This window comes from Urocampus carinirostris, chromosome 9 (assembly GCF_059441175.1).
Source record: "Urocampus carinirostris isolate Australia breed hairy pipefish chromosome 9, RoL_Ucar_1.0, whole genome shotgun sequence".
Taxonomy (NCBI): domain Eukaryota; kingdom Metazoa; phylum Chordata; class Actinopteri; order Syngnathiformes; family Syngnathidae; genus Urocampus; species Urocampus carinirostris.
In genome coordinates this window covers 26,041,316-26,304,472 of record NC_142357.1, presented here as the reverse complement: position 1 = coordinate 26,304,472, position 263,157 = coordinate 26,041,316, and the positions used below count along the sequence as shown (strand labels likewise).

The window sequence follows — 263,157 nt, the reverse complement described above, 5'->3', positions numbered from 1 at the left end:
GTTGTCTACGGCATAGAGGAAACATGTTTTACCATTCTGTATTTGTAAATATTTTACTCTCCTGGATTTACTACACTCACGGATAAAAGAGGACCATGGTTGCACATTATTATTGAATGCAACGACTTCGGTGAGCTACTCCGGCTATATATTTTCCCGGTATCTTGTTTTAGAACGATTTTGATGTTTCTGCTTTTTTTAAATTAAACTCAATTCCAAGTGTTTATTGTCATGTGCACAGTAAAGTTGCGAGCAAAAAAGAAAATAGAAACTAAGGAATGGTTGGCATTTCTTGAATCCCAAGACTTTAACCTTCCGAATGATATTTGGAACGATGCAATTGAGTGACATCGTACGGACACCGCATCCGCACGTGTCTACGACACGTATTTGCTTCTTTGCAAGCTTTCGGAATGTTAAGTTTGACTGAACTATCTGACTGTTTTGTCGACGTTCCCATTGTAGCGCCTTATAATCCGGTGCGCCTTATGTATGGAAGATATAGGACCAAAAACTATTTTTTGGGGGTGCGCCCTATAACCCGGTGCGCCCTATAGTGCGGAAAATACGGTACATTTGCTTTTTAGTGGTAAAATTGCCGCATCCTTTCACTGTAAAGCAGGTTACAAAATAGGTTGCATAAAAATATGTGTTGATAAAAATACAGTAAAGCTTTAAAGGGACAGTGTGTATTATTTAGCGCCGGGTAGTGATGAATTTTTAAACATTAATGATTTAAAGAATAAGCAATAACACATGAAATACCATAGAAACATGCATTTATAAAAATACCCATTGGTCGATAATTTTGCATTCATTTCACATGAATCTGGTTGGGGCGGCAGTAGCTCAGGGGGTAGAGCGCTCGTCTTGGGATCAAGGGATCCCAGTTCGAATCCCGGCTCGTCCGTGTTACATGTCGAAGTGTCCTTGGGTAAGACACTGAACCCCTAATACCCCCAATAAGCAGGTTAGCGCCTTACATGGCTGCAAGGCCGCTATTAGGAAAATGTGGAGCACATTGTAAAGCGCTTTGGGAAGTCATTAACTTGAAAAGCGCTATATAAATGCAGATCATTTCATTTACATGATTGTCGGCCATCTTGCTGGTACAGGTACTCAAAAAGTCTAGGCAAAGAAATAAAAGATGTTTTTTTGGGTCACTTTGAGTCTCCATAGTTTGTATTTTTCCTTGTGCTTTTTGGCACTCATTTTCGGTTGTACTACAGAACACGACGACTCCAGTGGTCATATTTTACAGTGGCCTATACATGATCTATTCAAATTGCGAGTCAATTATTTTAGCATGTTTTCTCTAATACTTATATAAAAAACTGCAACATTTTGTGGCCAAATAATATACACTGTCCCTTTAACTCAGAATTAAAGGCAACAAGTTACAGGTGGTGTCCATAACTTTAAAAATATTACCAGTTTTTTTGAGTGATTTACTAAACCTGATGATAATAAAGCTATATTAATGGTATGTTAATGTTCATGTAGTTGGTTTGGTCGTTCTTTCAGATTCAGATCTACTTTATTGTCATTCTAGTACACGTGTATACAGAACAAAATGTCGATACATCTGACCCGCACAGTTTCCTTGAATGTACAGATATAAGTAAAAGTTGTATTGTATTATGGCTACGTATAGTATTTACCATAGTGCCGATAGTGCAAGAGGAGTAGCTAACCAGATGTGCAAAATGGGCAGTCAGGTTAACAAGTCAGGTAAACAGTAACATTAACACTGTAACAATAACGCTGTAAGTACAATAGTGCAGAGAGCAAATGTGCAAGGAGTGGCAAGCTATAAAGAACTGCCAGGTCTTGTCAAAAGTCTTTAACTACTGTAGTCTGTTTTGAATAACAATATTTGTCGTTTAGTTAAAATTGCTTTATGTTAATTTTTTTAAAACTTTATACAAAATAAAGCCTTGTAATTCAGTGGTTTGAGCACTGATTTTGTATACCAGCGGTTGTGAGTTAAAATCTCATCAGGGCCATTTTGATTTAATTTGGAACCTAAATTCTACTATTGGAGAAGGTCAAAAGTAAATATTCCGTAATTGTGAGTCCCTCTAGATAAGGGGTCTCCGACATGGGACCCACGGGCACCATTGTTCTCCCGAAGGATAGCTGAGATGCCCGCGGAACTGTTCTGAAAATAGCTAACCATTGCTGGGTCATTGTGATATTCTAGTAAAATGATTTTTTTAGTGTTAGACTCTGGGCTTGGACTGGACTCTGGTTGAGTTTATTTAACCCGAATTCTAATTATTAACCTAGTAGTAACATGCTAACAACAGAGTAAAAATATCATTTAGTTTAGTAATGCATATAAAACTAGGTGCCGTTTGCACTAATCAGTAACAAAAAGTAGCTCTCAGCCTAATTAGTTGAAGAGGTTACGAGTGTTTCAAGTTTCGGTAGTAATTGTGGAGAATGCATAGATCTTTCCTAGCTGAATGGAGTAATGGTACAATAAAGGGGGGGCTGCCAAAATAGGGCTAACTGACAAAAGTAAGACACAGAAAGCTAACTGGGGCTAACACAGTTGGGAGTAAACCAATGGACAAGGCAGGCTAGCATGCTGCTAAAAAGGGCTAACCAAGTCAAATCAGCAGGAAAAAAACGGGAGTCTGGCTGACCAAAAACATGCAATGAGCAACCAGGCTCACTGGGAACCAACAACGCAAAACAGGTTTAAGTGGTTGTCTCAAATTTATGTCCTCTATTGAAATATACTTCAAAACAAATGGACATAGGAGGCTGACTTGGTGCTAAAAATAGCTAACAGGAACCAGGAAATACTTGAGGCTGACTGAACAAAAACATGCAGTAAGCAGCCAGGCTAACCAGGAACCATAAAAAATGACTACGGCAACAACCCAGTCTGGAATAAACTAATGGACATGTCAGGCTAACTGGCTGCTAGAGAGAGCTAATTGGGACGATCGACACCAGGCCGGCCTATGAAAAACAAGCAGCAGGCAGCTAATGGGGAACCAAAATAGAAAAGCGGATCGGTCAAAAAACACGAACCAAGCTGGGAATAATCCAGTGGACCCGTCAGAGTAGCGGGGACTAACTGGGACCAAACAAATTGGAAGCCTTCGACAGCCTTGTCGCTAACGGAGAGCTAGCCGGACAATATACATACTGTGGCAAAAAAACAAAACAAAGGAAAAACCACATTTGCCCACATAAAAGGTGGAAAAGGCAAAGAAAGAACGCACTATAACGGCGGCAGGTGAGCCTACCTCACGCATCTTTTGGAGATCGAAGCATGCAACTCTGACAACCGGTCTCAAGTGCCCCAGAACGGCTGTTCACTACAATCGCCGTCTGTTTCGGAGCTGCCCCATATGTTGCGTCAATGGGACCCACAATTGTTATGAGTGTTGCTTTACGTCGTAGCTATAGAGCAGGGGTCAGGAACATTTGTGACCCAAAGAGCCATAAAAGCAAAAAATGTTTTAAAAAGAAATTGAGAGCGCCACATCATATATTTTCAGACAAAATTGAAAAAACTGCCAAACACGCTCTCTAGACAAAAGCTAATTCTTTAGCACATTTTATTTCACTGTGTGTCATTCGATAATTTCATCAAATGTATGAAATGATAATAATGCCAAATCCTGTGTCCCAAATCAATGTAAATATGCCATTTACTATTTGTCTTCCACCTTAAGTAAAGAGTGTTGAGGCAATTTTTTTCCACGAAATTTGTCCTTAATAACGGTTTCAAAACAATGTGCATGCAAAGTTCTTTTGTAAAAATGTCACAAATTACTGCAAACGATAAGCATAGTGTCATATTCACTTTCGGGGTAGACTGCACTGAGCGAGAGAGAGAGAAGGAGGTGTCTTGCGCTGTGTGCAGGGATCCGCCCACCTGTACTGCTCACCCAATCAAAGTCGTTTGCCAGCGTTTTTATTTATCAGTTTAAATGGTTTCTTATCGAACTTTTGCATTATGTTGCTTTGGCTTTATATGGACCAAAATCGGGATGAAATCAATTGACTTTGGAACGCCACAGAGAGATGTGCAATAGTTACATTTTATTTCGGAGCCATATGTACTCATGAAAAGAGCCATATATGGCTCGGGAGCCATAGGTTCCCTACCCCTGCTATAGAGGATATAAGCCAAATCGATCAAGTTTAGTTTGTCGGGTCCCTTGGAGCGTTGAATTTTTTTCAACACGTTTGCATGATTATGGGGCGTAACGATACACATTCGGCGCCTAATTAAAGAACTGTTCCAACAGCAAAAGCTGTCAAATTGTTGCCTGCCATTTTGTATGTGCTTGCCTGCGTATGCTTCTGTACCCATGTTTCTGGCAAATTCCATGCTTGTAGTTGCGCCTTATAGTCCAGGAAATACAGTACTTATAATTCTACATTTTTATTGTGGCGCTAACATGAAAAAACCCGAAGCGTTCGGCAGATCGAACTCGCCGCCGCCGTAATCCTGATGAGCGCGGATTCCGTGGATCTTTCTTTAATAATTGAAAGTAATAAAAAAGTAACATTCAAGTAAAATGTCAAGCCGAGCGTAACGAGCCCTTTGCCACCCGGTGCCGGTTGAAAGTCGACTTTGATAAAGTCTCTCTTAAAAGCAAATCAAGTGCGTGATTACTGTCTGGATGGCTCTCCTTTCATGCGTTAGATGTCCGGGCCAGTCCGTTGATGCTAATGGCGTCCTTCTAATACAAGCCAGGAAGAGATTATGAGACACTTCATTAGCGACTCCCAACAGCGGCTGCCCCTTAAAGGTGACTCGCTAATTATTCGGTGAGCTTTCCCTTTTGCCGTGGTTTGTATTCCATTCGCTCAAGGACGTCATGCGTTGAAGCGTTGACGTTTAGCTAGCTTGTCAGACTTGAGGTTTTTTTGTGAAAATGACAACTGCTGTCTCTCAGCACTTCCAAGTGTGAGCTGTTTGTCTCCATTTGGTCAATCTCGTCAGCTCTGTTTAGCATGCAGCGTCTTCCATGCTAGGCCTTTCATCACATGCTAACGTGAACGCCAGACCTTGATGTGTACACCTTCTGCTCAAATAGAGATTTTTCATACTCTGCTGTGCAGAAGTCCACCTTTTTTGCTAATGTGACACTAAGCTGGTATTTCACAAGTTCATTTACTGACTATACTTCTTTTTTTTAATCTTAACAGTATGATTCTTAAATAATTAGGGATGTTTATAACTTAAGATGGCCGAGTACCACATAGCTTATTCAGAAGGTCAATACAACATTTTAACTCCTTCAGTGTTTTAAGGTATAATGAATCACCACTAGATGGCGGGAATGGTGTACAGTGGAACCTCGGTTCTTGACCATAATCCGTTCAAGAACCCTGTTCGAAAACCGATTTGTTCGATCACCAAAATCATTTTTCCCATTAAAAATAATGTAAATCGTTTTAATCCGTTCCAACACCCTGAATGATTACCTTGAATGTTTAACGTAAACATAAAGCTAACCCAGGCTAATCGTACGTTCGCGTTAGCGTAATCTTCCATACGAAAGATTACGCTGGATGGCTCTCCTTTCTTCCGTACGTAAGATTACGCTAACATGAACGTGTAAAAATAAAAAAATCGGGTCATTTACAAGTCATTTAGCACCCGGGTCTCCACAACAAGTGGTGAGCGGTTCATTGGAAAGGGGGCTACGTTCCAACACCCTGAATGTTGCTCACGCATTACCGGCGTTCGAACTCCGATTTTTGACCGAACAGCGAAGCAAGAATTTCTCGAAATTTTTGGTCGGACTCTGTTTTGTTCAAACTGAGAAGCGTTCGAAAACCGAGGTTCCGCTGTATATCAGATATTTGGTCCACGCATCGAGGAGCCCCCACTTCTTCGTGCTGCTTTGCTTCCTCTTACCAGTGATTGAGACTCTGTGGGCGGCCTCTGAGTGACCAAAATTGCGTGATCAAGTCACGTAAACACTAACCCAGTATTTCACAAAATCAATAACACGTCATTTTTTTTAACCCTAACAATATGATTCTCACATAATTAGCGATGTTTAATAGTTAGGATAGTCAAGTACCACGTAGCTTATTTAGAAGGTCAATATAACATTTTAACTCCTTCAGTGCTTTAAGGTATAATGAATCACCACGAGATGGTAGGAATGGGGCATATCAGATATTTGGTCCACACATCGAGGAGCTCCCACTTCTTTGTGCTGCTTTGTGTCCTCTTACCAGCGATTGAGTGTGTGGGCGGCCTCTGAGTGAGAGAAATCGCGTGATCACGTCACCGGAAAAACTAATCCAGTATTTCACAAAATCAATAACATACTCCATTTTTTAACGCTAACAATATGATTCTCACATAATTAGCAATGTTTAATAGTTAAGATAGTCAAGTACCACGTAGCTTATTTAGAAGGTCAATATAACATTTTAACTCTTTCAGTGCTTTAAGGTATAATGAATCACCACTAGATGGCGGGAATGGCGTTCCAACACCCTGAATGTTGCTCACGCATTACCGGCGTTCGAACTCCGATTTTTGACCGAACAGCGAAGCAAGAATTTCTCGAAATTTTTGGTCGGACTCTGTTTTGTTCGAACTGAGAAGCGTTCGAAAACCGAGGTTCCGCTGTATATCAGATATTTGGTCCACGCATCGAGGAGCCCCCTCTTCTTCGTGCTGCCCTACTTCCTCTTAATAGCGATTGAGAGTGTGTGGGCGGCCGAAGTGACCGAAATCGTGTGATCATGTCACCGTTAACACTAAACCAATATTTCACAAATTCAATTACAGACTTTACTTCTTTTTTTGAATCTTAACAGTATTATTTTCACATAATTAGGGATGTTTAATAGTTAGGATGATCGAGTACCATGTGGCTTATTAAGAAGATCGGTGCAACATTTGAACTCATTCAGTGCCGTAAGGAATAAAAACATTTACAAAAGCATTGTTCTGAGTGCCAAAACTTAAAAATGTTTTGTTTTTTAAACCAACTATTCTAAAGGCTTCTTTGCTGATGATCGGTATCAAGTGTCTGGGAATAATTTCAGTATGATTAATCACCACTAAATGTCAGGAATGGCATTCATCAGATAGTTGGTCCACACATCGAGGAGTCCCCACTTCTTCGTGCAGCTTTGCTTTCTCTTACTAGCGATTGAGAGTGTGAGCGGCCCCTGATTGACCGAAATCGTGTGATCACGTCACCGGAAACACTAAACCAGTATTTCACAAAATCAATAACAGACTACTGGCTACTTTTTGGGGGGATCCTAAAAGTATGATTCTTACATAATTAGCCATGTTTAATACTTTAAGTGCCATGTAGCTTATTTAGTAGGTCAATACAAAAGTTTACGTCATTCAGTGCCGTAAGGTATAAATACGTTTGCAGAAGCACTGTTTCGGAGTGCCAGAACGTAAAAATGTTTCATTTTTATAAAAAACTGATCAGTAAGTATCAAGTCCCTGGGAATAATGCAAGTATGATTATTCACCACTAGATGGCTGGAGCTTGAGTTCTTCGCCTGGGTTATGGTTGACTAGAGGCGGGCTAGGCATTATTCTTTATTACTTAGACATTCAAGTCTAAAGAGACAAGTGGGGTTTACTTTATTTTTTACTTGGGCAGTTAGACTACATTGCTAAAGACCTAATTTATCATTTTTTGAGAACCAGCTAAGTTCACTAAAAAAAGCTGGGGGTTTTCGGTTCCCTAACGGCTCTTCAGATAATTTTGGTTGCTTAAATCCATATATTACAGTTATTACGAAACATTATGCTCAAAATAGTTTGAAGGGGGGAGGAGTGAAGCAAAAAAGACAAAAAAGGCAAAAGAAGCAAAAATCTAAGAAGAAAAAAAGAAAAGAGAAAAGGGAAAACATAAAAAAACAGTAAAAAGTAACAAAAAGAGGAGAAAGCCAGGAAAAGAAGTACAGGGCTCAGAAAAAAGAAAAAAGGAGAAACTAATAAAAGAATAAAGGAAAACAGAAAAAAAACAAGAAAAAAAGCGAGAAAAAAACGAACAGAGAAAAAAAAAGAAAATAATGAAATTTAAAGAAAAGTAGGGGGAAAAAAAATCATAAAAGAAAAAAGGTCTTTTGGGGTCTCTTTGATGAAATGAAATGAAATTATCAGCATTTCTATAGCGCTTTTCAAGTCAATGACTTCCCAAAGCGCTTTACAATATGCTCCACATTTCCCAACAGCAGCCTTGCAGCCATGTAGGGCGCTAACCTGCTTATTGGGGGTATTAGGGGTTCAGTGTCTTACCCAAGGACACTTCGACATGTAACACGGACGAGCCGGGATTCGAACTGGGATCCCTTGATCCCAAGACGAGTGCTCTACCTCCTGAGCTACTGCCGCCCCAAGTCTTGATCAGTCTTGTAGTGCATTCAAATCAAGTCAATCTTGTTACTAACATTGTGATTAAATACAGTTCGGTATTGTGCAACCGACTAATAGGCCGCACGTGAGGTAATCCCCCTTCCAGGATCACCAGGATGCAATGGATGTTGCAAGGGCATCCACATAAAAAATATAGGTCATTCATAAACTATAATATATAAGTGTGTTTTAAGCCTAGATTAAAACAGTTCCAGTGAGGTTGCAAATTGATTTTCAGGGGACAGAGCATTTCACAGCACCGAGGCCCAAATGGAGAATGCTCTCAAACCTGCAGAGTTCTTCTTGGCTCTTGGGATCACTAGTAGACCAGCATTTTCCGAACAAAGGCTCCAAGAAAATACATAGGGGGAAAATCATAGTAAATTGCCAAACGCACTGCCCATTCAAGGTATGGAATCCCTCATCCGGCCCCATAAATAAAGATGAGGGTCGAAGCTCTTTTTTAGTATGTCCTATGCCTATAGAGCTACAGAACTAAATTTTCTGTAGGCCTTCAAAATAAGTCAATAATTGTCTGGCACCCGTCCCCATCTGAGAGAAACGTCTGGCATTGAATGAGTTAATAGGTAATTGATTCAGGAATTATTTCGTAGAGGTGAACCTATTGTTACTGAGCAAGCGTGTGGATAAGAGAGTACTCGGTTGGTTTGGACACATGGAGAGGATGGATGAGGAGCGAATGTGGAAGAGTATCTACAGAGCAGAAGTAATTGGAAGGAGACCAAGAGGAAGGCTGCGATTGACATGGATGGATGGTGTTACGAGTGCACTGGAGGAAAGAGGTCTAAATATTGTGGAAGCTAGAGCTCTTGTTGGTGACATGAATGAGTGGAGAGGTGTTGTAAAAGGCTATGTTTTGACACGTTCTAAGGGATGGGCAGGGCAACTTTATGATGCAGCAGGGGTAAACCAGTGAAAGTTGTCGGCCCTGCTGTTGAACAGAAGAGTGTGTTGTGTCACCTTGACCCGAGTGACACGGCCGCTTTCTTGTGTCCCGTTTCATCATGTATTTTCTTTGTTTTTGTATGTGTTTGTCTTGCTGTTGGTCACCCCTCTCGCGGGATAAGACCAGGGTGGGTAGGTAGGTCGATAGATAGATAGATAGAACCTAATGTTAGCACTACGTGTTATGTTAATTTCGTCCTATCTTTTGTAACACCACAGAACTTTTTAGATATATTTAACGTAAAAAAACACATGACATGTCGTGTCCAGCAGGGTCGCCGTGGCGACCGGCTGGCCCCGCCCCCTGGGCACCAGCTGAAGCAGATCGCCTAATTTGCGCGTTTGCTTCTTAAGGGGGGGTTTTGGGTTTTGCGGGTGCTGGTTCATTTGCATTTTCTGTCTGCATTTTCCGTTCTGTTTTGCTCTGTCCTGTTTTGTTTGATTCGGAGGAAACCTGTGTTTTCACGTTTTGAGTAAAAGCCTGTTTTTGTCCTGTTTTGTCCCTGAGTTTTGGACGACTTTTTTTTTTGCTAAATAAAAGTTTTGAGCGTCAAGGCAAATGAGTTCTCCCTTCCTGCCTGCTGCTTCTGTTCTGGTCCGGTCTCCGCGTGACATGACAAAGCTCATGATCAATCCAACAATCTAGAGCAGGGGCGGCGAGCAAGTTTGACACAAAGAGCCGAAACTTTTAACCGTGAGAGTCAAAGAGCCACACCATGCACTGACCCGCATTAGACGTAACTTACGCAGATGATTGGCAGTCAGTTATGTGTCCGGAGCAGCATAAAAACAACAAATCTGCCAAATTAATTTAAAATATTATTTATTATTTGTTATTAACTCTGATGGATTCAAGTGTGATTTAAGAGGGGAAAAAAACTAAACATGAAACGAGGCAAAAAGCCACAGTATATAGAAAATATGATGACGCAAAGAGCCGCAAGCGGTTCTAGAGCCGTGTGTTCGCCACCCCTGATCTAGAGTGTGGCTACATGCACATTTTAATCCTGACTTATTTTACAAAGTTTTTGTATATTTTGATCAAGGCACACACGATCAAATGTTCAATAAGAATTTGTTGATTACAAATCTTCAGAAGAAAAGTGAACAAAACACAAAACCTATGACTAAATAATAGAAATAAGGGATAGAGCGGAAGATGGATATTCCCTTGATCAATTCACGTTATGATTTGATTATCGAACCAGAAGTTGGGGTAAATTAGCAAACATCAAGAAAAACGGAAAACAAAACAAGAAACTGTCTCAAGCAGAAAAAAAAATCCATTTTCTGGGCAGAAGATTGTGGGTAGCAATCACAGAGTCCCGTGGAATCACTGGGACCAGAATCAAAACGTTTGGCAGCGGGACTAAATAGAGGCGACAGAAATGGCGGGCTTTATTTTCTTTTCCCTCGCAAATCGACTTCTGGCAGCATGGGTTAGAAAAAAGTGATTGCTTGATTGACCTTAAAGGGCACCGGGAACAAGAGTGGCACCAAAGCACTACTTTTAGATTAAGCTGGGATAGAGTGGGATAACTTTTTGACTCTCATTGGGTTAGTAGTAAACTTCTGGACGGCTGTAAAGCTAGGACCTTACCTTATCTTTACCTTATGATGTCACAAAGCTATGATCTTTGATTTTTGCAACCCGGAGATGGCATAGGAGCTTGCTCTGTCCACTCCACGCAACGGCCCGGTATTGCAGTACCTCCGGGAACGGTGCATTCGCAATGATCGCGGCAAGGCTTTAGGGCTAGGACCTTAGCTTGGCCTTTTGGCTGAGAATAAGTGTCCCGGCTCCTAGGCTTTGTAGCGTATTATGAACTGACCGATAACGGATAATGGATAATGATTTATGAACAAGCTAAATAACCCTTAAAACCCCTAAAACCCCCATTTGGCCTCTTTGATTTTTGCATTTCGGAGATGGAATATGAGCTTGCTCTGTCCGCTCCACACATCGGCCCGGTATTGCAGTACCTCCGGGAACGGTGCATTCGCAATGATCGCAGCAAGGCTTTAGGGCTAGAACCTTAGCTTGGCCTTTTGGCTGAGAGTAAGTGTCCCGGCTCCTAGGCTTTGTAGCGTATTATGAACTGACCGACAACAGATAATGGATAATGAATAATGAAGCTAGATCAATAACCCTTATAAACCCCAAAAACCCCATTAAGTCTCAGCCTGGTCAAGCCCGACCCGCACTTTGGGCGTAAAATATCAGTCATTACGTTCGGGTTTAGGGCAGGCCAGGCTTCTCTTTTGTTAAGTTTTTATTTATTATCATCCACCCTTCCTTGTTCTTTGTTTCCTTTTCGTTATGAAAGATCTGCACGACAGGCTCGGGTGAGCGGAGTCGGACAAAATAAACCTTCCTCCTCCTGAGTCTTCACAAATAAAATATAGAAATTTGGGTTTGCTTTGGGCTCAATCCCTCAAATCCGGTTGACTGGTCAAGCTCAAGCTAGCTCAGGCTTTAATACCTACTGGCTCGGGTTGGGCTGCATTTATTAGGCCTTCCTCTGCGTTGTAGTAGAAAAATGGCAGAGGGGCATAGCTGGGTGGCAAATAATAATAATGATAGAGAGAGAGAGAGAGAGAGAGAGAGAGAGAGAGAGAGAGAGAGAGAGAGAGAGAGAGAGAGAGAGAGAGAGAGAGAGAGAGAGAGAGAGAGAAAAACACTGAGACTGAACACAATAGTGGCACCAAAGCAAAATCACTACTTTTAGGTTAGGCTATGGCAAGGTTGGGCAGGTTTTCTGAGTTGCGGGCCACATTGGGTTACAAATTCTGGTAAAGGGGCCTGACCAGCAGGAAAATAAATGATTGATTGACATTAAGTGAAACTGGGGACAAGAGTGACACCATACACTACGTTTAGGTTAGGCTAGGACAGGGCTGGGCAAAATATTTGAGTAATAGTGGGTAAAAAGAATTGGTAGAGATGGGCTGGGAGGAAAAAAAATGATTGATTGATTTACAGTAAGGGACACTGGTAACCAGAGTGGTAATTTAAGTTTAGGCTAGGATGGGCGTGGCTATCCCTTATATGATGCTGTCTACTTTGGGTTAACGCATTTAGGCAGAGGGGCAAGACCGGGAGGGAAAAACATGGTTTAATGAGTGACATAAAGGAAGACTTGGGACACTGCTTTTAGATTAGGCTAGGACTGAGATGGGCAAGTTATTTGACTTGTTGACCACATTGGGTTAAAAATGTTGGGAGAGGGGCCAGACCAGGAGGAAAAAATAATTGATTGATTGACATAGATGGACACTGGGGAAAAGACTTAGGTTAGACTACGGCATGGGCAGACTTTTTGGGTTGCATAGGGTTAAAAATGGCAGAGGCATAAAAGACAATGATTGATTGACAGCAAGGGACACTGGGGACAAGATTGGCACCAAAGTACTATTTTTAGGTTAGGCTACGGCAGGGGTGGGCAAGTTTTTTAAGTTGTGGGCCACATGGGGGTGTTGGGAGTTAATAATCCAAAATATACCGTCTACCTAATTGTTGGAATTAGTTATTTGACTCCATTAACCAAACACAACCTACATTCATCCAACAATTTATGCGCGCTCTTTTCTTGAAAGAAAAATGACCAGGAAAGCCAACATTTCACACGGGGGCGGATTTATTTTCCCTAACAGAAAAACTGTGAAGTGTACTCCATCGAACATGGCCGAAGTGACGTTGAAGTGTGTGCGGGAAGCCCTCTTCTGATGTCCTTTAGCTTTCTCTTATTGGCTCACGTCTCCCCGCAAAATGGCGTCTCGGCTCCTCCCATGGGCGTGCCAAGCAGTTGTTTTGCGCCCAACATTCTCACAACACAGCGCCTTGATGTCTGGCTTCCCAAAACAACATCGCCTGCCGTCCTCCGTCAGCAAATCCACGAGTCCTGTTATAAAAATTCCCTAGACAAAATGTTATGCATTTCGAACAGCCTGCCCTGACCTTGTACATTGAACTAAAGCTCACTCAGTGAAAATCTTCATTGCATTAAAATGAGTCAATCGTATAAAATCCTTTATAGTCAAATGTATAAAATCCTTTAGGGGTTAAAAAACTCAGCAAATGGGCCGGACCATTAGGGAAAAAAATAATAATTGACATTTAAGGACACTGGGGAGAAGAACAGCATAAATAAGAAGTTCCTGTTTCTACCATGTGTCATAATTTTTCACCATTTCCGTTGAGCTGCACATGGCCCTCGGGCCTTAAGTTTCAGGGCTCTTTCAAAATGATTCCACCATTGTGGTCGGTTTTGGCTTGCAGACGATCCAAACGAGCTGCACCCCAGTAAAAAAAAGTGTTTAGAAGAGATAACCATTCCCAACCCATCGTCTGTTCCTAAAGTCCCCCCGGTGTTTCCCCACACTCAGAAAATGGGAGGCCATCCTCTGCAGCAGACAGCGAGCTAGCTAGCTAGCTTAAAACCATCCCGCCTGGGCGCTTGTGGTAGGGCCCGCGTGGCTAAAGGCGTCTCAGCCGCCATAAATATGCATCAGCGCCTCACAGAAGATGTAGTTATTTCCACCGTTTTGTGTGGGAGTGCAAATTTATGTGTGTAATCCTTGCGCATGATATCAGTGCTCCTGGTCAGAAGCACAATGAATATTTACACACGGATGCGTTGGTGAGGATCATTTTACTAAAGTAAATACGGACGCACACCCTGCTTCAGATTATGTAAATATTATTATGTTAATGGTTTCAAATTGCCTTTGTTGGGTTGTTTATTTCAGTGATGGGGCTAAAACAACTGCATTGATAGTAAAATGGTATAACCCTCACATTTTGTCCTTTTCTTTGGAAAACACAGAATAATACCAATTTCCTGATTATGAAAGGGACATTGTGTCTTATTTTAGTTATAAACATTTTGAATCATGAGCAAAATGACACAGAACATCACATGAATATGCATTTTTTAAATTACTCATAGGTGGAGAAATTTGCTTTTACTTCACATAATGTGAGCAGTGTTCATTTTACCTCTGAAAAGTGATGAGTCCCGGGGACTCGCATGCTCAAAAATCTATTGGTCCCGACAGCAATTTTGGTCCCAAAATTTAGTGTTATCGAGGTTGAAATTGTAAATCGGTGACAAATATATAATATAAATCTATATATTCATTCAGTTTTAAAATCATTATTATTATTATCCAAATGATTACAGTGGAACCTCGGTTTTCGAACGCCTCTCAGTTCGAACAAATCGGTTCTCGACCAAAAATTTCGAGAAATTCTTGCTTCGCTTTTCGTTCAAAAATTCGGAGGTTGAACGCCGGTACGCTAGGGGCGATGCTGAGCGGCGTACGGGTGTAGATTGCCCCCACCCCTCGTGAAGAACTGTTGTCACGTGACCGTGCACTTCTTTTTGCTTTTGTTTTGAATATCGGTGAACGGAGTGTTTTAACCCCTAATTATGGCTCGGAAGAAGGGCGGTGCAAGCAACAAAGTTGCTACAGGTGAAAAAAGAAGAGTAGTGCGTACAACTATTGCATTTAAGAAAGAAATAATAGCAAAATATGAAGAAGATGTGCGAGTTTCCCTTCTTTCGAGGGAATAGAGCATGGCTTCTGCAGACCACCACAAAGGTAAGAAATCCTATTCATAAATCTTTTCTTTATCCTTTAACGGTGCTAAATGACGTGTAAACGACCTGATTTTTTAATTTTTACACGTTCATGTCAGCGTAATTTTTCGTACGGAAGATTGCGCTAACGCGAACGTACGATTAGCCTAGCTTAGCTTCATGTTTACGTTCATGGTAAGCCTTCAAGGATTTGGAAGGGATTAAAATGATTTTACATTACTTTTAATGGCAAAAACGATTTTCGGTGATCGACCAAATCGGCTTTCGAACAGGGTTCTGGAACAGATTTTGCTCGACAGCCGAGGTTCCACTGTAATTCATTTTTTTGCATCAATTTATTGTTGGTAATATACAGATTAAAGGGATAACCACAAACCTGTCTTTTTTTCATTTTCTCCTTTTATACTTCATTTTTTTCTTAACTTCTTTATACAACATAATCATTCGTAATATAATGCATCAAAGCAAGTGAGCCGTTTGAGAGACGGCTCTCTTGAATGAGTTGAGCCGAAAAAGCCGGTTCTCTAAAATGAGACGGACTTTTCACCACACAACTCGAGATCGGCGTGCAGCCGCGAGACCAAAACAACATCTGCCGGATCTGCCTGACGAAAAGTTTGGAGAGCGGTAAATCTTTGTTTAAAAAAAAATGCAATCGGGTAATAATGACAATTTTGTGTCAAAAAAGTTGCGTTGAGACTATGCGTCCCCAGCAAAAATGATGCGTCTAGGACGCAGGGATGCGGGCAAACAAGAACACTGTGTGAGTATCACCTAGTGGGAGCTGACATGATTGTCCGCCATCTTCCTGCTACGGGTACTAAACCCCCACCCCCCAAAAACCATAACGGTTTGTGTCTGGTGGGCCTTTGTCCAGCAGAGGACGCCCAATTGGTTTGTCATTAGGACAGGTATGTCCAATCACCACACACCTGTCTTTACTTAGCCTGACACTTTGTAAGGACATTTTGGACAGCACCTGTTGTTAGGTCATTTTCGTTTTCCGCATTCATTTTCCACTATGGATATCACCTTTTCCAGTCCTACCCTGCTTTGCGAGGTTTGGTTTTTGTTTTCTGGTTCAGACAGTTTTATCGTTGTTTTAGACCATTTGTCTGTTACTTTGTTGATTATTTTGGGACTAAATACCATACACTTTGAGCACTTTGCCACGCTTACTGCTTCCTGCGTCTGGGTCCACTGTAAATCACAATAAAAAACCTTGTGAAAGGCTGAGCAAAAAAATTAGAAAAAATGATGCAGTCTGGTGACTTTGTGTCACGATGAGAACAGAAGGAGGACCCAGATGCGTAACGTTACTCACAAGTTTATTGAAATATTGAGGAAAGGCAGTGCCAGCGATCCAGTGCTCACTGGACGCGGGAAGCAAGCCGCTCACGGGATCGGAGCGTGTTCCAAATGCGGAAGTGGATCTTCCGGAGCGGGAGATCGTAGCGTAATTAGACGGAAAAACAGATTGTTAGCTGGGACGGAAGATCAGAACATGATCAGGGTCAAAAAACAGGTCGTTAGCCGGGACGGGAGATCAAAACGTGGTCGGGGTCAAAAAAACGAGTCGTAGCAGGAAACAAACGGGGAAATCAGGAACGGACGAGTGAAAAACGGGTGACAGAACTGGACCGACGGGAGTCAGAGTCAAAAATGCTTGCCTTGTGAAAACAGAGGTTTGCTGACGGACTGACAACAGGTGAGTGCAAGGACTGAGCTTAAATAGGACAGGGAACCATTCAGGTAACCAGCAGCAATCGGCGGCAAACGAGTGGGCACATGTGAGTGAAATGAGTAATCATGACATTTTGAGTCTCCTCAGATTGTATTCTTCCTTGTGCTTTGCCACACTCGTTTTTGATTCAAGTATTGTATAGTTTATAAAGTGTAAATTCCCTCAAGGTTGCCAAAGTCTAACATCACAAAGTGAATCTGTTCAAATTGTTCCGTATGTATATATAGATAGTTTAAATGTGTTCCACGGGTTCTCAATAGGGTGGAGGTCAGGGTTAATGCGGCTATATGGCCATATCGTGTTTAGAATTCTTTTTTCGTCTGTTTTTTTTGAGCTGCATGGAATGGTGTGTGTTCATCCGGACAATCTTTGTACTGTTCAATGAACTTTTTTAAACTTGGTAAGAGTATACACGTTATTTTGTAGAGGTCAGATTGAAACATTCAGACTAACTAAATCTCTCTCCGTTTTTTCTTATTAGCTCAATGTACGATTCCTGTTTTGTTCGCGTATTGGGTACCATTTTACAACAATTCAACTTTGTGTCACAGTTGGCATGGCGCCCAATTAGCCCCGCCCGTGTAGCGCCAGCTGCAGCTGCTGCTGCTTGTTGACAGATTGGCTCCCTGTCAGTATTTAAACTCTGTTCTGCCAGTCCCCTTTTGTCGGTCCGTCTGCGAATCTCTGTTTTTACACGGTAAGCTCTTTTTCGCCTGTCCCATTTTTTGGCTCCTGTTTGTCTCCCGCTACGATCTGTTTTGATCTCGACCACGTCTGCTCTCCCGTCCTGAATTACGACCTGTTTTGAGCTCGACCACGTATGTATGCTCTCCCATCCCGGCTACTGACCTGTTTTTTCCGCTCCCGACACTGCCATCGCTCGCCACGGAAGTGCCACCTCCGCGTTCAGAGCGACCTGCTCCCCGTCACCAGCGATCACCGGATCGTGTGTGCAATCCTTTCGCTTCTTCCAAATAAAACTGTGAGGAACGTTACGCGAGTGGGTCCTGTTTCCTTTCTGTTCCTGACACTTTGTTTGTATTAACCCAGAAATCAAATTGAAACCGGTTAGGAGTATACACATTATTTTGTAGAGGTCACTTTAACACTTTCAGGCTAACTAAATCTCTTTTTCTTTCTATTTCTTACTAGATAAAAGCATGATACAGTAACAGTTATGTTGGCATATGGGTACCATTTAACTCTGCTTGTATTAATCCAGGTATCATATACGATGTGTTTGTATTGGTCGAGTATGTCATTGAATGTACGTTATAATAAAGAATTGATTGATTTCTTTCTGTGTTGTGATGTGAAAAAAGGGGAATCATCAGTTAATCGTTTATTCTGTTTTTAGTATCGGACACCTGCAAAGACGTTTGCTGATGATGCCAGGCCTGTTTGTTATTTTGTCTATTATTATCGCGCACAGTTGTTTGTCAATTTGGCACACTGTTGTTTTGACTAAGGCAGCACGGTGGCACAGTGGTTAGCACGTGTGCGGCACAGTTCTGAGGTCATGAGATAGAACTTTCCTGTGTGGAGTTTGCATGTTCTCCCCGTGCTTGTGTGGGTTTCCTCCGGGGAATCCGGTTTCCTCACACTTTCCAAAAACATGCATGTAAGGTTAATTGGCCGGTTCGAATTTGTCACGGTTGCCATGGTGCCAAATTGGCCCCTCCTGTTGGGCGCCAGCTGCGGTTCGTTGACAGATTGGCTTCCCTTCTATTCAGGCTCAGTGCTCTCACTCTCCCTTGGTCAGTCCGTCTATGAACCTCTGCACCTGCAAGATGTGGGTTTTGACTCTGTCCGGTTTCCTGCTTGTCTTTCCTGTCCGGTATTGTTCCCATCTTTTTTGTCCTGTTTAATATTGATCTCCAGTTTCGTTCCCTTCTAGTTTGTCCTTTTTGATATCGATCTCCAGTTTCGTTCCAGTCTAGTTTGTCCTGTTTAATTAGTTTGTCCTGTCTGTCCCGTCCTGTCCGGTATTGACCCCATCTGTCTGATATCTGCTCGTGCAATTGGTATCGATCTCGTCGGCGTCTGGCTTACTGTCATTCCCCGCCAGACTGCTGCCTTACGTCTTCCGCCCAACGATCGCCGAATCACTGGCGTTTGGGTTAACGCGCATGACTGCCCCATTTCCCGTAAAATAAAGGCTTGTTTGAGAAACGTCACGGATTTAGGTTCTCCTCCTGTTCTGGTTCTTGACAGAATTGTCCCTAGGTGTGAATGAGCGAGTGAGTTGTCTATCTCTGTGTGCCCTACGACTGGCTGGCACCGAGTTGAGGGTGTCCCCTGCCCACTGCCCGAAGATATCTGAGCTGGGCCCCAGCACCCCCACGACCCTACTGAGGATAAGCAGTGCAGATAATGGATGGATGGATGGATGGATGTTTTGATTATTTCTTTGCACTGTGGTTTGTTATTTGGACTATTATGTGCTATTTATATCATTTTCACTGTTGGCCAATCATGATGTTGTTTTTAACTTTCCACACCCGTTAGGGTGAAAATTTAATTTTAAAAAAAGGCTTGGGGGTGGGGGTCGAAATTTCTTATTTGAAGTCTTCTCTTTCTGTTCAAAATGTATCAATGTCTTCTCTCCTTATTTTTAGTCTCTACTAAATTAAATCTAACATAACATTTACACGGGCAGCAAGGCGGCGTGGTGGTTAGCGCGTGTGCGGCACAGATCTGAGGTCATGAGATCGAACCTTCCTGTGTGGAGTTTGCATGTTCTCCCCATGCTTGCATGGGGTTTTTCCGGGCACTCCAGTTTCCTTCCACATTCCAAAAACATGCAGTTCAGTTAATTGGCCGGTCTAAATTGTCCCTAAGTGTGAGTGACTGAGTTGTCTGTCTCTGTGTGCCCTGCGACTGACTGGCAACCAGTTCAAGGGTGTTTCTTGCCCACTGCCCGAGGATGGCTGTGATGGGCTCCAGAACCCCCGCGACCCTAAAGCGACGGATAATGCGGTGCAGATAATGGATGGATGGATGGATAACATTTGAACATTAAAAATGCAACATATGCAACCTAAAGTTCTAATTACATAAGCATATGGTGTGGCAAAGAGAAACCATGTCAGAAAATTTAGAAGCCCTCACGCACATAGAAAGCTACTGTATTGAACTTAAAGTATACTTGTCAACACAGTATACACACTACAAATATCTACTTATCTGTCTATCTATCTATCTATCTATCTATCTATCTATCTATCTATCTATCTATCTATCTATCTATCTATCTATCTATCTATCTATCTATCTATCTATCTATCTATCTATCTATCTATCTATCTATCTATCTATCTATCTATCTATCTATCTATCTATCTATCTATCTATCTATCTATCTATCTATCTATCTATCTATCTTGTGATGAACTAGCATTAGCAAATTAGATCTAATTTTCAATCTTTTTTAGGATGACCACAAAAAAATGAATACGACTAAAAAAATCCTTTCATTGTCTTGCTCCTGAATACGCAAAACTCTACCTTGAACCAGTGATCACAACCTGCACGCACATCTCTTCACAGACAGGAAATCATTCTTTAAACTGGTATAAATGCCTCACTTAAAGTTACCATGGTGAACTGTTTTAGACAGCACATTTCCATTTGTACACTTTTACCTAAGCGGCGGGCGACGAACGAGAGACGAAACAATTACACTCCGAGCAACAGGAGAGAAAAAAAGCAACAAGCCGTCAATCTATTTTCTTTTATATGGCGCCAAGTTGAGAAAGAACAAGAGTTACACCGTTAGCCAGTCACCAGAGTCTTATTGATCGACGTGAGGTGAGTGTTGAATGAATGAATGAATGAATGAAAACTTTATTAGAACATTAAAATAAAAACAGAGGAAAAACAAAAACTCAACAACAAAATAATATTGTCAAGGAACGGACCAGGAGGCAGGAAGTGTGAACTCATTTTGCGTGTACGGTCTGTCACTTTAATTTAGAAAATAAAAGTTGTCCAACACGCAGTGACCAAAGACAAAACAAAACAGGCTTAGAGGCAATCAAAATCACAAACTAGGCATTTACTCAGAACAAACGGGCATGAACAGGTTTTCCTCAAGTTAAGCAATAGTCTAGCAACGGGCAGTCCCAAAAGGAGCGCTTAAGTATCCCACACGCAATCAAGTCAATGTGTCTCAGCCGGTGTCAAGGGGCGGGACCAGCTGGGTGCCATGACGACCGTGCAGGACATGACAAATATTACATAATATGTTCAAAAAGGGGTAGTCAGAAGCAAATGCTTATATTACCTACCCCTACATCTTCCCTAATAAACACACAAGTTATATAACAACAATTGTAATACTATTAACAGGGTTGGGTAGGGTTACTTTAACTGGATTACTTTCAATTACTTTTGGATTACTTCAATACCAAATATGCTGATAAAAGACTAAAGAAACTAAATATGAATAAAATTACTAAATTTTGTGCAGGCTTGGGGAGTAACGGAATACATGGAACGGCAAAAATGATGTTGGCAAGCTGTTTGGATTTATTTTCTTTTTGTTTCTTTAGCATTTTGTTTTGCCGGAGATCAAAGCCAGGAGAGAAAGCTTACCACGTGTTGTGAGTCATAATTGTATTCAACAAACAGGTATTAAACAGGCATGAACAGCTTTTCAACAAGGGTAAACAACGATCTGGCAAAGGGCAGTTCCAAAAGGAGCGTTTAAGTACCCATAGGAGTAATCAGGAAATGCAGGTCAGCCGGTGTCAAGGGGCGGGACCAGCTGGGCGCCATGACAACCGTGCAGGACATGACATATACATATGCACACATATATACATACATACATACACCCTTGAATATATATATATATATATATATATATATATATATATATATATATATATATATATATATATATATATACATACATATCAAGGGTGTCAAACTCTATTTAACTCAGGGGCCACACGATAGAACAAACATTCTCACAGGGGCCGGACTAGTAGATTAGAGAGAAAAAAATAAGATAAATAGATCAGAGAGAGGGAGAGAGGGAGAGAGAGGAGGGAGAGCGTGAGAAACAAAAGAGATAAAAATAGAAATAGTGAGAGAGGGGAAAAAGAAAGAAAGAGAAAGACAGAAATCCAAAGAAAAATAGAAAGAGAGAAGCAGAGAAGTGAAAATGGGAGAAAGAGAGAAGGGGAGAAAGAGAGAGAGAGAAATACAAGTACAGCGTTTGTGAGGGGCACCTGGCTTTGGCAACATCAAGTGGACCCATTTCAGCTCGTTTTTCTCTTGCGCTTCTCTGAGCGTTATCTCACGGGCCGGATTCAATCCCTTAGCGGACCTGGTCCAGCCCGCGGGCCGCTTGTTTGACGCCCTTTATATATATATATATATATATATATATATATATATATATCTCATCTCATCTCATCTCATTAGCCGTACCGCTTATCCTCATTAGGGTCGCGGGGGGGCTGGAGCCCATCCCAGCCATCTCCGGGCAGTGGGCAGGGGACACCCTGAACTGGTTGCCAGCCAATCGCAGGGCACACAGGGACAGACAACTAATTCGCTCATTCACACCTAGGGACAATTTGGACCGGCCAATCCACCTGAAAAGCATGTCTTTGGAACGTGGGAGGAAACCGGAGTGCCCGGAGGAAACCCACGCAAGCACGGGGAGAACATACAAACTCCGCACAGGAAGTCTGGAGCTGGATTTGAACCCGCAACAGGTTCCCATGACATGAACTGTGCCGCACAAGCGCTAACCACTGCGCCGCCGTGCTGCCATATATATATATATATATATATATTTACATAAAGGGCAGCATGGCGGCGCAGTGGCTAGCGCGTGTACGGCACAGTTCTAAGGTCTTGGGAACCTCCTGTGTGGGTTCAAATCCAGCTACCGCACTTCCTGTGCGGAGTTTGTATGTTCTCCCCGTGCTTGCGTGGGTTTCCTCCGGGCACTCCGGTTTCCTCCCACATTCCAAAGACATGCATTTCAGGTGGATTGGCCGGTCCAAATTGTCCCTAGGTGTGAATGAGCGAGCGAGTTATCTGTCCCTGTGTGCCCTGCGTTTGGCTGGCAACCAGTTCAGGGTGTCCCCTGCCCCACTGCCCGATGATTGCTGGGATGGGCTCCAGCACCCCCGCGACCCTACTGAGGATAAGCGGTGCAGCTAATGAGATGAGATGAGATATATTTACATGGATATATAGGTGAGTGGGACCGACTAGCGTGGCTGATGGAATTGTCCATAACTGCTAGTGTTTTTAATATTATGACCTTTTTTTATCTAAAACGTACGCATTGCACACTTTATAAAAGGCATGGAGGCTGCTCGAGAGAAGTGATGATTCACAAGTTAACTAGCGTAGCTGAATGATTTCACCCTTTTACGTCCGTGGCGGCCCTGCCGGCTGTTGAATCTCGCTAAAATCGTCGCATCACGAGTGGCTGCTACGGGATTTCCCACGGGAGTCGCTCCATTATTCACCGTCTACAGAGCAGCTTCGGGGTTTGTGCCTAGATGACATCATTACCGTCGCTACTGTGCGTCAAATTCAATTTAGGCCCCGGCGTGTTTTAATCGGAGAGAACTTAGCGGTTAGGGCGGTCTTTTTACATCGCTTACAGGACACTTCACACCGAGTGTCAGGCTTGATGAGCGTCATATTGAATCAAAAATATGTTCTGTTTGCCTTTGTTTCTTCATATCGCTCTGCAAATAAAATTGTTATGTTTTGGTAGATGGTCGTGAAAACTGAAACTTTTCATTAATTCATACATTTTTTGAGCATTTTTTGAGTTTTTTTGAGCATTTTTTGAGCAATTTTTGAGCTTTTTGGGAGCATTTTTTTGAGCATTTTTTGAGCATTTTTAAGCATTTTTTGAGCATTTTTTGAGCATTTTTGAGCATTTTTAAGCATTTTTTGAGCTTTTTTTTGAGCATTTTTTGAGCATTTTAAATAAAACAAATCTTTTGTTCCGTGTTAAATATTTCAAGCAGTCAACTAACAAATTCCCCTCATGCAAGCATAGTGTGCCTTTTTTATAAGTATTGTCAGGCGGAAGACGCTTTGTGTCCCGCCGCATGCTCAATTCAACATTCAGGGTTCCGCCGGGAATTTCGGTCCAAATAATAAGAGCTGAATAGAGCACTTCTGTTGGGGACTTTTATTACAATGAAACAAAATAAGAAATAAAAATAATATTCTGGTCTAGTCAACAGGACAAAGTCCTTCCCAAACAAGCATCAACAATGTGGCTGACTATAGTTTTTATAGGGAAATGCGTGGTTTGACAAGAAAGAAACCTAAATGAAATGGGATTTTCCAGAAGAATTCCAATCTTCACAACAAAAAGGTATTCAAAAATGCTCTAACTGGACTTTGCAGGTGGTATGATAAGATTGGGGGCGGCAGTAGCTCAGGAGGTAGAGCGCTCGTCTTGGGATCCCAGTTCGAATCCCGGCTCGTCCGTGTTACACGTCGAAGTGTCCTTGGGTAAGACACTGAACCCCTATTACCCCCAATAAGCAGGTTAGCGCCTTACATGGCTGCAAGGCCGCTATCGGGAAATGTGGAGCACATTGTAAAGCGCTTTGGGAAGTCATTGACTTGAAAAGCGCTATATAAATGCAGATCATTTCATTTCATTTCATAAGATTAGGGCAGACTCAACGTCTCCCCATCAACAGTAAATCAAAGCACCACAAACAATGTTGAAAAAGTATAACCACTGAATAAATAGAGACATTGAGACGTCAAGTGAATACAATAAGAAATACTTCATTCAAATGCATGGATAAAAATCATTTCAACTAAATGAAAAATGTCAATAATGATATGATTATCAGATCATAAAACTAATATAACTGAAAAATTATGACCACATTGTCAGTGACACATTTTAATAATATAATATAATATAATATAATATAATATAATATAATATAATATAATATAATATAATCTAATATAATATAATATAATATAATATAATATAATATAATATAATATAATATAATATAATATAATATAGCCCTGCGATTGGCCGGCAACCAGTTCAGGGTGTCCCCTGCCCACTGCCCGATGATTGCTGGGATGGGCTCCAGCACGCCTGCGATCCTACTGAGGATAAGCGGTGTGGCTAATGAGATGAGATGAGATAATATAATATAATATAATATAATATAATATAATATAATATAATATAATATAATATAATATAATATGATTTTGTAAAAGTTAAATAAAACACAATTTGGCTTGTTTTATTAGATTTACTTCAATTTTAATATTTTGAAAATGTACGTAATGTCATGGTTGCCATAGCGCCAGCTGCGACTCATCGACAGATTGGCTTTCCGTCTTTTTATGCTCAGTGCTCTCATTTTTCCTTTGTCAGTCGGTCAACGAACCTCTGCCCGGCAAGAAGTGGGTTCTGACTAGGTCCTGTTTTCCTGTTGGTATTTCCAGTCCGGTATTAGTCCCGTTATTTGTGTCCTGTTTAATATCACTTTCCAGTTTCGTTCCTGTCTATTTTTGTCTTGTTTATTATTCTCTCCAGTTTTTATTCCAGTCTTGTTTGTCCTGTTTATTTTCAATACCCTGTTTGTATCAATATATAATGATCAAAAATAAATCATTAAATTATAAATTAAATTATATGAAATAGTTGAGGCTTGTGTTCTGTAAAATAAATTTCTAAAGCTACGAGGATTTTTAAAAATGAACGTTTATATGATAGTACGCAGATTTTTGCTTATTATAACATTGGTAAGATGGCGGCGCCCTCTGTTGGCTGCGGCTGCATCGGCTCGCTACAACGGGTCAGGTGTATCGACATTTCGTTCTGTGTACATTGTTACAAAGAATGACAATACAAAGGAAATTATTATTATTATTATTATTATTATTAAAATCAATTTTGTTTTATATAAAGAATTGTTTTTTTACCACAGGGAGGCGCCAAATAAAACGCAACACCTTTTAAAGAAAATTGATTTTATAATGTTCAACCCCAGCCTTTGCATTAAAGAAAAACCTTGAAAAAAATAGATTTTAATAAGTTTGCGTGTGTTTCAAGTTACAGCAGATGTTCACTTAAAAATTACTCCCAATTATTTTCAAACTCCGGTCGAACATACCTTCAGCCAACTGTTGCCGGGCAGATTTTATAACAGCACATCGACCAATTAAAACAGAAAAAAACATCATGGCAGCTGCCCTCTCGTGCTTTGACGTCGCTGTATAACTAACTAACGAAACCAGTGGCCAGATAAAAAACGAGTGACTCCAAAACCGCTATTATGAGATTTTTGTTTACACCCGAAAAATTTGGCCACCGAATCAATGCTTTGTATAAAACACAATTAGAAAAAGAAAAATGGCGGGCACTCACCCGACCCCACGACAATGTGGGAAAACGAACCACCGTGATATTAAACTGGACCGAGGCCAAACGCTAAACAAAGGCAGCTTTGGAGCGCTCTTTTGATCATTTTTGGACGAAGAAATTAAAGCCATATTAAACTTATTCTTTGTCATGGTTTGTTGCAATCATGAGGAACATTTAGGGCGGAATGGAGAGTGAAACCTGGCGCCGGTTTAAAAAGAATTTTGGGCAACTATGGGATGACGTTGCGAGATGGCTCCGTGGGCGTCGAGTTAGGACAGCTTGTTAGTGATGTTTTTGCAGCATGTGTCATTATTTCCACTCCAGGATTCTGCTCCCACTGATGCCGAGCACATTCATAAAAGTTGATAAACTGAAGTTTATGTTAGCTCTTCTCTAACGATGCTTTACATTTTCCAATGGCGTGCGGTCAGGGGAGGCAAGTGTCTCATCATGGAAATTTACAAATGAAAAATATATTAAACCGTTATATGTACTCAGTGTAAAAGTATTCTCTTGTTTAACTTCATATTTTTTTAAATTCCGATTTTAGATTTTCCCATAGAATTATGAATGTTACTGATACAATAGTATGGAACTTATTTCTGTGCTCAGCGTCATCCCTAAACAATAGAAAGAGTGATAGCGTTAGCAACCCTCACCGTAACACCCTTAGCATCCTAAGAACAAGTCAAATCACCTAACCTAACCCCAAAACACCCTAACCCTCACATCCATACCGTAACCCCATAACCCTAAACACACTAACTAACTAACTATCTAACTGTTTTTGTAAATCTGACTGTGCCTCACCAGACACAAACTTTACCAGAGGTCAATCCTAACTCCCTAACCCTACCAAACCCTAACCCCATTACCCTAAACACTCTAACTTACTAACTAACTAACTAACTAACTAACTAACTAACTAACTAACTAACTAACTAACTAACTAACTAACTGACTATTGATTTGTAAATCTGACTGTGCCTCACCAGACACAAACCTTACCATCCCTAAACAATATAAAGAGTGATAGGATTAGCAACCCTAACCGTAACACCCTTAGCATCCTGAGAGCAAGTCAAATCACCTAACCCCAAACACCCTAACCGTCACACCCATACCGTAACCCCATAACCCTAAACACACTAACCAACTAACAATTTATTTGTAAATATGACTGTGCCTCACCAGACACAATCCTTACCAGAGGTCAATCCTAACTCCCTAACCCTACCAAACCCTAACCCCTAACCCTAAACACTCTAACTAACTATTTATTTGTAAATCAGACTGTGCCTCACCAGACACAAACCTTACCATCCCTAAACAATATAAAGAGTGATATCATTAGCAACCCTAACCGTAACACCCTTACCATCCTGAGAGCAAGTCAAATCACCTAACCTAACCTAACCCCAAACCCTCACACCCATACCGTAACCCCATAACCCTAAACACACTAACTAATTAACTATTTATTTGTAAATTTGACTGAGCCTCACCAGACACAAGCCTTACCAGAGGTCAATCCTAACTCCCTAACCCTACCAAACCCTAACCCCATTACCCTAAACACTCTAACTAACTAACTAACTAACTAACTAAGTAACTAACCATTTATTTGTAAATCTGACTGTGCCTCACCAGACACAAACCTTACCAGAGGTCAATCCTAACTCCCTAACCCTAACCCTACCAAACCCTAACCCCATTACCCTAAACACTCTAACTAACCAACTAACTAACCAACTAACTAACTAACTAACTAACTAACTAACTAATTAACCATTTATTTGTAAATCTGACTGTGCCTCACCAGACACAAACCTTACCAGAGGTCAATCCTAACTCCCTAACCCTACCAAACCCTAACCCCTAACCCTAAACACTCTAACTAACTATTTATTTGTAAATCAGACTGTGCCTCACCAGACACAAACCTTACCATCCCTAAACAATATAAAGAGTGATAGCATTAGTAACCCTAACCGTGACACCCTTACCATCCTAAGAGCAACTCAAATCACCTAACCTAACCTAACCCCAAACACCCAAACCCTCACACCCATACCGTAACCCCATAACCCTAAACACACTAACTAATTAACTATTTATTTGTAAATTTGACTGTGCCTCACCAGACACAAGCCTTACCAGAGGTCAATCCTAACTCCCTCACCCTACCAAACCCTAACCCCATTACCCCAAACACTCTAACTAACTAACTAACTAACTAACTAACTAACTAACTAACTAACTAACTAACTAACTAACTAACTAACTAACCAACTAACTAACTAACTAACTAACTAACTAACTAACTAACCAACTAACTAACTAACTAACTAACCATTTATTTGTAAATCTGACCAGACACAAACCTTACCAGAGGTCAATCCTAACTCCCTAAACCTACCAAACCCTAAACACTTTAAATAACTAATTAACTAACTATTTGTAAATATGACTGTGCCTCACCAGACACAAACCTTAAGAGAGGTCAACACTTAACCCCCTAACCCTACCAAAGCCCTAACCCCCTGAATCCCAAACCCCTAAACATACTAACTAACTAACCAACCTTAACAAAGGTCAACCCTAACCCCCTAACTACCTAACCCCCTAACCCTAAACGCTCAAACACTCAAACAACCTAACTCACTCACTCACTCACTCACTCACTCACTCACTCACTCACTCACTCACTCACTCACTCACTCACTCACTCACTCACTCACTCACTCACTCACTCACTCACTTACTGCTTCCACTCCAGGATTCTGCTCCCACTGATGCCGTGCACTTTCATAACAGTTGATAAACTGATACCCATGTTAAGTTTATGTTAACTCCTCAATAACACTGCTTTGGATTTTCCTAGTGCCGTGCAGTCAGGGGAGGCAGATGTGGGAATGCCTCACTTGTCATCAGGGAAATAAAAAGTTACAAACATATTAGGTGGTTATATCTATTCAGCCTTAAAGTTCTCTCTTATTTAACTTAAAATGTTTGGATTTTTTTTCAAAATCACAGCATTTTTACACTTGATTATGTGTATTATTACAATACAATTAATAACTATTACTGTACTAAGCGTCTCTAGATGCAGAGTGAGACACGTAATTATCTTGCCTCATAGCAGAGGGCGATAGTGAGACCAAAGGTTCTGATTTGGCACACCTCAACCCCTCCAAAAGTTTATTACAGTATCGCCAAGCTAACAACAAGTAGAGTAATCCACTATTTCTTGTTACATTGACTTTTTTGTAGGCATACGGAGGTTAATCAAAGCAACCCAGAAGATCATTGGCTGCTCTCTACCCAGTCTGGAGGACATTGCCGGCTTGCGATACCGGAGCAGAGCCATAAACATTATAAAAGCCGTTACAGGTCCTTTTAACTAAGGACTAACAGAGACAGTTTGTTTCGGAGGGCCATCACCATCCTAAACAAGCGCAACAAAATTTATACGTATTTTGCCACTTATCTGGGATTTTTGCTGCTAAATGTTGAAACACATTATTTTGTATGGCAAGAATTTTTTTTAAAGCTTTTTTTTGTTGTTTTACGACAATTTAACAAAATATTTAAAGGGACATTGTGTTTTTTTAGCACTTTAAAAAGGTTAAAACAATAGAACAAAATTGATTCAAATAATAGGTAAAAATACATTAACTATCATTCAAACATGCATTTTTTGAAAATCTCACAGGTTGAGAAATGAGCATTTATTTTACCTAACATGAGCCTCACCATTTTGCTGCTACGGGTACCCTTGTGAAAAAAACAAAACTAAATTCAAACAATATTGGTTTGAATATTAAACAAAAATACATGAACTATGACGTAAACATGTATTTTGAAATACTCATAGGTCAAGGAAGAAAAACTGTGTTTTTCCTTGAGCTTTTTAGAACTTGTTTTCGGCCGCACTACACAATACAGCAGTATTTGGTGGTCAAATAATACACACTGTCCCTTTAAGCGAGGCAGTGCAAAACAAATGTTTTCTATTATTAGTATTATTATTATTGTTAGGCGGCACGGCGGTTGGGTGGTTAGGGCACCCCCACGGTGCAGAGGTTCAGGGTTCAAGTCCAGCTACCGCAACCTCCCCGTGCGGAGTTTGCATGTCCTCCCTGTGCATGCATGTCGGGTTAACTGGCCGGTCCAAATTGTCCCTAGGTGTGAATGAGCGAGTGAGTTGTCTGTCTCTTGGCAACCAGTTCAGGTTGTCCCCTGCCCACTGCTCGAAGATGGCTGGGATGGGCTCCAGCAGCCCCGTGACCCTACTGAGGATAAGTGGTGCGGATAATAGATGAATGGATATTATTATTATTATTATTTTACCTTTGGTAATTTATTTCAGTTTTGCTCTTTTTGGTATTTAGACAGAGAGTTACACATTTTTGGTTTTAGGTTTCGCACCAAATTTGAATTTTGGTGCATTTCTAGAAAAAAAAATTGGTACTGATTGACAATGCCGGTTGAGCGCTTAATGTTTTTGTTGAAAGTGAACTGCGTCACACTGACACCTCGTTTTCATATTGTACGTACATTTCTCAGTATGATGCAATGCACTTGCACACCGCTGCAACCTTTGTACTCTTGCCGTGAAAAACTATTAGCCCCCCTTCCTCATTTTTGTGATTTTTGCATTTCAAAAGTAATACCACACAGAGACAACCCAAGGAATTACGAAATGCACTTTTAAATTGTTTATTTCGTTTATTAAGACTCAAAAAAATCAAAACCGATCCGGCCCTGTGTTAAATAGTAATTGGCCTCTGGACCTAGTAGCCAGTTGGGCCACCTTAGGCAGAGATAATAGAAAAAAAATGTTTACGATAATTGGTAATAAGTCTTTCTCAACGCTGTGAGGACTTTTTGCTCACTCTTCTTTGCAAAATCTGCCATATTACAAGGTTTTTTAGCATGAACACCACATTATCTCAATGTCACGGTTGCCATGGCGCCAAATTGGCCCCACTTGTGTGGCACCAGCTGCGGCTCGTTGACGGATTGGCTTCCCTTCTCTTTAAGCTCAGTGCTCTCACTCACCCTTTGTCAGTCCGCCATTGAACCTCTGCACCCGCTAGACGTGGGTTTTGACTCTGTTCAGTTTCGATCCCATCTGTTTCGTCCTGTTTTGATTTCAGTCTCCGGTGTCCAGTGTCTGATATCGTGCCCGTGATTCTCGTTCTGTCTGTTATCTGTCTCCAGTCTCCTACATCTGTTATCAATCCTTTCAATCCCGTTCTGTCCGGTATCGACATCATCTGTCTGGTATCGGCTCGAGCAACTGGTATCGATCTTGTTGGTCTCTTGCTTTCTGTTGTTCCACGCCAGACCTCTGTCTTTCTTCTTCCGCCCAGCGATCGGCGAATCACTGGCGTTTTGTGTTAACGTGCATGACTGCCCCATTTCCTGTAAAATAATAGCTTGTGTGAGAAACGCCACGCATTTGGGTTCTCTTCCTGTTCCGGTTCTTGACACTCAATTGAATTTAGATCTTTAACTTGGCTACTCCAGAGCCTTCATTTGTTCTTTCTTAGAGCCAATCAGAGGTGGACTTGCTGATGTATTTTGTTTTCCGCTTGAGTTTGTCAGACAGGATGCAATGTGTTAACTATGGCAATCTGACCTCTAAACAATCTAATGTCCCCTGTGGTGTTCCTCAAGGCTCTGTACTTGGCCCCCCTCTTTTTAGTATTTATATGATCCCGCTTGGTGACATTATCCACAAGTATAATATTAGTTTTTATTGCTATGCAGATGACACTCAACTGTATGTGCCACTGGAAAAAAATGGACATTTAAGTTGTAGAAATCTGGAGGCTTGCCTTACTGAGATTCAAAGATGGATGTCAAATAATTTTTTACGCCTTAACCCAGAAAAAACTGAAATGTTGATTATTGGTCCAGCTCACTGTCGTCAGTTGTTTTCAAACACTACCCAGAACCTAGACAAATGTAATATCACCCATAGTGACTCGTTCAAAAATCTAGGTGTTATATTTGATCCTTATCTGTCGTTTCAGTTACACGTGAAAAATATTACTAGAATAGCTTTCTACCACCTCCGTAATATTGCGAAGATCCGTTCGATGCTGTCCCAATCAGATGCAGAGATTTTAATTCATGCGTTTATTACTTCTCGGCTTGATTACTGTAATGTATTGCTTTCTGGTCTCTCGATGTCTAGCATTAAAAGTTTGCAGCTGGTTCAGAATGCGGCAGCTAGACTTTTGACTAAGACCATAAAGTTTGAGCATATTACTCCTGTATTGGCCAACTTGCACTGGCTCCCAGTCCACTTAAGATGTGACTTTAAGGTTCTCTTATTAACATATAAATGTTTGCATGGGCTTGCACCCTCTTATCTCTCCGATTTGATTTCCCCCTATGTTCCTGCACGGAGTCTGCGCTCGGAAAATGCCGGTCTACTTGTGACTCCGAGAGCCAAGAAGTCTGCAGGCTCGAGAGCGTTCTCCATCCGGGCCCCGGTGTTATGGAACGCCCTGCCTCTGGAGATAAGATCTGCAACCTCAACGGAAGTTTTTAAATCGAGGCTTAAGACACACTTCTATTCCAAAGCGTATTATTGATGCCCACCTCATATTCTGTTTTGTCCTGTCTTTTTCCGACGCCTGCCTGGCTGATACGAAGGAGAAGGATGATTTGGGATGGGTCAGCGGACCGGCGTCTGACCTGCAGCATGTCAACCCCTGCATTTACCAGCTGGCAGAGACGGGAGGCAGCGTCGTGGCCGTCATAGACTTTCTGGACTGGTTTGCAGGCTGGGGGCGTCGTTGATGTCATGCACTTTCCGAACATTTTCAATATCTTACCTAATGTTTACTATTATGTGTACCGTAATGCTAATTGTAATTCACCCTGGTCAATCCTGGAAGGGGGATTACCACATGTGAGGTCTTTTCTCAAGGTTTCTCTTTTTTCCTCACACTGAGGTTTTTGAGTTGTTCCTTGCCCGCATGCTGGTTTAAGATCAGGTAATTGTGTAATTTTGCAATTGTAATCCTGTGCAGTCCTTTGAGACATTTTTGTGATTAAGGGCTATATAAATAAATGTGACTTGACTTGAATGTGACAGTTTGAAGTCACAGCTGGATGGCCAGACCTTCTCCTTCAGGATCTTCTGGGAGACACCAGCAGAGCCGGCCCAAGGCATAAGCGAGCTAAGCGGCTGCTTAGGGCCCCGCAACCACTAGGGGTCCCCCAAAAGTGGTTAACTTTTTTGGGGCCAACTTTGTCCCCATTATCACTTTGTGTGTCCACTAAAAAAAGACTTCTGCAGAAATACAACAAAAATACTACACAATAACTACAAAACTAAATATCAAATATGGTACTTAAAAACAAGGACCTTATATATCATTTTTCTTTTATTTTGAAATAAAAAAAATAGTATAGAATTACAACAAAAATACTACTATAGCAATACTATATTGCAAAATACTACTACAGGATCATTTACTCCTATGGAAACACGACCAATATTCTAAAAAAATTCTTTGAAAATACTGCTAAAATACTGCTTTGGAAATACATCAATTATACTCATACTGAAATACTAAAAAATACCATTACATAATACTATAATATAAAAAACTACTAGAGAATTATTACTACAGAATTTCTACTACAAGAGGTTTACAACAGAAATACTGCAAAATACACCTATAGCAATACTACAATAATTCTCCTATGGAAATATCACAAAAACATTCCCAAAAGAAACTACAGTAACACTGTACTACAAAAACACTACAGAAACACTTCAGATATACAACAAACATTTTCATATGGAAATACTACAAAATACAACAGATATAGCAAAAAAATACCCCCACAAAAACTGATACTACAGTAATACTACAAAAATACTACAATCATAAAATTACTGCCATAATACAAAAATACAACAGATATACAACAAACATTCTTATATGGAAATACTACAAAATACAACAGAGATAGCACAAAAATACAAACAATAATAATATTACAGTAATACTACAAAAAAACTATACTCATAAAACGACTGTAATAATACAAAAATACTACCAAAATACAACAGATATACAATGAAAATTCTAATTTCACCATACAACACAAGTACCACGGAAGTACTAAAATAAATACTACTGTGGGTATACTACATAAAATTACTTCAGAAATACCAAAAATAAAACAGTAACACTACAAAAAAACTACAGAACTTCAATACAAATCCAACTTTAGAAATACTAAAAAAAAACATAAAAAAACGTAAAACAACCTATAGTAATACTTTAAAACTTACAAATGAAGTGCTTAAAATGGACCGAATATATTTTTTCGTTCTAATTGCGGTCGATTCAAAACCAATTTGATGAAACTAATCTGTTTAAAAAGAACATGTCACATGCGGCCCCTGATTCCACATAGTTGAGGATAATCAAGATGCTTTTGGGCAAAAATGTGAGATGACTCTTTGTGTTGTTTGTGACAGCAGTGGTTGTTGCCTGGGAACTCTCCCGTGGATGCCATATTTGGCTAGTATCTTTCTCATAGTCATGAACACTGACCTTAACCGAGACCAGCAGGACCTGGATGTTTTTGGATGTTCTGTTTTAACCTCCTGGATGAGCCGTCGTCTCACTCTTAGTAATCTTAGTTGGGCAGTTTTGCCACCGTTCCAAGTTTTCTCCATTCTTGGACAATGGCTCTGACAGTGGTTTGCAAGAGTCCTACAGCCTTGAAAATGGCTTCCAGAACATTTTCCAGACTGATAGATTTTAATTACTTTCGTCCCTCATTTCTCCTGGAATTTCTTTGGACCGTGGCAAGTCAGTTGTGTTCTTGAGATTTTCTAGCTTATTTCACTTTGTCTAACAGATTCAATTTAAGTTATTTCTTTAGTCAACACAGGAAGTGGCAATTAATTTTGGGTGTGGTCTGTGGAATTTAACTTGGCTTTTCATTTTTTGTACCTTGATAAACGGAATCAACATTTCAAAACTTGGGTTGTCTCTGTGTGATATCAAAATCGGTTTGATGATTCGAAACCTTATTGAGTAATAAATAGTCAAAAAACACTTAATTCAGGAAGGGGGCAAATACTTTTATTCACGGCTCTGTAATTTAACCTATAGATTGTATTTTTTCACGAATTTCAGGAAAATGTTGATTTAAAAAAGAGAGATCGATAGCTACCGAGCTAGTTAGCTACCTAGCGAGTTCATTAGCAACAAGCAATCTAGAAAGACAAACAGACAGATGGAAACATTTTTTCTTTTTTTTGCAACTAATAAGATTTCATACCTGCGCGTACGTAAAGTGTTGACGGACTCCGACAATCCACTCGGATATTTTCAGCACTTTGACAAACAATTCATCAAACACAAGCAGGCGCGATGGCGCTCCTCTTAATTGAACTTGTCTCGTCTCCGTGAGCGCATGCTGGCAAGTACAATTTATTTTCCTTTCCGACGCAAAAAACGTCTTTCAAATTATGTTAGAAATTGATGTGGAAAGAACCTTTTGCATGCTTCACACTTTTTTACCTGCAAAGGAAGACGGCAAAAGTTGCTATTGTAGCCCCATAGAACAACAATTTTATAATATAATTTAGATTCATCAAGCGAGTTTTAGATCAAATTCAAACTTGACGCACAAAAGGTCCCAAAAATATTTTATATGTGCTTATAAACCAGTGTTTTTCAACCAGTGGGTCGGGATCCGGGTCACAGGCTTTTGCCTTAGCGGACTAAAGCTAAGAAGAAAAAGTAACAAAGGGTTATTTACATTCCTTAACTGTAGCTGGCAATAATGCCCTGCTTGAGCTTCTCTACTGTTGGAATTTTAACTATAAAAACGTACCGTTTACCAAATTGTTCGAATTAGTTATCCTACTCCATTAACCCAACACGACCTACATTCATCCAACAATAATGCACGCTCGTTTTGAGAGAGAACATGACCAGGCCGGCAATTCCACACGGGGGTGGGTTTATTATTCCTAACAGCAGATCTAAGTGTATCAAACACGAGACGACGACCCCCCCCTGATTTGCCCAGGATCATTTATACATTTCACCAAACAAATCAAAGACATCCCACTATTCCCCTATAGGCTATGTGTCATCTGCAGCTAACTTTAGCTTTCTCTTATTGGTTGTCTTCTCCCCGCATGATGGCGTGTCGGCTCTTCCCGTGGGTGCGCCAAAGTAGCCGTCTGGGCTTCACATCCCACACACCGCAAACCCAGGCATTCTGTTATCAGAAGTACGTCTCGTCCTGTAAACTACATCTGCCGATTACGCATTCCACACAGCCTGCCCTGACCTTTTATTGTACATTGAATTAAAGGACAGTCAGAAAATATCTGTATTACATTCAACTGAATACATGTAACTTGTAGTCAATCGTATAAAATTCTTTATAGTCAAATGTATAAAATCCTTTTCTACATATTCAGTCGATCCGCACCTTTGAGAGGGACTGTATCTCATTTTACAGATGCTGCCCTACTTAGGAACGACATGGTTCGTAATTGTATTTGTCCGTAACTTGCTTCAGTGCTATATTTTGTATGTTTAAGGTTTATATGAGTACTCGGAAAAAGGTGCACACAATACAAAATCTAACTTACAGCAATGACCAGATATTTTTCGACATCCTGAAAAAAAAGTTCGACTCTACCGTTTTTTATAACTCGAATGGTCGCAAGTAGGGGAGCATCTGTATTGTGATTTCGGGGGTTTTATTTCCTTTTTCTGCCCATCATGGTGGATCCCGAGAAAGTTGGTTTGTTAGAAAGTTAAAAAGAGAAATAGAAACCAGTGACAACAACCATCGAGTTGAAGAAGTAAACAATTGCGAAATTCAAAAATGGTGAACGAGTGCCGTTAAGGCACGGCTGTAAAGTATTTTTAACCTAATCTTTATTGACAAAACGATTGAGTAATTACAGATGTTTTGGGACACATGTTATTAATATTTTGAATTTCAGTATGTGGCTATTTCGAAACTATTTTTAGGGGTCGCTAATATGTGATAGAGGATTTTATATGATGTAATATATGCGAGTAAATATGGTATTTGAAGTTGTTTTGGTTTTCTAGTTGTTGTTTTTTTTTTAAGTTGAAGATATATAACTGTAGGGCAGCATGGCGGAGTAGTGGGTACCACGACCGCGGTACAGTTCTGATGTCATGAGATCGAACCTTCCTGTGTGGAGTTTGCATGTTCTCCAGGTGCTTGCGTGGGTTTATTCTGGGCACTCCGGTTTCCTCTTACACTCCAAAAACATGCATGTCAGGTTAATTGGCTGGTCCAAATGGTCCCGAGGTGTGAATAAGCGGGTGAGTTGTCTCTCTCTGTGTGCCTTGCGATTGGCTGGCAACCAGTTCAGGGTTTCCCCTGCCCACTGCCCGAAAGTTGCTGGGATGGGCTCCAGCACCCCTGCGGCCCTACTTAAGATAAGCGGTGTAGATAATGGATGGATGGATATATTACTATAGGCAGCTGAGTGGTTAGCATGGAACAGTTCTGGGTTCAAATCCAGCTACCAGCCTTCCTGAGCGTAGTTTGCATGTTCTCCCCGTGCCTGCGTGGCTTTCCTCCGGGCACTCCGGTTTCCTCACAATTTCCAACATCAGGTTAATTGGCCGGTCCAAATTGTCCCTAGGTGTGAATGAGCGAGCAAATTGTCTGTCCCCTGTGTGGCCTGCGACTGGCTAGCAACCAGTTGAGGGTGTCCCCTGCCCACTGCCCGAAGACGACTGGCTCCAGCCACCACGTGATCCTACTGAGGTTAAGCAGCGCAGATAATGGATGGATATATTACTATGTCTGCTTTAAACTGCACAATCATTTCATTAGATACATTTGAAGGGTGTGTTTTTCTTTATTTGAGACGTAGCTTGTCATTAGAGTGGAATCGCGGATCCTCAAATCAGTCCAGTTGAAAATCACCATTATAAACAGTAGTGATGTTCGGGCATCGTATCTGTTCCCATAACATCTTATTTATACGATTTCGATTATTTTAAGTCAGGAAGTAGAAATTACAGGGATAATAAATTGCTGTTAATTTCATTAAAATTGAAGAAAAAATATATCATAGTTGCATCAAAAATAACTCATTGTGGGTAAAGATTGGACCAGTCGACCTATATTCCTGGGGTATTTTGCAAAGAATAAATAAATACATTTGGAGTACTGTATTTTCCGCACTATAAGGCGCATCGGGTTATAGGGCGCACCTCCAAAAAATAGTTTTTGGTCCAATATTTTCCATACATAAGGCGCACCGGATTATAAGGCGCTACAATGGGAATGCCTTAACATTCCGAAATCTTGCAAAGAAGCAAATACGTGTCTCAGACATGTACGGAAACAGTGTCTGTACGATGTCACCGAACAAACATTTCTTAGTTTCCATTTTATTTTTTGCTGGCAACTGTGTGGACAGCAAAGTAAGAATTTTATTGTGCAGGGAAACTGGGTTCTTTACTGTGCATATGACAATAAACACTTTGAATTGAATTTAGTTAAAAAATAGACTCATCACAGAAACATCAAGATCGTTCTAAAACAAGATACCGGGAAAATATAAAGCCGGATAGTTCACCTAAGTTCTCTTGCAGCCTTCACGTTCATTAATGATATGTAACCATGGTCTTCTTACAACCGTGAGTGTAGTAAATCCAGGAGAGTAAAATATTTACAAATACAGAATAGTAAAAAATATTTTCTCTATGCCGTAGTGCAACCCAACGTGTGATTCACATTCATCTTTTTCGGCCAATTGCAGGCTTTGTTTTGCCCCTTTAGCCTATGCGAGCCTGTAAATGATAAAAAGGATCCGCCCCCTTTACCTCTGAATAACTTTAGCCAATAGTGACTGATTCAAATGATGATTGACACATTGGTTAGGAAATGAAACGCCGGTATATGAATCCCAGCATGCACCGCGGACGACTTCGCCTTCGGGGGAAAATCTAGTCGGCGGTTGCTTGCCTTAGTTGTAAGACTTTGCGACTTAATATTGATCCATATATAAGGCGCACTGTATTATAAGGTGCATGGTCAGCTTTTGAAAAAAATAAAGGCTTTTAGGTGCGCCTTATAGTGCGGAAAATACGGTAATTTGTTTAACAAAGTGGTTTAAGATTGCACTGTAAAAAAATAAAAACAAAAATAAAGCACATCATTCTTTTTTATTTTAAGTATCATTTTCTTCTTTGTATGTACTAATTATCTGCTTATGAGGTAGTAAAGTGAAATATTTGACATAACTTCATTTTCAAACATTTGGACGGACGGTGTACCTCGGAACTTTTTTAGCATTGTAACGAAAGATTAAATCTTGAATACGTTGCCAAATAAGATGACTCCACGTCCATTTCCATCTGTCTCATGTGGAAAGTAAAAAAATAAACAACCACGTCATAAACAACTCGCCCCCTGGGTGAAGCCGGCTTCACAAGGTTCGTCTCACATTTGACCTTGTCGTAATGTGATCACAACTTAATATTTTCAGGACCCTTTTTTGCCTGTTTTATTTTATTCTGGACGAAATTGAAAATGCACTTTTGGTGATTTTCAGCAGAAAAAAAATTCTACGCTGAAGATTTGGTGCATTACTATTTTGGATCTTACTCTTTCATCTCATTTCAAATCCAACCGCAGAGCAGATGTAATTCCATTTCAGTTCCGTCATAATTACAAAGCTTTCTTTGTCCATCTTAAGTGACAAGCGCTCCGTTAAAACACTCCCATTAGACGTATACTTAACATGTAGCCGTTCATATAACAGAATTAATAATTGTAATTGTCGAAACCTTCTTGCGAGAAGATCCTTTTATGTTAAGGCCATTGCATTAAACCACTTGTACTCTTTTTCCCTTTCAATTTCTTGTCATTTTCTACTGTGCGGCACAAAAGCTGGAGCATGAGACTCACATGGCGAAGAAGAAACATGGAATGTCTAAAAGTGCTACGTGGTAGCATAATGTTGGAACTATTAATGTAAAGCACTCGAGTGACTTTGCTTATCATAAGGAAAAGCAGGGAATGTGAAAGCGAAATAATTCAGATAAGATTTCAGATGAAGCCCTCTTTAGCTATTTTAGTTGCTTTCACAATATGGTACTCTTTCAACAAATATACAGTATGTCAAGAACCGTAACAGAATCAGGACCCAAATGCCAGATACTTTATTCATCCCCGTAGGGAAATTCACACTCCAGCAGTCTACCCTGTTGTTTATTAACAGATTAACATGATGCCCTAGGGGTGCTTGTAGCAGAGTGGATGACGTCACGCTAGTCCAAAAGTTCGACATCCCTGCGGCAGATGGAAATCTTTTCTTTGTGAAAATCCAGGGATACACCACCTCGTGTTAGCAAGTCCGTCTCCTCTCCGATTCCCCCCGGCTTTCGTGTCTCTGTATAGCGGCGTTGAAGCCGGATAGCTCCGGGTAGCTCCGGGTGGCTACACGTTAGCGTCCGGAATGCTAAACGTGAGCCATGTTTCCGCAAAACACAGCAACTGCGCTCCCTGTGCGCTTCGATGTTTTCCACCAGCACTCGATGATCTTATTTGGTCGTGAGTTCGCATTTACCATGATTACGGATTGTACCGAAGACTTATAACGCCGCTAGCCGCTTAGCTAGCTCCGGCTCTTCTTCCACGATAGGCCCCTTCATCACGCCGGCACGAGAATTCTTCAGAAGGGATTGATACAAAAACAGGATATCTACATTAAACCGTACAAACTGGACGGGAACGAAAACTGGAGAGAATAATAAACAGGACAAAAATAGACAGGAACGAAACTGGAACCGATATTAAACAGGACAAAATAAACCGGGACAATGCTGGACAGGAAATACTAACAGGAAAACAGGACCCACGTTTTGCGGGGCAGAAGTTAGTTGACAAACTGACAAAGGAAAAATGAAACCACTGAGCTTAAAAAGGAAAGCCAATCGTCAATGAGCCGCAGCTGGCGCCACACAGGCGGGGCCAATTGACCACCATGGGAACCGTGACACAGTATTACCTCGGTTATCGATGTTAATAGGGACCAGAACACATGGGAAAATCTGCCAAGTAGCAATGCTCCCTCATAAAAGCAACCGAGGGTCAAACCCACCTCAAGATGACGTCCTTACCGACTGAGAGACTTTTAACAAAATAATGACTAAGAATCTATGAATAGTAACACAGAGTTGCAGTTGAATGATTGGTCTTTATTCTCATTATACAAAAATCCAACGGAATTTGGGGGATTTTCCTTTTAGTGCATGAAAGTGAATTAGAGAGTGGCTGGCTAACTGCACCTTAGCATTGGCTATCCTCCGATTGAGCCAGGGTTCCACAATGATTCAACCACAACCATCCTGAATGTAGCAGTTTCCCACAAGTTGTAGCTCCAGGCTATCCGTTTCATGGGTAATGGGTCTGGTGTGATACAGGCTCGGCAGGGGTGGTTTTTGAGAGTTATTGCGTAGCCGGTTCTTTTTCAAGTCACCCATTAAGCTTTCTAAAACTGACACCAGCTACAGGTAAATACATTTCAGATGGGTTTGTAGAGTAAATGTAAAACAAGTAACACTTTTTATTTCTATATAGGTCATTCTTGTTATCCAGTGTGATTTGAGTCCCAGTGACATAAAACTGTATATTTTGTGTAAAAATGGGCTTATACATATTTGTAAAATATTTTTTGTATGCCTAACTACTCTCTACTATAAGACACACTGTTATGTAAGTGTCATGAACCGGAACAGGACAAGAACCCAAGTGTGTGACGTTTCTCACACCAGCCTTTTATTTTATGGTAAATGTGGAGTCATGCACATTAGGCAGCAGTCTGGCATGGAATGACAGGATTGATATCGAAACAGGATATCAAAATTTAACAGGACAAACTAGATGGGAACGGAACTGGAGATCGATATTTAACAGGACAAAATAGACGGGAACAATAGCGGACAGGAAAAACAAGCAGGAAGCCGGACGGAACCAAAACCCACGTCTTGCGGGGCTGAGGTTCAGTGACGGACTGACAAAGGGAGACGGAGAGCACTGAGCTTAAATAGAATGGAAGCCAATCTGTCAACGAGCCGCAGCTGGTGCCACACGGGCGGGGCCAATTGGGCGCCATGGCAACCGTGACAGCATGCAGGATATTTTAATTTGTAATAAATTACTTTAAAAGTCGTACCAGTACACAGTAAGGCTATGTCTCCACTCATGTTTGATTGACTTCTGTTACAAATGGGAGAAGTATCTAATGAATTAATGGTTTTTCACTATTTCTATCTTGCCTTAATAATACTACTCCTCACTTAATGCCAATTTTAGTGATTAGTGCATTTTTCATCTTTTTTTCCTTTTTATGTGCATTTTTCATTTTTAAATTCACTATGTTGTCTCCCAGTGTGAACTGTCTCTCCTGCTTATCTGATAAGTTCTATAGAAAACATCTGCTGGCTGCCATTTTAGCCACATGACTCTCTGATCTAACAATATTTTTGAAGGAAAAACATTCAAGGAGAAGAAGAGTCAGTATCACTCTTTAATCAACCATGTTTATTGATGAGGAAAGCACATCACGTCCAACCTCTTTTGCTTTTTTCATAGTGGGAAGTAATATTAAGGAGGGTGGGTGTTGATAATTGTCACAAAACGGAACGGGAAGTAGGAAGTAGGAAGTAGGAACTTATTTGCGTAGACGTCCTCACACTTTAATTGAGAAAGAAAAGTTGTCCAAAACACAAACGGACCAGACCAAAAAACAAAGCGGGTCAAACACAGGCAAAACTACAAACTAGGCATTTCCAGAATTAAACAGAACTTGCAGGAATCTCTCACAATGTTACACCGAAGTGCAGCAAAGTCCCACAAGCACAAGTATAACCAAGCATAAACAAGTTTTCAACAACGATTTGGCAAAGAGCAGTTCAAAAGAGCATGTTTAAGTACCCACAGAAGTAATCAGTAAATGCGAGTCAGCCGGTGTCAAGGGGCGGTGCCAGCTGGGCGCCATGGCAACCGTGCAGAACCTGACAATAATATGGTAAATAAACATGTTAAGAATCTATCAGAGTAATCATGTGTGTACTAACTTGTATTTCATCACATTAATAGCAAAGGCATTAAGCATGAAATGTCCCTCCCTGTTCAGCACGGCGGAGCAGTGGTTAGCGCATGTGCGGCACAGTTCATGTCTTGGGAACCTCCTGCGTGGGTTCAAATCCAGCTTCAGACTTCCTGTGCGGAGTTTGTATGTTCTCCCCGTGCTTGCGTGGGTTTCCTCCGGGCACTCCGGTTTCCTCCCACATTCTAAAAACATGCATTTCAGGTGAATTGGCCGGTCCAAATTGTCCCTAGGTGTGAATGGGCGAGTGAGTTGTCTGTCCCTGTGTGCCCTGCGATTGGCTGGCAACCGGTTCAGGGTGTCCCCTGCCCACTACCCGATGATTGCTGGGATGGGCTCCAGCACCCCCGCGACCCTACTGAGGATAAGCGAGATGAGATGAGATGTCCCTCCCTGTTACAGTCCCCCCGTTACTGTTTATCATCAAACGACCATGTATTCATTTGCTGAATACTTCCAAATGTCATGATTACTGATGTGAATCACCTGGGCCCGCTCAATTGGCGCCATCCGCCACGGGTTCTGATTGGCTCCCTGTCACTATTTGAACCCAGTCCCGTCAGTCCCCTGTTGTCAGTCCGTCTGCGTAGCTGTTTTTACAAGGCAAGCCTTTTTTCGACCCTGATAGTGCCTGTCCCGTTTTTGCTCCCGTTTGTCTCCGGCTACGACCCGTTTTGATTCCGACCACGTCTGCTCTCCCGTCCCGAATTACGACCCATTTTTGATCCCGACCACGTCTGCTCCCCCATCCCGGCTTACGACCAGTTTTTCCGTCCCTGACACCGCCATCGCTCTCTACGGAAGATTCACTTCCGTGTTCGGATCACAATCCGAGTACGAGAGCAACCTGCTTCCCGCGTCCAGCAAACATCGGTTCGCGGGCGCTGCCCTTCCTCTTTCTTTCAATGAAATTGTGAGAAAACGTTACGTTATTGGGTCTACCCTGTGTGCTGGTCGTGACACCAAAAATATATTTTAAATAGTATGCGTGTATTTGTCAGGGAACGGCACCATTGTCTGCAGCTGAAAAACCAGCAGCACTACAGGGTACGACGTGATGCTGACCATGAGAGAAGACAAGCTTATCTTAATAAAGAGAGAGAAGCGGAGAAAGGACAGATAGAAAAAAGAAAGTGACAAATCTCAGTGAAAGAGGAAAGAAAGCACAGAGAAAAAATGGCAAGAAAAGGAAGCAGAGGTGTTGGTGCCAAAGGCATGACAGAATTTGAGCCAATCGTCTCTCCTCTTTCAAATCCAGATGATCCCCCATAGCCTGAAAATGCCCCATAATCTGGTCCTTCAAGGTTAGTAGACAGTTGAATGTTGAATGCTTTGTTGATCAGTTATTCTGGGTTTAAAGGATCAAACATTATTTTGCCCTTAAATGCCATGTGTGTGTTTTTGTCAGTCTGTGATCTGACAGCCTCTTGTAGAACTGGTGTATAAACATTTATTCATAGTTATAGATTTTTAATCGCGACCATATGCTTCTGGTTTTGGACAATATGTTGTTGGACGAAGGAATGTCAGACGAGGGAGGAGGACGCTCCAGGCTGAAATTAATCCATCCATTATCTGCACCGCATATCCTCAGTAGGGTCACGGGGGTGCTGGAGCCCATCCCAGCTATCTTCGGGCAGTGGGCAGGGGACACCCTGAACTGGTTGCCAGTCAGTCGCAGGGCACACAGGGACAGACAATTCGCTCGCTCATTCACACCTAGGGACAATTTGGACCGGCCAATTGACCTAACATGCATGTTTTTGGAATGTGGGAGGAAACCCACGCAAGCACAGGGAGAACATGCAAACTCCACACAGGAGGTTCGATCTCATGACCTCAGAACTGTGCCGCACACGCGCTAACCACTGCGCCGCCGTGCTGCCCCAGGCTGAAATTGAAGAGCTCAAAAAGCTTACTTAAGAGGAAAAAAAGAAAAAAACTGAAATAAAAAAAAAGATACACTAGCGTTTGGGAGTGGGCCAAAAATCTTCACGTTCTACAGTCGATGCACTGCTAATGTCCACCCTTCATTTATGTTTGTTTTTCATCTTGATTAAATAAAATCAGCAAATACTACTCAAGCCTCTGTGGTAACTTAAATGGAAGGAATCAGTTAAATAAAGTGACTCAAAAAGAACAATGCTGAAACTGAACATTGGTTCATTCAATATTGTCATGGTTGCCATGGCGCCCAATTGGCCCCGGCCGTGTGGCGCCAGCTGCAGCTCGTTGACAGATTGGCTTCCCTTCTATTTAAGCTCAGTGCGCTCGCTTTCCCTTTGTCGGTCCGTCAACGAACCCCTGCACCCGCATGACGTGGGTTTTGACTTTGTCCGGTTCCCTGCATGTGTTTCCTGTCCGGTATTGTTCCCGTCTATTTTGTCTTGTTTAATATCAATCTCCAGTTTTGTTCCCGTCTAGTTTTTCCTGTTTAATTTCAATATCCAGTTTTGATATCAATCCTGTCCGTCACACAAATAAATACTGCAGTAGTTACCCTCCCACAATTCACAACTGCAGTATTTATTTGTGTGTAACACGCATTTATAAAATTCTAAGTTTGGGTGCAATGATTAAACAGTCGAAAAACAGTATCGCTGACCACAATCGTGCAACTTGAATCAATCCTGGGTCACAGCAGTGGGAGTGTCAAAAACCGGAACAGGAGGAGAACCCAAATGTGTGACGTTTCTCGCACAAGCTTTTATTTTACGGAAAATGGGGCAGTCATGCACGTTAACCCAAACGCCAGTGATTCGGCAATCGTTGGGCAGAAGACGTAAGGCAGCAGTCTGGCGTGGAATGACAGGAAGCCAGAGGCCGACGAGATCAATACCAATTGCACGACCAGATATCGGACAGATGGGGTTGATACCGGACAGGACAGGACAGACAGGATTGATATCAAAACTGAATATCGAAATTAAACAGGACAAACTAGACGGGAACGGAACTGGAGATCGATATTTAACAGGACAAAATAGACGGGAACAATACCGGACAGGAAACACAAGCAGGAAGCCGGACAGAGTCAAAACCCACGTCTTGCAGGTGCAGAAGTTCGTTGACACACTGACAAAGGGTGAGTGAGAGCACTGAGCTTAAATAGGAGGAAAGCCAATCAGTCAACGAGCCACAGGGAGTGCCTAAACTTAACCATTAGACCACCACAGATGTCAATAAAATATGAAAAGGCATTTATTTTTATCTCATTATCACCCTATTTTTAATCGTGGTACCAGAAATGAACTTCATAGAATGGAAAAAACAGATGGTTATCCTGAAAGATTAAATAAGCACAAGAAGCACGACAAGGGAAACAGGTGTTTGGTGAATCTCAGGGGTCGGTAACCTATGGCTCGCGGGCCAAATATGGCTCATTTCATGAGTACATTTAGCTCGGGGATAAAATGCTGCTAATGCAAATTTCTCTTGTGGTGTGCCAATGAGGGTGAGCGCCAAGTTGAGTTTGGTGCGTGCATAGCCGAAGAAACGCTCATTACAGGGGCTGTCCAGTCGAGTATATGATGGCACAGTTTAGCTACAGTTTACGGTTAAGGTGTCACACCAATAGACCCCGATTCGGTTGAATGTCGCTAAGAAATGTTTTATATGGACGCTCATTAAGTAACATCCCTGTTGAGACATTAATAACACTGTTGAGACACTTGATAAAACCCCTGAGAACCAACAGTAAACACCCAAAAACACCAGCCAAGCACACAGCGCCATTTGTTTGTGTGAGCAGGATATTTTGGGCAATTTTGTCAACTCTTTCCATCTCTAGTCATTCATGTTAGTCTCTATTGTTATTGTTAGCTGCTCTGTGTCAATTAAGCTTGTTTCTGCCTTTTTTCTTTCTCTTTGTCTCGCTCCATCTCCCTCTGTTTCTTTTTCCTTATCTTTTGGCTTTTTGTCCACTCTTACCTTCTCTAGTCACTCATGTTAATCTCTTAGCTGCAGGCTTTGGTTCATGCATAGTTGCTATTGTTATCGTTAGCAACTCTGTGTCAATAAAGCTTGCTTCGACCTTCTTTCTCTCTCTCTTTGTCGCTCTCTTTCTTTCCCTCTCTCTCTTTCTTTCGGTATGTATTTTGGCTTTTTGTCCACCTGTACCTTCTCTAGTCACTTATGTTAGTCTCTTCGCTGCAGGGTATGGCTCACTGCTCGGAGCAATTGTTAATGTTAGCTGCTTTGTGTCAATTAAGCTTGCTTCTGCCTTCTTTCTTTCTCTATTTGTCCCTCTCCATCTCCCTCTGTTTCTTTCGCCTAATCTTTTGGCTTTTTTGTCCACTCTTACCTTCTCTAGTCACTTATGTTATTCTCTTGGCTGCAGGCTTTTGTTCACCGATGTTTGCTATTGTTATTGTTAGCAGCTCTGTGTCAATAAAGCTTGCTTCGACCTTCTCTCTCTCTTTGTCGCTCTCTTTGTTTCCCTCTCTCTCTTTCTTTCAGTCTGTCTTTCAGCTTTTTGTCCACTCTTACCTTCTCTAGTCACTTATGTTAGTCTCTTCGCTGCAGGGTATGGCTCACTGCTAGTAGCAATTGTTATTGTTAGCTGCTTTGCGTCAATTAAGCTTGCTTCTGCCTTCTTTCTTTTTCTCTCTTCGTCTCTCTCCATCTCCCTCGGTTTCTTTCGCCTTATCTTTTGGCTTTTTGTCCACTTTTACCTTCTCTAGTCACTCATGTTATTCTCTTGGCTGCAGGCTTTTGTTCACGGATGTTTGCTATTGTTATTGTTAGCAGCTCTGTGTTAATAAAGCTTGCTTCGACCTTCTTTTTTCTCTCTTTGTCTCTCTTTCTCTTTCACTCTCTCTTTTTCTAGTTTGCAGTAAGTCCCCACTTTTCCCGGAGAGACGAAACAAGTGTCACAAGTGGGGCCAATCACAACGGTGCACAGTCGCCAGCTAATTAATTATTCATGAGGCCTCAGACGCCTGCAGTCACCCCTTGCTATGATAGTCATATACGGAGTAGCCTCCACCTGATGTAGTGATAGGTCGTTCAGGAACGAAACGGCTTTATGAGCTGGCTCCCCATCAATAAGGAGCCTCCCTTAGGAACGCTCTCCATCTCTCTGTTTTTCACCCTTTCTCTCCGTCTCCCTCTCTCTTTTTCTATGCCTCTCATTATTTCCCTGTCTCACCCTGTCTTTAACCCCTCCTTTTCTCACTTTTGCTGTATTTCACTCTCTCCTCTTTCTTTCCCCATTCCTCTCTTTCTCTCACTCTCTTGTTCTGTTGCTCTTTAAGGCTCTTTCTCTCCTTCTCTTGTTATGTCTTCTTCTTTCTTTCCTTCTCCTTTCTCTTTATTTCTGTCTTATTTTCTGTCAATCTTTATCTTTCCCTATATTTTGCTATTTCCCTCTTTTTTTCTCTTTGTTTATCTCTCTAACTCTCTCTTTACCTCTTTCTCTCCTCATAAATTTCCCTTTTTCTATCTCTGTCTTGCGATCTCTCTTTTTCTTGTTTGGACTTTTTTTTCTCTATTTCTCTCTCTCACTCTTTCCTTTTATCTTTTTCCCCTTTTTATAGTTTTGTGTCGCTCTCTTTCTTTCTCCATCTCTCTCTCTCTCCTTCCCACTCCCTCCATCTCTCTCTATCTATGTATTTCTCTTGCCATCCCTATTTCAATCTATCTTTGTCTTCTTCTCTCTCTTTCTCTGTCTCTCTCTCTCTCTCTCAAAGACGCTCGTGAGTGGTCAACATGAGTGCGGTCATCTCCGTATCGTTTGGTTAGTGTAAACCACAGGTGTCAAACAGGCGGCCCGCGGGCCAGATCAGGCCCGCTAAGGGATTGAATCCGGCCCGCGAGACAACACTCAGAGAAGCGCAAGAGAAAAACAAACTGCAGGTTGAAATATGTCAACTTGATGTTGCAAAGCCAGGTGCCTCTCACAAAGTCACTGTACTTGTATTTCTGTCTCTCTCTCTCTCTTTTCTACCGCTTTTTTCCCACTCTGTCTCTCTAACACTCTCTGTGTTCCTCTTTTTCTCTTCCTTTGTTGCTCTTTGTCTCTTTCTCCCTCTGTGTCTTTTAACCTCTTTTGCTCTAACTTCCTTTTTTCCTTTTCTCTTTCTCTCTTCATACCCTTTGCGCTTTCTTTTCTCTCCTTCTGTCTTTCTTTTTCTCTTTGGATTTCTTTGTTCCTCTCCCTTTCTTTCCCCCCTCTCTCGCGACTTTTTATCCCTTGTTTCTCACGCTCTCTCCCTCTCTCTCTTTTTCTTTCTTTGTCCCACCCTCTCTCCTTTTCCCCACCTCTTTCTCTTATTTCTTTATTTCTCTTTTTCTTTCTCTTTAATCTACTAATCCGGCTCCCGACAGAATGTTTGTTCTATTGTGTGGCCCCCGAGTTAAAATGAGTTTGACACCCCTGGTGTAAACCATTTGAAAGTTAAAACTAGGTAAAAGTTCACTGTATAGTGAAAGAATTAAAGGTAGACTCGTATAGCAGCATGATACATTTTCCAAATGTATTGTGTGCTTAATATTTCATTATTAGTGAATCAGAACCAAATCACTAGAGGAAACAAGTGTCAGGAGTGGGGCCGATCAAGAGCGCGCACAGTCGCCAGCTAATTCCTTATTCATGAGGCTCCCCCCTGCGTCCATTCGCCTCTTGTTATAATACGGTCCTATCCTGAGTGGCTTGCACCTGATTTGATTTGCTGGGCGCCTCCGCCGGGCGGTGCGTTGCCCTGCGTCGGCCGCCCGCTCGCGCTCATAGGTCGGATGCAGAAGAAGAGGAGGAGGTGAGCAGACTGCAATAGTGATGGGAAATCCGGCTCATTGAAAAGAGCCGGCTCTTTCGGCTCCCAAACGGGTCTTAAGAATTTTCTCCTATGATATATTACCAAAAATAATGAAAATTATGTACCAGACTGAGAAATAATCTATTTAAAAATGATACTAGCCTAATATAAAATAGCCTTTATTGTTTTAATCGACAGTGGACTTTTACCTAGTTAAAACTTTCAAAATCTATAACAGGCAAAAACACAGAGGACGCTACTCATGTCGACCAATCACCCGCGGTCAACACAAAGAGAGGGCGAGGGAGAGAGAGACTGATAGAGAGCAAGAGAGAAAAAATCAAATAGAGAGAAAGAGGAAAGATGTATAGAGGTAGGGAGAAAGATAGAAAGAGAGAGAAAGAAATAATGAAAAAGAGAGAAATATGGAGAGAGATAGAGAGAGACAGATAGAGAAAGAGAGTGAAAGACAAAGAGAAAGAACAAGAGAGACAAAGGTAGAACTAAACAAAGTGGGAAAGAAAAATACCATTTTTATACTTAACAAACAACACAGAGAAGACGCCACTCACATTGATAGCAATAGACAGGAAGTTATTTAAACATAAAGACAGATAAGGAAAGACAGACAGGGAGAAAGAGATAAAATGAGCGGGAGAAAGAGAGAGAGCGAGAGAGAGAGAGAGAGAGAAAGAAAGCGAACGGCACAGTGAAATAAAGATAGAAAAATAAAAAAGAAATCAATATAAAAAAATAGAGACAGATAAAGAGAAACATAGAGAGACAAAGGGTGAACGAGAGAGAGAACATCAAAGAGTGAAAAAAATGACAAATACAAAATATAGAGGGAGAATTATAGATAGAGAGAAATATAGTGACAGAGAGATATAGAATAATACATAAAAAGAGGAAGAGAGAAAACGAGAGAATGAGAAAGCGACAGAGAAAGAGAGCAAGAGAAAGAGAGGAATATAGAGAAAGAAAAAAGGAAAAGAGATATTTAAAGACAAATTAAGCGAGATATATCCATCAAACAGAAAAAATGTGAGAAAAAGACAGAGAAAAGAGAGAGGAGAAAGAAAGATAATAAGGTAGAGAGGAAAAATGATAGAAATGAAAGAAAAAGAGGAGTAAGAGAGAGAGAGCAATCAATAGACAGATATAGATAAGAGGGAGGGAGAGAGAGAGAGCTAGCACCAAAAAGGCTAGCTCATAGAGCCGACTCGTTCGCGAACGACCCATCACTAGACTGCAAGGAAGGAGGTCCAGCTGCAAAAAAAAGAGGGGGAGAAAAAGGGGAGAGCGAAAAAAAAATCATAATAATAGAAGAAGAACCGTGACAATGGCAACATCAAGCATCTCCTAAACGGGAGCTGGGACGCGCCGGGCCGCCTCGCGAGCGCGCCTCTTCCTGGAATACGAATCGCGGCGTAGCATGGAGCGGCGACGCGGAGGAGCATCACTGAGAGGCGCGTCCACCTGCTAAAAAAGCGGGGAAGGAGGCAAGGAGGCCCGGCTTGCTTTTGCTTCTGCTTCCGTTGCTGCAAGTAAAAGCGAAAAAAAAAGAGAAAAAGAAAGCAGGCTGGCTGGCTGGCCCCGCGGCTGCCGGGCGGGGGGACATGCAGGAGGGACGCGCTTGCATCCGGGAGGAACGAAGACGCACCTTCGCGCATTCCGCCCCGAGCTCCGATTGCGACACGCGGGCGAAGACGCAGTTTTTTTCTGGGCGCTGACGCCCCGGAGGTAGGCAACCCAACCTTCTTTTTCGCCACGGTCGCCGTTTTTTTAAAAAATGTTCTTTTCTTTTCTTACCGTGGGCGTGATGCGTTTTTGAAATCGCGGGAGGGTGTTTGATTTCTACACCGATTTAAAGGCCGTCCATGCTTTCGATTCCCACCCCTCTTTTTCCCCCATCCCTCCCCATCAGACATTTTATTTTATTCTAAGGGAGCATGCGGGGTAGTAGTGGGACGGCTGCACGCTCACATTCAGCCCTTCTTTGCCGTCTTGCTGCAAACAAAAAGAGATTTCAAACACCCGGTCATATTGGGATTAATACAGAAATGGGAAAAGGCAGCTCTCACTGTGTCCCGGTGTTGTGTTTTGAGGGTAGCCGTCATTTTATATCTGCCCCCCCACCACCCCTCCTTCTACTATATACTCCCTAAACGAACAAGATCCAAACAGTCCCAGGTAATGAATGATTCATGAATGAGATATTGAACCCCCCCAATGTGGGTTAACACCGTGGTCTGCAACCACTGGGCTGCAGTCCGGGACCGGGCCCGGTAACCGAAAAGCTCTGACAGAAATAAAAGTGGCCTTATTTTTTGAAAGTAAAATGACGCTCAATTTAAACATTTCCATTGCGCTTTAACACTTGATGTGAAAAAGGAAATTAGAACAAATGAATCCAGTGCTATCCTATATATTAGGTAAGTGTTTTTCAACCAGTGTGCCGGGCCACACTAGTGTGCCGTGAGACCTTGTCTAGTGTGCCGCTGGAATTTTATCTTTCCAGAAAATCAGGCCATTATTCAGTATTTTTGTTATCTTCAGACGAGGAACTGTAATAGTCATCCATATCAGTAGGTGGCTGTAGATTTTTATATACTTTTTAGACACTAATTATCTGCTCATGAGGTAGCACAGTACATTTAATTACTTAATTTGTTTAAGATTGCACTGTAAAAATTAAAAACATAAATAAAGCACATCATTTTTTTATTTTAAGTATCATTTTCTTCTTTTTATATACTAATTATCTGCTTATGAGGTAGTAAAGTGAAATATTTGACATAACTTCATTTTCAAACATTTCGACGGACGGTGTGCCTCGGACCTTTTTTTATAAATAAAAGTGTACCTCGGTTCAAAAAGGGTTGAAAAACACTGTATTAGGATGATGTCCGTCGCAGAGGTCCGCAACCACCAGGCGGCGGCCCACTCCTGGGCCGCACACACAAAAAAAAAGCAGCCTTATTTTTTGAGAGTAACATTACGTAAAACGTAAACATTTCCATTGCACTTCAACATGAAAATAAAATAAATGAATCCAGTGCTTTCCGATATATCAGTATGTTGTTTACTGCAGTGGTCCGATACCACCAGGCTGCGGACCACTTCCGAGCCGCACAGAAAAAAAAAAAACCTGCCCAATTTTTTTTTTATATCGTATTTATTCACGATGCTACATTACCGTATTAGAGCAATGATTGACCACATTTGCTCAAGATTGGATGCAATCAGAATCAAACCCGGATCACATTGGTGAGTGCGCCAAATTTCAACCACTAAGAAAAGAGATTCGATTTGATCAAATCATCACACATCTCCAGTCTAACACACGTCTCTGGTACTGTGAGTAAAACAAAGTTTCAAAATGAGAGCAAATCTGATCCCCTTTATGTCATCTGCATCATCGATCAGCAAACACCGGGCGGGGAACCGGTACAAGGCCGTGGGACGTTCGGTAGCAGGCCGCACAGAAAGAAGAAAAAATGGCCTTTTTATCCTATCCACACACATTTTTTTACTCAATTGAAAACTCAAAGCTTGGGTGCGCCTTATACCGAGGTTTTACAATAGAATATTACCGTATTCTGGTATGATTGATCAGTTGACAAGTATCGCTGAACACATTGGCCGCAATGGGAATCTAACGCGTATAGAGCCACAAAACCTTAGCGTTGGACCATCAGGGTTGTAGACGACGTAGGAAAAGGCATTTGAGTGAGCTCATCGTCACACTATTTTCACTCATGGTGCCACTTTGTAAACCGTTGTAATAGTTAATGGAAAGAGATAAGCCAAATTAGTTTTGTACAACGTAAAAATAGTGTGATGAGATACCATTTAATGATTTTTCCCAACATGTCATCGAGATCTCGAGTGGTCTCGAGATCACATAGTGGATTAAGGCTAATTGTTATTATTATTAGTGTTATTCTTAATTTATTAATGTTACTCTTGGGCCGAGCCGCGAGAATATAGTCATACATTACACCGGCCCCTGGTGTAGAAAAGGTTGCGGACCACTGCTGTACATAACATGAATTTTGGTGCATGTTATACCCGAAATTATACAGTCGTGTATATCTGTATTTAAGCAATGATTGACCAGTAGAAAAAAAAACTCTGACCACATTTGCTCAATATTGGATGAAATGAGGGTAAAACCTGAATTGCAGCAGTGAGAGTGCAGAATCCTAACAAATTGACCACTAGTGATGCAAATGACATGTGAAAAGGCATTTAAATATATCTCTTTATCACACTATTCTACTCTCGGTACGACGTTGTTGAAGACAGGGGGCCATGATTGAAATCATAAATTGAGTACGTATACAAGTACTATGAACAGAATACCAAAATAAAATTTACGATGTATTGAATTCATTTCCTTTATAGTCCAATTCATGATCACATACACAGAGTTGTTTCCCTTGCTTTTTTTCGTTTATTTATATTTTTCAGGAAAACTTTCCTTTGTCTCTACTCTTTGACATTCATCTGTGGTACCATGAGTAAAAATAGTGTAATGATAAGATAAAATCTATCGCCTTTTCCTTTGTCTTCCCTAGCAGAATTATTATAACTATTGTTATTGTCATTATTATTGTTATTTTCGGGCCAGGCAGTATGAATATTTTTAGATATTCAACCGGTCCTTGGCGGGGAAAGGAATGGGGACCACTGCCCTAAAAACAAGACACAAACAGTCCCTGGTAATGAATGAGATATTGAACCCCCCAACATGGGTTAACACACCCTCCCGAAGAGAGGACCCTCTCTCTCTCCGAAGAATTCCAAACATAAATCCTCATTGTGGTTTTCCTTTAGACCCCCCCTCCACATTCACCCTCCCACAGGTGCACATTTGTGAATGCCTTCACTGTGGAGCGCTAGCTTAAGGTCACATGTTTCATGCCGTCCCGCGCCATGCTCCAAAAAAAAAAAAAAAGTATAATGTTGTTTGCTTTCCAAGGAGCTTCATTCATCTTTAAAGGTATTCCCAAACCCAATTGTGTTTTTTTCTTTTTAATTTGCCATAGAACGCGTTATGCAAATATATGACTCAAGAAATTTAATCTCAAAGTTGAGCTGTCTGTCTTATTTGCTGTAGAGCTGTGACGCAATTGAAAGAACAAAATATTTTCAAGAGGGCCGATCGCATTAACACACAATGTGAGGTCAGCTCTGAAACCGATAGCGATTGTAGTGAAGTCAAGTCAGGTCAAGTCATGTTTATTTTTGTAGGCCTTAATCACAAGGAGTCTTAAAGTCTTAAAGGGCTGCACAGAACACTGACTATTGCAAACTGCAGACAATTATTACACCATAGCCTGATCTGAAACCTACACCAGGGCAAGGAAAAACTCAAAAAGCTCTACATGAGGAAAATGAAGAAACCTGGAGAACAGTGATTGCATACCACTCATTTTTGCCAGGAAGTAGGCAATTGTGGCTTTTCATTTGTATTCTTGGCCACATTTGTCGTGGTTAAGATAATTCTGTCCGGCTAGCTCCCCGTTGGTGCAGCAGAGGGCTTTACTGTTTTGTTTGCTCCCCGTTGGCGCTTGTAGGCTGCCCATGTGTCGATTGCCTAGCGAGCTTAATGTTAGTGCCTGTTTTTCCGTGTCCCTTGGTTTATTTCCGACCAGCTTTGTGTTGGTCGCCATAGCAATTTCACTTCATTGTTGATTCCCGGTTAGCCTGGCTACTCACTGCCCGATTTTTGATCGGCTAGCCTGGTGTTAGCGCCGGTTCTGCTCTGTTTGTTGTTTTGTTTATTTTCCTCCGCATTTGTGATGGTGGCCAAAGCCGTTGCCGCTTTTAGTTGTTGGTTCCTGGTTAGCCTGGCTGCTTACCGCGTGTATTTTAATCAGCCTGGCGTAGCGCTGGTTTTTCCGTGTTCTAGTTTTCTTTATTCCTGGCTGGCTTCGCATTTGTCGGCGTAAACGTTGCCGCTTTTTATTGGTTCCTGGTTAGCCTGGTTGCTCACTGCTTACTTCTGCCGAAGATGCAGCCGACTGTCTTTAATCGGTCCCGGCTAGCCCCCCGTTGGCGGGTCTCCATGTGTTTTTTTTTGCCACTTAGGCCCGTTTTGGTTGCTCGCCCTATGTTGTACCATTACTGCACCCACCTGTGACACAACGCCTAGGCATTTTCCACAAAAACTACCAAAACTTTGCTTAAAACAATGGTAACCTCTTCGACTAATTAACACGTATAACAATACAGCGACTGGCTTGCTAGGGTGCTGGTGTTCCTCCAATGTCACAGCTCAGGATGACAAATCCAAGACATAATCTCTTCAAAAGGCAGTATCTAGACAAACATTGGAATATAGAGATTAAATTAATTTAAATTTTATGCAAAAACCATGTACAATTTCCTCATATTTTGATTGTTTAAACATTTAAGAATACCTCTATATGTTGCATATTTCCTGGGCATACCGGCCTGAGCCCTAAAAAGGTGGACAATGTAGTCTTTCTTTCTGAGGAGCTTCATTCATTTTTAAAGAGACAGAAGGTGCTGCGGTTAGACAGGTAGCGGCTGTGCTGTCCTGCTCCAAGTTTTACGAGCGTTTGAATCCTTTGGAGCCAGTGAAACGTTTACGGGCGGCCTTTGTGGGTTTACTTCCCGGAATCTGAAGACGGCAGTGAAAAGCAGATGGAAGGCCGTGCATTGATTGAGTCAAAGGGAGCCTATAAGAGAGTTAAATTGAGTTGACACATTGATGTGGGTGTCATTATCATGTGTGACGGCGCCATGTGCGCCATTGGGCTTCGGGCGATGTGACGTTTGCTTGCGGGAAGGGGAGAGGGCGGGGTTGGGTTTCTTCTGCGACCCCCTATGTGGAGAAGAGCTGGACCGAAATGTGTTCCTGGTTCTTATTGGTTACATTGATGTAAACAGGAAGTAGTAGGGAGTGTACTGTGAAACCGCTAACCAGTCCAGAAGGGATCAAGCTAACTCCGGGTTGTGATTTGGTTGGGGAAAAGAAAAACAGCCCAAAGTCATACATTTAATCAAGCCATGAATAGCTAAGCAGACTATTAACGTCTATAGCCATCAATGGCAATGAATGAGTCAATATCTATGACTGACACAGCTGAATAGTGCAAATGTTCTGGACATGATTTGTGGGAAACTAGTTGGAAGTCTACTGTTGGGTAAAATTGCTAACCCAATAACCATTCCAGAAAGGATCAAGCCAATTCTGGTTTATAATTTAGTTGTGGAAAAGAAAAACAGCCTATTTTGATAAATCATAGCTAGCAATAAATAGCTGAGCAGATTATCAAAATCTATGGCTCACATAGGCAATGGATCATATAATACCAATGTCAGCCATAGCTGCCAGCGATAGCAAAGTGTAAAATTCATAGCTGGGACTAGTGCAGAAGTAGTAAGAAATGTACTGTTGGTTGAAATGTAACTCAAAATGGGTTAAATTGCAAAGACAGGAACAATTCCTGAAGGGATCAAGCCATTTCTGGTACGTGATTTAGGAACAGAATAACAGCCTGTATTGATAATAAGAGTTAGCAATAAATAGCTGAGCAGATTTTCAAGGTCTATAGCCATCAATTGAAAACCATAGCTGTCAGTGTCTAATGGTTAAATTTGGTGATGGAACTAGTGCAGAAGTAGTTGGAAGTGTACTATTGGGTGAAATGTAACCACAATTGTGGGGAATCTCTAACCCTCAAGCCAATTCTGGGTCAGGATTTAGTTGTGGAGAACCAAAAACAGCCAATACTGATACATTTCAGCTATCAATGAATAGTTTAGCTGATTAACAATAGCCATTGTTGTCAATTCCAATGTATGAGGTAATTGTAATGACGGTTATAGCTGTCAGTGGCTGAAGTCCCAGATGAGACTACTGTGTGAACAGTAAGAAGTGCATTGTTGGGTGAAATTGCCTAACTGGTCCTGAGTCCAGAAGGGTTATCAAAGTCCATAGCCTTCAATGGCATTGAATTAGTCAATGCCAATAACGCCTATGGACGTCAGTGGCTGTGGATAGGTTAAATAAATGTCAGGGATGGAGCGGGAGCAGAATTCTATAAAAAAAACGAGGCAATAGTATAGTAAGATTTTCTTTACAATAAACTTCAAAAAAGCTCGTCAGTAAATTGACTGCAGATCGTTTTTGCGCAAGGCAAAAACCTAGAAAGTGTAAATAACACCCGCATAGATATCTCTGGCCAATTTAGACGTTTTTGTTTTTGGTTGTTGATATAAAAAGTCTACCCACCCCTTTTTGTGTGTCAGGTTTTTGGGTTGTTAAAAAGGACCAAGGTCAATCATTTCAAAACGTTTCCCACCATATGGAGACCTTTCAGGTCCAGGCTTTGATTTTTGACAAATGACAGATGTCAAGTTGTTGCAGAAGTAACCAGACCCGCTTATAACAAATGTGATTTGCAACAAAAGGACTGATTGTTTTGTTCTCACACTGGCTCATACTTTGAACTGTTTATAATTACTTTCACCTTGACTAAGTCCCTGGTTTTATAGAAGAAGAAGAAAAAAAAAGCAAGATGCTGCACTATTGGCAAAGCTTTTTTTTCCATGAAAAGGATTATTGATGTGACTGCGCCAAACACACCTTTTTTGATAAAAAGTTCCAACCTTGGTTTCCTCCGTAAAGTACAAAACGTTTTTGAAAGGATCATTTTTCCATTCATTAGCGATACCTTATGCACTATTTGTAGCACCTGAACTGACAAGCTAAATCCATATATATAGTTACATTATAAACCGTGATGAGCACTTATAGTTTTACATACTAGAAACAATCAGATTGAGATCATAATTCAGGTTTTTGAACCAATCAGAATAGTTCGTTTACGTGATTAGTGAACAAAGTATATTTTGGACGGACGTTTTTTTAGCGAGGAAGCCAGTGTGTTTTACGTGTAAAATTCATTCCTGGACTACAAGACCAAACCTATTTGGCGGCACCAACGAAGAAGAAAAAAAGGAATTACAAAAAAATCTCTCTCTCTCTCTACATATATATATATATATATATATATATATATATATATATATATATATATATATATATATATGATATAAATAGATATCTGCTTTGGCTCAAAGAAAGTCGAGAAACAATGAGTTATATTGAACAAGAATTTTGCTTGTGAAACAAGTGACTCAACCTTCTTAATTGGACTATTAGCAGTCTGAATCAAAGTATATTTATATTTCTGGGCGCATGGCCTTACAAAACCCATTTTTCGTCTATTCCGTGCATGCATATGGACTAATTAATTATGCAGATTGGTCATTCCTGGTATTGGCCCTATACTTTGCCCGAAACATGCATTGTCCTTTACGAATGAATCTTAAAAAATACTATTTAATATTTCATGCTATTTAAATACCAATATCTGATTAATCATATCTTTTCGTAGTTAACTTATTATTACACTCTATGTAACTTGGAAAATGGCATACAATTAACTAGACTAGACGATGGAAGTATAGTAGTTGATTAAGCATCGTAGACATAAGTGACAAGAACTGATTTCACACACATTACTTAATTGTTGTTGGATGAGAGCTTGGACAGATTCATCTAAGAGGCTACATTCTGACAAAAATAAACAAAATATTGTATTTTTAGAGAATTATGAATCAATAGTTTATATGCCAGGAGACAAACAACTGAGTATTCTGATTACGAGAGCCAAGGGAGAGCGAAGTCATTATGCAAATAGGCATTGTTTTTGAATTTTGAAATAAATAAAAGGATGATTTCGTTTATGTCAATCACCAAATCCAAGGATGTACCTTCTTTGTTTCCTCTACGCTCCAAAAGTGTGCTTCATTGCTGCATCCTGTATGTTTACAAAATGTGCTAAAACTTAGCTTGCCAAAATAATAGACTTACACTATATATGAATGGATACAAATCTAGTATTCACTATTCATGGACTGTAGCATTTTGAGATTTGGAAAATGAAAGGTCGAATCCAAATGTAGTGTCATTGATACGACACTGGGTTGATCCACAAGAACTGGGACCTTTTGGACAGTTTCCGGACGTACCAATTCACCATGTACCATAATGAAATCTGATAACATGAAGTTTTGACTGTAATTGAAAAAACAAGGCAATGTATTGATAAAATAATGTTATCACTGTTCGTAATTATGACGATTGCAGGGACATTCTCAAGTACAGAACATTTCGCTAATTTCACTTCTGGTCAAGCGTCCCTGCCTCATATAAAAAGAGAAGCTGATTGATTGCTGGACCTCTTTTTCACCTGCCTGACTGACTCATCACACGCCGACCGCATGTTGCGGCCATGTAGGCCTGCACTACGGCCTTGAGTTCAGCACGTGGGCCACACATTGCGACTATTCGGAGCACTAGACAAAATCTCTCCACAACAACAAGTAAGATAACGATTTCAGATTTAACTTCATGTTTGCTGGTTCTTGGGAATTCAAGTTTTTTTTTCTGTACAAGGGAATCCCCCAAATCGACTAGCATTATAGCGGGAAACTTTATTCCTGTGCTAGTAACTTTCAGACTTTCAGCCGTCGAAAACTCCCATAATCTCCGGCGCCTTCCCTTCCCCGTTTTCCCCTATCATTAATTATCTGCGTTAATTATTTGTGTGTTCTATTCCAATCAGCCTGGTTCATTGAATCGATTTTCTCGGGATTAGTAATTCATATAAGAACTCAAAACAACTCAAAGTAATAAAATGATTTATTTTTTGTATCAGTGTAGAAAATTCTAGCATCCTTCAGAGAAACGAATGATTTATGGTGAAGCACAAGCAACACCTAAAGGCAAATTCATTTACTGATTGCAGAAAAGAATAATTTGTTTCAATCCTAACGATTTTCAAAACTAAAGCTAGAAAAATCCCTACAATAGCTTGACTGTAAACTTAAATTAAAATTGTCTCATATATATACCAGACTGTACCGAAATAGAGCATAAATTGTCTTGACTCGCACACATATTTTAAGATAAGTAGTACAAGTTCTGTTTTATCTCCCAGCCATATGTAATCATGAAAAGAACCATCTATGGCTCGCGAGCCATAAATTCCCGACCCCATTCTCAGACTAAGATTATTTCGCGTGTTTGCATTCTTTTACCTAATCAAAATACTGGCGAGATTGCGTTTTTAATTGGATTATTGCCTGCATGTACCCAATGTTTAGTTGCAACCTGCTAACATCGGAGATCTGTGCCTTACACAAACACGGTCTAATTAACTTTTGGTTTCTTAGCGTTTGTTATTAGCGCTAATGAACCCCAGTAGGGATTTTGCGGGCCAATCAGCACTGGTTGAGTAATCCCGTTTTTTTTAAAAAGAAGGAGCAGTGCAGCGAGTGTCATATTAGCCAGGTAAGTCGTATTAGCTTTGAATTTGTTAGAACTGTAACATTAGACCACTAGACACATTGTATTGTGTAGTGCAACTGAAAATGAGTGCTGCAAAGCACAAAAATAATACAAACTACAAATCTCAATAGTGACCAAACAGCACCATTTTTCTTCTCATTTTGTTGCCAAGCCTTTCGCAGCGTTTTTGTTTTTTTGGGGGATATCCGCTGCAGATGGCAGACAATCATGTCAGCTCTCTCTCGGGGAGCCTCATGTTATGGCAAATAAATGCAACCTACAAATATTTCCAAAACTGCTCATTTATGTGTTGGGTGATTCTTTGTTTGCAGCAATTGTTTGGTGTTTTTTTATGATTTTATTACAACACAAATACAGTATGTCTAACACTAAAAAATACATATTAGTCAAACTCAGGGATGGATATAATTTGAAGTATAGCTTGTTTTCTTAAACAATGTTTCTGAATGTTTTCCACCCTGCCATTACCTGTCAAGAACCAGAACAGGATCAGGACCCAAACGCGTGACGTTCTCACAGAAGCCTTTTATTTTACGGGGAGTCATGCACGTTAGACAGCCGGTCTGGCATGGAATGACAGGAAGCCAGAGACCTACGAGATCAATTCCAATTGCCCGAGTTGATATCGGACTGTCTTAATCCTTAATCGAGCGAAGGGGCTGGAAAGAACTAGCTAGAGCAGCTAACAGATGGTTGGTAGCGAAAAAAGCTAGCAAAAGCTAGCAAGAGGGGGAAACAAATTTCAGAACCCCAATTAAAGGATATAACAATGATAAACTAGGAAAGGCTGACCAGAATTATGAATGTATTTTTTTTAAAACTGAAAACGAGTGCTACAAAGCACTGTCAAACAAATAAAGATATCTCGGCCTAGGAGTTTTTTTTGCAATCGTTCATGTGTTTTTGCTTGTTATTCAAATCTGTTTTTCTTTTTTAAATTGTTTTACCACAAGGAGGTGCTAAAGCATACACAATGTCGTTTCAAGGCCTATATAGCCAAATATTGTCACTAGCCGCTAATGCTATTGGACACATCATCGACGCTAGCAGTGTGACACACAAAAACACAGAAATAGTCAAGTCGAGTCAAGTCATGTTTATTTGTGACGCCCTTAATCACAATGAGTCTCAAAGGGCTGCACAGACCACAGACTATTGCAAACCACAGGCTATTATTACACCATCCCCTGATCTAAAACCTACACGAGGTCAAGGAAAAACTCAAAAACCTCAATATGAGGAAAATTAAGAAAACTCGAGAAGGGACTGCACTTAACATTTTTGTTTAGTTTTTAAATTGCGACTCGTAAGGAGTTCCTCCCAGTGACACAGTCCCTTCCCCATGTTTCTGCCAGCAGCTTTTGCCCAAAATGTGTTTCCAAACGCTGCCGGATCGTCGCGTCGCCGCTATAAAAGCTGCAGCTTGTGTAAACAATTTCTCTCTCATGTGAACGGTGTTCGGCGGCTCCTCCTGTTTCCCGGCCTCGGGCGCAGGTTTATGCTAGTGCTAGCTATTCCTTTCACATGAGGATCACGCCTCTTATTGATAATTTACACCCTGCGCGTTCCTTATAAGCATACATCTGAATTAAGGTGTTACTTAGAAAGAACATGGTTAGAATGACATTTTTTTTACCCCCTCCTTTGTCATTTTTATATACTTGTAAGTCGGAAAATTTGTATTTATTTTATATAACATGAGCCTCACCTAGTGGGAGCTCACATAATCGTCTTCCATCTTGCTGCCACAGATACCAGGAAAACCAAAAACCTTGGGTTGGGTACAAAAATAAGAAAAATGGTGCGGTTTGGTCTCCGTAGTCTGTAATAGTCCTTGTACTTTGTAGCACTTGTTGTTGTTCGCACTACACAACACATTGACATCTAGTGGTCAAATATTACACAGAAGTTTCTTTCAACATCTTTAAACGTCTTTTGGAACACATTTTGGTGCACATTAGATTGGCTAAACAATTATATTTCCGAATTCCTTTTTTGGGGATTAATGTATGTCAAAAATGGACAAAATCCAGCGCCTTAAGGACAACTGTGATGTCTCCTAACATTGCTTTTTGCGTTAAAGGGACAATGTGTAATTCACCTTGAGAGGTAGGTGAAGCTAAGAATGGACCTGAAGCATGTACATTCAAAGAAGACACACTGCAGAAGCCCACAGGATACCACTTTGCAGAATACAGAAAGCTAATTCCATATTTTCTTGCTTGAGCAAAGATTAATTCTAACAAGTAACAGGACATGAAAGTTAGTATGATTTCCAGTGAGCGTCAACGAAGGACAGAGAGAACTGGACAGTTCCCAAGTAGCTGAAAAGGAAAAGAGCAGCTAGCTGGTGTTGGTCAGTGCTGGCCTAAATGGCTAACTTTTAGCGGCTAGCTAGAAAAGCTACTTAAAAGACAGTAAAAGTGCAAACAAAAAATTTGTCACGCGCTAGAAACCTGATTCACGGAACTCTTCCATGACAATTCTGATGTAAAAATAAGCAAAAATATTTGAGCTATCATATAAACGTACATTGTTTTTAAATACTTGTAGATCAAGAAATTTGCATTTGTTTTACATAATACAAGCCTTACCTATAGAGAGCTGACATAATTGTCTGCCATTTTGCTGCTACGGGAACCCAAAAAAAAACCAAAAACCTTGCGAAAGACTTGGCAAAAAATGTGAAGAAAAATGGTGCGGTTTGGTCACCTTTAGTCTCCATAGTTTGTATTCTTACTTTTGTTTTTATCACTCTTTTTGGTTGCAAGACCCGATACAGCAACATATTGTGGTCAAATAATACAGTGTCTCAAACAAATGGCCTGTCACATCATTTTATGTGGCCCGGTGAGGATCCATAAATGTGTGTGTCGAAAAAGGAATGGGTGAAAGAGTGCTTCAATCAAAAACTACATTTCCCACAATGCACGTCTACTACAATACTAACCGCCACCACACATCAGCAGTTCTTTTTCAATGCCATTGAGTGCAATTGAGAAATACATTTCCCCAAAAATGTCCAAGAAGGTTTTGTTATATTTGGTGTACAGTGGAATCTCGGTTTTCAAACGCCTCTCTGTTCGAACAAATCGGAGTTCGACCAAAAATTTCGAGAAATTCTTGCTTCGCTTTTCGTTCAAAAAATCGGAGTTCGAACGCCGGTAATGCATGAGTGCGTACGCTAGGGTGCGATGCTGAGCGGCGTACGGGTGTAGATCGCCCCCACCCCTCGTGACCAACTGTTATCACGTGCGCACATGCCTCTTTTTGCTTTCGCTTTTTATATCGGTGAACGGAGTGCTTTAGCCCCTAACTATGCCTCCGAAGAAGGTCGGTGCAAGCAGGACAGGTGAAAAAAGAAAAGTTGTTCCTACAACTATTGCCTTTAAGAAAGACATAATAGCTAAATATGAAAGAGGTGTGCGAGTGTTTGATCTTGCCTGCGCCTTTTGCTGACCACCACAAAGGTAAGAAATCCTATTCATAATTCTTTTCTTTATCCTTTTTTAAATTTTTACACGTTCATGTTAGCGTAATCTTTCATACGGAAGCTTACGATAACGCAAACGTACAATTAGCCTGGGTTAGCTTTATGATTACGTTGAACATTCAGGTAAACATTCAGGGTGTTGGAACTGAGCCCAAAATTCAGGGTGTTGGAACGGAGCGCCCTTTCCAATGAAGTACTAGCCACTTGTTGTAGAGACCCGGGTGCTAAATGACTTGTAAACGACCTGATTTTTTTATTTTTACACGTTCAGTTAGTGTAATCTTTCGTACGGACGATTACGATAACGCGAACGTACGATTAGCCTGGGTTAGCTTTATGATTATGTTGAACATTCAGGTAAACATTCAGGGTGTTGGAACTGAGCCCAAAATTCAGGGTGTTGGAACGGAGCCCCCTTTCCAATGAAGTGCTAGCCACTTGTAAAGACCCGAGTGCTAAATGACTTGTAAACGACCTGATTATTTTATTTTTACACGTTCATGTTAGCCTAATCTTTCGTACGGAAGATTACGATAACGCGAACATACGATTAGCCTGGGTTAGCTTCATGTTTACGTTAAACATTCATGGTAAACATTCAGGGTGTTGGAACGGATTAAAACGATTTACATTATTTTTAATGGGAAAATTGATTTCGGTGATTGAACAAATCGGTTCTCAAACAGGGTTCTGGAACGGATTATGGTCGAGAACCGAGATTCCACTGTAGAACATGAATGGGTACCTTCTTTTTTTTCAATGTAACTGTACACAATTCAGAGTAATTTCACATCAAGGAGAACTTATTGTTGGCCACATTACTAGTTACTTTATTTAAAAAGTAATTCTGTTACCCTTCCAGATCATTGACACCCCAAAATATTGTGCTACTCTAAAAGTAACGACATAGTTACAAATTACCGTATATCCTTGGCAATGTATTTTATCAATACATTGCCTTGGATTTTTTTAATTACATTCAAATAAGGGATGCAGGATTATTCAACTGTTGATAGATGTTGTAATTCATTACCTGCCCACATAGTAATGAAAGTTGAGTTTCTACATTTAATTACTAAAGCGTTACAGTACTTGTTACAGAGTCAAGTATTTTCCTTCCAGGAACGCTTTCTTTGTAACGCGTTATCCCCAACACTGTTTATAAGTCAAGCCACTTGAGGGCAGCTACAACGCTGACGTGGCCCTCCATGAAAATGAGCTTGACTTCCCTGAATTCACTGTACGGCATCATTTCTCTCCTATACTGCTTCCTGGACTCGAGAGGAACCTCGATCCCATCAGGGGTGGTTCCGGTCAGTAACAATGTATGCGGAGTCCCGCTGCGTCCGGGTTGTGACACGCGCTTGTGTGCGATGAGGCGCTCTGTAATTAAAGTCGGAGGTAAGAGCGAAGGAGCCGGCCTGATTGCTTTTCATGGCCGCAAGCAAAGAGATCTGCAGTCGTATCCTCGGGAGGACTGAGGCGCTGTTGAGCTTCTTCTTTTTTTTTTGCCTTGTCAGATCATCCGAGTTGTAGGTCTTAAAAAAATAGATTTCGCCGTATACATTTTTTTAACTTCGGAAAATATGTGTGAGTTAAGGTTGGAATATGAAGGACCAATTGTGCCAAATATATATATACATGTATAGATAGATAAATACCTACAACCATATGCTATATAAATTAAACGAACACATAAATGAATTACATAATACCTACCGTATTTTCCGCACTATAAAGGTGCACCGTGTTATAAGGCGCTATAAGTGCATGCTGGTTTAAGATCAGGTAATTGTGCAATTTTTTAATTGTAATCCTGTGCAGTCCTTCGTGACATTTTTGTGATTAAGGGCTATATAAATAAATGTGACTTTACTTGACTTGGCTACAGTAAAAGGTTGTAGTTACGTTATGCAACCATTAGATGGTGCCGCGCTAAAGGGAATGTCAACAAAACAGTCAGATAGGTCAGTCAAACTTTATTAATAGATAACAAACAAGCTTTCCACAACTCCATTCACTCCCAAAATGAATAAACAGCTGTTTTATTATTTTCTCTGCGGTAAAGCATTTTCGTGACCCATCTTTAACATCTTTGAACAACAGCAAGGCATAACATTTTACTTTTCCTCCATTTAGTCAACACGCAAAAAAACGTCTGATACTGTTACGGTAAATTAAACGGTAGTGCAATCGCAATATAGTGACACTCGTAATGTGCAAAAACAACAAGTGCAAAACAATAACAATAAAGCAATAACATAATAACTGTAAAATGTAAAACGTAAACACACACACAGTAGGACCACCTCTGAATTCTTTAATGTTAAGTTCCCGTGCCAGCGCTGTTGCCTTTATTTGAAAAGTTATTGTACTGCTCTTTGTTCAACAACCCACTGTTCAAGTGTGTCCTCTAACTGTGGCCATCTCGCTTTATTGCCACGGAAACTTTGTTTAGTCTGCCTTACTTGGCTTCCTCCACTTCCGCACCATCGATTCATTAATGTTGAACTCTCTCGCTGCTGCTCTATTTCAGTGTCCTACTGCGTGACTGATTGCCTTGAGTTTAAACTCTGCGTTGTAAGCGTGTCTCTTAATAGGAGACATTTCAGGGTCTTTATACGAACGCACAAATAAAAGAGAATCGTTGTTTAATATTTCCCAGTATGCACAGCGCACTTTTTCTTCTACGCGAAATATGTAGTCGGTGGCTGCTTCTCTTAGTTGCGAGACCTTGCAATTCAATATTGATCCATATATAAGGCGCACCGGATTATAAGGCGCATAGTCAGCTTTTTAAAAAAAAAAACAGATTTTATGTGCGCCTTATAGTGCGGAAAATACGGTAAATATATTACATAAGTGTAATGTATTCATGTATTTATGCAGTTTTTCCTCTATTTGGTCATTTGCTTATTACAATACTTATTCTGACATTTATTTTGTCCTGTAATTTGTCACAACAAAATGTGGGGGCGGGTCAAACTGCCTGAGCTTTTCATCTATAGCTAAATCGGTTATCACTGATCAGCCAATAGGTGAAATGCTCTGGCAGTTCAACATGTGTCTTTGTTTGAATAATATTTTATTGTGACAAAATACACGACAACATGCAGACAAAATGCGCGGAAAAAAACACCACAAAATACACAACAAAATACATGACAAACTACACGGCAAAATACATGACAAACTACACTACAAAATACATGACAAATTACAAGACAAACTACACGACAAACTACATGTCAAGATAAAAGAACATACTAAACGACAAAATACATGACAAAATACCAGGAAAACTACATGACAAGATACAAGACAAACTACACGGCAAACTACACTACAAAATAAATGATGAAATACTTGACAAAATACAAGACAAACTTCACAAGGAAATACACGACAAAATACACAACAAACTATATGACAAAATGCGTTACGATATGCATGACAAAATACAAGACAAACTACTCGACAGAATACACAACAAAATACATGACAAACTACATGACAAAATGAAATACAACCAACTACAACAATCTACACGACAAAATACACGACAGACAACATGACAAAATAAAAGCACAAACTACACGACAAAATACATGACAAACTACACTACAACATAAATGATGAAATACACGGCAAACTATATTACGACATACATGACAAAATACAAGACAAACTACTCGACAAAATACACAAAAAACACATTACAAAATACATGACAAAATAAAATTTAAAAAATCACAACAAAATACATGACAAAATGCACAACAGACTGCATGAAAAAATGCATGATGAAATACATGACAAAATAAAAGAACAAACTACACTACAAAATACATGACAAATTACAAGACAAACTTCACAAGACAAACTACACGACAAACTACACGTCAAGATAAAAGAACATACTAAACGACAAAATACATGACAAAATACCAGGAAAACTACATGACAAGATACAAGACAAACTACACGGCAAACTACACGACAAACTATGACAAAATGCATTACGATATGCATGACAAAATACAAGACAAACTACTTGACAAAATACACAACAAAATACATGACAAACTACATGACAAAAAAACCAAAAACTACAACAAAATACATGACAAAATGCACAACAAAATACACAACAAACTCTATAAAAAATTGCATGACAAAGTACAAGACAATCTACACGACAAAACACACGACAGACAACATGACAAAATAAAAGAACAAACTACACGACAAAATACATGACAAACTACACGGCAAACTACACTACAAAATAAATGATGAAATACGCGACAAACTATATTACGACATACATGACAAAATACAAGACAAACTACTCGACAAAATACACAACAAAATACATTACAAAATAAAATAAAAAAATACACAACAAAATACATGACAAAATGCACAACAGACTGCATGAAAAAATGCATGATGAAATACATGACAAAATACACGACAAACTACAAAACAAAATACAAGACAAACTACATGACAAAATAAAAGAACAAACTACCAGGCAAACTACATGACAAAATACACAACAAAATACATGACAAAATAAAAGAACAAACTACACGACAAACGAAACGATAAAATGCATGACAAAATACATGAAAAAAATAAAAGAACATACTACACAACAAAATACACAAGAAAATCTTTGACAAAATGCATGACAATATAAACAATACTGATGGTCTTCCCTATTGTCTTATATTTTATTTTTTTGAAGTAAAATATGAAAAAGTGTTAATAGAAAATAGCAAATATACACAATATTTTTAATAATGTGCACAAGTATCGGTTTCCTGTTTGAATTCCTTGAAGTATAGGACAAAGATCAAATTATTTTCGGGGGAATAATTTTTTTTTTTTTTGCGTCCTAAAATAAAAAAATTGAGAGGGAGATTTTGGAGAGTTTTTTTTTTCACATGAGAGCGACAATATTCCACCACATTCACATTTCAATGTCCCTTTTTTAAGGGATTTTTTTTTTTTGGTTTGAACAATTTTATTGACACTAGCAAATAAACAATGTGAGGTTTGAACAAATTTTCTCGACAATCTTAACAGCAATTAAGCATATTCACAATTTCGTTATATCTGACAATATGACGTTTTAACAATTTTTCGACATTTTGAACAGCAATAAAACACACAATTTCATTGTATCATATCCCAACAATATGAGTTTTTATCGACACTTTTAACAGCAATTAAATACTTCTCGCTCAAAGAAATGGATGCTAACTTTCTGTTAGCAGCTAATCATTAACCCATCAAAAGTATTTAATTGAATGCTAGCTAGCATTTAGCACTCAGGGGTTTCTGAAAAATGTATCTTTTATTTAAATGAATAATGCTTGTGAATGTTTTTATCATTTAATAATTTATAAAACGCTCACCTTAAACAACAAACACGTCACACCTTCGCTGTAAGCATCATGGGGCATTCAAGGTACAGTCGCAACATGGGATTTTATAAACACTCGTAAGAACGGAATTGACGGATCCCCGATCCTCCTCGATGTAATTATTTGTTTTATGCGAGGCAATTTTATGAATCCTATTAGGAAAGTTACGAAGCACGAATAAAACCCAATAAAAGACTTGATGAGACATATTGTGGAGATGAAAGAAAGAAAAAAAAGAAAGAAAGTTACGTGTTGAGGAATTAGCTGAGGGTGGTTGGTCCGAGTAATGCGTTCCGATTTTTGCCGTCAACAGACAAATTCACTTAAAGGGACAGTGTGTTATATTAAGTGTCTAGTGGTACGAAAACCTTGATATGGATGATAGGCAAAAAGTTCATGAACTATCAAACCAATGTTAGTTTTTATACATATTCATAGGTTGGAGGAATCTGTATTTCTGAATGAATGAATGGATAAAACTATTTCGAACATAACAAAAACAAAACAACAAGTAAAAAAAAACCCGATGTAACATGTCCGAAACAGAGTAGGACATCCCATTTATTTTACATTGCAGAATCCATTCCTAGCAGTTGCCGCCATGTTTGTCTGGCATCTTACTGCTACGCAAGCTGTGCTCAAGTGCTCATTCGGCACTGGTTTTCGTTTAGGTCAGCCAATAGAGTGCCATCTCGTGGTGAAATATTACCCAATATTCCTTTGGGTTCTTTTTTTCACTTTTCCCTCCTGTTTCCTCTCCTTTTCCCGTTTTCCTGGTGTTAGTCGCCTTTCCTTTTCCTTTTTCATATTTTTCTTTCTTTTCCCACTTTCCCTTTTCCTTCTCTTTAATTTTGCTTCATTCTTTTACTTTTTCTTTTTAATTTTAACATATTTTTCTCTCTTTTCCTCTTTTTTCTTCTTTTTACTTTGTCTCATCCTTTTTTTTGTTGAAAAAAGGCTAAGGCAAAAATGCAAGTGAAAATAATCTTATGTTTTGGTCACTTTGAGTCTCCTTTATTTGTATTTTTCCCTGTGCTTTTTAGCGCTCATTTTCAGTTGCACAACACCGTCAAAACATACAGAGACAACTCGTGGTCAAATATTACCTACTGTACCTTTAAACGGACAGTGTGTATTAATCAGTGCCTCCTCGTGGTGAAAAAAACACAACTCATCATAAAAAATATAGAAATGATTTAAATAATAGGCAAAAACAAATTATTTATAAATGAAATACTTGCAGTTTGAAAAATGATCATATAGTCTACATAACATGAGGCTCATCTAGGGTTACCCCCAAAAAAAACAAAACCATGAGCAGTAAACTGGTGAATTTTGGTCACTTTGAGTCTCTGTAGTTTGGGTTTTTCCTTGTTCTTTGTAGCACTCATTTTCAGTTGCACTATACAGACGCTGCCCTACTTACGAACGCGATGGGTTTCGGACGATCGTTTATAAGTTGAATTTTTTCGTAAGTTGAACAGTGCTATATTTGTTAAGTCCAAACATCATAAACATATAAGTATGTTTAAGGCTTGTATAAGTAACCGGTATTGTTTTGTACTAAAAAAATTAACATTTCATAAAATGATATGCTCTTATAAAAATGAATAAAGTTGAGTTCGACTTACTTTTGGAAGATGAGCTTCAACAGTTAGGCGACTTCACCCTCCGAGGGAGAAAGTGGCAGAAAAAAAGCAATCCAACCATTTTCTCAACCGTATCAAGCTTTCTTATTCCATTTATTTCAAATGAAACAGCCCGCCTCCCCTTTACCCTTCACACCAACCATATTGAACGGATGCACGAGATATTAATCAATAAAAAATGTCAAAGTTCTTGGAGATACAGTACAGTATGTTTACACACGAACTAGGAAGAGGAAGCGGATTTCTTCTTCGGGGTGGATGCTGGGTGAGCTCTAACAGCGCCGATCGCTGGTAGCGGCGGTAAGAAGCACTACAGAAATGACCTGTGCTCGGAAAAAGAACAAAACAAAATCTAACTTACAGCAATGTCCGGATATTTTTTGAAATCCCGAAAAAAAATGTTCGTATCTACAGTTTTTCGTAACTCGAATGGTCGTAAGTAGGGGACATCTAGTGGCCTATTATTGCACATTGTCTCTTTATTTTTTCTGCACTTTCTTCTGTTTGACTTGGAAACTCTCAGCATAAACAGGGGTCGAATTGGAGTTTATTCTTGCTCATGTAATGAAGAAATAATCGGAAAAAGACCGATACCTTTGAGTGTAAAAGATGATTCTAATTTTCAACCTTGAAAAAAAAACGATGCTAGTTTTAACATCAGTGTTACTAAAACAGTGTGCTGTGGAAACTTGTTTGCGGTAACGTAGCAATTATCCAATTTCAGCTTATTGGCAGCAACAAATTGACAATTACTTTAAAAAGCACGCGGCAGGAAATTGTCCAATTTGATATAATTGTGACGGCAAATTGATATACAGTATACATTTATATAAAGCTTTTTGTGGATTATTAGTGTTGTCCTCATGTGATCTGTCGTGTCCCTTTCAGCAAAAACTGTTTTAAAGGATGTTGAGAAAAACACAAAGATTTCATCTATATACGAATTTTATTTGGTTGAAAAGCAAAACTCCAAAGATATATTTCTCAGGACTTTGAAAACGACTTCGTGGAGGGCTGGATTTGGACCACATTTGACAATGAAAACAATGACTACTTAAGTTTTTGACTTAATTTTAAGTTGTAGACTTTGGCTAAATCACGTTCAAAAGAGACCAGTCCAGATTTAGCCCGAAATTCAATATATATAAACATCCGTTAACTTTAATATTCTGGAAATATCTAAAATGATACCCTTCTCCCACCCTTCTGCTCTTTCGACACCTGAACCCTTCCTCTACAGTAATGCATGCTCCTCCTTTCATTAACCCAGTACAACTGAATTATCTGAAATAACCTCTTCATACAAGCCCTCCACATGTCTGCTTAACTCTATTCCTTCATCCCTGGTAAAACCCTGCCTCTCTTAACTGCTTCCCCTCATTTCTTGCCCAATTTTGTTGTCACAATATCTTAACCCATTTTGTAACAATGACAATAAAGGTATATTCTATTCTATTCTATTTCTAGCACTAAGCATTTTTCACTTTACACTAGTTCTGTCCCGTCTGCCCTTACAACTGCCACGGTCACACCCATTTCTAAAAAGCCCGGTTAAGACCCTAATAACTTTAACAATCTCCGCCCTATCTCTAACCTTCCACCCATACCCGAAATCCTCGAAAAAGTAGTCTCCTCCCAACTTCATGCTCATCTCACTACCAACAGTCTATTTGAACCATTCCAGTTCGGTTTCTGTCTGCGCCACAGCACCGAAACTGCACTTATCAAGATCACAAACAACCTCCTCATTGCCGCTGATTTTGGTTTACTTTCCATTCCTGTCCTCCTCGACCTAACTGCCACCAACTGACAGCATCTCGCATTCCATTCTTCTTAGCAGACTCTCTTCAATTGGCGTAACCTACACCCCCCCTGCGAAAATAAAAACCTTCAGAAAAGTCTCTCTATCCCTTTGGTCACATCCCTCAACCGAGGCATGGGGAAAAAGAGAACCATAGCTTGGTTTTGCCATGTTTCTTGGCTGGGGAGACGAGACTGTGTCTCTCTCTATATATATATATATATATATATATATATATATATATATATATATATATATATCTCATCTCATCTCATTAGCCGTACCGCTTATCTTCATTAGGGTCGCGGGGGGGCTGGAGCCCATCCCAGCCATCTCCGGGCAGTGGGCAGGGGACACCCTCAACTGGTTGCCAGCCAATCGCAGGGCACACAGGGACAGACAACGCATTGGCTTATTCACACCTAGGGACAATTTAGACCGGCCAATTCACCTGAAATGCATGTTTTTGGAACGTGGGAGGAAACTGGAGTGCCCGGAGGAAACCCACGCAAGCACGGGGAGAACATACAAACTCCGCACAGGAAGTCTGGAGCTGGATTTGAACCATATATATATATATATATATATATATACTACTATTGTCTTGCTTCCCTCATCTTGGTATATCAACCAATATATGAAAAGCTCAGGCGGTTTGACCTGCCCCCTCATTTGAATAACATTTTGTTTTGACTAAACCCCACGACAAAATTAATACTGAAATAAATGAATAAATGACAAAATGCATACGAATATGAATATAATCCATGTATGTGATATTTTTATGTGTAACTTGAATTATCTTATATGGGCAGGGCACCTGCATAATGCGGCAGGGGTAAACCAGTGAAAGCTGTCGAGCCCTGCTGTTGAACAGAAGAGTGTGTTGTGTCACCCTGACCTGAGTGACATGGCCGCTTTCTTTTATCCCGTTTCATCTGGAGGGACGAAAGCATGACCATCTTGGGTGCCGAGGTGCTTAACTTGTTTGGGTGTTTGGGCATTTGGGTTAGCTATGTTTGTGTTTTTTACTATTTTTTCCCTTTTTTTTCTTTTTTTTTTTTTCTTTGTTTTTGTATGTATTGTCTTGCTGTCGGTCACCCCTCTTGAGGGATATGCATACCTGTCAACCTCCGCGGCTCCATGCCCGTACAAACTGTCGTATTTTCCCATACAAAATACAAAATAATCGTACACTATATCTTTTTTTTTTCTGGAATGATGCATGATGGGAAATCCCAGGCGGCAGACGCATGCGATTGACAAATTTGCGTTTTTCTGTACAGATTTCCTTGTACGTCGTACTCATCTTAAAATGCATAAAAAACGTACTTTGTACGGCAAAATGTACAGCTTGACAGGTATGGATATAACCAGGGTAGATAGATAGATAGATAGATAGATAGATACGTAGATAGATGGATGGATAGATAGATTTATATACATGGAATATATTTGTTGGTATTCATTTATTAATCAATTCATCTTTACATATGGTTCTCCATACGCTTAATGCACACAAGCGCAAAATATTATTTTATTGAGGATAATGCCAAGTGAGAGATGAAATTAAGCTTTTTTGTTGAAAGCCATCGATCCGTCCAACCAGGAAGGGAATCGAGCTGCTGCACAAAACCTCAGTAAAAGAAGATATGTACATAAATTGTAGACCAGATGGTAGTTTATTCTTTTTTTTTTAAACACTTTTATTGTTTTCCAAAACATTTATGCAGGAGGAAGAGCTGCTGTTCGGACAAACGCTGCATACAAAATTTAAAATATGGCAGGTTGAGTATGTCGTAAAATGGTTAATTCCAGTGCAACTGCGTACAAGCTTCAACAGGAGGAATTTAAAGCAAAAAACAGAAGAAGAATAAAACTTAAATTAGACAAGAGGCAATGAATCTATTAGTGTTATTATATGAGAGGAAAAAAACAGGGTAGCTATTGCCTCTGTGTGTGCCATTCTAAGAGGAACAATGCAATGGAGCGCACTTGGAAAGCAATTAAAATCCAGCCCCGTCACATCCACGATCCCCCTATCTCCTTTCGAGTCATGTGGTTAATATGACACTTTCGCAGCTCTCGCATTGCTACACCTGTGTCCTCCTTGCTCTACAATTTTCAATGTCGGTTATCCCGGGGAGTTGACGTATCCAGGTGCTACCCCCTCCGACATTGGTTTGGGGTAGCGGGGCTGAGATTATTCGTCCGACTGCAGAATGAGGTCCCAGAGGAAATGAGGTACGGACGTCAAGCTATTCCCACATATTGCAAGTAGGAACCACGGAAAGGAACCACCACTAGATGTCACTGTATGATGTAGTTGGTCTGAAAACTAGTGCTAAAAAACACAAGGAAGAATACAGTAATCCCTCGGTTATTGCGGTTAATAATGGGGATCAAGAAATTTGCATTCGATGATTTTGTAAAAATCCGTGAAGTAGTGACCTCTCTTCATAAAAGCCGAGGGTCAAACTTACCTCAAGATGACATCCCTACCGATAGAAAGTATACGACTGTAACAAAATAACAACTATAGATCTACAAATAAAAACACAGAACATAGAATTGCGTTTGAATGGTCTTTATTGTCATTATACAAAAGTACAACAAAATAAGAGGGCTTTTTTCGATTTAATCGATTTAAAGAGTAGCTGGCTAGCTGAAAGCTAGCATCGAGTATCATCGGTTTGTGCCAGGTCTCCGTGATGGTTAAAATTCAAGATGCAATCATCCCAATGCAGCAGTTTCCCACAAGTTGTAGTTCCAGGTCATTTGTTTCATGGGTAATGGATCTGGCATTGGTGAGATAGAGGCTTTGCAGCGGTGGCTTGGTACGTTGCTTAGCAGTTGGTCAGACTCGTAGCAGCCTTATGGCAGTCTCATCCCGGACCCGATAACAATCCAAGGAGCACCCGCTGACGATCACCATTTCTGTGTGCTTCTCTGACTATCCTCAGAGTCCAATTTAATTTATGAATTAATTTTCGATGTAACAAGCCGCTAAAATACCACCTCTTGCCGTGCTTTGTAGTTTGTGTTGTTGGCCTCATTGACCGTGCTTTTTGACTGACAGCATACACCACTTTATCACAGTTGCGCCCACCCAACACACAAAGCCCTCCCTAACCTGCCCCCGGTGATATCATTTGCTGTTTGTTGTCTGCTCAGAACACAATGCACGATGCGTTGATATTAAATGCGCGAAGCAGTGTGCCAGTGATAACCGAATTACGAAGTAGCTAGGGGTCTCGGTAGTACCATATTTATTTGTGTATAACGACGATTATGTACGATACTCACCCTTAATTTTTGATTAAAAATAAGTACAAAATCAGGAGTTGGACCCGGGTGTTGCTATTTTTTTTGAGAGTTTTAAATTTGGCTTTAGACGCGAGTAAATATCTGCATGGGGGGAAATTCAACGTCTTTGTACATTGTGTTTGAGACGGTGACACCATGAATTTTTCAGTTGTACTTTGTAGGTAGATATAAACATGCCTACCCATTGTTGCCAGCAGATGGAAGGTTGTAGTTGACAATATTTGTGAGGCAGAATTAGGTTAGGTTCATACTGCAGGGAAATCAGACCTATATCCGATCTGTTCAAGTCCGTTTGAAAGGCAGATACCAGACCCAGGACAATTTAATATTTGGTCCTAGATCCAATACATATACGGTCTTTTGGAATGCGACTTCTGTCTGAACGTTCAAAGTGTGGGACCTGCACATCATCAATAGGCGGCAGATGTCACTATTCCACCTTCAACCAGGGGGAGGAAGTGGACAAATCAACAACCACGGCAGACAGAAACACGGAGTGTCATTAAATCACACATTCATGAAAAATGAATACTTGTTTACTTTGTTATTCATGGAACAGCCAACATTGCATTGCGGATTCACAACATAATGATCCGATTCATTCTTAAAGCAATAGTATCCTCTACTGCTCGTTAACATTATTTACATTCAAATCCTGGACAGCATTCAATAGGGAGTAAAGCAATGTTTTGGATTTAATTAATATTTTTTTTCTGGCAGGGGGCAAGGCTCCATTGTTAACATCCATGAGTACTTCCGCGGATTTGAGTGCATTGCGTGTGACGTCATGTGTCCTCTGTCCTTGTGGTGTTCAGACAGGAAGTTCAAGTCGCTTAGTATTGGCATTTATTTAGAAATGTGAACAATCTTACGAAAACATCAGATTTTAACCAAAAATCAGAATCGAGCATTCCGCTCTGCAGTGTGAACCTAGCCTTAGTCAGCAGTCGGGGAAAATTGCAATCCTTTATCTGCATTTAATAAGTAACATGGTGACGCTTCATGTAGTAACAACAGTTAAGTTACAAAATGTATTATAAACGCGTTACAGTAATCGTTACCACAAAAAGTAATGGCGGTACTTCGAAAGCGTTAGTCGATGGGAATTTTACAGTGAAATGCGACTTTCACGGAAATTCTCAGTTTATCGCCAGCGTAAGAACACAACCCGTCGGAAAACGGAGGACTCCCTGCATGCCGAGGGAGAGCGTAATAATAAGCCAGCTTCATTAGCCTTATCTTTGATTTGGTAGTTGGCGAAGGAAGGCGGGTTAGGGGGGGTCGATGATGAAGAATCAGCAGCTCGCACCAGGAGAGAGGAACAAACAGAAGCTGCAGAGGAATGGCGGGATGGTGGGAAGATGAGAGGATAAGGATGGACACAGAGCACTGAGATAGAAATAAAGGCTGGTGCGGGGTGTGTTGTGGAAGGGGGACAGAGGGGAGGGTGTCGGGAACAAACAAACCGTGGTAAGATAGACGGCAGTGTTTCTAATGGGAGAAAAGCTCCTTTGCACGTTCCCGCACCCCACCCCCTTCTAAATGTTGTTTTGTCTGTTCACCACTTAACAAGGCAGCCATGCCTCCGAAAAAGAAGCCGCTGTACGCAATTACCAGCGTTTCAAGACGGCCTCCTTTGCTTCTCGAAACAATGTTTCGCATCTGCATTAAAAGAAAAAAAAAGAAAAGATAGACCGGATCGTACGCCAGATGAACCTTTATTAATATTTATCGCGATGCAGCGTTTGGTCGAAGATGCTGTCATTTGTTTAGCCGCTCTGCTGTTTTCGTTTGACCACTAGATGCTGCTGTAGCTTGCAACTGAAAAGAAGAACTAAAATGCACAAGGAAGAAGACAAAATACAGAGACTCAAGGTGAACAAATCTCACAGATTTTCTTTTTTTTGGCCAGCTTTTCATGAAGTTTTTGTGGGACCCTTAGCTCAGTGGTGGGCAAAATCTTTGGATTTGGCCAAGTAGATCGATCTAATTTTCTTGGTTGCATTCATGAATATTTGGAGACATGTACATGTTACATTTCTTTGTATCTATCTATCTATCTATCTATCTATCTATCTATCTATCTATCTATCTATCTATCTATCTATCTATCTATCTATCTATCTATCTATCTATCTATCTATCTATCTATCTATCTATCTATCTATCTATCTATCTATCTATCTATCTATCTATCTATCTATCTATCTATCTATCTATCTATCTATCTATCTATCTAGCTATCTAGCTATCTAGTTATCTAGCTATCTTCCCTGGTCATATCCCTTGAGAGGGGTGACCGACAGCAAGACAAACACCTACACAAAATCAAAGAAAAGAAAAAGGAAAAAAGTAGCAAAAAACAAAATAATTTGGACCACGGCCAACCCAAATGCCCAACTACCCAAACTAGTTAAGCACCTCGGCACCCAAGTTGGTCATGCTTTCGTCCCTCCAGATGAAACGTGACACAAGAAAGCGGCTATGTCACTCGGGTCAGGGTGACACAACACACTCATCTGTTCAACAGCAGCGCCCGACAGCTTTCACTGGTTTACCCCTGCCGCATCATACAGGTGCCTTCCCCATCCCTTACAACGCATCCAAACATCCTACCATCCTTTCACAACACCTCTCCACTCATTCCTATCACCAACAAGAGCGCTAGATTCCACTACATTTCCACTACATTTAGACCTCTTTCCTGCAGTGCAGTTTTTAATAGATTCCTTTGAAATCCTGCGACTTGGGCTGATTTGGGCTTTTATATATAAAACAAATATATATAATATATATAATAAAAAAAAACCAGAAGAAAAAAACAATTTTATGTAAATGGATACAAGTTTAAGACAACAGCAAGCACAAATATTTGTACCAACCAACCAAATTTTTGTAATATTCCAGATAATTCATGCGAAAAGGCTATTTAGTTGATGTCAATGGAAGACAAAAAATAACTGTCCCGGATCAATTTTGCAGACGGGTTTTGACCCGACGGGTTCGGTTGTTGCACGGCGCTAATGGCGCAACAGCGTGACGACGGTTCCGCTCAGGATAATAATTATAATCATTCCCAGCGAGTGGTCTTTGTCACGGGAAGGCGGTACAATGGAAATAATAATTAGGACTTCTCGTTCCACGATGAGGGCGAGAAAACGCACAAAGTGGCATGGAGGGCGTACAGCTGCGTGTTTACTTGTTTGTTTGCGGGCGGATTTACTGAGTGTCCAAATGCTGAAGCCAAGTAAAAAATATTTATGTCGGATTGATTTTCCTCTTCTGGAAAGGACATATTGTTAGAAGCCACGTCCCCCTAAAGTAAGATATTTGGGGTAATAAGGATACTTCTTCACAGAGGATAAAGAATATGACTGTGTGTGTAGATCCTCTGTTTTAGCATCACTCTAAAGTACTTTAATAGACAGTTAAACAATGTAAAAAAGACATTTGGATTTTTAAGGAGAACAGAGAGAGGATCCTTCCGATAATAAGATCCAACCTTTTCTAAAGGCTCTCCTCCAAACCCTTTGTTTTTTATCATATCTTCTAGGTTACAAAAGCAGATGAAATGAAAATGATCTGCATTTATATAGAACTTTTCAAGTCAAGACTTCCCAAAGCGCTTTACAGTGTGCTTCACATTTCCCAATAGCGGCCGTGCAGCCATGTAAGGCGCTAACCTGCTTATTGGGGGCATTAGGGGTTCAGTGTCTTACCCAAGGGCACTTCGACATGTAAAGCGGAGGAGCCGGGATTCCAACTGGGATCTCTTGATCCCAAAACGAGCGCTCTACTTCCTGAGCCACTGTCGCCTAAAGGGCGTGGGTATCAAAGATCAGCAACATGATTGTCCGATAGAGACAATTATGTAACAAACAATGCCCAATAATAGTCAAAATAACAAAGTGTCACCCTGTAAAGTTTCAGATGCGGGTGTCTAGTATTAAAGTAGAATAAACTACTTTGGAAAAGAATGAAATTAAAGAAATACAATACAATTCTTGCTCAGTAGGTATTATTATTTTGTTAGTTTTGGCATACTTAGTTGTTGAGTTACATACAACTTATAATAAGCAAAATTATCTGCTACTTTAGAAGATATTGTTTGTTTTCATTAATTTTTCTGTTTTGATACTAAATCTTTTACAAAAACAACTCTTAAAGGGACCTTTTGTAGTATTTAGCGCCTCTTAGAATGAAATCATCGGCTTTAAAAAACAATATAAATGTGAATAATAAGCAGAAATACATTAACCTTTTTTCAAAACCGTCCGGTCAATAGATTCGCATTCATTTTACATAACATAAGCCTGCCCTTCATCTTGCTGCTATGGGTACCCCCAAAACTCCAAAACCTTGTGAAAGGCTGGGCAGAGAAAATGAGAATAAAAATGGTGCGGCTTGGCCTCTTTGAATCTCCGTAGTTGTATTCCCTCTTATGCTTTGTAGCACTCGTTTTCGGTTGCACTACTCAACACAGCGACATCTAGTGGTCAACTATTACGTTTAAAAAAAAATCTCGGTCTTAACATGGGTGATATTCTACAAAAACGATGTGATTCATCACTTTTTAAAATCATAATTCTTCTACTAAAGTGTCATCTTAATAAAACACCCCATTTCCAAAAAACACACGAAGGAGATCCAATTTTCCGTCCAGCGGAAGACTAGGCATGACCAGCAGATCTCAGCGGCTTTGCGCGACTAAATGATGAATTAGCACTTTTATCAGCTGTAGCTGCGCCGCGGTGCAGTTTTGGTTCCCTCCGGAGGGCATTTCGGCATCTTGACTTGACTCACGTGGGATGAATTGTGTGGATGGGAAGAGAGGTGACACCTCGGCAGCCGGGAAACGTCTATTTGCCGAGAAACGTCTATTTTGGCGCCAGTGGGGCTTCCATACGTCGCCGCCGTCAAAGGTCGGCTCGAAATAAATCAAGGGGAGACAGTCAAGTCTCAGTCTCACGTGTTTTTTGGCACTACCGTTATCCCCGTCTTCCTGCTGGCGTCTGTTCAGTCTAATTTTAACAGCATCTTCATCGATGTTAAAATTAGAGGAGTCTTCTCAATGTTATAGCTGCATTCTTCCGAGAGGTAGGTTTGGACCTAAAAAATTCAACCCGACCTGAGTCGCGGGTATATAAACCTGAACCCGACGAATTAACTTACCGTAAAATTCCGGACTATAAGCCGCTACTTTTTTCCCTAACTTTCAACCCTGCGGCTTATTCAGTGATGCGGCCAATTTATGTAATTAATCTAACGGCCGCTAGCGGCGCTCGAGTGTTGCTACCATTAACTGCCCTGTCAAAGCTATATTATTATTATTAAGGCTTTGAAAACTCTCTCGGTGTACGATCTTTCTTTGTAAATATGTGTAACCAATGTATAATATGTATTTGGAACTGTATATTTTTGTAATGTATTTATTTGTATTTATTTTAGACACTTATTCTGATATGTTTTGCACGGGTGAACCAAAAATGAGGGGCGGAAAATACGGGGGGTGCCGAGTTTAAGTGGGGACCGCTAAAGGTGAGGGACAGACAAGGAAAGAAGAGGGAGTAAAAAGTTGGTTAAAGAAAAAGGAGTTGCGTGAGTAAATCTGTTCATCTGATATATTTTTCCCACCCTTACCTTTGGAAATATAAACTTTTTCCCCTGGATTACTTTCAATGGGACCTGGACTCTGCAGGTCTGCATCAAACCTTGAGTACCGGTATCATTTTCTGTTCATTTTGCCGGCTGTGATTTTTGGACCGTGGACTTTAATGAAGGACATTTAGTTTCAATCGCGGGACTTGAAGTCGGGTTTGGGTTAATTTTGTGTTTGTGTTACATGTTTAAATGTGGGCGCTTGCGGCCTATATACAGGTGCGGCTTGTGTAAGTACAAAATCGGTTTTCCTCTTAAAATGTGACATCTTTTTTTAAGTAAACAAAAAAACAACTACTTTTAAGACATGTTTAACTAATACAGCTAATCTTGTTAGCATGGTTTGACCTACCCTGTCCAACTTGATAAATTTTCCATTTCAACCCTTGTTTGTCTTATTTCAACTGAGCTCGGTGGAGAAGATGAAATCACATCAGGTGGTAAAGAAAGTGTAATTTATTTTCCAACATCTAATTGACTATCGCCCTGCAGATAATGATACAAAAATCGACTCCCACTGAAGACAAAATGGAACCAGTGAAACAAAGTCATTTCGTCTGTGAAAATAAAGGGAAATGTCCACAATCTGTTCTTGGACCTTGCTGTTCACAGATACAAACTTGTTATTTTACTTAGCATATATGAAATATTTTAATATTCGTTTTGTTGATACATTATTTCATAATGAAAAGGGAAGGGAAAGTACTGACAGTATCATAGACGCCTTCGTTTTAGGTATAATATTGTTACTTATGTCATGCAATTTTAAGATTTAAAATTTCAATTAGATGTAACTCCAAATAAATATTTTTTGGTTTGGCGGTATCAGCATCGGTTATGGTTAAGGTTGAAGCAAAAGTATAGTTATCAGTCTAACAACATAACAAGTGGGATCAAATTTGTAGTCATAATGCTGATAATTATCATAGTGATAATAAGAGCAGACAACATTAAAAGCAAAAACGTAAACAAAAATAACATTAAACATACAAATAATCATATTTGTGGATGTTCAAAACCTATTTATTATTAATATTAATATTATTAAAATTTAAACTAAGTACTTAACTCCTGAATTGTTGTGTACTATAGATACAAAGTTCTCTTCTGATACATGAAAAAAATTACTTGTGATTTAAAGACTGAGCTATACAACTATTATATAAACATGCATTTTTTTGGGAAATACCTGTAGGTGGAGAAATGTTTTTTAATTTTATATAACATGAGCCCCATATAAAGTCAGAAGACATAATTATATGCCATCCCCAAAATTGGAAATATAACCCTTAAACGGACAGTGTTTATTATTTAGCGCCAGCTAGTGGTAAAAAAAAACCAACAACATTAGTTTGAATAAGCAAAAAAATACATTAACTTTCATACAAACGTGCTTTTTTAAAAAATATCACAGGTTAAAAAATATTGCATTTATTTTACATAACATGAGACTCACTTAAAGGGAGCTATTAACATCGTCTTGCTATCAAGGATACCCCAAAAAACAGAAACCTCGTGATTGGCTGGGCAAAAAAATGAGAGGAAAAATGGTGCAGTTTGGTCACTTTGAGTTTCCCTAGTTTGTATTCTTCCTCGTGGTCTTTAGCATTTGTTTTCGGTTGCACGACACAATGTAGTGACATATTATGGTAAAATTATAGACACTGTCCCTTTAAGATGACATGAAATGAAATTAATTTTATTTAATTTAAGTTCTGATCATACAAATGGCCACGAGAGGGCCCCTCAGTATGCAACAAGTTTAATTTTTTGGTGTTATTGTTTTATACTGTTATTCATAACTAATATTATTATTATTTAACAAAAGCATATGTGTTATTGGTACTTGATATCAGTAAGCAAGGTGTGTACGTGTACTGGAATTGGTAGTCTACGTTCCTACTCAATGATACTAGTATCCAGCACTGTCAGACAAAGTAACATTATGCACAATTTAAATATTTACAATGTAATTTGACACTGAATATAAAAGAAAAAAGAACCTAGCGCTTTCCTAATATGTCTATTGGGCCTTCCCTTCCCGTTCAGCAGGTATGCATCAAATCACTGCTCCAGGACAATGTTTCTGTTCTGCTCGACTAAATAGCTTGGCTGCATCACAACAACAGCTATTTTCCTTTTATATTCAAATGGCGCTTTGTATAAACTGCTTCCTTCAGTTCGGTCTCAGTAGTGTGGATGCGATGTGCAACAACTCACCCCCGCTTTATTTGGGATTTGCTTATGGTTTATTGATGAAAGTAATCCCGCCGAGGGAAAATCTTTGACAGGGGAGAGCTTGTGTAGTGTCTGCATGCATTCTCGGCAGCCACGTGATCCCATTGGTTTGAAAAGCCGCTATCAAAGATGCATGCAGCGCTGTTCGGTGATGAGGCCTCTGGAGAGGCGAGCACGGGTATTGCGCAATATCGGGACGGTCCTTGTTGACTGATTCCTGGAATTTTTATGACAAATGCTATCTTTTCAAACATTAACGACTAAATTGTACCAAAGGCTGTTTTGCTCGAAACGATTTTGGAGGTGGGCTTATTATACTCTGGTATTGACCCTTTGCATTTGATATTGCATTCACCGGAATTATGAGGACCTGAGTAAACCGCAGTTAAATACGTTTAGTTGGAACGAATATCAATAAACACGACAGAAGAATATGACCACAACGTTTTCTTATGTTGATATATTGCTCTGTGGTGGACTGTGCGAACTGGCAAGGTTCTAAGCCCAATTTAGAATTGTATCCTATCCATTTCCTATCCTAAAAAAATGATGACAAGCGATTGCAATTTGGACCGTCACTATGGCAACCATCTATGACGATAGTACAAATAACATGTCTGTGTCATGGTCGCCGTGGCGACCGGTCTGTCCCGCCCCCTGGGCACCAGCTGAAGCAGATCAGCTAATTGCGTGGGTGCTATTTAAGGTTGGGTTGTGGGTATTGCGGTTGTTGGCTCATTACACATTGTCCGTTCTGTTATGCCTTGTCCTGTTTAGTTGAGTCGGAAGAAACCTGTGTTTGCACATTTTTGTTAAAGCCTGTTTGTTCTGTCTTGTCCCTGAGTTTTGGACAACTTTTATTTTGGTAAATAAAGGTTTTGATCGTCACGCAATTGAGTTCTCCCTTCCTGCCTCCTGCCTCCGTTCTGGTCCGGTCCCACCTCGTGACAGTCTGTGTTGCAATCGGGCACTATTGTCCGCAGTATGGTTGCCCTGGCACCATCATTAATAGATATGCAGACCTCATTCTCATTTTCTTTTAGCGTAGTAGTAAATATGTACTCGTTTTTGTAATCACTCCATGGGTTTCCCCCTTATATGGTCCCATGGTCTGAAGACACGTGATGTAAACAACTTGCAGGACAGCTGAAAGAGGCTTTAGGTGCGTTCTGCAGCCAAACGTGTCCACGCCAAATTTGCCACGCAGTTAGCGACAGATGGACGCTATGCTTAAGCCTGCGACTCAAAAATCAGGTGTGGCTTGTAAATAGACAAATTTGAGTTTTGTTTTTAATTTGAGCCTAGTCTGTAGTCTGAAATTTACATTAATCAAATAATAAGCAGGAACTTTTTTGGGAAAAGACTTCATCATTGTTATTAGTTTTAATTGCAAACTGGTACTAACTGTCTTGAACCAGAATAGGATCGGGACCCAAACGCGTGACTTTACTCACACAAGGATTTTATTTTACGGGAAATGGGGAGTCATGCACGTTAGGCAGCAGTCTGGCGTGAAATGATAGGAAGCCAGAGGCCGACGAGATCGATACCAATTGCCCGAGTTGATATCGGACAGATGGGTCGATACCAGGCAGGACGGGACTGACAGAATGGATAATGAAACAGGATACCGAAAATAAACAGGACACAACTAGACGGGAACAAAAACTGAACAATACCGGACAGGACAGGACTCGGTCGAAACCCACGTCTTGCGGGGAAGAAGTTCGTTGACGGACTGACAAAGGAAAAATGAGAGCTCTGTGCTTAAATACACAGAAAGCCATTCTGTCAATGAGCCGCATCTGGTGCCACACGGTGGGGCTAATTGGGGGCCATGGCAACCGTGACACGAACATAATATTAACATAGTAACAACGTAATAACAACATGATAATTATTAATATGCATTTAAAACTTGTGGCACTTCACACGAAAACAATAACTCTCAGTTTCAGAAAGGATGGTGACCATTGCTTTAGATTGACTTTAGCTTGGACATCATCAAACTGATCTGCGAGTTACTCGACTTGAAATATAGAAGCCAATGTCAGAGTTAATTTTTGAAGTAAAATGTATTTTAAGCGGCCTTAAAACGAAATTACGCTTTCCTCCGAAGGGAGATGGGCTTCCTGTATCCGCAGATATGAGTCGCCGTGCCCTCCCGAGACTTCCCATCACAAATCAATTACCTTCCTACCACCCTCGCCGCTGCCGCTCTCTCCGAGTGCTCTCCTCATATTCTTCATTAGAAGCTCGCCACTTCACCCGGAGCTCACTTCGTACATCTCGATTGGAACCCACCGCGATTATAAGTGGCCACGCAAACTCACCATTTAGCAGCGCCATCTTCACTAATATACACTACTGTTCAAAAGTCTGGCGTCACCCAAACAATTTTACGTTATCCGTGAAAATATCAGTCGCCCGATTGATGTGTTCTTTTGCCAATATGAATCGCTTCATTTTATTGGCCTGTGTCTCAGATATGGCTTTTTCTTGGCCACTCTGTCTCTAAAGCCAGCATTGCCGAGTCGCCTTTTCACTGTAGATGTTGACACTGGTCTTTTGCGGGTACTGTTTACCCAAGCTGCTCGAGCCGTAAGGTATACGAAATCATGCATGGACTTACTCCCTCATATCTCTCAGATTTAATTTCCCCCTATATTCCGTTCCGGAGCCTTCACTCTGAAAATGCTGGTCTTCTCGTGATCCCAATAGCCAAGAAGAGATCCACAGGTTCGAAAGCGTTCTCCATTCGGGCTTGGGTGCTGTGAATTGCTCTGCCCCCTGAGATTCGATCTGCAACCTCAGTGGAAATGTTTAAATCTAAGCTTAAACACACTTCTATTCTATAGCATATGAATAACCCATATTTTATGTTGACAATATCTGTGTTATATTTGCCCTCATGTAGGTTTTAGATCAGGGATGGTGTCATAATAGTCTGTGGTTTACAATAATCTGTGGTTTGTGCAGCCCTTTGAGACTCTTTGTGATTAATGGCTATACAAATAAACATGACTTGACTATATCTCAAAGTAGAGTCTCTCATGTACTTTTAATCCTGCCACTTCTCTTTCTACTCTGGTTAAAGCCTGCTTGTGCACACACACACTGTTGTTGGAGCTCTTCAGATTCTTGGTAATTTCTCGCATAGAATAGCCCTCATTTCTAAGGACAAAAAAAGACAATTGAGTTTTATGCGAAAGATCTCTTTTTCTGGCCACCCTGAAAGTGTAATCAAACTCACATATGTGATGCTCTTTTTCCTGTGAGGCCACATCATATTTCTATAGTGGTACCACTACTTACGAATGTCTCTACTTATGAAAGTCTCAGGTTACGAAGTTCCTGAACGGGAAATTATTGCTTCTAGTTACAAAGTCAAAAATACAGTACAGTACACGCTGCTATTCAGCGGCAGAGTTTTTAGAACGTAAACAAACTGGCTCTGCAGACGTCATTGGATCAGTTTTTTTAATAAACGCGAGGCAAAATAGTAAATCCATATTTTTACTGTGTACTTTATTTATTTATTTACACGAAGTGCCTCTGGTTTTATATTTATTATGCGGTAATCTAATTTCAACATGTATTCATTTCATGTTTTGATGCTCTCTTCTGATTTATTAAAAAACGATCATAGTCAAATTAAATCTTGTTTATTTGTGTAGCCCTAAATCACAATCTCAGACCACAGATTGTTGCAAACCACTGACTATCATTACACCATCCCTTGATGTAAAACCTACACGAGGGCAAGAGAAAAACTAAACATGAGCAAAATGAAGAAACCTTGGGACCACACATGAGGTAATCCCCCTTCTTTTGCAGGGCTTGGAAAGGATTAGTGCATTTACTTACAAAATGGGTTTCTACCTACGAAGTCACTCCCTGAACCTGATAACAATCCACGGGGAACCTGCTGGTGATCATCATTTCCTTGTGCTCTTCTGACTCTCCTCAGAGTTTGATTAATTTCATGTTTTTATTTTCAATGTAACAAGTTGCTAAAATATGAGCTCAGCTGTAGCCTTGCTCAGCAGTTTGTTTTTTGTGGCGGACACATGGAATTGTGCGCCAGCCTATCACAGTCGCCCATACAGACAGTCATGCTCACGCAACACTCAAAGCCCTCCCTAACGTGCCCCTTTGATAGCATTTGCTGTGTGTTGTCTGCTCCGAACTCAATGCACAGTATGTTAATAGCAAAAACAATAAGGACAATTCAAATCAAAATCCACAAAGCAGTGAACAAGCGATAACTGAAGCGTGAAGTGGTGAGGGTTCTGTGTTATCTTCTTCGAGAAGAACAGAGCTTTACTTTGAATAAGGAAATTTCTAAATCGTAGTCCGTACTGGACTCCATCAAAGGCCTTTGGGGCCACCAAATCAGTGGCAGCAGCATCCACAGGGGACTCGGTTAGGTTCTGTTCTCCCCGGGAAATCGCGGCACCCAAACAAACACTCTCGCTATGCAAGGGGCTTGACAATTGACGGCAGTGTCCTATTTTAGTCGTCGGCAGGTAGGCGGACGAGTGCAACTTCTTCTCGGCGATGCGGAGTCTTCGTCTAATTAGTGCGCCTAATTATGTCTTTGTGCTGGAAATTTTCTCAAATTAAGGTGACGGCGCTTGAACGCTAGCGCTCTCATTATAGTTGTCATCACTGCACCGAGCAAGCCGGATGGCGGAGGGCGTCCGGATGTCGGGGAGAATGTCACTGGCGAGGGACTCGACAATGCCCCTCAAGACCTTGGAAAGGTCCCCTTTGAATTTTCTTGAATTTCTTGTAGCCGCATTGGGGAGTTTATTTATATAAAAGAATATTTTTCTCTAGATAGATAGATAAATAGATAGATAGATTGATACATAGATAGATACATACATAGATAGATGCATACATAAATACATAGATAGATACATAGATACATAGAGAGGGAGAAAGATCAAGAGATTGAAAGAAAAAGAGATAGTTAGAGATAGAGAAAAAGAGATGGACAGATAGAGGTAGTAGACATAGAGATACAGTATATAGGTGGATAAAGATAGAGATTGAGATAAATAAATACGAATGAGACAGATTTATTCAGGCAAGGCGTGGGCATCTATTTGTAGTCGCATTTATAAATATTCATGCAGACATCTACATTTTATACATCTTTATATTTGTTTTCTAAATAGATTAGTTTCAATAATTGGATAGAATGCTCACAATTACGGCAAAATAGTAAATGGGGTCCTTGTTTTAAGCACTACATTTGATATTTAGTTTTGTAGCATTGTTGTAGTTGTAGTTTTTAAAATATTTTTCTGTAGTATTTCTCTGTAATATCCATTCATCCATTATCTGCAACGCTTATTCTCAGTAGGGTCGCAGGGTATTTCTGTAGTATTTCTGTATTATTATTGTATTATTTGTGCAGTATTTTTGAAGTTCTTCCATAGGAGAGCTGTTTTTTTTAACATTTGTGTGACATTTATGTTGGATTACTGCAGTTTTGTAATATTTCTGTCATAATGTTTCTGTAGTAGTTTTATGTAATATTTCTTTCATAATATGTGTGTAGTAGTATTTCCGTATTACTGTCGTGGCATTTTTGTAGCATTTATGGAGAAAAAAAGTATTTCCATAAAATAATTGTTGTAGTATTGCTGTTGTACTTTTGTCATATTTCCAATGTAGTATTTTTGAAGTATATTTTTTCGTTTTTCTATTATTATTGTAGTTGTACTATAGTAGTATTTCTGTAGTACTTTTGTAGTATTATTGTATCATTTGTGTAGTATTTTTGAAGTATTTCCATAGTAGAACTGTTGCAGTATTTGTGTGACATTTGCGTAGCATTTATGTAGGATTACTGCAGTTTTATTTTTGTATTATTTCTGTATTAATATTTCTGTAGTCGTTATTTTGTAATATTTCTGTGGTAATATTTGCGTATTAGTTGTGCTTTTGGCGTTTTTCCATTGTAGTATTTTTGCAGTATTTATTTTAGTGTCTTTCTCTGATTGTACTTGTATTTTTGTTAATTAATGTCGTAGTATTTCTGTAGTAGTATTTTTGTGTGAAAGTACTATTTTATTAGTATTTTTGTGATATTTCAATAGCATTTTTTTTCTTTTCAGAATGAAAGCAAAATGATATAATAGATTGCTGCCTTTCAGCACTAAAATTGATATGTAGTTTTCTAGTGATTTGGCAGTTTTTTTCTGGTATTATTTCTGTAGTTCTCTTATACCTAGCCACTCCTTTGCACATCTGTTCTCCTCTGCACTATCGTACTCCAGTGTTATTGTTATTGTATAGTGACTTGTTTACCTGACTGCCCATTTTGCACATCTGGTTAGCTGCTCCTCTTGCACTCTTTGCACTACTCTATAATACTATACATAGCTATAATTATTTAGTATATTATTAGTACCTCAATACTCCAACTCAATACAACATTTTATTTATATCTGTACATTCAAGGAAACTGTGCGGGTCAAATGTATCGACATTTCGTTCTGTATACACGTGTACAAGAATGACAATAAAGTATATCTGAATCTGAATCTCTGATCTGAATCTGTAGTGACAATGGGACAATATGTGGCAGAGTTAGAACCCTAACAAAACACGTTTTCTCAGTCATACTTAATTTACTATTATTTATATTGTAATTATATTTCGACCTTTTTTGTTTGGCGGGCCGGATGAAAAAGCCTGATGTAGCCCGCAGGCAGTAGTTTGCCTACTCACCATCCCTTTAAAGGTGGACTCGATATTTGTAGGACGATGAAATACAACTGCTTTTGGAATATAACATTGATTTTTTTTCATTTAAGTCACGTCCCCTATTACCATAATTAATTATTTTGATATTTTTCAAAATTTGGTCTAGCATCCTCCCTTTTTCATTTCCTCACCCGTTCTCTTCCTCCCCCCTCTAGCAGGCCTGTGTAATTGGTATTCCGAGTGGCAGCTGGGATCCATACAAACGCAGCAGACAGAGGGAGCAAGCAAGCAGAGAGGAATGTGTGTGTGTGAAGGAAAGCAGGGAGGCAAAAAGAGAAAAGCAAGCAGGTCAATACGCTGCTTCATTAGAAGACTGAGTCACAGTGGTCGTCGGCTCGTTTGTTTTTGTTTGTCCCGTACGTTGTCCAAAGCGCGGCCCGCCGACCCGCTTGGTTCCCAGCGGCAAACCCATCCCGACACGCCCTCTTTCGAATTGAGTCGTACTCGCTTTCGATGCTTTTCCCATTGGTCGAGCGGGTTTGATTTTGATCGTGGTGATGTGTGGTTCGCAATCAGGGTTGGGTAGGGTTACTTTAACTGGATTACTCCAATACTAAATACAGTGGAACCTCAGTTCTCGACCATAATCCGTTCCAGAACCCTGTTCGAAAACCGATTTGTTCTATCACCGAAATCGTTTTTCCCATTAAAAGTAATGTTAAATCGTTTTAAACCGTTCCAACACCCTGAATGTTTACCATGAACGTAAACATGAAGCTAACCCAGGCTAATCGTACGTTCGCGTTAGCGTAATCTTCCGTACGAAAGATTACGCTAACATGAACGTGTAAAAATAAAAAAATCAGGTCGTGACCTATTACTAGGGTTTGCGAGACCTTTTGGTCTCTCGGCCCCCTCTCTTTGCCTTGCTGTCTCTTTGGGAATAGGGATAAAGAAGAGAGTATCCCCAACCCCTCGCTCCCTCCACTTTAGTCACCTCTTACGACATTCAGCGGACCACGGTGGGAGAATTCTCACACTTCCCAGAGGGAGAGGGCCCCTCACCACAGGACCACCAACTTGGGTACCGAGGTGCTTAACTTGTTTGGGTGTTTGGGCATTTGGGTTGGCCATGGTCAAATTTTTTGTGTTTTTTGCTACTTTTTCCCTTTTCTTTGCTTTTGTGTATGTGTTTATTTTGCTCACCCCTCTTGAGGGATATGACCAGGGTAGATAGATAGATAGATAGATAGATAGATAGATAGATAGATAGATAGATAGATAGATAGATAGATAGATAGATAGATAGATAGATAGATAGATAGATAGATAGATAGATAGATAGATAGATAGATAGATAGATAGATAGATAGATAGATAGATAGATAGATAGATAGATAGATGTACTAGAACGACAATCAGCTCAGAAATGGTCTACTTAGTAGCGTAAGTGTGTGATGAGTATTTTGTGGATTTAATTATGATTTAGACGGACATATTTTGGAGTTTGTGTTGTATTCTGACAATGCATTCTATCCAGAAAATTATAATCGTTTACTGTTATTGTTTTTATCATTGCTACCATCTGGGATGGGGTACAACTTTTTTTTGATTGGGGAATTGTCACAGAAATACGATTCATCAGCCTGGTGGACTTTGTACTGCGAGAACATGTTTTCGATAAATGCCATAATAACAACAACCACGGTGAGATTGCACTTCCATGTAAGAAGACATTTTCTAAAACGTCAAGTAAGAGTATGCAGTGAATGCGGTAAACAAAAGCTCATATAAAAGCTGAAGTTCCCCAATGTGAACTTGAATCGCACGTAAACGTCCTTGGAGGGTTCGCAGCATTTTTGCAAAATAGCACCAGAACTTTCAGTGTCCTTGCACCACTTTGATGTGTCATAACAAAAACGAGTGGAATTTCAGATCACAAGCGAAGTAGGGACGAGACAGTTGCGGGAGCCTACAACGTGAAAGTCTGACTTGTGACACAAAACGGGCCCCCGACCGTGGCTGCCGACAAGGCTTGCCACTCAGCCACTCTTGCCCCAGGCATAAGGAACTCTAGAGTTCGTTTACGGCCTGCTGGCTGGTCTGCTGGGAAAAAAACAACATTTTGTTTGAAGACCTTAATGCACCAAAATTGCGGCATCTGGGTTAGGTGTAAAAGCGGGTTTAATATGCCCAACGTGTTAGTATTGATTAAGTAGTTGATCGGCACTTGTAATTTGCTCCAAGTCTGATATAAAATATAGTTTTTCTCAAAGCTAACACAGAGGGTGTAACTCCAACACACATTGAACGGTGCTGCACTTTTTCCTCCCGCTCTTTTTGTTCACGTAAATGGTCCTTGTGTAGCTATATAAAAACAGAAGAAGCGAATATTCCTAAAATGGCTACGATGTCCTTTTTGAAAGAAGTGAAACATGTTACCACTCCAGGAAATGCAAGAATATTAAAAAACATTTTGTCTGTGTGGATTTTGGACTTTTGCGAGAAAAACTAATTCTCACTAACTAGATTTCATGGTAATGATGTTTGTGAATTGTCTGTCGATGGGGGGATTACCTCATGTGCGGCCCCTTCTCAAGCTTTCTGCATTTCTTCATGTAGGTTTCAAATCAGGGGATGGTGTAATGATAGTTGATAGTCTGTATAGCCCTTTGAGACTTCTTGTGATTAAGGGCTATACAAATAAGCATGTCTTGACTTGACCTGACTACCAACATGATTTGGGCAAAACTGAAATTGCTAATCTAGCTCCCGAAGAAGAGGTGGATGAAGGAGGAAAACCACATGAAGGTTTGGGCCGGTGTAACCCCTTGGATTTTTACATATTGCTTGGGGGGTCTGGTCCTCATTAACCTTGAAAAACGAAGGATTACAGTAGTAGACAGATTAATGGACCTAGCTTTCTTGAGTATTGACTTTTGGGTTTTGAGACAGGATGATTGCGCTAATTCGATAAGCAAAGAATTTATGTGAATAAGACTCCGACCAATAAATGTCATTGCATCCTCAAAATTATATTCCGGGAGTTGTTACAAGCGTGTTTTAATCCTAACAATATCTGAAACAGATTTCACAGATACAAAATATTATTGTTGGAACAACACAAGGTTGACAAAAACAAACAAAATTCTTCAGGATTCTAGCATCTTTACCATTGTATATTTAAATAATCTAAGAAACTCTATACGTTATTTTTTATTTAAGATATTCTTTGAAATATAAATATTTTGTATTTTGCCAAAGCATCCAAGAATTGGTTTGACTCTCGAGGTTCCTCTCTACCCGCTGTTTTATTTTCCATTTGTTTCGTAGCCTGGCGACCTGAGTGGTCCAGATAGATGGGGAAGTAGCAGGTCAGGTTAAGGGAGAGAAGCTATCTCTCCCTTTTCAAATGAAACCTCCATTAGATAAAAATGGGGAGCTGCACTTATTGAAAGCATTGAAGTTGCAGGAAGAAAACAGGGCGCTGGAGTGCTGTGGGGTCCTGGCGGGCTGAGAGCGCAGCACTTGTCAGGATATTGAAAGAGTAAGAGAGAAGCAGGTTAAGAGAGGGGTTGGAATGACCCTTTCCTCTCTCTGAGGCCCGTTTACTTGATTTCGTTGTCGTGCGGGAGCAGATGCCCGGTCCGTGCTGCAGGTTTCTCGAGGACCTCCTGGTGCACGGCGACCTCTCATTACGATTGCTTGCAAGAGCGTGAAAAAGGATATCGGTGCAAAGGCCAGTCAGGGAGATGCGCCTAACCTTTTAAACCATCTGAATATGTCAACCATACGAATAACTCATTAACCTTATCCATTTAAATGAAAGGCTCCCCATTTTATCCCTGTATGAGGTTTATTAAATTGGCCAAAGATGATGAAAATGGCTATGTGGATTACGCGTTAAACCAAGCATGGCCATTTAAAGGTAATCCCACTTTCTTAAGGATGCAAAATGTGAGAAAATGGTACATTGATCGTGCATTAAATCAGTACACATTTCTTCCGTATATTCCAATAATGCATTTTGAAGAAAGCATGTCTTGTCTGTGTCATCCTGGGCTGTGATGTCATTAGAGGAACAAGAGGACCCAGTGAGCAGCCAGGCTAACCGGGAAAATTAAAACAAAATGCGGCAACTGCTATGGCGACAAACGCGAAACCTGGCAGGAACAACCAGGTAACATCAGGCTAGTCGATGAATTAACACGCAATGAGGTGCCATGCTAACCAGAAGGCAACAACAGAAAGCAGCAACCGCAATGGCGACAAACGCAAAACTTGGCGGTAACAACCAGCTAACATCAGGCTAGCTGGTCAATAAACACCAATGACCAATAGAATAGAATAGAATAGAATAGAAGATACCTTTATTGTCATTGTTACAAAATGGGTTAACATATTGTGACGAAAAAATTGGGCATGACACTCCAGTTCACACATTCTCAGTGAGGTAAAAAAGCCAAGAAGATAAAGGAACAGAGAAGATAAGGTTATAAAACAACAAGGATAAGGTTATAGTTATAATTTACACAATATTTACACAAGAAATGTCGGCATGTAGGATGTTACATACAGTTTATTATCGTAATACAGTTTGGTATCGTAAGGGTTTGTGCAATTATACATTTGGTGCAAAAATAGTCCTCATAGTGCAAAAAATAGTCAACATATGCATTTGGTGCAAAAAAATAGTCATCATAGTGCAAAAAAATAGTCAACATTGTGCAAGGTGAGCAGTAAACACAGTGCAGTCAACATGTGCAAGAAACATAGACATGAGTACCATTTTACGTTCGTATGAGGTAGTGATTTTGCAAGAGTTTTTCAGTTTCTTGCCCTGCTAACCGGGAAACAAGGACAAAAAGCGGCAATGGCTACGGCAATAAATGTGAAGCCAGCTGGGATTAACCTGAGGGATACAGCAAAACCGCTGCTAACGCTAGTCTAGCCGGTCAAAAAACACAAAGTGAGCAGCCAGGCAGACTGGATCCAACAACAAATGCAGGCTACCTGGCCAAACAGCACACGTCAGGCAGCCACGAGCACCAACCAGTAGCAAACAAAATAGAAAAGCCCTGGCAGGCGGATCGCTAAAGGGGAGCTAGTCGGACAAAATTATACCAATTGTGACATGTGGCGAAAAACACTAACAAAAAGCAACTCATTAGTTACCTCCAAGCTAGTGGTTCTTAACCTTGTTAGATCTGCCCCACTCCACCAGTTTCATAGGTGTATTCACCAAACCCTGCTTTCGTGTGAAATAAAATATAACTTTATATTCAAGATATATAAATGTTCAACTGATGCACAAAAGAACTGTCAAATACAAAAATAACAAGCGAGAACTCCCAATGAATTACAGAACTGCAAACTGCTGTGGCCATTGAGTGTACAATTCAGGTATGCGTGGCTTCACCTTGACAAGTACTTCTCTCTTGTCATTTTTGCCGCAAAGCATGTTCCCTTTCATTGCTTTGTCCAGCATCCTTGAAAAGGAGTGCTTGCAAAGATATGTTATAACCAGAGCTGGGTTGTAACGAGTTACATTTACCCCGGTACATTCACTTGAGTAAGTTTTGGGACATTTTGTCCTTTTTGAAAGAGTTGTGTTCCCTCAATGAAGTCACAGCTCTACAGGAAACAAGCCATTTGGGTCAACTTTGAGACTAATACACATTACAATAATTTGCAACACGGGGAGCAACACTACTCGTAAAATGTTGTAATACAGTGGAACCTTAGTTCTCGACCATAATCCGTTCCAGAACCCTGTTCGAAAACCGATTTGGTGGATCACGGAAAATCGTTTTTCCCATTAAAAGTAATGTAAAATCGTTTCAATCCGTTCCAACACCCTGAATGTTTAACATGAATGTAAACATGAAGCTAACCCAGGCTAATCGTACATTTGCGTTAGCGTAATCTTCCGTACAAAAGATTACGCTAACATGAACGTGTAAAAATAAAAAAAATCTGGTCGTTTACACGTCATTTAGCACCGGGGTCTCCACAACAAGTGATGAGCGGTTAAATGATAAAGAAAAGATTTATGAATAGGATTTCTTACCGTTGTGGTGGTCTGCAGAAGCCATGCTCTATTCCCTCGAAAGAAGGGAAACTCGCACATCTCCTTCATATTTTGCTATTTTTTCTTTCTTAAATGCAATAGTTGTACGCACTACTCTTCTTTTTTCACCTGTAGCAACTTTGCTGCTTGCACCGACCTTCTTCCGAGGCATAATTAGGGGTTAAAACACTCTGTTCACCGATATTAAAAACGAAAGCAAAAAGAAATGCGCGGTCACGTGACAACAGTTCTTCACGAGGGGTGGGGGCAATCTACCCCCGTACGCCGCTCAGCATCGCCCCTAGCGTACCGGCGTTCAAACTCCGATTTTTTTGAACGAAAAGCGAAGCAAGAATTTCTCGAAATTTTGGGTCGAGAACCGATTTGTTCGAACTGAGAGGCGTTCGAAAACCGAGGTTCCACTGTGCCTTAAAGAAATAGGAGTCGTACCGGGGAAGCGTTTAGACGCATGTGCGCGAGGTGTTGTTTAGGAAGTGGCCCACAGCCCTGTTCGAGAAGCAGAAGAGGGTATTGATTGGAGGAGCTCAATAGTTGGGCTTTTTTAATCACCTCACTCAGAGGCTGTATTGTCCCAAAGGCCTGGAGAATAAGCGGGCCTAATAACCCCGTGCATATATGCACGCAGCCACCAGTTCCCATTTGTGTGTGCGTGCGCCTCACTCAGGCCCACACAGCCACTAATCAATAGGACTGATTACCAACAGGGAGCTCTTCTCGCCTTTGTTCGCCTCGAAAAACCTCGTACATTCGCACAAAACACCCTGTTAATGCACCACAAATGTTTGCAAAGGACAACGATCTTAGTATGCATATGCAAATCCCATTTGTTTTAACTTGCCCTTTGCTTATACTTATAAAATCAATATATACACATCCCACATAGTGTGAGTACAGAATTTTTAACTTGTGTGCTAGGGCAGACTATTCTGCCAGGAGTCATTGTCTAATGTGCTGAAAGAAATTGCCAATCTTTTCTTTGCAAAAAAGCACGCCATTGTTCAGTATATTTGCATTTTTCCAGCCGAGTACCATAATTATTTGTGTTTAACGCGCACTCGTGTACAACCTGCACTCTAATACTTCGGTTAAACATTTTTGTCACTTTTTCTCAGCTCAAACTTTGCGACTATATGCAAGGGGAGCCGATGACGGGTCGCGGCGGTGAGAGCGCTGAATCCTAACCGCTGGACAACCAGTGGTACAGATGACATACGAAAAAGCATTCCAGTTTATCTCATCGCTGCAAGGGTCTGGCGCACATCTGTCCACCAGGGGGCGCCCAATTAGTTTGTAATTGGGACAGATGTGTTCAATCTCCCCGCACTAATTAGCCTCACCATTCATGAGGACATTTGCATTCAGTGTCGGGTGATTTTATTCACACCTTCGTTTATCATCATTACATTTTGCAGTTCCTTTTGCTTTCTGAGGCCTTTTTTAAAATTGTTTCATGATTCAGACAGTTTCATTCTTGTTTTTGACCATTTTTGTAATTAAATACAATAGATAATAGTTTTTGGAGTGCTGTGAGTTTCCTGCTTCCTGTTAACACTTTTATGGGTGATTCCATTCCACAAATTCCGAGACTTCATAGATTTTTCCAAAATATATTTAGTTTGGGCTGATAGAATTATGGCTGTGTCCTCCTTGTCGTCTCCGAACTCCTCCTGCGGTGTGTGTGTTTCATACATTTCTCTTATTTCTCTTCCTCTTCGTTTTTCCTTTTTCACTTTTCTGCATGTCTTTCGTGGGGTCCATTGTGAATGATAGCTCTTATTTGTAGTCCAATACAGTAGATTCACATAGCGGTTTGCCGGGTAGAACTCAGGAAGCGGAAATTGCAGCGCGTACTGTACTGTATTTTTCACTTTGTATCCTGAAATGCCTTCGTAACTTGAAGCAATATTTTCCTGTTCAAGTACTTCATTTTTACTTATTTCAAGTAGTATTCTTGTTTTTCCTTCTTGAAAACCAAGAAAAAAAGTACATTAAAAATTGAAAAACAGGTAAAAAACTAGTACAATTTGAAACTGCATAATTACTGCATAATTATCAACCTAAATGAATAACCTGTTTCACTTTGTGAGACACGATTACATACCTGTCAACGTCCACAGCTCCATGCCCGTACAAACTGTTGTATTTTTCCGTACAAAATACAAAATGATCCTAAACCATATGTTTGTTTTTTTTCGGAATGATGCATGATGGGAAAACCCCAGGCAGCAGATGCATGCGATTGTCAAATTTGCGTTTTTCCGTACAGATTTCCTTGTACGTCGTACATGTCTTAAAATGCATAAAAAACGTACTTTGTACGGCAAAATCGTACAGGTTGACCGCAGATAATGTGATCATTTAGAGGCAGTGTTCTTAAAATAATAAACTCTTCTTTTTTATCATTTTGGAGTTCGGTTTGACATTTGGACTGTACTCCTTTTCTTACTTTCACCATTTTCATCCTTAAATAAATAATTTGTCCCGCCTTCTTTCATCCAGCCTAACGCGCTGAGTGGCCACACAGATGATAAAAGTAAGATAAAATCAGATAGGCGCAGTAAGAAAATAAAGTCTTTTTGAACCCTGTTGGTTATTGTTAACACATACTTCATTGAAAAAATATTTCATTTAGAAGGTTTTAAGGGCATCTCAAACTATGCACCCTACCATTGAGGTTTAAAAAACAAACCACCTAAAACCGGCACAGAGAATACATTTGTAATCATTTTCGGAGGGCAATGTGCCTCACGATTTCCTTATGAAAACAAATCTTGCCTTGACTCAAAGAAAGGGTGAGAATAAGGGCTGTAGTATACATATATGTATGTATGTACGCACTTGTGTGTACTGTATGTATAGGTACATGCATAAAAAACATAAATACATAAACATACAGTATAAATATATAATGGTGATACATCTCTTCCAAAGAGACGATTCGATACACGTTTCATTGCGTGGGGTGGGAGGCGATTCAAGGAATGTAGGATTTGGCTTAGAAGGATCCTTTTCCGATTCAATTCAGTTCCATTCACAAAGGTAAGACGAAATTACTTTTGTAATCTCATACATACATGAAAATAATGTGTCCATTCTGCTAGTATATAGCTATTTAATAAGACAATAAGTGATGGCTTTCCGATTCAAAAGATTGCAAAACAGTTTATTTTTATTACCGACAGATGATAAGATCCCAAACATACTTTCATCGCAGAAAAGGTGAAAAAAAAATACAAAAAAACCCTATGCCGTTTTTGTTGCATTTCTATTTTCATGACCTGCATAAATCGGGCACAGCGTGAGGCATACGTCTGCATGTGGCTGAGACTCAATGTTGGGAATTGATAATGAGCTTCCGCTCCGGTTCTGAATAGAATAGTGAAAATGTGGCTCCAATGCTATAGATTTGAGTTGTTGCTCCTATTCAGCTGTTGATATAGATTTTAAAATGATCTATAAATCTTTTGCTACTGGATATATTAAAAAAAGATGACGGAATAAAAACCTTTTGAATTCACTAAATGTGATTATTTTATATATTATTTTTTTTAAGTGTATGGTTTAAAGCAGGGATGTCCAAAGTCCGGCCCGAGGGGCAGTTACGGTCCGGGATCAAATTTTCCTGGCCCGCGGCCTTTGTCATTTAATTAGTAATATGTGGGCTGGTGGTATTGTTGACTGCAGTATGAACTAAATTTGTACACAAATTGACCTTGACTTTCTGTGATGATTTTAGCCCACCCCTTTTACGAGATGGCGACTGTAAATTAAAAAAAAGGAAAGTTGACTGTGTGGGTCGCGGCTTCCAGGACAAGTGGAAACTGAAGCATTTTTATCACCATCGTGTCTGCCTAATTTGCCGAGGGACTGTAGCTGTTTTCAAAGAATTTATTATTAAGAGGCACTGCCAGACGAGACATGCTGACTACACAAAGCTAACTGGAAACGAACCCTGTGAAATGGTGAAGCAAAAGGAGGCTGTTTTAACGGCACATCAGCGCTCTACACGAGACCCTGCGAGTCAAATGCAAATGCTACAAAAGCGAGCTACGATCGCCGAGCACTGCAGGCGTTACATAGAGGGTTAATTTATTAAAAACTCTTCAAAGAATGACATGCTAAATAGTCATGTTTACCAAATCCGGCCCACTTTCTGAAAAGTTTGGACAACCCCAGTTTAAAGGGATCTTAATTATTATTTAGCGACACCTATGGGTAAAGGAACCTAATTCATTAAAATGATTAAAAGATTGTTTAAATGGAAATAGTATGAATTCACTTTAGTGTGTTTTTTGTCATTTATTGTACATAATAGTGAATTTGTCGATAGATTTAGCAAATAAAAGACCATAATTTTCAAAATCGTATTACATTTCTTATAACATAATTTCATTTAAAAAGCGTTTCTTATTCGTATTTATCACCATTTCATTTTGGTCTTGGGGTTGTTTTATTTTTTTTGTATTTTCCCTGACTTTTTACTTCACCGTCAATTACAAGGACATTGTGTTGTGCCCCCCCTAAAGGTGAAAAAAACCCTACATGCTTCTGATATGATGAATATTCAAAGTTGGTGAAAGATTCAAGCCCTTGGGGTTGATTCTGATGTTTAGGGCGATGCCTTGGTGGTAGTTGGTAATTATTTTTGTTTTATTTTGTGTTCATTTCCATCCCATACTGGGTCGATGCGTTGTCCAGGCAATTGACCAGAGCTCTCGAGTTCATGTTTTTCTCCTGCCGGTTGTGTCCCACAATGCGGACTCTACCTTTATGTTTATCCAGTGCTTTGGTCATGATCCTCTCCAGGAGAGGTGACAGTGGTCAGATATTACACAGTGTCCCTTTAGCTCATTGACAGTCAGAGTAAACGGAACTTTGACGTATATAACCGTCATTGGCATCTACCACTCTGTTGCCAGAAACGTCTTAATTTAAAAATCAATTTCCCGTCCAGATGATTTCTCCTTCCCCCTAAAAAATGGACGTGCCTTGAAAGAGCGACATCTGTTCACCGTCAAACAAACCGCTTGTTCCCGTTAAGCATACAAATAAAGCTTTGCACACGAGGGCACTAAAACTGTCATTTTCTCCCACTCTTGTTTTCCCGCTACGCTGCCACCATTTTTTTCATCCGCAGTGCTCGCCTCTCAGCCTTATTGGCTGTCATCTTTCTCTTTATAGCGTTTGGAAATGCTTTACATTCTGTTAGAGGCTCGTGAGTGATAGCTTGCCAATTTTAGCTAAGGCACAGCACAGAGGCTAACCTCCCCTTCCCCCAACAGAGGCGAGTCGCATTAAATCTGTGACGGTGGTGTTCCTTTCAACACCCCCCCCAACCCTCGCATGATTCTGCGCCGCCTGATTAAGTGTTTCTCACCACGACTTGCCGCTCGGTTCTAATTGGAAAAAGCGGAAAAAGATGGCCGCCGCGGTCGCAGGTAAACACAAATACCCACCGGCGGTGTGCGTGTGGCCGTTGTGAAATCACATGTGTGTAAGACGAGCGTTATCATAATTGTTGCTTCGTCAAGTCAAGTCACATTTGTTTATATAGCCCTTAATCACAAAATGTTTCAAAAGTGCACAGGTTACAATGACACCATCCCCTGATCTTAAACCAACATCCAGGCGAGGTAAAACTCAAAACCTCAGCAGAAAGAAAATAAGAAACAGGTATAGTACTTGAATATAGAGGACCATTCCTGGCATAAGTAGAATAATAGAATAAATGTATCCATATACATATATATATATAAATATATATACATAAATTCATGAACAAATCAATAATTAATGTAATGCCTGAATATATGACATACATGCGATTTATTCATATATTTACACATTCTGTGTTTTTTTTGTCGTGTATTTTTTTCGTATCCTGTCTTGTAATCTGCCGTGTATTTTTTGTGTATTATTTCGTAAATTTAGTCATATATTTTGTCGCGTATTCTGTCATGTTTTTTCAATTGTTACTTGTCATTTGTTATGTCGTCTATTCTGTACTGTATTTTGTCGTGTATTTGGTCGTCTACTTAGTCGTGTATTTTGCCCTTTATTTTTTAAATGAAAATATTGACTAAATACACAAGAAAATACGTGAATAAAATACATGACAAAGCACACAACAAAATACACAATGAAATACACAACAAAATAAATACCGAAATGAATAAATTACAAATCACAAGAAAGAATACACGACAGAATTCTCGAAAAATACAAAAAAAAAAACATGTCAGAATACATGAAAAGAATACAAGACAGAATACAAGACAAAATACAGGATAAAACAATGGATAAAATACAAGGCATAATACACAAAAAAATACTTAAATAAATAAAATTAAAAATGTAAATTACAAAACACACAACAAAGTACATGTAAAACAAATAAATGACAAATGAAATGACAAAGTACACAGCAAAATGCACAGCAATGTACAAGACAGACCACATGACAAAATACAGGATGAAATACAGAACAAAAATAAAGGACAAAATAAATACAAAAATATATTAAAACAAAATACAGGACAGAATAAATACCAAAATGAATAAATGACAAATTACACCACAAAATGCACAGCTAAATAAATACCCAGAAAAAATAATAAATGACAAGAAAACAAAAACAAAATTAAGGACAAAATACATGTCAGAATACATGTGTCACGTGACGTGGTGGAGTGGACGGGGTGACCGGACCAGAACGGAGGCAGGAAGGGAGAACTCATATGCGTTGACGATCATAAGTTTTATTTAACAAAATAAAAGTCGCCCAATACTCCGGGACCAAAACAGAACAATACAGAGTTCCTCCGGCACGAACTCAACAGGACAAGGCATAACAGACGGAAAATGTTTAAACCTAAAACAGGACAAGGCATAACAGACCTGGGATTGTGTAATGAGCCAGCGCCCGCCAAACCCAAAATCCAGCCTTAAATAGCAGACCAGCAATCAGCTGATCTGCTGCAGCTGAGTTCGGGGGCGTGGCAGACTGGTAGCCATGGCGACCGTGACAGAGCCCCCCCTTTAAGGGACAGCTCCTGAGGTCCCCAAAAAAGGAAAAAATAAAAATAAAATACTACCTCACGCCCCGGAATGGTTCGACGCTCGGCAGGGTTGGGGGGGGCCGGCAGGCAAACTGGACCGGCAAACACGAGGACAGACAGGGAATCAGAACCGGCAAACACAGAGGACAGACAGGGAATCAGAACCGGCAAAAACAGAGGACAGACAGGGAATCAGAACCGGCAAACACAGAGGACAGACAGGGAATCAGAACGGGCAAACACAGAGGACAGACAGGGAATCCGAACCGGCAAACACAGAGGACAGACAGGGATTCAGAACCGGCAAACACAGAGGACAGACAGGGATTCAGAACCGGCAAACACAGAGGACAGACAGAGATTCAGAACCGGCAAACACAGAGGACAGACAGAGATTCAGAACCGGCAAACACAGAGGACAGTCAAAGTTGGCAAAAACAGGCGAGAGTCAAAATCAGGACCGGCAAAACAGGAGAGAGTCAAAATCAGAACCGGCAAAACAGGAGAGAGTCAAAATCAGAACCGGCAAAACAGGAGAGAGTCAAAATCAGAACCGGCAAAACAGGAGCAGCGGAGTCGGACTGGCAGGCAGCGGAGTCGGACTGGCAGGCAGCGGAGTCGGACTGGCAGGCAGCGGAGTCGGAGTCGGCCCGGCAGGCAGCGGAGTCCTAGTCGGCCCGGCAGGCAGCGGAGTCGGAGTCGGCCCGGCAGGCAGCGGAGTCGGAGTCGGCCCGGCGGGCAGCGGAGTCGGAGTCGGACTGGCACGCAGGGGAGACTGAATAGCAGGCAATCGGCACGGGAGTCGGGCAGGCAGGCATGAGAGTCGAACAGGCAGGCGTCAATTCCTCCCGGGACCCCATTCGAGGCACAGCAATGGCCACGACAGGCGGGGCCGTGGTTCGAACGGGCAGGGAGTCGAAGTCGGACTCAGTGGGCGCTTGCCAAGCTGCGTTCTCCAGGTCTCCCCAAATCGCGCTGGGATCGTTCGCTGAGTTCTTGTCGTGGCTGGCTCATTCTATCACGTGACGTGGTGGAGTGGACGGGGTGACCGGACCAGAACGGAGGCAGGAGGCAGGAAGGGAGAACTCATATGCGTTGACGATCATAAGTTTTATTTAACAAAATAAAAGTCGCCCAATACTCCGGGACCAAAACAGAACAATACAGAGTTCCTCCGGCACGAACTCAACAGGACAAGGCATAACAGACGGAAAATGTTTAAACCTAAAACAGGACAAGGCATAACAGACCTGGGATTGTGTAATGAGCCAGCGCCCGCCAAACCCAAAATCCAGCCTTAAATAGCAGACCAGCAATCAGCTGATCTGCTGCAGCTGAGTTCGGGGGCGCGGCAGACTGGTAGCCATGGCGACCGTGACAACATGACAAAAATCATGACTGAATAAACAACAAAATATTAGAAAAAATACATGAGAAAACACACAAAAGAAAGGTAGACAAAATACTTGAAAAAATAAAAAACAAAATCAATAAATCTCAAAATAAATGTCAAAATACGACAAACAAAAAACAAACAAAACAAAAAACAAGACAACATTTCACTGTTGGGAAATATCTTCCATGCTCAAGTCAATATTCAAAGTTCACTCCTCATTGTTTATTAGAGGTATCATTATCTTCTCTGTAATCCATCAATTTCCCCCATCTGTCCATAAATTGGGTCTCCTGTATTCTAATTCGAAATGCGATCCTCTGCCTTACAAATAATTCCTACACAGTGCACTCCCACTTCCCCATGGTGGGGGGCTCTTGTTCATACCAGAATCTTGTGATTATTTTCAGGTATTCATCTTTTTTTCCGTAATATTTCCCCTTTTAGATTCCCCAAACATAGCACCAATTTTCTGGGTATCCGGTATTACTCAATTTTCTTTAAAACAAACCATAATTTGTCCCAGAATTCTTCTATTTTTAGACACAGACAAAATATTCAAAAAACTGAGCAGTCCCTTGTCAAGGTTTCTTCATTTTCTTCATGCTGAGGTTTGGGTTTTTCCTTGCCCTCATGTAGGTTTTAGATCAGGGGATGGTGTAATAATCGTCTGTAATAGTCCTTGGTCTGTGCAGGCCTTTGAGACTTTTTGTGATTAAGGGCTATACAAATGAACATGACTTGACTTGACATGTGTTGTTTATTTATATAACACGTATTTGTAGGTATTTATTTGTTCACCCATTTATTTCTGCATATAGAAGGTCCTTCATCCTGGAAGGCCCTTTATGCCTCTGTCTATAAGCCCCCAAGTGATGTGGGAAACTAATAACATCAATGGTATTAAAATATAGAGAGAGTGAAAAGAAATATGTGGCGGTGGTGAATCAGCAATTTACTTTAGTAAACATTGAAACAATGGACCCTCCTTTTTCTGTTTTTTCTTTTTTTCCTCACTCCATCCACCTTGCAGAGATTTTCTTTTGAAGCCAGGGAAAGGTGTCACGACAGGAACATCATCGGCGTGTTCCAGAACAAAGGCAAATCTTTACAGTGGCGGTAATGCAACATATTTTGTGGCATAAAAGAAAAATCGCTTCCTTTTTGCCGCATAGCAGAAAAATTGCTTCATTTTTCTCCCTTATTTTCAAAAACACCCTAATAAGATCTAAGCTAACTATATCATGTAGCTGACAATGAAATAATGTTTCTTTATTGCGACTATACAATAGTACAACGAAATTGGAGGGTTTCTCCTTTTAGTGCAAGAAGCAATGTAGAGAGTATCCGGCTAGCTCCACGTTAGCATCAGGGATCCTCGACATGACACAGGTATCAGTGGTGATTAAAATACAACAATCACAAATGTAGCGGTTTTCTACAAGGTGTAGATCCAGCTCATCTGTTTTATGGGTAATGGATCTGGCGTGGTGAGATAGAGGCTCGGCAGGAGTTGCCGAAGTGCACTGCGTTACAAAACTGTCACTCACGCGACTCGTTGTGACGTTTTTAGTCAGTTTCGTGGGAACTATTTCGGGGCCCCAAACCTGTTTTAAAGACGCTATGTGCAATCAATTATGGTGGTGTATCGACAGAACTCGCTTCATGCCTCCGACGGCCCCTCGCGCTCAATTATCGAGCCGTTATCAATGATCTCGCTCGCCGCGCTTTTGTCTCGGCTCGGCAGACCGGAGATAGAATGCAGATGACATTTATTGCGCCTCCGGGAAGATGAACTCAAGTTGTCCGTACAAGTCTGTTTAACACATATGTTCGATCTCCGAGAAAGGTTTGGCCCGTACGAATAGTTCCTATTCGGGCTGCAACAAACGATGACGTCAATGATTGATAAATGGGTCGATTTTTTTTCCCGATTAATCTATAACATTTTCAAAGGTTTTAATTTTCTCCTCTTTGTTTAAATATTTGAGTTTTGGGCCGAGGAAAATAATGCCCAAACAACAGAATATTCTATAGTATAAAACTGTAAAAACAATCTAAGTGTCAATAAACAGTAAAGGCGAGACTCTTGCAACATATGTAAACAGTCACTGTTGATTACTTATATATGTTTCAGTTTTGTCCCAGACTTAAAGACTTTTGGATCGTAAGTTTTTAACATTAAGTAAAGTACTGGGTCACAGACCTACTCATTGTCCTTCCTGGAGTCTAGGCCATCACCACTCCAATGTAGAACAGTACAGACCGTCATTTACTTTCCAACCCTACTTGCAAGGAGACTTATTCTCCTTAAGTGGACGCATACATCCCCTCCGACACACAACACATGGATTCAGGAAATACTCCAAAATCTGAAGCTTGAGAAAATAAGATTCCCTTCTAGCCCTTTATTAACCAAATATAATCCAGGCCGCCTGGATTGTTTTTGTTTTTTTGGCCGTGAAAGAGTCAGAAATCATGTTATGAGTGATTACTTTTGGCCCTTTTTAATAGAACAGCCCAAACTTTTAGAAACTTGCAATATATACCATAAATATGTGTTAAGACAATGTAATCACAGTTTGAAATGAAAACCAAAACCAAAAATAGACTCTGGAATATAACAAAGTACAGACTGGAACCGAACATGAAAACATTCTAAGACAACATACACTAGAAATAGGATGTGTTATAAATAGACACACCATATTCCATATATTGTCAACTATTTTTCACCATGACCAGGCGTTTTATAGGCCTGGTAGATTCCCGTCACCCCCATTTATCGCCCCTTTGACAATCAAAACTAATAAAGTAATGTTGAAATAATTCAAAAGTTTTTACTGGTTAGAAATAACAAAAAATGCATTACGAAATGTATTACTTATTAGGCTCCGTCTGTGTCTTTCCTTGCCTGTGATTGGTCCTTTGCAACATGTGGATGCATGTGAGATACCATTGTGGGAAGTTGCTGTCACCTTGTGGGTGTTTTGGAAAATTACTTTGATTTGATTAGTCTTTTTATAACCCTGCAAAGCATGTCTTCTCTTCTTCCAAGGAACGGTCGCGGGGTCACGGTAATTTAAATAGCGCTCGTAAAATGGGTGAACCGGCACCCCTGGGGAATAAGGGGGTCACCGGTTTCCTACAGGCCTTTTCACGAGACTTAGCAACTCTGTGATGAGTCTATTTTGAAATCTATCTTGAATCCCTAGAGTTTTAGCTTTCCAATGATATAAGTCATGATGTATTTCAGTGACTCGTGACATTGTATGGACACAAAACTGTTTAATGAACAGTCCGGTGGCTCAATGGAACGTTACAGGGTTGAGAAATAACTTCAAATAAGTCCGTTGCACAAGTGAAGTAGGCTAAAAAATCTCAAGTACACAATTGACATGCAACCGTTTAAAGAAATTCCAAATGAAAAAAAAAGTGATTGAAATCTATCAGTTCGGAAAGGGTCAATAAGCCATTTCCAAGACTCCAGGGCTCTGGTGAACCACTGTCAGAGCCATTATCCACAATTGGAAAAAAACTGGGAACAGGGGCAAACCTTCCCAGGAGTGGTCGACCAAGTTAGGTTACTCCAAGAGTGTGGCGACGGCTGCTCCAGCATGTTACATCCTCGCTGGCCTCAGTTAAGCTCAGTGTTTATGACTCCAGTAAGAAAGACACTGGTCAAAAATGGCATCCATTGAAGTGTTTCCAGGTGAAAACCACTGTTGTTACAAAAGAGCAAAAAGAGTCATCTCTCATTTGCCAAAAAGCATCTTGATTATCAGCAAGACTTTTCGAGAAACATACTGTAGACTGATAAGTCAAATTGAACTTTTTGGAAAGTGTGCACTCCGTTCTATCTACCATAAAAACGACACAGCATTTGACAGAAACAATATGATGCCAACAGTAGGAAACCTTCCAATATGGCAGATTTGAAACAAATTTGCCAGGAAAAGTAGGCCAAAATTCCTCCGCAGCATCGTGGAAGACTCATAACCAATTTTCGTAAACATTTGTGTTCTGTTATCGCTGCCAAATGTGGCCCAACTCTCTCTACAACTCCATACACATATTGCCAGGTTTTGTTCTCTTGTGCCTTAAAACTGTAATTCACCAATTTTGATTACTATTTCTACCTGTAGTCATATTATACACATACAATTGTCACGGTAGATACTGAAAATGGCAAGATATTCATTTCGACGTTAAATGTTCTCGCTGCGGCTTTCATCCTGCCGAGAGGTGCCTCCATATTTTTTTGTCCACATTATCAGTTTAGGATTAAAATGAGCTAGTATTGGCTGCAGGCAAGAGAGTGAAAAGAAAAAAGAAAAAAAAAAACATTTCACCAACAGTTCCAGTGCAATACAATACACTTATCCAGCACTGCAAAGTCCTACCTTAATCCAGCAATCCATTTTTCATACTTCTCATCCATATTAGGGTCGCAGGTCTATCCCAGCTTAGATGCGTGTAATTTTAGAATATGGTAGGAAGCTGGAGTACCTGAAAAGAACCCACACAAGCGTAGGGAAAACATGAAAATGTCTCCATTCCAACCCTTACAATCTCTCGCCACATTAATAATAAACATAATGTGAGTTAAATACTCGAGTGCCAGGGAAAAGTCTGCATTGTTTTTTGTGTTTTTATGGTGCTCATTAGATTCTGCAAGTGTGCCTAATGTAATGGCTATTGAGGGAATATGGACATATTATACACTAATGATGAACATTTATTAAGGGACAAAAATTGGATCCAGAATGCCGTTGTGTGTGAGCCAGATTTTAAATTTAATGGTCAATATTTGTAATGTTTTGTATCGTTTGCTGGATTGTCGCGACTGCATTCATTTTCTACCTTTAAGAACGTGTGCAAAATGCTTTAATGAGGTTTTGTGTTGTGCTCTAGTACTTATTTCTACCGGGAAACCGCTTGTCATCCATTACCGTTCAGAAGTTGGAGTAATATAGAATCATTATTATAGCAGCTTTATCCATTATGTTGTAATAAACAATGTATTTACGAAATTAATACCTTGGCGCGTATAAACAAGCATAACAACTTTAATTGTATTGCATAGTATTGTAACAACAGGTTAAAACAGGGGTCTCTAATGTGGTGCTAGTGGGCACCAGGTAGCCCTGGAAATATATCATGGGTCATGTGATTTTCTAGGAATTTTGATTTCTAACTAGCATATTTAGTGGTCGAGACTTATTTAACCTCTAATAACTACAACATGGTAATACCATAGTCAGAACTTGGCATCTCAAAATTCTCCCTCTTTACACTATATAATGACAAAAATTCGGTCTCAGTCTCAAAAAGGTTGGAAACCCCTGGGTTAACAGAACAATTCCATGATATTTCCCAAAGATTGATGGATTGCTATATATTTGTCAGAGTTCGATGCTCTGCTCATATAAATTTCCGAGACGCACAACTCTGTAAAAATTTAATTGGGAGATAATGAGTTAGGAATTAAAATCATATAACAAAAAAGTGAGAACGATGTTCATAATTAGGTTTGATTCATATCTTTTTAAAACATTTTTTTCCAGCACCCCCGCGACCCTACTGAGGATAAGCGGTGCAGATAATAGATAATAATAGTAAAATCAGAAAAGCATGAATACTCTAGATAAATAAATACAGTTGGAAAGAAATAATCATTACAACTTGCAAAATATATTGACAATAATGGCCAGATGTTTTATTTGACTGGATTGACAAGTTTAAAATAGACATGTTAAAAAGGCAATCGAACCCTCAAACGGACAGTGTTTATTATTTAGCGCCTGCTAGTGGTAAAAAAAACAACAACATTACATGATCTATCATGTAGACGTGCATTTTTTTAAGACCTCAGGTTGAAAAAAAGATGTATTTTACCTAACATGAGCCTCACTTAGAGGGAGCTAACATAATTGTCGTCCATCTTGCTGTAAAGGGTACCCCAAAAAACAGAAAGCTCGTGAAAGGCTGGACAAAAACAAATCAGAGGAAAAATGGTGTAGTTGGGTCACTTTGAGTCTCTGTAGTTTATATTCTTCCTAATGCTTTTTAACACTTCTTTTCTTTTGCTTTTTTTGCAACGCAGCAACAACTAGCACTCAAATAATGCACACTGTCCCTTTAATATTTTCTTTGTTTTGCAGACTTTTCATTTTCTTATATGTCTTTATTTCACAGTGGTTCAACCTTGGCAATTAACACACTATCTATCTATCTATCTATCTATCTATCTATCTATCTATCTATCTATCTATCTATCTATCTATCTATCTATCTATCTATCTATCTATCTATCTATCTATCTATCTATCTATCTATCTATCTATCTATCTATCTATCTATCTATCTATCTATCTATCTATCTATCTATCTATCTATCTATCTATCTATCTATCTGTCTGTCTGTCTGTCTGTCTGTCTGTCTGTCTGTCTGTCTGTCTGTCTGTCTGTCTGTCTGTCTGTCTGTCTGTCTGTCTGTCTGTCTGTCTGTCTGTCTATCTATCTATCTATCTATCTATCTATCTATCTGTCTATCTGTCTGTCTGTCTGTCTGTCTGTCTGTCTGTCTGTCTGTCTGTCTGTCTGTCTGTCTGTCTGTCTATCTATCTATCTATCTATCTATCTATCTATCTATCTATCTTCACATAAATCCACTTAGAATTGAACTCTTTTATTTTGTGATTTTAATTACTTTTAACACCACACACTCAAGACAAAATGCATTGTAAGAACAAAATCAATTTGAACCCGAACCACTTCCATTGTCCCACTGTGGTACCCTAAACACATTATAGCTACTGTATATAAACTCCCTAACAACATTCATCCCCTTCCTGATGTGGTTCAGCGACCGGGTTAGCAAAAAACATCCATTTTTTTCTTTTTAAGTGTCCAAGATGGTCGCGGATGAGTTAGTAATCGATGCCTTGTTTAGAAATCTTGTATCGCCAGCTGATTAATTTGCGTCTTGAAGCAACTTGGAGTGTGGCTGTTGTCCTCCGCCGCAACCGACCGATACGTTATTGATTTGTTTCAACTATTTTTCTGCCTGGAAAAAAAACAACAAACTTGAACTCTGCTAGTTGAGTAGGCGGCAGAGTTTTGGAGAAAGACTAGAGAACATGAAAAAATGTTGCCTGCTTAAGTTTTGCCTCGCTAATTTAATTCCACTTGCCAAATGGCTTGGGGAAAATGTATGATAGGAGTGTTGAGACGAACCCGTTGCAAAGTTACACGTTCCTGGGACTCAACTACTTTTTGAGGTAACCGAATACAGTTATTCGTTGTTAACAAAATTTAAATGTACAACTAAGTACAGGTACAGTGGTGCAGAGTATGTTGTCTCTGATTTCTCCCTACTGATATTGGGATATTCTCACTACCGTATATAGTCACATGTAAGTCTCATTTACAACTTTAAAATAATACTGAAATCAGCGAATCAGCTTATAACACGTATTTGGTTGTGTTTCACCTGTAGCAAGTGGTGGGCAGCGCATGGTGAAGGGGGCGTGGCTAATATAGGAATATCTAATTTAAAGCACACAGACTTAACGGTCAAAGTGTGTTAAATTTTGGTCCATTTACTTCTAAAACAATTTTTGCAATGCACCATACGTGGAGAAAAAAGACATTGTCTTGGACAGTACCAAGAAATGGAGAAGGAAATCTTTTAGTTGTTTGAAGCAGATGTCCCTTGTTCTATTCAAGGTCTTTTTGATCTAGCCTCTGTTTGAAGTGTTTTGTCTAAGTGTTCGTTTGTAAGCTATCAAGATTGCACAAGTCAAAAAGGGTTCACAGCTTCTACAGGTTGGTACACACATTTTCTTCTATTTATTTTAGTATGTGGCTATTTTAACATAGTTTTAGGGGGTTGTTTTCAATGCAAGTATGTATGGTAATTTGTAACTGGATATAATTTTCAGAGTAATACTCTACTTTTGGGTCTAAGTAACGGAATTAGTTTTAAAATGAAATAACTGTAACCAACGACTCTTTTAAAGTAAGGCCCCTAACACCGTATTTGGTATTTGTTTACCCGATGTGACATATTTTTGGGCAACTTGACAAACAGAACATCATGCAGAAGAGCCGTCATTATGTTTTTTTCAACTCGCCTCTGATTTACATTGCCTTCGGAAGCTCACGTCCAAAATAACCACAAACGGAACGATGCGTCCTGTGCCCTTATTTCATAAACAGCAGAGCACAATATGAAGACATTTGCTCGGCGGACACAGCTCAGTAGTCGCCTCTTCTATGCTGTCAATCAGTGGTGGGGCGTCCAGACAATTATTCAACGAAAAAATGAAAACAATTTACAAAGCTAGCGCGGCGTTACTTGAAGGCTTCACGTTTGTTGGCAGACTCCACTGAGAGCAGAATAATGATGTTTCCCAATATTTTGGGGCTGCTGGAAACAAAGCGATGATTATCATCCCGATATAAAGTCGTTTGAAAGTAAACCCAGAATAATTCCCGTCTGGAATGCTTCCATAAGTCAAACTGATGATTCCCCGTGAGGATTCATCAGACGGGACAGGATGGAGGGAGGGTTATGGAGGATGTGGAGGTGGCACCTGTCCATTAAATGGTCATTTGAACTAAAATGTAAGCTCTGTTTGAGCTTCTCTAATTGGCCTAATATTGACACCCAAGTGAAGGGGGAAGATTAATCGGCACATGGTGTGTAAGATGGATTCATGGAGTGAACTACAAAAGGACACGCTTTGAAACAGCCTATGCTTATTACGTTGACAAATTTGCCCTGGCTAGAGAAATCAAGAACCCCAAAGTATTAAGGTATTCTTTTACGTTCAGGATTCTGTTTCCTCCTGCAATACTCTTGTTAGCATTTGCTAGCTTGTCCTGCTACTCTCTTAGCTGCTCTAGCCATTCTTCTCAGGCACTCATCTAGATTTAGGAACCAGGCAGTACTCTAATCCCTCGTTTGTTGTTCCAAATAGAACCCATAATAGGTTGAATCCTCAAAGTAGAGACCCTTTTTTTCTACAATTATTATCCAATTAAATACTCTTTTATAAACTGAAACCAAAGACCAAACCGTTTTAGAGGCTCAAAAATTTGTTTAACAAATAAAACTACTGGCTGTACTTGCCCTAGACACACCACAGAAAGTGATGACTAGACGACCCTAGCGGTTGAGGGAACCTGGAACGGTGATGTATTATTTAATGCCTCCTAGTGGTAGAAAAAAACTTTATTAATTAAAATAAAAAACCTTAACTCTCATACAAGCATGCATTTTTTTCAACCCTTGTAAATCAAGAAATTTGCATTTATTTTACATAACATGAGGCTCACCTAAAGGGAATTGACATAATCGTCTGCCATCTTGCTGTTACGGGTACCCCATTCACCAAAAACTTTGTGAAAAGCTGAGCTTAAAAATGAGCAGAAAAGCGTTGCGGATTGAGCCCTCTGTGTCTCGTTGGCTTGTATTCAACCTTGTGCATTTTAGCACTTGTTCTTTGGTTGCTTTACACAATTCAGCGACATTCAGTAGTCGAATATTGCAGTAGTCCCTTTAACACACACCCAAATAGGATTTCTGTTTGTATAAAGTTTGCTCCTTCGCAAAGCTGCATTTCTGAAATGGTCAGTTGGCGTTGTCCAAAAAAAAAAATCGCTTGTAGATGAGCGTTAATTTTTCAAATCTCCTGCACCACCATTCATATTTGATGTTTCATAAAGCATTTAAAAACCAGTCGAAGGATGTTAAGCCCGTTGAGAATTCGCTTAGCGCTAGTCCGAGCTCTTCAAAGAAGTGTTCCGCCATTTTCATTTCATGTTTAGTAGGGGTAGGTGATACTAGGAGTTTTGGTATTGATCCGATCCACATGATTACACAGTAGTATTAATCAATTCATAGCTGATATCAATGCTTTATGCTTGGAAATGTCATTGAATACATGTACCCATTCCTCTTCAGTTATAATTCCGATAAACACAGCACACATGTTTTATGCACTGATTGCAAATTTTAACAGTATATACAAACAAATTAACGCTTTATTACACTGTAAGGAGAAGCCATCAATAGCTCTGTTGCCATAGTGACCATGCATTTACAAGTTTTTGTTTAGGAACGGTAACATGTTGACATTTTTGGTTGAGGCTCATTGCCCTCTGCAGTGTAACCATCCGTGTGTTTATGACAATTTGTGGTGTTGCCACCAAAGCAGATCACTTAAGCACACAAATTAGAACTGGTGTTTTACTTTTGAGCTTTTCGTTTGCCTATGTTGTTTGTAGCTTCTGATAGGGGAGTTCACATAGATGTGGTTCAATTCTCTGTCTGCAAGGAGGGATCCAGCAGCGGGCCAGTTAGGGATAGGTGCTAAAAGTGTGCCTGTCAGTCATTACTTAGGCAGGGCGCTGGGTGAAAAAAAAAAGGCCTGCACTATGTATATACAGAAGCTATGTTTTCAGGAAATTGTCAACCAAGCCTTTATATTGACCGTTCGGACAGCACACTAAGTCGGAAGGTTTGTTCGTTACTGATTTATTTGTTATTTTGTTCCTTGCGTTTTCTATTTTCAGTTTCAGTCTTTGTTTCTGATTTGGACTTTGTCAAGTTTCGTCACTTGGTACCTCCTTTTGTTATGAAATGCAATCCCTCTTTTTGAGCACCCATGCCTCCAGTTTCCTGCTTCCCCCACATGGGTCCATCTCCCCAAAACACCCCGCCTGCGATCTCATACAAGCTAGTGCGGCGATAATAGAAGACGGAGATTCCGTCGTACTGTCGCTCGGGATCTCCGACTGTCATTCTGTCAGCTTTCCGTCTGGGAAGAAGCTAGCCTATGCACAGTGCCATTAATCACCACTGTGGTGGTAGTAAACGCTGTTTGATGGTCATTAGAGAGCACTTCTATTACAGAGGTTAGCGCGTGTAGCGCTTAACCTTTCCCGTGTTTGATGTATAGCGCTATACGGCTTGGCGGTACCAAGCATCCTCACCCAGACTGGAATGCCCTCCCCCTTTCCCTTTTAGTGGCTCTTGTGCAATCATTGTGCAACCTTTTGTTTCCCTTCCCTCCTCCCTTCCCTCCCCACCTCCACCTTGCCCGTTATGGTTCCCTTTATGCCTGGCCCCCCACCCTTCCCATAATCTGAAATGCGCCTTGCAAGTGCAGGCAGCTGCTTAAGTGGCGGTAGGGTTTGGGGATAAGGAGGAGAGAGTCTGACTCACAGTTCGCTTTTGCTAGCTAAATGCTGCAGCGCCGACTCCGCCCATTTCACTCAAGGTCTCGAGCGCCGTCTTCGCACACACCTGCATCCATCGCCTCGCTCGAGCTTCGTCGTTGCCGAAAACAACTTTGCATTCCGTTCTCGGCTCTGTTTCGGTGAAGAATTTTTTTCCAGATTAGCATGCGCGCCGCACTCTCTGAGCGTGCAAACTGCCTCCTTCGATAACATTTCATATCAGAAGTCTGAGGAGGCCATTTTTACATATTTTTTTTCAACCTTTTCTCTGCCTTGTTAGTGCTTCACGGTAATGCCCAGGGCATTTTGTGGATGACCAGTCTGGGGGTGCATGGTCCATTTAAAATTTTAAGCGCAAAATCAAGAAGCTCGATTTAATATGAATATGTGCCTTGTCAAGTCAAGTCATGTTTATTTGTATAGCCCTTAATCACAAGGAGTCTCAAAGGGCTGCACAGACCACAGATTATTGCAAACCACCGACTATTATTACACCATCCCCTGATCTAAACCCTACATAAGGGCAAGGAAAAACTCAAAAACCTCAGCACGAGAAAAATGAAGAAACCTTAAGAAAGGACCGCATACTGTATTAGATAATCCCTCTTCCAGGATGACCAGGCTGCAATGGATGTTCCATTAACAAACAATACACAGACATTGTCAACGTGAAATATAGGTCATCCATAAGCTATATAATATGCAAAAGGGAAGTTGTAAAAACTAATTCAGAATTATTGATTGCACATTTAAAATAGTGTATGTATATTTCATAGCTGATGCAGGACACATTGTCGTAGAACCCAGTTGCGGAAGACACTGTGGCACAGGGGGAAAGTATTCTTGCTGATCATGTATCAGGGATCCGGATTAATGCTTGTAACACTTGTAATTTTTACTATTGAACCATAATTAGACTAAAAAAAATAGTGCTATTCTGATGCCTTACTATTTTAAGCTATAATATCAGAGAGAAAACAGGACAAATTATCATTTTAAAACTAAATGTATACTCAAATCTAGGCTTTGGTCCATTACAGTATTAGATATCTGCACCGCCGCTTTTGTGATTGCTACTATATCAGGATGTCGGTTCTTCTTCGATGGGTTACAAGAGGTTATTGTAGAGCGCAGTTCAGCTACAGTTAGAAATCCAGTTATTTCGGCTTTTCAGATTTTTGGGGTTGATTTAACCCGTATGTTTCTAATTACTATGTAGTAATATGCACAGAAATCCTTCAACTCGCCAGGATGCCAAAAACCCATTTTCACGTCATTCACATTTGGTGAACCAAAAGTAAATTGGTTAATTGTTTAGGAATGTTGTAAAATATTTCTAGGCTTTCTTCTTTATCCTATATGAAAATTATTTGCCTTCGAGCCAAAGAAAAATACCTTCTGGCATTGAAAGAGTTAATGATTTAACTAAGTTAACTTAGGACGTCTTTTCATGTCATTTCACTTTTGGTCAATGTAGATTAGTTCATTTTGGGTGAATTTTGTGAAATATTCATATTCCCAATGTTCCTTATTTCACATATTTTTGTAGCAAAAGAAGAATAAATCCTGGCAGTGAATGAGTTCAAAAGGGGGGAAATAAAATGACAATTGAAAAAAAGACAAAAAATCAAAATAGAAACAGTGTGCAGGCGGGGCGGGACAAACACTGCACCAAACCGAGAGTGTTTGCTTTAGGTCGGGCTGTTTAACAGATATTCGTAGCATAGCATAGCCTTAACATACCATGGCGTTTGCGATCATGTATGTAATGAGATATCTGAATGTGTTTTAATAATACAAAATTCATGACACTCTGGCGGAACACTTAAACCCTGGCGGCCTGCTAGGATCTTCCTGTGGTATAGGAAACAAAGCTTCAGGACGAACTCCCCTGCAGTGGAACGACGGTGGTAACGCTGACAAAAGCCGTATGCTTTTTATCAGCTGTCATTCACACCGGGAGCCGCAAGGCCACAGCAGAGCGGCGCAGGACAAAAGCGCTGTACTGGGAGCTTGCCGGGAGAAAATGATGTCTAACGAGGTCAAAGAGGTGCAGTGTTGGGAGGGGGGCAAACGAGGGACGGGGCTTAGCAAGGTAGCCTTGGTGAGTGTTTTTCTGTACTCGCCGGACAATTGGTTGCTAATACCATCTTGATTCGGCTTGTTTTTTTTGTTACTGGAGTGAATCCCGAGATTATAAAATGCACCCAATGCCTTCACTGGTTAACCTCCGATTGATTCTTGTATCAAAACCAAATTTTCAATCGAGACCAATCTTTTATGTTTCTTTACTGTGGATTCTCTTCGATTTCTCCAATCCGACCTAATATAATGTTAGTGAGATATCACAGTTCACGGATCCCTTAACAGCCAGGGTTGTCGGGGCAACACTTTCTGTGGTGGGTCTTGGGCAAACACAGCCTGGCAGAATTCATCCCTCTCCTAGACATTTTTTGGGCAGGGGTTTGTTGTCTCACATGAAACAGAAAGTGCTTTGTCCCCATGGTTACCAGTAGAAGAAGACATCTCCTAATATTATTCAGATACAGCACCTTGATCATCTGGTCTCCGTTGTTTTTCAGTGTGCAATGTAAAATTGCTGCAAAAAAGTTGTTGTTATGTCACGATATTGAAAGTAACACATATTTGCTTGGTCTAAGTTTTTTATTACTTTAAAACCATAAGAATATCATCCATTCAGATATGTTTCCAATTTAAATGTCTTCCTCTTTCAAATATTAAAGTTTTAGACGGATAAAAAAATAATGCACAAAACAGCAAATATTTTCCAATATAGAACAATACCAGCTCAGTAGCCTAGATGGTAGTGTGCCCGCTTTGAGACTGGGAGGTCGCTGGTTCGCGCCTCGACCGAGACATATCTAATTGGTATAATGGCGGCGCCCTCTGGCTGCGGCTGCATCGACTCGCTACAACGGGTCAGGTGTATCGACATTTCGTTCTTACAAAGAATGACAATACAAAGGAAATTATTATTATTATTATTATAAAAAAAACAAGTGTTTGTAATTAGTTTAAAGGTGGGGTGCTTAGTTTGACGTGACCTTAAAAAGTTCAAAGTTCAATATTTTCTCTATTAAGAAAGTGTTTACAGTGACTAACTAAGTTCCAACAGCCCTTATGATTTATTTTCCATGTAGCCTATCTGCTTTTATCCTACCTTTATCAAGCTTGTTCGGATTGGAACAAATCCCCAACAAGATGATTATTCGACCGTGACAAAGTGTTGGACCCAAATGATGTCTTGCTCTGCCGCCATCTCCTGGCTTAAAGTCATGATAGCAGGCTTACGTTATTAAATGCCGCACCCCACCTTTAAATAGTAATAATGAAAATAATAATACAAAATTATCACCTATTCACCTGCAAATATGTAAGATACATAAAACTGCAAAAAAATAGAGGCAATATAGGAGGAGAATGCGACTACTTTGTCGTTTTTTTTTGTTTTTCACTTCTTTACCTTCTTAATATGTTTTACTTGCCCTGAAAGGGGACACCCTATATTTTTGTAAAACAAGTATAAGGACAATTAAGTCCATTAATGAATGAATGAATGAATGAATGAATGAATTAATTATATAATTGATTGACTGATTCATTTATACATTCATGTATCAAAATCCCATCTTGAGGTGCCCCTTGCAGGACCAAAGTGTTACTACAAGCATCTCTCCTCAACATCCCAACGAAATTCAACGCCATATTATTTGCAATGAAATGACGAGCTGAGAGGCGCATACATCGTGCGACGCAACGAATCAATGATGGAGTTACTTCCCAGCGCTTTAATAATCAATTTTAATTGATTTTATTGATTTGTTGTTGCAGCCCTAATTGTGTTAAAGTTCTTCATTTTATGCAAAACCGTTATAAAAAAATCATTTGTTCTGGGTTTAATACAAATCAACTGATCCCAATTATTTTATTAATTTAAAAGAGCTGATTAGGGCTCACAATATTTATATATTTTTACCTGAGATAGTTCTGAATATTGTATTGGTATATTCATTTATTCATTTATTCATTATCTCCACCGCTTATCCTCAGTAGGGTTGCGGGGGTGCTGGAGCCCATACCAGCTGTCTTCGGGCAGTGGGCAGGGGACACCCTGAACTGGTTGCCAACCAGGCGTAGGGAACACAGAGACAGACAGCTCAGTCACACTTAGGGCAAATTCATACTGGCCAATTATTAACCTGACTTGCATGTTTTTTGCGAATGTGGGAGGAAACCGGAGTGCCAGGAGGAAACCCACGCAAGCACGGGGAGAACATGCAAACTCCACACAGGAAGGTTCGATCGCATGACCTCAGAACTCTGCCGCACAGGCGCTAACCATTCCGCCGCCGTGCTGCCCTACATTGGCATATTATATATGTTAATTACATATTTGAAATAATACATGATAATACACACGTATCATGTTATATACTCTTACTCTGAAGAGATTACATTTACACGGTGAGACGTATTTTACAGCATATCGCACAAGCCCTATTTCAGGGTGATTACCATTCGTAATATTTTATGAGAACGTCCCAGAAGACATTAATGTTATTTGAGTTGTTCTTCCTTCAATTAATTCACATTTTAACCAACATTCATTGCCGTGACACGGCACCATTAATATTAATGCTCGGACCTCGGATGATTGAGGTCAAAGTTTTCTGACTCTGCGCCACGCCATTAAATTGAAACACAGTCAAGGTCCGTGTGATGTTAGCGCAATGCTTTGCTTTTCACGTCGTATAAATATTCATCATAAATGGGGGGGATGATACTCGCTGCCGCTTCCCTTGTCTGATTATTAGAACAGAAGTCCATGAAGCAGATGGTGAAAAGTGTAAATATTCATCTTACATGCCAAAGGTCCGGAATGACAAAGAATCAGCTTCCAATGTGAAAGCCATAGAATTTAAGCTCACTGTATTGAAATATGAAAATATTCTAATCAAAACAGAGTGAAACGTAGGATTGTATGCATAATCGCGCACGGCAGTGGCCTCTCCTGGGAAAAGTGGAAAAATAGCACCTCATGTTTGTTCAGATCATGGTGAGCTTCGTGGTTGGAAGCTAGGATGTACCATTCTTGTTCTGAGATGAGGGGAAGCTCTTCCTCTTTTAAACTGGTACTCATTTTGCACGCACTCTGATGGAAACTAACCAACATTTGAATCCTACACCTTTCCAAGGAGGGCACTTGTCACTATTTGCGGGTGGTCCCAATTGCAGGAAAACTGCAACAAAAAAAAACATTAGAGGCAGATGTGCTCAACAAAGGATGGACAAAATAAGAAACAACTACCGTATTTTCACGACCATAGGGCGCACGGTCTGAACGGGCGCAGTCTCAGTAGCTGGTTATATTTCTGTATTTAACACGACAGAAGGCGCATCCGCACGATAGGGAGCGGGTGCTCTCTGACTCCATCGAATGTTTCCCCTCGCACATACAAGAACTGAAAGCTGAGTTTCGTTGTCGGTTATTTAAGTATTGTATACAAAGTAAAACACACAGATAAAAACTCAGAGTTCAGCTGCCTCCACTTGCGAGCCTTCCATTCATTAATGTTCAATTCTCTCACGGCTGCTTGGTTTACATTTTTTTTCCTGCGTATCTTTGAACATCTAAAAAGGTCATCATCTAAATAAAACTCATCTAAATAATTACATGAGTAAAAGTAGGTGCGTGCTGTGCAGATCCTCGCTCCTTTAGGGAAGGAAAATAAAAATAAACCATGAGAGAGAGAAGCCCTGCCCGGCCCGACTTAATGATTGACATTTTAGCCCAAACCCGGGCCCAAGATCTTACCTCTAGCAACCAGTCAGATTAAGACTGAATTTTGACCCCGACAACGAGTGCTGAGCTAGTCAGCATTAGAGTTAAAACAATTGAACACTTGTAAACTATCAGATCACAATGTTTACATTTTGAAACTTAACAATTTAATTACTCCATGGCAAACTTTATAGTAACCTTACGTTAAACAACACTAAATTGAAAGCAAGCATCAAAAAATAAAACCATTTACGTAAATAAGGGAACCAACAATGCAAATTACACAAAGAAATGAATACATGGTCGTATCGATCAATACTGATCAGATACTGATTCTTTTTCCTTAGAAATGTCATGATCATTAAATAATTGAACCTTTCCCCCAGAGTTAGTTTTTAATTACGATAAATATAGCTCTAAAATGTTTTGTAAAATAACTACACTGCAAAGTTAAACACTACACAAAATAGAAATGTTTATATATTTCAGAATAAAGCCAAGCGAGTCAAACAAAAAAAGCAGAAACGTAACAGAAATACAAATAGTGTATAAAAATATACTATAACAATGTAGAACTATATATAACAATGTCACTAGAGCACTTAAATACCCTCTGTAGCACAATATTTGAAAAAAAATTCAAATAAAGTGTCAACTGTTCCTCCGTATTTTTGTTCAGGAACAGTTACATGTTCACATATTTGGTTGCAGTTGGTTACCCTTTGTAGGGTGGGGTTTTATATAAATGCGTGGTGTCGCCACAGTAGTAGACCACTTTACCACAAAGATTACACCTGGCATTGGTCTTTTACATAGTTAAAATAGAAAAAAGTCCGCATTGTGTTGCGCTTCCTGTTTGTTCAGCTTATTGTAGGGATGGGCATACAGATTCGCCCCCTTTATGCAGCCGGCCAGGTATACATACATATATATATATATATATATATATATATATATATATATATATATATATATATATATATATATATAGGGAGAGAGAGGGAGGGAGAGAGAGAGAGACAGAGAGCTATAGAGAAAGAGAGAGAGAGAAATGGCACTGAGAAAATTGTTGAAGGAGTGAGGTATCGAGCCTAGGAAAATAGTATCTACTCAATCCAAGCACTTGTTTATTATCGATAACATCAATATTTGAATAAATCAAGGAGAGGTCTGCTTGTAAGTAACACACTCAGGCATGAACCCAGTGGCCAAAGGAGCTAGGTGTGAGACAGATGGGTTGCACTATCAGTACAGCACATAGAGAAATGGCGCTCTGACGAAATTGTTGAAGGAGTCAGGTATCGATCCCAGGACAATAGTGTCCACCCAATCCAAGTAGTTGCTTAGTATCGATAGTATCGGTAATTGAATTAATCAGGGAGAGGTGTGCTCGTAAGCAACACACTCAGGCATAAACCCAAAGAGTAGCCAAAGGACTTAGGTGTGAGACAGATGGGTTGCACCATCTACAGTACATAGATAAATGGTGCTCTGACGAAATTGTTGGAGGAGTCAGGTATCAATCCCAGAACAATAGTATCTACCTAATCCAAGTACCTTCTTAGTATCGATAGTATCGATAATTGAATCAACCAGGGAGAGGTGTGCTCGTAAGCAACACACTCAGGCATAAAGAGTGGCAGAAGGCGCTGGGTCCGAGACAGATGGATTGTGCCACTACATAGAGAAATGGGGCCCTGAGGAAATGGTTGCATGAGTGAGGTATCGATCCCAGAACAAGATTATTTGCCCAATCCAAGTACTAATCTCAATATTTGAATCAATTAGGAAGAGTTGTGCCTGTCAGTATCGAACTAACAGAACGCAAAGAGTTACACTATCTACATAAAGAAAAGTCACTCTGAGGAAATTGTTGGAGGAGTTTGGTATCGATCCCAGGACAATAGTATCGACCAAATCCAAGTACTTGCTTAGTATCAGTAATATCAAGATTTGAATCAATCTGTCCACACCTACTGGTCTTTTGTAATTAGCTGAAAAAGTGTGAGCATCTCTGAGTTAAAGCATCTATACGAGAAATAAATGATAATATTAAATGTAATGATGTACATTATTGTCAGATTTACATTGGTTTTAAAATGAATCTATTTGCTGAAAACCTAAAAATGACCCAATTGAAGTTTGCAGATCACACTCGAGTAAAGCCGGCTTGCATAGATATAAATAAATGTTTTTTTTAATCTCCTATCGGTTTGACGATATGAAAGTTGACTCCATACGAAGACCCTGATCACATATTACTAAACTGAATAGTCAGGCCTTTGGGTTTTGTTTACATGTCACTATAACCTATCAACGAAGAGTCTTTACTAAGCTTGAAAGGAAAGAAAATGAAGCTGTCTCCTTTTTATACACACTCGTGGGGAATATATAATTTATCTTTCTTCATATCTTCATAAGCAACTGGGGCTTTCGTATCTTCCTTGAAGATTCTTCAATTGATTGAAAGGGAAACCAGGGGTCTCCTTTGGAAATATTCGCCAAAACTAGCAGAACCATGATTCTCTCAACACGGTTCTTGGCAGCAAGATTGGAGTCAAAAGATCCCAACTGTCCAATTACGATAAAACGACTACTTGAAACGCTCCTGCGTTACACCTTTTACAGGGTTTGTACAGGTGCTTGAAATCCTTGAAAATGGTTGACTTTTAGGTAAAGTGTTTGTAAATGCTTGAAATTGTTGACACCCTTTTTGTTGGTCTGACTCGATAGACCACACATTAGAAGAAGGAAAATCAAATGTGTCTGCTTAAAATTGAAAGACGAAAATAGAAGAGGTTATCTGAGTGTACCTCATGCAAGTACATCATGAATGAGCTGACTAAGGAAGGCTGCAATGATGACGTAAGCCAGGAGCTGGCAGCAGAGAGGAACACAGTTCCAAATTCCGTACAGCTTTTTTTTTCTTTAGAAGAATTGACTTTCTTTGGCTTGCACCCACCTTGACTACATTGTTAGTTTTGGTGGGATCAATGATAACAATAATGACAATTATTCTTTCATTGTTACTATTATAATTAACAAAATAATATTGTATTGTTATTTTAATGGTATTGTAGAAATTGGAAAACTGGCTTAAAAAGTCCTTAAAAAGCGCTTGAATGAAAAAAAGCGCACGAACCTTGTCCCGAACTGGTGGTATTATTACTTGAAACTGAGTTTTTCCTTGATAAAGTATGCCGGCGAGTTTCGAGCTTGGAACAGTAATCCATCGTTTTTCGCGGGGATTCCCACTATAGGCAAAACCAGCGAAGGAGAAACCTTCATTTATTTATTCATCTATTTATTTATTAAGTACTTATTATAGATTGAAACCAAAAAAGAAACCCAATTTACAGACTCAAGCATTTCTTTACAAATAAAAGGACTCTGCTTTATGCATTCTTAAAAGAATATATCTGCTGTACTCTCAAATTACAATACAAAAATCTATTGATTTCAGGACACTTTGTTTTTTACTTCATATGATACTGTCACCATCGTGTGAACACTATGCAGGGATTGTCCCGTTTTTTTGAAATCCTTGCAAATGCTTGAATTTTAGAGAAGTGCTTGTAAATGCTTAAAATTATTGTCATTATTCTCAACACGTCTGCTTAAAAATGACACAGACATGTCTCTCTGGTGGCTTAACTTTGCCATTGTGTTTCTTCCTCCCTCACGAAGAACGGCAGCTGGCATTAGTTTGCATGGGATTTTCCTATGAAGTGTCACTGCCCCCTAGGGGTTGTGCCCAAGAGGACAGTTGCTGGTTACACTGAAACAGGGAAAATCTGACTTTTATCGATATAAACAAGAGTTGGCATGCATACATACACCGCAGAGTTACTGTTTTCAATAAACACCATGCGAAAAAAAACACCACCGAGAAAAAAAGCTACGTCAGAAAATACTAAGTCGAAGCCGTGAAAGAGTCAAATGAGACTAACTAAAACGAAAGAGTTAAGTAATCACTGCTTTCGATGGCACACATAGCACAGGGCATTTGTAGAACGTCTGGAGGGATAGGAGGGAATTTCAGAACACCAGCAATTACACAAAAACCAATTTTTTCAGTTTTTGATTTTTTTCTGCACAGTACATATTGTTCTAAAATGCCCTGGAAGTTGGAATGTTCAAATGTTTGAAAGAATCAACTCCGAAACTCGTTTGTAATCATGTCCAAGCTAACACTAAAGATGTTCCAAGTTTTCTATTTTTTGCCCTCAGTCTAAGGATCAATTATATTTGCTCACTGAACCTGAGCTGTGATCCCATCATATGCGTGGTTGCTTGTACTTGGAAGTGAAAAAAAAATGCTGTGAAAATGTTATTAAGTTGCTCTGTGTTGTGTCACTGACATTGTTGTGTAAGCTAACACAATTGCAACCATTAAAAATGATTCACTGAGCAATTTTTATCAACAACAAAATTAGTATCTTCAACTTGCGAGGTATGTCTTAGAAGGCGCTGTTTTTTTGTAAGATCGAACATTTTACAAAGACGTATGTAAACTGACAACAAAAATGTTACCGCATCATTAACCTTTGGAACTGAGCCGTGCCGTAACAAATTCAATCGCAATCTAACTGAATCGAGCCAAATTCAATTGTCCCTATTTCAGGGGAAGGCCTTCAAAGTGTCTTTGAATCTTTTCACATCCTTGCATTGATAGTCTTATCAAATCACTTCAAATGATTTTCGAGACCTTATACCGATACATTCAAGTATGCTAAAAAAAAACAATTAAATAAACTTGACAGTAGTTAACTATAAACCGAATGGGGGTTGTGTTCCCAAAAAAAAGGGAGAGGTCAGCTAGCTGCACGCTAGCATCGTGGATCCTCACCGTTTTGTGCTTTTGCTTAGGGTTGTAACGGCCCTGGGGAAAAAGCTGTCTCTGAGTTTGTCCTTGTTTTAAGGGAACTGTAGAGCCTACCAACTAGGTAACAGGTCTAAGAGTTGGTGGTCTGAGTGGGAATTGTCTTATATAATGTGTGGGCTCTGCTAAGGTATCACATTGTTTTCTAGACAGGGCAGAGAGCAGACGATGATCTTTTGAGCTATGCTGATTACACTCTGTATGTTTTTGATGTCAGGTGCTATGCTCTCAGCATACCACATGGTGATGCCAGAATGCTATTCATTGCGGCTTTGTAGAGGACACCAGCAACTTCTGTTTCAGGTTATTTTTCCCGAAGATCTTCAGGAAGTGTAGTCGCTGCTAGGCTTTCTCCACCACAGCTCTGGTGTTGACAGACCAGGATGTGTTACTTTGAATTGAACAACACTTGATAAATATTTCTTCTGTTTGACAATTTTACTTTGAAATTCATGTTAAAATATATGTGCCACTTCAAATAGATCCCCAGGTATCAATGACAACATATGGAAAAACCGCAGTGGCATTTTTAACTCTGCTGTATCTGAGGTGGCTGGGAAATAGTTAATTGATATTTACCTAGCATTAAACGTTTTTAGTTGCAAACAGTCATGTATGGTGATGGTCATATCTGGTGGAAATAAATGAACCTATATCACTGAGCGGAAGCATATAAATATTGAAAAGGAGAGGACCAAGAACTGAGCCCTGAGGAACACCACAGGTAACACTAAATGCCTCAGTTTTCATTCCACCATATCTAACACAATGCATCCTACATGAGAAAAAGGATCCAAACCATAATAGGACAGTTCATGAGAGACCAATCCATTTATCCAACAAAAATCCTAAAATTGTTAAGTTAAATGACAGAAGAACTTTATCACTGGATAAATATAACCATTTAGGCAAGATACAGCCTCACCTGCCTGAAGAAACATAGACGGTTGCAGCCAGGTATATTGTGTTTATGGAAATGTTTTAAACCCCAAAACAGCACAAATTTGAACTCCCTATGACTGCAGTGCGCCACCCGAAAGCATATTCGTCTGCCATTTCTTGATCTACGTGTTTCTACTTTTAGTGCCACAGCAAGACTTTGCCGCTTGCTTTTTATTTGCTCTGCAGCACCAACTTACACAACCTTGTTTTTGTGACAGCCCGTCGACTCCCTCGCCGAATACATAAAAAAATACGTCAGCCGACTTCCTTGCCGTTTAGCAGATTAATTCGGAAAACAAGATCAATGAAAGTTTCCCCCATAACCTCTGCCTGCGTGATTCTTTAATGACAAGCTTTCCTGTCATTTAGGCCGCGGAAAATCTCTTGTTTGTCAAGAACGGCAAATTAGCAGAGGGACGGCTCGTCGCAACATTTTATCATTCCTCCAGCCTTAGAGAACTGAGTGAAGGGAATGTTGAGCGAGATCCGGCAAAATCGGGGAGCGGGTAAGGCCACACTAATTCAGGCAATTGACTGCTAATCCGGGTTAATCGGGTTGTTTCTACTGTGATTTGACTAACATGAGCCAAAGTGTTTACAAGATAGTTGCGATAATTGATGCGCTTTTTTTTAATCCTGTTATAACAGATAGGGTAGTGGAGTTGGGGAGGGGGTGGGTGCAATTATGCTCCGGCAAACAGTGGTACCTCTTTACACGAGAATTTGGATAAACACGTTTTATTTGGAAGAAAAATCTTGCTTCGCATACGGCGGAATATCCAGGTCATGAGGATTCCCACAAGCTACCACTAGGGACCATTCCAGACAGTTCACTACTCGGGACTGCTCAATGCCAGCATCAGAATTCCAGTTTGCGCTTGAAAACTTCTACAGGTGAAAAAATAAAACAAAAAATCTGCGTTAACATTTCATGTGTGTCTGTTCATTTAAAGTTACAAAAACAAGAGTACATATCAACAGTCTCTCAATCTCATACCTGGCGACCTCAGCCAATTGACCCCACGAATAAATGGTTGCAATTTGTCTTATTAAGCAATAATAAACTTTACAAACACAAAGCTGCACCAAAGAACTCACATCAAGAAAGACTATGTAAAAAACGGCGACAATACTATTAATCTATGATGATGTGGTCGTCTGTTGCCAGTAACTGAAACAGTCTGGATTGGGGCCGAAATGGGCAATTATGGAAAAAAAAATTCCTTATAGAAATTGTTATACAGCGTACACAATTTGAAATGATCCAAAAATATGTAAAATACATGGAAAGCATATAAATTGACAGGAATGCGATCTGCGTCACTCCTCAAAGTAACAACTCAAGATCTACAAACACAGAACACAGAATTACAGTTGAAAGAATGGTCTATTTTGACATACAGGAGTAGAACAAAATTGAAAGGCTTCCCCTTTCAGTGTAAGAAAGCTATGTACGCCGGCTAGGGGCATACTTGCATTGGGGGATTTTTTGCCTTGAGCCAGGTCTCTGTGATGATTTAAATACAACAAGGGTCACAAATGTTCTACTCGTTTTAGCTCCATGTCATCGGTTCCATGGGTAATAGAAATTGGTCAGATATAGGCTCAGGAAGGGTAGCGTAAAAGAGTTGTTATGTAGCCTAGCTATAGCGGTAGGCTGGATGTGCAGTCTCGCAATTGCTTTCTTTTGCTCAGTCTCTTCCCGGACCCATTAATAATCCACAGAGCACCTTGTGGTATCCAGCATATCCTTGCGCTCTTCTGACTTTCCTCAGAGTCCGATTTATTTGATGAATTTCTTTTCAGCTGCTAAAACACTAGCTGCAGCCGCTTGTTTTGGGTGGACACAATGACTTGTGCCCGCCCCGCTGTTTGACTGACAGCATACACCAAAATATCACAGACTGTCACGCTGACCCAACACACACGCACTAAGCCCAACCCAACCTGCACCGGTATAACATTTGCTGTTTGCGGTGTGCTGTAGAACACATTGTGTTGATATCAATGATGATGAATTGAAAACATTTTTTTAAATTATTTAACATATGGAAAATGTCATCGTTGAACTGGAAATTCAAGCTACAAGCTTGATCCAGAAACAAATTAAGCTTGTATAAAGGGTTACCACTATTTAAAAAAAAAGAAAAAAATCATAGTCCCTGAAGTGCTAGCTGATTTCAGCACCACGCCGTTGAAGGGAGACCGTTATTTGGGGCGTCGAGATTGCATGGTTTGGGGAGTGGGCACGGTGGATGTCTGTCCGTGAACGGCTGCCTTCGGCATCGAACGCCGCGCGTAGCAGGCTCCGGAGAAACAGCAACACTCTGTTATTTAGCACCGTGCTCCAGAACATTGTGTGTGCATCTGTAATCTCACTTACCCTCTGGGCTGGCACAGAAACAACCCCCTCCTCCCTCCCGTCCTTTTTCTACACACACCGTCATGTTCTTTCTCTTTCACTCTTCCTTTCAATGCTCTTTCTCTCCATCGACACTGCGTCAATGCTGCTCGGGCTCACTCTTACAAAAACAGACCCAGCCCGGTCAATACACTCGCTGACTTTGTCGCACTGTCACCCATGTAAGAATACAGAGAAGGGCCTTGACGATCTACACGTGTGAGGATAACGCAACTGCAGTGACAAAGCTTAGTTAACAAGGGAGTGGCAATCGTTTTTTTTTGTCTTCTTAGCATTAGGGTTGCAACAATTAGTCGACCTCGTGTACAAAAATCAATCACAGAAATAGACGACAATGAATGAGACATCTCTACATGTATACGCGCAAAAGCGTCTGTATCTCAAGCAGTAACAATAACATACAGAAATAGCGGAGTTAACAACTACTACGCGTACCAAAACCTTCGAAGTATTTTAGCCACGTAGAATAAAATGACTACTTCAAAAGTTTTCAAAACAAACCCGGTGTGTCATGGCAGGATCTCGGTGATGCACAAACTTCTAACGGAATATTCTTTACTAAATGCACATATTTGTTTGATTTACTGTTCAACTGCTGCTAATAAGCCTGTTCTTGGTTTATGCGCAGGGTTGGGTAGGGTTACTTTAACTGGATTACTTTCAATTACTTTTGGATTACTCCAATACCAAATATGCTAATAAAAGACAAAATAAACTAAATATGAATAAAATCACTTAATTTTGTGCAGGCTTGGGGAGTAACGGAATACATGGAACAGCAAAAATGATGTTGGCAAGCTGTTTGGATTTATTTTCTTTTTTTTTTCTGTCGCATTTTATGTTAGTTTTGCCGGAGATCAAAGAGATCAAAGCCAGGAGAGAAGGCTTACTGCGTGTTGTGAGTCATAATTTTATTTATATTTAGTTTCTTTTGTCTTTTATTAGCGTATTTGGTATTGGAGTAATCCAAAAGTAATTGAAAGTAATCAAGTTAAAGTAACCCTACCCAACCCTGTTTATGCGAATAAGAAATGTTTACTAGATTTTAATGTAGTATTTATTTGCCTGTCCCTAATGAAGGGACAAAGGAATATTTATGGATTTATGTCTCTACTGACCGACATCTGGGCCTAATTGGTTATCTGATTATTTGACTAATCGTTCCAATAATCGGCGACTTGTCAACCATTAGAATAGTTATTGCCAAACCTATTTAGCATCCAAGAATGTTAGCCAACACAGTTGCAACAATGAGACATTTAATCAGTGCGGTGCAGCCAGGGGCATTGCCTCACCTGTCATTATTGAGAAATAAAATTAAAAATATATTAAATGGTTATATTTAGTCAACGTTAAGGTACTTATATGTGTTATTTCACAATTTAGGCATTTTCTTTTTCAAAATCGATTAATTTTCACATTATATTAGTAATATTACAAGTTGTAAGTACCGGTAATGCTTATTGTGTTGAGTGTCTGCAAATGCAGGGTGAGGCGTGCAATTCTCTTACCTTGAGGCAGAGAGCGAGAGTGAGACCAAAGATTCCTATTTAGCGCACAGCTCAGTCCAAATAGAATTTGTGATAGTTTTAGCCTGCTAACAGCAAGTCAAGCCTTCCAGAATTATTTGTTCATTGCATGGACAATTTGTTATATTACCTATCCATCGATGCTTTTATTGTCAGGTTTTCGGGCGCACCCGGACAATGGAAAGCCAGAACAGAGGCAGTTGTGCTCAAAAAGAGGGATGACATTTATAACAATAGGTACAAAGTAACAAACAAAACTATACCTGAAATGATCGTGGAAGACAGCAGAAATGACATGGTTATGGCAGCCAGGAGAACCATGGCAATGACCCAATGCAGTGTGCTGTCCGAGCAGTCAATATAAAGTCTTGGGATTGTTACGAATAGGTGTGGTGAGATTGGGCCCAAGTGTTTCCAGTTTCACGCCCCGTTGGCGCCCTGTGGGATAAGGTGCCATGCCAGATCCTAATAATCGCAAATTTAATAAGATTGTTTATTCACACACTTACCCTTGTTTTAAAATAAAGCAGCTAGACGAATGGGAAAAACAAAGAGATCGTCAAGATAGACTGTCAAAAATCAATGTCAGGAATCCTTTTTTTTTGGTCTGCATTTTTCGGATAGCAATAGCATGCACTAGTGTCTGCTTGTGGTATTCATTGCAGGTTTTGATAGAGCAAACATAAATACAACGGAACAAAACAAGCCGTGTTTAAATATATATGAAGGAGATGCTGCATAGGCCAGCAAGTTGTTATGAGCTGTGTCATGTGTCTGCACTTTGCGTGGAATTCTGGCTTTATTCCTCGTTTTCCTTCATGCTCTGTTCTCCGTCGGTTAGCGAGCGCCGTTATAAATTCACGCTCTCACCTGTTATGCTTTAGCGCTACACAGTGGCCCACATATTCAAAGCCCCCACGCTACCTCACATTCTGATGTTGAAGAAATTTATTACGAAACAGATTTGTTTTTAATTAGGCAGAGGACGTGTAGTGTTCTCAACACGATCTTGCAAATATAGTGCAAAGTATTCCATGTGCCGGGGGACTTGAGAAAGTTGACCCATCTAGCTTGTTTCCAGGAGAGCGTTGACATAATTGAAGGAACAGAACACTTTCAAAATGGCGAATCCCATGTAAGGCAAGCTCAGAATCAAACAGCTATTGTGGTGAACAGCAATTGCATAGTGCTTGGAGATAGGTGATTGTGGCTTTTTGTTTCTGTTTTTTTGCAGTGTGTGTCGCGGTTGGTATAATTTTTTTCCAGCTACCTCCCCGTTAGGATCGGGGCTGCCGAGGGCTTTCCTCTTTTGTCTACTCCCAGTTGGTGCTTGTTGGATGTCCACCGAGTATTGTTTAGCTGGTTAGCCTGGTGTTAGCGCCTCTTAAGTTAATTGTTTGTGGGTGACGGACCCTTGAGGGTGAAGCAGGAATTAGAGGCAGGGGTGCTTAAAAAAAGACGGTCGTTATTTAATCCATAAGGGGGTACAAAGAGAAAAAAAAAGGGGGTTCTCAAAACAATGAAATATTCAAACAAAACCAAACCCAAAACAAAGACCCAAATCAGAAATTAAAATGGAGGCAATATAGTAACAAATACCAAGAACAAAATATGTCACAATGCTGGTATGAATGACAATAAAGACATTTCATTTAAATTCAAATGTCTAAAACAAGAAGCCAAAATCAAAAGCAAACGGACCCGGTGTGGCAGTGGAATGAAGGGACAGGTCAGTGTATATTAGACAGGACGGGGCCCAGTTCCTAATTCGCTCGCTGCCTCCTGGTGGTAAATAGCACGCCATATCCTAACATAGGGAAGCAGAAACATTGGAATATACTAAAAATAGATGGTATTTAATGACAAAATCATCAACAAAGTAACAAGTGACCAATGAACAATTAACAAAACTGTCAGAACCAGAAAACTAAAACCAAACTTCATAAGCCAGGATGAAACAGTGTGATAGTGATAAGAATGGTGATGATTGATGATCCGACAAAAGAAGCTGCCGGTGCAGTACTTTTATACTAGGTCTTTAATTTGAGTAGGTGTGGGATTCTCCAGTCCTATTGTCCGTTGACGCCCTCTGGCGAACGGTGGCATGCTGGATCATGACTGGTTTTGCCGTCTGTCTCTGTAGCCGTTGCCGCTTTTTGGTTTTGGTTCCTGGTTAGTCTGCGTTCTTACTACGTGTATTTTTGTCAGCTATCCTGGGGTTAGGGCTGTTTTTGGCCTGTCCCTTGGTTATCGCTGGTCGGCTTTGCGTTTATCATTAGAGCCATTGCCGCTTTTATTTGTTCGTTCTGAGTTAGCCAGGCTGGTCACCTGATGGTTTCGGTCAGCTCGTCTCGCAGTTTTTGCGCTAAGGCTATGTCCGTTGGCGCCTCTCCATGTGTTTTTTCATGCCAGTTAGCCCCATTTAGGCTGCTTGCCCTTTGTTATACCATTACTACATCTACCATTCTCCATAAAAACTACCAGAACATTGCTTAAAACACTCAACCTCTTTGACTAAGTCACACGTAATGCAATATGGCGACTGGTTCCTGCTGGAGTTCCTCCAATGGCGTCAGACCTCAGGATGTCAAAGACAAGACATACTGTTCTAGAAATTCATTAGTAATCCCTTGCCACATCAAAGATTACTTATCACAGTTTTGCTACTTCCCAGATTTTAATCGTTCTTTGATTTCTGCATTCTGATTCGCTGAACAGAAAACAATGCTTTCTATCGCCAAAAAAGGTGATTCTCTCCACCTGCTAAACATGTGGATCTTTGGCGCTCCCTGGCGCTTTTTCAAAAATGTTTAATACTGGAAAAATAGATGGGTTTAGTAGGCCAAAACTGGAAGGTAGTTTTCCATAACATTCACATGATGGTGAAAAAGTATTATGTACCGTATTTTCTGCACTATAAGGCGCACCCGGTTATAGGGTGCACCCCGAAAAAATCGTTTTTGGTCCTATTTTTGACATACATAAGACGCACCGGATTATAAGGCGCTACAATGGGAACGTCGACAAAACAGTCAGATAGTTCAGTCAAACTTATTACCCCCTTAACATTCCCAAAGCTTGCAAAGACGCAAATACGTGTCGAGAACACGTGCGGATGCGGTGTCCGTACAATGTCACTCAAATGCATCGTTCCATCATTCGGAAGGTTAAAGTCTTGGGATTCAAGAAATGCCACACATTCCTTAGTTTCTATTTTTCGCTCGCAACTTTACTGTGCATATGACAATAAACACTTGGAATTGAGTTGAATTTAAAAATAGACACTCCATTCCATCCATTATCTGCACCGCTTATCACAGAAACATCGAGTTCAGTCTGAAACAAGATACAGGGACAATATAAAACCCGGAGTAGCTCACCGAAGTCGTTGTGTTCATAATAATGTGCAGCCAATGTCCTCTTATATCCGTGAGTGCAGTAAATCCAGGAGAATATTTACAAATACAGAATAGAAAAAAAGGCTTTCTGTGTACCGTCAGCCACGTGCTATACGTATTCATCTTTTTCCGCCAATTGCAGGCTTTGTTTTGCCGTTCAAGCCAATGCCAGCCTGTAAATGATAAAAAGGATCCGCCTCTTGACCTCCGAATAACTTTATCCAATAGTGATCGATTCAAATGATGATTGACACATTGGTTAGCCAATGAAACGCCGGTAGATAAATCCCAGCATACACCGCGTACTACTTGGCGTTCGGGGGAAAATCTAGTCGGCGGCTGCAAGTTAGTTGGAAAACTTATAAGGCGCACTGTATTATAAGGCGCATGGTCAGCTTTTAAAAAAAATAAAGGCTTTTAGGTGCGCCTTATAGTGCGGAAAATACGGTATATTAAAGTGGATCGGGTCCTTAATCCATTCAGTTGTGCAATAAAACAGTAAGGTTATTTTTGAAGGTAGAATTTGACAGTACAGAAGTTATTCTTAAAAAAAATACAGTAACATACTTTTATTTATTAAACAAATACTTGAGCCTGTAAATTATATAGAATCAATCATTTCTGTACAAGGGAATAGCATTATAGCTGGAAACTTTTTGTGCAAGTAACTTTCAGCGGTCGAAAACTCCCATAATCTCCGGCGCCCACCCCCCTGTTTTTTTTCCCCCCATCATTAATTCTCTGTGTTAATAAATTGTGTGTGTTATTTCCATTGACCCGGTTCATTGATTTCATTTTCTTGGAATTATCGATTCATATCAGATCTCAAAGACCTAGATTAAAAACGTAATTTAATTTTTTTATCAGTGTAGGAAATCTATCAGAGAAATTAAACTATTTATGGTGGAGCACAAGCAACACCTAGAGGCAAATTCTTTTACAGATTGCGGGAAATGATAACTGTTTCAATCCTAATGATTTTCCAAATTCAAGCTAGAAAAATCCCTGCACAAACCACGCAAAAAACGAGGGATTACTGTCCCCGGGAAAATAATTGGAATATACTGATAAAATATGTAATGATTTAATGAAAAAAAAAAACATGTTCTATATCCTCAAATTTAGCGCCTTTGAGAATTTGGGATTACCTGTAACCCCAACTATTGTATTGACGATGAAAGATATTTATGCCTCATTCCCTGCAATTTTCTCTCAACTCGTCTCGGCGATCGCTTTTAAAGTCTTACCGCAGAAGCCTTGCGAGGTGACGGCTCGCGGCGACGAGAATATCTCGGAATTGACATGTTGTGACGGTGCCAATGATGTATCATCGTCATCATCTGTGGTCTGCGTGCTGTGGCTGTCAGCATCTGATATTTGCTACTCGCTGCATCTTTATTCAATCTTTATTGTTTCCTTTTGGATCACCATTGCGAATTACAACCAGCTGGATTTAATGGTACATTTGTAATATGCTGAGTTTTGACACGCGATTTATAACCGACGTAATATCAGGCTGGTGTAACATGCGTAATTGTGTATAGAATGTTCGGTGAAATGCTGCTGATATTTATGAGGTGAGTGCATGTAAATATATCCGTCCATCCATTATCTGCACCGCTTTTCCTCAGTAGGCTCGCGGCGGTGCTGGAGCCCTTCCCAGCTATCTTCTGGTTGCTAGTCAATCGCAGGGCACACAAAGACAGACAACTCACTCGCTCAGTCACACCTAGGGACAATTTAGACCGGCCAATTGAGCTGAAATGCATGTTTTCGGAATGTGGGAGGGAACCGGAGTGCCCGGAGGAAACCCACGCAAACACAGGGAGAACGTGCAAACCCAGCACAGGAAGTCTGGTAGCTGGATTTAATCCCATAACCTCAGAACTGAACAGAAGCTGCAGATGCGCTAATCACCAAGCCGCTGTGTATATAATATATATATATATATATATGTGTGTGTATGTACATTATTTTATATATACCGCAGCCTTATCCCCCTAGTGGGAGGTGGCTAGAGTCATTTCTGACTCTTTTTGGGAGATTGATACAGAGGAGGGGATTCCCAGCCCCCTCACTCAGCCCAACTGAGGTGTTGGGAGACATTAGGTGACCAAACCCCCCAATTCCAACCCCTAATGCTGAACGCCAAGCAGGGAGGCAACGGGTACCAATGTTTAAGTCTTAGGTATGACTCGGCCAAGGCTTGAACCTCAACCTCCCAGTCTCGGGGCGGGCGCCATACCCCAAGGCCACCGAGCTGGTTTCATTGTACATTATACTTATATTTAAAAAAATATTACATTTATTTTTTCACAATTTTATTTTGGAGATATTTTATTTTTTTTCTTCCCCTCTCAGTTAAACGGACTTGATATATTATTTAACGTGGCTTAAAGGTGGGGAAAAAAAACATTATTAATTAAACAATAGCTATTTATTATTATCAACCTCCATTTTGTAAAATACTCTTAGGTTGAGAAATTTGCATACATTTTACATATTAAGATCCTCACCTAAAGGTAGCCAGAAAAACACAAAAAATTGCAAAAGGCTGGGTGACAAAGGAAAGGAAAAATTGTGTTTTTTGATCACTCCGAGTCTATGTAGTTTGGATTCTTCCTTGTGCTTTGTAGCACTTGTTTTCAGTTGCCCTACACAATGCGACATCTAGTGGTCAAAAACTGCACAATGTCCCTATATGTTTGGATTTTCCTGGGCTCATAACAATGTTATTCAGATAGCAGGGATTCAAGCTTTGCGTTATAATATCACAAACAACCACAACAACATATTTGCACTTGCATAGGGTCTTAGTGCAGTGTTTCTCAAGTGGTGGGTTGGGACCCAAAAGTGGGTCACGGACATGTTTTCAGTGGGTTGAGAGCCTTTGCCTTGGCAGAATAATGGCCAGAGAAGAAATAAACAGAGGGTCAATTACAATGCTTAAGAGTAGATGGCAATATTGCCCTTCTCGGTCTCAGGGACCACATCTTGTTCTCTTGTGATTTTGTTGGGTGTATTTCTGTTTTCTGCCCATGATATTGGCTCCCAAGAAAGTAAGTGATAAGGGGAAGGAAAAGTGAAAAAAACACAACATGACAATCGAGTCAAAGAAGGAAATGATAGCAAAATATAGAAATGGTGTACTAGTGCCATTGGAGCACAGCTGGAAAGTACAGTAAATGGGTTAAAATATGTAGCTTTTTACTAGTATATTATTTTTTGATCTGCATAATTTAATTGTTATTGTTGTTAAGGTAGATATTTTATTTTTATTTATTTTATTGGTATCATACATTTCTCTAAGTATGTGGCTATTTTTAAGCAGTTTTATGTGTATGCAGGCTCATATGCTTTTAAATGTGAACATTTTACACTATCTCTGGTCTCATTCAGTACATTTGAGAAGTGGAAATGTGTTCTTGATTTGGGCTCTGGATTGTAATTTTGGTGCTATGGCGGGTCCAAGTCAGACCACCTGAGAACCACTGGCTTAGTGCACGTGGCATAAACGGACCCTCAATAATATAATTCTTGGGAGTGGATTAAAAACAATAAACAAAAACAAAACAACGTAAAACAAGTGATTGTGCGGAATGTGTTATCTTCTCGGATATTCATATTCATGTCCAGAAACCCTCTGAACTGAAAAAAAAAAAAAAAATGCAGTAATTTAATGAGTCAAACAGTTGTGCTGGGGTATTTCAATCTTACCCATTTGCTGTGTTGTCATATTTGCTTGGAATTCTGTATAGAAAGGCTAAATTGCTAGTTAATAATGGAAAAAAGGGCAAAAAAACAGCAGTCTGGTTTGCAAGTTCATGTTTGTGCCTAATGGGGGACATTATAAAACACATTTGCCTGGCTCCCACTGAGTTAAACACAAACGCATTTCTTTTCCTTGCATCTTTTTCTTGTCTAGGACTGCAGCAACTTCCTCAATTGTGTGTGAACGGCGAGCTTTCAGTGGCTGGCTTGTTTGATTATCGGCACGCAGGGAGCTGGGCTGGATTCTGCTACTTTCATCATGCCTTAAGCGGCGGGAGCCTGCTCTCCCGTGGCATTTTAGGAGAGGTGATTTTTAGTGCTTTTCCTTTATGCACGTCACTCTGGTGGCCCCCACCCAGTCTTGTTATCTAAAGGTGGAGTTTGGAATGTCTGTGCGATGACTGGATGTTCTGGGCCTGATATTAATTTCTATTGTGATTCAAAGTTTAGGTGTCACCTGCAAATTCAGGTCCCTTATCTCTGAATCTAAAGTATATTTGAATGGGTTATCCAGTTTACAGAGAAATAGTCAGAAGCAAAAAGTTTAATACGAATGATAAACGGAGGACACTAAGACCCTTTCATTTGTTTGTAAACATTGTGAAATATCCGGTGGATGGGGCTTAGCCTGGAAGCAATAGCTATGGCGAGACGATATGGCAACAAGTTTAACTTTGTATCAGAGATGCATCATTTAGGCCGCATGATAAAAAGGAGCGCGGGTCAAGAACTCAGCAAGATGCAGGAGAACGCACAACAGGTGTCTGGTTACAATACAGTATGAAAGACGCTATGAGGTGAATCTGCCTATTGGCATTGGAGATCTCAAGTCAAGAAGTGTTGGCCAATTAGCTTAAATCTGTTCCTCCGTGCTGCGTAAAGCGTTTTATAAAAATAATTTCATCTTGATTATATATCTTTTTTCCTGCGAAGGAGGCAACCAGCGATAACTGAAGCGCGAAGTAGTGAGGGGTCTCAGTATTTGACTTGAGCTGTAAAGAACCCGTTCCCGCTGAACTGGCAAAGGCTGGCCTCACAGCAATTTGTTGTTCATCACGTGAGATCATTTAAGCTAGATCAATTCTTTCTCCGCTTTTCAAAGTGATTGAGACAAACGACGGTACCATTGTCTACACTAAAATGGATGGCGGAATAAAGCAGCCGCTCCGTTTTGGTATCACAGTCCATCAGCGTTATTTAGCAGTTCTGCCATTTGCTTTGGACGGCAGTTCTCCCTGCCAAGTAGGCGCTTGGCAAGGCACCAAAGGCTAGTGACAACAGAAAACGAGAGGGCCGCTCTGCCAACCGGCCACGTCTTTTAACTCATGGCGATCGCCAAGGGAGGCGCTGAGCTCGATCTGGTCTTGCGAGCGGAACGTAGCTTTTTACATGATTTTTTAAATTGTATTTTTATTTCGTGGACGGTTGCAAGACCAGCACATTTTGGAAATCTTTGTGGGTCGTGTGGTACCAGGCTGCACAGAAATAAACTGCGTTATGTATACATGCATAGAATTTGGGTGCCAAAATTTTAATGTAGTACATCACCGGAATTTAGCAATGATGGATCAGTCGACAATCGTCGCCAACTTCATTTGCTAAACATTGGATTCAACGGGATTCAAACCCAGATTATGGCGGTGAGCGAGGCTAAAACCTAGTCTCTAGATGTCAAAGAAAAAAGCATTGGATTCTATCCATCCATCCATTATCTGCACCGCTTATCCTCAGTAGGGTCGCGGGGGTGCTGGAGCCCATCCCAGCTATCTTCGGGCAGTGGGCAGGGGACACCCTGAACTGATTGCCAGCCAATCGCAGGGCACACAGGGACAGACAACTCATCTGCTCATTCACACCCAGGGACAATTTGAACCGGCCAATTAACCTGACAAGCATGTTTTTGGAATGTGGGAGGAAACCTGAGTGCCCGGAGGAAACCCACGCAAGCACAGGGAGAAGATACAAACTCCACACAGGGGGTTTGATCTCATGACCTCAGGACTGTGCCGCACACGCGCTAACCACTGCTGCGCCGTGCTGCCACATTGGATTCTATCTCATTGTCAAACTATTTTTACTCACGGAGTCAGGTTGTAAGTTTTAATGGAGCAATATTGAAAAGGATTCAGCCAAAACAATGATGTACAATGTGGTAACATTTGCTTAGCATTGGATGCAACGGGAATCGAACCGTGATCGCAGTGCCGAGAGTGCTGAATCCTAATCATCAGGCTATTTGGACTGGGGATGATGGGATTATCTCATCAGATCCCTGGCGGTCTAGTTATTACGCAGTCTATTTGGGATTCTTCTCATTATTATGATTATAATTGTTATGGATATATTACTCGTCAAATTATTGGGCTGGACTGCGAGAATTTAGTCAAACATTAATCCTGTACCTGATGCAAAAATAGTTGCCGATCACTGGGTTAGACAATATGGTTTCCATTACTCCCGGACGTGGATATGCTGCACTATACTCAAAAGGATTTTTAAGATATACATTTTTTCTTTTAAATTTGACCGACTTTCGCTTAATTGATTATTTGCAGTAGACGAACATTTGGTATAACAGGAAGCTGTTTCTCCGAGTAGCTTGTCAAATTTGCTTGATCTCACATTAAACGAGATCGACTACTGCCACCTATTGGTGGGACTAAATTAGTAAATTAAGTTGATTTTTGAAATTCATAGCGTCGCAGTATGTGAGACTTTACTTTCATACCCAATTCAATCAAATTGGATTCACCAATGGTAGTGAATGAGTTACAAACTAAGTAAAGTAATTGTGAGATTTTTCCTGATTGTACTGTGTCTTCTAAAAAGAAATAGGTTTGAGGTTTAGTATTTCGCATATTAATAGGCTGAATATACAAATATATCATGACCGACATAGCTGGAGGAAGAGTGGGTAGGGAAGGTAAGAAACAGCAAGTAATTGTCGACTTATACTCCAGTGCGACTTATTCTTGTCGATTATTCCTACCTAGTTATGTATATTTAGCCGAATATGACATATACTCCGTAGAAATTTATAATCTGGAATCATTTTTCAGTAGGAAAAAGAACACCTATCATTGTCCCCAAAATATATTTTCAAGGTATAGTTACAAAATTTTGGCTTTTTTCCCCATCAGCCATTTTTTGATCTATTTTCCTCAATTATAAAGTTGTTGATTTTGAATTCTTTATAACTTTGTATTTGGATGACCAGGGGATAATATAACCCCATTGATGGCAAAAATATTCAGGCCGAGACATTTATTTTAGTTGAAAACTATTGCGCAAAAATGGCCGGCCATCTTGCTTGGTCGCCCAGGCCCAACTGACAGTTGGCGTGGTTTATTGAAAGGTCGCACATGCGCAGTGAATGGATTGAATCGCGCATACTTATTACATTATGCACAATAGATAAACATTAAAAACGTATTAAAAACAATGGAATTAGGCTGAAAACGTAGATCTAGAAAAATGTGACTTTGTGTGTGTGTGATGATTATTTGCATATTGAAAATTAAAAAAAACAGGTTAAACAAGTTGATTTCATAGCATAGGAGTCTGAGAAATACACAACTAAAAGTTGCCTACTTCACAGATGAGCAGGGGATAAAATAAAAATGTCACTCCATCAGTATTGGCAAATATTCTTAAGGCATTGTAAAAATGACTTAAGAATATTTGTGTGCAAATAAAAAAAAACAACGTACTATTATCATGCAATAGATCGATATGTTTCTCCATCATTTTCCCAATGTATAATTGTTTGCATTGCATGGATTTCCCATAGTGCTACTGGGTACGGACTTGCAAGGTCCGATGTTAAAATGTTTTTTCCTTTAGCATTTAGCCTACAGGTCATACAAACGTAGATGAAAATCCATTTGAACATACTTGATTTCACATATTTGCAAATATGTCTAAACCGCTTTTGCCAGTCAAAACGTTTAACCCACCTTGGCACTTGTACGCCATTGTACATGCATTACACAGGAAGTTTACCATCTTAAAATAGCCAAAGGGCTTTCCAGTGTGTTCACACTGCAGGGGGAAAGTCAGAGTGTCACTAATAAATGCATTTGTCATTTCAAGCCATCAGCAACACCTATGGAAACATCAGCGCTCGAAGCTGGGGAACGCGGCGTGACAGATGGTGGGAAAGCCTTTGTAATGCTAATGTAATATCACACTGGGCGTGTGCACGCGGGTGGCGTGTTCAGGCTCGGTGGTGCACCGTGTGTACGCGTTCCAGGAACGCAAATACTTTTCTCGGTAACGAGAACTGTAATGCGTTATGGATGACATTTTGGAACTCAACCGCCGTTACAACATGGTGCGTTACTCTGGTACTTTTTAAAAGCAGGCCATGGATGACAATGTCTTCTGTACTTTGAGGATTTCGCCTCTGTTCGTGAACTGCAGTGTAACCCTCGTTTCGCCAATAACAACGCTGACAATAAAATTCATGGAGGTGGTTCGTGTTTATATCCTCCTGCAAAATACAACTGAATACAGTCACACTGGCTCCATCTCAAGCAAGGACGAGAACAAGGAATTTCTCCCAACTGATACCCTGATATCCTTTACAAGAGCCTCCAACCTTTTTCAAGCGTCTAGCTACCTTTTGTTGCTAATTAGCACAAAGGGCATATACTTTGATATATTTCCAAAAAAACAACTTAGCTAGATTGCTTGCTAAATAGCTAAAACCTTGTGTGACCGTTAGCTAAAAAGGTAAACAGGTAAAAAAAAAAAAAAAAAACGGAAAGGAAGCTAGGTAGCTAGCTAAAAAAGTAAAAGTCAATTTAAATAGCCAGATAGAAAGCTAAAAAAAATCTAGATATTTAGCTAAAAAGTAGGCCAAATTTTAGCTTGATAACTAGCAAAAATCGTAAAATATTAGCAAGATGGCATGCAAAAAATGTATAAAGCTAGATAGATAGCTTTCTTAATAGCTATAATTGTAGGAAGATAGCTAGATAGATAGCTAGATAGCTAGATAGATAGCTAGATAGCTAGATAGATAGCTAGATAGATAGATAGATAGATAGATAGATAGATAGATAGATAGATAGATAGATAGATAGATAGATAGATAGATAGATAGATAGATAGATAGATAGATAGATAGATAGATAGATAGATAGATAGATAGATAGATAGATAGATAGATAGATAGCTAGCTAGCTAGCTAGCTAGCTAGCTAGCTAGATAGATAGATAGATAGATAGATAGATAGATAGATAGATAGATAGATAGATAGATAGATAGATAGATAGATAGATAGATAGATAGATAGATAGATAGATAGATAGATAATTTATTCATCCCCGTAGGGAAATTTACACCTCCAGCAGTATCCTTGTGTTGAGAAACAAAATAATAAAATAAAAGATATAGAATACAAAAATACCCAAAATAACGTGTTGATATAGAGTATTTAAATAGTGCTACATAAAATACTCACTGTCATAAAAATAGCGTAATATGCAATGTGGGGGTGTGGTTTAATGTGGGCTTTTCTCCCCTGGGTGTAGTTAAAGAACCTCTCGGCATGAGGAAGAAATCTCCTCAGTCTGTCCGTGGAACAAGACTGTGACAGCAGTCTGTCGCTAGCTGCAAAGATAAAATAGTAGCCAAATAGCTAGCTAAAAACCCTGCTCATTTTTTGCCTATTCGCATTATAAAATCTAAAAATTGTAGTTTAGTTTGTTGCATTTCCTGTAAAACAAATACATTAAAACATGAACAAATAAATGTGTCTAATACATAAATAAATGATCATTCTACTCTCGCAATGAATTGCTTAAAAATAATCATCAATTTATGTTATTACTGGATTAATTATTCAAAATAGGGTTTAACAGGCTCAGTCAACCAATAAAATGTTTTGTTACTAGAAAATCCGAATTAGCCAGCACTGCTGTGCTATTTTAAGAACAATTCTGTGGGCACCTCAACTGTACCCAGGTGCCCGTGGGCACCACGCTGGAGACCCCTGATGTACACTCACATCCAACCCGTATTTACTACTATAAAATAAAATACTGAAATCAGGGGGTCAGTTTATATGTGCATATTTGGTTGTGTGTCTCTAAGGGCTCTACAAATAAACATGACTTGACTTGACCAGTAGGAAATTGTAGGCAGGAACAATGAAATTAATGGGGCAAACATAACCCTGGTATTCACAGTAAGAGTGCTGAATTTCGTTTTTGTTATTGGTAACATCATTTTTTTGCAATACAACGTGCCTGGAAAAAAAACAATAAAACGTCTTGGACATTACCCAGAAATGGAGCAGTAATCATTCGAGTGGTTTGAAGACAAAATGGATGTGGAGTGGTTTGGCTGTTAGTTTACAAGCTCTCGAGATTGCACAGGCCAAGATATATGAAAGCTTCACTGCTTTCACAGGTTGGTGTGCACGGTTTCTTTGATTTCTGCTGTTATGTTGCTATTTTTAATCAGTTGCAGGGGGTCGGCTTCATTGCAAGTATATACGCTTGGTTGTTTAGAAGAGAGTAGATAATCTCAGAGTAATGCGCTACTTTTGGTTGTTAGTAATCCTGTCCCGTCGAGAACGTAATTAGGACCCAAATGCGTAACGTTAACCACAAGTTTATTGAGATAAAGAGGAAGGGCAGTGCTGCGATCCAGTGCTCGCTGGACGCGGGAAGCAAGACGCTCACAGAATCTGATTGTGATCCGAATGCGGAAGCCGGAGATCGTGGTGTTGAAGACAGAAAAAACAAGTCGATAGCCAGGACAGGAGAGCAAAACGTGGTCAGGATCAAAAACGGGTCATAAACCGGGACGGGCGAGCAAAACGTGGTTGGGATCAAAAAACAGGTCGTAGCCGGAGACAAATGGGGAAATCAGGAACAGACGGGCAGAAAACGGGTGCAAAAAGCAGGACCGACGGGAGTCAGAGTCAAAGTGCTTGCCTTGTAGAAACAGAGGTTGACGGTCTGAAAACAGGCGAGTGAAAGGACTGATCTTAAAAAGGACGGGGAACCAATCAGGTAAGCCTGCAGTGGCTGGCGCCAAACGAGCGGGCAGAGGTAATACTAATCAGTCATCATGACAAATCTGGGGTGGTAATGCGATTGCTTTAAAAAAAAAAAAAAACTAATAATAGTAACTAATTACTCTCTGATTGTTTGTCACATTAAGTAACTTTACAAAAAAGGGGATTTTGTAAAATGGTTACCAGATTACCTTAACGTATCTGTTTATTACGGCGTAGGTTACTAATCTGAATGCAGTTATTCGGTCTTGAAGTCTTAAGTAGTGTATTGAAGTTCATACTCATTGTTGAGTGAGTTACTGAAAAACATATATGCGTTACAGTTACTAGTTACTTCAGTTGCAATGTAACACAGTAACCCCTAAAATTACTAACACCAAAATTCTAAAAGTAACTACCTAGTTATGAATTAAAAATCCCCTGAAAATGCTTTAAAATGACTAAATAATAAAAGGAATAGAAGAAAACATGTACAGTGTACACCAACCTGTGTAAGCATTGAACCATTTATATTGCGCGATTTTTTAGAGTTTGCAAACAAAGACTTTGCAGAAACACTCCATATCCTTTTTGTTCCGGGCTTGAAACCACTGGAAGATCTAAATTTCTGCGTACGGTCCAATACATCTTCTTTTTTTTCCCCACACGTGGTATATTGCAAAATAATTTCACACCTAAAAAACAAACCTCAGCACACTTTTACTGAATTATGAAGCTTATGTTTGCTCTATTGATTGAGTTTGTTTGTCATCACTGTATAAGACACCCCCTGCTCCTCCCACCCGCTTCCTACCATTGACCACTGTTGACACACAATTAAATGTGCATATTAGCTGACCTATTCTATTGAGAATTTGCACTATGATGAATATATTTGCACCAAATGCATATTGCACAAACCCTTACGATAAAATACTGTATGTGACAACCTACATGCCGACATTTCTTGTTTAAATATTGTGTAAATTATAACTATAACCTTATCCTCCTTGTTTTATAACCTTATCTTCTCTGTTCCTTTATCTTCTTGGTTTGTTACCTCACTGTGAATGTGTGAAACTGGAATGTCATGCCCAATTTCGTTGTCACAATATGTTAACCCATTTTGTAACAATGACAGTAAAGGTATATTCTATTCTATTCTATTCCATTCTATTCTACTCTAATTTTATAGTTGTGAATTTGGCCAAAACGAGAGTATATACTACAGGGAGAATATCTGCATGAGGAGAAAATCAACGGCCTTGTACTTGCTTGAGACAGTGCCACAATAACTATACGTCTGTGTTTTGTAGGTAGATATAAACATACCCACCCATGGTCATAGGCGAATCAGGGACTGTACACGAGAACATGAGTAAAGTAGAATCATTCATTGCAACCAATTATCTATTACACTCTGTTCACCCTGGAAGGGGGATTATCGCTTGTGAGGCCCCTTCTCAAGGTTTTTTATTTTCCTCATGCTGAGGTTTTGAGTTTTTCCTTGCCCGCTTGTTGGTCTCAGATCTGGGGATGGTGTAATTGTGGCCTATGCAGTCCTTTGAGACATTTTGTGATTAAGGATTATACAAAAATGTGACTTGACTAGAATTATTTGTATTTAATGAGTAATGCAGCGATGCTTCATATAGTCACAACAGTTGATTTACTAAACCATATTGATAAAGTGTTAGGGTTCTTGTTATCGAGAAAACTAATTGCGTTCCTGGAATATTGCTTCATAACGCAGTACTCCCAACACTGTTCACATTAATAGAGTTTTGCTGAAAAAAAGGTAGAAAGAAGGAAGGAAAGATATAAATGATCAGCCTATTAACCACCTATTGGGTCATGTTTGACAATAATTTGATTTTAGTCAAAACAAAAACAATTTTTAAAGGTCACTGTTGAAAATGTACTCGCAATTGATAAGTAGGAAGGGCAACATCAGTCACTCAAGATAAAAAATAGCTAGTTTTGATAATCAGACTTTTAGGTACATTGAAAAGTTCCAAAAATGTCAGCTAAAATCTTTAGGGTCAACGAGACAGCTCACAAAAACCACGCATGTTTCAAGACCCATAAAAATGTGTTTTAAAGAGACAGTATGTGTTATTTAACGATTATATGTTGCTGCATTGTGTAGTGCAACTAAAAACAGTTGCTACAAAGTAAAAGGAAGAATACAAACTACGTGTTTCAGAGTGAACAAACAGCACAAATTTTCCTCTCATTTTTTTGTCCAGCCTTGCACAAGGTTTTTGGTTCTGGGCGCTACCCGTAGCGGACAATCATGTTAGCTTCCTCCAGGTTAGCCTCATGTTATCCAAAATAAATAAAGATTTTTTGGCCTTCGAGTATTTTTAAAAATGAATGTCTACTCTGTATGCAGGGTTGGGTAGGGTTACTTTAACTTGATTACTTTCAATTACTTTTGGATTACTCCAATACCAAATATGCTAATAAAAGACAAAAGAAACTAAATACGAATAAACTTATGACTCACAACACGTGGTAAGCTTTCTCTCCTGGCTTTGATCTCTTTGATCTCCGGCAAAACTAACACAAAATGCGACACAAAAAAAATGAAAATAAATCCAAACAGCTTGCCAACAATGCCCTGTGATTGGCTGGCAACCAGTTCAGGGTGTCCCCTGCCCACTGCCCGGAGATGGCTGGGATGGGCTCCAGCCCCCCCGCGACCCTAATAAGGATAAGCGGTACAGCTAATGAGATGAGATGAGCTTGCCAACATCATTTTGCCGTTCCATGTATTCCGTTACTCCCAAAGCCTGAACAAAATTTAGTAATTTTATTCATATTTAGCTTCTTTTGTCTTTTATTAGCATATTTGGTATTGGAGTAATCCAAAAGTAATTGAAAGTAATCAAGTTAAAGTAAACCCTGTCTATATGATATTATTCAAATCAATTTTTTTTAATTTACCTTGTTTTAACACAGAGAGGGGGTTAAATAATACACAATGTCTCTTTAAGACCGCAACCAGATATACCAAAAGGACGCCAAGCAAAACGGTATGTTAAGGAAGCCCCCCTCCCAACAAGCGAGCCAATGGCGGGGTCACTTCCGCCATTGCCCACCAATAGAAAGGGAGGAAGTCTATTCAGGGAGGTGTTCATCTTTGTCGAGTATCTCAGCATCACGTTGCTGTCAATTATATTCCGAGCCGCTCCTCGCAGGTATTTGAATCGCAAGGGGTGAGCGTTTCATATCCTGGATGTGAGAAGAAGGTGGAGGCAGGGGGGAATCTTGTCTATCTGAAAGAGCATGCTGGATTAAGAGGGTTATTTCCCCAGAGGGGGGCGACTATGAGTAGGAGTGTCACTCAGGAAGCACTCACCCTCGCTATGCTGCAAGGTAACCCCGGCTTTCACTCAGTCCTTCCCCTCTCGGTTCCTAATCCCTGGCTTTTTGCCCAATGGTAACCCCTTCTTTGCCGTTTTGGAGGCTCTGGCCTCGGTTCTCGGGGCTGGGCAGTGTTACTGTAAAAAAAAAAAAAATGCTTTCTTTATTCTCTGGAGTATAAGCTTCTCGGGAGTAAGAGTAAGTTTATACTCCAAAGCCAAAAACTCCATAATTGTAGAGGAAAGAAATATGGAGAAGTCGCACTCGGAGTATAAGTCACATTTTTGATGAAATCCAGCATCTTGGATTTCGTTGTTCCTGACCCCTTTCCGCGCACTGCCTCCTATTTGCTGCTGGTGACACATGACCAAACATGCGCATATAAACTGCCCCCCTGATTCTACAGGTGGTCAAAATTTAGTTCAGGGGGATATTATTTTTTCACAAAGGGGCAGATTTTTGATTCTTTTGTAACTAATAAAAAGAATCAACATTTTAAAACTGGGCAGCACGGCGGCGCAGTGGTTACCGCTTGTGCGGCACAGTTCATGTCATGGGAACCAGTCGTGGGTTTAAATCCAGCTCCAGACTTTCTGTGCGGAGTTTGTATGTTCTCCCCGTGCTTGCGTGGGTTTCCTCCGGGCACTTCGGTTTCCTCCCACGTCCCAAAAACATGCATTTCAGGTGAATTGGCCGGTCCAATTTGTCCCTAGGTGTGAATGAGCGAATGAGTTGTCTGTCCCCGTGTGCCCTGCGACTGGCTGGCAACCAGTTCAGGGTGTCCCCTGCCCACTGCCCGAAGATGGCTGGGATGGGCTCCAGCCCCCCCGCGACCCTAATGAGGATAAGCGGTACGGCTAATGAGATGAGATGAGATTTTAAAACTGCATTTTGTATTTCCTGGGTTGTCTCGGTGTGATATTAAAATGATTTGATGATCTGAAAGGTTTGTGAGTGAAAAATATGGAAAAAATAAAGAAATCGGGGAGGGGGCAAATACTATATCATGGCACTGTAGCTGGAATGGGCACCACCACCCCTGCGTCTCTTGAGGGGATAAGCGGTGGAGAAATTGGATGGATGGGTTTTCTCCGGGATCGGTCCCTCAAATTAAGTTAATTTGTCGGGCCCGGGCTTGGTCGGCCTTTAAAATCCGTGGGCCTGGGTCGGGTCCGGCTAGATTTCTTTTTAGGCATAAGTATGATTTAATTTAAAAGGCCCTACAGAGTAACGCACCACGTTGAAATGACAATTGAGTTACGAAATGTTATTTACAACTCGTTACAGTACTCATTACCGAAAACTTGGCGTTCAGAGTAACGGGATCCGAAAACTGGTACCGGATATTCATCCGAGCCGCTCCTCCGGACTTTGACGGCACCCGTGTGTTGGTTCCCTCTGACGTACCTTGTCACGCTTTCTTCCCTCTCTCCAGGAGGCTTCAAGGATAGCCTGCAGGGAATGGAGAGTGGTTGTTATTCCAATCACACCTCAGATGAAGCGAGGTTCCAGTAAGGCGCGGAATAATTGGCAGGTTCATGCATCTATGCGCAGCGATGCCAGTCGAGTGTGTGTTCTTGTGCGCCGATGGTGCGTTTGCCAGGCGTTCGGAGGTCATTTCGTTAATTACCAGCTCGGGTGTGCTCTCATGTGTGCTGATGTACTCTGCGACAGTTTATCGCTTGATCCCGCTAAAGGGTCACGGGTCAACCGGAGTTTATCCCGCATGACTTCAAAGTGAGAGTCCGGGGTACACACCTGATTGGTTGGGATCGGGAGAGTGGTCACAGGTAACTTCTATCGGAGCAGGTAAAAGTACCTCCGTTGAAGAACTCTCTTGGATAACAATCCAATAGTTTGCTATCTGCATGTCGGTTTTAATCATTGTTAGGTTTAAACGTTTGTAGACACTCCAAATAAGGAGAGAAGGCAACAATGGATTTTGCTCGACGAGGACAGGTAAAATTTCCCTAAACCACCTCTTATTAATGAATCTTCAAGGTTAAATCATACAACAGCACAATTTTAAGCCAATAGTGACAATTGTGCAATAGGAACTTGCTCTCTATGAAATCTACTTTACGGGTGTCCAAATGTTAAAATTGAAATAAAAGTGTGAATTGTTGTACTAAAATTTATAGTCACAGAATAAAATTTTACTTATCATTTCACCTTTAAAATGGGGTAGGAAAACTATGGTCTAGAGACCACATCCAGCCCATAAGGCTTTTTAATCTGGCCCACAAAACGAAAATAATGACAATATATTGATAATCTATATAATGGTAAATAAAGGACTACTAATAAAAATGGCTGTTTTGGTTCCTCTCTTTTCCCCAGTGTCCTTTTGTGCGCCCCATCCACAAAAAATATATTTTTCATGAAGCATTTAATGGATCTGTATAAAATTTGGAACTTTCTTACCCTCTGACGCCATCTCCTGGCTTAAAGTCATGATTAAAGCCTAAGTTCGCTCATTCATGATGTGCGTGCAAGTACATTTATTTCCCAGACGTGCTTGAATAAACTTCTTCTTTAATATTTGGGGGTTCGGGTTGGCGTTTGGACTGTACTTGAAGAAGGCCTCTTATTACTTTAGCCAATTTCATGCTACACTTACAAATAAAAACAAAAAATATCCCGCAAGGAAGAGCAGGATGCCACTCTCCAGCCTTTTCCCCATCCCCTATCCTATATTAACTAACGGATCTTAATGCTGTATTTTTCATGTTCAATTACTATTTGAATGTGTTTTTGTGTCTGAATTTAGGGTGAAAGAGTGATGAATTTTGGTATTTTCATTCTTCAACGTAGACCTGGTCTGCACAGATAGTGGTGAAGAGAAGATGCTTTCCACCTGTGTTAGTGCTGAAGTTAGGTAAACACACCTCATTAACTGCAGGGCTCATCGGGGTCACCAGGGCTCGTGGGTCAGAGGCCAGTTTGACGCTTTTGGCGCCCTCTGACCCCTCCGTCATTGATTGATAGGACTCTGAAGACGATTATATCAGTCAAGCAACGAGGCGACTCCGTGGCGACAATAAGCTCCACTATATGCTTAGAAACACTTTTGCCGCACTGCTATCGATTAGCAATAGATGGCGGATGCAGCCCGCACTAATATTGAGTGTATTTTCTTTTCTTTATTTTGGGGAGGGTTTTTGTCTTTTTACATGCTGTCCCCGGAGAAAACAGGCCTGATCTTGTAGAGCGCGTGTCGTTCAAAATGAAAATGGCTACAGTGCAAGTGTGTCGTGAGATGTGTTAGAAGATGTTTTCTTATCTGTGATTGGCTATTACGTCGCCTGGGCCCCGCCGGTGGCTGCCATCGCGTCTGAGAGTCTTAGCCTGTGATCTGGCTCGTCGGAAAGGGCGTTTCATTATGTGGGAGCTTCAATTCCGCATGGCACCTTCGTACACACATCTTGTTAAAGGAAATTAACACACACATACACACAAACACATTCACTGGTTCTACCTGCATTCAAAGAGCTATAATTGATATATGACCGGATTTGGATTTCTATCTTTTTTCGTAAAGGTGTCATTTCTTATACAGTACTCTCTTGCTTTATCGCAGATTCACCCCTTCGCGGATTCTCATTGTGCATTGTGTTCTGCATTCTGATTGGCTAAACCAGGGCTGGGTGACTAATTAAAGTCATGGACAATTTTTTCATGACACATTTACTCCTCTCTCCCTCCCTCTCTCTCTCCACTCTCTCTCTCTCCCTCTTTTTATCACTGTCGGTTTTTCTGTACTCTTTTTCTTACATATAAACAGTGTTCCCTCTAAGCTGCATGCGTGCGCAATTGCGCACTGCTTGCACATTCTCAGCGCACAAGAAAATCTAGCCAGTGCACAAAAATGAGGGCTCAAAATTACTAATTAAGAAGCGACTCAAGTCAAAGTTACAGTGCATGAAGGTAAAAATTTACGGGTTCCCCTGACGTTGTGTCCTAAATGCGGTATTTTGAAGTCGAGTCAAAGGAGAACGAAGTTGAGTAAAGTTAGTAGAGTTTTTTGGGGAACCGGCTTCTTCGGCTCGGCTCACTAAAAGGAACCGGCTCTTTCGGGTCCTAAACGGCTCTTCGGGTTGTTTTTGCTTCTTTAATCCCAACATGAACAAATATTATGTACAATTATGCACAAAATGATTTAAAGGAAGGGGGGAATAGAACAAAAAAGAAAAAAATACCAAAATGAAAAATTAGTGAAAAGCTGAGGAAAAAAAGAAACAAAAGGAAGAGAAAAAAGAAGGAAAAATTTAGAAAAAAGCCAGAAAAAAAGAAAAGAAAGAAATGTAGGAAAAAAGTAAATAGAGAACAAAAAGAAAAAAGTAACAGCTCTGAAAAAATAAACACAATGAGATTTTTTTAAAGGAATTTAAAAAAAGGGAGAAAAAAAACACGGAAAAAAGAAGAAAAAGTTTGTGTTGCATTCAAATAAGCAAAATGTAAATTGATGTCAAGTTTTGAACATGTTTGATAATTAATTATCTTGCCACACTTGGGATTATGGTTGCTCACTGTTGTTTCAAGCGCTGCTCACAGACTTTGTGTGAACACTCAGACCCGTGGAAAATTACAGGGAACATTGCTTATATATATATATATATATATATATATATATATATATATATATATATATATATATATATATATATATATATATATATATATATATATATATACTGTAGGCAGGTTTCTGCTTCAGTCACATCTGAATCGCTTCATTTGAAATCGAAGGTGTCTGTGCCAAACCCGGTCGGCGTCCCTATGCATTGACGTTGTCGCAGAAGGCGCTCTCACGCACACTTACGTGTGAATAATTCCAGGCCAGGCAAAGAAAAGGTAGTGGCCCTGAAAATTGCATAAATGTCAATTACTGCGTCGTTTAAGCGTGAGAGTTTGGACAAAGTGGTGGCGGTAAAAAATATTGATCGGCGCAACCCGTTAATGTGTTCGAAAGAAAAAGAACGATGTCACTTGAATTCAGCTTGCCTGCAATGAGAGGCCGATTGAGAAGTAAATCATACGTGCTGTCACATATATCATTATACTCTCACAAATGCACCCATATACTATACAGACAGTCATACTTTTGCACTACTATACTCTCTTAGACACATTAGTATACTCTCATAAACACTATTATATCATCTCACTCATAATACTTTCAAACAGCCACAGTCATATACCCATGCACAAGCACTACTATACAATCTCACACACACTACTTTACTCTCATCCACATACTACTATACTCCCATACACACAACTACACACTCTCACACACACTATTACACTCACATACATACATTACTATACTCTCTCACACATATCACTATACTTTCATACCCACGCTACCTAACACTCTCACTCATATTACTATAATCTTGTACAGACACACTCATACCCATGCACAAACACAACTATACTTGCCCGCACACTATTACACTCTCTCATACATACAATATAGTGTCATACACACACTACTATACAATCTCACACAAACTACTATACTCTCACACACCCACACACACATATAACTTTACTTTCATACTCACACAATTATACCCTCTCAGGAGTGCTACTGTATCCTCTACACAAACTACTATGTTGTCACAAACACACACACACACACTGCTATATTCTCTCATACTCTCTCACAATTTAACTTTTTTTCTAGACTCACACTACAATAGTTTCTCAGGCATACTAGTATGTCATCTACACAAACTCCTATGCTGTCACAAACACACACACACTGCTATATTCTCTCATATACTACTATACTCTCTCACAATTTAACTTTATTTTTATACTCACACTACAATACTTTCTCAGGCGTACTAATGTGTCCTCTACTCAAACTCTTATGCTATCACAAACACACACACACACTGCTAAACTCCCTCATATATACTACTATACCCTCTCACACATACTACTTTACAGGGTGCAACAACTCCAGTTTGACGTTGAACCGGATATCACAGACTCACAGACATTGTGAACTGGATTGGTTACCAAAAGCAACCGAATAAATCAACACCAAGGGGTGAGTTGATCATTATACTAGGAGTGAAAAACCCATACAGTGATAGCAAGTTTAATGCTGTATGAAAAAGAACAGTAGTGTGTGTATGAGAGTCTACATTAGTTTGTGTGCAAAAATATGATAATGTGTGTGTGGAAGAGTGTGTGTGAGAGTCTATAGTAATGTGTGTGTATGATAATTTAGTGGTTTGTCTGTGAGAGCTATAGTAGTATGTGTATTAGAGTATCCTGTAATAGTTTGAGAGCGTAGTAGTGTTTGCGCACAGGGTCGGGTAGGGTTACTTTAACTGGATTACTTTCAATTACTTTTGGATTACTCCAATACCAAATATGCTAATAAAAAACAAAAGAAACTAAATATGAATAAAATGACAAAATTTTGTGCAGACTTGGGGAGTAACGGAATACATGGAACGGCAAAAATGATGTTGGCAAGCTGTTTGGATTTATTTTCATTTTGTTTCTGTCGCATTTTATGTTAGTTTTGTCATGAGTGCTAACTCGAGTCACCTGGAGCAATCACGTGGATGCCCTCTGATTGGCTTATTTTCCCTTTTTAAGCACGCTACGCCCAGACCTCTTGGTCTGAGGATTACGTTTGTACCCTGTATGACTCTCCTGATTACCTGTTCCGTCTTGATCTGTTTACCTGATTCTGCCTGCCTCCGATCCGACCTGCTTCCGTCCAACGCTACGATCTTCTCTCCAGTCCCAGTAAACTTGACCTGCTAGACTTCCGCACTCCGATTGGCTACGTGTTCCGAAGCTACTTTCCCGGCTCCGCTGCTGACGTCCCACAGCCATCGCGTCTCCCGCTAGCCTGTACGCTTCCCTAAATAAAGAACTGTAACGAACGCTCTGGGGTTTCCTGTTCTGTTCTGGTCCTCCTGACAAGTTTTGCCGGAGATCAAAGTCAGAAGAGAAAGCTTACCACGTGTTGTGAGTCATCATTTTATTCATATTTAGTTTCTTTTGTCTTTTATTAGCATATTTGGTATTGGAGTAATCCAAAAGTAATTGAAAGTAATCCAGTTAAAATAACCCTACCCAACCCTGTTTGCGCATAAGTATGACTGTATCTGTATGAGAATACCGTTGTGCATATGTGATAGTACAATGTTACATTTGAGAGAAAGTATGATTTACTTCTCAAACAACCTCTCATATAATGGCGCTCCATCCATCCGGCCTGATTTAGACGTGGCAGCGCAAACAAGGTGTAGCTCTAATAAATGCAGCTGTTGGCAATATGATAAATGCCTGGCAGATGGCTCCACGTTTGCAGTACGGATATTACGGATCACGCCATGCAAAGAGGAAGGCCTGGATAACGGTTTTGGTTCTGGCTCTCAAGAGTAGATGCATCTTGTGTACAGGCTTGGGGAGTAACGGCATTCAGGTAACGGTGTAACGTAATTAGGGTACAAAAAAATGTGATTGTATTCTGTTAAAGTTACTGAAAAAATATAAGTAATTAAATTACAGTTATATTTAGTTAAAATAATGATTACTTTACAGGATTACAATTGTATTCACAATTAGATTTACATACACATAAGGCGCCGTTAGACAAATTGTCACTATCATCATTTCAATCAATGACATCAGCGAGACAGAGACGACGAGTACGCGTCGTAATATCTGTATTGCAGATTGTACAAATGGCCGATGTATCCACCGCTGCATGCTTGTCACACCGTGTTGCTGGTAAAAGCACTTTTTGTGTGAATCAGTTTGTTGAATTGGCACGAGCCTGCAGTTTTGTGAGGCTGCTCTGTGTGTACGTATTGGCACGTGCAGTTGCGCTCTATTGATGTGTTTAGGGATATTTTTATACGTTTGATTGATGGTCTTCTTTTGGTATTTTGCAATGAATCGGTTTTCAAAATCCACTATACAATCACTGCATTGTTATGTAGTAAAAATGTTATACTTAACCCAGTAAATCTGAATATTTGCAAACAATTAAAACATGAACTTGGACAAGAGACATGCTAGATTTTGTTGGTGTTGTAAGGTTTGAACATTTATTAAACTGAAATCTGACTCCGAAGACACGTCTTGTCTAAACCCTTACAGATGGAGCATGTTCAAAAGTCTGAGAAGTTTAATCAGCCGAACGACGAGTATAGTCCACATATCAATTTATTTAGCCTAATTAAAGAGTTGAACAAATCGAGTCTTTCTGCCGGGCCAAAATTACGATCGTATGCAGGAGACGAAGGGGTTCCAGCGTTGTCCCATGTTATAACCCATGCCGATGATATGTTCACGCCCCATGACCAAGCCTCTGGCTGATTGGTCCATGCTGTCGTCGATGCAAATTTCCCAACCATGACTTGAAGAATGGGAGGAGGGGTGATAGGTCATTGCCCTACAGACAGGAGGGTGCCAGGCACATATCCAACTCTCCAGGCGAGGTGATAAGCCATTGTTATTTGCACAGAATGGAAGGAAAGGCACATTCCAACGCAAAACGCGGTTTACGACACCCTTCTCTCAGAGTTTGCCCTCAAACACTGAAGTCAGATTTTAGAACAAGTATATTTGACTTTACGTAAGATAAAACAGTGTATAAAATAGTATACACTTCTATGTGTTTAAAACAATATTGGGTTTTAATTTAATTTCTTCTTAATGCAAACTAAAACAGAACACATCTTGTCTGCCATTTAAAATTCTAAGAGCAACTACCTGACCGTAACTATTTTTTTTATTTTTATTTTTTTAATTTTTTTTTAGGTTTCATTGTTTATTTATCTTAAACAGAATTCAGTAATTTTGTCAGAAACCAGCAACAGAGACAGGACCCACTTGCGTTCGTTTCTCTCAGTTTTATTGAGAAGGAGGAAAAGGCTTGCACCCACGATCCGGTGATCGTCGGTCACGGGGAGCAGATCGCTTGGAACGCAGAAGTGGCACTTTGTAGCGAGCGACAGCGGTGTCGAGAGCGGAAAAACAAGTCGATAGCCGGGACGGGAGAGCAGAACGTGGTCAAAAACAGAAAAGGGTTGAAGCCGGGAAACAGACGGGAGTCAAAAAAAGAGGAGGAAGTCCGAGTCGGAGGGCTTGCCTAGCGTGAGCTGAGGTTCGCAGACGGTCTGACAACCGGTAACAGAAAGCCGGGGGTTTAAAAAGTGGCAGGGAGCCAATCAGCGTCCGTGGCTGTTGCCGCCAAAGGAGCGGGCACAAGTGCCTCGCATCAGTAATCATGACAAATTTGATCTATATCACGTTTATTTTGTTTTTATTTGCATATTTAGTTTTGGAGAAATCCCAAAGTAGAAATTAAGTTCACCGTATTCGGAATATGTTACTGATTACATATTTCAACAGGTATCTATAGTAACTACATTTATGTAGTAACCCTTCCAACCCTGCTTGTATATTTAAAAGCAAATGGTTGTGTATCTTCTCAAGCAAGACTGTGAGGTATTTTGTGGGACTGTGTGTGTAGGTGGCCTTCTCAAATTACTCCATTGGTATAAGCTTGCCATGTTTGCACCCAATAATAATTGGTTTGTTTAGTCTAATGTGCCATGGAACGTTACTTGAAAATGATTATTTCTACTATAAGCAATCTACAGTCAAGTTCCATTATTTGTAGATGAGAGGAATATATAAATAATACAATCAGCATACAATTCACATCCTAGGAAATTGATGTCATCGACCTCTAATTTAACACGTTCACGATCATAATCATAGGGTTGTATTGCCTCGGGTACTGTCCATAAACGTGGCAATTGGTCGCTTTGTAGAACCTCTAAATCAGCCATGTCAAACATATGGCCCGCGGGCCAAATCCAGCCGGTTGGATGATGTAATCTGGCTCGCCATACAATTTTGAGTATGTCGAAAAAGAACCGAGTCCCTAGGTCATTTATGATTAGAATCTTTTTAAATAAATGCAAAAAAAAAATGGCTGCTAAAGGGCAGTGTTGAGTTTGTATAGCCTGGTGATTTGGTTCAGGAGTAACCGTTGAACACATCCAATTGTTTGTGAATAAATGTTTTGTGTTTAGAAAATACAAATATACCTTAATCTTCGAGTTTTCGTGTTAAATATAATGTTTAGTTCACTATTATTTATAACATAATTTCCTAACAAAAAACATATCAAACGTTTTTTAAAAAACATTTTTCTTGTTAAATGGTAAAGTCATACTTAAAGTATCTAATTTATTACATTATTTTGCTGAGTAATTTAATCTTACTAAAAATTAGGGACAATGAGAGAAAAAAAAACTGACTTATTATTAGGTATTATTTAGGTATTATTTAAAATAATTACTCAGGTTTTTGTAAATAGTATGAAAATAAGAGCAACAATTGCCAAATTACACCAGTACGGAGTCATATTAAACAATGTTTAACAGAGCATTTATTTGAAAATTCATGTTTATTTTCTTTTTAATATTGGACGCCTGCAAAGGATTTTGCATAGGATGCCATTGTATTAATTTAAGTATTATACCTTAATGTTGTTTGTTATTTTGACTGTTATGGCTCTTGGGCCAGTTCCAGACTTTCTGATTTGATGTGGGCCCAATCAGTAAAAGAGAAACCATTTAAAATACTCACTGTAGTTTTTCAGGATTGTGCTTCATCATTCAGCCTACTTTAGTACCCTACCTTAAATTTTATAATCATGGATGACAAGGGATCTTTTACAAGCATAACACATTTATTCACAAACAATAGGGAAAACCTGATTTTAATGTTTGACATTGAATGTGTTAACTTGTTTATTTTAAATGCTTTAACCTGAATCAACTCACCAAGCTATAAAAACTCGAGTGGGAGCTATGAAAAAATAAATTTAATTTTTGCTTTGATTGTTGTATTTGTTCGAAAAATAAATGCAAAATAAAGGTTAGACTAATCAGAGCAAACAACTAGGCTGGGCCTACTAAAGCTGAGATTATTTCCTTAACTGCCCTCTTCCTAATGGTAGAATTTGCATTTATTTTAGAAAACAGAACTTCTTTTTTAACTTACTCAGACATTTATGGCGGGCCGGGTTAAATCATCTGACCGCCTGGGTCTGGTCCGTGGGTTGTATATTTGACCCTCCTGTCTTAGAACATTGTCATTCTCAGCCGATAATGCTGCTGTTCTTTGATTTCCAGACCCTTTAAGGCAAATCTGCTTTTTGATACCTAGGAGATTTAATGAAAAGAGCTCTGGGCTTTTAGAACAGATTTGGAATGTGTTATTGTGTTTTTTGTTTTTTGGTACAGTCCTCTCCTGTTCATTTTGCAAGTTCAAAATGTATTTGTGTCTTCTCTCCCTGTTTTGAGTGTCTCCTAAACTATATACTTATCAGAAATAATGCTTTATTTTCTATTATTATGCACAAAAAAACGTTCTAACACTATCGCAATGATTAATTTTAGAACTGATTGACTTGTTGATTCGATTATTTCGTGGATAGCTAACGTAGTAGTTAAGTATTTGATTGTCACCAAATACCAAGAAAGAAATATATTCAAATAAACGTCAAGATGTCTGAACACTTGCTCGCCATAATTTTTTCATTTGACTAAATTAAATGTGTAGCTTGATTTTTGCAGCAACCAGCCTTGACAAAATTAATTTTCCTTTATTGTGATTATTAATGCAAAGTCGCTATGTGCTTGACCCCAGGCTGACTTTTTTAAATCAACCAGTTTTTGAAATAATATTTCATTCTTCATGTTCCTCTTCCTTTCTTTCCCTCGCATTCTGGTGCAACTTTTGTTCCATGCACTCCAGGCTAGGCAAGATGTTCTTTTGTAATACGTCCACATTATTAGACGTAAGCCGAGATCGTCGGGTATATCCATATGTTAGTCGGATTGTCTTCTCCTCTGTCTCATTAGCGGGAGCTGGGAGGCCCCCAGAGTTGCTTCTCGCGCTCCACCGGGACATCTGATGAGGCCTGGCGATGTGACCTTTAACAACCTAATCAACTTTTAACACCTTTGTCTACTGCCTCCGTTATTGCTGTTCCTTCCTCGTGCCATTCAAAATCAGGACTTCATCCTCATTTAAACTTCATTTCCTGCCTCTCACACCCTCCCGTCCCCCTACACTTTTTCCTAGATAGGCTTTGGTTTTTGAATGCTAATCTGCATGCGCATGAACGACAAAGTGTAGTAAACACTCACGGCCACAGTTGCAGAAAGCGTGTGTATTGTAATTGGCTGCCGTTCCTCTCAGTCTTGACCTTCCTTCTGCTGGTTTCTCTCTGCTCCTTATCTGGCCGTGTCCTTCTGTCTGCTGCAGAACCGAGCGCCTGTGAGAATTAAGCGAGGGGAAAAAAAAGAGATCAGACAATAGTATGTGTAGTAATCAGTCGCAGATGAAAACAATGCAAGGCGTGAGCAGAAACCGAGTTTGGCTTCGTGTTTTGTGTGTTTGCTCATTATTATACAAGTCGATCTACGCTGCAAGAAATGAAATCTTACCCCGATGCAGTAAAAAAATGATTTGTAATTTTTGTTGTTAGGGTCTGGCGCGCCTCCGTCCACCAGAGTGCGCCTAATGGGTTTGTAATTGGGACAGGTCCGCTCCATTCCACCCCACGCCTGTCTCTTATTATCCTGACCCTTCAAAAGGACATATTGGACAGCACCCAGGGTCGGTTGATTTTCATTTTTTACCTTTGTTTTCCACCATCACCCATTGCCAGGCTATCCTGATTTCTGAGGTTTGTTTTTTGTTTTTGTTCTGACAGTTTTATTGTTGTTTTTGGCCATTTGTTTGTTGCTTTGTGGATACGTTTGTGATTAAACACCATCATTTTTGAGGCACCTTGTCATGTTTCCTGGCTACGTTTGAGTCCACTGCATAATCACAATATTAGTCATTTCAAGCTTTTTTAACATTGAGATTATGCATGATTAAAACAAGCAAAAATGTGTTCTGTAGTACTTTTTTATTTCTCACAAAGGTTGAAAATATTTCTTAAAAAAAGCAAAATAATAGACTTGCTGGACAAGACAATTTTCCTTATTTTAAACCCCGTTTTCTTATTTATTCAAAAAACAAACGACAAATATCTCAAAACAAGAATTTACTAAATTAAGAAAAGATTTCTGCCAATAAGTAATGAATTTCTTTGGTAAATTCATTACGTACAGAATTTCTGAGTTATGTAGTTACACTGCAAAAAAAGATTTATATTATTCTAGCATATTTTATTTGTTTTTAGTTAGTTTTTTGGGTGTTATTATCTAACCAATGTTCCTTTTTAAATATGTAAAAATAATGCACACCTCTGCTTGCAAATCTTTTGTATAGTCTTCTTTTACCCAAAAATATTGTTTAAATAGGATAAAAATGTGTTAATTTGTCAGTAAAACAAGAACACTTACCTCGAACAGATTTATTCTGCCAGTAGAACAAAAACATTCAACTTGAAAATATTATTTTTCAAGCAGTATGGACTCATTATGTTGTTTTGTTTTGGTCTTACTTTCAAAATTCCTGAAAAATTGTCAAACTACAGCTATTGTAGCCAAACAGAAATTCAGATGCATTTTATGATCACACTAACATTTTGAAGCCGATATTTAGTCTGCACCGAGACAACATTGCATAGAGTTTACCTTTGCAAAAACCAGAAAATGTCCAGATTTATAGGAAGTTGCACGGTTTGTTTAATTAGTGATCTCTGAATTTGATTAAAATTAAACATGTAACCGTGTACTACCAGACATCTCAGAGAGCAAAATCTGAATATTAGCATTTTGTTTATGCAGAACACTAATTGCTTTAGTCTTCATGCATGCATCTAAAAACACAAGTTCCTAATAAAGTATATTTTATTCAGGGAAACAGCAGCAAAACAGAATCGGTGGCACAGTTCATGTTAGCCATTTTATTTTGTAGGATGGACAATATAATAATTGATTTCCTGTTCAGGTCAACTTCGCGTTTTTCACCCAAATCCAGATAAATCCTACCTCACCCGAGTGTCCGACAAAGTCGAGCGCTATCGAAAACGATTGAACGATAACAAAAGGCCGAAGCTTTGCCCAAAGCAACCAGGGACAGACATTTTAGATTACTCCATCGTATTGCAAAGGCCAAAAGTTTTCTTTATTTTTTTTGTGAATGTCACTGTCAACCGAACTCAGGTTGTTGTTCCTCTACAGGATTTACCTTGCATTAAAAAACAAATGTAGACAACATTGCCAGTCAGAGCTTGTCTCTTTTGACTCGAGGGCGCTAGCGATAAAATGCGTTTTCCAAAAGCAAAGATGCTGAGCAAAGCCGCTGATGGCTCGCTACCCACGCAGCAATGGTGAAGGGGGTTGAGGCTTGTGGATAATGCGCTCGGACACGTGTGTGTCTCGAAGCCGTCTTGCATCAAATCACCAAAAACACAATATACCTCATGCTTCGCTCTTCAGATCCCTCAGAATTTTTGTTTTTGTCTTTTGCTTTGTATTGAAGTTACAAAGTGTTGGGAGTGATGCTGCATCCCAGAAAAGTGGGATTTTCCCAACCTCCAACCAGGAAGATCACTAAAATCACACTTGAGGTGGGAGGTCCTAGCCGCAAAGTCGGGGAAAAAATCATGTACACCGACTTCATCGAGTACTTCAATCTGATGTCACTTGACAAAACGGCGATGCTTATGGAAAAAAGTTTCCCATCTCTGTCTGTCCCTCACCCCCTCATATACCCCCTCCTCCGGAGGAAAACAAAGCCTATACAACAAGGACAGTACAAACATCTTCTTTGTTCATTTATTTCTTTGTTTTCCTTATATCCTCACTGTAAAATGTGGAACTGGAGTGCCACGTCCAATTTCGTTGTCACAATATATCCCATGTTGTAACAATGATAATAAAGGTATACTCTATTCTATTCTATTCTAAAAAAAAAGATGGTGAATGGTAAAACACAGTTTACACAAATACTGTTTTTGCTATTGACCTCCGTCAGAGTTTCATCTCCACAATTTGAGCGCTTGCGAAAAAGCAGGAGGTCCGAATGTCTTTTAATAAGCAAAATAAAGAACAACTATCAGCAGTCTTTACTGTTTACATTTGCTTGGAATGCTTTGAGAATGGATCTGGTACCGGCCAAGTGGGAGAAATCCGACTTGCCACTGTTCTGGAATGCAGCATGTGTACTGGATTTTATTGTGTAGCCCATTTTTTTTTACACGAAAAAGAACATTGGGTGCGTGTCAGGTCTATTACCTTACATCTCTGAATAAAACACAATAAGAGACAAGATACATTAGATATTTCTCATGAGGAGATGGATTCAGTTCTCGGCATAATTCTCATCTGACCAGAACTGCAACAGCTCCCCTATCTTATTACAAACAATTAAGTCACATAATCAGTGGGGGAGGAGAGTTTGACATAGCAAAAAATATTTTTGGTCGTCATGGAAGAATATTCCAGGGTGGGGAAATATTTTGAGTCGCAGCCCCAATTGGGTTATAAAATTTGGAAAAGAGGCTGAACCATAAAGAACAAGAAAAGGTTGATTAATTTGATTTTGATATCTGCCTATACAGAGTCTCAAAACCAATATCTTGATGGTTGGTTGGTTGGATCCCTTAACCACTTGGGTGGCGGGGGGTGGGGGTGGGGGAGAGAGCATTACCTGTGGTGTGTCTTGGGCACATGAGGATAAAAGATATAATAGGCCTATCTGACTCTTATAAACATTTATGGATGAATATACATGCAGAAATCTACATATAAGTGTTACATGTAATCCTATATTTGTTTATACATCAAAAATGGGTTTTGAAACGTTCACAATAAAAGAAAAAGTAATACATTATGTTTCATTTTAAGCACTTATTTGACGACACATTAAAAACTCTAAATGCAAACAGTGTGGGTTTTTCTGCACATTTGATAAATATCTTAGTAGATAATATGAATATAAGATTAAAAAAACACACAACAGACACTGGGGATAAGGGTGTCACAATACCAACATATATTATACTTGGTATTTTTTACAATTATATACGTTGTTTATAATATTTTCAATAAAAAGCTTGGCAGGCTCCTGTCATAGATACTCTGAATGAATAGATATTTTTAAACCAAAATCTATTCTTATCGGCTTAAATTTGGCTTAATCTAAAACTGGCATTCCAGTAGCCAAGATGACTGGTTGATTTTTGATGATTTCATGGAAAAAAGGTTGGGTCCTTTAAGAATAGTTAGGCTGTTTAATTAAAAAACACAATTTCAAGTGTTTTGTGCTAATATATGAAAAAGGCTGCTATGGGATATGTGGGTTTTTCTTATAAATGTCAATGTTTTTAGGGGAATAAATTGGATGTAACAAAAATAGTACGGTATCAGTTATCTGTGTCAGTATTGTTGACTACTCCAGCATACGTTGCTGATATCAATCTTAAAATAAGGATGTCAAACATCATAAAATATGGATGGCATTCATCAATGATTCAGTAGATCTCAAAGTACCTAGCAAAAAAAAACCCTCTCTCTTCACGAGAAAGATTCAACCTCTCCGTTTTTGGAATGTGTTTGTTGCAGTGCATTTCACACCTATGCCGTCAGTAGTGCTACCTCTGAAATTAATCCAACCCCCCGTAGGGATTTTTCTAGCTTTATTATCTGTTATTATATAGCTTTTCAAGTCACTGAAGATCTCCCAGAGGGCTTTACAATGTGCTTCACACTTTTCCTTTTACACACACTAACCAATCGATAGCAGCGTCAGCCATGCAAGGCAACTACCTGCTTATCGGGGGCATTAGGAATTCAGTGTCTTGCCCAAGGACACTTCAACTTATAACACATAGGGAATCGAACCTGCGACCTCTTGATCCCAAGACAAGCGCTTTACCTCCTGAGCTACTTTAATTTTAAAAATCGGTAGGATTGAAACAAATTATTCTTTACTGCAATCAGTAAACAAATTTGCCTCTAGGTGTTGCTCCATCATAAATCTTTTCCTTCTCTAAAGGATGCTAGAATTTCCTACACTGATGATAACATTAAATTACGTTTTTACTCTGAGTTCTGATATGAATTAATAATCCCAAGAAAACAGAATAAATGAACCAGGCTGATGGAAATAACACACACAATTTATTAACACAGATAATTAATGATAGAAAAAAAGGATAGAATAAATGAATAAATGATAGAATAAATAACTTCTTTAAGTTCTTTTGAGTTCTGATATGAATTACTCATCCCAAGAAAATGGAATCAATGAACCAGGCCGATGGAAATAACACACACACAATTTATTAATTCCCAAGAACCAGCAAACACGGTGTTAAATTTGAAACCGTCCTCTGACTTGTTGCAGAAAGATTTGGTCTGCTCCATATGGTTTCAACGTGTGGCCCACGTGCTGGACCCAAGGTTGCAGAGCAGGCCTGCATGGTCGCGTGGCATTATTCTTAGTTTATAAATTTTTGCAAATCATCAAATGTCAGACAGTGAAATAAGATTTGTTGAAGAATACGCTTAGTTCAAAGAGCCGGTTTAGCGGTTTTGTTGATTTTTGTCTAAAAAAATATGGTTTGGCTCTTTCCCCCCCTCAAAAAATGAAAATATTTTGCTTTTATGGCTCTTTGAGTCAAAAAGGATCCCGACCCTTGGTTTATGTGGTCAATAAATCATTTTAATTATGACTGCACATGCCGTATTCAACGTTTGCCAGTTACAATGCCTAGTTTGAGCTGAGAAAACCTTATTTTAGACCGATTTGAGTCTTATATAATCACGTTAAAAGCTGATAATGTTGGATTTCATTTGTGCAGAACAAATCTTCCTACCAAAGGTTACAAAATAAATCGCACCTACCGCTAACCGTGAGCAAACGCCTCATAAAAAGAAACCCCCCCACCCACAAATGCGAGCCTGCTACAACCTTTGACTCCCACTTTTGCTATTTTCATTACACGTTGCGTGAATGTGTTGATGAAAACGGTCTGCCTTGTTGCGTCTGCTTTTTCTGCACGAGCTCCCCCCCCAAGATCATTTCTCATTCGTCGTGTTGCAAGCACGGAGGCCCGTTGACCTTCGACAGAACGATTTCTACGTGCGAGAGCGCAACACAAAGAACGAAATGTTCCCTAAGTGAAAGTAAGAGCTCCGCACTGCAGCAATTACAATATGAGTGGAAACGTCGACGGGATACTGCGACAAACAAGAAAACGGCTTTGCATGAACTCGACATGTTCCTTTGCTTTGCTTTCACACTCGGCAAGCATGTTACCACTGTGCCTTGTGTCTCTTCTGGCTTATAACGGAAAGTCAACTTCGCATTTACCTCGACGCTACTAATATCCTGACCGGGTCTGATCCTCGGCTAGCGTTTCTATCACCGGGGACGGAACGGAGCAAATATAACCAAGTTGCTCATATGACATATGTTTGCCTTCTATGTATGTTTCAAACAGAAGTGTCAAACCTACAACCAGGCTTTGGGGGTAACGGAATACATGTTATTGCGATATATTTTTTTAATTGTAATCTGTTACAGACAAAGAGAAAATAGAGAAAAGGAAAAAAGAAAGTTAGAGCAAAAGAAGTTAAAAAGACACAGAGAGAGAAAGAGACAAAGAGCAACAAAGGAAGAGAAAAGGAGAGACACAGAGAGTGAGAGAGACATAGACAGAGAGTGGGAGAAAAGGGGTGGAAAAGAGAGAGAGAGAGAAAAAAAGAAATACAAGTACAATGTCTTTGTTCGAGGCACCTGGCTTTGGCAACATCAAGTTGACATATTTCAACCTGCAGCTCATTTTTCCTCTTTGAGTGTTATCTCGCGGGCCGGATTCAATCCCTTAGCGGGCCTGATCTGGCCCGCGGGCCGCCTGTTTGACACCTGTGACTTAGGGGCACCACAGCAGCTGAGTGGTTAGAGTGTTCGCGGGTCAGTTTTGGGATGGGATCAAAATCGAGCTGCCAGCCTTCTGTCATGAACCAGAACAGGATCGGGACCCAAACGCGTGACATTCTCACACAAGCCTTTTATTTTACAGCTTAAAATGATAGAAAGCTAGAGGCTGACGAGATCGATACCAATTGCCCAAGTAAATATCAGACAGATGGGGTCGATATCGGACAGGACGGACAGACAGGATTGATAATAAAACAGGATATCGAAAATAAACAGGACCAACAGGACGGGAACAAAAACTGGAAACTTTGCAACTAGAGGCAATATTTTCCCATTAAGGTACTTTGTAACCTGAAACTTTCGTATGTAAAGACAATAGTGCCACTGTATATGACAAAGGACTATTTGGTGTGCATTGGGGGTGCGCCTTATAATCCAGTGCGCCTTATAGTGCATAAAATACTGAATCAAAAATATGTTTGAAAATCAGTTTAAAATCGGCGATATAAAAAAACAAACAAGGAAATTGTGAAAATGTTCAAACCATGAAGCCCTAATTATGTTTCAATGCGGGTTGTGCGAACTTAGAGACGGCAATCGTATCTTCCCTTGGAAGAGCGAACCAAAGCTGAGTGGCCAATTTGGTGTCCTCCATTTTCTTCCATGTACCCTGTTTGCTTTGAGGCCTCCCCAGGTGGAGGTCTCATCCCCGAACCTCTAGACACAATGGACGCTTTGTACGTGCGGCCAGATCGGGTTTCAGAGTTTTCCACGATCCAACCACTTCCGCAATTCTTCTTGTCGTGATCATTTTTAGGGGAGGCCCGGAGAGACAAAACGTGATCCGATCAGAAAGCAATGCAGGCAACCAGGGTAAGGCTTTTGCAGGAATTAGATGGCGCTGCAGATAGGTGCCGTACATAGCGAGTAAACACGTTCTTATCTTGTTATCCAGCTTGCACATTAACACGTCGTGTGCAGAAAGGAGTCAAATGCCGATGGTTTTGTTTTTCGCTCGCTCTCATTTACCGCATAACGACGTCGATATGGGCCGATAAAAATGTCGTGAATACATAGGATAAAGTCAACGCGCATTTTCGAAATGTTGTATTATTTTCCACTTAAGGTGATAAATGTCTGATTAAAGATAACGCTCCGGCGCTCTGTGCATTTTGTCGTATGATTTTAAATCTCTCCATTAAAAAATGGCAGGACTAATTCAAACATTAAACATGTTTATTGTTTAAGAAAATACAGTATGGAGACACTAAAAGGAAGATTAGTCCCTCAAACTGAAATTATTTGCCACAGTAACTAATACTCTAACTGGCTAAAATGTACACATGGAAAAATAAAAAAATATGCAAGAAATCAGGTTTTTTTTCTAGATTTTGTGATCTTGTAATAGCCACAAGGAGGCAACGATGGCCCGTTATTGTTTTCTATTATCCTAAAAGGGACAGTCAGTACAAAATGTCAATGTATGGTGTATTGCGTGGTAGCGGTAAAAAGCACAAGGAAGAATAAGACGTTTAAGGCTTGTATAAGTAACCTGTATTGTTGTGTGCTCAAAGATAAACATTTCATAAAATAATATGCTTTATAAAGATAAAGAAATTTAAGTTTAACTTACTTTTGGAAGATGAGCTTCAAAAGTTAGGCAACTTCCTCCTCCGTGGTAAAAAGTGGCCGAAAAAAGCGATTCAACATTTTCTCAACCGCATCAAGCTTTCTTATTCCACTTTCATTTCAAAACAAACGTCTCTCCTCTTTTTTACACTCTATATACCAACCATATTGAATGGATGTGCGAGATATTAAACAATAAACATGTCAGAGTTCTTAGCTCGCTGTAGATACAGTATAGTATGTTTACACACGAACTAGAAAGAGGAAGCCGGATTTCTTCTTCGGGGTGGATTCTGGGTTACCTTTCACAGCGCTGCCACATAGCAGCGGAAAAAGGCACTACAATAATGTCTTCGACTCGGAAAAAGGTGCACACAATACAAAATCTAACTACAATGTCCGGATATTTTTTGACATCCCGAAAAAACGTTTAGTTCTACCATTTATCGTAAATGGTCGCAAGAAGGGGGGCGTCTGTTAACAGGGTTGGGTAGGGTTACTTTAACTTGATTACTTTCAATTACTTTTGGATTACTCCAATACCAAATATGCTAATAAAAGACAAAAGAAACTAAATAGGAATAAAATGATGACTCACAACACGTGGTAAGCTTTCTCTCCTGTCTTTGATCTCTTTGATCTCCGGCAAAACTAACATAAAATGCGACAGAAACAAAATGAAAATAAATCCAAACAGCTTGCCAACATCATTTTTGCCATTCCATGTATTCCGTTACTCCCCAAGCCTGCACAAAATTTAGTAATTTTATTCATATTTAGTTTCTTTTGTCTTTTATTAGCATATTTGGTATTGGAGTAATCCAAAAGTAATTGAAAGTAATCCAGTTAAAGGAACCCTACCCAACCCTGCGTCTGTACTATGGAGAGTAAAAGTGACAAAAACACACCAATTTTACTTCCCCTTTTTAGGTTTTTGGGTAACTGTAGATATACGTCAGCTCACTTTAGGTGAAGCTCATGTTATACAGAATAAATACTAATTTCTGTAACTAAGAGTATTTAAATTAATGCTTGTGTGAAATTTAAAGAATTTTGCTCTTTCAATCAATATTTTTTCAACAAATGAATGTTGTTGTTTTTTTTTTTAAGGAGGCGCTAAATAATACACTCTGTCCATTTAAAGAAATACAATTAAGGCAGGGCCAACAAAACATGGCCTGCGAACACAAATACTGTTTGTTTCATCTATACTCCATTTTGATAATGAACTGCATTTTATGAGCCAGCTTTCAGGTTGCATTCACAGGGTTCCCACAGATCCTTGAAAAGTCTTAAAAGGCATTGGATTTATCATTCTGGTATTAAGGCCTTCATCGGCATTAAAAAGTCTTAAATCCAAGTTTTGAGAGTCTTATAAAAATGTGAACACATTATTGAGGTTTACATTTGTTGGAACTAAAAAGATTTAGTAACATTTATCAATTGTCTTTTTTTAATAATTCCCCAATTTACAGAACCATCAAAACGGTGATGTAGTTTCAGTCGGGTTTTTACAAAGCAGACGCATGTCTTATGTTTTCCCAATTTCCACATAGCAACTTCAGACAGAGACGTTTACTTTGGACCAGGGGAAAGTGTGAATTTTATTGGGAGTGGCTGTCCAACAAACCTTTTTCGCCAAGGCTAAAAGCTATGCGAGGTAATATGATGTATTATGTGCAATAGATATTTTTGTTTTTTTGTTTTTTTGTCGACTTAGACTTCAATTCGATTTCAAAAGGCATTGAAAAGGTCTTAAAATGTCTTGAATATAGGAACCCTGATTCACCCAATCATCCCTAGGGAAAACCTGGACCCGCTGTTCATGTTTTTGGGAGGTGGGAAGAAACTGGGGTTCCCAGAGAGAAGCCACAGAGACATGAGGAGAACATGCAAACTCCACAAATGGAGGTCAGTTGCTGGAATCCAACTTGATACCTCTAAATTATGAGGCGGACATGTTAACCAGTCAATCGCTGTGCTACATTCAGGAAACATGCTATATATTAATAGATTATACGAATTACTATGACAGCAATCCCCTGTTTTTAGCGATGGTTGCGTTACAGAACAAACCCGCGATAGGCCAAATCTGCAAAGTAGAAACCTTTATGTATTTATAAAATATATTGAAACCAAAGAACAAACCCTATTTACAGGCCCAAGCAATAAAAATAGTGTATTTTAAAAAAGTTACGATATATCTGTACTGTCAAATAATAATTCTGAAAAATCATGCTGCTATACTGCTGTTTAGTGTTGAAAACTATTTCAGGACACTCACATCAGAGTATATTTTGTCACCTTCATGAGCATATCGTAAAACAGAAATGTGGTGTAAATCTTGTCGTTTGTATTTTTTTACTTGCCAAAAAGATATATGATGTCATGGAAGGATGTAGGTTTGGGATTGGCAATGGTAGGGATCATATCATGGGTTTGAATCCAGCAACCAGCCTTCCTGTGTGGAGTTTGCAGGTTCTCCCTGTGCTTGCGACAGCCCAGAAACCTGATTGATCTAGAGAAGATCTGTGTGAAAGGGTGGGCCAAGATGCATCCCGCAGTGTGTGCAAACCTGGTGAAAGACCACAGGAAACGTTTGACCTCTGCAAGAGCAAACAAAGGCTACTGTTCTAAATATTAACATTCATTTTCTCAGGTGTTCAAATACTTATTTGCAGCTGTATCACACACAAAAAATCGTTAAAAAATTATGCGTTGTGATTTCTGGATTTTTATTTTTAGTTTATCTCTCTCACAGAGGACATGCACCTGCAATGAAAATTTCAGACCATGATTTTTAAGTGGGAGAAATAGCAAAATAGCAGGGTGTTCAAATACTTATTTTCTTTCTTTTGTATCACCTATGTTTCCTTTTATTTATGTTCACTACTTTTTGTGTACTGTTACCCAATACTAAATCTATTGCACCCTGGTCATTCTGGAAAAAAGATTACCACCTGTGAGGCCCCTTCTCAAAGTTTTTCGTTTCCTCATGCTAAGGTTTTGAGTTTTTCCTTGCCCGCATGTTGGTTTAAGATCGGGGGATAGTGTAATTGTAACCTGTGCAGTCCATTGAGACATTTTATGTTTTAAGGGCTATACAAATAAATGTGACTTGACTTGGAGATACTCCCTGAAGTTCACGAAACATGAAACTGCAAGACAATTTGAACATAGGTAATGTAAATTTGGCAAGCTGGTTTACACATTTGTACATATCAAACGGCAACATTATTAAAACACAAAGAGAGAAAAGGCGGCGTCACGGCTAAACCGAAGAGAACGCAGAACACAATGCACATTGAAAATCCTCAAAAGTGTGAAGAGTAAACCGCCATGCCCGAAGGATTACTGTAATGTGGTGCAGGTAAATGCAAATATTTGAATTGGAACCCATCATCAGCTGCACCGCTTATCCTCAGTAGGGTCGCGGGGATGCTGGAGCCCATCCCAGCAATCATCGGGCAGTGGGCAGGGTACACCCTGGACTAGTTGCCAGCCAATCGCAGGGCACACAGGGACAGACAACTCACTCGCTCAGTCACACCTAGGGACAATTTGGACCAGCCAATTCACATGAAATGCATGTTTTTGGCATGTGGGAGGAAACCGGAGTGCCCGGAGGAAACCCACGCAAGCACGGAGAGAACATACAAACTCCGTACAGTAAGGCCGGGAGCTGGATTTGAACCCACTCAGGAGGTTCCCACGACCTCAGAACTGTGCCGCACACACGCTAACCACTGCACCGCCGTGCTGCCCTTGAATTAGAACCTGCTTCTTTAAAAATAAGCGTCCGTCTCTGAATTTACGTCCCAGCTTATTTCAACAAACGCATCCCGAACCATGGCTTGCGGAATCCCCCCAAAAGCCACACCCCGGTTTTCCCCCGCCGCTGCTACATAAACACTCATCTATGATAGTCAGTTCATCATTATTAACCAACTGGCCTTTAGTCACGTCTTGATAGAGTTGGTGGAAATCTCAAGCGGGGAGGAAATTCTTGCGCGATATGTCAAGCACGCAGGACAATCGTGAATAATGCGGCGGGTAAACACGTTTGCGTTATTAGAGCCCAATGGCAGGGGAGTGAATGCTTGCAATATTCCCGCCTTGGCCTTTCTGGCTTTTTTTCTATCTGTGTTTGTGATTGCATGCACAGAATGCGCCGGCGCACACCGGTGCTGAATACTCTCGGCCTTGGGGCTTTGTGCAATACACATGCAAGCGGCCAAGGAGAGACACACGTATACGCACACACAGTGTCAGGCGAAAATGCGATACCGTTACTAGATTCATTCATTTCAAAAGTACCGTATTTTTCGGAGTATAAGTGTAGTTTTTTTTTCTCGTTTGCAACGTATACTCTGGTGCGACTTATTTGTGAAAATATCAACACATTGTTATATCATTTAGTTTTACATTGTTGTTACCGGTATATCATTTCCAGAGGTGGGTATAGTATCCAAGAATTGTACTCAAGTAAAAGTACTGTTACTTCAGAATAATATGACTCAAGTAGAAGAAAGAAAGAAAGAAAGAAAGAAAGAAAGAAAGAAAGAAAGAAAGAAAGAAAGAAAGAAAGAAAGAAAGAAAGAGGGAGGGAGGGAGGGCAGCCAGACAGACAGACAGAAAGAAAGAGGGAAAAAGAAAAGACATTGATAGAGAAAGAAGTTGGAAATACAAGGAAGGGCAAAAACAAGGAAGAAAGAATGAAGACAGACAGATAGAAAGAAAGAAAAAAAGAAAGAAAGAAAGAAAGAAAGAAAGAAAAAAAAAAAAAAATAAAGAAAGAAAGAAAGAGGGAGGGAGGTAGGTAGGGTGGGAGGGAAGACAGACAGACAGACAGACAGACAGACAGAAAGAAGGAAAATGAAAATGACTTGACAGAGAAAGAAGTTGGAAAAACAAGGACGGACAAAAACAAGGAAGAAAGAAGGAAAGACAGAAATAAATAAAGAAAGAAAGAACAAAAGAAAGAAAGAAAGAAAGAAAGAAAGAAAGAAAGAAAGAAAGAAAGAAAGAAAGAAAGAAAGAAAGAAAGAAAGAAAGAAAGAAAGAAAGAAAGAAAGAAAGAAAGAAAGAAAGAAAGATAAAAAGTCAAGTCACATTTATTTGTATAGCCTTTAATTCCAAAATGTCTCAAAGGACTAAAATAAAGACAAATAAATGAGTAGGGTTAATCTGACTCAGTGAACCACAAAAAAATAATGTTTCCAAAAAAATCACAATGACCCAGCACTAGTGTTGTATTTTCAGAAGAGGTCCGTGGGCACCTCAGCTGTCCTCAGAGGGCACCCGGGTGCTCACGGGCACCAGGTTGAATATCCTCTCCCCTATCAACACTATGACCCCTTGCAGGACCTGTGTGTTCTCCCTGCTGTGCACAAAGTCCATGCTACTGTGGAGACACGTTGCACAATGGTCACAGCCAGTTTTTAATAAGACAATGTGTGACTTCACCTTTTCAGAGACCTTGCAGTTGTATTTTGTCACTGCTTGTAGTTGTCCTCAGTTTTCCCCCTCTTTTTTATATCAGGCATTCTATTCTTTATATTCTTACATACATCCGTGGAGCAAGAAAGCCCAGCTCAAAAACGACTTCCACCTTACTCGTTTCAAATAACTCGCTTTGGAATGGATGGAACGATTGCGTCCCCTTTTGGACAGTTACTGAATGTACCAATTCACCATGTTCCATAATGAAATCTGACAACATGAAGTTTTGAATGTAATCAAAACATCCAAGCGAATGTAATGATAAAATAATGTTCTCGCCGTATGTAATTATGTCGATTGGAGGGCCATTCTGTAGTACAGAAGAGTACGCAAATTTCTCACTTGTTTGGCTTTTTAAGTTTAGCAAATTCAAACACCATCATCTGATCCTGGTGGTGTCAGATATCTGAGACCACGCTCAAAGAGGCATGATCTGCCGAAACGGTTTCAGATTTAACACTGTGTTTGCTGGTTCTTGGGAATGAGTATTTTTTTTTTGTACAAGGAAATCTCCCAAAATTGACTAGCGTTATAGTGGGAAACTTTCTTTTTGTGCTAGTAACTTCCAGACTTTCAGCAGTCGAAAAATCCCATAATCCCCGGCGCCTTCCCCTCCCCTTTTTTTCCTATCATTAATTCTCTCTGTTAATGAATTGTGTGTGCTATTTCAATCCGCCTGGTTCACTGAATCCATTTTCTTGGGATTAGTAATTTATATCAGAACTCGAAGAACTAAGTAACTTAATTTTTTATCAGTGTAGGAAATCCTAGCATCCTTCAGAGAAAAAAAAGAAATGCGGTGGAGCACAAGCAACACCTAGAGGCAAATTTGTTTACTGATTGCTGTAAAGAATAATTTGTTGCAATCCTAACGATTTTTCAATTTAAAGCTAAAGAATCCCTACAGGGCAGAAATAATGCATGTTTCTCACATCCATACCAACTGTAAACCACGAAAGGTTTTTCCGCTTTTGACGGGTCTGCAGAGAATGATCACTTCCGCATGACTGCGGGAATGCAAAATATTGGATGTCTTCCAGTTTTTGATCTTTTAATGGGCTGACTTTCTTTTCTTTGTTCAAATCTGCAACCGCATCCCTGAGGTGGGAAATTCCATGATATTAACACCACCTGACGGAAGATGAAACGTCTCCCGATTCGCTTCGTCGTAAATACAGCATTTAAATAATCTCAAGTGGTTCTCAGCTGGTCTGACTTCAGGACCCACCGTCTCTGCCTAATAACAAGACGCGAACCCCTCCCCCGGAGAAATACACTTCTTAAATTTAATGAAAGAAAAGGATTGCGCAGTTTAAACTAGAGGGAGTAGAATATATTCACATCGGTCAAGTCAAATCATGTTTATTGGTATAACCCTTAATTACAGGAAGAAGCTGTTTATTGTTTACTGTTTCTTAGCATTATTTTGCAAAGGCAAAGGCCCCACGACTCTCTGAAAATGGGTCTGCGACCCACTTTTGGGTCCTTGTTGAGAAACACTGCTTCCTGGATAACTCCACCCCGGGTTTGGAAATGCCCACGTGGTCAGGGTCCTCGGCTTTGGCTGCGACCGTGCGACACCTGTGAATTGGCGAGTTCCCTTCAGGTAGAACGCCAGCTCCCCCGCTCTCGGGTCAGTGGGCAACTAATGAAATCTGGAAGCAATGCGATGAAGGAGACGGGCTGTTTATAGTCAGCTGTGCGCTCTCTTCCTCTCATTGTTGACCGTCCGTCTTCATCTCCCAGACACCCTTTTCTCACCGCAAGGAGATCATGTTATTAGATCCCCCACCCCTGGCTCATTTGTCATCTCGCTTCTGCAGCCCTCCAGAGAGGAGCTGCAGGGAGAAGTGGGGAGGGGGCAGAAAAGCGAGTGCAAGGAAAGACTATCAAGAAGCATGGGGCTAAATCATCAAATATTAATTCCCTAGTCCAGAGTCCCCCTCGTCATATTTCTTTCAAGTCCGACGCCGGATTTATATTCCGCATTAGCCGCGTTTCCTGACGCGGTTCATTTCAGTTCACCGTCTTGGTTTTAGTCTGATTGTGATTTTACCAGCGGTGGGCTGTCAGCGCCTGTGAGGCCTTCTCTGCGTGCCTAAATGGTAAATGAGCTGCATTTCTAAGCCATTAATACAGTGGAACCTCGGTTTTCGAACGACTCTCAGTTCGAACAAATCGGAGTCCGAACAAAAAATTGGAGAAATTCTTGCTTCGTTGTTCGAACAAAAATTTTTTTACTCCTTTTAATTTTCTCAGGTGCAATTGCACCTCCAATACACTAGGGGACGTCCGAGATTAAACAAATGTGTAGCGAATGGGCCGAGTTACAGAATTTCACCACACCCATGAAGCTGCAGCCACCAGAGTCATAATGACTTTAATGACACTGTCATGAACCACTTCCGAAGAGTGCTAAATAGAAGGGAGAAGCAAGTGTCATTGGATAGATATTTTAAGAGTAAAGAACACCCAGTAGCCAGTCATCCGTAGCAAAGAGATTTGAACGTGTGAGCACCCCTCAGACAGAAGAGCTCCCCAAAGTTCTCCTTTCAAACAATAATTTTCTTTCCTCCTCCATCCCTCTCACCGTCCATCTGCGCCTTCTGCTGACCACCACAAAGGTAAAAAATCCTATTCATAATTCTTTTCTTTATCCTTTTTTTATTTTTACACGTTCATGTTCGCCTAATCTTTCGTACGGAAGATTACGCTAACGCGAACGTACAATTAGCCTGGGTTACATTTATGTTATTTGTGTCTTAAAGGTAAACAAAGGTAAATATTCAAGGTGTTGGAACGGATAAAAACGATTTACATTATTTGTAATGGGAAAAATGATTTCTGTGTTCGAACAAATCGCTTTTCGAACAGGGTTCTGGAACGGATTATTGTCGAGAACCGAGGTTCCACTGTATATTAACAACTGCAGGTCATTGTTTGACTAGAACTGGCTCATTTTTATCTTATACTTCTCTCCGTACCGTCTCGCGGGCCGTAGTCTAAATAATATTGCAATTCTATGAGGTTATTATTGATGCTTTTTTATGTAAATTGCAGCCGCCGTAAATGTTTTATACCATAAAACAATTATGGAGGGTTATATTGTTTCAGATGTAGCACTACTGAAGGCGTAGGTGTGAAATGCACGGCCCGCCTCTGTATTCCACCATGGGGTCCGTAGTAAACCTGGCGTGAATTGTGTTCTCATTTGCACAATGATATAACATCAGCCTAGCTCAGCACAAGAATTCAAGCGAGAGAAGCAGCGTGAAACACTTTCGGTCTATTAAGATGAAACTCTTTTGTCTTGTAGCTCATGATTTTTAATTAAGATGTGGGCGGAGCCTCCTGATTAATTAACACCGTCTCGCTGCTACCTCACGGGGGTTGAAATCCCAATGGAAGATTTCTGCGAGTTGGTTATTCGAATGGCATTTTGGTTATAAATAATATGTGTGTGTGTATGGTAGGAGCTGTAATTACTCTGCCTACTCACCAGTATTATACTACATTTGGATTGTTCAGTTCAATTCATTTTTGTCCTTTGGTTTTGAACTCATTTCGTTTTAAACAGTTTTTATATTTATTTTAAATCATTTGTTTTATACAGTGGAACCTCGGTTCTTGACCATAATCCGTTCCAGAACCCTGTTCGAAAACTGATTTGTTCGATCACCGAAATCATTTTTCCCATTAAAAATAATGTAAATCGTTTTAATCCGTTCCAACACCATGAATGTTTACCTTAAATGTTAAACGTAAACATAAAGCTAACCCGGGCTAATCGTACATTTGCGTTAATCGTAATCTTCCGTACGAAAGATTCCGCTAACATGAACGTGTAAAAATAAAAAAAATCAGGTCGTTTACAAGTCATTTAGCACCCGGGTCTCCACAACAAGTGGTGAACGGTTCATTGGAAAGGGGGCTCTGTTCCAACACCCTGAATGTTGGGCTCCGTTCCAACACCCTGAATGTTTACCTTGAATGTTAAACGTAAACATAAAGCTAACCCAGGCTAATTGTACGTTCCCGTTATCGTAATCTTCCGTACGAAAGAACGAAAAATTAAAAAAAAGGCTAAAGAAAAGAATTATGAATAGGATTTCTTACCTTTGTGGTGGTCAGCAGAAGACGCACACCTCCTTCATATTTTGCTATTATTTCTTTCTTCAATGCAATAGTCGTACGCACTACTTTTCTTTTTTCACCTGTAGCAACTTTGCTGCTTGCACTGAATTTCTTCGGAGGCATAATTAGGGGCTAAAACACTTCATACACCAATGTTAAAAGCGAAAGCAAAACGAAGCACGTCTGCACGCGATAACAGTTGGTCAGGAAAAGAGCGATCTAAACCCGCACGCCGCTCAGCATCGCACCCTAGCGTACGCACTCACGCATTACCGGCGTTCGAACTCCGATTTTTTGACCGAACAGCGAAGCAAGAATTTCTCGAAATTTTTCGTCGGACTCCGATTTGTTCGAACTGAGAGGCGTTCGAAAACCGAGGTTCCACTGTACCTTTGTTTTGACAGATAATGATTACTATTACTACTACTATTTTTATGAAATAATATTGTGTAGTTTCAAATTGTTTTATGACCAAAAATGCGTCGTTTTACTTATTAAATATATTGCCCAGCATTCTGCAAGGTTTCTGGGTACCTGTCGCAGCGAGTAATGAATGAGGGTTTTTTTTCACCCCTAGGAGGCGCTAAATAATACATACTGTCCCTTTTACGCACAACTCGGTAAGTAAGTAGAATTTAAATTTAAAAAAATAAAAAGTAAGAAATATGCCCACTGATGACCGAGGAGAAACAAAGATAAATTTGAATAAGCTGGATAGAATTTGGAACTTGCTGACTCACAACTGCCACCTCCTGGCTTGTGTCATCATTGCGGCCTCTCTCAGCCTGTTGATCATATGCATGCAAGTATGTGAATTTCTTAGGTGCTCAAATAAACTAATTATTATATTATTTGGGGTTTGGGCTGTACATGAAATAGGCCTTTTCTAAATTTCACAATTCTCATGCTACACTAAAACGTAAAAACAAGCCTGAGACAAGCATGACGTCACTCTCCATCACCCCAATCTTCCTACCTACTGTATTCTGCCCCAAACAGCTTTGCTAAAAGAAAGATAAAAACAGAAGTGATGGAAAATGAAGCATAGGGTCTCTCTGAACACACCTGGATATTGCTAACACTCACTTAATAGAGAACATATTCTCCGATTTACTTTAAAGGGTACCTTAAACAACGCATCCCACCTTTAAGGTAGTTGGGTCGGGATCTAAAATTGGGTTGTCGACCCGTTTTTACTGGGTCGCACACCTTTGTTTTGGCAAAACAATGCTAAGAAGAAGAAAAAAACAGATCGTCATTAGACTCAACTGAAGATGGTGATAAAGCCCTCCTCGATCTCTTCTTCCTTTTCAGTCAGTCGGCGTGTTTAATAGAAACCACATCTCATTTTATTGAGCTTTTGTTTGTTTTATTTCCTTTTTCTGCTCATACTAATAGTCCTGAGAACGTTAGTCATAAGGGGAAGGAAAAGTTGAAAACAGTGATGACAACAATGGAGTCGAATAAGAAAATGATTTTGAAATACCAAAATGGTGTACGAGTGTCTGCGCTGCGTAAAGGTACAGGAAAAGCTTTAAAAATGTTATATTTTTAGCCTCTTACCTGTATATTTATCTTTTTCATCTACATGTTTAAAAAGTTATCGATGTTTAGGTATATATTTTATTAATATTTTGGTTTCCAATTTATTTTAGTATGTTTGCTATTTCAACAGATTTAGGGAGTTGCTTATATGTGATATCAGCTTCCTGTATTTGCGAGTTTATGCGGTTTTTGAAGTCATTTGAAGTAACTTTTTGCTATTTTTTAAAAAAGTTGTATATATTCTCTTACCTCTGCTTTAACTTGCACAATCCTTTCATTCCAAAAATTTGAGAAGAGGATTTTTTTTAATTGATTTAGATCACGGTCCTGAAGTCCGACCAGTTGAGAACCACAGCTTTAAGGTATTTGCAAAGTGAATTTTCAGAAAACATAAATAAATCAATACTCTTTGTGAGAATATGATATAATGAAATTGTGAATGTGTTTAATTGCTGTTAAAAGTGTTGACAAAAATTGTTCAAACTTCATATTGTTAGAAAATGATATAACGAAATTGTGAATATGTTTAATTGCTGTTAAAAGTGTCGATAAAAATTGTTCAAACCTCACATTGTTTATTTGCTGTTAAAAGTGTCAATAAAAATTGTTCAAACTTCATATTGTTAGAAAATGATATAACGAAATTGTGAATATGTTTAATTGCTGTTAAAAGTGTCGATAAAAATTGTTCAAACCTCATATTGTTAGAATATTATATAATGAAATTGTGAATATGTTTAATTGCTGTTAAAAGTGTCGATTGTCATGTCCTGCACAGTTGTCATAGCGCCCAGCTGGCCCCGCCCCTTGACAACGGCTGACCTGCATTTCCTGATTACTCCTTTTGGGTACTTAAATGCGCTTTTTGGAACTGCCCTTTGCCAGATTGTTGTTTACCCTTGTTGAAAACTTGTTGATACCTGTTTATTCTTGTTTTGCTTGTTGGACTTTGTTGCACTCCGGTGTAACATTCTGAGAGATTCCTGCAAGTTCTGTTTGATTCTGAGGAATGCCTGGATTGTAATTTTGCCTGCATTTGAGCCTGCTTTGTTTTGTTTTTGGTCTGTTTGTGTGTTGGACAACTTTTCTTTCTCAATTAAAGTGACAGATCGTCTACGCAAATGAGTTCCAACTTCCTGCTTTCCGACCCGTTTCAAGACAGTCCCGTTCCGTTTTATGACATCGATAAAAATTGTTCAAACCTCATATTGTTAGAATATGATATAATGAAATTGTGAATGTGTTTAATTGCTTTTAAAAGTGTCAAACTCATAGGATTAAAATTGTCGCTCTCGACCACACTGTCAAGCGGATCGGTATGCTGGAAAAAAAATCCACAGTGTAGTGAACTGCAACAAGTCTTTAGTGCCATCCAACCCATTTTCAGTATGACGCGTTTGGCTGACAAACTTCAACTGTTGTCTTCTTCCATTTTTTTGTTAACTCCCCCAGCAGCGCTGTTTTGTGTCAACCTGCACGCTTGCCGGTACGCTTCCTCGCCTCCGGCTCCGCACAGACACTCAGTCATTCCCCGGCGTGCTCCCCATAAGTCGCAACAGTAAACGAGTCGCTGTTCACAGTGTGCTGTCACCGCCTCAGCCACATCTCTTTAATCTCTCCTCTTTGAGCCGCCTTGGATTTTTCCCCTTTGCTTTCTTCGGCAAGGCACGGGAGGGAGGGAGCTGGCTAATTATAATAAACAAATATGCTCAGAGCTGCCTATGTGAGGTTGGCATAGGTTAACAACTGTGCTATAAATGTTAAATGGGTTTAAAATAGGAAAGATTGGCGCAGTTTCCATAGCGATCGACGCCGCGTACTTTCTTGCTTGGTGAAGTTTAAATGAATTTTGGGCTGGAATCAGATGAAAAAAAATGGAATGGTTGGAACCCCGAGGGATGTTTGATGTCTCTGTCTTGTTTTCCTTCAATTACAGTAACTTTGTTGCTGTCGGAGCATCAATTGCTGTTAGGAAATCCCGTACACGAGCTTTGATGTGATCTAGAATTCGACACAACCGCGTTCGGCCTTTTGAAGGTTTTCCAATTATTGATTTGATTTTCTCTTTTAATTATTCACAGAATGTATAGTGTTTCTCCCAAAAATGATTTTGCAAAATCTTCAACTCACCAGGGAACTCAAGAAATGCAATCTCAACATTGACCCATCTTGCTTGCTTCTGTAGAGCTGTGATGGTATTGAGGGAGCACAACACCAAATGGCAAATTCCGTTAACACAACATGTGAGGCAGCTCCAAAATAGACCGTGATTGTAGTGAACAGCGATTGCATATCGCTCCTTTCTGCTTGGAAAATTGGAATTTGCTTATCCTGTCGCTGTGGGCCTTGTGATTGTTTTGTGAGAGTTTCGACCTCTAAAAGTTGCATGGGGTAAGTTTGCCTGCTGTTGTTAAAGCGTGAGTTCCTTGTTTGACTTCACCTACTTTTAGGTATTCGATTGTGGCTTTTCCTTTGTGATTTTTGCCGTTTTTGTTGCGGTTGGTAAAATGTTGTTCGACCTGCCGCCGGTCAGCATCGGGGTCGCCGATGGCTTTCCTGTTTTTATTGCTCCCGGTTGGCGCTGGTTTTGCTGTGTCCCTTAGTTTATTCTCGGCCAGTTTTGTGTTTGTAGCGGTAGCCATTTTTTGTTGTTGGTTTCCGGTTAGCCTTGCTGCTCACTGCGCGTTCGCTTTTTCCACTGAGGCTGCAGCTGCCTTTCGTTAAATGGTCTCGTAGGTGGTTCTTCATGTGTTATATTTGCGAGTAGCCCCTTTTTGGCTGTTCGTCCTTTATTGTACCATCAGTGCATCAACCTGCATCATACCGCTGGTGTATTTTGCTTGATTCTTCTTCCAGCCTCCTCCACAGTACCATGCTTGTAGTGGATTTCTTGACCATAACTTTGTCACCAAGTGTTTTCCAGGGGTCTTTATTGGCTTAAGATCAGGACTCCAGGCAGCCTATACATTTAATTCAATGTTTTCACCTTCAAAGAAATGTTTTACCCATTTTACTATGAGACATGGAGCATTGTCCTGCGTGCACTCTGATTGGGTGATAAACGCAAGTAAGGAACAATGTTCTGTATAAAAAAGTTCCTGTATACTGTATAATTGCATTCACTTCTCCATGTAGCTCTATGAGAGCCCCAACTCTTTCTGCAGAAAATATACCCCAAACCATGACACATCCTCCTCCATATTTCACTGAATTTTTATGTACTTTTGGTCTAGTCTTTCTCCAAATGTGTCGCAGAACATAATGCTTTCCACCAGGCCCAAATAAATTAAATTTGCTTTTATCACTGAAGTGAACCCCACCAAACATGCTCCTTAGCAAAGCTCAGTCTAGCTTTTTGATTTTTTTTTGTTCACTGCAGTGTGGGCCTTTAGTCCAAATGGTCCTAAACAGCGTGACAAATTCTTACCATGTTCAGGCCTGAACTGGCGTGCAATTCCAGCTGCAGTGTGAAAACGATTAGCCCTTTGCATACTTCACAGTGACCTGTCCTCTCATGCATTTGTCTTCCATGGACGACCAGCCTTCTTTGGTGACTTGAATGAGTTTGTAGTTTTGAAAAGATTCAATAATCTTGAAATCACACATTTGGAATGATCAACTTGTCTTGCTATGGCTGATAGGGTCGTACGTTTCACCTTCTGTCAAACAACCTTCTGCCGGAGCCTTTAGAACAACCCACCATCTTGCAAAGTCAGTAAAACAGGCGGTTAGAATGCCAGTTAAAAAGGAGTTGACAGCTAACCAGGGAAATTAGCACCATTAAGTTGGGGCACCTGAAAGTGTTCTTTAATTTTAAATTTAGCAAAATACAGGTTTTTCTTGTTGAAATGTCTTATCCAATTAATGAAAAAATGTTGTACCAGCATGGTATAGACATGACAAAATGTCCTTAAACTGTTGAGCCGTAAAAATGGCATTTGTTCAGAATCTGTCAGGACCAGAACGGAGACAGGACCCTCTTGCGTTACGTTTCCTACAAGTTTTATTAGAAGAAAGGGAAAGGGTTGTGCCCACGATCCGGGGATTGCTGGACTTTGGAAGCAGGTCACTCCGAATGCGGAAGTGGATCTTCCGTGGCGAGCGATGGTGGTGTCGGGAACGGAAAAAAAGGGTCAGTAGCCTGGACAGGAGAGCGAAAATGTGGTCGGGGTCGGAAGCAAGTCGTATAACAGGAAAGGAGAGTAGACGTGGTCGGGGACAAGAAGAGGTCGAAAGCCGGGAGGGAGAGTAGACCTGGTCAGGATCAAAAACGGGTCCAAGCCGGGGGACAGACGGGAGCAAAAAACATGTGGGAGTCAGGGTCGGCTTGCCTAGTGTAAACTGAGGTTCGCAGGTGGACTGACAAAAGGGGACAGATAGGAGTGGGCTTGAATAGGAACAGAGAGCCAATCAAAGTTTGAGGCAGTTGACGCCAAAGGAGCGGGCACAGGTGATGCATATCGGTTATCCTGACAGAATCATTCATTTGTTTGAAAATTGTTTTCTAAGTTTTATCTCCAGTGTATATAGATTTCATGCAAAAAACACAGGTAGAATTGCCTCACGTTCTGCATGTTTAAGAATTCGGGAATACCTTTTATTTCATCACACATCAGACATAATGGCATTAGGCCTTTTAATGATGGCTTCCCTTGTCTCTTTTTTGCTCTCTTCAACAGGTGGGACAGTGAAAATGATGAGTAGTGCGTACAGCGTGGAGCCGTATTAATGGACGTGCTAAGTGACAGCGGTCTCACGTTAATTGTGAAGACACCCCAGGCGGACAATGCGATTGAGGTGGAGGACACAGGTAAAAGTGGAGCACTTTACTTGCACATATCACTGTACTTACCATATTTTATGGACTAAAAGGCACACCCAAAACCCAGTATCATTCAGAAATTTGAAAGTAAGGCTCATAACCCGGTGCGCCTTATATACTGGTAATATACGGTAGATAAGATTGAAAATGCATACAGTGCTTACACGTGTGCGTTACTACAGGAGATTGATCAAAAAAACAACATTGATGACCAAAATCACGAAATGAATGCAACGGGAATTTAATTAAACTCGGTTCACACCAGTTATACGAAAATGCATTAGGTTTTTCTCATTATCACACCACTCATGGTGCCAGAAACGAATGTTAGAAAATAGAAAAAAACAGAAAAATCCTGAAATATAAATAGATGCAAAGTTCGATTCATTATAAGATCCACCAAAGATTTGTTTCCCACGTCGAGCTTTTCTGCTTTTATTTATGTCTTTCAGGATGACGTTTTTCCTTTTTCCATCCGTCGTCCGTATAACTAGTAATCTAGTGGTTAGGTTTAGGCACTCTCACCACCGAGCTCCGGTTTTGATTCCCGTTGCTACAATGTTTTGCGATTATGGTCATCGATATTTTTCATTTGATCAATCATCGCATCAATATATACCATAAGTGTATAAAATGTGCAACGGTTGTGCACGAATAACTACAATAGCTCTTACTTTACATTTGTGCTTGCATGTAAAAACAATAACTAAAAACTGTCATATATTAGGGGAAATTTGTGCATAGATATGACAAGTATTACAAGTATAAACATTATAGTATTTTCACAATTTTAATTAAAGAACTGTAACTATAAATTAGAAATACGGTGCATTTAAAAAATATTTACCCTTTCAATATTAATAATAAATTATTAAAACAGATGTATGTATATGCCTGAAGTAACGCACAATAACTTTATTTGTATATAAAAAGAAAACAATAAAAAACTGCGGTTAACCAAGATAATCTTCATCTTGATTGGCAGGAGCTGGATTACCAACTTGATGTATGGCGTGTCTCAGGCAGAGTGCAGTGAACATTTGTAACTTTGTTTACATGATCCACATGCTTTTGCAATCAGATTTAGAAATATAAATCTAATAATCTTCAAAATTATAACCTTTTTGTTATCACAACCAGAACAGAAGTAGGACCAGATGCGTAACGTTAGTCACAAGTTTAATTGAGATATAGAGGAAAGGCAGGGCCCGCGATCCGGTGCTCACTGGAAGCGGGAAGCAAGCTGCTCAAGGAATCGGAATGTGCTTTGAATGCGGAAGTGGATCTTCTGGAACGGGAGGTCGTAGCATAGTAGACGGAAAAACAGGTCGTTAGCAGGGACGGGAGATCAGATGTGGTCGGGGTCAAAAAAACGAGTCGTTAGTCGGGACGGGAGATCAAAACGTGGTCGGGGTCAAAAATCGTGTCGTTGCCGGAGACAAACGGGGAAATCAGGAAATCGGGTGGTAAACGGGTGAAAAACGGGATCGACGGGAGTCAGAGTCAAAAAAATGCTTGCCTTGTGGGAACAGAGGTTCGCTGACGGACTGACAACAGACGAGTAAAAGGACGGAGCTTAAGTAGGACGGGGAACCAATCAGGAAGCCAGCAGCGGCTGGCACCAAACGAGCGGGCACAGTCGAATGTAATCAGTCATCATGACATTTATTTTGTTTGCCTTACTTTTTCCTGTGAGATATTTACCTCTCATTTTAAACACCCTGTATTATGAATCGATTTAAAGTAGGACAGTATTTTGTGAATGTATTACAAATAATTGGAATTCAAGTAAAGGGTACATGAAGAAAAATAAACCAGGACTAGGAGTTCAAAATAGAGACTGTCATCAGGACACCCTGGATATTAATGCATCCCGAATAGTTCACCATCAACAGTAAATACTGCCGGTAACTGCTCAGTTCAACTTTATACTGTTTGGAGTGCTTTAAAAAAAACAATCATCGCTGAATATAAAGTGCTTCTTATTTTGTGCAATCAGAAAACTAATGGCAGGCCATGGCCACCCACTATATCTAATAGTCGAGTCAGAAGAAAACAATAAGAGGGAGATCATTTTGTCCCAAATGATGTCGCCTCACAGACGAAGCCAGACAACGCTGGAATAGGGACAGAAATGGAGACAGGCTGTGGGATAAGGGCCGCCATGAATCACACTGCACTTACTCACCACTTATTACGAACATCCTGTACAGGCCACATTGATTTCTCGCAGCATTCGCTCGGGCTATATCTCGGAGCAAAAAGGGAGCAATAGGTAGCAAAGCGCTTCTAAAGTAGGCCTAGCAGATGTATGAGCGAACACCTCGGGTGGCTGAGTCGAGGGATCGGCCATGTCAGCGTTTTGTGAATGTAAGTGCCTCGATATAACAAGGATATCGCAGGCGGGAACTGCAAAGGGAGCAGATAGCGAGTGGAAGTCGGCATAAAGACGGGAAAAGTGATAAAGATGACACACATGGACTAGAAACTATTAAAATTAAAAATTAAAATGTCAGCAGAAAAAAGCCGAATCGGCACTTTTCATTGGCGTTCAGTGACATGATATTATAGGAAGTTGTGTTTCATTGCTTAGGGCTTCTTTTGTTGGTCTGTTTTGGTTTGTCTTGTTGAAATACAATACGATTTAGTGTAGTTTGTAGTTCAGGGGTGTCCGAACTTTTCAGAAAGCGGGACAGTTTTGGTAAGCTGAAAATGTGTGAGGGCCGACTATTCAGCCTTTGAACATCACCCTCCTTTGTAGCATTCTCATTGGTCTCGCAGGGTCTTTTGAAAAAGCGCTGCTGTGCTGTTAAAACAGCTTCCAGTTGCTTCACCTTTTCACAGCGGTCGTTTCCAGTTAGCTTTTTGTAGTCAGCGGGGTGGGATTATGTAAGGTTTATTGTTCTATATTCTTTATCATTTATCCATTATCCGTTATCGGTCAAATCATAATACGCAACAAAGCCAAGAGGCTGAGTCAAGGTCCTAGCCACAGAGCCAAGCAGCGATCAGTGCGAATGCACCGTTCCCGGAGGTACTGCAATACCGGGCCGATGCGTGGAGTGAACAGAGGCTGTATTCTTTGAAAACAGCCACAGTCTTTTGGTAAATTTGAAAACGCAGTTGTTTTGGGTTATGGTGAAAAAATATTACGAATTTCTACTTGTCCTGGAAGCACCGGCTCTCACAGTCAATTTTCCTTTTTTTTATTTACAGTTGCTATGTCGGAAATGGGGTGGGCTGAAATTCTCACAGAACGCTACAGGCAAGGTGGCCATAGGGCTACTACCATTATCTGGTGGAATGGAAAAAAAATGTCTACAGAATTATTTTAAATCGCTGTCAACATTACTGGCAAGCTACATATTATGAATTTTATGACTGAGTCAGTAAAAATTTGATCACAGGATGTAACTGGCCCCAGGGCCAGACTTTGGACATGCTGGATGTGTTTCTTTGCGTCTCGTCTCGCCTTATGTTGTCCACGTGAGTCTTGTCACATCTTGCCAGTTTGTATTGTGTATTTGTCAGGTCATTTGTGTCACGTTTTGCAGGTGGACCCAAATGTAGGGAAGCCAGGTGTGCTCCAAAAACGGATAGTATTTAATAACAAAAGTAGATACAAAGTAACAAAGAAACAACTGATTACAAAACAACAAAATGTCCAAACATCTAAACGGAACATGATAATTGACGGACAACCGAAGAAATTACACAGCTCTGGCAGCCAGGATGAAAATGGCATGACCTGACGCAGTGTGCTGTTCTAGCAGTCAATATAAAGTCTTGGCATAATTAGGGTCATGAAGATTGGGCTCAGGTATGTCTTACTCCAGACCCGGTTGGTGCCTTCCGGGGAAAGGTGGCGTGCAAGATCCTAAAAATTGGCTTATGTTAAGTTTCTGTTTGTTACTTTGTTTTGTCATTTTTTAGCGCTTAATTGACTTGTACAGATAGATGAATACTTCTGTGGATTGTATGCTTCAATACATTTTTGCACTAATTGTAATTTATTAATTGTAGTTAAAGGAATTTAGAACAAAAGTTATTAAGTAGTTAATGTTGTAGTCAATGTACAATGCTAACGGAATATATGTTTGTTTGTTTTTCAAACAGACGGTTGATAGACTATTTTTACCCAGCAAATGTTGAGATTCAAATAAAAGCTCTAATTCAACTGTAAAACATGTCACCATGTTTCTCATATTCCGGTTTTGAAACCCTATTAGAGTCCCCAGTGAAGGGAGCTGTGTCAACCTTCGGAAAGGTTTTATATCTTAATTTGAAATACCTTGAATATACAGGATCCTTTAGTTTTAACTTGCTATCGCAGACAAATAATCAGTTTTTGTAAGATACAAATCCGTAATATACTGTATCAGCAAGCTAGTGCTAAGCTAACATGGAAGAGTTGTCTCTCTGGTTGAGCCTTTCAGTAAACACACTACACTTATGAAGTGATACAGTTGTAGATACACAGCATTCGTTTTTAAGCAGTCTTTTCACATCTCAACGTGAGTCACCAACACATTTGTGGAATAAATTGTTCCATGATTTCATAAATATAAATCTTACGGTATGTTATTTATGGGGCAACACATCTTTTGAGAGTGATTGTCTTTTTGCATTAAGGCTGAAATTCTTCTTAAGGGATAACCTAAAATTAGGATGGGATGTATAATATTGTGATCATCATTCCACTTTAAAAGTGTATTCAAAGGTATTCCCAAACATCTTTTTTACAATTAGTTACAGAAAGTCGAGTGTTCCTTCCCCAAATTATGCAAATGTGTTGGCAAATATACATTTAGTCTCAATGTTTGCGGCAGTGGTTAGTGCGTCAGTGGCACAGTTCTGAGGTCATGGTTCAAATCCAGTTTCCAGCCTTCCTATGCGGAGTTTGCATGTTCTCCCCGTGCATGCGTGGGTTTCCTCTGGGCACTCCGGTTTCCTCACACATTCCAAAACCATGCACATCAGGTTAATTGGCCGGTCCAAATTGTCCCTAGGTGTGACTAAGCGAGTGAGTTGACCGTCTCTGTGTCTCCTGCCCACTGCCCGAAGATAGCTGGCATGGGCTCCAGCACCCCCGCAACCCTACTGAGGTTAAGTAGTGCAGTTAACGGATGAATTGATGGACCCATCTGGCTCGTTTGCTGGAGAGCTATTGTGTCTTTGAAGGAACCCACTTTCAAAATGGCGTATCCCATTAACACATCATGTAAGGCGAGCCATTGCCGCTTTTTGTTTTTGGGCACCTGTTAGTCTGGTTGCTCACCGTGTGTCTTTCTATCGGCTAGTCTGGCGTTAGTATCGATTTAGCCGTGTTCCTTGGTTTGTTCATTCACGGTCGGCTTCGCAATTGTCGCCGTAGTTGTCGCTTGCATTTCATTGTTTGTTCCCAGTTATCTTTGCTGCTCACTGCGTGTTATTTGTAACGTTTTTCTGCGAAGGTTGCAGACGCCTTTCTTAAACCGGTCCGGGTTAGCCCCCCGTTGGCGGCACTCTGTGTTTGTTTTTTTTAACCTTTTTAGTTGTTCGCCCTTTGTTGTACCATCCACCTGCAACACAACTTCCAGGTATTCTCCACAAAAACTACCAAAACTTTGCTTGAAACACTCATCACCTATTCGACTAAGTCACATGTACAACAATATGCCGACTGGCTTGCTAGGGTGCTTGTGTTTCTCCGATAAAGTCACAGCTCAGGATGACAAAGGTCCATCTTTTGGCAAAGGCCACATAGGTACACGGCCTCATCGTGGCACTGACCGACTCCTGCATCCCTCAGGTGGATGATGGCCCCCCTCTTGCATGTCTCGTACCTAAAACCGAACCCGGTCTGGACGGGTCTCGACTTGCTTGGCGGCAAGTTCGATCGCCGCCTGCCAGCAGGCAATGTCGGTCCATATGGTCGACGCGAGTCGGCGCCAGATCTCACGAGCCGCTTCGCATCCAGCCGACTGGTTGCTAGTCAAACACAAATTGCTGGAAAACGAGATCAATTCCACGTACTCGCATCTTGTTCTGGGAAGCACCTACAAAATCGCGGTGTTTTTTGAAGTGCTTGACATGTTGGCGTCTGCCAGCTTACACGTAGGAGAAGCGTTATATCGCTCCGAGTAAGTGCTCATGTGGCTCCCGAGCCCCGTTTGACCTTTAATGTCAAACAAGATTTGTCAGCCCGGGTCGCCGCTGTTAGACATTGTGCGTGTGTTTGTGAGTGCATGTACATGTGTGTGTCTTTGTAGCTTTCTGATTGATCTGTGGCACAATCTGAACAGCTGAAGAGGTAATGGTCCAGCTGGAGACAGATGGCCCCTCCATAACACCATACCCCCCGAGCCAACACACACACATGCGTCACATACACAAATTGCACGCATGTGCACACTTGTTATGAATTTTGATTCTCATACGAAGTCCGTCCAAATAAAACTAGAATAGATTGAATCCACAAATTCAAGGAACTGTTTTGTTTTGTCAGCTTGACTAATGCTGTGTGAGTTGTGAGTTCTATACTTATGATGAGTATTATGTTGTCCTTTTTTTCAGGAATTAAACTCACATGGTTCACAGATCCCTTAGCCATCTGGGTTTTTGTTCAGTTAGAGGTGGTGTTCGCAACTTAAAATTGTGTCACTCTCTGTTGCCATCTTATGCCTTGAAAACTTGACAGCAGCCTCAGTCAGGTCATTCCTAAATTACTAAAAACTCTTCTTTTTTCATTTTGGTTTGGTTTAGCGTTTGGACTGTATTTGAAACAGGACTTTTCTTTCTTGTACCATTTTCAGCCTACACCAAAAAACAAACCTGGGGATGAGCAAAACATTGCTCTCCAGCCCTCCTCCCCACTCTTCCCTTTTTTATCACAATGTTGATAAAGGTAAGATAAAAGCAGATAGGCGTGGTGAATTTATTTTAAGGCTTTTATAGAGAAAATGTTCTACTTTCAACTTTTTGAAGACAACTTCAAATAAAACACTGCACCTTTAAAGGCTTTGGGTTTAGTATATTTTTGTGTCTACAATTAAATTACTTATGTACATAAATAAATATATCAAATGATTCCATCAAAAAATAGAGGAATAAATGATTTAAAATAAATATTTATATGGTTCCTTCAAAAATAAAAAAATAAAAATGTTTTTAAAAAATGCAGCACTGCGGGGCAGTGGTTGGCGCATGTGTGGCACAAGTGCGATCGAACCTTCCTGTGTGGAGTTTGCATGTTCTCGCTGTGCTTGCTTGAGTTACCTTCAGGCACTCTGGTTTCCTCCAACATCCCCAAAACAAGCATGTTAGGTTGATTGGCTGGTCCAAATTGTCCTTAGGTTTGAATGACCGAGTAAGTTGTCTGTCTCTGTGTGCCCTGCGACTGGCTGGCAACCGGTTTATGATGCCCACTGCCCAAAGATAGCTGGTATGGGCTCCAGTACACCCGCGACCCTACTGAGGATAAGCGGTGCAGATAATGGATGGATTTAAAATAAGTTCCATAAATACATGTCATTAGTTCTTGCACTTTATGTTAAGTCGTACTATCCAATTTTTAAAGTGGCAGCAAAGAAAATAAATACATAATGACCACAAGTAAAATCAGAACTGACAAACGTAAAACTGAACTCCTCAAACTACCTGCATTCAACTAAAAAACATCACTGACCTTTAACCCATCTCTCCATACTACCTCATATAAACCTATTCATACCAAAACATAATCGAAAAGTACAAAAAAGTACCACATATGGCATGTAGATTACAGTAGATGAGTGTTTCTCAACTGGTGGTTCAGGACCCAAAAGTCGGGCGCGGACCTGGTTTTGAATGGGTCGCAGACCTTGGTAAAATAATGCTGAGAAACAAAAAACTGATGTTCACGTAATGAAAAAAGAGTGGACAGCCCCCATTTCACACCACAGAAAAAGGCAGATGAAGTTTGTTGACATATGTTGAGCATGGCCAAACACAGATACAGCAGAGAATATATGAGATATGGCTTTTATTATCTAGAGGATAAAGCCACTGAAGTGAAGTGTGAAGTCATTTTGGTTTTGCTGGTCCCTTTTTAATGTGAATGTATTCTCCTATCTCTAGTTTTAACTCCACAGACTCCTGTCACTCAATAGACTTGAGAAGTGGTCACTGCTTGTATTTAGGGAGCGATGGTGGGTCCAGAAATCAGACCAGTTGAAAACCAATGGTTTAGATATTATAAACATACTCAACCGTTGTTTTATGAATTTTTAGAGACCTATCATATTTGTATCATCACTTGTTGCTATGTAGAATTTGAGTAGCAAATCTCATAACATTTTTGGACAGTGAAACTGTCAGAATGAAACAGTTATATGTAAACATTCCTGTTAATGATGATCACTGTACATACTTAGCTGTAAATTAACGGAAAGAAAAGAAGTGCTGCTCCGAGCTTGGACTGTGTCTGAAAACTAGATTCCCTTCATCGATTGGAGAGAAAAATGAAGCAGCATTCTCGCGCCAACTCACTCTATTCACTTTGCATCCAGGAATTCAATAGCCCGATAAAAGAATCTCTCTCAGCAAGGCCATAGCAAAGGTCTTTGTGTATGTACGCTTTGCCCGACAACAAGTCTTTACATCACAAACAGGTTGTAGACCAACTGTGGCCTCCATTTTCTTACAATGAGAGTATGATGCGCACAAATAGCATAGTTGTCAGCAATTAGTACCATATTTTCCGCACTATAAGGCACACCGGGTTATAGGGCGCACTCTGAAAAAATAGTTTTTGGTCCTATATTTGACACGCATAAGACGCACCGGATTATAAGGCGCTACAATGGGAACGTCGACAAAACAGTCAGATAGTTCAGTCAAACTGATTACCCCCTTAACATTCCGAAAGCTTGCAAAGACTCAAATACGTGTCGAGAACACGTGCGGATGCGGTGTCCGTACGATGTCACTCAAATGCATCGTTCCATCATTCGGAAGGTTCAAGTCTTGGGATTCAAGAAATGCCAACCATTCCTTAGTTTCTATTTTCTTTTTCGCTCTCAACTTTACTGTGCATATGACCATAAACAATTGGAATTGAGTTTGATTTAAAAATAGACACTCCATTCCATCCATTAACTGCACCGCTTATTACAGAAACATCGAGTTCAGTCTGAAACAAGATACAGGGAAAATATATAGCCGGAGTAGCTCACCGAAGTCGTTGTGTTCAATAATAATGTGCAGCCATGGTCCTTTTATATCCGTGAGTGTAGTAAATCCAGGAGAATAAAATATTTACAAATACAGAATAGTAAAAAATGCTTACTGTATGCCGTCAACCACGTGCTATACACATTCATCTTTTTTGGCCAATTGCAGGCTTTGTTTTGCCCTTCAAGCCTATGCCAGCCTGTAAATGATAAAAAGGATCCGCCTCTTGACCTCCGAATAACTTTAGCCAATAGTGATCGATTCAAATGATGATTGACACATTGTTTAGCCAATGAAACGCCGGTAAATAGATCCCAGCATACACCGCGGACTAATTGGCGTTCGGGGGAAAATCTAGTCGGCGGCTGCAAGTTAGTTGGAAGACTTTGCAACTTAATATTGATCCATAAATAAGGCGCACTGTATTATAAGGCGCATGGTCAGCTTTTGAAAAAAATAAAGGCTTTTAGGTGCGCCTTATAGTGCGGAAAATACGGTAATTCACTAAATGTCTTAATATTCCTGGGCCATTTGAAAATTGAAGATACGTTCCTTCCCACATATAAGGCAATTCAGTATAAACAGTTAGGTCTTTTAACAGAGAAATAACTGAAACTATCGTACTTGTGGTGATGCTCTTACAAGATGCTGCAATTGCACTTTTCTGTCAGTAAGAGAAAGCCAGGGGATGTGTATTCCTCGGGGGATTGCCATTGTTAAATGATGCAGCATACATGGTGGTATGCTTTTCATGACCAGCGGGTATGTTGCAACATTTCAGCAGGACAGAAGCCCAAGAGACTCACTCTTGCAAATTTCATTACCTCACTGAATCACTCTCAGATCGTATGCATATCCAAAGAGTAGAAACACAGCCGCGCGGAGCCGTATTTGTTAAACAGTCTTCCCTGGAGCATTTTTCGATTTCATCAATAATGATTTGGCGCATCTATCCAAAGATAGTGACATTGCTAATTAGCCTCTATGAATGCATTAATTTTGTTTTATTTTTTTAAATTGGGTTTTTAATAAAAATTAGGCTCCATTCTAACTGCAGAGCTTACTGCTCAATTCCGGTTTCCTGTGAAATCTGTTCACATTACCAACTAAATGTAACTTGTAGGCGACTTTACCTTCTCATGTGAACGCGCCACAATTGTCACGCATGCGCACGAACTGACATGTGACTTCACACGCAATGCACTCATAATTAAGGAAGTACTCATGGATGGAAAAAGCGGAGCGTTGTCCCCACAAATATTAACTAAATCTAAAACCTAGGTTTCCCTCATTGAATACTGTCTGTGTAGTTGGATTTGGATGTATTTATTCTTAACTACCACTAGAGGATACTATCGCTTTGAGAATGAACCCGAGCGACATGCTGTGAATCCGCGATGCGATGTTGGCTGTTCCGGGAGTTACAAAACAAACACGTGTGTATCGTCCATGAATGTGTGATTTAATGACATGCTGTGTTTTAGTCGGCTGTTGTTGTTTATTTCTCCGCTTCCTCCCACCTGGTTGAGGGTAGAATAGTGACATCTGCCTCTATGACGATGACCCGCAAGTCGAATAAATGCGCCTTGACTGTTTCCTGACTGATTCTAAAAGATCGGATACCCATTGGATTGAGGACTGTATATGAAAGTAGCCTGAGTCTTGTGTGAAAAAGTCAGACTTTTGACGGACTTTAACGACCTGATACAGGTCACGTCCGTGCACAAAAATCTGATTCCTCTGCAGTGTGATCCTAGCCTAAGTGAGGTGTCACAGCATAGTTAAAGAGGCAGGTTTGGATAATATTTCTACAGATTCCAGCATATGGCTTGCCTCGTCCCAAGCGTGCATACCAGCCTCCACTGCTGTGATTTAATTATGCATCACAAACACATTCATTTACCCACCGCTACAAGCCTGCTTTTGTGGATTTTGATTGTTTCTCATCAGTCTTCAACTGATGAAGACAATGTCCCAATCAGCCTTCTGTAGACCAACACCCCCCAACCCTGAACAAAATATCTATAAATATTTAACAAATATCACCTATTTGTATTGTCCTACTGTATTTCATATACGCCAATACTTTATGTACATTTTACTTATGCAAAGTTCTAAATATATCAGTAGATGGTATTAATGCCATTGTGGGTTTTTTAATGTAGCAAGTAAATGTGAATTAGGATGTACTCTTCTTTTTATGGTTGGCATTACAGATGATAAGTTAGAAAGCTGTCATGACTCATTAAAAAATGAAAAGTGCTGAATATACAGTACAAAACGCCAGATATGCAGGATTAGTGCCAGTGAAGAAGGGAAAAAAGACATTTGCCAGGATTCTATCTCTAAATCATGACTTCAAAGTTAGAAGACTGCTTTTGCTCTTCAGACATGTTTTTTTTCCTTCAGAATTCTCACTTTTAAATTCTGGCATGTCATCATTTTGATTTCAATGTGAATGAGGTTTCTTAATATGAAGGTCAGAAATCTTTTAAGGTGCGGTGCGTGGTTTGAGGTGTCCTCTAGTAAGTATCTTTTAACAATGCCCAAAGTTCAAAGAGCCTTTATTTTATTCTTTCACAATGCCTATCTGTGTTTATTTTGCTTTTATCATCGGTGTTCTGGTCACCGAGCGCGTTGGGCTTCAAGAAAAAAGGCGGGAGATTTTGGTTAGTAGAGCGAAATCTTGTGTAAATGACGAATGAAAATGCTGAAAGTAAGAAAAGGACTGTTTCAAATACAGTCCATATGCCAACCCAAACCCCTAAAAAGATAAGATTATTTCAGTGCGTCTGAAAGACACGTATGTATGTGGACATGCCATACAAGCAGCTTGACAGAGGCTGCGATGATGATTTGAGACAGAAGATGGCATCAACAAGTATAATATTTTGAACTTACAGACACCACCTGTAAAGTGAGGATTGTGAAAAAAATGTCAGAATCCTGTTTACCATTCTTTTTCCTCCAATATGGGATTTATTCTCTTCTGCAGCATGATAAAATACTCTAATCTGGAAGATTTGTTATATTTAAAAGCAAACAAACAACTAAATGTAAAGCTTCACTTTTTTGTGTTTTGGAAGTAACTGCCCATAGAACTCTAATCTGTTTTATTTTTCCCCGCAGGAGTATGTGAGCAGAGTGGAGACCTGAGTCTACACAGACTTGTTGATGCTGCTCTCCCAACCCCACCGCCTCATGTTGTGGAGTCAACTCAGCGTCTTTGCCCAGCGCACCAGCGACCCACTCTTGCGTCGGCAACTCTCACCTTCCCCCTACCCCTTGGCAATGACCCATCACTGGGTCTAACGGCAGGTCCATGCCCTGCCTCGCATGATGTTCCAAGCCTCGTCCCTCACTTTCAACACACCCTGAGTGCCACGTCGCTTCCTGTCCCAGCTGTAAGCTCCTGGGGTCCAATGAGAGATAACCAGAAGAGCATTCGGTTGCCTGCTACCACCTCACTGTCACTGACAATGATGGAGCCTGACAACGTGTCTAGCCTGACAGAGGAGTGTCTCCTTCAGCCAAACCGCACCTGTCTCGGTTGTTTTATTGAGACCTGCGACGCCACCTCCGAACAGAACCCCCCGCACGAGCCTACCACAAGCCCCAATTCAGAAACTGGACTAAGTGCGCGAGTAGGGGACGTGAACCGTGAGGATTACTCTGACATCAACAACATCAGCATCCAGTGCCTGAGCCATGCGGGGGAGGCCGCGAGTCATTACGGAGAACAGCTCCTCTCTGACCAGCTACTTAATTTCCCCCTGCCTAAAGAGTCTGATGAATGCAAGAGGGCAGAAGGAAACAAACCTACGAATGACTGTGAAAACCCCCAAGATGATGCAACAACCAAGAACTTGTATGAAGGACTGTTACTGGACAAAGTCAGCGGAGAGGAGGTCCTGCTGGCCAATGCCAGCCAGGACTGGGGATACTTTGAATCCTTTATCAGCGAGAGTAAGATGGAGCTGCTGGATCTATGTTCTAAGAACGAGCTGTCAGTGAACCTCTTCTCTGAGGAAGATGTTGATAATTTATTTGATGATGAAGATGACGACTCTACGCTAAGCAGCGATGTTTGTTCACTAAAGATTCGTTACGAGTCGTTTCAGGACAACATGAGGGAAAAAACAAACGTACTCCAGGAAGAGACACAGTTTAATTTTTTCCCTAGCGTCCTGTCCAACTGTGCCAAAAAAGAAGAAGGAGTAGGAGTCTTGAGGAGAAGTGTCGAAGAGCTTCAGCCCAAAAACGATGAGCTCACACTGCAACCAGAACAAGAGGAGAACCCAGGGGACTACAGCAGCCAGAGCCCTCTAGATGGGTCCCAAGGCTCACCTATGTCAACTCCCAAAGTGAACTACGTCATAGATTTTAATTCGACAGAGGAATCGGGAGAGTTCAGTGATGACAGCTCCTGCACTGGCTCCTCCTCAGACACTGTGCTGGAGGGCAAATTTAAGAAAAGTCACTCCAAAAAATTCCTCAGTCCCTCAAACCCACTCAACTACGGCTTGCGTTCCAAAAGAAAGGTTCGATACAGTGACGATTATTTGTACGATGTTGACTCGCTTGAGAGTGAGAAGAACGCAGAAAAGAAAGAGAAACCCCCACCAGGCCTGAAAGAAGAGGAAGATGTCGACTGGTGTCCCAAAAAACGTAGGAAATCGTGTCGTAAAGAGCCGCCTGTGGTCATCAAGTACATCATCATCAACAGGTTTAAAGGGGAGCGACTCATGTCGGTGAAACTGGGCAAACTAAACCCTGCGGATGGAACCGTGAGCTTAAACGCCAACACAATAAGCAAATATGAGATGCTGGCTCCTCTGAAGGATTACTGGCAGGAAAAGCAAAGAGAAAGACAGGAGCAACTCAAGCTGGTCGCCAGAGATAGACAACAGCGTGGTTTTCATCTTAACGGACGCCACCATCGACCTTTTAATTCTGCTCATCCTAAAAGAAAATTCAAGTTCGCTAACAGATTAAAGGTTCAGAGGATTCATACGGTAGAGCAATCAGTCATTGTGCATGGTTCTCTGCCTTCTGATCAGACCCATGTCACTAAAGAGCAGGGCGCCACCGTGGTGAGGGAGATAACGGAAACTCCGAACATCCCAGTCACACTCGAATTCAACTCTATCCCTGACGCAGTTACAATCAAGAGTCGTTCGCAAGAAAGAGAGGAAAGAGAAGGGAGAAGATTGGGCAGAAATAAAACAGTCAGAATAAGAAAATTTAAAAGCGAAGCCCGGCTGAGAAGTCTAAAAATGAAAGAGGCAGCAGAAGATGGGAGAAAATTGATGACTGAAGAGGACACCGCCGCAGTAAACACTGAGGATTGCATGAAAGATGCAAGTGTGAACTCAACAGCTGCCAAATCAGATTTCTCTGACAATGTGATCACAACTGACATGGATAAGGTGAAGTTTCCATTTGTTTCATCATCTTGTCCTTCTAGCAAAGCGTCACCCTCGGAGGAAGTGGAAACCGGGGTCTCTGTCATCCCAGGGGGCTACCTTCAGACTTTGCTAGATGCTACAGACTCCTCTGGAGGCTCATCTATGCCATATTTCCCACAGCAGCCCTCCAGGCAGCAGTATCCTGTGGGCCTTTCTCTAGAGGAGAAACAATTTTGCTCTCTTCAACTTGCTCAAAGCTGTGTACTCTCCCCCCCTTCCGAATCAGAGTTGCAACAATCTCCCCAGAACTGCCCCAGTTTCCCCCAAATGTGGCATCCACAGGTCTGCACCAATCATAACCAGAACTTTGGACCTGAAACCCCAGAGACTCCTATTCTGACTAACAACTTTCCAGGTGCAGTACCCACGAGTGAGAACCTGCCCGTTTCTAACTACAACCAGGTAAGCCCCGAGGGTGAGCGGATACTTTACAAGAAGAACTATCTGACCGAGCCTGGCCTGCAGCCTGGGGCCGATCTGCAAGTGTGTCAGTCAACCTGTGTTGAGGGCCAGGTGCAATACCAGAGAGGCTCTCTGTGCACTGACAATGGAAGACTCATCAGCTACGACTCAGTTGGCTCCTTATCAGCCTCCTCAAGCAACTACAGTTCCCTAAGCCTCAAATCTTGTGAGCGAGAGGGTGAAGAGGAAGGCCGAGACAGTTTCTTAACTCACTGCAGTCCCAAAATGGTGATTCAGCAGAGTATGGATGCCCTAACACCACTCAGGGAGTCTTCAGACCTGCTAGACATCTCCAACTTTACCCCCGATAAATTTAGACACTCTTCATTGTCAGAACTTTCCCCGCCTGAAACGCCTAATCTCTCCCCACAGGTCGCGGGCCGTGAGATGAAGATACCAGGGAATGTTGGGAAATATCAGGACGTGAATGATATGTCCACAGAGCGCACTAGGGACGCCAAGTGGAACTGTGAAATTATGCAGCAACAGGAGCACACGGGGAACGCTTACACAGTGGAGGGCCGTCAGTTTCCACTGCATAACTTTAATAGCCAGGATGTCTTATGTTTGGATAAAAAGGGGGACCTGGGAGGTACAGAATTCAACAAACAGACAGAAGAAATGGCAGAAGGCAAAAGCATCAAGTCAAAGAGGAAAGGCAATTACAAACAGCCGTCTACAGGACAGAGCCCGAAGAAAGTGCGGGCCCCCAGAACCCCCAAATCAGAGAAAGTAAAGACTCCCAAACAGAATTCCCGTTCAACCAAAAAGATTAAGGCCATGTTAGAGGGTAAGGCGGCCAAGAACCAGGCCGACGGATGCAGCGCAGGCCTGACTGACGGCACGGGCGGAGACTGGGCTGGCCCTGGCTGGTCAGAAAACAATGGACTTGTTGCGGACGACCAGAGAGAGTTTGAGGAGCCCTCCAATATCCTGTCCAACATTGTCTCTGGCATGGCTGAGGTACAGAGATTCATGATGGCCTCCATTGAGCCGCTCTGGAATCCCATGTCTGAGGTCGACACACCCTCTGAGGCCAACAGCCTCAACCTGAAAACGCTTAAAATCTTGGCAGGCACAGAGTCCGATCTAAAGAAAAAAGGGGCCATGCTTACCGGAGCTGGGAGGGGCAGGAAGGCAGGGGGCAAGGGAGGGAAAAACCAGACCAAATTCAACCCCGCTCACCCCTTGTTCCCTCAACTTGCTCTGGGCTGTGACATGTTTGATAAACCCAACTTTATAAACCCGGGCCCTGCGCACAAAAAGCTGTACCGTCACAAGACCAGTGCAAAGTTCCCACGCATTGAAACGCTGAAGGGGAAGAGAACCGAGAGAGATTCAAATAAGGACATAGCACTGATGACCTCTTTTGAGAAACTGAGGTAATATTTTGTTATCAGCTGCTATTGCACCCTCTTTCTCTCTTCCCGTCCCCACGATACCTGAGCCTCCCTCACAAGCATACCCACACTGACGCTATGCCAGAGCTGCATGAGAACTAAGTCCCCTCCCCCCTTGATTTCTCACTTCCTTTAATCCCCGAAAAAGGAAATTAATATCTGCATGAAAAACTTATTGTACGTTGCAAACTACCTATTGAGTGATTGTGTCAAGCTTGATTGAGATTTAAGAACGACCGTGGCTGCATTTTCCTCGCTTTTGTTGTTTCTGCTTTGTTTGTTCTTCTAATAGTCCATTTTTTTCCCCCGTTCAGTTTTTTTGTCTGGAAGAAAAGGAAAACAGCCCTTGTGAAATGCTCTTTTGGAGGATTTTCTTTTTTGTATTTTTTCAGCAAAACACGCTCCCCTAAATTATGTATTTATCCCCTTCCCCCTAAAGATGTAGCTATACACAAATGCATTGAGTGACATCTACGCATCCCTCCTCCTCATCTGTTTTTGTATGCAGAATGTGGATGTCCTGTTGTTGCTGTCCTTCATACACTGCCTGGCTCATATCAAGAGGAAAACCTACAATTAATGAGCCCTATTTACTCCTACGGCATCTTGAAAACACAAGATGGGACCATTTTGTATCGATGACATATCAGACATCTTTCCCCTCCTACCCCCTCGAGGTCGGAATGTTTTACTTACGTTAAAGCACTTGTTTTTGTTTTTTCTTCTGGAGCGTAGAGGAACTGGTGATCTACATTTACATTTTTAGGCCTTGCAAAGTCATAAAAGCTCCGCCCTCAGAGTATTTTTGTCATTGTTGCTGTACAGGGACATGCAATATTTGCAAAAAAAAAAAAAAAAAGATGATTATACCTTAAAATCAATGTGCCAAAAGTAACAATGCTGTGTAAATGACCTCTTATATATGTGTGAATATTGGCTGTTCCTATTTTCTATTTTCTGAAATATTGGCTCCTTACAGAGACTTACCGCAACAGGGACTCTTTGTTTGGGACTCTCTCTCTCTCTCTCTCTCTCTCTCTCTCTCTCTCTCTCCCTCTCTCTCTCACGTTTCCTCTATCCTCTCTCGTCTTATGATAGGCACCAACAGCTGGCAGTGGTACACCACCACTCACTAAACCAAATCAGAAACACACTCTTTTTATTCCCCCCCACTTTGTTTGCCAAATTCAATTACCTCAACATCGCCTGGCACTGAAAAGCAACAAGAGAGCGAAAAAGAAAAAGGGATAAAAAAAAAGGGGGAAATCTGCTCTGAAGGCTACAGAAGAGGATGAGGGAAAGACACATTTAAACGGGCTTTCTGCGGACCAAGGAGAATGTAGTTAGGACGTCTGAGGCTCAGCAAAGGAAATCATTTGTCGTTCGGGGCCGAGCCTCGCTGAATAGCTCTTGCGAACTGATGATTCAAGGCAGTTTAGAACACAGACTGGGACGCACGTGAGCGTCCTGAATAGCCATTGTGGCGTCTTTTGCAGTTGGGTTTCATGTGAATGTGAAAGCGGTTTTCAGTGCAGATAAAACAAGCATTTCTTGTCTTCTCTTCCTTTTTTTTGTCGAACCGAAACGATTATTCAAATATCATTTTCTACACGTTTTTTGTGGAGTTTTGTCTTTGAATTTTATCTGCACCATAGGCGCATTCACCTTAGTGTTTTCTTTTGATTTTTGTCTTAAGTTGCCATTACATGGTCCGTGTTTTTGGCAGAGAATCAATACCATATCAGTGCATAATATAAAAGATATATGAAGAGGATTTTTTCTTAAACCTGGTATACTCATTTTTGACCAAATATCCAGGATTCAACTTTAAATACAATCAATGTGTAACAAACAGCTGCGGAAATAATTTTATATACTGTATTTAAAGAAGATGCAGCTTGTTTTGCCAACATGTACACAAGACTCGTGTTTTTTGGGGGGACATTCTATTGTAAGACAATGAGAGCAGACATAAAAGCTTGAATTAAAAACGGGCCTTACCTTAAGGGACAGTGTGGCACAAGGATGACAGTAATAAGATCAGAATTAAACTTTATTTCTCCGTTTTTTAATATCCCTCTGCCATGATCCTGTATTTCTTTCCTCCAGAATATCAGGGTTAGGACCAAGACGAGCTGCTGATGGGAAGCTCCACGTGGGTTTCGAACCCATTTTGTCTGCCTTCTCTCATTTCTGCCTATTGTCAAATTGAATGTATTTATCTTGAGTTTTTTGTTTCGTTTTCAAAATGTGCCACTGTTGAGCTGCCTCATTTCAATGGTGCTAAGAAAGCTGACATTTTGTTTTGTTCTGTTTGTTTTCCCAGAGTTAAAAAAAAGAAATGCAAACCAGATTAGGTTCCTAATCCTCCTTATGAATGTATATTACAATGTTATGTTCGATGTATTCACTTCATGATTCTTTATCATTGATTGGAATTACTTTTTTTTCTTTTCAAAATATTGCCAAGCTTTATATATACTGTCTAGAGTTGTTCCCAGAAGGAATCTTAATGAACTCTTGACACAACAAAATCTTGTATATTTTTTGTGTGCCAATTTGTAACATATTTTGTAAGTGTATATTTTTCTTAGAAAGTGCTGTGAAGTATTTGTGTGTGTGAGTAACCTTTTATGCGCCTCGATGGGCAGTGGAAAGGATATACAATGACAAGTTTCTGGTTTTAAAAACCAAATTATGAAAGTATTGACAAAAAACTAGAAATATTTACATTTTGTTGGGAGTTTTTGTAATAAGACCATGACCTTGTTGTGTGAGTGTTGTGTTACTGTGTAAAACACAAATAAGCAAAGAAAAAAAAGAAAAATCTTTGGAGAAAAAAAAAATATAATTTGTGAACAATTTGCTGTTTTATAGATTTTCATGTAAATTATTTGGGTATTATTTTCTTTTTTTCGTTATCTATTTTTGGGGTTTGTTTTGTTTTGTTGTAACTGTTGCAAAAGTTTTAAATATTTGTGATCAAGCCTGTATGGTGACAATGTAATATTGGTAACTTGCTGAGTTTTGTAATAATGTTTATGGAGTAAATATACAAATTAAAATAAGATTTTGAATGCTGCTTTCTGAAGAGAATCGGGTTGTGTTATTTAACTGTTGTGAGAATGATCCGGGCATTATGGTTGTGAATGACTTTAAGATGGATGGATGGATGGATGGATGGATGGATGGATGGATGGATGGATGGATGGATGGATGGATGGAAGAATGGATAAAATATACATGTGGGACAGTTACTTCTGATTTATATACTGTACATACACTACACTTCAACAGCTTAGGGTCACTTAGAAATGTCCATATTTTCTAAGGATGGATAAAATATACATTTGGGACAGTTACTGCTGATTAATATACTGTACATACACTACAGTTCAAATGTTTAGGGTCACTTAGAGATGTCCATATTTTCTAAGGAAAAACAGTATATCTCTTAATGAAGATAAAATCAAATTAACCAGGAATACAACTTGTACATTATTAACATGGTAAATTTGTAATTTACCTGTAAATGTCTGTTTTTAATGCAATATCTACTTAGGTGTATAGAGGCCCATTTTCAGAAAACAGCACTCTGGTGTTCTAATAGAACACTGTGTTACATACTTTTGTTAGAAGACTAATTGATGATTAGAAAACCCTTGTGCAATTATGTTAGGCTAGCTTAAAACAGTTTAGCTGGTTAGAGAAGCTATAAAACGCACCTCCCTAGCTAGTTGAGTATCTGGAGCATCACACTTGTGGGTATGATAAAACCTTCAGAATGGCCAGAAAAGGTGAACTGTCTTGTGAAACTCTTGAAAGTCTATGCTTGTTTTAAGAAATGAAAGCTATTATATGCGAGGAATTGCCAAGAAACTGAAGCCCTCCTACAATGGTGAGTACTACTCCCTTCAGACAACAGCAAAAACAGGCTCTAAACAGAGTAGAACGACAAGTGGGAGGCCCTGCTGCACAACCAACTAGCAGCTTTGTTGAATCGTAGCCACATCTACAGTGAAGTAATGACTCCGAGAAGCTGACCTTTAAGGCAGGGTGGCAAAGAAAAAGCCATATCTAATACTTGACAATTAAAGGAAGAGATTCATATGGGCAAAAAAACACATAAATTGATCAACTAGTTATAAGTATAACACAGAATTTTCTAGGTAACCCCAAACATTTGAACAATAGTGTAGATCCAAGATTGATACAAATCCAGAATAGGAGGAGTAAACTGGAAGGACGGATAAACAATACATGCTGATAAATATACAGTACATAGATCCAAGACAGATATAAATTCAGAGTTGAAGTAAATGGGAGGAAAACCCTCGTAAAGAAAAATGCACCATTCACAATAATATTAAGATTCCTCGGCAACAGGCATTTTAATTTCTCTGCGCCCAGCCTTGAATCATGTTATTTTAATGTCAAAACTAATTAGCACTCAGGGTCAGGCATAGCCCGGGTGATTGCTCATCCATAACTCGGAGCCAGGCACTGTGGTCCACACTGCAACTCATTCTGGCATGCTTAATTGGAGCTGGAGCTACTGTCTGAGACTATAAACACACCCTGTGATGTATGCTTCCAAAATTGTCAGGTGATATTAATATTGTGTTTGTTCCTTAGTCACCCATAACAGTTTAGCTAGGAAGCCAATTAGAAAGTAAAATGTGTCAGGTAATAGATCAGGTCTACACCTTCAGTGGGATGGTAATTTTTTGGAGGGGTCAGTGCTTTGTTTGTTTTTCATATCTTAAGAGTAAGCGTTTGTAAAAGACTACAGTAGTTTCCCAGACTTAGAACACATTGACGTATTTTGTTTGCAAAACTGACTTAAAGGGATATTGTTTTTGATTTAGTGCTGCTTAATTGCATAAGAGAAAAATAAAAAATAAATCATTTGAATAAACAAAAATATGTGAAAATATAAATGTGCATTTAAAAAAATCAAACATTATTTACATAACATGATGCTCACCTAGAGAGGGCTGACGTGGTTGGCTGCCATCTTGGTGCTACGGGTGCCCCCAAAATCCAAAAACATGTGAAATCCTGGGCAATAAATGAGAAGAAAAAATTGGTGCAGTTCTTTCTTGTGCTTTCGAGCACTCATTTTGGGTTGCACAACACAATACAGCTACAACAAGTGGTCAAATATGACACACCAACCCTCTAATCCATGATTTGTCCTCATTTTAAGGACCATGTTTGTTTTTTATAGACCTTACATGGACATGCAAATAATAGCAACCTTAATTTATTTCTACTGTTGGGACCAATTTAGGAAAATTCATTACATTTTAATTAAATTAGAATATCATTTAGGAGATTTTTTCTAGGCTTTAAACAACACAGTTGTGGGTCATTTTGACCCAAAGAGAACAAGAGGGATATAAATGGCATATAGTACATAACATCACAATTAAAAACAATTGAAAAGTAAAACAATGGTAGAATCGTTTGACATGATGTCGAACACAGCAAATAGGTTAATAATGTCAGGACCAGAACAGAAACAGAACCCAATTGTGTTACGTTTCTCACAAGTTTTATTGAAGGAAAAAGGAAGGGCTTCGCCCACGATCCAGTGTTTGCTGGCCGCGGGAAGCAAGTCGCTCTCGTACTCGGATTTTGATCCGAACACGGAAGTGGATCTTCCGTGGCGAGCGATGGCGGTGTCAGGGACGGGATAAAAACGGGTCGGTAGACGGGACTGGGAGAGCAAGGGGTGGTCGGAAGCCAGAACGGGAGAGTAGACGTAGTCGGGGACAAAAAGAGGTCGTAAGCCGAGACGGGAGAGGAGACGTGGTCAGGATCAAAACGGGTTGAAGCCGGCGACAGACGGAAGCAAAAACGGGACAGGCTTGCCTAGTATATACTGAGGTTCGCAGACGGACCGACAACAGGGGACTGACAGGACAGGGTTCAAATAGTGACAGCGAGCCAATCAGAACCTGCAGCGGTTGGCACCAAATAAGCGGGCACAGGTGAGTCACATCAGTCATCATGACAAATAATTAGTACAACTTGTAGCAGCTAAGAAATGTAGCAACCAGACTGTTAAAATATGGTACCAAACTACATAGGCACAACAAAGAAAACATAAATCAACCATACCTAAGCGTTTTAGCCAACTGGGTAAATGCTAGGGCCAGTAAACATCCTTAAATGACCGGAAACAGAACAATAGTAACATTAAACAACAACTTGTTATTTGTTTGATTTTTTTCTTTTCAACATAAAAACGACTCAACCTGGGACTAGTAAAAAGCTAAATCGCAGCACATATGGCTGAAGTCATAATATTGCTATTTTGGGGGTCCCGAGTTTGCAATCTTTGTCCCCTATGGCGGATGCGTTTTAAAAAAATAAACAATTACCGTGAATATTAACATGCCAGCCCGTGTATTAAAAACCCAAACTACTGTTGTTGCCTCTAGATACACATTACTGTCTGTCTTCTTTTCAAACTAACCTTTAATTGGAGATTGACAGACTGTCAACTGTCAGATAAGTAAGGAGACTATGCACACAGCGCCGCTATTTGACAAAATCAGGAACAACAACAACCAAAATAGATACAAAAATACATAATATTTGAAGGTAAATAAATAAAAATCCTTTCAATTTTAATCAGACGGAGAGTGGACCAGCAACTCTACCATTGCTATAAGATGACATACAAACCACAGTGGATAGGTTTCAAATATGATGTAAAATTATGATACAAACACTTGAGTGTGCTGCGTTTTAAATTTAGTCATTACTAAGTCGACATGTTCCTTTATTTTTAAAAACAATTTTAACGAAGAAAATTAACCAGTAAAGATTCAGGAAGTATAAACCAGGGGTCTCCAACGTGGTGACCGCAGGCACTGGGTAGCCCCTCTAAGAACGACTGCGTAGACCCATTCTCATAAAAGCTCACTAGTGAAGGGTCATTATAATTTTCAAACTGGCATTGATAATCCTCGACATGATCAATGAATATATTTTGCCTAGCTATTAGAAAAAAAGAAGTAAATAAAAAAAAAGGGACCAATATGACAAGATTAAGTTATGAAATCTAACTGAAGACAAAATCAAGAAGTCCGACGACAGATTGAACAACATATTGTATTGTATTTATTTATTCACCCAGTATAAACCATAAACATGATATATACAAGAAATCATTTGACACGCAAACACTCAATAATGATAAAATAATAGATTTAAAAGAATAAAAAGAATAGATTAAAAAATATAGTGTAGTGTATAATACAAGGTAATTATATAGAATAGTTTAAAAAGAAAGAATATGTAAATAACAAGATTAGAGTAGAATAGGTCGGAGGAACGCCGTTGGCATAATAATACTACAGGGAGTGCAGAATTATTAGGCAAGTTGTATTTTTGAGGATTAATTTTATTATTGAACAACAACCATGTTCTTAATGAACCCAAAAGTCTCATTAATATCAAAGCTGAATATTTTGGAAGTTGGAGTGGGGCTTTTTTAGTTTTAGCTATTTTAGGAGGATATCTGTGTGTGCAGGTGACTATTACTGTGCATAATTATTAGGCAACTTAACAAAAAACAAATGTATACCCATTTCAATTATTTATTTTCATCAGGGAAACCAATATAACAGCTCAACATTCACAAATATACATTTCTGACATTCAAAAACAAAACAAAAACAAATCAGTGACCAATATAGCCACCTTTCTTTGCAAGGACACTCAAAAGCCTGCCATCCATGGATTCTGTCAGTGCTTTGATCTGTTCACGATCAACATTGCGTGCAGCAGCAACCACAGCCTCCCAGACACTGTTCAGAGAGGTGTACTGTTTTCCCTCCTTGTAAATCTCACATTTGATGAGGGACCACAGGTTCTCTATGGGGTTCAGATCAGGTGAACAAGGAGGCCATGTCATTAGTTTTTCTTCTTTTAGACCCTTTCTTGCCAGCCACGCTGTGGAGTACTTGGATGCGTGTGATGGAGCGTTGTCCTGCATGAAAATCACGTTTTTCTTGAAGGATGCGGACTTCTTCCTGTACCACTGCTTGAAGAAGGTGTCTTCCAGAAACTGGCAGTAGGACTGGGAGTTGAGCTTGAGTCCATCCTCAACCCGAAAAGGCCCCACAAGCTCATCTTTGATGATACCAGCCCATACCAGTACCCCACCTCCACCTTGCTGGCGTCTGAGGCGGACTGGAGCTCTCTGCCCTTTACCGATCCAGCCACGGGTCCATCCATCTGGCCCATCAAGACTCACTCTCATTTCATCAGTCCATAAAACCTTAGAAAAATCCGTCTTGAGATTTTTCTTGGCCCAGTCTTGACGTTTCAGCTTGTGTGTCTTGTTTAGTGGTGGTCGTTTTTCAGCCTTTCTTACCTTGGCCATGTCTCTGAGTATTGCACACCTTGTGCTTTTGGGCACTCCAGTGATGTTGCAGCTCTGAAATATGGCAAAACTGGTGGCAAGTGGCATCTTGGCAGCTGTACGCTTGACTTTTCTCAGTTCACGGGCAGTTATTTTGCGCCTTGGTTTTTCTACACGCTTCTTGCGACCCTGTTGACTATTTTGAATGTAACGCTTGATTGTTCGATGATCACGCTTCAGAAGCTTGGCAATTTTAAGAGTGCTGCATCCCTCTGCAAGATATCTCACTATTTTTGACTTTTCAGAGCCTGTCAAGTCCCTCTTCTGACCCATTTTGCCAAAGGAAAGAAAGTTGCCTAATAATTATGCACACCTGACATAGGGTGTTGATGTCATTAGACCACACCCCTTCTCATTACAGAGATGCACATCACCTGATATGCTTAATTGGTAGTAGGCTTTCGAGCCTATACAGCTTGGAGTAAGATAACATGCATAAAGAGGATGATGTGGTCAAAATACTCATTTGCCTAATAATTCTGCACTCCCTGTATACATAATAACCAGGGTTGGGTAGGGTTACTTTAACTTGATTACTTTCAATTACTTTTGGATTACTCCAATACCAACTATGCTAATAAAAGACAAAAGAAACTAAATTTAAATTAAATGATGACTCACAACACGTGGTAAGCTTTCTCTCCTGGCTTTGATCTCTCCGGCAAAACTAACATAAAATGCGACAGAAACAAAATGAAAATAAATCCAAACAGCTTGCCAACATCATTTTTGCCGTTCCATGTATTCCGTTACTCCCCAAGCCTGCACAAAATTTAGTCATTTTATTCATATTTAGTTTCTTTTGTCTTTTATTAGCATATTTGGTATTGGAGTAATCCAAAAGTAATTTTAAGTAATCCAGTTAAAGTAACCCTACCCAACCCTGATAATAACCTAAATCAATTCCTGTTTAACATACGGATAGCGGAAGGGTAATAACTCTCTTTAAGGCGTGAAGTCTTGCTCGCAATGGAGCGAAGACGGCGACCAAGACGGCAGGTAATCAAGGTACCTGCGAGCAGGGTGACTGGGATCGTCTATAATTTTTATTTATATATTTGAGATTTATATATATTTGACACGTTGGAGGACAAGATTGAAAATGGTAAGAAAAAAAAAAAACCTGCCTTTGAAGTGATGAAAACTACGCAACGACATAGAGGAAAAGACTCAACATCACCCTGCAAAATCATGATCTTGACCAGAACAGTTGTTTGAACAATCTTCTAATCCAAGAGTCTGGAAACTATGGTTCGCGAGCCATATATGGCTCCTTTCGTGAATACTCATGGCTCGGACATGAAAAAGTATTCATGCTATATTACAATACAATGCTCTATGTAGATTGTAGAGCCAACTGACGAACATGCAAAACCTAGTTAGATTTGATAGCAGCATGGTAACGTCCAGTATTTATAGGACACAAATTTAATTGCAGTTTAGAGTCAGTGTGTCACACCAGCAAGACCCCACTATAGCCGTAAATCGCTAAATAAGCTGTTACATGGAACCTCATTAAACAATCTATATTTATTCTTGAGAAACTTTACCATGAAAAGCCACAGAACAAGCTTTAAGCTCTAGCAGAGAATATAGAGCAATTTGATTGGGTGAGCAGTGGGGATGTGCAAAGCTATACACAGGACAGCATAAGCGCATTCTTTCTCCTTTGCTCGGCAGCCTCTGCACTGAAGGCAATTACGTTAGTATCATCAATTGCATTATTTTGAGACCATTTTAAAAAAGAACTTTGCTTTCACCTTTTAAAACCATTATCAAGGACGAAAATGAAAGTCAAAATGAGACTCAATACTTTTCAGTAACTGTGGGAGGGAGGCCAATTTTAAGTGGTAGATTTATATTGAAATGGAACACAGGCTCTGGCATAATTATTATTTCGGAGATTTCATCATATCATCTAACGTCACACAGTGAAACAAATGTTCTGAAGGATAGACTTTTGTTTTTAGAGTGGGTTTGGCGGTTTTGTTGTATTTCGTCTTAAAATATATTGTGTGCATCTCTCTCTCTCTCTCTCTCTCTCTCTTTCTCTCTCAAGAAAAATCTAAATAGTTCTGCTTTCTTGGCGCTTTGGGACTAAAAAGATACCGACCGCTAATCCGTGGAATTGAAATCAAACCGCGTGCCTACTGTGCAATGACTGCGAGAGGCACAAATAATGATTCAGAACCCAACACGGAAACAGTTGCCCCCAACAAGTAATATCTCAAATAGAAGACATAGATATTGGTTCGATTTTTTTTTTTTTTTTTTTTGCTAGCCACCTCCTGGAAATGAAATACCTCCAACAGTCTTGTTATGCATAACTAATATAAATGAGAACTTTGCCATTATAAAACAATGTCCTAAACTGTGAGGAAATACCTGATCAATTCTTCCAAAATAACCAATTTTTTATACATGTACGGAGAGATTTTAGGTTCAGTTTCTGTAAAATTCAATTATGATAACATTTTAATTAAAATAATTTGCTAAAGCTTTTTTATCTTATCTATCTATCTACCTTGGTCATATTCCTCAAGAGGGGTGACCGACAGCAAGACAAACACATACAATAACAAAAAAATTAAAAAAGGGGGAAAAAAGCACACACAAACATTTTGGACCATGGCCAACCCAAATGCCCAAACACAAAAAAGTTAGTTGGTCATGCTTTTGTCCCTCAAAAGGGACACTCATTTCATAAGCGCAATATTCGTTTTAAAGCCGTTTTTAATTTTTTGAATGATCTTTTTTTAAATTTATTATGGCTTCCATAATAACATACTCTCGGCGTGATACACCCTAGCCTCCACAGACTCCGCCGCTATGGCGCAAGTGACACAAGCCAAGCAAAAAGGTTCCAGGAAGGGGGCGGGAACGGTGCTAGGATTTAAATGGACCGAACCATTTCGAGGCCGTGGAGTATTGTTGTCCACATTTTGTTTGTTTTATTTTTTTTCTATTTAAACTAGTTTTTTTAAAAATTATATTTAAGCCTATCCTATCTTTTATTGAGAAAAAGAGAGTTTTAGAAATTGTATAATTATTGGCGGTGCTGGGGTTTAGTTTGGCGGTGCTTGGACACCCATGCGTAAATTACTCAATTGACTGAGCCTGTTTTTACTCTTCTAGAAATCGCGACGTAGTTATATCATACGCATAACATAGTAACAACATAGTAATTAAAACAAGCTGGTATTTCAGAAACGTATATCAACCTGGTAGCCTTTCCAGCTAAGCGGTAACAAATTGTATCTTTCTACTTTAAAAAATGTTAGCGAGCCCTAGTAAAACGCTCTATTTTCATTTAATTGCATTTGTAGGTCCAACCACGCGGTGACGCTGTGACTCAACTCTGCAAAAAAATGAACAATACACTCCTGTTGTCTAACTAATCTAGTATGTCCTGAATCATGTTTACCAGGTAGTGCTTTCCACACCCCGTCCTGAGACAAAAGAAAACCCCCTAGCATTTAGGCGTCATTGGTTCAACCTGCAAGGCAAAAATCGGGATATATTTAAAAACATTACCGGAAGACATGAGTAGCTTTCTCAAAAGCAACAAAATGGACTCCTGAAACTACTAATAGCGTCACAGTCGTACGTTTTTAAAGGTTATCCGAAGAACACCAAGGACCAGCGGTTATATTATTACTCTTAACAATAACAGGTAACAACATATTCCACTTTTAACGGGTGGTTTACGTTCCGTTTTGTTGTGTTGTTAGCGAACTGAATCGATGATGTTAGTTGCCAACCGAGTAGCGCTCGAGAACGTCATTGCTAGCTGCCGTTTAGTTAGCTCAGGAGTGGCCATTGATGACACTACATTTTACAGATATGTAACAAAACGTTACCGTTGCTTGAAAATATATAAGAGCTTTGGCAGTTGTCTCCAAATCTCTGTTGGCCTTTTGGGTACGTGTTGACGGCATTTGAGCCACTCCTGGGAAGTTGATCGCCATCGTAACGTTAATTTAAAGGCCTGTTTGGAGCTTACCTAGCTCACTGCTAGTAGCACCGAAACAACCCGTTTAGCCTCTTTAGCTGTTTGCCCCGGGTCTCTGATCATCAGGCGAGTAATCTGCGTTATTTATAGAATAATCTAGCGTTGATTTGATGTCGTGTACCTTTTCATGCGTCAAGTGGAAAACAATAGCGTCCTTGTTCATTTCGTGTGTCTATACATGTAATCTAAGGCAGTGTTTTTCAACCCATTTTTGAACCAAGGTACACTTTTATTTATAAAAGCAGTTCCGAGGCACACTGTCCGTCGAAAATGTTTGAAAATGAGGTTATGCCATATATTTCACAGTACTACCTCACTATACTTAAAAAGAAGAAAATAATACTTACAATAAAAAAAATAATGGTGTGCTTTACTTATGTATTTATTTTTAACGGTGCAATCTTAAACCGATTTGTTAAACAATTTAGGTTATTAAATGTTCTTATACCTCATGAGCAGATAATTAGTATATACAAAGTATATTAAAAAAATCTACTGTCACCTACTGATATGGATGACTATTACAGTTCCTTATCTGAAGATAGCAAAAATACTTTATAATGGCCTTTTTTTTTTGAAAGATCAAATTGGACAAATTCCAGCGGCACACTAGACAAGGTCTCACGGCACACTGGTTGAAAACACTGATCCAAGCAATACGATGCAATCATGTAGTTACACAACTTTTGTTTACTGCAACCTTTTAATTTCATATATGACTTAATGTACAAGTTCTGCACAAATGGTCAATTCATTTGTAAGTCTTTAAAAGATAAGTTCTTAGTTAGTATGTGTTATTAAGTTTAGTTGTGGAAATCTGGAAGCCTGCCTCACTGATATAAAAAGATGGATGTCACATTTATTTCTTGCGTCTTTACCCCCAAAAAACTGAAATGTTAATTATCGATCCAGCTCAATGTGGTAGCTAATTCTCAAACACACCTCTGAACCTTGACAATGGTGATATCACCTCGCGTGACCCGGTCAAAATTTAGGTGTCACATTTGATGCTAATCTGTTGTTAAAGTTACACGTTAGGGATGTTACCAGAATAGCTTTTTGCCCCCATCTTTGCAATATTGTAAAGTTTTGCCCCACGCTGTCTCTGTTTTATGCAGATAATAATTAATGCGTTTACTTCCCATCTCGATTACTTTCATGTAAGTTTCAGAAAACGGGATGTTGTTGTGGTGGTCTGTGCAGCCCTTTGAGACATTTTGTGATTAAGGCCTATACAAAAATCTTGACTCCACTTTTATGAGTGTCTCAAACCTGTTTTTTCTTGTTTGATGCAGTGTCTGAATATTGCTGGAGACTGGCGAATATTCTCCGACCTCTTCCCCTTCTGATTCAATGGAAGGGTCTGACAGTTCAGAGCAGAGCGCCAGTGACCAGTCAGAGTCACAGCGCAGGAGACAGCTGGACCGTCTCGACCGAGAAGAAGCCTTCTACCAGTTCGTCAACAATCTAAGTGATGAGGACTATCGTCTCATGAGGGACAACAATCTTTTGGGCACACCAGGTAATGAACTTTGAAGTTATGGTTAGTGGATTCTGCTGAACTTTCTTCCACATCAACATAATTAAATACTACTGAGTGCAACTTCTGATGGTCACTTCATGAGTGGTCTTATGGCCTAATTGCTTCTGTTCATATTTTCTGCCTGTTATGGGTAGTAATATACTGTTTTACTCGTCTTTGGTCTGAATTTTTCTACATATTTGAAGTGATCAATTTCAAAAAGAGGCAATTTTAGCTGGTCATTTGGACAGAGCAATATCATGGCATTTGTGTTCAAGACAGCAGGAAATAAGTGAACAATCCTGGCACGATAGAATTATATGAACTAGCCCAGGCTACAATATGGAGAGGATGGCTTTGTTTTGACGCAGATTATTACAGACTATCAGTACACCATCCCCTGATCTAAAACCTTCATTTAATTGGTTTAATTATAATTCAGGCAAAACGGTGTTGTTATTTGCAATTATTTTTTGATTAATGTAGATTTCCAAATCAGGCAAAGGACAATGCCTTTACTACGGTCTTTTGTCATACTTGCAGAAATGTTTTGTAATCTATATCAGACTTTGACCCATTAAACACCCTTAAAGTTCCCCCTCTTTCTAAAATTTAAAATCCGCATTATATAAAATTGAAAAGTTTGGCTCCTTATCTGAGTGTATGGATGAACATAGAAGAATTCAGGGGTAATAGCCTTTAGCATTTGTTTGTTCTAATATGGTTTGCTTCCATTGCCAAATAGCCTTTCGCACATGTGACAAGGACGGTCTTTATTAGTTTATAAAGATTATTTGTGGGCATTGGTGTTTGCATAGTTGCACGACTCTTTTTAATATCTGGTAGTTTATCGGCTATCAAATACTCTTGTGTTCCACTTTATCCAATTATGTCAGCAATGTTGATCATCAAATGTGTTCTTTTTTCTCCACTATCAGTTAAGGCCTTACTTAAGTCCGTATCAGAAGATGTTTTGTTGAGGGAGCTTTAAGATCATGAATCTGGTCTTCACACTGACATGAAAATGCCACAAGTTCCAACGCACTACTGAAGACACCAATCCGTTTGTGTCCCAGGACAGTGGAAGGGAGAGTGTAAATTTGGAGCAACCTTTAGCAGATCACCCTGCGTGGCGAGGGCATTGACTGGACAGTGGCATGCCCTGGTAAGTCTAGAGGTCCTAAGCATTGTCCTGTTGCTGTGTTTTAAGGAAACAAAGCAGCCCTTTCGATCAGTATTGTTTGGAAATATACAGTCAGGGCTACAGAAGGAATTTACAACAACTTTTTTTCTATAAAGCACCATTTGAAATGTGAAACGAGAAGGGAATGAAAAAAGTACAGTGTTACATTCTCTTGGCTTATGTTCCCTAACTTTGAATGTAGTGCCAAACAATTTGCACATTAGTGCCATTGATGCTTTTTTGACAAAATGAGTTAAGAAGTGAGGTAGCACATTTTTCTCATTTGAATCACGTGCAATTGTTGTTTACAATTATTTTTTTCAGGAGAGGCAACCGAGGATGAGCTGCTCACTAGGCTTCAGAATATCAAAAATGGCTCGGAGCCGCAGAGTGAGCCACCAAGTACTGAAAATGTTGATGGTCCAAGTGGTGAGTTTCACTTAAATTTAAGTCAAAGTGAATTCTTTTTGACACATTCATATATTTTAGAACAACCTGAAACCGCTGAAGATCCTGCTAACGGAGATAGTCTCCTGGAATGGCTGAACACAGTGAGGCGCACAGGCAACACAACTAGAACGGGTCATCGTGGAAACCAGTCCTGGAGGGCAGTAAGTCAGACCAATCCAAACAGTGGGGACTTTCGCTTCAGCCTGGAAATAAGCATGAATCGCACCTTAGCGGATCATTTGACAGCTGCTGAAGGAGAGCAGCAGCCTCCAGAGTCCCAGGCTGTGGAGCAAAATACTGAACCTCCCGTTCTCATGGAGACAGGAGTAGTAGAGGAACCAGTTATTGAGGAGATGGCTGTTATTGTAGAACCAGAGCTGGAACCTGAACTGGAGCCCGAGCGGGTTGTGATTGTATCAAATGAGACGAATGGAGAACTTACCAGCCCACCAGTAGCTATGCCGGTTGAACCTCCACTTTCAGTCTCTCTACGTAGAGGCCACAGAAGGATCCGCAGCCGGAGTTCAGAACCGTGCAGAACTCGGGCTCGCACCGCCAGAAGTCGTTCTCCCCTCCGTTTAGATCAACTGGAGGAGGTTCCTCCTGACTCCCATATTGCTCCAGCATCTGTAGGCCCCATCGCCAATTCCAGCCCTCCATCCCCGCCTCAAATGGAGGGTAGCTCTCGGACTCGACAGCATGTGATTTCTAGACAGAGTGCAGTTGAGGCTGATAATCAACGACCTGGTGTTGAAACTGAACCAACTCCTGAGACGGAAAGCCCTGCCTCTCTTGAAGGTGAAACTGGTGCTGAAGGGGGCGCTTCAGGACGCCGGCCCCCAACAATCATGCTTGATCTTCAGGTGCGCCGTGTGCGTCCGGGCGAGTATCGCCAACGGGACAGCATTGCCAGTCGTACTCGTTCACGCTCACAGAACTCGAACAACACCTTTTTGTATGAGAGCGAGCGGGGCGGATTCCGTAGGACTTTCTCTCGCTCCGAGCGCGCTGGCGTGCGGACTTACGTTAGCACAATTCGAATTCCTATCCGCAGAATCTCTGATGCTGGTTTGGGAGAGGCAACCTCAGTGGCTCTCCAGTCAATGATCCGACAGATCATGACCGGCTTCGGTGAGCTCGGCTACCTCATGGATTCAGACTCTGAGTCATCTGACTTAAACCGCGGTGCCAACGCATCTTCGGATCCGGCCGAAAACTCCAATAACGCAGATGCTGCCCCTCCCCCTCCTGTTGTTGTTGAGGACCCACCCTTGGCTGCCGCGGTCAGGGCAAGGACAGTTCAGACCGATGCAGATGAAGGACTCACTGCCGCACCCCCAGCCCCTGTTGGCAGGGCTCGACCCAGACCTTCTATCAGTCTCGAAGAGCCGAGCTCGTTGCCCCTTCTCCGACTGGCTCACTTCTTTTTATTAAACGATGAGGACGAGGACCAACCCCAAGGGCTGACCAAAGAACAGATTGACAACCTGGCCATGCGCAGTTTTGGCGAGAGTGACTCCTTGAAGACTTGCAGCGTCTGTATAACTGAGTACGCCGAAGGAAACAAGCTCCGGAAGCTTCCTTGCTCCCACGAGTATCATGTGCACTGCATTGATCGCTGGCTGTCGGAAAATTCTACCTGTCCCATATGTCGCAGGGCTGTATTGGTGTCTACCAATCGAGAGAGCGTAGTGTAGTTTGTAACATTTTTTGTCCGCACATAATTCATGTAAAACCCAAGTTCATTAACAACCTTAAGTCTTTTTTAAAACGTATATGTTCCACACCATTGGCACATTTTGTCTTAAGGTAGTAACCAGTTTTATTTGGGTTGCACTACGCTGGCATTGACGGACAATGGGGTTGCTGTGGTATTCCGAATTCACAATGAGCGTGGACATTGTTAGTTTTATTTGGTTGTAATTTTTTTTCTACTTTAGAACATGTTTCAATCCGTCTTGGCCAACCATAATTCAGTTTTTGCATATTTAAAGAGTGGTTTGAAGTTTTAGTTTTTGTAAAAAAGCAACATATTATGTTCAGCAACTGTGACCCCTTATGGTGCTGACAGTGTTTTACATCGAAAATGGTTTACCACTGCAACCCTGAACTGGACTGCAGATAACTTCAATAATACAATTCTAGTTTCCAACTTTCCATAGCTCATCACACAGCATGTGGGCTTTGTGAATCTATCGCTTATTGACCGTTCTGTTTTTTTGAACTGGATTAAGTTGTGTGCGAGAGGGCCATTACTCAAGAAAACCATCAGGTTCAAAAACCTGTTTACCTGCAGTCAGTTTCAGCTGTTCAAACGGCTCAATATATTTTTAAACTCTTTAACAATGCCTTATGTACTATAAGGTATGTTGGTACAGTTAAGTTACTCCAGGTCAAAAGTATTAGCTGTAAATACGCTTGTATAAATAATATTCAATTATGCTTTGTATCAGTGGTCTTATTTTTGGATTGTAAATCCTTTCCGGTAAACAAAAAAGGTTTTACTGGCCTATGTTGTTATTTACCATAGAAACTCTAAATTTAAATCCAAACTCCAGTCATTTATGGCTAAATTAGGAAATGTTGCCATTTTACTTATAACTGGCATAATTTTCATGCGTAATTTTTTATAGAGTACATGGACTGTTAAGGCAGAATAATATTGAACACATGGGAAGATTCAATTTTGGACTTGTAATTTTTTGACCAACCCCCCAAAAATATTTTACATTGATGAACACATATAGGAACTTGTCAATTGGTTGTACATAGTGGTTGAAATTCAGTTGTTGACATTCCCCACACATACTCATAACTAAAAAGCATTATATGAACTGGTTATCTTTGACAATGATTTGCTTCCAAAAGGTGTCTTGATTATTTCTTGAAAATTGTACTCATCCTATTTTTTCCCCTATCAGTTGCTCTTATACTTCCATCGCAACTTGAGCTAATTCTTGAAGTTTAGGTTACCAAATGCAATGTGATGCGGATCACGTTCTCCATCCATGATACCATTTACATTGCATAATCTCATTTGCAATCCAATGTTTTCCGTGCCTGACATTGACCTTGTGTGAAAAAATAGCCCATCAGTCTCGATCAGGCCCTGGTAGACTGCTAAAATGTCCCGCCTCAGATGTCCACAACAGTGTGCAATACATGGAGAAGTCAAAATACACAAAACAATAATATAAATGTATGCTATTATTCAATCTATTGTCAATGGCTGAAATCTTTAATAAAGATTTATTACTTTATTAAATGTGTTGAAGTACTATGTATTTGTGTTTTGGGAGACGTATCATCAGTGAAAAGCAGCACGGCGCAATGAAAGAGTTCCTTGTCACTGCAGAAGAACCAGAAGTTTGTGTTTGTATGTTCTGTTTGAGACGTGCTTGGCCTTGTTCGAGTTTGACTGGGTTAAAATGATAACTAACACTTTAATTTAAAGCAACTTATGCCCCATATGCATTTGAGGTTTGGTAATATTTGACATTCACAGGGAGATATAACGGGTAGGTAATGCTTTTCAGGTTAAGTTCAACCTTCAGTACTGTTCTACAATTATTGCTTGATTGGCATTTCTGTTTTTGTTCATCCAATACAAGGTTACAATGATTTAAAAATCAACAGCCTTGTAAAGAATTGACAACAGAAGAAAAAAAACGGGCTGACAGGGAAAACTGGAGCTTATATTGGGCCCGTCTCCTTTAATAGCTAAGCACTTCTCATTAATCAAGCATGTGAAAAATGTCTTTCTCGTTCGAGAAATTGAATTATTGTGCTCGAAAATTTGATCACGTTACCCAGATTTGAGCTAAACTGCATGACAATATCTGTGTATTATTGCAACATCTATTGCAGCCTGGTCATCCTGGAAGGGGGATGACCTCATGTGCGGTCCCTTCTCAAGATTTCTTCATTTTCCTCTTGAGGTTTTTGAGTTTTTCCTTGCCCTCATCTAAGTTTTAGATAAGGTGATGGTGCAATAACATGTGGTCTGTGCAGCCCTTTGAGACTCTTTGTGATTAAGGGCTATACAAATAAACATGAATTGAATTGACTAAAAATCGAGGGCGATTTATTTTGCTTTGAAATCTAGAATTGAGAAGGATTATTTACAGATGAAGGTCCTCGCGAACTCAACTTAAACTCAAATTGAACAGCAGGGGGCGTTAGTTAACTGTCACTTAGCAAATGGGAGTTTAAAGTCACGCCAAATGTCTAACTGCACGTCTTAGCACAATTCTCAACTAGCGAATTGAACTTATGCTTGGAATGTTTTATCATTAAATCAAACACCCGCTTCACTAAATACACGACTCAACTGTGGGAATCGTTATCAACATGAAATAAATGGACTTTCTACAGTAGACAATAAGGAAGTGTTAGGACCGCGATGGCTTTTCGTAGGACAAGCTTCTTTTCGACGGTCAAAGAAATTATTCTCAAGGTAAACATCAAATATGTTATTTTGATAACGTTACGTTTATGGAACCCTTAACCGATTAGGACGCAATTCTGGACAACTCCATTGTTGACGGTCTCGCTTGTTATGGGGTTATGTTATTTATCATAAAATACCAAGATATCATTACTTCGGGTGTCGTATTAAGACGCTTGTCACACTTGCTTCGGGGATATACTTTTATTTACTCACTTTGTCATAATACTTCCATTTTATCCTTTAAAATGCGTCCCATCTGCTCGTAAAAATAACAATAAAAACAAAAAAGAACAGAAAATGTCCTAGCAAGCCAAGCCGTTGACTTGACCAACATGAATGAATGAATGAATTAAAACTTTATTTCGAACACTAGAAAATAAAAACAGGACAAAAACAACGACTCAACAACAAAAATAATGTTAATATAATATGTTCGAAAAGGGGTATTAAGAAGCAGACGGTTATTTTCCCTACCCCTTCACCTTCCCTATTAATTACATTCTATAGATAGCTCCTCTTTTGTGTCTAAATACAACGCAATCTCAAAGATACACACATTTCATAGGTCAGAAATCAATAATTGTAATAATAATAGTCACATATTTTCAGGGTTGGGTAGCGTTACTTTAACTTGATTACTTTCAATTACTTTTGGATTACTCCAATACCAAATATGATAATAAAAGGCAAAAGAAACTAAATATGAATAAAATTATGACTTACAACACGTGGTAAGCTTTCTCTCCTGGCTTTGATCTCCGGCAAAACTAACACAAAATGCGACAGAAACAAAATGACCTTTCCATGTATTCCGTTACTCCCCAAGCCTGCACAAAATTTAGTCATTTTATTCATATTTTAGTTTCTTTTGTCTTTTATTAGCATATTTGGTATTGGAGTAATCCAAAAGTAATTGAAAGTAATCCAGTTAAAGTAACCCTACCCAACCCTGTTTACGGGTAATAAATCGATTTTAAACACACCTAAAAAACAAACTTACAGTACAAATATGTTAGTTTTATAACCATTTGTTTCTTTCAGAAAAACTTTCCTCAAACACATGGACTTATAAACCGTAAGGGGACATGTCCGATACAAGTTACTCATTTGGACCATTTGGTGTTGACTGTGAAAAGTGTGCCTGACACCATCAAGTTTTACACGTCGGTTCTGGGAATGGAGCTTGTTACCTTCAAGGTATGCCTCCAATTGGTCAGGATTAAGGACCGATTCTATCCATCCATTATCTGCACCACTTATCCTCAGTAGGGTCGGGAGGGTGCTGGTTGCCAGCCAGTCGCAGAGCACTCAGGGACAGACAATTCTCTCGCTCATTCACACCTAGGGACAATTTGGACCTATCGATTAACCTGACATGCACGTTTTTGGGATGTAAGAGGAAACCGGAGTGCCTGGGAGAAACTCACGCATGTACGGGGAGAACATGCAAACTCCGCACAGGAAGGTTCGACCTCATGACCGCAGAACTGTGCTGCACACGCGCTAACCACTGGGCCGCCGTGCTGCCCAGGACCGATTCCATTTTCTCTTAATTTCCTGAAATACTAAGTTGTAAATCGATAAGTCACCAATTTGCAGTCGTTCAATATGCAAAGAGCAGCTGTACAAACCAACACAGTGGAGGGATAAAATGACTTAGGTTTTGTCTCTTAACAACCAAAAGAAAACCCAACAAAAGCCCTTAAAGGGACAGTGTTTATTGTCTCTGCGTGGTAAAAACAATAATAATAATAATAATAATAATTTCCTTGTATTGTCATTCTGTGTAACAATGTACACAGAACGAAATGTCGATTGCACCTGACCCGTTGTAGCGAGCCGATGCAGCCGCAGCCAACAGAGGGCGCCGCCGACCACTTTTTAAGTCTTAGGAATGACTCGGCCGGGGCGCGAACCCCGACCTCCCAGTCTCAAAGCGGGCGCCTAAGCTTAAATACTTTAAAAAAACATCAAGATTGATTTAAATATTAAGCTAAATTGAATAAAACCATGAGCTGTCATGTAAACTAAAAAAAATACTTGTAGGTAAAAAACCTTTACATAATTCGAGGCTCACCTAGAGAGAGCAGACATGATTGCCCATCCTTACTATGGAATACCCCCAAAACACAAAAACCATGTTGAAGGCTGAGCAAAAAACGAGAAGAAAGTTGGTGTGGGTTGGTCACTCTGATTCTCCGTAGTTTGTATTCCTACTTTTGCTTTTTAGCACCTGTTTTCGGTTGCACTACACTATACATTGACATCGATTGGTCAAATAATAAACACTGTCCCATTACCGCAGAAGTGTCAAACTCAATTTAGCTTCAAAATGTGCTTTAGTTGGGGGTCTTGTTGGAGGTTCACAGTTAAATTAAGATTCAGGGATGTAAGAGTTGATTATAAAACAATTGTTGAGGATTTTTTTCCTCAATATTTTTTCCTTCACAAAGATTTAATATTTTGTAGTTTTTATAGATTGTGCATTTGTTAAAAAAATCTAAATAACTATTAAATTTATTTCTTATAAATTATAGAAAGGAACTAATGCTTCTTTAAAGGTACATTGTGTAATTTCTGTGCACTACATGGCACTGTATTGCGTAATGCAAACAAAAACCAGGCGCCAAATGAGCACAGCATAGCAGCAAGATGTCAGACTTACATGACAGCGACTACTAGGTATGAATTTCAGTATGTAAAAAAACACAAATTTCTTGACCTACGAATATGTATAAAAAATAACATTGGTGTATGATAGTTCATGTTTTTGCTAATTGTTCAAATCAATGGTTATTTTTGTCATGTCCTGCACGGTTGTCATGGCGCCCAGCTAGCCCCGCCCTTTGACACGCTGAGACGCATTGGACTGATTGCTTTTGGAGTACTGGAACGCTCCTTTTGGGACTGCCCGTTGCCAGGCCATTGCTTTACCTTGTTGAAGACCTGTTCATGCCTGTTTGATCTGAGTAATGTCTAGTTTGTAATTTTGATTGCCTTTGAACCTGTTTTGTTTTGTTTTTGGTCCGTTTGTGTGTTGGAAAACTTTTCTTTCCTAATTAAAGTGACAGATCGTCTACGCATATGAGTTCCGACTTCCTGCTTCCCGGTCCGTTTCGTGACATTTTTAGCTTATGAGGGTTTGTGGGCACTAAATATTACACACTGTTCCTTTAAATTTCTGCAAAGACATCAAAGTGCTATTTAAAAAAACAAAACAACAATAATTTTTGTTTTGCCTTAAACAGCGTGTCTGCGACTTTTATTTTAAGTAGAACAATGTCGGGATGGGGTTCCTCAATGTTCTCTGGTTAATTAATGGTCGTGGGCAAATACAGCTACAATTGGTGTTTTGTCTTTGGTGAGATCCAGTAGACATATGTAAAAATGCAAGCCATTTTTTTGATGCAGTGTACCTCATTTTTGTCTTTTGCATCTTTCAGCATTGCCTTATTGGCCACATTAAATGATGTGTCGAGCCATTTGGTCTGCGGCCACTGGATTTGACATATGTGTTTTAAGGCATATTTGTAATAAACAGGTAAAAGAATAAACTCAAATTAGAATTACCAAAAATAAGCCTGCAGGAAGTCAATTATAAAAGGTTTTTAGCAATACATCTGATGTTCCCTGCTAAATTGGTGAGGGTGGGGACCTTTGAAATGCTCTTTCTCTCAATCGTTTTTTTAAATAAATGCTTTTCTTCTTCCTCGACCTCTTCTTTTTCTTCCTCTTCCTCTTATTCTTTTTTCTAAATAAATGTGTTTCTTCTTCTTCCTTTTTACTCTTCTTCTTTTTTTAATAAATCTTTTTCTTTTTCCTCTTATTCTTTTTTAAAATGAATGTAATAATTATTCCTCTTTTTCTTTTCCTCCTCCGCCTATTCTTTTTTAAAAAAAGCTTTTCTTCTTCATGTTCCCCTTCCCCTTATTCTTTTTGAAATAAATGTTTTTTTCTTCTCCTTCCTTCTTTATTCTTCTTCGTTCTTCTCGTTATTCATTTTTCTTATTCTTACCCTCAGTATTCTTATTTTTGTTCTTCTTTATTCTTATTCATATTCTTATTGTCATTCTTCTTCTTTTTCTTCTTCTTATCTTTATTCTTTTTCTTGATTCTTCTTATTCATATTCTTATTGTTATTCTCATTTTTCTTATTCTTATTCTTACTCTATGTCATTCCAACTACCATCAAAAACACCAGTGTACTCTTCTCTAATTGAAAAATAACCTCCACTAGATGGCAGAATTTACTTGCTGCTGCGCTCGCCCAAAAATCAGTTAACTGTGACTTCCCTCTCTCTTCAACGAAGGGCAACCGTAAAGCTCTAAGCTTTGGGAAGCAGAAGTTCAACCTTCACCAGTTGGGCAAGGAGTTTGAGCCTAAAGCTAAGCACCCGACGCCAGGATCTGCAGATTTTTGTCTAATCACCAACACTCCTTTGACTACTGTAGCTGCACACCTAAAGGTTTGTCCGAATGTGATCTACTATCTTTTTGGATTTTTGTAGAGTCGTTTTATTTATCCATTTAAAATCTAACTGTAGGTGTGTGGAGTGCAAATAGAGGAGGGCCCGGTAGAAAGGACGGGAGCCGTGGGGACGATCACTTCATTGTACTGCCGAGATCCAGATGGCAACCTCATAGAAGTGTCAAATTATCACCAATAAACATAAACATTATATCTAGGATAGCTGTATTCGTCTTTATGATGTCCAGATGAACGGTAAGGTTTTATTTTGGTATTGTCATTGATCCTGGCAGTGTCTGAAATAACGTCTGCCCGGATGCCCGGGGCCTGCATCTTTTACGTCGGGCATACAACTTACAGACATCTTTGCTAAAAGTAAGAAAAAAGCAGATAGGCGCAGAGCAAAATAAAGTATAAGGGCTCTTTAAACTCCGTTGGGGATTGTTAACACATGCTTAATAGAGAAAATATTTAACTTTAAAAATGTAGTGTTAAAAATGTAGCAAAAAGGTAGCGGATGGTAATTGTGATTTACGGTAATCACCCCCATCCGTTTTCAATGCGTAGAATAGGAAACATTTTCCAAGGAGCGTACATTTTATCATCAAACCAGACAGGTTCACCTCTTTGGGACCCTTAAAGCCTCATTAGAGAACCTCCCGAGTCGACCCGGGATCTCAACCCCGGCGTTGTGCACCAGCAGGAAGTCCAGGCCGCTAGCTTTGCTGTTGGCCGCCATCATGTCACTGAGAGCCAACACAGCAGGGGGCGCCGCTTCGTAGGGATGAGTGGCAGGGTGCCATGCATCATCAAAGTACGTTAAGGGAGTCCGTATCAAAGGAGGGAAATCATCAAATGCCACTCAAATCACAGAAGCGTTTTGATGTGTATGGAGAAAACTGGAAACGGGGAAGAAAATGGTATTTGGGTTTAAATGTCGGGCAACTTGAGCTACTGGGGGTCTATTCTGGAAGATTTTTAGATGTCTTTCTTGGAAAAATACCAGATAAATACTCAGGATAATCGTGTTTTCCCCTGAAAGTGAATTAAAGGGACACAATATCTGACGACTATTTTGAATCATGTCATGTTAATTACAGTGGCTTGCGAAGCTATTTGGCCCCAGAGCTCTTTCTTCCACATTTTTGGTGTGTCTCCCAGGTGGCCTGTGGCAAACTTTAAATAGATAGATAGATAGATAGATACTTTATTCATCCCCGAAGGGAAATTCACATTTCCAGCAGCATCCCTGAGCTGAGAACAGTACAATAATAAGCCAAAAGAATACAATATACAAATACCCAGTGTGACGTGCAAATGCCCAATGTAGCGTGTTATATAAAGTAACTAAATACTGCTACACAGAATACATATTGCAGTAAGATTCGGTAATATCCAATCTAGGTGGTGTGGTTTAATGTGGGCCTTTACTCTGCCGGGTGGAGTTAAAGAGCCTCATGGCATGAGGAAGAAAAGATCTCTTCAGTCTGTCCGTAGTACAAGACAGTGACAGCAGTCTGTCGCTGAAACTGCTCTTCTGTCTGGAGATAATGCTGTGTAGTGGATGCGATGGATTGTCCATGATTGACCTCAGCTTTTTCAGTGCTCGTCTCTCAGCTACTGTTGTTAGGCTGTCCAGCTCTTTGCCCACAACAGAGCTCGCTTTCCTAGCCAGTTTATTGAGACGAGAGGCATCCTTCTTCTTGACGCTGCCTCCCCAACACGCTGCCGCATAGAAGAGGGCGCTTGCCACTACTGTCTCATAGAATATTTTCAGGAGCTTTTTGCAGATGTTGAAGGAGGCCAGCCTTCTGAGGAAGTAAAGTCGGCTTTGCCCTTTCCTACATAGAGCTTCTGTGTTGGCAGTCCAGTCCAGTTTGTTGTCCAGCTGCACACCCAGGTATTTGTAAGTCTGGACAAATTCTACACATTCTCCCTTGATGGTTACAGGAACCGGGTGAGTTCTGGTTCTCCTGAAGTCCACCACCATCTCTCTGGTCTTGGTGGTGTTTAGGTGCAGGTGGTTTGCGTCGCTCCATCGGACAAAGTCCTGAATCAATTTCCTGTACTCCTCCTCCTGCCCGTTTCTGATACATCCCACGATCGCAGTGTCGTCGGCAAACTTTTGCACATGGCAGGACATGACACTTTTTATGGATATCTTTAAGAAATGGTTTCCTTCTCGCCACTCTTCCATAAAGGCCAGATTAGTGCAGTATACGACTGATTGTTATCCTATGGACAGATTCTCCCTCCTCAGCTGTAGACCTCTGCAGTTCATCCAGTGTGATCATGGGCCTCTTGGCTGCATCTCTGATCAGTTTTCTCCTTGTATGAGCTGAAAGTTTAGGGGGACGGCCCGATCTTGGTAGATTAGCAGTGACACTCCTTCCATTTCAATATTATTGCTTCCACAGTGCTCTTTGGGATGTTTAAAGCTTGGGAAATCTTTTTGTATCCAAATCCAGCTTTAAACTTCTCTACAACAGTATCTGCCTGGTGTGTTCCTCATTCTTCATGATGCTCTGCGCTTTAAAAAGACCTCTGAGACTATCACAGTGCAGGTGCATTTATACAGAGACTTGATTACACACAGGTGGATTCAATTTTCATCGTTAGTCATTTTGATCAACATTGACTCAATAAGAGATCCTCACTGAACTTCTGCACTGAAAGTAAAGGGGCTGAATAATTTTCCACACCCACTTTTTCGTTTTTTATTTGTTAAAAAAGTTTAGAATATCCAATACAGTGTTTTCCACTTTTTGATTGTGTCCCACTTATTGTTGACTCTTCACAAGAAATTAAAGTTTTATATCTTTATGTCTGAAGTCTGAAATGTGGCAAAAGGTCACAAAGTTCAAGGGGGCCAAATAGTTTCGCAAGCCACTCTATATTTAGTCTCTGAACACTTATTAAAAAATTCAAAATTGTGTGTCAGCTTGCTTTTGTTGCTTTCCCCCTGGTGAACCTGCTTCCAGATGTGTGCTTTCATATTTAAGCATTTGACCAATCAAATTTCAGCCATTACTCAAAAGTCTACCTGGTGGCCTTCACAATCAGCTTTGCAGGCCTTAAGGCATAAAATAATGCTGATGAGAATGCTGTTGGTTTAGCCAATCTGATTTCGAGTTGGCCTGCGCCTGTTAGCAGGTCTTGGGAAATGTCATTGATATGATTTAGGGGATGGGAGCGGAACAGATGTCGAAATGGTGAAGAAAAATACGATATCCCTGTGTCCACTGCTTCTGTCCAATGACTATTTTCAACAATGAATCGAGTAAAAACCTATGGCAGAAATACAACAGGACAGGCTCGACTTTTAGCGTTAGCTTTGATGGCGATAAACAAGAACTTATTGATGATACTGAAATCTGCTCTGATTTGTCCTGTTGATTGCATCGAGCATGGGTAGAGAATATCACCTGTAAAGAGAATTAGTTAGCATAATTTGAGGAGCTCCCTCACTCGTGCGAAAGTGATTCAAATATGGCTATATTCTTAAACGGTATTGAAGTTTTTTTTAATCATCGCAAGAATATAGCCAGAGTCCGCCCATTTCTCTGTCAGGCAAACACGGAGGTATTGATGCATGCGTTTTTATATTCTCGTTTAGTTATTGTAATGCCCTGCTCACTGGTCTTCCCAAAAAGAGTATTGCTAGCTTGCAGCTTGTGCAAAACTCAGCAGCACGGGTGCTTACGGGGACCAGGATCTTGTTACACCAGTTTTAAAATAACTGCATTGGCTCCCTGTGCGTTTCAGGATCAATTGAGTTTTTTTAAACTGTTCTGTATGTGTGACAGTTGTATTGCAGTAAATATTTTATAGCCATAAAACAATTATTGAAGGTCTCATTGATTTAGCCTACTGAAGGCCTAGGTGTGAAATACATGGGCCACCACCAATGTTCCCTCTAATTTTCCACAGGTCTGAGCGTTCACACAAAGTCGGTGAGCAGCGCTTGAAACAACAGTGAGCAACTATAATCCCAAGTGTGGCAACTAAGTCATTATTAAACATGTCCAAAACTTGACATCACGTTACATTTTGCTGAGTTTCCAGCAATGCAAAATTATTTTTCTCTTTTGAATGAATTGACTCATGTACTAATGCAAAGGTTGTACGACCTACAAACGTCGTTTGTTCCTACAATTCTTACACAAGATATCCATTTCTTTTTATTTCCTAACATATTTTGTCGCATAATATTAACATTTTTGGGGGCTTATTTAGTCGGTTGTAAGATACAGAACTGTACTTAATCACATTTTTTAGTGGAAGTACAATGTTGGCAACAAGATTCACTTGATATCATTGGAAATTATTTGAATGCAACACAAACTTTTTCTTCTTTTTTCCGTGTTTTTTTTCTACTTTTTTTTTAAATTCCTTAAAAAAAATCTCATTGTGTTTATTTTTTCCGAGCTGTTACTTTTTTCTTTTTGTTCCCTATTTACCTTTTTCCTACATTTCTTTCTTTTCTTTTTTTCTGGCTTTTTTTCTAAAATTTTTCCTTCTTTTTTCTCTTCCTTTCGTTTCTTTTTTTCTCAGCTTTTCACTACTTTTTTATTTTGGTATTTTTTCTTTTTTGTTCTATTCCCCCCTGCTTTTAAGTCATTTTGTGCATAATTTTATATAATATTTGGTCATGTTGGGATTAAAGAAGCAAAAACAACCTGAGGAGCCGTTTAGGACCCGAAAGAGCCGGTTCCTTTTAGTGAGCCGAGCCAAAGAAGCCGGTTCTCGACAAACTCTAATAACTTTACTCAACTTCGCTCTACTTCGACTCGACTTCAAAATACCGCATTTAGGACACAACGCCAGGGGAACCCGTGTATTTTTACCTTCATGCACTGTAACTTTGACTTAAGTCGCTTCTTAATTAATAATTTTGAGCCCTCATTTTTTTGTGCTGGCTAGATTTTCTTGTGCGCTGAGAATGTGTGAGCAGTGTGCAATTGCGCACGCGCGCAGCTTAGAGGGAACACTGGCCACCACTGATTAAAATATGACAAGGGATATTTACTTTTCCAAAAAATTGTAATAAAAAGGAAAAAGGTATAATAACATATATGCTGGCCTAATGACAAAGGATAAATAGTATTTTGGTGCAATAGTACATGTCTGGCTTTCCTGTCAGTCTATGGCTACGTTCTGGTGCTTAGGACAAAGCGGATGGAGTCTGGTCCTAACTGCCGCTTGCTATCGTTTGTTGTCCTCTTGTGGCTGCAGCGCGTTATTGCAGCAAAGCAGCAGTATCGGCTCCTCGGCGAGGGTCGTTTTTTTTTGCAGCAGCCTCAGAAGCATCTGCTTGTCAGATCGCTCCCGGTGGAAGTCATCCTGCTAAACTTTGAGCTGAGAACCAAAATCGAAAAGGAAATTTTCAAACAATCTTTCATTTCTTTACCTTTGAAATATACTTTTAATTTCACTACTCATTATTTTTTTAAATTGCAAACATTTAGAATGCATCCATAAATTTGACAGTCTCTTGAAAAACAAAAACATTCTGCATTATATTGGACTCCACACCTATTCATCATTAACCTGCAACTGACTCAAATCAGGAGCGCTGTATTAAAAGACTGTGCCAAGAGCAGAAGGTGTTGGATTTTTGCTGGTCCATTTGATGTCCCTGCCTCCATATGCATGTTTCAGGTTGATCTTTTTTGTTTAAAACTAAGGATTAATTAATATTAACATATATACATATATACATTTACCACTAGGGGGCACTAAATTCCACGAGATGCTCCTTTAAAATAAAAACTGTCCCCTACCTGTTCTTGCAGTAGATTCACATGCTGTCGCATCTCCTCCCTCTTTCTCCTTAGCCTTCGATTATCCTTCGAGTATTCTTGTGACTCTTGAGCTCCGTCTGATATTCTGCCTCATGGATTTCATTCAGCGGACAAAAAGGCATGGTAAAATGTTCCTGGAACGCAAGTAATTTCCTCGGAAGGGGTACTGCAACGCTTAAATACATACATCTTGTAACTCCACTGTCGTTACTATATGGTAAGTTACAGCATTATTTGAGCTATTGAATCAACGCAGATCATGATTTACATGATTTGGGAGTGAACCCAATAGGGTAGCTTCAGGCTAACAACTCTCTTAAGCCACTCCTGCTGAGCCTTTATTTCACTAACACCAGATCCATTACTCATGGAACAGATGACCTTGAGCTACAACACCTGGGAAACCGCTTCATTCAGGACAGTTGTATTTTAATCGTCACAGACCTGGCTCACCTGAGGACACCTGATGCTAGCGTGCAGCTCCCCAGCCGCTCTCTAAATTGCTTTCTTGAACTGAAAGGAGAAGCCCTCCAATTTAGTTGTACTTTTGTATATGGACAATAAAGACCAAAGACAAAACGGATATGTTATGTCCACTGATTGCATTACTTATGTCACATTCAACCCTCTGTCTACCAGCCATGCGTAACATGTTTTTTTTATCCACCCACAAAATGCAAATAAATACAGCTCCGTCTCAAGCACAGAGTACAAACAAATTGAGTTGCTCCTCATGGAGATATACAGTGAAGAAAATCAATATTTGGACACCCAGCTATTTTGCTATGTCTCCCACTTAGAAATCATGAAGGGGTCTAAAACTAAAAGGAAAAATCAAAAAATCACAATGCACGATTTTTTTAACAATTTTTTTCTCTGCTGTAGCTGCAAATAAGTATTTGAACACCTGAGAAAATGAATGTTAATATTTGGTACAGTTGTCCTGATTACCTATATGCATTACCTGTGCCCGCTCCTTTGGCACCAACTGCCTCGGACTCTGATTGGCTCTCTGTCCCTATATAAACTGTCCCCTTTTGTCAGCCCGTCAGCGAACCTCAATTAACACAAGGCAAGCCTTTTTTCGACCCTGACTCCCACCTGTTCTTTGCTTCCGTCGTTCCCCCGGGTTCGACCCGTTTTTTGATTCTGACCACATCTACTCTCCCGTCCCGGCTTTCGACATCTTTTTGTCCCAGACCACATCTACTCTCCTTTCCCGGCTAACGAATTGCTTCCGAACCCCGATCACTTTTTTGCTCTCCTGTCCCACATTACCTGTGCCCGCTCCTTTGGCGCCAACTGCCTCGGACTCTGATTGGCTCTCTGTCACTATATAAACTGTCCCCTTTTGTCAGCCCGTCTGCGAACCTCAATTAACACAAGGCAAGCCTTTTTTCGACCCTGACTCCCACCTGTTCTTTGCTCCCGTCTGTCCTTCGGCTTCGACCGTTTTTGATTCTGACCACGTCTACTCTCCCGTCCCGGCTTTCGACCTCTTTTTGTCCCCGACCACATCTACTCTCCTTTCCCGGCTAACGACTTGCTTCCGAACCCCGACCACTTTTTTGCTCTCCTGTCCCGGCTACTGACCCGTTTTTCCGTTCCAGGCACCGCCATCGCTCGCCACGGAAGATCCACTTCCGCTTTCAGAGCGACCTGCTTCCCGCATCCAGCAACCACTAGATCGTGGACGCAACTTTCTTTCTCTTTCTTCCAAGAAAACTTGTGAGAAACGCAACGCAAGTGGGTCCTGGCTCCATTATGGTCCTGACAACCGTAGCCTTTGTTCCGCATTACAGAGGTCAAACGTTTCACCTGAGAAATATGAAGGGTTCACAGCTTCCACAGGTTAGTGTTCACGTTTTCTTGGATTTCTTTTAGTATGTGGATTTTTGTAGCAGTTTTAGGGGGCTTCAATGCTAGTATATACGGTAATTTGTTACTAGATAGTTCCTTCCAGTGTAAAGTACTACTTTCTGGTGTCCGTAATCAGGGAGGTACCTGGATTACTTTTTCAATGAAGTAAGTAGTAACTGTAACTACTGTTTTTTCAGTAACCTGCCCAACCCTGCTCACAGTCCAAAAGAATCCCAACATGCTGCAAACTGGAAAAGAGAGCCTAGCAACCACTTGGTGGTGCTCTGGTCCATCTGAAAAGATGTGCTTTCTCCATAGCAACAGCCAGGTTCAAGCATTCCGAGTGTGTTGGGGGAAAAAAGCCTACCTGACACTTCAGGACTTGCAGCTGCTCTTTGAGATCCAGAAGATCCCGATGGGAGACAGGGTTCTGGGTTTTCTCATCCTGACTTGGAGAGGACAAAGGTGGGATGTCGGTGAGGGACGGTGACACTCTGTCCTGCTGTGGGGTGCAATTATTGTGACAGGGTTTTGGACCACCGGCTATTCTTTGCTGTAAGGGTGGACGAAAACGGACAAAACCTTTATGACAGACAGCCAGTGTTTTGGGCTGTCCAAGAACTTCACGTATTCTTGCAGTTCTTGTTAAAAGGTTAAAACTAAAAGGCTTACAAAAATGGCCATTTCAAATTAATTACAGGAGTATATTCATGTTTTTTATCGTAGTCAAAGGTGGTGTTGTAAATTATTATTAATATTTTACCTTTTGTATGGATGGGCAAGTATCGATACCAGATATCTATCAATACTGAATTGAGACTTTTTTTAAAAAATTCTATTGGTATTGAAGACAATGGCTGATGGGGCGGCAGTGGCTCAGGAAGCAGAGCGCTCGTCTTGGGATCAAGAGATTGCAGTTCGAATCCCGGCTACTCCGTGTTACATGTCGAAGTGTCCTTGGGTAAGACACTGAACTCCTAATACCCCCAATAAGCAGGTTAGCGCCTTACATGGCTGCACGGCCGCTATTGGGAAATGTGAAGCACATTGTAAAGCGCTTTGGGAAGTCTTGACTTGAAAAGCGCTATATAAATGCAGATCATTTCATTTCACTAGTGTCTGCTTTTTTCTAGTAGGCGTTTTACAATCAGATAAATTACATTACTGTCAGGACCAGAACGGAAACAGGCCCCAATTGCGTGACGTTTACCACAAGTTTTATTGAAAGAAAGAGGAATGGCTGCACCCGCGATCCGGTGTTCGCTGGACACGGGAAGCAAGTCACTCTCGGATTCAGACTGGGATCGGAACACGGAAGTGGATCTTCCGTAGCGAGCGATGGCGGTGTCAGGGACGGAAAAACGGGTCGGTAGCTGGGACTGTGAGCAAGGCGTGGTCGGGGTCGGAAATGAGTCGTAGGCCACAACGAGAGAGTAGACATAGTCGGGACAAAAAGAGGTCATAAGCCGGGACGGGAGAACAAACGTGGTCAGGAGCAAAACAGGTTGTAGTCGGAGACAGACGGGAACAAAAACGGGACAGGTGGGAGTTTGAGTCAAAATAGGCTTGCCTAGTATACACTGAGGTTCGTAGACGGACTGACGACAGGGGATAGACAGGACTGGGTTCAAATAGTGACAGGGAGCCAATCAGAACCCGCGGCGGCTGGCCCCAAATGAGCGGGCACAGGTGAGTCACATCAGTAATAATGACAATTACAGTGATATGAGTTGCATGCAACTCAAAGCGAAAAAAATATATACGTTGGAATTCCAAATTCAGATTTATTATTTTAGCGTAAGTGTATGTATTGTTGGTATTTGGTATCAATGAACTCAAGAATAGAGTACAGTGGTACCTCTACTTACGAATGTCCCTAAATACAAAAATTTCAGCTTACTAAGCACCTCACTGGGAAAATGGTAATATTACCATAAATTCCGGACTATAAGCCGCTACTTTTTCCCCTAACTTTCAACCCTGCGGCTTATTCGGTGATGCGGCCAATTTATGTTATTTTTCTAACGGCCGCCAGCGGCGCTCGAGTGTTGCTACCATTAACTGCCCTGTCACAGCCACCGTTTGGGATGAAAGCTATAATTTTATTAAAGCTTTGAAAACTCTCTCGGTGTACCGTCTTTCTTTGTAAACATGTGTAACCCATGTATAATATGTACTTGCAACTGTATATTTTTGTAATGTATTTATTTGTATTTATTTTAGACACTTATTCTGATATCGCACGGGTAAACGAAAATGAGGGGCGGAACAAACGCGGTGTGCCGAGTTTAAGTGGGGATTGCTAAAGGTGAGGGACAAACAAGGAAAGAAGAGGTGGTAAAAAGTTGGTTAAAGAAAAAGGAGTTGCGTGAGTAAATGTGTTGATCTGATATATTTTTCCCACCCTTACCTTTGGAAATATACACTTTTTTCCTTGGATTACTTTCAGCGTGACCCGGACTCTGCAGGTCTGCATCAAACCTTAAGTACCGGTATCATTTTCCATTCATTTTGCCGGCTCTGATTTTTGGACTGTGGACTTTAATGAAGAACATTTAGTTTCATTCGCGGGACTTGAAGTCGGGTTTGGGTTAATTTTGTGTTTGTGTTACATGTTTAAATGTGGGCGCATGCGGCTTATATACAGGTGCGGCTTGTGTATGTACAAAATCGGTTTTCGTCTTAAAATGTGGTGGGTCCGGCTTATAATCAGGTGCGCTCTATAGTCCGGAATTTACTGTATGTGTGATATGAAAACACTTTTTCCCTTTGAAAAATTGTGAGTACTATATTCACGTGTGTGTGTATGTGTGTGAAATATAAACACTAAAGCAGCCTACAAACGGGTAAAAAATGTATCCATGTGTTTTGTACTTCCTGTTGCCTCCAATGACAGAAAGCAATAGCCAAGGATTTCCGTTAATAAAAGCAAACACAAATGCGCACAAGAACCTCAGGGTACTTAAAACACCCACTCTCAGAGAGCGAGTGCACTTTCGGAGAATAAAATCAAAGCCATTATGTTCTCCCACGCACACGCATGTGCATAGTGCGATCGCATGTTGAAACCACCATTAAATGTTTACCATTCCGTGCCATTAACTTACATAGAAAAGCAATCAGACCTATTGAAGCGTTTTGCATGGCGGCAAAGTAAAAATATCTCCGACATTAATTAGTCCTTCGTGCTCTGACGTCTCGTCCCGAAGGACGCGCCGGCGGGAGGCAATGGAGGACACTTTGAGTGTCATGCTCGAGGCCTTCTCGGTGGGCCATCCAAATATCGCTATAATCGATACTAAGCAAGTACCAGCTCGGTGGCTTTGGGGGTATGGCGCCCGCCCCGAGACTGGAAGGTTGTGGTCCAAGCCTCGGCCGAGTCATACCTAAGACTTAAACATTGGTACCCGTTGCCTCCCTGCTTGGCGTTCAGCATTAGGGGATGGAATTGGGGGGTTTGGTCACCTAATGACTCCCATCACCTCAGTTGGGTTGAGCGAGGGGGCTGGGAATCCCCTCCTCTGAATCATATATATATATATATATATATATATATATATATATATATATATATATACACCGTATTTTTCGCACTATAAGGCGCACCTAAAGGTCTTTTATTTTTTTTCAAAAGCTGACCATGCGCCTTATAATACAGTGCGCCTTATATATGGCTCAACATTAAATCACAAGGTCTCGCAACTTACGCAACAGCCGCCGACTCGATTTTCCCCCGAACGTGGAGTAGTCCGCGGTGTATGCTGGGATTTATATACCCGCGTTACATTGGCTAACCAATGTGTCAATCATCATTTGAATCGATCACTATTGGCTAAAGTTATTCGGAGCCTCGGATAGGCTAGAGGGCCGAAACAAACCCTGCAATTGGCCGAAAAAGATGTATCAATCATTCGTTGAATCGATCGCTATTGGCTGAAGTTATTCGGAGCCTCGGATTGGCTAGAGGGCCGAAACAAACCCTGCAATTGGCCGAAAAAGATGTGTCAATCATCCGTTAAATCGATCGCTATTGGCTGAAGTTATTCGGAGCCTCGGATTGGCTAGATGGCCAAAACAAACCCTGCAATTGGCCGAGTTTAGCAATGGCGTAGCAAGCTTAGCAAGCTTGCTAAAGTACGCCATAAAGAAACATGTTTCATTAGTCTGTATTTGTAAATATTTTACTCTCCTGGATTTACTACACTCACGGTTGTAAGAAGACCATGATTGCGTATCATTATTGAACGTGAGAACTTGGGTGAGCTATGCGGCTTTATATTTTCCCGGTATCTTGTTTTAGAACGATCTTGATGTTGCTGTGATGAGTTGAGTGAATTAAACTCAACTCCAAGTGTTTATTGACATATGCACAGTAAAGTTGCGAGCGAAAAAAAAAATAGAAACTAAGAAATGTTTGGCATTTCTTGAATCCCAAGACTTTAACCTTCCGAATAATATTTGAAATGATGCATTTGAGTGACATCGTACGGACACCGCATCCGCACGTGTCTGCGACACGTATTTGCTTCTTTGCAAGCTTTGGGAATGTTAAGGGGGTAAAAAGTTTGACTGAACTATCTGACTGTTTTGTCGACGTTCCCATTGTAGCGCCTTATAATCCGGTGCGCCTTATCTATGGAAGATATAGGACCAAAAACTATTTTTTGGGGGTGCGCCCTATAACCCGGTGCGCCCTATAGTGCGGAAAATACGTTATATATATAAAAACAAGTACTTGGAGCGTATCGATACTATTGTCCTGGAATCGATACTTCGCTCCTCTATCAATTTCCTCATTGCGCTGGTTCTCTATGTAGATAGCGCAGGCCTTCTCTCTCTCACCCAGCGCCAGTCGCCACTCTCTAATTTCATGCCTGAGTGGTGACTGACCTCCGGCTTGCTGCATCCCGCCTGCCAAGTAGAAAAGAGGGCCAAATCTATTTGCCTTTCTGTCACAGTTGCCCATGGCGCCCATTTGGCCCCGCCCGTTTGGTGCCAGCTGCAGCTCGTTGACTGATGGGCTTCCCTGCTATTTAATCTCAGTGCTCTCCCTCACCCTTTGTCAGTCCGTCAACGAACATCTGCACCTGCAAGACGTGTGTTTTGACTCTGACTGGTATCCTGTTTGTGTATCCTGTCCGGTATCGATCCCGTCTATTTCGTCCTGTTTTGATATCGGTCTCCGGTTTCCTGTGTCTGGTATCCTTCCCGTCTATCTCGTTCGGTCTGATCTCTGCCTCCAGTCTCCTACATCTGTTATCTATCCTGTCAGTCCCGTTCTGTCCGGTATCAACACCATCTGTCCGGTATCGGCTCATGGAACTGGTATCGATCTCGTTGGTCTCTGGTTTCCTGTTGTTCCAACCCAGACTTCTGTCTTTCTTCTTCCGCCCAGCAATCGCCAAATCACTGGTGTTTGTGTTTATGTGCATGACTGCCCCATCCCCGTAAAATAAAGCTTGTGTGAGAAACGTTACGCATCTAGGTCCTCCTCCTGTTCCGGTTCATGACACTTTCCCCTACCAGATGTTAAAAATGACATGGGGCAAGTGTACTTTTTTTTTCTACAGAAAACATGTCATTTTTATGGTAATGTGGTCTGCTACCGCGGCAACACCACAAATGTACATAAACACATAAACATAGCTCACCCTGCGGAAAACTATGTTATGCAAAAGTAAAAATGTTACTGTGCCTTAACAAAATCCTGTAAATCACTATGTCAATGAGAGACAATAGACACTTTATCTGCGATGAAAGGTATTTTAGTTCTCTAGATGACATTGTCATACAGTGTCTGCTTCTTTTTGGGGTGATTTTGGGACTATGGACCTATATTCTGAGACAGTTGTGAAAAAAATATTTGTATTTGTTTTTGTGTACTGTAAACGTTTGCAATTTAATTATTTAAGACAAAAGGAAACACTTTTAGTTCCTAAAAGATTCGTGCTGTATTTATCGTAATTATAAACTAACTCGAGGAGGGAAGGGTTCACTTATTAAATGCTTTAAAACGCTTTCAAGCAAGAAGCATCAGTATCAGATCGGGTTGATACCAAAATCTCCAGTATCGCCCAAACTTCCTTCTCGCTAGTATGGAGAAGGTCGAGGAAGAGCTGCAACTGCAAGCTCATCTCCCTCAAGGCTGAGCTTCCCCCGCAAAAATGCTCGCTTTCATCTACTTTGTGTACATAACTTGTACGCGATGATGTGTTGTCAAAAAATAGGCGAGGTGGAATTGTTTCCGAAGCCGTGGTGACATCATGTGAGGATGCATTTTTTGGGAGATAGTTGCATCAATGAGTCTGCTTCTTTAAAGTTGAAGTGACAGCAGGATTTCTCAGCATTTTTTCGCTCGTTTTAAGCATGATTTTAATCTCTCGTTTATTGCAGTTAATCGAGACCAGAACCCCAAACGATATGCGAAAATCTGTGAAGTAGTACCCCAATTTTTAACATGCTCTTTCCTGGCCCCACTCGCAGCAGTAGTAGTCCAGGGATAATGAATCACAGCCGCATGGGTACTCTTCATTTTAATAGTAAAAAACGGAAAAAAAGGGCATGACACAAAATTTTTTCTTGGCCCCAGCTCGTAGGCTGGGGATAATGGATAATGACTTGGCCAATCCAAACCTTTATATTGTTAGTTTTTCAACCCTTCCATTGCAGATTTTGCTTTATGTTTAGGATCCCATCAATTCAAACGATCTTCGCAGTCCCTGCTGAAGAAAAGCAACCTCAAATCAAAGCATGATGCTCCCATCACCATGTTTGACAATGAGGATGGTATTTTTTCCGTAATGTGCAGTCTTACTCTTAAGCCAAACATAACACTTTGTATCCAGTCCAAGTTCAATTTTGGTCTCATCCGATCAGAGCTCTTTGTTCTTCGTTGTATGTGCCTTTTTATGGAATTCTTTTAGAAAGGGCTTTCTTCTTGCCAGTCTTCCATGAAGGGCAGATGTATGCAGAGTACAACTAATGGTTGTCTAATACACAGATTGTCTCACCTCAGCTGTGTATCCTGGCAGGTCCTCCATTTTGGTCAATCACTTCTTGGTTGCTTCTCTGATTAGTTTGCAGTGGTTTTATGATCTCTCCATTTGATCGCACAGGTCTCCAGGAAATGTGTAAATATTGTGGAATCTTCTTGTATCCCATTCCTTCTTTGAACCTTTGTAGAATTTTATCCCGGACCTGCCTGGTGTCTTTGTTGGTCTTCATAATGCTGTCTGTTCAGGTGCATTTAAACTGAAATTTAATGACACACAGATAAACTTTGTTATTGTTAGTTATTTAGGTTGATATTGAATCATTCCAAAGTCACTTCTGGAGTCAGATAGATGGTCGAGCTGAGAGAACAGAGGGCCAATATTTTTGCAACACCTACTTTTCTGTTTTTGTTGTGGTAAAATAATCTAAATTCCACTTTACCTTCTACTTCTCAATTAATAGATCCGGCAAAGAGGGCTAAACCACGTCCACCACAGTTACGGTATCCATGTATCACACGCCAAGCAAATTGAGCGGCTGAAACAACAGCGAGCGACTCTTTCGTTGTTATTTCTGATAGCATAACCATGTCATTGTTTCCTTATTATGCAAACCTATCTCAAAAGACAGTAGAAAAGGGTCTCAATCAGTGTTCCCTCTAAGCTGCGCACGTGCGCAATTGCGCACTGCTCGCACATTCTCTGCGCACAAGAAAATCTAGCCGGCGCACAAAAATGAGGGCTCAAAATTACTTATTAAGAAGCGACTCAAGTCAAAGTTACAGTGCATGAAGGTAAAAATACACGGGTTCCCCTGACGTTGTTTCCTAAATGCGGTATTTTGAAGTCGAGTCAGAGTAGAACGAAGTTGAGTAAAGTTAGTAGAGTTGGTCGAGAACCGGCTTCTTCCGCTCGGCTCACTAAAAGGAACCGGCTCTTTCGGGTCCTAAACGGCTCTTCAGGTTGTTTTTGCTTCTTTAATCCCAACATGACCAAATATTATGTAAAACTATGCACAAAATGACTTAAAGGAAGGGGGGAATATAACAAAAAAGAAAAAAATACCAAAATGAAAAAGTAGTGAAAAGCTGAGAAAAAAAGAAACAAAAGGAAGAGAAAAAAAGAAGGAAAAATTTAGAAAAAAGCCCAAAAAAAAGAAAGAAAGAAATGTAGGAAAAAAGTAAAAAGAGAACACAAAGAAAAAAGTAACAGCTCGGAAAAAATAAACACAATGAGATTTTTTTTAAAGGAATTAAAAAAAAGTAGGAAAAAACACGGAAAAAAGAAGAAAAAGTTTGTGTTGCATTCAAATAAATTCCAATTATATCAAGTAAATCTCGTTTCCAACATTGTACTTCCACTAAAAATGTGATTAAGTACAGTTCTCTATCTTGCGTCAGCAGGCCTGTACCCACTAAACATTGAGATAGATTTACATTTTTGAGGGATAATGGTATATAGGGGATATACAATGAGTGATTCAGCACTTCAAATTCACGAGTCTCTGGAAACTACATCACAAGCCTCACAAACCCAATACATGGATCAGGAACTGCACATCCTATCTATCCCATAATTTACAAGATTCACAAAACGCCACCTTCACCTGTATTTGTTTTTGTTATATGCTAACCAGGGAGAAGTGATATACTAAAAAAAAAAGTGCAGGTTAAGCGGCAGCAGTACCTTACAAACTTACAACTAACTGACCCGACAGCAGCGCTATAAAAAAATAAAATAAAATAAAAAACACATATTAGAGAACAAAAAAGAACTTTGTTTTTGTCGATTGTAGGCCATGCATTGTGTGTGATCAGAACCGGCCCAAGGCATAAGCAAGCTAAGCGGTTGCTTAGAGCCCGGCAACCACTAGGGGGCCCCCAAGAGTGGCTAGCTTTTTGGGTGCCAACATTGTCACTTTGTGTGTCCACTCAAAAATACTTCTACAGAGATACAACAAAACTACTACACAATAACTACAAAACTAAATATCAAATATACTGCTTAAAACACAGACCTCAGTTATTATTTTGCTTTTCTTCTGAAATTTAAAAATAATATATAAAATTACTAAAAAAATACTACTATAGCAATACTATATTACAAAATACTACAACAGAAATATCTACTCCAAAATACTACAAAAATACAGTACAAACTTACTAAATAAATATGACAAAATTAATTATATGGAAATACTACAAAAATCCTACAAAGATACTACTAAACTATGGAAATACATCAATTATACTTCTACTGATATACTAAAAAATGATATATACATAATACTATAATATAAAATACTACTAGAGAAATATTACTACAAAAATTCTACTAGTAGAGGTTTACAGCAGAAATACTGCAAATTCCACCTATAGCGTTACTGGAAAAAGATTACTGTATGGAAGTATCACCAAAATATTAAAAAAAAATAAAACACTGTACTACAAATATACTACAGAAATAATACAGATATACAATAAACATTCTTATATAGAAATACTACATAATGCAACAAAGATAGTACAATAATACTTAATAAAGTAATACCACAAAATTACTATAATCATAAAACTACTGTAATAACACAAAAAATACTTCCTTTTTTCCTTTTCTTTCTCTTTTTTCTTTCTCTCACTCTCTCTTGCTTTCCCCTTCTCTCTGTTGCCCTTTCTCCCTTTCTCTACTCTCTTTCTTTCTATTTCTCTTTGGATTTCTTTCTATCTCTCTTTCTTTCACCCTCTCTCACTATTTCTCTTTTTATCTCTTGTGTTTCTCACATTCCATCTCTCTCTTTCCCCCTTTCTATGTCCCAACCCTCTGTCTTTTCCTCTTATTTCCTTCTCTCTCTTCTGTTTTCTCTCTAATCTACTCATCCGGCCCCTGGGAGAATGTTTGTTCTATCGTGTGGCCCCCGAGTTAAAATGAGTTTGACACCCCTGCTCTATACCCTGAGATGACATCTGCAACCTCAGAGGATGTGTTAGAACACATGTGGCAAACTCCCGGCCCGCGGGCCATGTCCGGCCCGCCGTGTAAACATATCCGGCCCGCAAGATCATTTTACATTATTGTTATTAATGGCCCTTCAATGACGTATATTATACTATATACCTGGGGTCGGGAACATATGGCTCGCGAGCCATATATGGCTCTTTCTATGAGTACCTATGGCTCAGAGACAAATTTAATTGCATGCAAATTCTCTACATCTCGTTCTAAACTTAAGTCTTTAATCCTGTTCGGATACACGCAAAGCCTAACCAAAGCTGAATTACATGGAAGTACTTTTCAGAATAGATGGGGCACGTTTTCACTACGATTTACAGTCAAGGTGCCACACAAAAAAACTTGTTTTGGCTGTACAACGCTAAAGAATCCTTTATATAAAAGCTCACTATATAATCTGTGTTCAGTGTTTAGATACTTTTTGATGAATCCCTGGAACAAATTGTAAATTTGCCAAAACACCAGGAGAGAATTTAAACTTATTTGATTGGGTGAGTGGGAGGGATGGGTGGAGCTATGCAAAAAGTGCAAGCACTCCCTCCCATTTCTCGCCCTACTCCGTCTGCGCCAAAGGTAAGCACATCAGGCTCCCTGTTCTCAGAATGTTGTGACGTTTTTACAAAATAATTTGTGTAGCATTTCCATATTTCTACTTTTGACAGGAGATATATTAAGGAGAGCAAAATCTTTTGGGATATTTAAGTTTTTTTGAATATATACATTGACACAGGAGCAAAGAAATTTAAATGTTATTTTAATGTTAAGTTGTTTAAGTTAAGTTCTAAGTTGTATAATTTAACAAGATATTTTTATTTATAGCAAAATAATAAATACTGTATAAGTGATTTAAGGTTTAAATTTAATATTCTTGTCTGTTTTTATTCATATTTATGTTCCAAAAACATTCAGTTTAAGTGTGTTCAATAAATGTTTATTCTGGTTGGCCCGCGACCTTAAGTGTGTTTAGAATTTTGGCCCCTTGTGCAATTGAGTTTGACATCCCTGTGTTAGAATCTAGACGTAAGACACACATATATTCTATAGCTTGTAATTGATGCCCATCTTATACTTTTGTTTTCCTGTCCTTTTCCGGCTGCCGGGCTGGTGGTGATTCGAGGGAGAAGGACGATGAGTCAGAGGACCAGCGCCTTGACCTGAAACATGTCAACGTCCGCATCGACCAGCTGGCAGAGATGGAAAGCTGCGTCGTTGCTTTCATGGACTTTTTGGATAATTTTACAGGATTGGGGTTTTGTTGCTGTCATGCACTTTCTGGACACATTTCAATATGTTACCTATTGTTTTCTTTTCTTGATGTTCATTACGTGACTCAGTTAAAAATTTAGGTGTCATATTTGACCCTGATCTAACCTTTGAGATGCATGTAAAGAAAATTACTAGAACCGCTTTCTTCCATCTTCGTAACATTGCCAAAATCCGTTCAATACTGTCTCAGTCTGATGCGGAAACTATAATTCATGCATTTGTTACCTCCCGTCTCGATTATTGTAATGCACTACTCTCCGGTCTCCCGAAGTCCAGAATCAAGTCTCTTCAGCTAGTACAAAATGCGGCTTTTAACTAGGACAAAAAAGTACGATCACATAACACTGATTTTGGCTAACTTGCACTGGCTTCCAGTGAGCCAAAGATGTGACTTCAAGGTTCTCTTAGTATTGTACAAAATCATACATGGACTTGCTCCCTCTTATCTTTCAGATCTGATCTGCCCCTATGTCCCGGTCCGAAGCCTACGATCTGAGAGTGCCGGTCTTCTGGTGATCCCGAGAGCAAAGAAGTGTTCTGCTGGATCGAGAGCGTTCTCCATCCGGGCACCGGTGCTGTGGAATGCTCTTCCCCCTGAGATCCGATCTGCAACCTCAGTGGAAATGTTTAAATCTAAACTTAAAACTCACTTCTACTCCATTGCATATGAATAATAACCTACTCTTCTTGTCGGCTGAAAAATAGTCTGTGTAACATAGTGTACTAATCTGTGAAGCCCTTAGAGACTTATTGTGATCAAGGGCTATACAAATAAAAATGACTTGACTTGAATTATGTTTTGTGTACTGTTGTCTACTAGTGATACCAAGAGCCAAGAAGAGATCCGCAGGTTTGAGAGCGTTCTCCATTCGGGCCCCAGTCCCGTGGAATGCTCTTCCCCCTGAGATTCGATCTGCAACCTCAGTGGAACTGTTTAAGTCTATGCTTAAAACACACTTCTATTCTATAACATATGAATAACCTATATTTTAGGTTGACAATATCTGTGTATTATCTGTTATTGCAACATCCGTTGCAGCCTGGTCATTCTGGAAAGGGGGTTACCTCATGTGTGGTCCCTTTTCAAGGTTTATTCATTTTCCTCATGTTGAGGTTTTTGAGTTTTTCCTTGCCCTCATGTAGGTTTTAGATCAGGGGATGGTGTAATAATAGTCTGTAATAATAGTCTGGTTTGCAATAATCTGTGCAGCCCTTTTAGACTCTTTGTGATTAAGGGCTATACAAATAAACATGACTTGACTTGACTGTTACCCAATGCTAAATCTATTTCACCCTGGTCATTCTGGAAGGAGGATTACCACCTGTGAGGCCCCTTCTCGAGGTTTTTCGCTCCCTCATGCTGAAGTTTTTGAGTTTTTCCTTGCCCGTATGTTGGTTTAAGATCAGGGGATGGTGTCATTGTAACTTGTCCTTTGAAACATCTTGTGATTAAGGGCTGTCATGATTACTGATGTGACCCTGTTGTGCCCTGTTGTGCCCGCTCTTTTGGCGCCAACTGCCGCGGGTTCCGATTGGCTCCCTGTTAGTATTTGAACCCAGTCCTGTTTGTCCCCTGTTGTCAGTCCGTCTGTGAACCTCAGTGAATACCAGGCAAGCCTTTTTCGACCCTGACTCCCAGCTGTCCCGTTTTTGCTCCCGTCTGTCTCCTGCTACGACCTGTTTTGCTCCTGACCACGTCTGTTCTCCCGTCCCGGCTTACGACTTCTGTTTGTCCCCGACTACGTCTACTCTCCCGTTCTGGCTTACAACTCGCTTCTGACCCCGACCACCCCTTGCTCTCCCAGTCCCGGCTACCGACCCGTCTTTTTCGTCCCTGACACCGCCATCGCTCGCTAGGAAGATCCACTTCCGCCTTCAGAGCACAATCCGAGCACGAGAGCGACTTGCTTCCTGTGTCCAGCGAACGCTGGATCGTGGGCACAGCCCTTTCTCTTTCCTCCAATAAAACTTGGGAGAAACGTAACGCAACTGGGTCCTGTTTCTGTTCTGGTTCTGACCCTATCCAAATAAATGTGACTTGACTTGACTTTGTAGTGCTGCATGATAATGCAGGACCTGGTTCAACAGATAATAATCGTGCCATACATATATTCATGAGAAATAACGAAAGGTTCAGACTGATTTTACTCAGCAGTGTCCTGGCTGCTTCAGGTTTATGACAAAATCATATTCTAGTCCCAAGGACAATCGAGTCAATTAAATTATTTCTCGTAATTATTTTTCCTTTCATCACACCCAGTACTCTTTTATTAGCGCGAGCTGAATTCATTAGCCGAGTGCGCTCTCTTGTTGGAGAGAGACCACCACGAGAAAAAAATGACACGGTAAAATAACCAGTGTTAATTTAACACTCATAGATAAGGACCATATGTTCAATGAAGTAGAGTTAAAAGTATACTCTGTAATTACTCATTTAAATTACCCCTATTGCAGAGTACACTTGAAATAACAAGTGTTAAATTAACACTTAAAGAGTAAACTTTGTACACTGCCTCAGTGAGCATAAGTTCATTATTTACAGAGTTGAATTAACACCGGTAGTTTTATTGTGTACAATTTTGCTGTTTTATCATCATCATCATTGTCTTCTTCTTATTATTATTATTATTGTTATTGTTTTTTGATTAACTTTAATATTTTTTTGAATAAGACGTTCAGCAGACAATTCTGCTCATTATTAATATGTTAAAAAAACGGTCTTTAATTTTAAGATTAGTCTTAATATTATTTCAAATAAAAAGCAAGTATATTGCGTATATTTTCAAAATTATTTTAAGGAAACAAAATATATCGAAAAAAATGTGCCTGCACTTCCGAAAATAAAATAAAATTCTTTATCCATGAGTCAAATATTTACTAATTTTAGTTCTGTATTTTGTGTTTTTATTTTCATTATTTTACTATGTTTTTCTATGATAAATTTGATATTATTTAAAAGGATATCTTAGACATTTAAAAAATACCTAAAGTGTGCATTTTAAAAAAGGTCTTTCGTGTTTTACAAGGAAACAACATTTTTTATTAAAACATTGTGAAAACCTAGTCTGCTTATCCAAACATGAAATAAAATAAACCATGAGGTAATGTTATTAACTAAGTAAAGTTCAGTTCTTGTTCCTACATACAATATGTTTCCTCAGGCAAAAAATGAGCGGCTTGAGCAAGAAATGTTTCAGTTTGTGAAAGTATGGACCCCTATTTGTACAAGAATAATGGTAAACCACTGCAGTCTTTGCACAAGTAAATTCTGACAGTCATTGCTCGTTTTTGCCCAGAATTTTCTGGAATAAACAGCAGGGGTTAGAAATGTCTCATCCCTCAGTTTTATTTTGAAAACCTACCTCTTCTCTACCTAGAAATCAAATAAATACACAGAAGGAGAACAAGACAATCTTACAATAGTCTCCACTGTTACACTCTTCTTAATGATGCAAACCTTGAACTGTGTTCCTTTGCTGCATTGAATATCACAATTTTCTGTTTCCCAATTTTTGATAATGTCAAAACTTTCTCTTTGTCAAAATATTCTTGCCAGAATTTTAGTTAATGTACGGTAATCCCTTGGTTATCGTGGTTAATGGGGGGCGGAATTTACCACAAAATGTAAAAATCTGTGAAGTAGACACCTTTATTTATTTATCCATCCATCATCCATCCATTATCTGCACCACTTATCCTGTGTAGGGTCGCAGGGGTGCTGGAGCCCATCCCAGCTATCTTCGGGCATTGGGCAGGGGACACCCTGAACTGGTTGCCAGCCAGGGACAATTTGGACTGGCCAATTAACCTGAAATGCATGTTTTTGGAATGTGGGAGAAAACCGGAGTGCCCGGAGGAAACCCACGCTAGCACGGGGAGAACATGCAGACTCCACAGAGGAGGTTCTAGCTCATGATTTCAGAACTGTGCCGCACACACGCTAACCACTGCGCCGCCATGCTGCCCCTTTATTTATTTATTTATTTATTTATTTATTCATTTATTACCCAAGAACAAACCCAATTTAGGGTTGGAGTGAGGCCCAAGTATTTGTTTAACAAATGAAGTACTATACTTAATCAACTTTTTTTTGTTTTTTTTTTTACAAACAACTTCTGTTCTGTAAATTGACCATTAGGGAAAGTTTAACATTCCGATTCTGTCCTTCAGAAGTCAAACACTTTTGAAAAAGTGCCAGGGAGCCAGTAGATAGTGCCAAAAAAAACGGATGTGGTTCCTGAGCAGGTTTAGCAGGTGGAGAGGTCAACATTTGTTGGCAAAAGAAAGAATCTTCTTTTGTTTAGCCAATTAGAATGCAAAACACAATGCTTGATGAAAATCCCCAGAGCAGTTAACCTGCGATAACCGAAGCGTGTAGTAGAGGGGTGTCTTTTTACTACAATTTGTCTCTTTTAGATCAACCAAAGTAGGATAGCATTGAGCCACGATAGCTAGCAAGCCAAGCAACACTCTTTTGGAGCTTAGCGACTGGCATACCCCGGTAGTACCACGACCCAGGAAGGATTGAAAACCCTAGTATGTAGGTGCAGTGTTTTCATTTGTGATCAGGGATACTTATTTAATAAATGATTGAAAGGCTAAATGTTTGTGTATGGTTTTTTTTGTCTAAAAAACAAACTAAAATAGATGGATAGATAGATAGATAGATACTGAACCAAAAAGTAAATCTGTCTATCACAACTAGGGCATTTAATACAGACAAGGCTTGTTCAGGGTTGAGAGCAGCATTTCTTTTCAATAACACACAAGGCTGACTTCAAATATTTCATTTTTCGGCACCCCTACTCCGGTTAAAAGGTTGCTAGTGAAATGTGACATAATAAAAGAAAAACAACAACAGTATTTAGATACAATTTTTAAAGTTGACAAAGGCCCTTCACCAGGAGAACCAGCATGTATGATTACAGGGGCTACAGCACATTATTTGATTTGAGTTACGGTGGATTCTCAGCCTGAGGAGGATGTGCAACGGGTGAGTTTGGTGCAAAAATACTCTTTTCTGCATGTTCTATGGAAGGTGTTTGTATGTTGAGGCTGGGTGTTCTTTCTAAGAGTAGAAAGCCTTCCTACCTTAGAGGAACGATTGCGACCTGGTCCACACCAACCAACCTTCCAGCCAACCTTCCATCGCAACCTTTGACCCACCGACAATACTTTCAACTGTCCAACCAACCTACCAACCAACCATACAACCAGCCTTCAGCCCTACCTTGCAACCAATACACCAACCAACCAAACCTTAGCCCTACCTTTCAACCAATACACCAACCAACCAAACCTTAGCCCTACCTTTCAACTGATACACCAACCAACCAACTGACCGACTGACCGACCGACTGACCAACCAACCAGCCAACCAACCAACCAACCAACCAACCAACCAACCAACCAACCAACCAACCAACCAACCAACCAACCAACCAGCCAGACAACCAACCAACCAACCAACCAACCAACCAACCAACCAACCAACCAACCAACCAACCAACCAACCAACCAACCAACCAACCAACCAACCAACCAACCAACCAACCAACCAATTAACCAACCAATTAACCAACCAACCAGCCAACCAGCCAGCCAGCCGACCAACCGACCGACCAAGGTCCATCACACCATTTCCCAAGCTGAGGGTAATGATAGCTAGGTACCCACCTGCGCTTATTCGCTAACCACACCTGCACCCCAATACCCTGGACAAGCCTTGTCCTGAACCGGCCTTGCCTTGCACCAGCCTTGCCTTAAGTTCTTTGACTCTGCCAGCTGTGAGTTTTCCAGACTGGGATTTTCTGTAGGTCATTTTGTTTCCTCCCATTACAGAGCACATTTTGTTATCCCTGTTTCCTATTAAAACCATTTTTAACCTCTGTGTCTGTATTTGGGTATGCCTCAGTTACAGTCAACAGTTGGTCCCATAAATTAAAATTAGATTTTATTAGAGTGTATGGACACTTTGTGGACATAGGCAGAGAAGCTGAGGTAATTTGGACCACCAAAAAGAATGCCCCAGCTCTAGCATCGAAGGCATATGCTTTTGTCTTGGTGTTACTAGACCCTGCTTAGACGAAGCTTTCGAAGTGTGGAGAACAAATGAGGTGACATAATTGAAAAACTGCCCTCTGCTGCTATAGCTTATGTGCACATTCAACAAATATAATTTTTCCTTTTACAGAGCCCTTACACAGTTACCCTTAAAGCCCCATGAGTTGTTCCCATGGATGTGACTGGATCGGAGTAAAACTGCACCTCATCCCAAATCGAAAAACATCTATGCCTGTTCAAAGTCCCCTTGAGTTCCCTCATATACAATAACACGATATGGACTCTTAAACACCAAAATACTTTTTCATTCCCATAAAAGGTGTATATGAAAGGACCACACGTTGCACTGATTCCTCCTACTTTTGTCAATTTAGTTCCAAAATAAACATCCCGCAGTGAGCAGTTTAGGGCATTTACCGGGATTACAACAAATAGGAGCCACATAACTAGAAAAACTATATTTGCAAAGCTGCAGCTTGCATTTTGGAGACGCTACACTTTAGAGATACCAGTTCTGAAAATCGATGGCAGATATTAAAATTGGACCCAAATAAGAGTATTTTACAGGCACGAGTCAAGTCAAGTCAAGTCATTTTTATTTGTATAGCCCTTAATCACAAAGAGTCTCAAAGGGATTCACAGATTATTACACAAACTATTTTTTCAGACTATTATTACACCATCCCCTGATCTGGAACCAACATGAGGGCAAGGAAAAACTTAAAAACCTCAACATGAGGAAAATGAAGAAACGAGGCGTTGTTGCTGTAATGCACTTTCTGGACAAATTTCAACATATTACCTATGTTGTTTTTTTATTGATGTTCACTATGGGCTGCACGGCGGACGAATGGTTAACACGTCCGCATCACAGTTCTAAGGTCATGGGATAGAATCCTCCTGTGCGGAGTTTACATGTTCTCCCCACGCTTGCGTGGGTTTTCTCCGGGCACTCCGGTTTCCTCCCACATACCAAAAACATGCATGTCAGGTTAATTTACCGGTCCAAATTGTTCCTAGGTGTGGCCCTGCAACTGGCTGGCAACCAGTTCAAGGTTTCCCCTGCTCACTGCCCGAAGATAGCTGGCTCCAGCAACCCTACGACCCTACTGGGGATAAGCGTGCAGATAATGGATGGATTTTTACAATGTTTTCTGTACTTTTACCCAATACAAAATCTATTGCACCCTGGTCGTCCTGGAAGGGAGATTACCACTTGTGAGGCCCCTTCTCAAGGTTTCCTTTTTCCTCACGCTGAGGTTTTGAGTTTTTCCTTGCCCGCATGTTGGTCTAAGATCAGGGGATGCTGTAATTGTAACCTGTGCAGTCCGTTGAGACATTTTGTAATTAAGGGCTGTACAAATAAATGTGACTTGACTTAGAATAATCCTAACATTTTGCCTTTAGATAATTGATAAGAAATAAAAAGGCGATTTTAGTTGGCAGCTAAAATTGATTATCAGACTGAAATGATAACGGGTAAAATTATCGTCACAGCTATTACTGCTACTCGATTACTTGCCGAACTTCTAAGAGTAGAAAGCCTTCCTACCTTAGCGGAACGATTGCGACCTGGTCCACACCAACCAACCTTCCAGGCAACCTTTTCGAAAACATGTTTAGTGATTACCAGAGATCTAAAATATTATTGTAAATGCGAAGATAAATAAACACTTTAAAAAAATACATCTTGCTGAAGCAAATATGGGTGGTAAATAAATTATTCTAAAAAACAATTTATTGACCAATTTAATTTAAGAGCCTCGTTTATTTTTTTCAAAACTCTTCTCGCCTTTTTGGAGCACCACATACCTTTTTAGATCATTATGTCAGGAAAACGGATGAAAAACCTTGTGGCTACACACACTTCAGGTGAATTATTTTTACCGTTTTTGATAGTTCAATATACTTTAATCGAGAAACACACACTCTTGGATTTATGTACTTTTCTTTTACTAATCATCTACTGAAGAAGCCTGAATGGAACACAAACAATAATAAGAAAATAAAACAAAGACAACTAGAAGTTGAGAACTTAAACTGGCACCATTTGGACAGACAACAACGTCTGCTTGATTATTACGTTATTGCATTTTGATAGAGTTCCCCCTTTAACGTCACACCAATACCAATAGCTAGCAACCACGAGATGTTCTGCGAAGTTCTGCTTTGATGAAGATGACGGCCCAGTCTTTATGTCTTTGGCTGGAGAGCGATGAGCAATCCTGGTAGGCTTGAGACCCTGTTGTGATGAGGACCACAGGATGCAGAGTGTTGAAGTGGTGACTGCTGGTGGCTTGAGGCTTCTCTAAGGTCGCTGGCTTTGTCCCACTGGTTTAGCCGCTAGCTTGATCAAGCTTGGCTGCTGACTTGGCAAGGTTCTCTGGCTGCTTGTTGAGCTGAGACATGATCAGGACCAGCCAGGATTTTGATTCAGTTCTTCTTGTTAGGATGTGCCCTCTTCCCTTGTTGCTGACCAAATTTAGACTGCCTTTGCTAGGTGAGACATGTACCAGCTTTGGGTTCCAGTCTCCTTGAAGGTGCAGAGCCCCTGTGGTGGAGTTGTCACGCCAACCTTTTATACGTAAATACAAGCTAACGCCCCCCTCCCCACCCTCACATTCCAGCAGTATGAGTCAGATAACATATCCTTCAGTTGAGGTTTTTGAGTTTTTCCTACCCCTCATGTAGGTTTTAGATCAGGGGATGGTGTGATAATAGTCTGTGGTTTGCAATAATCTGTGGTCTGTGCAGCCCTTTGAGACTCTTTGTGATCAAGGGTTATACAAATAAACTTGACTTGACTATGTGATTGACTTCAAACACAGTATTCAACGTACATGTTTTGAAAAAAAAAAAACAGACATTGTGCATTCCTAACCACTATAAGTTGACTTTGATTTAATTTCTTTCTCACTGTAAAATTAAACAGAGTGCTTTAAAGCTGCGGTTATTCACACTTAAACCTTGCGAATTGATAAATCGTCAATTAAGCTACTGAATACAGAAACAAAAACAAGTACAATTATAGGATCATCCAGTCAGATATTTCTAGATAAATTGGTCAGTTTCCTTTTTGTTGCCCTTTATTCTTCCGTGACCTTCACAAGCGAATCAGACAGACTTCACATAACTATTCTGGTGTGACTAATTGCTGCTTGGGTCCCACAGTAGCAAACCAGAATTATTTCTTTAATATGTCAACAGTTCAACCTTCTCGCTTTTCCTTGAATCCCGAGCCAATAGTCATACTTAGTGCTGAGCCCAAGAATCGTAAATCAAGCAACGTTTTTTTCCAAATATGAACTCTCAACACCATTACCGTTGTTTGATTGGACTGAAAAGCTTGTAATCGTCTCTTGGATGCCACCGAGTCAGAAAATCAATTCGGTTGCATCATTTGATCTCGATTTGATGGACATTTGGAGGGTGATGGAGGTAGGCGAGAAATTATTTATGCTCAAATTATTAATAGAGATCTTTTTACCCCCCCCAAAAAAAAAAAAAAAAAAAGACAAAATATCAATGACGTGCAACATAAAAATATAAAATTCAAAATACAGGGTGTTCCAAAAGTCTTGAGAATATTTTGACATTGAATATTTTGGAAACTATTAAGGCTATAAAAAAAATTCAGAACGCTTGTAATCTTAAATTATACATGGAATGTTCAAAGAATTTCAATGTGAGCACCGTTGGTCACACGACCAAATCTTTGAAGCACGGCGGGTGAGTGGTTAGCGCGTCCGCGGCACAGTTCTGAGGTCATGGGATCAAAATCCAGCTACCAGCCTACCTGTGTGGCGTTTTCATGTTCTCCCCGTGCTTGCGAGGGTTTTCCTGGAGCACTCCGGTTTCCTCCCACATTCTAAAAACATGCATGTCAGGTTCATTGGCTGGTCCCAATTGTCCCTAGGTGTGAATGAGCGAGTGAGTTGTCTGTGTCTATGTGCCCTGTGATTGTCTGTCAACCAGTTCAGGGTGTCCCCTGCCCACTGCCTGAGGACAGCTGGGATGGGCTCCAGCACCGTCACAACCCTACCCTATATGGAACGCTGTTAGGTTCATGTCCCCAACATTTTTAATAAAACGCTCTGTAATAAAAGAAGACATAGAGAATCGGTTATTTAGAATTAGTTACTTTATTAATCATCATATTGAGAGCCCCGGAGATCGAGCTGTTACGAATCTCCGCCTCGCTTGCTCGCTAGCTGGGCTCTGAATAAATCTCCGAATCTCCTTCTTTTTATTATGTTTTTTGCCCTGTAAAACATGAGTCTCTTTACTGAGGGGCGGGGATTCTATCTAACAAAGGAGACTGTATTCTAACTTTTGCTACGTAGAGTTAATCAGTCTTCTTTGGAAAGCCTGGTTTCCGGCCAGATGATGGAAGGTTTCCTTTTGTTTTGGGAGAGACTTCATTTCCTTCTTCTCACGGCTCTTTAGTGAAAAACAATCTTGAGTTATGGCAGGAAGAGGTCATTCCAGGTCAGGGTACACAGGTTGGTATGTGAGAACAAAACACAGTCTGTATATCAAAACACAACTCATGGCCTTGGAGCGTAGTTTACAGGCTGAGAACTCTTCAAAATGGCTGAGAACACATATAACATTTTAAATATCAACTGTAGGATAAATATAATTATACAATCCTAACATTTCCCTCCTGTTTATCCAACTGGTGATATTAATACTTCATTCAACTGTCACTTTGCATTACGATTTTCAACAGAGAAATCATGAATAAAACAACAGAGGTTGCCGTCATAATCACCAGGATCTGAGTAAAAATCAGGAAAAATGCAGAGACAGGCAATCATCATCAACATTTGTGTCATTACTATTTTCACCATGTCATTTTTATGGTTAAGACAGCTGTATATGCGTTAAAATGAGCATTCTACCTGTAGATCTGCAATTCCTCCTAATACTTCCAGAGTTGTGGACAATCTTCACTGGTTTGAGATCACTGCAAACTATAATTACAGCCCCCTTTGTAGCCAGACTTCCTCTGAAAGTTTGTTGAGGAACTACAGCTCTACAGCAAGTACCACAATGCTATTACAATGACGCAAATGAGAACGGTTACGGCGTATGCTAAGATAGAAATAGTTATTTTAGTCGTATTTAATTACTTTCTTACAATGTGTCAAATGAACCCATATGCTTCGTTCCGCAATCTTTACTGCTGTGCCTGTGGTTAACAACACCTGGTAGGGCTCTTCCCACTTAGGTGAATGCCAGTGTTTCTTCTTTATGCTTTTTATCAAGACCCAATCTCCTGGTTCAACTAACTGGCTTTCCTATTCTTTCGGGAGAATAGATTAGGACATCATTGGCGGCTTTGATGCCGTTTTTCATGAGCATGGCCACCGTTAGGCACCCCGACGCCTCCTGGCGTGATGATGTGTTGCTTGTAGATGAGGTGACACCATCCAGTTGTCCACATTGGACTGCACCTCTTTTCGGATGTGGCAAGCTAACTTCTTCCATGAGATAACAGCCTCCCCAGAGTCCTGACCGCTGCCCTTGCAAAGAAAAGTTAAGTTTGAAGCTCCCTGGGCTGACAGAAGTCCGTCATCTGTTCAGCAGGGGTCACCATCTCCTGTATGGATGAGAAAAGCTAAAGAAAAGTTAAGTTTGACGCTCCCTGGGCTGACAGAACTCCGTCATCTGATCAGCAGGGAAAGCTATAGAGGGAAAAAAGAACAGACTTAAAAATATATATATATATTTTTTTTAATAGTTTATTCTATGCCTTCTTTCCCCCCTGTTGAGACTTCCATGGCTCAAAACAAATAAAAAAAAAAAACAACAATAAATTCATTTATAGATTTGTATATTTTCTTAAGTTGTCTTTATATTTATTATACGTGAAAATCAAAATCCCCACTATAAGTTGCCCTATCAATTTTGAGCATTCTATCCCAAAACTCCAACTCGAAGATAAACAATTTATTTTTTAAATTGTTAGTTCTAAATCTCAAATTTTGCTTTTTCACTAAATTCAGTCACTGAATCAGTTCAACCATTATCCTTGTCAGAATCGTTTACCCTGATTTGAGTGATTGAGTGTTTTCTCTTTTGCAGATTGATCATATTCGAAAAGAAAAATTTTGTATGCACTTTTTAATTGCATTTTCTTTTGATTTTCAATGTGTTATCTTGCTGCTGGCCATTCCCCTCGAGGCAGATGACCAGGATAGATTGTTAAATTATCAATTTAGCAAAAAGAATCGTTCTTATTGTTATGATTCACTCTTTGTTTTGCCTTTTGTAAAAATCATAACCTATATATTATCTTTTCAGTAAGTAAATTTGTTCAAAATAACAGTATTTTGCAAAGAAAGCAGGTAATTCACGCTCAAAGTGAATGATTTTGCCAAAAATCAAAAATACTATTCAAAAATGTTCTCAATGTGGGCGATTTTCTAATGGTGAATGGTTATTTTAATTGATTTTTCTAAATCAATTTGACAAACATTATAATTTTGTTATATTACAACATTTCTTTTGTGTAATATTTTTTCTATCCGTCCAAATTTCGTAATTTGAATCTCAAAAAAGTTATATGGAGAGCTTATTCAGAAGACAATTTTTCATCAATTGCGGACAAAACTAGGTTTTAACTTATATTTTACTGAATGTCTCAAAACTTCCCCCCTGAGTTAAAACCTAAGTTCACTATCTATGAATACGAGTGAAATAAGACAGCATTTATAAATTTGCAAGATTAATTAAACAATCTTCCTCAGTACATTTACACCTTGTATTAACAAGACTCTATATAACTTCAAGCAGACGTATTCTTGAATGTTGTTGTCTTTCAGTCATTTGATTTGCTTATTCCACATTACATTCACCATTTGAATGTTGCTTTTGGCCCATCAAAAATACTTTTTCAAAAATGTGTCCATGTCAAACACAAAATGACTTTATTGACTTTTCTGTCAATTCCACTGGCAACGACTGCAGGAATCTCCTGTTAGCTGTCTGAAAAGCAGCTGGGATGTGCCCCATCACCCCCTTGATTTCGTTGTTGATGAGCGCAGCTGGGATGTGCTCCAACACTCCCTTGGCCTCGCTGTTGATAAGCGGCGCAGATAATGGATGACTGATGTCTTTGTCTCTTTCAGCAAATCTCTGTCCATGACTTCTTTTTTACATGTCCTTTGGAGAGTGCACCGACTTTCAAAAAGAAAGGAAAGAGTCTTTTTGTAGAATTCACTGGCACTTAAGAGTCCCGTTAATTTATGTGCTTTTTGTACTGGGATTTTTTGTAAATTAACCGGATTATTCAAATTTTTCTCAATTTAAGTACTAGTAGACATTATCTTAGTTTAATTAATTTCTATCCATTTATTTCCCATGCAATTATTTTTAAATTAGCATGATATGTCTCGAAATCAACTAATCCGTTATTTTCATTTCTTATGAACCTCTTCAAGATTGTTCAATCTATTTCTCATTGTCTTCTAAAAATGCTCTTCCATATAAACTGTTTCCTTTTTAACTTAACCAAACCATAAGTCAGTATTTGTTACACATTTGTTTATCACTTGTCAATCGTAACACTCATTCTAAAAAAATTCAGTGTGTAATCAATTGTCCTCCCAATTGTCCTTTGGGCTAAACTTGTCAAAATTCCAAACCCACACACTATCTAAACATCAAAAATCTCAAAAGATCTAAAAAATCTCTAAAAATGCCAAATCGAACTTAATATCATAACTTTTCTTATTTTATTTTCTTATCTCTGTAATCATAATCAATCTTTTGTTATTGATTCAATATAGAACAATACATACTTGTCACTTATGAATTATCTTGTTGAGTGTATCTATTTTGTTTATTCATTATCTTTTATTCTGCGCAACAATCTTTGCTTCTACGCACCAGTCTTTGTTCTATGCAGCCCTTCGAGATCCCTTGTGATCAAGGCTATACAAATCTGGTCTGACTATTAATACTAGTTTCTTTCCTGTTTAAAAGGAAAAAATTTATTCAGTGACTGAAATAGCTTCATCTACGTTATTAATGATTTCTAATCTCGAATTTTCTTTTCTGTGTTAGTTTGTCGTCATTTTCAAACTTCTTTCAAAATTTTGATTATTTTATTGAGAGTAATGTATTATTGAATACGAGAACAACTAAGGAAATAATCTTTTTACGTATTACGCCTCTTTTGAATTTGTCCATTTACGAACGAGAAGATTGACACTAAAATTATGGACCGTTTTTAGTCATCTTCATTGCTTTAATCGTCCTTTCTTTATTAAGAGCAAAACTACACGTCTTAAAGTTATTACCCTTTGCTATTCGCATTTTCAACGAAAAATGATTAGTTGTTTACTCAAATATCCTTTCTTTTTAAACTATTCTGTATAATTATCTTGTATTATACACTCAGTGTTTTCATTTTCCCGCTTACCTGTCCAAGACGCATCATTTATGCTGGGTACGCAACCTTTTTTTTCCTTTAAATTTTCATTATCATTTAGTTTACTCTTTAACAAAGATTTAACGCATTACAAGCCTTGTCGTTATTTTGAATTTGTTTTTATTTTCCTGCACGCCGATCTTCGCTAATGAGATCTCGTCGCTTCGAGATTACGTCATTGTTGTTGGTAATTCTTGTCGAGCGAAGGTCAGTCTTTTTATTAGACAAACGGCTTTTTTCCTTGTTCAATTCATCAAAGAGAGCTTGCTTTCAAACGGCTCATTTGTTTTGATGATTGATATCACGAATTATGTTGTACTAAGATGTTAAAGAAAAGTACAGTAAGTAGAAAAATGGAAAAAGACAAGCCTGTTATTCGCAATTACCGTCAACAAATGCAGAAAATCAATTAATAATTCGATGGTCAAAACTGAATGAATACGCAGATATCTACTATTTTGTTTGTTTGTTTGTACATGATTCAAATTGAATCTTTTCTTCCGGCGCCGTCACGAATGGCAGCCACTCCAGCAGCTCCCGTGTTATTTTCGATTGTTCCCGATTGTTCTCAGCTCAGGGATGCTGCTGGAAATGTGAATTTCCCTTCGGGGATGAACAAAGTATCTATCTATCTATCTATCTATCTATCTATCTATCTATCTATCTATCTATCTATCTATCTATCTATCTATCTATCTATCTATCTATCTATCTATCTATCTATCTATCTATCTATCTATCTATCTATCTATCTATCTATCTATCTATCTATCTATCTATCTATCTATCTATCTATCTATCTATCTATATTTGTCACCGATTTATAAGTTCGATCTTTGTATCACTAAATTTCAGGGGTTCTGCCAAGATCTATAAATCTTTTTGCAAGCTAGTACACGGAATTTAAAATTCCTATCATATTATCATTATTGATAGTTCAGTTTAAAAAATCATATATATCAGGGTGTCCCCTGCCCACTGCCTGATGATTGCTGGGATGGGCTCCGGCACCCCCGCGACCCTACTGAGGATAAGCGGTGCAGCTGCTGAGATGAGATATATATTATATATGTGTGTGCAGCACGGTGGCGCAGTGGCCAGCACGTGTGCGGCATTACTAAGGACCTGGGAACAGGTGTGTGTGTTCCAAGCCAGCCTGCATGCTCTCATTGTTACGGTTTACTTTCCTCTTTCAAAAAACATGCATTTCAAGTGGACTGACTGGTCCAAATTGTCCCTATGTGTGAATGAGCTAGTGAATTGTCTATCTTTGTGTGCCCTGCAATTGGCTTGCAACCAGTTCAGGGTGTCCTCCAATCGCTGCTTGATGATCGCTGTGATGGATTCCAACAAGATGAGATCTACTTATCATAGTTATGGTTCATACTGGCCGAATATGAACACAAAACTTTTCTGGTTCTCACCTGTAA

At 40.1% G+C, this 263,157-nt stretch overlaps 3 protein-coding genes and 2 pseudogenes across 3 annotated transcripts; all 5 read left to right on the top strand.

Annotated features, from left to right (window-relative positions):
- The first annotated feature begins 10,917 nt into the window (after positions 1 to 10,917).
- LOC148359925 (U2 spliceosomal RNA) lies at positions 10,918 to 11,085 on the top strand (annotated as a pseudogene).
- Positions 11,086 to 11,113: 28 nt separating this feature from the next.
- On the top strand, positions 11,114 to 11,357 carry LOC148359924 (U2 spliceosomal RNA; annotated as a pseudogene).
- A 39,969-nt stretch (positions 11,358 to 51,326) lies between these two features.
- On the top strand, positions 51,327 to 206,864 carry nexmifb (neurite extension and migration factor b). The gene is made up of 4 exons (XM_088343361.1): positions 51,327 to 51,782; positions 187,104 to 187,234; positions 199,568 to 203,750; positions 204,277 to 206,864. Exons 2-4 carry the CDS (start codon positions 187,153 to 187,155, stop codon positions 204,467 to 204,469), a joined length of 4,458 nt encoding a protein of 1,485 aa, XP_088199487.1. The 5' UTR covers positions 51,327 to 51,782; positions 187,104 to 187,152; the 3' UTR covers positions 204,470 to 206,864.
- An 8,755-nt stretch (positions 206,865 to 215,619) lies between these two features.
- On the top strand, positions 215,620 to 221,252 carry rlim (ring finger protein, LIM domain interacting). The gene is made up of 4 exons (XM_088343359.1): positions 215,620 to 215,881; positions 217,516 to 217,742; positions 219,250 to 219,354; positions 219,415 to 221,252. Exons 2-4 carry the CDS (start codon positions 217,574 to 217,576, stop codon positions 221,070 to 221,072), a joined length of 1,932 nt encoding a protein of 643 aa, XP_088199485.1. The 5' UTR covers positions 215,620 to 215,881; positions 217,516 to 217,573; the 3' UTR covers positions 221,073 to 221,252.
- A 2,335-nt stretch (positions 221,253 to 223,587) lies between these two features.
- On the top strand, positions 223,588 to 228,509 carry glod5 (glyoxalase domain containing 5). The gene is made up of 4 exons (XM_088343360.1): positions 223,588 to 223,831; positions 224,867 to 225,022; positions 228,136 to 228,291; positions 228,370 to 228,509. Exons 1-4 carry the CDS (start codon positions 223,778 to 223,780, stop codon positions 228,490 to 228,492), a joined length of 489 nt encoding a protein of 162 aa, XP_088199486.1. The 5' UTR covers positions 223,588 to 223,777; the 3' UTR covers positions 228,493 to 228,509.
- Positions 228,510 to 263,157: the final 34,648 nt, after the last annotated feature.

Bases quoted from the DNA above. Each gene is read 5' to 3' on its own strand.
- nexmifb (XM_088343361.1), top strand. From the start codon at position 187,153: ATGGACGTGCTAAGTGACAGCGGTCTCACGTTAATTGTGAAGACACCC. The intron at 187,235-199,567 runs GTAAAAGTGGAG...TTTTCCCCGCAG, and splicing joins GATTGAGGTGGAGGACACAG to GAGTATGTGAGCAGAGTGGA. The intron at 203,751-204,276 runs GTAATATTTTGT...TTTTGTATGCAG, and splicing joins ACCTCTTTTGAGAAACTGAG to AATGTGGATGTCCTGTTGTT.
- rlim (XM_088343359.1), top strand. From the start codon at position 217,574: ATGGAAGGGTCTGACAGTTCAGAGCAGAGCGCCAGTGACCAGTCAGAG. The intron at 217,743-219,249 runs GTAATGAACTTT...TATTTTTTTCAG, and splicing joins CAATCTTTTGGGCACACCAG to GAGAGGCAACCGAGGATGAG. The intron at 219,355-219,414 runs GTGAGTTTCACT...CATATATTTTAG, and splicing joins AAATGTTGATGGTCCAAGTG to AACAACCTGAAACCGCTGAA.
- glod5 (XM_088343360.1), top strand. From the start codon at position 223,778: ATGGCTTTTCGTAGGACAAGCTTCTTTTCGACGGTCAAAGAAATTATT. The intron at 225,023-228,135 runs GTATGCCTCCAA...TCTTCAACGAAG, and splicing joins TGGAGCTTGTTACCTTCAAG to GGCAACCGTAAAGCTCTAAG. The intron at 228,292-228,369 runs GTTTGTCCGAAT...ATCTAACTGTAG, and splicing joins CTGTAGCTGCACACCTAAAG to GTGTGTGGAGTGCAAATAGA.